General features: G+C 32.3%; 4 protein-coding genes across 9 annotated transcripts; 2 read left to right on the top strand and 2 right to left on the bottom strand.

Moving 5' to 3' along the window:
* Window positions 1-9,540: 9,540 nt before the first annotated feature.
* On the top strand, window positions 9,541-164,115 carry LOC127719129 (A disintegrin and metalloproteinase with thrombospondin motifs 16-like). The gene is made up of 12 exons (XM_052225154.1): window positions 9,541-9,743; window positions 10,223-10,300; window positions 10,726-10,882; window positions 11,698-11,806; window positions 12,539-12,632; window positions 158,587-158,664; window positions 159,115-159,269; window positions 159,929-159,966; window positions 161,283-161,388; window positions 162,072-162,242; window positions 163,521-163,665; window positions 163,984-164,115. Exons 1-12 carry the CDS (start codon window positions 9,627-9,629, stop codon window positions 164,113-164,115), a joined length of 1,380 nt encoding a protein of 459 aa, XP_052081114.1. The 5' UTR covers window positions 9,541-9,626.
* On the bottom strand, window positions 37,230-44,996 carry LOC127718383 (uncharacterized). Its single transcript, XM_052224371.1, has 5 exons — window positions 44,875-44,996; window positions 43,753-43,782; window positions 41,372-41,564; window positions 38,691-39,825; window positions 37,230-37,671 (listed from the first exon to the last, which is right to left on the bottom strand). Exons 2-5 carry the CDS (start codon window positions 43,768-43,770, stop codon window positions 37,620-37,622), a joined length of 1,398 nt encoding a protein of 465 aa, XP_052080331.1. The 5' UTR covers window positions 43,771-43,782; window positions 44,875-44,996; the 3' UTR covers window positions 37,230-37,619.
* LOC127718382 (hemicentin-1-like) lies at window positions 48,516-101,078 on the bottom strand. 6 transcript variants are annotated; one of them, XM_052224364.1, is made up of 19 exons: window positions 100,986-101,078; window positions 96,750-96,921; window positions 96,121-96,339; window positions 85,633-85,745; window positions 84,757-85,017; window positions 81,428-81,727; window positions 78,328-78,627; window positions 73,993-74,292; window positions 72,299-72,598; window positions 70,595-70,909; window positions 66,374-66,673; window positions 65,721-66,020; window positions 60,407-60,700; window positions 58,943-59,002; window positions 57,751-57,852; window positions 53,516-53,572; window positions 52,868-52,916; window positions 50,776-50,813; window positions 48,516-48,870 (listed from the first exon to the last, which is right to left on the bottom strand). In XM_052224364.1, exons 1-19 carry the CDS (start codon window positions 101,047-101,049, stop codon window positions 48,839-48,841), a joined length of 3,576 nt encoding a protein of 1,191 aa, XP_052080324.1. In that variant the 5' UTR covers window positions 101,050-101,078; the 3' UTR covers window positions 48,516-48,838. The 6 variants fall into 6 exon arrangements, with proteins under 6 accessions (XP_052080324.1, XP_052080325.1, XP_052080329.1 ...); XM_052224365.1 differs by having other exon boundaries at window positions 52,868-52,913; XM_052224369.1 differs by having other exon boundaries at window positions 78,328-78,421; window positions 81,522-81,727.
* Window positions 164,116-168,264: 4,149 nt separating the features above from the next.
* Window positions 168,265-187,302, top strand: LOC127718381 (uncharacterized). Its single transcript, XM_052224363.1, has 10 exons — window positions 168,265-168,375; window positions 169,787-169,838; window positions 172,258-172,547; window positions 173,525-173,647; window positions 176,114-176,165; window positions 177,532-177,821; window positions 179,390-179,509; window positions 180,742-180,793; window positions 182,608-184,737; window positions 186,488-187,302. The coding sequence occupies exons 3-10, from the start codon at window positions 172,320-172,322 to the stop codon at window positions 186,571-186,573; spliced, it is 3,081 nt and encodes a 1,026-aa protein (XP_052080323.1). The 5' UTR covers window positions 168,265-168,375; window positions 169,787-169,838; window positions 172,258-172,319; the 3' UTR covers window positions 186,574-187,302.
* Window positions 187,303-243,281: the final 55,979 nt, after the last annotated feature.

Here is a 243,281-nt window from a genome sequence, read left to right as displayed (position 1 = left end):
TGTCATTTGTGGAGTATATGCTTGCATAAGAGGTGCATAGTGTTTCCTGATAACCCCTCTTACAGTGAACCATAGACCTATGTGCTCACATGCTCAACTTTGTGTATTTCAAAATAACACTTTGCATCTGCCGGGTATCATTTGTGTCTCCCAGACACAATAATATCTCAAAGAAAGTCCTACGTTAACTTTGTTATAATAAATATGTGTTTTTTTGGTGAGATATCGAAATGCTTTTGTCCTTCAAAGACTTTGGTATTTGTTAGTTTTTACTAGATTTATTTATAACTTTATTTGGAGTTTGAGCTAATATAGGACTTGACATATGTTAAATAAACATTTGTGTATACGTTGATACTGTATGGTGACTTCTTAATGCTAGTACCTTTTGCAATTTAAATGTGTTGTTGGGTTGCAGTTGCATTGATGTATTTCCACATCTCCTTGTATTCACATGCAACAGCATTTGATGTTTTATACATTGATAATATTCCAAGTGTGGTGATGGCGTTGGATGGCTGTTTAACGTCCAGTGACAAATTAAACTCAGATTCAGGACAAGAACATGTTATTGCGACAGAATATGAAACTCGCTTTGTACTATACCGACACGCTCGACGCGATCGGCAGTCATGTTAAAAAAGAAGTGTAATGTCTTTAGTGATTTAAAAGACAGATAAAAAAAGACAATTTCTAGAATATTTGGCAAAAAAAAAAAAAAAAACCTTCTTAATCTTTTCAAGCACCTGATTTCAGATTCAATTTTTGATAGAGTTCATGTTTTATATCTTTATTTTTTTATGTAATGTTTTGATGGCATTTTTTTTTTTTTGGTCTTTATTTTGCTATGTTGGTGTCTGGTATTTTCTTACATATGATGAAGATTGTCCCTTTCTACCTTCGGGAGACAATTTTATAAGTTTATAATTTGTTTGTGTAACTCTATGTTTTTAGTTTCTTCTGATAAATACGGGCCTCACTTTGCATATTCGATTATCACAATTAATATGAGCGACAATAAAACAACACCAACACGTACCTGAAATATTTAGAAAGCGATGCTTTTCAAATTTGAAGGAAAAATTCAACAGAACAAAGTTCTATATGGAAGTGTTCATATACTTTTACGTACTCATTTTATAAATCAATATGGAACATAAATAATGAAATATAAAATTATCACTTTAAATAAGAACAAAGGATGATGATGATGGATGGCTGGATAACGTCCAGCGGTAAATTAAATGCACATTCAGGACGAGAACATGATAATGCGAAATGAATTATATTAACCCTGCTTTGTACTAGATCGACACACTGATCCGATTTTTTAACGTGCTAGTTCACAAGACTTGTCACCCTACCCGCACACATTATTCTGACGGCGAAATATCAGAGGGTCTGGATGGGGTTTCCTTCATTTCTTTATTCTTTAATTATTTAGACCATTTTTCTCTATTCTTTATTGATTTTGCCCATACAATATTCTCTATTTCGTAAACTGAAGATTAACCAAGAAAAGGGCATCGGATGCACCAAATTTATAAAGTGTTATTTTTACTAGCACTGGGTCGAGACCTCTGCTATTGTATGAACCGTTAGTCCCCGAGGGTACCATTAGACCAGCACGGGGTCAAGACCACTGCTATATTGTATGAACTGTAAGTCCCCGAGGGTAACATTAGACCAGCAGTGGGCCGAGACCACTGCTATACGTATGAACTATAAGTCCCAGAGATTACTATTAGACCAGCACTGGTTCGAGACCACTTCTATTGTATGAATTGTAAGTCCCGAGGGTACCATTAGACCAACAGTTAACACTTTGCAACTGACGTTATACACGTCTCTAATTTTCCTTTGAATTTTTAAGAAACTAAAGGATTCAACTCCCTCGGGAAAAGTTAACTTTACTTGCCTTAATGTATTCTTGTTATGTATCTTTGGTCATATCGCTCTTCAAATTCTTCTTTGCCTCTTAAATTTTTCGTTTCAGAAATATGCAATGTTCCAAAAAAAAAATCAATTGCAAAAATTTATGAATTTCATGCGTCCGAAGCGCTTTTCTAGATTTACCTTCATCAGGAACGATCAAAGCCGAATATGTGAATGCCAAGAATGTATACGAACCAAAACAGTTGGAGAGCTTTATGACCAAAAAAAGGACATAAAAAATAGTCAAATCTATCCAAGGTCAACCCTGCCCGAAGAAGTTGAAATATTCGTTTCTTTATAATTTCTAAATTTCTAAATGGATAATTCTGGAAATGTTTGTTATAAATCATGTCAGTATCGAAGTACAAATGTATAACGTGCAATTGTTTTTCATTTGTCTAATATTTTCTTGTAAATACCTTTTGTTTGCATTTTTGATATGGCATACACGGAATATCTTATCAGGCCAACAGGCTATAACGGGGCTAAAATCGACTTTGCAATGAGAGGATGGGTTATATCAGCCCTATAGTGCAGAGTTCGTATCAGCTCTCTTTCGGTTAAATAAGTTGTGTAGAGTTTGCCTCTTCCGGTTAATAAAGTCATGTAAATTTTTCGAGACTTACTGAAACTGACTCTACCGTTTACAAACTAAATACGACATCATTTATTTTAAAGTCTGATATTGTGATATTGTTGCTCAAAATCCGTATTTCTTTTCCTACATCAGGTTTATAGTAGCTGTCGTATTGGAGCTTGAACTGTTGACTTTCAATGCGTATTACTTCTAGCAACGATCAACACTGAACAGTCCAAATAGGACAAACATTTGGCAACAAGATACCCACCAAAAAAACCGGAGAGAACCAACGAAGGATTATCAGTTCTTGCACAACTATAGTGGCTACGCCGTGTTGCTTATTAGAAATACAAATCTGACATTACATCGAATTCGATGATGGAATTGCGGGTACGGCAAATGTCGATGATGGAATTACGGGTAAGTCAAATGTCAATGATTGAATTACTGGTACGTCAAATATCGATGATAGAATTGCAGGTAAGGTAAAGGGAAATCTTCACTGGTCATCTGTTACACCAATATTCGTAAACAGTAAACCAAAATAGTTCAGTTCTTTGATCATACATGTATTGCTTTACAGGAGGAAATTAACAAAAAAGTCGTCTTTCATCAAACAATTAAATTATATATAAAAATATGATAACGCCTGTATCCTTAAGTGGTGAAATGTTACGCCTTTAAAATGTTCGCACGTCATTTCGAATAAATAAAAATAATTAACTTAGATATATATATATACTACATTTAGAAAGAATGACGCCCAACATGTTATATCTTAAAGAATTTCAGTACGGTTGGTGAAAGTGGAATAATTTTGAAGGAGATGGATTTAATTTTTATACTTTTACTCATGACAACCTTATCGACGACGAAAGTAGATTCCTTTTTGAGACTTCCAAAGGATGCTGATATTGAGTTCAAAGGTAAGCTTAAATAATTCCTAAAACAAATCCGGCCATTCTTTAACGAGCTCTGATTTAGTATGGCTTTACTTGCAGCTGGTATGTTTTTTGTTTTTGTCTTTAATATCCGTATCAATGAGTTAAAGAGTTTCTGAGGTAATTTTTATTATTTGTTCTTCCCCATTTACGTTTCCTATCATGATTTCCTTGATAAGAGTATTACTGCATACAACATGTACAAGGAAGCTACTGCATCAGGTGTTCAAAGAGGTAAAATTGAAGTCACCCCTTCGAAAGTTTGACAGACGCCATCATGGTTTGATTGACCGTTATGGAATATATGCATCACATATGACAACTGATATGTTCGATTTGTCGTAACCCCAACCCCGTTATCCTCTCTCGAGTGTGACACTACTGAAAGTGAATTATTACCGTATTTTTTCTTGCTTCACAGCAGCACGACGATAAGGAACTGTTTACCTTTTCGGAAAACATGAGCTCACTCCCAGTTTTTGATGGGGTTCTTGTTACTTAGTTGTTAGTTTTCTATGTAATGTTAGGTTAACGTTGTTTGTCTTTTGGTCGTTTTTATTTTTTGGCCATGCTGTTGTCTGTTTTTATTTTTTTGGCCATGCTGTTGTCTGTTTTTATTTTTTGGCCGTGCTGTTGTCTGTTTTTATTGGACTTTTATTGAAATCAATGCACCTTGATATTTTCGCTCTCTTAATTTTTATAAAAATAAAAAAAAGTGTAGAGTTGAGTACTAAAAATTACTTTGTTCTACATCTTCTTATACACCCTCGGCTTTCAAATATTCGGCTTTGAGCGTTCCTGATGAAGATAAATCCAGAAAAGCGCTTCGGATACATGAAATGAATAACGTGTTGTTTTCATTTTTTCTATAAATTCTGTTGACAGATCGTTAGGAGTCTGTTCTATATTGGTGAAAAAAATTGTCAGCAGGCCTTATACAACGATTGACATATCGTAAAAACACCCTTTAAGACTGTTTGGAGACCTCTAGAAATTCTATTTAGTTTTATTTCTATTGCGCTACTGTGAGCTGTTTCGTTTAATATACCCGATGTCCCCGATTCATTTTTTTTTATAAAGCCATCGATTTTTATTTTGTTTTCTGGTTTGAAATATTTCAAAGTATCGTTTTATTGCAGTATATAAATATCTTATTGCATATTAAATATCAAAGTGCATTTTATATATTTGAGCGTAATTTGTAGAGACCATCTTGGTTTGCCCATATTTCAAGTGATCAGACATCTTTTTTTGATATAGAAATTCAGTTTATTTTCGATCATTACAATTTTCTTGAGGTCCTTATTTTACATCTTCTTTTTAAAAATCAAAAAAAGATTTGATGAGATAACAGAATGATCGTCTGTAGCGATTAAACTTATTTTCCGTAATTTATTGATGGTATTTTTTTCGCGCCATAAAAGGCAGTAACAATATGACAGTAATTTACCGATGTTCATAGCTCAAAAATACATTCAAATGATACAAATCAAGGTTAAAAACAAAACATAGGAAATCGCAAGAACTCAAAAAGAAGCGGGAGTAGGTAGGTCAACAGGATTAGCGTCTCCTGCTATACATGTATCACCCGCCGTGCGAGTCCAAACTCAGTCAAAATAGCACATTAGGGAATAGAAAACAATCAGTACATATACAGACCAGGCACATGTGCTGGTATCTAAAGACCAAAGCTCGCGAATACATGTCGCGCTAGTGAGTTTAGACAAAGACACATCGTTTCTGTCAACCAATTTGTAATTGTGACCATAACACTTATGTATCTTATGTGGATACTAAAAAATTCCAAAGATCTTTTAGAGTACATACAATCTACAGACTCTCTCATCTTGCAATAGTATTAAAACATTTGACTTTTCTACACTTTACACAAGTATTCCCCATTCCAAACTAAAAGACAAATTAAAAGAGTTGGTATTGCTTTGTTTCATAAAAAAGAATGGCGAACGTAGATACAAGTATCTTGTCTTGGGGAGGGATAATTCCTACTTTGTAAAGAATCACTCTGATTCAAACAAAAAATTCTCTGAAACTGACATTATCAAGATGCTTGATTTCTCGATTGACAAAATATTTGTTACGTTTGGAGGACGTGTTTTTCAACAGACTGTCGGCATTCCAATGGGAACCAATGGTGCCCCTCTTCTTGCCGACTTGTTTCTTTATTATTATGAGGCTGACTTCATACAGGAACTTTATAGGAAGAAAGATAAGAAGTTAGCAATATCCTTTAACTTTACTTTCCGCTATATAGATGATGTTCTCTCACTAAATAATTCAAAATTTGGTGACTATGTTGAACGCATCTATCCCATCGAACTAGAAATAAAGGATACAACAGATACAGTTAAGTCTGCCTCATATCTTGACTTACATCTAGAAATTGACAATGAAGGTCGGTTGAAAACAAAACTTTACGACAAAAGAGATGAATTCAGCTTCCCAATTATGAACTTTCCATTTCTATTTAGCAACATTCCAGCAGCGCCTGCATACGGAGTATATATCTCCCAATTGATACGATATTCCCGGGCTTGTATTTCCTATCATGATTTCCTTGATAGAGGGTTTCTGCTCACAAAGAAGCTATTAAACCAAGAGTTCCAAATGGTGAAGTTGAAATCATCAATTCGTAAATTTTACGGACGCCATCACGAGTTGGTTGACCGTTATGGAATAACCGTTTCACAGATGATATCGGATATGTTTCTTATGTCGTAAATACAATCTACTTCCTTTTTCACCACGAATGTGACCTACCGAATAAGACTATTTACCGGATTTGTAATAACATGAGCAACACGACGGGTGCCACATGTGGAGCAGGATCTGCTTACCCTTCCGGAGCACCTGAGATCACCCCCAGTTTTTGGTGGGGTTCGTGTTGCTTAGTCTTTAGTTTTCTATGTTGTGTCTTGTGTACTATTATTTGTCTGTTTGTCTTTTTATTTTTTGGCCATGGCGTTGTCGGTTTGTTTTCGATCTGTGAGTTTGACTGTCCCTCTGGTATCTTTCGCCCCTCTTTTTATGTAGTGTCGATTTCAGTCGTTGATCCCTGTAACCTTGTGAAAAAAGTGTCTGTGTCAAGACCACAAACACAACAGCCCTGTTTATGAAGTCCGTATAATGGAAACAAGCAAGAGTCTAACGTATCAATAACGATATGTGAACGCCACACGATGGGACAGAGGGTACGATACTTGTGAGAAAAGGGAAGAGGACAACTTGAAAACTGAAATCATAACATTTGTCATAGATTTCTATTTGGAAATCGTCCATCAGTGTCAATATCAAAGAAAAGATCAAGACATGAAGCAGACCTTCTAGTTTTGGAAGTATCCTTCATCTCAGGTTTACTGGGATATATATATATATATAGAATGCAAATACTCACCGAAATGTGGGTTTCTTAGTGACAGGAAATCTTATTTCTGAAATTCTAAAACTGATAGAAGAACTTGACAAGATGCTTGTTTTATTTGTCCTTGAACCTTTTTTGTTTGTATGAAATTTTAGTTCGTATCAATAACATTAAAAACCATTATTTACTTTGTTTGCTTCTGCATAACATAATGAAATGCCAAAGGTGCCATAGTTCCAATTTTGGAATTCTTAAATTGTATATATGTTACTCTGTAAATTTGACCATGCCACAGTCAATGGGATACCTAATTGTGCGTAGATCAATATATAAAAGAAGTTTTGAGTTGAAGTTGCTGAAAAATATGTGACAGAAATGTGCAACGGGCGGACGGACAGACTTAAACCAATTTTGCTACCCATTTAAAAATAAACAATTACAGAATCATAACACTACTAAATGTTTTCAATTTCGATACGATTCTTTTTGATACACCCAACGATGTAAAACAATCTAAGATAAATAAGTGGTATCACATTTCATCATTTAGACATCCGTTTAATAAATGATCATGTTATCAATAAGGAGACTTAGCTGAAGTACAATTACATAATGCATATACTAGATAATAAAAATGTTAGATTTAAAAATTGCCATATAAAATCACGGGGGTAGCCTAGGGGACCAACATTAGAATATGATTTATACTAAAATCCAGTACAAATTATAATTCTAAAATTAGCTAGTCTCTAAGAAAACTAAAATAATATGTATATCAAAAAAATATTTATAGAGTCGTATGAAGACAGGTTTTGGTAATTATAATGCTAAGGAAATTACTGAACTAATGCATGCATATATACTAAACTAAATCCTCTGTGTTTGTTTTTTAACATTGTTACGAATCCATGACGTATCATCGACAAGAAATATTTTATTCGATGAATGTTTATGAAAATTTTTGGTTTGGCTGTTTAGTCAACTATCGAATTTGTTCCTGAAGTTTACCGAGTTTGGCCATTATTTATATTCAAGACAGAATCCTTGTATAGATTTAAACATTTCAGTGTACTTGTCAAAACTTTTTATATGTTTCAATTTTTTGGCCTAGAACATCATTGGAGAGACATTAAGAACTTTTTGATTGAATTCAGATACGTTTTGAATACAATTTTATTTCAGTATGATGAAGTAAACCAGCATATTCTTTTTGTTATGTAATGCGTCTTTTTGAGAAGATATCTAGGGCAATCCAGGATCCTCCGTTTACGAATCTAGATTTCAAAATTTCTACTAATAGATAGTGAATTCTGTTTTGTACTAATAAGTTTAAATCAGAATTCAACTCATAGAAAAACAAAGGATATGCGGTCTCCATCCATGACACACAATCAATACATGCACAGCAAAAAACACAAAAAGCAAAGGAACAGCGCTTTTATTGCTGTTCTTCATCTGAAAGACATAAGTATATATTTTGAATTCCAATTCTCACTAGGCGTATTTTATTCCAAATTTGTACTGTAACATATTTCTCAATATTTTATTTTTTGAGAATATTTAGGGATAACTACAAATCTAAAGTAAAACAACAGTAGTTTACTTACTAACTGTCCAGTATGCCATAGGCATGTAGGGCAGCAAGGTTCTCCAATTCTGTCTGTCTTTGGTCATCTTCTCTAGTGTTCTTCAGGTGCTATATATGGTCTTCATTTCTCCTTCTACAATACGTCTACATGTGTTTTATGCTCTTCCACATTTGCGCCTTTCTTCTGTAGTCCAATGCAATGCTGTTCTAGTGATGGAAATTCCAATCCATTTCAAACGACTTCTGATCAATATTTTAGCCATACTATCTTGATTACACCGTCTTAGTAGGTCTTCAGTTTGTTTGGCCAAAAATTTGCTAATTTAAAATATCGTTAATCGAATAAAAAGAGACAAACATAACAAACAAAAAAATGAGGAGTCCTATGAACACCAAAAAGGAGCGAGACAGGGTGCATCGACAGAAAAGCGTATCCCGCTATGCATACATCACCCGCCATGCTTATTCCCATTCGGTAAAAATGTCACAATCGGGAAAGGACACAATTGGTAGAATAATAGAACAGACGACACTAGTATTTAAAGATTTACGACTGCGAAAACAAACCACTAGTGAGTTGAGACACCTAAACATTGAATAGGTGAACCAAATGGTGATGTGACCGTAAAACTTATGTTGTGAATGTTTGAGTCGTTTTTCATCATAACTCTAATGGAACAGTTTATGTGTAAAAGAGAGGCGAAAGATATCAGAGGCACAGTCAAATTCATAATTCGAAAATAAACTGATAACGCCATGGCTAAAAAGTAAAAGGACACACAGCCCTTTTAATCCGTATACTGTAAACATGCTCGATTGTAACGTATTAACTGAGATAGTTAAACTAAAATGTTTCAAAAGTATGTTTCTTCGCTGCTTGTATATAAAGTCACGCTGACACTCAGTTTGTTTTAAAATTGAATTAAACTCTTATTTATGTTTCCATTATTTGAACAAATAGATACCTGGATACCTTAAAAGAATGATGATTGACATATTTCTATTTTTATCGCAATTAAGTTCACAAAGCCATCAAAACTTGGAAGTGAAGACGATAATACAATGTGCAAGATAATGGGAACTTAAATCTGGTCTATTTGTATATTTGCAGAAGATGTCTACATTCATATTAAAGAAGAAAAAAGAACAAAACGATCTGCAGAAGACAGTTTTTATTCAGAGACGTTTGATTTTAAATTTTCAATGGAAGGATTTCCGATTCATATACATCTTACACGCAATGATCACATCAAATTGAACGTTCCTACTTTTATTTTGAAAAGTGATACCATAATTTCCAGAGATGTTTCAGATAATGAGGTAAACAAATATGCTAATGGTTGCAATGTTTACATTGTCTTAAACAAGTAGAATATCATTTTAAAGATGAAACTTAGTTTATCAAACGTTTGTTTGTGGTTATATGTTGAGACTTTGTAGACGAAACCCGCGTCTAACATACAAAATTATCAACCATGTGTATTTTATGAGTTTGTTTTAACAAGGATTCATTTTGTGAAAAAGTAAAATTAAGTAATTCGGAGGTAAATATATGCCCATTAAAACTATTTTTAGTATCGATGTTCAAGTCTTATAGTTAAACGTATCAATTATATTAGAGGTGCTTAGTTTTTAGACTATTTGCTATCCACACACCAAGTGAAACATTTTACTTGTGTTACATTGTATTTGGAGAAGAATATTGCTCAAAATTGTTTCATATAAAAGACACAACTATAAATGACCGGAATCTTTTTGGTAAATTTATTAATTTATATAAGTTTCTATTTCAATTTCAGGAATCAAAATTTTACCAAGATGTTGTCAACGGAGCAGTATTTGTAATGCAGAGAGATCAGAGAAATAGAAGCAGCACGGTAATTGCAAGAATAAACATAATTTAGGTTTATGTTGTTACAGAGCTAAGCCCTTCCTATGGCTTTTCTTCGTACACACTCAAGATGAACGCTAAATTTCAAGCTCTTTAATACGATTGGCAGATTGTTTCGAGAAATTTGCAAGAAGAAGTTAAAAGTTGATTTTTTTATATTATGATGGTCATAGGAATTTTTGCACTGTTTAAGGATTTCACATTTAAAACGAATACTTCCTTCATTTAAAAGAAATATAAGAACACCATGAATATAATAGCCTTGTTTTGTTGCACTGCATTCTAAAATGTATATAACAAGTTTAGTATACCATCAAACAATAGAAGAGTATTGTATTTAACTATTTCGAGCAATTGGTATTAGTTTACAAAAGCATCCAGAGTAAATTGTTTATTTTATTCTTTTTCCAGTTTGGAGTATTTCAAATAGACGGAGAGGAATATATCCTTCAATCACAGGAAAACCACTCACCCATCCACATGATTCAATTCAGACAGAAATACAACAAATTTCACATTTTTAAGAAAAACAATCAGAATGTAACATTCAATGATCTTGCGCTAAAAGGTAAGTTTGCAATTTTAATGAATTTGTAGTTTAAAGAAAAAAAGCTATCTATTTCTTCATTGTTGAACGTGAAGTCAAAAGAAATGATCGTTCTAATATAAAGCTCAATCAAGAACTAACTCGTCAATATACTATAAGCATGTACTAGTTATAAATGTTGACGTCATAATGAGTAGCTTTTGTATAAAATATGATATTAAAACCAAGCTAAAGAGTAAAAGAATAAGTAGATTATAAAATTTGAAATCATGCTATGTTTAAGAGGAGAATAGAATATACATATATCTAATGGTGAAATTACCATTTTGTCAAATAAGAGGATAATTCAGAAAACATCAGTGTTAAAAAGATTTTACCCTGATAAGAAAAATTGATTATGAGTTTTTAATAAAATAGAAGTATCATGTACATTTTTTCCACAGAAGGGGAGGTAATGAAAACGATGATTTATCCTTTTAAATATTAATCTTCTATTAAAGTATCTGTATTATTATGTACCTGATTAACGACAAGCAATGACGTGGATATGACAACAAGATGGAAAGATGACCCCGTTTAATGTCGGTATTCGTCGGCAAACTTCGAAAAGTACATATGATAGGTATATTTCGACTAACTGGTTAAGCGTTTTCCGGACTATCGGAGATGTTTAAGCATTGTGCAGCATTATGTATTTTTAAACTTTTTTATTTTATGATATACAAATGCCTAAACGTAATTATGATGTTGTGGAATATTTCATGAAATATTTAGTTAGCAACCTAGATTTCAACATATTTTAAAATTTCTTTCAGCATGAAATGTTCTTTTTGTAGAAATTACGGAAACAGCTATGGGAATTGATTCTCCTAACAGATATAAACGCGCTGCAGGATCATATCTACTGGAGCTACTTATAGTTGTAGACTATTCTATATACCAATTGTAAGTTGTTGTCTCATTTAAGAGGTAATGTCGATTGTTTTTTTTTAATTTTTTTTGTCTTATTGCTAAGTCTAAGGTGATAATCTGTCTCTGTTATTTTCCTTGTAATATGATAATCTACGTGAATTTAACTAATATGACATTTGGCTTGTAAGCAGTTATTAACTTTAAAGGTTTAAGTAAGCCATGTCTTCAAAAATCAAACTTCTCCAAAAAATCAATTTGTTCAGGTAATAATCTTTTCTCCATATTTAAAAAATCTATATATAAAAATCAACTTTAATTTATCGATTTTCAAATTTCATAAAATCACCAAGAAGGTACAAATTAAGGTTAAAATACAAAAACAATGCTAGTTGACACTGAATTACGACAATAAACAACAATTGGTCGATTAACAAATCAAAGAATTATTCTGGTATCTAAAGACCACGAACACGTGTCGCAAATTTGTTGGACATATATACCCCATATACCAAAAATATAAGTTAAAATAAAAAAAAAACCAAACATTGATACTCTAACTGAATATTAATGTTTTTGCGGACATCTGAAGGATGGTAATCGAAAGATTCATAAACAAATTTGATTTTCGAATGAAATGGACAAAACGATGGTGATACAATACTTTCACATTTTCTGAAGAACATTCTTGTCTAAACCTTTCATGAAATGTATGGAACAAATACATCTATTTAGAAAATAATACTTTATCTAATAACATGTTTTCAGTTGGTATGACAAAAGCACGAAATCGACCCATGTTGAAAAAGATGCAGAATCAATAATAACAATTCGACAGTTTTATGCCTTCATTATTAATGGGGTGAGCTTATCGTTAAGACTGATGAATTAAATGTATATGACTTGGAAATACTTTTATGTATATGTTATATATATATGTTCAATGCCGTATAAATGCAATAATAATAAATTATAAACAACAACAACCCCAAAAACAGCAAGGATTATAATAATGATAATAAAAAGAGGCAGATGATACCAAGGGACATCAATCGTGAAGCGTACAACGCTGTGGTAAAAAAACGAAAAACGACGAAAAGACAGACAACGGTCTAAAAAACACCCGTCGTGTGACTCCTATAAATACGTTGATAAGTTACTAGTACATCAAAAGAAAAGGCATTATTGTTAATTACATACAGTTAAGTCTGCCTCATATCTTGACATGCATCTAGAAATTGAAAATGAGGGTCGGTTGAGAAAACTAACGACAAAAGAGATGATTTAAGCCTCCTAATTGTGATGTTTTTTTTTAATATCTAAGCAGCAACCTTCAAGCATTGCATTGTTATTTCGTTTTCGAGTTTGACTATTCATTTAGTATCTTCTGCCTCTCTTTTAATTATAATTTTTAGCCACAAAAGGCGCGGTATAGGTATAACAGATTTACAGTGAATGAAATTTTGAAATGGTAGAGAATATAGCTTCGTATGAATGTGACGAATATCCAACAGATGCTATATAAAAGGCATTATGAAATTATAGAGACATCATGGAAAGAGGGCGATGTATGATGAAGATGACCATAGCCGAATTGTACACAGCCGTGTGCAATGAGAATTGTTATTGGCATTAGTATTATGATCTTAATGTGGCTTACCCAAGATATTACTCATGTTTGGTGATAAGTGATGACAACGAAAGTAAGCAACCCATTCCAGTTTTACCAAATAAACTTAAGCTAAACAGCTGATCTTTTTTGTATGTAGCACGGTAGGTCATTGCCTATTCAATGTGTGGTAGAATAATATGAATTTTAAGCAGTTGTTTTTATCCAAAACAAAGAGAAGATGCAAACCCCCAAAAATGAATAAAATGCCTTCAGCCGCTTTTGTGTCTCAATGCAAGTCGCAATATATGAATGTACATATCCTCACTTTCAATACACATTTACTATTTACTCACAATAGAACTTAATTGAGCGATTTTTAAGAGTTCAATATTTTAAAACATCTTTTTACAGATGGATGCCATGTACAAAAATATACAAACCACTTCTTATGTAATAGCCATCAAGTTTGCCGGAATAATCATTTCCCAGGTTGGTAAATTTATAACATGTATAAGTATCAAACACCATGTTTATGAGAATTTACTCGTCATCAAATACAAAATAAAAAATATTTTCAAGACGAAAAGTGTACTGCATTACTGTTGAATATTGCTATGATTGTAATTATCAAGGTAACGTTAAATAGTCTCTGTCTTGTTTAGTAATATAAATTACTGAGGGCAACACAAACACTCGAATAAATATTTTCTTATCTTATTGTGTGTTTTTGCTGTGCATGTATTGATTTTGTGTCATGGATGGAAACCCCCGTCAGTTGTACAATAGTATTACAGTAGTCTGGTATATTTGATGACTTGTAACTAACACATGGTCGATGCAACTGCTGGTGGACGTGTCGTCCCCGAGGGTATCACCAACCCAATAATCAGCAATCATATGTTGATATGAAGTATCAATGATACACCATTTTATGTAAGTTAACTGTTCATTAAACTTTAAAATCTTTTCGAGATACTAAGATTTTTTCTACCCTATAGTTAGCCTTAGCCAATGCTAATAAAACCATAAAATATCAAAAGTAAAGCCAAATTTTAAATTAAGTTTGAGGTAAGGACGAGGGAGGATACATTCCTTAATTTGAAGTTATTTAGAACTTTATAACAGCATACTAAAGAAATTATTAAGAAACTAAAGTTCAAACTCTCTCATGCAAAGTTAAACTTAGCTATTCTTCTTTGGTCACTTTTAGTGTGATAGCTCCTCGCGGACACAATTTATAATCTGTTATCTTAATATAATACTTTTGCTCGTTATATTTTATACAGACTCGATCGGACTCATCATGGACAGAATCAATCAAGATAACCAGTGTGAGTCCTTACCAAGTTGAATCATCAGACGCCCTTACTAATTTTGAGAATTGGGTACAGTCGGGAACTGGTAGCCTGCCCGGACATGATCATGCAATGCTCTTTACCAGGTAAAATTAACGTAGGGTACCTATTTCATTTCGTAAACATGTGTTTCTAGAAAAGCCGTCATATAATTCTTCTAGATTTACGTACAAATGTACCTAAACTTGAATTGAAAAAGTAAATGAAAACCCTTATTAGCTTGTTTTTTCTACGAATACGATGTCAGCAAATGTTTCTGCTTTAAACTTTTTTGATTCGATGATGAGTCTTTTCAAGACGAAACGTGTGTTTGTCGTACATCATTTTATTCCTGGTCTCTATGATGAGTTTGCTTAATATAATTTCTCTTCGAGCTTTAAAGACAATATGACTGAGTGTGGATTCGCATGGCAAGTAATACACGAATAGCAGGAGACGCATGCCTTGTCGACTTTATGCAATTCCCTGTGTTATTGTTATTTTACGTTGATTTGTAACCCTTCAATGAATTTATGATTTGAACATCGGTAAACTACTGTTGCCTCCAACTTTCCACAAGTGTATATAAGTCTTGTTAATCACATTTGATTCAATGCTTGGAAATTATTTCTCATTTGTTTTAGATACGACTTAACTTCAAATGGTTCTTCATCGAATGCAGGTAAAACGTTTTAGTCGTCCAAGGAACAGTCATAAAATTTACTTACATAGACAAAAGACAAAACAAGAAAACATAAAACGATCAGCCAACTGAGAAGTCTTTCAAAGCATCTAAATGGAAGTTCATCTTGATGAAGTCATTGTTGTTTAGACATGAGGGTCTGGATGGGGTTTATAGAATAGAGAATAATGGTTCAATTCTATAGAAAAACGGACCCTCCAGAAATAGAGAAAAAAAAGGCAAACAAATAAAGAAACTAGACAAATGAGGTGCTAAAATAGAACGAATAGAGAATAATAGTCAAAAATATAAAGAATAGAGAACATAACCTAAATATTACAGAATTAAAAAATGAAGGACCTCAATTCAGACCCGCATAAATTTATGTTCTAAAAATAAACTACCAAAAACAACTAAATTAATACAAATCATTGAATAATAACGTACAGTCTTTAAGGAGCTTCAATTCCAAGCTATGTAAAACTGCTTAGTTTATGGCATGGTATTGGTTGCAAAAATTTGATATTTTTCATTTAAATGCAATATTTTTCATTTAATTGGTATATTTTTTCATTTATATGCAATATTTTTTCATTTATATGCAATATTTTTTCATTTATATGCAATATTTTTTATTTTAATGGTATAATTTTTCATTTATATGGTATATTTTTTCATTTAAATGCAATATTTTTTATTCAAATGGTATAATTTTTCATTCAAATGGTATAATTTTTCATTCAAATGGTATAATTTTCATTCAAATGCAATAGTTTTTATTCAATTGGTATAAAATGTCATTTGAATGCAATATTTTTTATTCAATTGGTATAGTAGTTTTTTATTTATATGCAATAATTGCATTATGGGAAATTCTTTGACGTCATAAGGTCAAATTTGCAACAACGTTTGTGATTGGTCGGAAATTATTTGGATGTCTCCCCTTTCTTTCTAAACATGGGTGACCAAGAATTAAAAAACGCGTCAGAATATCGCCCCTCTAACTAAATCTAACGTTCGTGCGAGTCCTGCGCTGGCTGTTAATGCCAATAATGGCCAGGACGAGCAAAAAATGCGAGTGACAAGTAATAATAATTAATTTGACACACAATTTGTTCATGGATAGCGCTGAAACAGATGCCTGCGTGCATGGTAAAAACACCTCCAATGAAAACCTTTTCTGAAGAAACTCTCCTACAGTCTACACATTGAAATAAAAAAAAATACATAGCTAGCCCCCCTCCCCCTTCTAAGTCCAGATACATGTAATCATGACGTTCTTTAGTGCTATATCATTTTTTACTTTTCTTGATCCTCAGAGACGTTGCAGGAAGGCACATGAAAAAAGAATAAAAAGCATCCAGGACGTTACAATTATTTGGACTAAGCCCCCTCTTTTTTACTACATGTAGAAAAAAAATCACCTAATTACGACAGCAGAACTAGAAACCCACAAGTAGAGACATAAGCTGTTATACTCCGGAACTAATTCTTTAATAAAGACAATTCAGGATAATTTGGAACCAGTTACTAACCCATGTTACAACAATAGTCCTATGACATAGGACTTCACTATATGAGGCGTGAACTTCATATTTAATACTATCTATGATATGTGCTCTCATGTCTTATGCTGCAAATCATTTTACATTTAGGATTCGTTGCTGAGCTTTTTTTTACTGTTCTCACCTCCGAATCCCTTAAATAGATTTTTTTTCAAGCCCCACAGTAGTTCAATAATTACTATATGTCTTTGCATAAATAAGTATGCAGGGCATATTTCAAAACATATTTTATCTTCAGGACTTTTAAATGATTTACTTTTCAATACTGCATTGGGAAGGGGGGTATACAAGTTTATTTTGTGACACATTATATAATATAATTAGGTATCCAACAAATTATATGATTGTACGTTTAGCTATTATCTAGACCCGTACACAATGTATATAATTAGACACATTTAACAGGGGCGGATCCAAAACCTCGGTGTCTAGAAAGGGGGGGGGGGGGGGGAGTAGGTTCAAATTTAGATATTTGTATAGAGATGTATATATGCGAGTATTGGCAGTAATGGTTATGGTGTGTGTGTGTGAGGGTAGGGGGTTTCAGATCAAAGATCGTTTCTATAATTCTATATCTTTTAGTTTTTACCATTTCACTCTATTCTTTATCCTTTGATCTCTATTATATTTGTTCTAAACATGCGTGACATATTTGCCACTGGACATAAGGCAACCAAAAGTCAATCAACGTATTCTGTATATTTCATCATTTCTTTATTATGTTTTCTATAGGTTTGGTCCCGCCCCTTATCTATTTTTTTGCACATTAGGGACGACATCAAAAGTTAAATGTAGGATAAAAAAAAAAATAATTCATATAGTTTTTTTCACTGACCCCCTACCCCCCCTCTTAATTTAATTTCTTAATTTGGGAAAAATTGATTGACCAATAAGGATATATATAAAATCGATGTTAATTAAACAAAACTTGCAGCAATTTTGACCCCCCCCCCCCCAACTATTTGAATTAAGTTTTTTATCCTTCATTGATTTTCTGATATCGTCCCTTATCCTCTCTATGTAAACCCAATTCATGTCCTGATAAATGGTGACTCATGCATAGCATCATATGTGGTTATTAGAACAAGAAACATATTCATATTATAATAATTAATGTATGCTAGGACTTATAGATAGATGTCATTAGTCCCAGGTCATGTAATAAAGTAGGTCTTATAAAAATACAATAGCATTTTAATTTTGATGATTGTATATATGTTTATATATTTAATAATGCCATTTTTTTGGAAAAAAGGTAGGGGCAAGGCGTTTTTAAAACAAATCAATGGGACGCGTTTTTTTTTGTTCTTCGGAAGTGAGCCAGAAGAAGTCCATTTCTGTTTTTTTTGCATTGGGAAGATCTTCTGGCTCTCTTCCATCTCTTCTTTTTTGATAGGTTGACGGCAGAGGCACATAACAAACATGGCGTCGTTTAGTCTAAATGAAATTAATAAATTTATGAATGCAGATATATAAGAATGTGAGCTGTTTTATAAACGTTTTATGGTATGACAGCCTTAGTAGGACATCCCTGTAGGACGATAAGCTGGATAAATATAAGAACTACACGGCCAATAACAGTTAAGGGACGATTATTTGATATTCTAGGGAAGGGATTTTGATTGATTGGTGTTTTACGCTACTTTCAACACTATTGGGCTATTCCGTGGTGGTCAGTTTAAATTTATAGATGAAGGATGGGGAAGGGGAGAGGGGGCATTATTATTCATCTCAATCTGTCGCTAATCATGCCTATTTTTCAGCTCTTACCAGGCAACCATATTCATATATGAAATCCTTCTGTCCCCCGACCCAACAAATAAATAAATATCAAATGGGTTTCCTCTAATTTAACACAAGTTTAAATTGATTGATTGTTTGTTGCTAATTTTAACGCCCAGTGAAAGTTATTTCATGCTTGTTCAGGAAAACACGAGTTTAGAAATCACGTATATATTATATAAAAATGAAGAGATGGAATATGATTGCTAATAAGGCAACTATCCACCGGAGTTCAAATATGAAGTGGATGTAAGCAATTATAGATAAGATAAGATAAGAAAAATTTATTTTAATTCGGGTTACATGAAATACTACAAACATGAGCTCTGTAGAGCTTTTTGCCGTCATGTAGACAAATGATTTTTGTAGACAATCGTAAGGCCTTCAACAATGACAAAAACCTGATACTGTAAAGTCGTCTATAAAAGGCCCTACATTAAAAGTGTGAATGACAATTCAAACGAAAAAACTAACAGCCTAATTATACATAACAAAACAATTTACAAAATATCAAATATGAGTCGAGACAGGAACCAACGACAACCATTAAACTACAGGCTCCATCCCTGGGACAGGCAAATAAAGAATATGGCAGGGTGGATATAAAAACGAAGATGTGGTATGATTGCAGATGAGACAACTCTCCACAAGAGATCAAATGACACAGAAATCAACAGCTATAAGTCACCGTACGGCCTTCGACAATAAGCAAAGCCTACACCGCATAGTCAGCTATTATAGGCCCCGAAATCAAAAATGTAAAACAATGCAATCGAGAAAACTAACGGCCGAATTAATGTACAAAAAAATGAACGAAACACAAATATGTATAACAAAGCAACAAACGGCAACCACTGAGTTACAGGCTCCTGACTTGGGACAAGCACATACATACAGACTGTGGCGGGGTTAAACATGTTAGCGGGATCCCAATCCTCCCCCTAATCTGGGACAGCGGTGTAACAGTACAACAACATGTTTGTGAGCAACCCATCCCGAAGCTGGGACAGTGGTGTAACGGTACAATAAAATAACAACCTGCACAAATCAGCAAATTACTCAAAAGATCGGTAGGAGACACACACAAAAACTAACATTAAGACAATAGACACAAAGCACCGACATAAGAGTATTTGCAATTACTGGAAGTTTGCTCAAACCTAATTACAACTGGTACTGAAATAAATCTTGTTCTCCCAGACCGAGTTATCAATCAGTACACAACGCGCGGCAAAGGATTTATTAAAAAAAGAAAACAGTCTGAGAAACGTCTGGTTTACGTTGAATATACATATAAGAAGATGTGGTATGAGTGCCGATGAGACAACTCTCCATCAAAGTCATAATTTGTAAATGTAAACCATTAAAGGTCAACGTACGGTCAGCTTCAACACGGAGCCTTGGCTCAAACCGAACAGCAAGCTATAAAGGGCCCCCAAAAATTAGTAGTGTAAAACCATTCAAACGGGAAAACCAACGGTGTCTAATCTATTTAAAAACCCGATATACTTGCATATAAATCCATATACAATGAAACGGTTTTTGAAAAGTGGACCGAACGTTTTGACCATCGAAATTTTGCAATAGAAATACTAGTTATGACCACAAGATTTTAACAGCCAGTGCAGGACTCGCACGAACGTTAGATTTAGTTAGAGGGGCGATATTCTGACGCGTTTTTTAATTCTTGGTCACCCATGTTTAGAAAGAAAGGGGAGACATCCAAACAATTTCCGACCAATCACAAACGTTGTTGCAAATTTGACCTTATGACGTCAAAGAATTTCCCATAATGCAATTATTGCATATAAATAAAAAACTACTATACCAATTGAATAAAAAATATTGCATTCAAATGACATTTTATACCAATTGAATAAAAACTATTGCATTTGAATGAAAATTATACCATTTGAATGAAAAATTATACCATTTGAATGAAAAATTATACCATTTGAATAAAAAATATTGCATTTAAATGAAAAAATATACCATATAAATGAAAAATATACCATTAAAATAAAAAATATTGTATATAAATGAAAAAATATACCATTTAAATGAAAAAATATACCATACAAATGAAAAAATATTGCATATAAATGAAAAAATATTGCATATAAATGAAAAAATATACCAATTAAATGAAAAATATTGCATTTAAATGAAAAATATCAAATTTTTGCAACCAATACCATGCCATATTAGTTAATATCTTACTTATACATGTTATAAATATCGTTTTTTTTGGAATATGAAAAAATATTATTAATAATTAAGGGCTTGCCTATGTTGGTGCTGTTTGTTCAGCTAGAAGTCAGTCCATTGTAGAGGATCATTTCAACTTTGATATGTTAACAGTAGCCGCCCACGAACTGGGTCATAGGTAAGTGAGTACTATGATATAAAATTATAGAAACATTTGTACATTAAGGGCACTAGCAAACTTTAGCAGCGGTACTAAATATATTCAATGAATGTTGTGAAATTCCGATTTTGTTTTGCTTTTTGTATCGTTTAGTTTGTGTTGTTTTATTTGTCTTAATTATTTATATTTAATGAAATTATACTAAAAAATTTAAATCATTATGTTTAAAAAAAAACTCATCATAAATACTAGGCTTCACATTTTGTACGCCAGACGGGCGTTCCGTCTACAAAAGATTTACCAGTGATGCTCGAATAAAAAAAATTAAAAGAACAATAAAAATTACAAAGTTGAAGAGCGTTGAGGACCTTAATTCTAAAAGGTGTTGCAAAATACAGCTTAGTATTCTTTTTAAGGGATAGAAAATCTTTAATGTTTCGAAAAATTAAAGTCTTGTAAACAGTTAATTTTGACCATATCAACAATATAACTATAACTATATGACAGTATAGAACAACGTGATAAATGCACGTGAAGGTTCAACTACCTATGAAATTAGAGTATATACAAAACCCAAAACAAACACGTTAATAACCAAAACGAAACAAATAAATAAACATAAAACATCATAGGATTGAAAAATCTATACAATATATATATTTACAGAAAACATTTATACACAATATAAAAATAAATTGTATATTCTAGTTGAAAAGAACCAATACCGTGTATCAATTCATGACACACAATTATATCACGCACATTTAAAAACCAAAAGCAAAGGAAAATGTATTTCTTTCTCAGCTTAGGTGCATCACACGACGGAGATGGGAACGAATGTAGTTTTAATGACTCGTATATAATGGCGTCTTCTAGTGGTTCACAAGAACCTTGCAGTGCTACAGCTACTAATCCATGGAAATTTTCGTCATGTTCAACAAGTTATTTTACCGATTACATCGACACTTTAGAAAGGTATGTACATGAACACACATTATAAATGATCTTTCTAATTTCTTAAAAAAGATAATTGATGGTTTCGGTAACGATCTTTCAAGCGGCAAATGTGACAAGCATATTAATGACGAAAATATATGATAATCTTAGGATGCGCAGCACACAGTACGATATGATATGTAATCAAAATGTTTGTGAATGGAGGAAATTTCTTCAAAAAATCCGCAATGATCTTGTGTTGAAAAAACAAGTGTCAATGAAGTGTTAAACCAAATTTGTAATGGTCTGATGGAACAGTATTTTGCGTTGCTTTTTAATAAGATATCATTGATATAGCCTTCACTATAGCTTTAATGTCACAACCATGTCATCATATATTGATATAAGTTCATCAAAGATGAAAGGCTTATAATAAACATACACAAATAATGCCTTTTGTCTATCCAGCAGGCATCACTAGCACTCGAATAAAAAAGGTGGGAGACCACATCAATAACGACATTTGATAATTGAACCGAAAGTTTTGTAAATGTTACGGACTAGAATTAAAAAAAAAACATACAAGACTAACAAAGGCCAGAGGCTCCTGACCTGGGACAAGCGCAAAAACGCGGCGGGGCTAAACATGTTTTGTGAGATCTCAACCCTCCTCTATACCTCCATCCAATGTAAAACAAACAAACACACAGCAATACGCACAATAAAACTTAGTTTAAAGGAAGTCCAAGTCCGATATCAGAATAGGTAACAGAAGAAACCAAGCACAATGACAATGATACATATATTAACAAAGAACTACAGCAGTTACTGACATGCAAGATCCAGACCTTAATTAAACTGATTGAAAGATTATGTTTTATATTTTTAGAAATTCAGCGAATTGTCTGTTATCTCTGAGTACTGGATTCAAAGACACAGCTCTGTCCGAATTTGAAACTGATGTAGCAGGTCAGGTTTACGATGCACACGCACAATGTGAAAACATAATCGGACACGGCTCGTATTTGTGTACGGTAGGTAATCAATCAACGTAAAAGTATTTTTGACAGCTTTTAATAGGTCTTGTTTACTCCCCATCATGAATAGTTTAACAAATAGGTTGACATTTAAAGTACGATTAATATGTTAGACTTCATTTAGTTAATAAATAAACTCATCATAGATACCAGGATTGAAATTTTGTATTTGAGCCAGACGCGCTTTTCGTCTACAAAAGACTCATCAGTGACGCTCGAATCAATAAAAGTTAAAAAGGCCAAATAAAGTACGAAGTTGAAGAGCATTGAGGACCAAAAATTTCTAAAAGTTTTGCCAAATATAGCTAAGGTAATATATTCCTGAGGTAGAAAAGCCTTAGTATTTCAATGAGATATCCCAAAATGGAAATAGTAATATTAGATTAACTCCATTCTGGAGTAACCATTATAGGTTTGCTCATATTATTCGGTCAGAAGAAGGAGAAGATGATCTACACGTGCCGATAATTTAGAAATTTGTTAATTATTTAGTATTGCACACATTACACTTCTGTAAAATGTCTTATAGTCGTGAATAATTGACAGAATTAATATGATAACGCGGCGGAGTAAGAAACGCTTATCTTTCCCACATATTTTCACCATCAGTTTTTGGTGCGGTAAGTTTTTGTCAATCATAACCCTTCAGTATATTTTTAGAATGTGGTATGTGTTTCTCTATGTTTCTTTAACTTATGGTTTCTCATCCCCCCCTCTTGGAAAATCACTTATCATAAATTCATCAAGTATCTCACGAATAACATAAATATGTTATTGAATTAGACTAATTACCGGGTTTGTACGTCCGATGTGGAGCAGGACCTGCTTTTCCTTCCAGAAAACCTTATTAGATCACCTCCAGTTTTAGTGGGGTTTGTGTTGCTCTGTCTTTAGTTTTATATGTTGTGTTTTGTGAATTGTTGTTTGTCTTTAGGTTTTTTGTCGGTTTTTTCATGTCGTTGTCATATAAAAAAGAAGATGTGGTATGGTTGCCAATGAGACAACTCTTAACAAGAGACCAAATGACACAGAAATTAACAACTATAGATCACCGTACGGCCCTCAACAATGAGGAAAGCCCATACCGCATAGTCAGCTATAAAAGGCCCCGAAATAACAAATGTAAAACAATTCAAACGAGAAAACTAACGGCCTAATTTATGTACAAAAAAAATGAATGAAAAACAAATATATAACACATCAACAAACGACAACCACTGAATTACAGGCTTCTGACTTGGGACAGGCACATACATACAGAATGTGGCGGGTTAAACATGTTAGCGGGATCTCAACCCTTCCCCTAACCTGGGACCGTGGTGTAACGGTACAACATAAGAACGAACTATAAAAATCAGTTGAAAAAGGCTTAACTCATCAAATGGATACAAATAGAAATACATCTAACAAAAACACAGAGTGGACATGGCCGGGTACTTGTACATCCCAAGAACAAAAAGACACTAAGTACAGATCTGAGAGTACTCGCAGTTACTGACAACTAGTTCAAAGCCAATAACAACTATTAAAAAAAACATCATGCATCTAAGACTAAATTGGCAATCATTACACATCCAACATCCAATGGTTTTAGTGTAAAGACGTCATAAACAGTCAGAGAAAAACATGACCTTGTGCAAAGCCAAGATACAGGTACCGACAGATTGTAGATCCATGAATGTGCATATGTATATAACAATAATACTTAGTTTGCTTTTACTTTACTGATAACAAAATCAATATTAATACCAATAGAAACAATATTCAAAGATCTAATTACAGTGTTGAATTGGTAACATTTTAGAATAAATTTATTTAAAGGATCGATAAGTTTACCAGGATCTTTTCTAAATTTCCGGGCACGGTAAACAACATCTCCGTAAAAATGAGGATGTGCTATCCCGTTTGAGATTAGTTTACTACAGGTACAACCAAACTTCAAAACAAATTATTTATATCTATGGAAGAATTTAGTAAAAGTATTAAGAAAGCCCTGACTTAATAATTTACCAGTAATACATAGATTACGTTCATTAAAATCCAGAACGTCACAACAGACACGGGCATAGCGAACGAGTTTTGTTTACTTCTATAGGATCGTTATTCCGGTGATTTCTCCACGATTTGTACTGTCATGTGGTGTGCTTTACCTGACAAAAAAAGTTACTGCAGAAAAAAGATAGCAGCTGAAGGAACACTGTGTGGAAATCAGATGGTAGGTAATTTAACTGTCATGTGATGTGCTGTACACGAACAAACAAATTACTGTAAACACACAATAGCTGCTGAAGGAACATGTGTTGAAATCAGATGGTTTTAAAGGAACAATTGTGATGTAATAAACAATTAATGGAAATTAAAACGTTAGTACCAGATACATTTACGTATTGGACTAAGTAAAACAAAATATCACATAACACAGAAGCGTTATGAAATATAAGTTTATTTATTATATTAGTTCCAATTTGAAGAATATTCTGTAATGATATTTCCGCTGGATGAAATAAAACGGTATTTATAATTTGGAATTTAGTATGACGTCCATTATCACTGAACTAGTATACATATTTGTTTAGGGGCCAGCTGAAGGACGCCTCCGGGTGCGGGAGTTTCTCGCTGCATTGAAGACCCATTGGTGGCCTTCGGCTGTTGTCTGCTCTATGGTCGGGTTGTTGTCTCTTTGACACATTCCCCATTTCCATTCTCAATTTTATTTGATCCAGACGGAATAAAATATATAATATTTATTCCAACAGGAACAGATATTATAGCATAGTTTATAACAAAGTTACCAGAGGACCTTATGTTAGGAGGAAAATATACGCTGACAGAACATGCAGAAGGAGTAAATCAAAAAGAAAATTAAATAGTATTCAAAATTAGTACACAGTTTTGTTTTATATAAGATGGAAAATGACATAAAAAAATGCTGTTTGTTTTTTGTTAATTCCTCGTACTCATTAACAAGCATGTGGTAGTATTTCTAATTGAAAAATACCCGTCTTATAAATATTTGTTAGCTTTGAAGAATCTTTAAGTGATCGAGACAAATTCATTGACAACTATTTACGAAATGTATTTTTAAAAGAATAACTGTTTGACGACCTAACCAATTGCAAATTTAAATGAAAAAAAGTTGTGTCAATTGTGACTAAGGTCATCAATGCCTGTGGACAGAAAATCCTTAGTGTTTCGAATGAAAAATTCTGAAAATGTGAAAGAAAAAGATAATAAACTCTGTTATTGTCATAAAGAATAAACATATTCTTTCATTGTACAATACAGATGTCACTTTAGATATAGAATTAATACGTGTTATCAAACATTTGTGTGATATTTGAATGACATTTACGATGGTAAAAATGAAATTTATTATTTGAAAAAGAAAAATGAAAAAATGGACTTCGACAATATGGATAGTCTAAAATCCCCAACACATCCAGATGGTTCATTCTTAAATTGTTTCATTTCGGCTGGATTAAAATGAACTTATAACAGTAACTAATTACTAGTATTTGATATGAAATTCCAATAAATATTTTTTCTGATTTGTCTTTCTAGTGGTGTGTTACCGGAAGTTGTGTATATGATGATAAGGCCCCTACAGGAAATAGTAAGATTTTAAAAATTAGATAATACAACTTATTATGTTAGTTGTACATTTATAATGATAGCATATTTTGCATTTTCTGCATTGACTAAATCCTCGACTTTAATTTCTCATATAAAGTATTTCAAGCATTCAAGCATGCATAGCTCTTTTGTCTTTAGTTCAAATAAATTGAAAGCCATTTCATGTCAAAGCAGTACCGTAACTTGTCTTGAGTGTACTGGTTCCCAGAACAATGGAAGTACCAAAAACAGGTATTTCACATCTCAAAACCAGACAAAATATACCCACCTTAAATTTCAAACGTTTTTTTTTATTCTTCAAATTTATCAGTCAAAAGGAGTCTACAATGACCACCAGTCATTCAGCCCTCATTTGATACCGAAATTGCCGAAATTATCAAAATATTCTTCATTTTCTTAAAATTAAGCCGATACGCAGGAACTATTTTGTTGAAAATATGTACTACTTTGTAGTATGTTCTTTCTCACCCGGCTCAAATTAGTGGTGTTGTACCTAGTGGTAATAAACATGCGTATGATTGAGTGTTATTCCCTTGCGCATGTCATGTTTTCAAATAATCCAAAAAGCTAGCTCCAGATCAAATGATAATTAAAATGTTTGAAGAGATACAAATATCGTTTTATAGCATAACAAACATAAATTGACAAATGACAAACAAATATTGTCAATTTGACAGGAAAGTAACATAAGTCATAGAATACGCACAAGAATGTAGGAAACCGTGTAAGGGTATACCCCGCCCCACCAACCCAAAGAAGGCATAAGTAGACGATCTAAAGCTGTCAAAGGTCAATTTGAATTGAGGGAATTTTGCAATGAAAAAGTATACAACATAAACACTAAAGTTCTCTAGTACTGAAACAATGAATACTGGGCAATTACTTCTCATACTTAAAACATCTGTATTGGCTATTCATCCATACATGTTCGTAGAATGTGTATATCATGTTTGTAACCGCAAAGTTATCTGAAGTTAAATAAATAACAGTAAAATTCACAAACAATATTTTTGTCCTGAAACAACTTGCTTTGTTTCTTTCACAGGTTTTTGTCTATATGGAGACCGGAGAGGACAGGTATTTTCTAGTCGAGATTGGAACTGCTCTGAAATCGCCCAAAATTATAATGACAAATGTCAACAGGTTCCGATAGAATGTTGTGACTCATGCGCACCTTATCTGCTGCCAAACACAACTTCATCTGTCACTCCTCCACCGGGTAACAAGTCGAATGAACCGATCCATTTGTCGGACGTAGATGCTCAATGTGAAAGTGCTATAGGAGCTGGATCCTTTATGTGCAGAGTACGTAAATTGTCTGACTGAGATATAAGAAAGGGATGTAAGGATTTATATTCCTGAAAATTAAGATATTCATATATCTACACTCATTTTAGAGAAAAGTATCTAGTGATTATCATCTCGATTATAAAATGCCATATTTTTTATGTTTAATGATTTACAGTACGCACATATATAGAACATTATAGAACATTTAGAAGAGAACAACAATTAGAATTATTTTTATTCGCGTTTTTGATTTTTTGTAGGGATTGTATAAAGGAAACTTTTCATCTTTATGTTCCAAACTATGGTGTTCATCAAATTCACGAACCTGTTATGGAGCGTCAGCGTCAGACGGAACTTTGTGCGGTAATCACAAGGTAATATAAAACACTGTTCATGCTATTGCTGATGTTTAAGACATTTTATGATATTCCACGATATTGTTACTGATTAAGATCACCTTTTAGATGTTTAACTAAACACCACCAATTTATTTTTTATTCAATGTAGTTTAAAATGGCAATACGGGAAATCCGCAACAAATGTCATATTCCAGTCTTATCTAGTATTATCTAGTATTAACCTGAACTCAAAGTGTGGGAAACAAATACTGTGGATCAAGTTTTCTTCGTTGGATACCAATTTTTCCTGAATTTCGTGTACATGTCAGAGAAGTACACATTACATATTGTCTTGTATGCTGAAACTACAAAGTACACGTGCAATTTCCACGAAAACAAATGAATTAACAGTACATGAAATTCTTAGAAACCTTAAACGGACACACACTCATAACCTCGTAATCGCTATCAATTGCACTCTAGACCATAGGTTTAGAAGTTATTGAGTATACAACATTTAATATCTTAATGTCAAAGACGCATGTTGAAATAGTAAAAAAGAAAAACAGTTAAAGGTCGATATGACAACACAGGTTTACTAGTAAAGAGTAGTTACATTGTCATTACAATGAAATTTACATGTCAACAATGAAAACGAAAATTACTTTTTACCTCTATACGAAAAACTTCTGGTCAAAATTCCAACTGTCAAATTTCAAACTAAATTCATTAAATATTTCTGTGAATTTGTAACCGTGTTTTTTATAATCTTTTTTTTTCTCTTTGTTAAATATTTACTTTTACGTTAGTGGTGTATATCAGGAGTTTGTACCACAGATGTGAATTCACCCTCAGGCGATGGTAAGTTTAAATATTGTAATTCAAATGCAAGTCTGTGTAAACATCAGTTAAAGTATTTGATAGGAATTGAAGCTATTTTCTATTAAATCTAACAATTTCTTTTATGTTCGTTTGATAATTGTCTTCGTGATCCCAATAGAAAAGTATTTCTGCTAATTATGTTTAACCATTGAATTTGACGTTGGGAACAATAAACAATTAAGAAAGCCGAAAATATCTAATTTATTAGAAAATCAGCTACCGTAGACTCTATCAAAAACAAGAAGTTATTTGCGAACTAGAAGAAACAAAACTTCCCACGTTCTAAATGGATCTAAACTAATTATGTCAAGTATTCGATGGTTCGTCCAAAATCAGCAATATACTATGACATTGTTTTCCTTTCCTATAAAAAAACTGATAATATAAATGTTTTCATATCTTAAATACAAAAGGACAAATCGGTTTTACCAGCAGACAGAGTCTCACAGACTTTTGTTTATATACGAGGAAAACAATCATTTGATTGACTAAAAGTATTTAAGATTCAAAGCAGACTTGGAACCCAGATTATACACCTATATTATTTATCAAAAGGGGAGTTGCGAATGATACATACATAGATGGAGATTGTCACTTATTCCAACTCTAAAACATTCTAGAGATGACATAGTACTGTTTTACAAAATGTCAAGATTCCTTTTTCGAATTCTATACTTTGACAAATTCCGCTTCGTTATAATGCTAAAAGAAAGAAATATCATACATATGTTTATTATATAAAAGTATATACTCGTCTAAATTGACAAGGTAGTTGAAATTTTCGTTATGTGACTGACATGAATAAGTCTATGCTTCTGTTCTTTGAAACAGGTACAATTCCAAATGATATTGTAAATAGAACCTTTATTTTCCAACTCACCAATGTCTGCATTTCCAATTCATCAGAATGGCTTCGGTGTTTTTGAAAAAAAAATTAAAACGAACAAATTAAAAAAAAAAGAAAAACATAAACAAAAACTTAAAAACTCACTAAAGATACAAGACTAATAATTTAAAACGTTAGTATGAAAATAAGGAGCAACAAACTATGCAATCATCATTTTGATTACTTACATTAGATTCGTCAGTGGCGTTCAAATAAAAACATTTAATGTTTGCTATCTAAGCAAATGGCCAGAAGCAATATTTTGAGTGGAGTTGCTATTTTGTTGTCGTATACTAACAAATTTTTGTTTCTTCATTATTTTAAATTTTACGTAAATTTGACAATGTATCTTATAGAATCCTGTTTATATGGAGATAAGTTAGGACCAGTATTTAAAAACGGCTGGACATGTACAGACATGATGAAAAATTCTCCTAGAAATTGTCATACTAGTGCCATTCATATTAAGTGTTGTCATTCTTGCGCTCCATATCTAAAACCTTCAAATGCATCACAACCTTCGTCAATTGATACAAATAATTTAAAAACAACTAGTTACATGATACCCGTTTCCACTAGCAGCGTGCCATCCCTTACATTGGGTGCAGATGACCAATGTGAAAGTATTTTGGGAGCAGGATCGTTTTTGTGCCGGGTAAGTAAAACAAAATCAACATAGAAATTCTATTATCAAAATGATAAATTTAATGATGCAATTGTGAGCTTTTTATAAGCAATTTGCAGATTGCAAACCTGATTATACCCATTATAAACCATGATGAGATCTAACTAAAATGCCTGTATATATTACCTGTACGTTTTTATCCTTGATAGTACTAGATTATTTTTCAGGATATCTTCCCGATGATTAAACTGTCAATATATCTTGTCCCAAATAACTTTGTTTTTATATTGTGCGGTACGGGTTTGTTTATTGTAGAAGGGTGAACCGTGACATATAGCCGCTTTAATGCACATCATCTAGATATACGAAAGGGTTAATTTCAGGGGTATTTGTATAGCACTATATGAGTTGGTCCCTAGAAGTACAAAACTCCTGATTGGCATGCTATTAACATTTTGTTTAACTACTCTAAAAACATTCTACTTTACCTAGAATAAAGAAGATGCAATGTAATGGGGTTTTTAGTTTTTGGTTGGATTTGTATTTTACCTAAAATGATAATTGACATCTTTACCAAACAGTCGTATCTTGATCACAGGAACTATATCAAGGAGACTTTACATCCATTTGCACGAAAATGTGGTGCTCAAATCCCGCCAATTCATCAACATGTGAGTCAGCTTCAGCATTAGATGGAACATTATGTGGAAATATCAAGGTACCTCATCAGTTCAAAAAAGTATAACAAAAAAACCGAGCTATTAGTTAAATTCAAAACGTTATCAATTTACGGAACGAGTTCAAAACAACTGTCATTTTCCAGACTTTGTACTGGTATTTTCCGAGGAAAATGATGCGATAAACCTCGTTATTTATCAAACCAAAGCTCTCACTTGTATGATAGTTGATTGTAGTTCTGTTATATTGACAAAATTGGGTGAGCAAGCTAAACCGACATAACTGGTTATTGGGAGAATAATTGGCAGCCACTACTGTGTAAACATACATCACAGGCATACGACAAAACTGACAGAAAAATTCAAACAAACATACAAATAAATCTTTGAGAGAGGCCAATAAAAAAGTTGTTGAAGCTGATAGTAAATTTAACAAAGACGCCAACAATAAGGTTAACGATTTGAAAATATGTTGGCCTTAAAGCATAACTGAAGAGATATTTATTGAAATTCGCATCGTGTGTGGTAAAATTAATTTAATGATATTATTATGTGAGTATATGACATTATGTGTTTAATATAAAGGACACACAATTTAATTTTATTAGTTTTTTCATTTACATAACAAACAAAAATCTTTGTTGGTGTTTAGTTTAAACACAAATGTTGCCAATCAAATTATGTATGATGTTTATGTCTACTTTAGTGGTGTATATCTGGAAAGTGCACTGAGGATTCGAATGCACCTTCAGGAGATGGTGAGTGTTCGATTCAAATGAACATGCAAACATGATCTTTACACATAATAATGGAAATTAAAAATGTGACACAAATAAAATGTTTTTAAATTTGTAATATGCTCCAGAATAAGACTGATAGCCTAAAGTGGTCTCTCTTTTTGTCCCTCCAATTTTCAATGGATCTTTAAAGGATTCAAGACAAATACTTGGGTTTTTCTTGTTTATTTAGACCGATCTTAGCAGGATACGCTGACCATGTCGACGCACCCGGTCTAGCTCTATTTGGAGATCATGCGATTCTCTCGTTTCAGTCCGGATCTCGCTATATTTTAGATCCTTTTAGTGTTTGGCCCAGCATCACAAAAGAGACATTCATTATCAAAATACGCACCTTGTGCAGTTAAACTGGTATTGTTGATATTATCAGATAAACATATAAAATGTAAACAAGGAACTTTATTTACAATTTTTAATGAATAAGTCTCTTAGATATTTCCAAAAAACAGCAATGTATTGTAATTGAGCATTTTAAAATATTTGCTTGTTTAAACATCCTTTTTCCCCTTATTCAATCAGTTACCGGATTTGTAATAACATAAGCAACACGACGGGTGCCACATGAGGAGCAGGATCTGCTTACCCTTCCGGAGCACCTGAGATCACCCCCAGTTTTTGGTGGGGTTCGTGTTGCTTAGTCTTTAGTTTTCTATGTTGTGTCATCTGTACTATTATTTGTCTGTTTGTCTTTTTATTTTTGGCCATGGCGTTGTCAGTTTGTTTTCGATCTATGAGTTTGACTGTCCCTCTGGTATCTTTCGTCCCTCTTTTATAACTGTCTTTTTGTAGCTCCCTTTTTTTGTGGCCAATTTCAAATATCAAAATAGGCATGTTTCCTTCATTTAAAGCAAATGAATCCAATTTATCTCTATTTTTATTTTATTTTTAAGAATTATCTTATCTCTTTCACTCAGTATCAACATTCGCCATACTGCTTTTATGTTGGTCCATTGAATTGAATGCATGTTTGAATAACATTATATTAAATGAAAGTAAATGACGTTTTGCACGAAGCGAAAATGCGCTGCTCCACAGAAATGTGATCGTCTTTTGCTATTTTTTAAATGTTTATTCAATGGATATATTAACAAATCTTCGAGATAAAAGAAAATATATGTTATTGCCATTCTAATTCAAAATGTAAAACTTTAAACAGAAAAATTCGGCGGAATGGTTTAGAAAGAAAATAGCAGTATCATGACAAGTGAAATAAATTTTTCGTCACGAATATTAAATTGGATAAAGAGGATCCCGATTGCAAAGCTGATAGCTAATAAAATAATCATCAAATTTCAATAAAAAATATGTCCAGCATAGGAATTTAAGTATTTTTGTACGTAACGGGTTTTTTTCTAGAACACAAATAAAATCTGAATGTAAAAACATGAAAAGTACTTTGTACAATTAGTTATACTGTATATAATGAAATAATCGCTCATTTTTAAAATGTTTTTACACGTTAGGTCTTTACTACAAAATTAAATTTCTTTATTTCTGGATTTGATTAGGAGACATGTTTTGAGAAAGTGGCAATCTTTAAGCCTACAAATCCATAGAGTACAGAGTAAACAAAACCGACTGCTTCTGAAAATTTTTCTCAAAACTCAAAAACTTTTGTTTGTAGAATCATGTTTGTATGGAGATGTTTTTGGACCAATATTTTCGAACGGCTGGTCATGTACAGATGTGGTTGCCAACGCTCCAAAAGATTGCCGACTCGTACCCGTTGACTGCTGTCATTCCTGCGCGCCATATATAATAACCACATCAGTTGCACAACTACAAAATGCAACTCATGATCATGGTACGTCTCTTTACAGCTCCATATTCAGCAATCCTTTGGAACAAACAACAAACGGTGTTCTTCATTCGTTTAGCGACCAGGCTTATCAATCTGGTAGTAGTAAAACACCACCTCCGTTCAGTAGATCATTATTGCTTTCATCCAATAGTAATAATATAACACTTTCTTCAAACATTGTATCATCGATACGGTTCAGCAGTTATGAACAGCATCAGTCGACCGTATCAGTTTTACCAATGCCGAGTCAAACTGTCTACGAATATCGTTCTACTAGTTACGAGCCATACCTCTTCAGCAATAATATGCCAATTAGTCATAAACATACAATACAATCTATCAGCGATTACGCGCAGCCGCAGTCTTCTTTTGATCATGCAACTTTTTCCACCCGTATTGTGTCATCTCAATCAAATAGTCACACGGTTCCAGCAAGGAGTTATATACCTTCACCATCAACCAGTTATTTTGTAAATAGAATACCAGTATCGTGGAGTAGTAATGAACTACCATCTACTAGCAATAATATGCTACGGTCAACCAGCAATAATATGCTGCAACCTATCAGCAATAATATGCCACAATCTATCAGCAATATTATACTAGATTCAAATAACATTATTATGCCACCTCAAACGATTAATGTGCAGCCATCTTTATCAACCAACAGCAACATTCCTTTTCCTTCTACAAAATTTCAAGTAACAGCATCAGCAACCACGACGACACCATCAACAACAACAGCAAGCCAGATTGCTGTTATTAATTGTGGTAAGTACATCCTATCTAGAAATGAAAAAGTATAAATATTTGTCCATATCTAAGTAAACAAATAGATAATCTAGTACTTTAAAAAAAAAAACGAAAGATACCAAAGGGATATTCAAACTCATTAGTAATAACAAAACTGACAATACCATGAAAAAAAAGGAAAAACGACCAAAAGACTAACATCAGTATACAAAACACAAAATAGAAAACCAAATCCTGAAAATGCACTCATGAATTTAACGTTATCAGTTATCCATGGATACGCATATATCTTACAAAATAAGGGATTCAAAGGTCATCAGATGTTTCCTTTAAAACTACATACAAATCCGCCTCTAGAAATGCATTCCGTGTTGTTAAAAATCAGTTTCATATGTTTAGTCATCTTCTCCTTGAGGTATAATCGAATACGTAAACTACTCCATTTGCTAACAAAAGTATCTTCAAGTACACCAAACAAGTATTACAAATATTGTTAACTATTCGAAAAGGTTACACAGGTATTGTCAATTCTTCTTTCGGTATCATATGTAGCGTTAACTATTCTGGACGTTTGCTTCTCTGTTTCAAAATAACATTATAGGACTGTTTTCTTATAGTATAGAAAATAAAGAGTAGAAAAATGAAAGGTCCATGTCCTTGTTTTTTGATATATAAGCCACCGAAAATTTTGTGGGAAATAATTCTCTCTAAATTTTTCATAAATTTAAATTTGACATAATGAAAGAGTTAGGGGGCAAAATTGTTAATTGAACTAATCGTTTAATAACACCAGAGTTCCGAGTTTCTTAAAATGTCCTGTACCAAGTAAGGAATATGGCAGTTGTCATCAAATAGTCCGTTTCAATGTATGTTGGCGTTTGTTTTTGTAGCAGTTCAGTGTTGCTGTTGTTCCGTTGTTTTCCTCTTATAGTTGATGTGTTTCCCTCGGTTTTGGTTTGTGACCCGGATTTGTTTCAGTTAAATCGATTTATGACTATTGAACAGCAGTATACTACTGTTGCCTTTATTTACCGTGTGAGGTGTTTTCACATTCATATCTCAACCAACAATTTTCTGTTCACCGAATACTTTAACACGGGTATCATGAGTTAGCAATAGTGTACAGTTCATATTGCTGTAATTTATTGTTCCTATAAGGTAATGAATTATAGCTGCTATTAATCATATTTCCAAATTTTGAGCGACAATTGGGCACTTAAATATCACATGTTTTAAGTCGCCATTTCTTAATGAACATGTCAAAAGCTAGCGACTCGAAATCCATTTGTTTCTTATGCCGTTTCAATTGTATCTTGTTTTCATCACTTTCTGTCCGAAGTAGACGGTACGTCATTTGGAAAAGAAGATTTCTGTCTTGCCTCTAGAGTAAAAAATATGCTATCTTCCTCTAATTGTTTGGTCCATATAAATGGCGAACCGTATTTCTTTTCCATCATTTCTATATTAGTTACCTCTATTAAGCAGTTCATACTTTAACATTAATTTCATAAAATGAAAAAAAAAAAAAATATATATAATATACATTGTATAACAATTCGATTTTTTTTATTTGAGAAACTTTCAATATATAAATAATTTGAATTGTTTATTTAACAAAATCGAAGCAGAAATTAAACTTAAACACTTAATTAATATATCTAGTAGCTGTTATTTATATTTCAGATTCTGGAGCAATTCCTCATACACAGAAACATGTCAGCAGTGTGCTCACAATCACAGTATACATATTAACATATCTAATGTAAAGGATTTTTTGGAATTTTATGTCTCTCTTTTGAAAACATATGTCAAATAAAAAAATTTTTGTGCACTGAAATTTCAAATATTTTTTTATGGTCATGACCATACACGTATGGTCGGAATCATATAAGACAAAAAAAAAAGAGAATAACCAAAATTTTTTTCTAAACTCCTTTTTTTCAAAATATAAAACTCCGAAATCAGTGTAAAAACCGAGACTGCTTTTCCTGTGCCTTTTTATATTTTTCTTTGTATTACTGTGCCCTTTGTAAGTCCTCTGAGCAATATAAAGAACTGGATGTTTATTTTGAGAGTTGGGTTTGGCAGATCATTGGTACATGTATTTGTTTGATAAACACATTACAAACATTTTCAGACTCAATCAGTCTATTCTATAGATATTTGTCTATTGTTGAACACTTTATGTCATTTAGTGCTTTTTGTCGATAAGTTTTATTGATCTACACATATGATCTTGTTAAATTCATAAACACATTTCTGTTTGGGAATTAACATACCAATTAGCAGAACATATCGATAGAAACTTCCGGTTAAGGTCTCAACTTCCTCTGAAAAAATAAACCTGTGACGGGTTCGTCTGTTGAGTCTAGCCCTTTTTAATACTGGTTCCTTCCAATATTTTTGTTATGTTTTGTTTTTTAGACTACTGATCTCGACCGAATCTATAGGAATACCTTAGCACTTTTCCCTTTAATAAATAGAACAAACATTCACAGACAATATAACGAGATTAAATTTCAAAAAGGGGGATATAAAAAAGGAGTTTATTACACTCTTTGGTCTAAGAAGGACAGAAATGTATGTTTCCAAGGAAAAAAAAAGACAACGTTTATTAACTTTTACAGAAAAAATGTTCAGATTTAGCATCACGAGCCTGAGTATTTTATGCGAACTTTATATTGATTAATCATGGCCGTTATGCACCTCATTTTGATTCTTTGGTCCGATTGGTTTTATGCGGTTTGCCTTTCTGTAAAACATAGCTCCTGCCATATGCATAAAAGTATGCGTCTGACATTTTGAGCGCTCCTATTTCACATAAGAAAACAACATCCGTATGATTGTGTTATTATTCGTTTTCTGTAACTTTATTTCTTTCATAAAATATGTCCTCTTCTGAACTAAAAGAAACAAAAATAAAAATGTTGATTTGTCATACATATATATATTCGATTAGATTAAGTTATGTTATGTTTCATTTCTTTCTATTACACAATTTCCATTAAGAAAATAATTCCCTAATAAGCAGTCTATATATCATGCAAACTTCGACCAAAATTATCTTTCAATTTTCTCAGTTTGGTTAACAGTTTTTCTTTTTATTATTTGGTTTATATAGTTGGCTTCATATAATCTTGATATAAGCACTTTGAACGCTATTCCATCAATATATGTGAATTTCACTCTCTGAATTGAGCAGAACATTGTTAATTGTGATTTTAAAGCTTGATATCACCTTTATAATTCGTATTTGAGAATTGACCGTTATTTAATCGTGTTTGCCATCGTATTGTATTCTACGAAATTTGAAGTCTTCTAAGTAATAATTTCGAATTATGTATTATAAGATAAAGAATTATTTCATTTTCACCATTGTATCTAAATAAATGCATGATTTCATACTTCATTCTTAGAAACACAAGTTATTCAAAATTGTATTATTAACTTTTCTTTCTGAGATATTAATAATAAATGAAATTCCGAGAGTTTCATTCTTTCTAAAACAAATCATTTGGTGGTCCTTCATAGCAGTTATCAGAGGTTTGTGTTGAACTCCCCGCACATTTTCTATTTTACGTAATCATTTAAGTCATGTCTGAATTTGATTTAATCATAATTCTTCAGGGAAGTATGCATGTATCATTTCTACTTTTTTTGTAAACCATTCGCCCAATTGAGTATTGATACCCACGTTGGGTGATATTGGTTAATCGGTGGGAAGATTGACATATGTAAGTGTTATAAAACATTGTACATGACATTCAAAGACAAATGTGCATTAAATTAAGTTTCAATTCCCCTTACAGTTTCTTGGGAGAAACATTTTGAAAAAGTTGAATAATGACCGACATACGAAGAGCAATGGACACCAGCGAACGACAAATAGAAAAGTGGATTGTTTCAACTGTGTGCTACTTACGTTGGATAACGGTCTTTCTCTGGTTTCTCATTCCAATGAATCATTTCTTCAATAGTGAAACCTTGCATTTCATCATCCCACGCGTTAGTTCCTAATCTATAAATGTAACTGAATGGGTGTCGTCGCATGTCGGACAGTTTTTGACAAACTGTGTCCACAAAATCGGTCTTATCGTTGCATTTCTTTAGCAAATTATCCGATGGGATGTAGTACTGAGGTAATTGGCGCATTACAAGTGCATGGAAAAGACCATCAAGAAGACCTAGAAACCTATGGCCTAAATTGTCTTCCGTCCATGTATCCGGCGGAAATCTTTCGAGTGTCCAAAGGAAAATAGTCTTACAATGGTAAGTTGAAACAAGCTTCGGGTGAGATAAGTGATACTTGACGAAACACTTGAAAATTCTATAACAGTGTTTACATTGTGAGGTATTTGCAATGGATTTCAATAAAATACAGTCCACTCTGGCAAATGACAGCCTCCATTCAAAGTTAGTGATGTCTTTGGTAGTTGATTTTGGAACCACGTGAAAACCTTCATCTACTGAAATTTTCAATAATGACTTGTTTGGCCATTTTCGTTCACGTGTCAACCACCCCGATGCCTGTTTCGGCCAATCGTTAAATCTAATCGTTAAGGCTACGTCTATTTCCCTTACTTTTAAACTTTTTGGCAAATCCATGTCTTCTAATTCGTCTTCTTCGCCCAACAGAAATGTGCATTCAGGTTCGAATATTTCTTCTTGAGGAAAGCACTTTAATCTAACAGCTGGGCCTATGACTTCTGTTCTAGTCTTGAAGCCTTCGAAAATATCATGATCTATGTTGTCCTGTTGGTTTTTCATCATAGCTATAAGAATTTCAAACGCTAATGATAAGTGAAGTTTCAATTTAGAAGGAGATATTCTCATACATTTTGTTACTTCATTCTCCTGTACTGAATTCAAAAATATATAGGGTAGGTGTTCTTTCGAATCAATGCAGAGATTTACAAATCCGGGATGTTCTGTGTCCTCAAGAGTCATAGTAGTGTGAAAGCCGGTTGTGTCGATTTCATACATAAAGTCGGAGTCAGCTTGTAGAGTATAACCAAAGCCATCATGGGAAGGTGTCATGGTTCCTTCTGCTCTGCTTCCTACAAAAGTTAAAAAAACTCGGAGGTGATCTTAGATGCTCCAGAAGGGTAAGCAGATCGAGACCCAGTAATTGCACGCGTCGTGTTGCTCATGTAGGTACAAACCCGGTAAATTTTAAAAATATGTTGGCATACCAACTTAAATGCATACACGCAATCGCCTGGACGACATGTCATTTAATAATAAGACGTACAGTAAACAATAAGAAATTTGAAATATTCGTGTTTTTGTATTAATCCTAGTTAAAAGACATTAGTGTGAACTTGAAAAAAATATATAGTTATGTAAAATGCTTAAAGTTGAATTGTCCCCATCTATTGCTAACGAAATAGTAAAAATAAGGATTTGATGTTAATACAACTTACAACCTTATTTGTTTCGGATGTACCAAATGTAGATTTTTAAAGAAACATATAAACTTTGTGTTAATACCAATGGTTTTGTTCCACTACTGGAATAGTTACCGAAGGTCTTATTCTCGATGTATAAAGTGTTTTACTTCTAGATTTGAAGATTCAAATGTTGCAAAACACTACCTTTTCTACCTATATTACAAACATGGCTATATTACAAACATGGTAATCCCTGCAAACAAATACCCAAACATACTGTTTTCGTTTGTAAATCATATCATATAAACTACTTAATAATAAGGGGATAATATAATTGGTTAAAATAGATGTGGATAATATATTAATCGAAAGAACAGTGAAGAGTTTACACAATCTATGTCCCTCTGTGCGTGCAGTAATAAACAATACTTGATTTATCTACCCTTTAACTTTTTAATTGTAAATTTATACAGATTGCGAGAATCATCGAGATGGAATAAGTCCAACTATGAGTTCACTCAAGTAATTTGATTATAGTTAAACACAGGTACTAGTATATGTCTCCGAAAATTATTTTTACCTATTATATTTATATAGCACAATGAAAGCTTTAACAAAGTTATTTAAAAGTATTGGATAGTCCAATAAACTTCTCAAACCACCACCACCCGACACCACCGGAAAAAAATTGACGTAAAAACATTAATGAACAACAAATGGCTCAACATACAAGTTATAACAAATATTCCTTTTAATCACTTTTTACTAATATTTTTTTCTACTTAATTGAACATCATTTACAAAATATCATCTTGCTGCATGCGTAGCTTGCTGGTATGGAGAAATAAAGGCAATTCCGCAAAAAAGGTAATAGGAAAGACCCCCCCCCCCTTTCCCCCACCACTAAAGAACAGATACTGCCCGTTTATTTTATGATTGATGGTATTTGTCTACCATGATTTAAAAATAACTGTCTTGTATTTGAAATAAGTTCTCATCATTAGTTTTAACTTATTCATTGTATTTAAAGATTTTAGAATCTTATGAAGGAGTAAGCAAGTATCTACACCAGCAACTGGCAAATTAATATTTGGTTTTACAGGCATTGAATGACCCCCAAAAGCAGCCAGTATATAAAAAGGTGATTATTAATTATACTATGTAATTTCAAAGTAAGTACATGGGTAGTTATTTATTCATGAAAATAAAATACCTGCTTCTATGATTTTTCCTGGCAGTATCTTATCTGCCATATATCTAATAAGAACTTTTGCGTGTCCGTCCATTAATTCAAATCCTCCTTCATGTTGTGTATAACAGTCATAATAATTGTATTTTAGTTCTTTGCTCAAGTGACGAAGATTAACACTAGAAACAAAGTCTGAATCACCTTTCGTCTGATCATCCTGCAAGACAAAAACCTAACTAATATAATAAATAAGATATTTCAAATAACAGGAAATGACATGAAAAGAAATGAAACGTAAAACCAATATATTATTGTAACAAGGGATGCTTCGACCGAATGACAATGCTCTTTAGATAAAAGCCACTAACAAAAGCCTATAGGCTTTTCGTGACCTGTATACGAAACCCGCGGTTTTATTGGTGGGGTTCGTGTTGCTCAGTCTTTAGTTTTCTATGTTGTGGTTTTGTGTACTGTTCTTTGTCTTTTGGTATTTATCTATTTTTCCTATGCCGTTTTCAGTTTATTTGCGACTTATAACGTTGAATATCCCATTGGTATCTTACGCCTCTGATTCATTCTGGGATATTCCAACTCATAAATCGATGACAAACTGATAATGCCATGACCCCCCCCCCCCCCAAGAAATACGACCAAAAGACCCGCAATTGTTTGAACATGGAAAACTAAAGACTGAACAGGACGAACTCAACCAACAACCGGGCGATATACATTTGTACTATAATTAAAACTATTCCGTATGTTTCTATCTCCCATATCTATCTGCTTGCACCATGAAAGTATCGCATGTAACCTTTTTATTATGTGGTTGTTACAATTTAGGAAACAACAGTCAAATTGATGGTGAGTCGACCTAAAGTGCAATCGTTCACATACGATTGATTGATTGATTGATTGATAGATTGTTAACATCACCTCGGCACATATGAATGATACCAACTTTTTAATAAGACATGCACATCGAAACAAAAATAAAGTTGCATGTTCATTAAAGGATCAAGGATCGTGTTCTATTTTTCAGTTAAGTTTTCGACGAAGTATACTGGCAAAAATAAATTGCAAAAGTACAACGATGGGTTGATTGATTTATTCGTGATTGCTTAGCGCCCGTTGGCAAAAAATGCATGCATGTTTAGAACGATGAAAATATGAATATACTTTGATTTGGTTCCTGACCAACACACTGATTTCCTTTATTATAAATACGTTTACATATAAATCCCCAGTACAGTGTTTGGTGGAGAAGATTTAAGATTTAATGTGTCTTTGTTTGACAAAACCTGGTAACGATCTCATGAACTCGAGCACTCTTGCTATCATGAGAACACCGCGGCGGTCACATATACGCGTTAACATCTCCATTACACAATTGCTGGCATAATCCATTTGTTATTCATTTGGATTGCTCTTGTAGTAACGAATAGCTCTTCCTGTTTGTTGTTGTGGTCTTGGGCTCGATCTTTATTCAAAACAAACTAAATGCTAAAAAATTTTGGACTGCTGCAGACTATGCATATATGCTGTTGTTATGAATAAAGACCTGTTGGCTGAGACATACTTATATGTCGAGAAATGCTTCAAAATCTACCTTCGTATTTTCATCTTAATATTATCAATAGAAAAATATAAGAGGAGTAGTATAATTGTTAATGAGATAGCTTTCAACCAGAATCCAAATGACGTGTATTGCCTTCAACATTTAGCATTAACCATGCATACCATATTGAAATCTATAAAGATTATGAAATGATCAAATGTAAAACAATTCACACGAGACTTTTAACGGTCTATGCCAAAAAAAAAGACGAATATTACAGCACCCAACAACATTAAACACTGATCATCTGAAACGGAGCATTTTAGATTTACATGATATTGGACAAGTTACACAATAATGAAATCCCTCAAAATAACGTTTACTTCTATAATACGAAATTTCTAATCCAGTCAAATAAAACTGGTTCTAAGCAATAATTTTTTGTATGTAGAGGTTCTAAAGAGCCCGTGTCGCTCACCCGAGTCTATGTAAATCTGAATAAATGGCCACACTCCAATGTTAATGACCAGAATATAATTCATGAGTGAATTTCTCTTTTTTGCTGCTCATAATTATTGTTACAGTTTCTAGCCTTAGTGACAATTGTGGTTCAAATCGAAGGCTGGGTCATAGGACACATTTTATACAAATACACCTAGGTTGATTATGCCCAAGTTTGTTTTCATTTGGCTCAGCTTTTTCAGAGAAGATTTATATAAAAGTTATTGGATGACGAAGAACGACAGACGACGGACACCAAGTGGATTTAAAAGCTCACTTTGGCCCTTTTGACCAGCTGATGTTAAAAATGTAGAGTGTCTTACTAATATTATAATATATAACATCTTACTATAATACGTGTTTCCATTCTTTGTTTATCCTGAAACGATATACACAAGGGTTTTAAAAAAAATATTAATTCAATTAAGGTCATAAATAAGTTGCATACAAACCCTTTTTGTAATTTCCCAAATAAAAGATTAAAAAATAGCTATAACATTCAGTAAAATTTATCTTTACATGCCTTAATCATGTATGTGGTTCTAGATTTTTAAACATATTGTTCGCATACATTTTGTTTATTAAATGATCTAATCTTCTGCAGATACAAATAATGCAACCTTTTTGGGATCATATTTTGCTTAATTTGCACTCAAAAAAAAGGATTGATTTATGCTCTTACTCTTGAGTGTTTCTTTCAAAACTTATCATAATACAAGAAATCGGCATAATAAAATTGAGAATGGAAATGGGGAATGTGTCAAAGAGACAACAACCCGACCAAAGAGCAGAAAACAGCCCAAGGCCACTAATGGGTCTTCAACACAGCGGGAAAATCCCGCACCCGGAGGCGGGCTTCAGCTGCCGCCTTAACAAAAATGTGCACTAGTTCAGTGAAAATGGACGTCACACTAAACTCCAAAACATATAATAGAACTTAAATTAAAAAACAAACAAACAAGACTAACAAAGCTTGTTTAACCATTTTCCTATTTAGAAGCAATAATGAGAAAGTTGTATAAGGAAAATAGTAGAGTTCAGCAAGTGTTAACTCAAAATGCATTCAATTTTACCTGTCAAGAGAAAATAAAAACAATACAACATAACAACATAACAAAGAGAAACAAACACAAAAACCATGTAAATCAATTTTTAAGACTTGTAAGTTTTATACTGACGTATTCGTATTATTTGTAAAAAGTAAAAGTTGTTACAACTTTATTCCAATCTTTAATTTAGAGAAGAAACAATTCCCCGTTCGTTCTGTCGTATATATATGTGTTGTGGAAATGTTATAGATCATCTGGATGTCGACACAACCGTATAATTTGCGTATCAATATAAATATCGGGATATAACAAATGGACGGAAGTTATTTTTCATACACATATAAACATTAGTATATACACAGGATTTGAAGAGTTCAATGAAAAATAAAATACAATGAATAAAGAGAAGTACTGTCTCTTACCTTTTATGTAATTAATAAGGCATTTTTACAACAAAGCCATTGAGAATAAAAATCTCTGGGACATTGAGGAAGTTATATATCAATAGTTATATATTTGGTCGAGTTTATAATTTAAATTTCCAAAAGTTTGCTGAACCGTAAAATTCGTATTGTTACTTGAATGTAACAAGTATTCAATAAAAGTTTGAATTTAAATGGAATGTGTAATTAAGGGGTACGTGTGGGGAAAATTATCAAACAAACAAAAATATTAACAATTTGAAATTCAAAACAAATGCAGTTGCACCTCCCATCATGTTTGAAATTGTTTAATCAGTGTGTTGTATTTAAAGATGAAAAATAAATTGCCAAATTGGGCTATTTTTTTAAAAAATAAGTCTGCAGCAGAATCTGTTGCAACGAAAATTGTCTAAAGCTTCGTGCCTTTTCCTAACAACTTGTTTTGCCTTTTAAGAACTGTTATTGCATCAAAGAAGCTTTGTTTATAAATTATGGTTTAGAAAATAAGCAAATCTGTACAACAAAAAAATTCGGAAGGGCTTCATATTAAAAATGTGCGCACGTTCAACGCTTTTACAATCCTATAAAATTACAAAGAGAAGGATTCAAATACTTAAATTATATTTGTATGATACGACCATGGATTTGCGAGCTGAATCATGCCCTTCGTTTGTTTTTATATGCACTATTATTATATTTTTACGAAGAGCAGGTGCAGTTATAGATAGAGTATTTTATACGGAATTAAAACATAACTTTTTGAATGATTTGGCCATTCAAATTTCGGAATCGTATGTAACTTCAACGCAATGTAAGTAGTATTTCTTGCAGCCTGTCAACTATAATTATAAGGTCACATAATAAAGCAATGCAAAAACATGTGAAAGGAAATTTATCTTTATGTCAGAATGCTGCATATAGTGACACGTTTCTAATATGTTGCTTACTTATTCAAACAAAGGAACTTGTAACAGTTAAATCGTATCATGATTAAAAAATCCAGAAGGCTTAATCTCAAACATGTTTGATGCATTTGTTTATTCTTTTGGTCCTTTGTTTGGTTTTACCAGCTCTTCAACACTTTGAACAAATCACTAACACAAGTTAAGGATGTTCGCTACTCTGTTTTAAAATAACAAGCTTTTTAAAAGACTAAAAAACCAGTATAGCTCAAAGTACGGTCTTTAACACCGAGCCTTGTAAGATCAGGCAAGGCTTTGACCATCATTTAAGTAATCTAATTTTACTCTAATAACTTGTGGAATCGATTGTGAATGCCTTCGGTTCCATGTAGTTCAATTTTTGAAGTTACGTTTTTTGTTTACAACTAATTGAGAGCGCATTGTGTAAAAATTGTGTATCAATTGAGGGTAATTAACTCAGGTTTATACATTTTTTTATAAATTTTAAGATTTAGTGTTTCTTGAATTAGACATTAAGAAGCCAAAAGGAAAATATATGAATCATGACGTTTTAAATCATTCCGTTGTATATTGTATCAGGTTTAATATCAGGGACAAATGTGTGCCGGCACATCTTTCTTTAATGACGATTTACATGGTGGAGTATGCATAGAAAGCGACACACCAGGTCTCGCACCAGGTATCGCATCGATTGGAGTTTATGCGGTTCTTTCAGCTTTTATATTTAATTTGTTTTTTTACTAATGTATTAGCCTGCCTTAAGTATTGTTAACTAATGTTGACTCTTGATTATCATCAGATTGTTGTTGAATACTTATCTCCCTGGAGACAATCTGTGGTAAAATAACTGCATCTCAATAAACCAGTCAATTTATATATTGGAGTAAAACGTTGATATTTTATTAACTATGTCGTTGTTATAATTTCATTAAAACAAACATATTCAGATAAATGACACCCAATTTCTATACAAAAGTCTGGGGACAGGTATTCATGTGATACTTATTGAGAGTGAAAAATAAATATTTTTAGAGTTTCATCTATTTGTGCAGTTTAATTAACAACTAGCAAGTAGCAATTTTATTTTATCCTAAAGTTTTCAATTTTGAGAAGCTTAAATGTACTATTTCTGTTTGTGATGCATTAGAATAGGAATGACCGTAATGTTGTTGAAGAACGATTATCATTTCCGTATTTTCTCAGCAGTATATTTATGTCATTGCATTAAATAATAGGTTTCATGCAATAGAAATTGAAACTATTAAGAAAGGGTTTTTCAATCATAAAATTATTACTTGTTAGCTCTTAATTGTAAGATAAGTAACGTCAAAATCGAAAGGATTATTATTGAAAACCTTTGTTATATCACGCATTTTGCAACAGAAAGAAAGTGTTTGCTTTATCCAGTATGATATGGAGGCAAGGAATTTTATTTTGTACAATAATACCTGTTGCAATTGTAAAGTGTGAATAGATATAAGAAGATGTGGTATGAGTGCCAATGAAACAACTCTCCATCCAAGTCAACATTTATAAAAGTAAACCAGTATAGCTCAAAGTACGGTCTTTAACACCGAGCCTTGGCTCACACCGAACAGTAAGCTATAAAGGGCCCCAAAAATTACTAGTGTAAAACCATTCAAACGGGAAAACTAACGGTCTAATCTATATAAAAAACGAGAAACGAAAAACACTTATGAACCACATTTGTTTTATTCTATTGAAATTAAAATGCGTATGTGTCTCGTTTTAAAAATAATTTTTAAATACAAAAACAAAAACATGTTTCATGTAAAATAACAATGGCAAATGTATTATATCGCAATAAGCATCAAATTCATGTTTTTCTCTGACTGTTTATGACGTATTTACATTGAATCCATTGGATGTTAGATGTGAACTGATTGATCATTTAGTCTTAGATGCATGTTTTTTTTATCAGTTGTTATTGGATTTGAACCAGCTGTCAATAACTGTGAGTACTCTCAGATCTGTACTTAGTGTCTTTTTGGTGTTGGGATGTACAAGTACCCGGCCACGTCCTCTCTGTGTTTTTGTTAGATGTAATTCTATTTGTATCAATCTGATGAGTTAAGCCTTTTTCAACTGTTTTTTGTATTTCGTTTTCATGTTGTACTGTTTAACCACTGTCCCAGGTCAGGGGGAGGGTTTGGATCCCGCTAACATGTTTAACCCCTCCACATTCTGTATGTATGTGCCTGTCCAAAGTCAGGAGCCTGCAATTCAGTGGTTGTCGTTTGTTGCTGTATTACATATTTGTTTTTCGTTAATTTTTTTGTCAATTATTTAGGCCGTTAGTTTTCCCGTATGAATTGTTTTACATTTGTCATTTCTGGACCTTTTATAGCTGATAATGCGGAATGGGCTTTGCTTATTGTTGAATGCCGTACGGTGACCTATAGTTGTTAATTTCTTTGTAGAGTTTTCTTATTGGCAATCATACCACATCTTCTTTTTTATAAGGCTGATCGTTACGTAAATGTATAATGTGGTCCTGGCACCTTGACCTTTTCACACTGGGTTTGACAAGTTCATTATTTGAAAACTAATATTTTTTTCTGGAGAAAATATTTGCAATAAAGTTGCTTATAAATTTAAAATAGCTTATCCGGTGATAAATTGAAAGGAACAAGATGGACTTTACGAGATTGTTAAATTGATGGTTTATATAATGTTTTGAAATAATAATGCAGCAAATTTAGAAAGTAAATCTATATATATTTCAACACACAATATACAAATATACAATTAATAATGATAACATAACAGTACACAAAAGGAACGTTAACAAATTAGATACACTTGTATAAGAAAAATCCAAAGTTAAAAAAAAAAAGACATTAGGTAAAAAAATAGGCAAATCAAAACTTTGTAAGAGTCTTTTTATGGCCTACCTGGTGAAAGGCGTAATCAAACTCTCAAAAAAATTATAAGTGCTATTTTCAGGAAAAACATTAAATCAAATGAAAAAAACATAAGTTGTTCAGTGTTTTCTAGTGTTCCGTGTCTTTATCTCTCTCTCATACATCGCGTTTAGCATTAGTACTAGAACCTAGAAAAAAAGTAAATGATGAAATCAAAAAATAAATATTTAGCATATGTCGAAGCAGAATGGATGACTTATAAATCTTTTCTTTTGATTATTTAATCGGTTAAAATAATAATTGAAGTCTGAACAAATTTGTCTTTCGTCTTGAAATCTTGGATTATACTAAACCCACATCAAATGATATCGAAAGTATGCACAGAAAGCTATACATTTGACCAAAAATAGTCTTTCTATGTTGTGATGTTACACTATTGGTTCAGGTAAGGGTGAAGGTTGGCACCTACATTGTATTAAAACGTTTAAACCCGCTGCATTTGTTTGCACCTGTCCTAGTCAGGAACCTGATGTTCAGTAGTTGTCGTTTGTTGATGTGGTTCATAATTGTTTCTCGTTTCTCGTTTTTTATATAGATTATATCGTTGGTTTTCCCGTTTGAATGGTTTTACACTAGTCATTTTTGGGGCCCTTTATAGCTGGCTGTTCGGTGTGAGCCAAGGCTCCGTGTTGAAGACCGTACTTTCACCTATAATGGTTTACTTTTACAAATTGTGACTTGGAAGAAGAGTTGTCTCATTGGCACTCATACCACATCTTCTTATATCTATTTTGACCTCTAAACGGAGCGATATAAAGGTTCTGCAAATTTACTGCATAGCATTCATACAGTCATATTAACTGTAATGCAAACTTTAGATTTGTGTGTATTTGTTTGTTTCAAATCAAGAATGAAATGTCGGCAATGAGAAAATTAAAATTATTGCGTTATTAATGGCTCCTTGTGTTTAGGTATCCTTCAGCACGATTTCCGCGATAAAGACCTAGGTAGAAATCAGACCGCTCTTCCTATGTCTAGCAGTATACATGTCATAAGATATGTGTTGCTCAATCACTAGTTTGCCTTGTGTTTTGTGGACAGTTGTTTGTATTTTCATCGTTTTCCATCTATAACTATTGCGTTGTCAGTTTATCTTCGACTGATGAGTTTGAATATCCCTTTGGAACCTTCCTCCACTATTTTGTAGTTTTGCCAAGGTACATATCAACGACGGACTTTAACATGGCGTTATGTAAAATACACACAAATTGTCAATATTTATTTATCCTTCTTGTTTGGTAGATGGTTATGTTTAAAATGATTTTTTTTTATCGAAATGAATTCAAATCAGTCCGCAATATGATCAAATTCCAATAAGATACGATACAAAGGTGCTACATATTTACTATCATCATAAGGTCTTCAGGAAAGAAACATTTCTATACACTCCAAGGTCATGAGAGTTTATCAATAGAGATGTGCTCTTGATACTACACCAACGCAAACAGAATAATGTGAAGAAAGAATGGAATTGACATTACAAACATTTAGTCATACGACGACCTTCACACATTGATTGATCGATATCATGTGTATGTTTCTCAACTAAAAAATGATTTGTTTGCTGTCACAAATCCTTAGACACAACATACTCGTTTGACCTATTCGAATGGAAAATGTTGGATTGATTGTGGATTCCTATGACTAGAGTATTCCAATGGCGGAGGATAGGTAGGAGACACTAGATCTTACGACGCATCTTATCTCGCTGCTTTCGATTTAATGCAATCATTGCAGATTTTCTACCTTAATTTCTATTGTCGTAAATGGGGATTTATAAAATTTGAACATCTGCAATCAACCAGTTCATCAAATTCATTTCATCTCACTCGTAACTCTTTTTTGTGTATCTTAGACATTTCGAATTTGTGTTCCAGTAAATTATTCAACAGTTTGATGATCATTATATCCGTGGATTGTATTCGTTTCAGAAAGTTTTTTTATGGTTATTTATCTTGTTTTGTTTTCTTTTTTGCATAGTCAATTAATTTCTCTCATCAGCTAGAATTGTTTACTTAAAGTATGTATATTACCTGTAGAACTTGGTGGTCTGGGGTTATTTATACTGGAACTGAAACACAGACGTATGTTGTTCATGTATATTAACATGATATTTCAATCACCCTTTGTAATTGATTAGCTCATGCACAGTACTCTTATAAATATACGATCTACTTAATCATTAAGAAATAAGGGGTTTAAAAATGCGAAACAAGCATTATATTTGGGACCACGACAATGTTATAGCTTATTGAAATTGCATAGTGCACTAAGCTGGTAAAACAGAATAAGTTGTTATGTACAATTGCCAAGAAAATAATCCAAAAGCACCTCTTCAGAAAAAAAGATATTCAGTTAACCTCACAATTCGGTTAATATCCAGAATTGAAATAAACATTGCATAAAACAGAGAGGAAACCATTTATGGGCGACATGAAAGGTAGTATTATCATATGGCAAAGTTATAATTATTGATAGACATACTATTGTACGCAGCACAGTAAGACATGTTTATGTGCTTTGTCTATGTGCCAATTTGGTTTTCTTTGTTGAAATATTTATTTGTTTTTTATAGTGATTCAGATTATATCCCTATTTTAAACATTTTTATCTATTATGTCTGTTTTATTTGTTCACACATTGTTTACAATATAATAGAATTTTATGCGACTCATACAAGAGGTTGAGATAGCTATAAAACCAGATTTAATCCACACTTTTTTCTAAATAAGGTAAGGCTTGTAATAGGTCAGGAATATTACAGTAGTTTTCCATTCCTTTGATGTGTTCTAGCTTTTGATTTTGCAATTTGATATGAGACTTTCCGTTTCGAATTTTTCTTGGAGTTCGGGTGTTTTGTTTCTTCACTTTTTAGTGTGTGTTCGTCCATTTTGTTCAAGAATGTGTTTTTGTCTTTTTCGACCTATTTTTATTGTTTTTTTTCTTCTTCTTTTTGTTGATTGTTGATATGGCAGCATGCAACAAAGTGTAACATATGAGATATTTGAAGAATTCGAATAAGTATCTGTTTGGTTTGCTCACATATTGTTGTCAATGTAATGGAATTATATGCGACTCTTATACAATCGAGAGGTTTAGCTAGCTTTAAAAACCAGGTTTAATCCACCATTTTCTACATAAGGAAATGCATGTACCAAGTCAGGAATATGATAGTTGTTTTCCATCCTTTGATGTGTTTGAGCTTTTGATTTTGCCATCTGATGAGGGACTTGAATTATTTTACTTTTTGCGTCATTTACATTGTTTAGATGAAACTAGCCATGTTGCTCTTGAAAGTATACCATCGGATTTAAAAAGGATACTACAGATTCAGGATTTGATTATCCTTCCGGATCACCTGACATCACCGCTAGTTTTGTTTAAAACGATTCATTCTTTGTCTTGAAATAATTCGAATTTTCGAAGTCAGTCAAATTTCAGGGTTAGGGTAGATTATTTACTATGTCGATGATTTAATAATTTGGTGATGTCTTAGAGTGAGATAATAGTCAATTACCAATCCGCTATTTTTGTCATGCCTTATCACTTGATTCAAATTATCAACGTATTTTATTGGTGTTGCACGATGGATGTCGCATATGGAGCAGGATTTGTTTTCCCTTCCGGAGAACAAGAGATAACCACCGGTTTTTGGTTGGGTTTGGGTTGCTCAGTCTTTAGTTTTCTATGCTGCGTTTTGTATACTGTTAGTTGTATTATGGTCCTTTTTAATACTATGGAGTTGTTAGTTTATTTTCGACTTATGAATTTGAATGTCTCTTTGAATCAGGAGAAAATAGGCCACTACAATCGTGCATGTTAATAGCAATTGTCTGTTACCACCAACTATTTTACATTGGGTTGGCATGCTTGATCTTCGATTTTTCTGAAACTCATCAAAACCATAAAACTACTTTAACAACTAGACAAATGGCACCAAATGTTACTCAGCGTTGATTGCCATAAAAACGAAGTAAATTAGTTTTCTGGTACTTTTTTATGTAAAATCTATGGTAGATAGAGAGAACCTGAAAAATAAAAATGATTCGATTTTTAAAAGGAAAACTTCAAAATTCCTGTTTATAAAACTACTAATCAAACGCACAAATATTTCGAAGTACATACCGTATTTGTTGTCTACTGTTATTCATGTTTTCAACATCTCCGTTACCTGCTGTAAGTATTACACTTCGTTAAAATGTTTATTAATACCAACTCACTAACAGTAAATTAAAATCTAACTGTTTATAAAATGAATAATTCGCTACACGTACGTTTAACTACTTACAGGCAGATTTGACATTAGCTAAATTGAGCACTACCTTAAATAATGTCTTCTTTTCAATGCTTCTAATCTTTGTTATTGATTATGCATTGACTGTTATGATTAAAGCGTCACTGACGAATCTGATGTAGACTAAATTTGTGTCTGGTGCACCAAATTAAACCTGGCATCTTTGGTGAGTTTATAATAGCGCTGGTTGTTGTTTGCGTCCATCAAGGTATAACACGAATATTAGTCACCACACCTATGTTGGGACCATTTAGCATCGATTAGGTGATTTTATGAGAATTTACCTTTGACGAAAAGTTGAATAATTCGAAACATATGTTTTCATCGACTCCCGTGGACAGATAATGTATATTCTTTTGTGTGGTGTCAATAAAGCTATCTAACTCTAACTCAATAAATATGTGTATCAAATATTCTTGCTTTTGTAAACTTTGAAAACAAAGATTAGTCTATCATTCAAAAGTGTAGAAATACTAAACCTGTCGATGCATTGAGTTCAGTTGATGAAGATGGCTGTTGGGACTCTGACTGGTTTCCTATGTCAAATGTCAGTAGATAGATTACTTTTTTTTTATATAACATACATATAGCAACGCGTCATATATTGTTTAATAGTGTTACGATTTATGGGGTAGGCTGTAGGTTTGTACTCAGTAAACACTCACTTCTACTTTCACGGTCGTCGTTTACTGTTAGCCAACGCGTATATAAAGACATTTGATGAACATTACATATACTTTTATTGTTATTGTATGTAAATATTGTTCATGTTGTTAGTAAGGTCTCTTAGGATAATGATATAGAGTTCATCTTCACTGTTTGACCATGGATGGTGCCCTTACTGAACGACAGTTCACAACGTCTGTTTACTCTCACGTTCCCGCTTTAGTACCTTTCTTTTTCATTTGTGTAAGGTTTGAATGGTTATCCATTTTCCGACTTGACAGAACGTCAACAGTTGCAATCGCCGCCATTTGCATTAGTAGAATTATTGACGTCAGTGACCTAATGATCTGAGATACCAAGCAAATAAACAGAGAAAACCAAATACGCCGCAGTCCGTGAAACACAGGTACATTTTATAATGTATGCATCCCCTTTGGGCAAATTAACCTAGCCATGATTTACCTAGATGTTTTATTTAATTTACTACGATGTTAATAACGATTAACGTACCAAAAAGGGGGATCTCTATATTTTATAACTAAAATTATTTGGTGGGTTTTATGTGATTTATATACAATAATTCGTAAAAGCTTTATTCAATCTTATTATCTGTTGTACTAGAAATAAGTAAGTCAGTGTTAATGAGTTCCGAGCTTCCATATTTAAACCAGTGTCTTGGCTGTTTTGCCTGCTATGCCACCGTTACCCTGGCCATTTAACGATCTACGCAAATGATCTATTTTTTTCTTTTTTTCTTTTCAATTCTTTGCATTTATATTTTGTGTCAAGATACTTAGTTTTTTTTAAAAGTATTTTGACTTTGTTTTAAAATGTGTATCTAGGGACTCCAAGGAGCACGAGTCACTCACATGGTATACGTAACATAACATGGATTATTGTTTTTATATGTCAAAGCTGCGTTATTTATAAATCTAAAAAAAAATTGTAAAAGGGTATTAGATTTACAAATTAGACAAACCATAAAATTCCGAAAATGCATAAAGGAAAAGCATTAACACCAATCAGTTACTTAGTCGGTAGTGAAAAACGTCAAATATCTATGTGAAAAAAATACCACAAAACGTCGAAATAAGCGCAACGTCATCGCGTTATAGGCCGTTAAACGTCGATTTTGTATGTCTTTCACTGCCAACTACGTAACAGAATGTTTAATACAGTACATATACAAAAACCAAGATCGGTTATCATATGATTATTTGATATCATTAAAACGGAAATTTTTGTATTAAAATAAAATTTTTTTTTTTTAAGAAAAATCTATGGATTTGAAATTGGAGATTTGGTGATTTGAAGACGAATTTAAGAACATTTTCGCCGATTGTATGTGCATTATATACAAATGTTTACATATTTGAAAGATTTCAATCAGTAATATTTTAGAAAATAAAAGAGATTAATGCATTATTTTTTTTTCAATTTTCAGTAGCAATTACAGTTTAACAAGCCAAAGTTGTATGCAAATCGTTACAAAATCTGTTACTTGGCCATTTGCTGTAATGGATCGATTTACACAAAGGTACGAGATTGGCATGTTTATCTTTTAATTGATAAATGTATTTATATTAATATGGTTTTAATACTAGTGCTATGATTAACTTTAACTGATAATTTAAAAGAAACATAATAATGATCTTTTAAAAATATATAATAAAATTGTTAAAAACATCCATCTTTGATAAAAAAAAATACAAGTGCCTGTCCATAGTCAGTGGCCTAAAATACAGTGGTTGTGTTGATATTCTTATTTTCATATTGCCTTCAATAATTTTTATACTTAATATAATGAATTGTTCGCTGAAATTGACATTCTTGCACATGTGTCAATGCGTATATATATAGGTTTTCCCCCCAAAATACTGCAAAATATCATTTTTTTAAGTAAAATATTGGAAAATAATTGTCTTAGTTCGTTTTGAAGTACATTTCAAAACGAACAGGGTTAAGGTAATGTTGATCCAACATTTGCAGGATTCAATTTGTAAAATAGGAATATATGCTGTATTTGTGTTAGCGATCAGTCTGTAGTCAACAATCCGTCATCGAACAGTCAATTTTGCGTCATTAATCCGTCAGACTAATTCAGACAATCTGTTTGACAGATCGAACGGATCAGTCGAATCCACCTTCACTATGTCACCTTGACCTCATATAAATTACTAAATCGTTGTTTCATTATAATAAAATGACGCACCGGAAAAGTACAAATCGTTTGATTATAGAAGTCCGACATTTTATTTTTATGATGCAGCAAAGTTTTTAGCACACAACGTTTCACAAGTGTAAAAGAGGGGCAAAAGATACCAGAGGGACATTCAAACTCATAAATCGAAAATAAACTGACAACACCATGGTTAAAAAGAAAAAAAGACAAAACAATTGTACACAAGAGAGAGAGAGAGAGAGAGAGAGAGAGAGAGAGAGAGAGAGAGAGAGAGAGGGGGGTGAAATATTCAGATAAAACGAAAATTTTAATCTGATGAAAGTGTTCCAATCGTTCTAAAGATAGCCGATTTTATAAAACAGATGAGTGGAAAATTGTGTCCATCACAATCACCATACTTCAATGATTTGAATACTAAGGAAAGCAATCAATAAAATAAAGAAATATGTACACTCTAAAAAATGCTAACACGTTTAAAGTATATTTTCTCTCAAAATAATCATAATTTTTGGAAAAGAACCCTTCATGATATACAGAAAAAAAAATTGCATTATGAGTCAACAAAAATAAAAGTAGTTTTTTATACCTTTATGGAATTATTTTCTGTTAGATCGATAAGTCTTTCTTTCGGAGAAACAACTCGAACAACATCAAGTTTCACTGAAATGTGCTTCAAGTGTTGAAGACCGTACTTTGACCTATAATGGTTTACTTTTACAAATTGTGACTTGGATGGAGAGTTGTCTCATTGGCATTCATACCACATCTTCTTATATCTTTGCAAGGCATTGAATAACCTGTGTAAAGACCTGTGTAATGACCTGTGTAAGGTCATTATTTTCCGTTTTTAAAATTCAAACTACAGTTTACTCAATTCTTTACTTCATTTGATCGTTATCGTGTGTTGTTGCAAATTGAGGTTTTATTTCTAATTATCCTCTTTTTTAGAGTTATAAGGCAGAAGCAATTATTTCCTACTTTTATTAGACAAAATGATTTCCAAAGTTTATATCTAAATTAATTAGTGATTTTTATTTCACATCATAAATGAGCCGCATGGCGTATTTAATCATATGCGCATTAGAACAGAATATCCACTTTAATGTGATCCTTAACAAAGGATACATTTCTGCAAATCATTGCCAAAAATAATATGTTTTGACGGTATATAATTTAGATAATGCATATTTTAAAGTTTCTCTTGGCGTAAAATACAGATTGGAGTGATGAGAATACATTAAGTACAGAGCTTCTTATGGTAGGTCTTTCATTTAGTCAATCTTGACATCCCTAGATGTGTTATACGACAAGAAGAGACCTAAACATATGCATTATCTATGTCTCAATCGAAAATTAATTATAGAGGCACTAGAATGACTGACTTAAAACATTTGAGCATGAATTGTAGTAAAGAAAAAAAGGATATGTGTTAACACTGTGTCAAATTCTTTTATGCACTGCAAAGAATTGATGTTCTGTATTTTCCGATTATATATTTTTCCGATTCGTGTATCAATGTAAAAAAAATGAAATAAAAATAATAATTCAAGGTCACTGTAGCTTCTTTTCAAACCAAGTAAAGATAAAAAACTTGTATTAATGTTATTATCGTTCCGCAGTATCATATTTCTTGCAAACACATGTTCACGTACAAGGACTTCTTTTATTTGATCATTTCATATTCAGTATGATTGCAATTCTACATCCTTTTAAAAATAGCAAATTAGCTTTCAAAATATCAATTAGGATCACAATGCATCCATTTTTATATCAAACTATGATTATGTAAACATAATGATATCATTATCGTAAGAGCGTATACAATGACTCTACTACGTAATCAAAGGTTGAATACATTTAACTTACCAGACCTATGGTTAAGCCTATAAGAACAACAAGCTACTATTGCTGATCCTACTGCAGCTATTGCACCAACCGCAGCTATAGTTATTGAAACCACTGTATTACCTTCAATGCAATAGAATTATGCAGGTTTACATGCATTACAGAAAAAACCTTGTAAAACTTATTAATATTATATGAATACTATCATGACTCGCTTTTAAATTTTCATTTTTGGAGGAAAGGGGTAACAATGGAAGTCATATTACAGTTTGGATATTATATGATTTGAAAATATCATGAATGTCTTATACACAGACACACGATTCGTAATTACAGTTTGCCTGGTCATAATTAATAAATAATAAAAACACAACAGACAAGTCTTGTATCTTTATCATTTTACATATATATCAAAGTTGCATTTTCTCGATAAATAAAGTGCAAGCCGAGAACGTAAGTAAAGAAAAAACCTAACAGAACAAAGACAAAGAATTTTGAAGAGATCAATACCGCTCTAAAATACCCTGGAATATGCTTAATCGGTAATAATATTTATATATCACTGTACATTTGGATTTTTCTGTCGTTAAGGTTTACGAATTTGTCTTAGTTTTCAATGTGTCACAATATAATTGATCGAATTATGAATTTACATTTACAAAAAAAATACCTTGTAGCTGCTTTGTTTACAATAGTTTCGGAATGTATATCTTAACTGATTTTGTATTTGATAAATAAGTAAAACCGTTATGTGCGTTAACGTGGTACATGAAATACAGGGAGATAACTCTGTATAAATCACTTTCTATTGTTAAGGATATATTAGCTTCTCAATGATCAAAAGTAGTGTTTGTCAAACTACTATATATCTAATGGAATTTTCCGATAAAGTACATTTTAATATTGTTGTCAAAGGGTCGAAGTAAACATTTTGTGAAAATTATGAAAATTAAACGGAACAAATTAATTTTAGTCAAGGTGTTTCGTACCATCTTGGAATATTCCTTAAACAGCTTACGTGTACTGGAATGTAGAGTTCGGATTTACTCAGCACAGTCTGGAAAGGGCTTCCAATAATAGACAGTGTTTTTTTTTGTATATTTTTTTAGCAATTAGTGTTATCTGGTAGCTTTGTTTATATATGCATTTATATTTTTCAGATATATCATAAACATATTACTGTAATTATAAGTATGGTAGGCAAAACACATACTGTTACTCTTTATACTATGTGAATCCTCAGAGTTGACAACTGGTATAAATCCGGTTGTAACTACAAAACAGAAAAATTTCGTGTTAAAATATAAATTTTAACGAGCAATATTTTGTTTTAAAAAATATTTCGGAATGCAATTAAAACTCCAAGTGATAAATAAGAAATATTCACAGAATTTATTTATAACTGTTGTATCGAAAAAAGTGGAATGAATGGAAAATTAATGTTGCAAATTGTAAACAAAAAATGCTTTAATCTAAAATGTACAAGTTATTCATCTTTATTGAGTGGTAAAGTATTTGTTATTAGATATTAACAGTACAATGAGAGGTATATGCTAGCAACAATAAGAAAACAAACGTAGGTATAAAACTTAAATCCTTTGCAGTAAACTAACGTCTATGTTGTAAGTCTAAAGCCTAAATGATGTTAGGCATCATTCTTACATCCTAATAAAAATAAGTACAGACATTAATCTTAATTCCTCAAATGTAAATGAGACTGCATGCATATAAAAAAAAACCTTAATTAAGCTTTAACATTGTTTAAAACTCGTTATTCAAAAACCCAAAACGTACTGAAGTTTATAATATTAACAACATGAAATAAAGTCAATCCTGAACAATTTAACTGAAATCAAAACTCATTGAATAATGCTCCTGAAATACATGTAAACTTAATAGAAAATTGTTTTGAATTTATTTGTTATTACAGGTTGCGGAGGTAAAGCACCGACTATTGCACAATTTCCAGTTTTTCTTGCATTTTCACCTGTTGATCGTCCAATACTATTGTTTAGAGCAGACTTCATATGTTTCTCGACGAGTTTGATTACAATTGGCAACTTTGTAAGTATATCTCTGTTTGACTATCATCACTTCCCGTCTTCCAATGAACGATAACTAGTTCTGACCAAATTAGTTTTAAATCTGATATATGCAATGCTGTAAGTTCACGACCATTGTCACATTGCAATATATGGCATATGGGCACACCAACAATTGCGAAAACATCAATTTTATTGAAAAAACCTAAAAATCACATTTTAAAGTACTAGTTACTTGCTTTGAACTTATTAGTTTTTTGAAAATGAAAAGGAAACACGAATTAACTCTCTTTTGAATACGAACAATGCTTAAATTTGAAGATCGGTTAAATAAATGTATATTAAAATTTGAAATATGATTGAAATATTACTTTACGTCAAAAATATTTCACCGAATGTATGCGAATTTGGAAGATAAAATAAAAATCTCATAGTTCACTTTTTGCCTAAGTGATGGTTTGCTATAGGTTGAATATTCTTCATCAAATTTCATAAGTTAAGCTTATAGTCGGAAAATATCAGGCAATAACTTAATGTCTAGGTAATTGCCTATGGTTTGAGCTTACTCTCTAATTTTACGCTCAAATATGGATTTCTCTTGTGCGGACAACTGTTCACTTTATCAATTTTCCTACCTGTCAATTTTGCAGGAAGACTGCTACCAGTTCCGACAGAATTAACAGCAAAACATGTATATTCGCCTGTCATCGATTCCATGGCAGATGGAATTATTAATGATGGATTTTCAACAGTAACTCCTTTAATTCCTATCGAAGTGGATGATATTATTGTTGAGGAGCCATGTAGATATCTTTTCCAGTACACCTTTGAAACTTCCGGAGATGTATTTTTCACAAAACAACTAATAGATATTGTATGACCAGTACCAGTTAGATATTTCAAAGATGGAACAGAAACTTCTGGAAGACCTGCGATAATATGAAATATTAAGCTTCTAGATATTCCAGTTTTTAAAATCATCGGAGACTTAAATACAAAAACCAAAAACAAAATGGGTGAATATATTTAAGACCGATGGAAAGGTTTATCGCACTTTAATAGTACGAGTTATAAAATATTGTATAAGTAAATTCATCAATGGTCTATGATCCTCGGAGGATGCAAGAGTCCATGTAAGTAACTGCATGTGATGTGCGTTTTAGATGAATCAGAATCTTCTGGAAGATCTGCCAACATGTTGCATTTTAGGAAGATAAGACACACATTGTCAATAATGCAAAAATCTAAATTAAAACAACAGCTAAACACACATTAGTAAACAAGAAACAATAAAAGCTAAGTTTTCAGGTTCAAAGATGTAGTCAGGTGAAATTTGAAAAATCTGGAATTTGAAATTTATACTTAAAATCATTATTTAAGATACAAAATAAGCTAAACATATTGCTTGATTATGGAACTCCTTTTCGAGATATTCAATATTAAAAAATGACTGGAATAGGCTGACTCGAACATTTACCTTATATTAAGCATTGTCATTATTTGGGTCTCCAATCATAAGAAAAAAAAAATATACAGTATGCTTTAATTTTGGTAAATGATCTTTTATGGGCTGTTGCAGTCTCACATGAGAAAATGGGTGATATGGGGCAACATATTTTACCCTGTAGAACAAAAACCCCAAGGATTCTGAACATCTCATGAAAATGTCTAAACCTGACATGACTACACCATATCAACGTTTGATTTAATACTTCAAATATCAAAATTGTTCATAGTCAACAAAACTGTAATATAATTGCCAGAAACTTTCAAAGATGTTTGATCTACAGGACATGTCCTTACATATCTAAAAGAAATCTTTCGGATTCTTATCATGTCAACGCACCTGGTATGCCTGGTTTCGTGTTATTTTGTTTCATGTAATTCTTTATATTTGGTTTGTCCACGTTGTATATTAAACATTGTTAAAATGGATGTGTGAGATATGAACATCGGTTAAAGATATAACTTTGCATCATTAACCATATGTAACTTCGTTTGCCAAAATTAATCAAACTAAAATAGCATATTTTCTCTCATGTGTTGCAACATTCAGTGATTGCCTACATCTGTAATAGACGTATACCAGTTCATACGAGATTCAATTAATTGCGTTCCTTGCCATATTTCATCTGATATTTTATATTTACAAAAACACAATTAAACAAACGCATTGTAATGATGAAGTTTAAGTCGTCCATTTGAAAGGTTTCAAAAATACCATCAAGATACACTGCAAAATTGTCCGAAATGGCATAACTATTTCACAGAGGAACATATATATTCCCACATGTCTAAGTCATATTAAGTCACCCTTTTCTCCATTGTGACATTTTCGAATGCTATTTATTATTTATATGTTTTAACCTAGGCGAAACGACGGTTGTCAATAATCCCTGAGTTCTTCAGCGGTGCTATTGTTGATTATATTTACTATAATTATCAGTGTAGTGCATTTTGTGAATGGTGTTTATACTTTGTGCCATGTTGTTATATGCTGTTCTGTGGCTTAAGTGTAATCCTTTTAAACATTATTCGCCTTTTTAGGGACGCTAGTGTAAAGGTTGACAAGTTTATACTAATTCACACAAAACAAACTTTGTATATACTCTGAAATAATTTGATTACTTACACACAATATGTAATTAATATCATACGCATTCAATTAACCCAATATAAGTACAACATAAACCCATTATAATGGCTGGCAAAACTGAACTAATATCTAAGAACACAATTAAAAGGTGTCATGTTAGACCAAACAAGGTTGTTTGTAAAATCGAGTCCATTTGTTTTGGTTTCATGAAGGGGGTGGTGGAAAAAAAGTATTACCTGGATGCTACTAATATATTTGAATAGATCTAAATAAACAAAATATACTTCTTCAAAAAATTTTGGATGGGTACGAAAGCATGTGTTAGGTTTCGCAATGATTTGGTAATGCATAACATCCATATATATGATGACGAATACGTTAGGTGGATGTTCTTTTTGTTATGAGGGTAATACACAATGTTCCGTCCACCAAGTATAGATGCATTACACTTATGTTTAAATGATATATAGGTTTCTTGGCACATATATGGAAGCCTCGTGTAAATTTTTTATAAAGTATGACAGATAGTAAAATTTTAAGTTAAACACCCCTTAAGGTGTAACACCACTAATTCGGCTCGGCCAGAAAGCACATACCAGAAAGTAGTACATATTTAACACAAAATAGTTCCTACGCATGAGTGTAGCTTTCAAAATATGTAGAATATTTAGGTATTGTTGGTATCAAATGAAAGCTGAATGACTGGTGATCATTGTAGAACACTTTTTGACTTATAATTTTGAATATTAAAAAAACTGCACCAAATTTTATAAAGAGGGTACTTTTTGCCTGTATGTCAGATCTGAAGTACCTGTTTTGGTACATCCGAAGTTCCGGGAACCAGTTCTTTCTTATATGCCATTAAAGGTATGTTGATTTTTCCAGTACAAGACACCATAAAGTGTTGCTTTGACATGCAATGATTGTCACTTTATTTGAACTTGAAACAAAAGAGCTGTGTCTGCTTGAAATTGAGGAATTTAACATAGAAAGCAATGGGGCCATGAATTAGTGGTGTACTTCGTATTACAGAGAATCATCAGAAATTCAATTTTTAGAAGTTGTACCTATTCCAATGAAAATAAGTCATATTTGATGTAAGTAAACATGTTTAATCATCTTTTTTTGAAGAACAATTCTGTTTATGGGAAATTTCAGCTCTCAAATTGACATAATCAGGTATTTTAGCCTTTTATGGTCACACAACATGCATGCAGTTAAGACTTGACTCCAAATTCTTATTTTTGCATTATTTGGGATTGCAATCAATAAAACATGTATATAATGACTTGTTTATGGTAAAAAAATAGCTCTTGGTCAAATAATCCTATGATTTTTTCAAGTTTTATTGGTTTTCTTATGATAGCCTTTTACAATCTAGGCAATTGGTATATACTCATATAAGAATTCCAAAATCTCACTGTTCATGCAATTTTGAACCAGTTTAGTAAGTTATCCAGCTGAAAAATATATAAATTGCTCTTTATAATCTATGTTGTACCACAGAAGTATGGTTTATACCAAAAATGTCCCTTTTCCAATTTGAAGAAAAAAGGGGGGACAATTTTCTCAATTATGTCTTAGGTTTGGTCTAATATATTTTTATTAAATGAACAAACTCTGGTAAATTATGACTATTGGTAAGCACATTGTTGTCCTAACAGAAATTATTAAATACAACAATGATATTGAGAATAAAATAAGTATATTGGCCATTTATAATATCCATATGCAGTTTTCTTTGAATAACCTATATGTTACTACCAGTCCAATTTGAGCTTAAAATTAGTAAAATAGTATTTGGACATAAGCTTTATGTGTTTTTTATTGCTTGAAATAGATCATAGAATGAAATAAAGTGATGCTGAAGTCAGTATAGCAAGTTTGGTTCTGTTATAGGTGTAACACCACTAATTCGGCTCGGCCAGAAAGCACATACCAGAAAGTAGTACATATTTAACACAAAATAGTTCCTACGCATGAGTGTAGCTTTCAAAATATGTAGAATATTTAGGTATTGTTGGTATCAAATGAAAGCTGAATGACTGGTGATCATTGTAGAACACTTTTTGACTTATAATTTTGAATATTAAAAAAACTGCACCAAATTTTATAAAGAGGGTACTTTTTGCCTGTATGTCAGATCTGAAGTACCTGTTTTGGTACATCCGAAGTTCCGGGAACCAGTTCTTTCTTATATGCAATTAAAGGTATGTTGATTTTTCCAGTACAAGACACCATAAAGTGTTGCTTTGACATGCAATGATTATCACTTTATTTGAACTTGAAACAAAAGAGCTGTGTCTGCTTGAAATTGAGGAAGTTAACATAGAAAGCAATGGGGCCATGAATTAGTAGTGTACTTCCTTAATAATTAAAACATGACAATTACACGTACAAATAACCGAGTCAAAGCGATTTCATGGATATTACGTTGGCCTTAGTATATCCGATTTTTAAAAGCAGGAATTAGGGCAACAATAGTTGAAACGATGTTCAATTCTTGTCAATTGATTAGGAAGAGACATGTAAAGGTAACAAACAGAAACTGAGGGCATTGCATGAAATGGACCAAGAGGAGAGATAACCGTTGCGTCGACAGGATAAGGTTCTTGCTATGCATGCACCACCCCCTTAAGAATTCACAACCATTCTAATGGGCACAAGCGGAATAAAACACACTGGGTGAAATAACATCTCAGACGACAATACAGATACACGTAGCTTAAGATATAAGAACGCAAAAACATGTTTCTAATGAATTGAGGGTCCGACACATCGTCTCGGTCAACAATTTCTTGATGGTGACCGTAACACTCATGCAATTTAGTTTTCAGTCGAGTTTCCCATAACTCTGTTGAAGCAGTTTATGTGTAAAGAGCATACCCCGCGAATAAAATAATCATGATAACATAAAATATACATTTGTCACCAGCCGAAACAGATATAACCTTAATGTTACAAATTAAAAAAAAAAAAAAAAAATAACATTATCTTTTAACAATTTCACAAAATGACTGTAAATTTGACTTTATGCTTTATCTATGCAGAACACATCTAAGATTAAATATTTGTTAACATTTTTCACCATTCTTTGTCCATGGGTCCTTCAATCACATTTCGGTTTCTTCGATTATATTCCTCCACCCTTTTTTTAAATTACCACTTTGAGTTTAAGTTGAGACTTGGTGTCCTATACACGACAAACAGTCATACGAAGCATACTGTATAAAGAAAGCATATTGTGGATATAATTTGTTAACCTAGTTTGTTGTTTCAAGAAGTCATTTGATTCTTAGAACAGACAAAATATGTGCTTCAGTATTCCACATACTAATTTTAATGTTATTTACCTCCAATGACAGTTAGTCTTACAGATGAGCTGTAACCCAGTCCAAATTCATTGACTGCGAAACATTTATAATATCCCGAATCCGAATCCGTTGCATGTAACAAAGTCATCGATGGATTTTCAACTGTAATGCCTGCTGTACCAGTAGTTTCATTATTCATTACTTTGATGAAACCATTTGATTTTTTCTCCCAATAAACAATTGTCGCTGGTGGGTTTGCGTTAACACCACAAGTAATGTTTACCGATTCACCATAATTCACTGGTTGCAAAACTGGTGTGACGCTTACAGTTGGCAACTCTGAAATATGTAAAAAAAAGTAAAATAACAAAAATACCGAACTCCAAGGAAAATCCAAAACGGAAAGTCCCTAATCAAATGGCAGAATCGAAAGCTCATGGGGACGATCATTATACAGAATAAGGAAATGTGAAAAAATAACCAAATGATGCAGTAAAAGGAACTATTGGTAGTTGGTTTAACATTCACTCAATGGATGTTTTGCATCTATTGTTTGCAGTATTTATTGGCTTTGAATTAAACTTGTACATTGTACATAAATCACAGAAAAATTTTACTTAACAATTGTTCTTCATTATTCTAGAAAACCAGATATGATAAAAGTACAACATTTATCAATTTCTATTACTTACTACCAATCACTTTTAAACTAATAGTTTCACTGTTTCCTGTTCCAACATCATTTGTGGCTACGCATTTGTAATTTCCTGCATCTGCTGTAGTGCTTTTCATTATAGTCAACGATGGAGTTTCTACAGAAGCGCCCCGGATTCCGACTGTCCAACTATTTAGGACGTTTTTAGTACCATTTACTTCTTTCTCCCAGTAAACATGTGTCACTTTTGGGTTAGCAGTTATATTACAGAATAATGTTATATTTTCACCATACCTGGTTGAAGAAATTGTATCTCCTACGTTTACAATTGGCTCATCTGCAATAGAAATGTGGTTTTTCTATTTTTTTAATTTGTTTCACGTTTCCAAACTGGTTGTGAAAAAAAAACTGTTCTCCTCATTAGTGAAATAACTGTTCTCGGCAAATGATTGGTCGAAACTTAATTATGACGTCAAAGTTTCTTGGTTTCTTTTGAATTTCCTACTGTGACGTCATGAAAAAGGCGACCATGCCTGATGACGTCACATATAAAGAACACAATTTTCTGCAAATTTTTGAAAAGGAAGGATAAAATCATAAAGAAACATGATAGATTCCACCACTATTACTCATTGGGGTAAATGTGATATCCGTAACTGCAGTTACGTATATCCAAAGATGGCGGACGATGTTTCTAGGAAGTATTTCTTTTGTCGATTTTGTAATAATTATTCATTATTGTTTGGTATTTCATGTTTTTGTTTAACGTATTACTAAATTTGAAACTGAAATTATAACGGTTGTTTTCAGAATTAATCCGCTAAATGGAGAAATCAGTCATTCGAAAAAACGCGATGATATGGGTAACTATAAAGACTGATATCCGTAACTGTAAGAAGCGGTAAGAAAAGGATATCCGTAACTGATGAGTTTTGTTGTTTCTCCGTCATTCATTATCCTCGATTTAATAGATCGGACGGGCATTTTTTCGGAAATAGAACTGTCAAAAAGTCGTCAAAAGGTTAGAAATTATCGGAAACGGAAAAATGTATGCACACAATATCATCATTACATATGAAAAATACCAATTCAAGAACTTGCAAGTGAGCAAGCTAACTATCCAAATGCAATCAAAAGGATAACCGTGAAATCTGATATATACGATCTACATATTTTACATGCCTTTAATTGGTCTCAGCACATCCGTGGATCATCGTGTCCATTAGGGACTACGCCAGAGCATGGGCAAAACTATAAGAAGTTTAATTGGACACTTTGTCAGAATGGGTCAAAACAATCAGGTCTCTGATAAAACGTCGAAATCATAAGTTGAAAAACTAGTGAAAGTGTCACCAGAAATACTGTGAAACTGTTTGATCGCGTAGTGATATTAACCATATGTGGATTCTAAAAAACTCTAAAGAAATTCTAGATAATTTTAAATCTCGATCTTTCTCTGAAATAATTATATCAAAACTTTTGATTTTTCAACCCTGTATTCCACCAGTTTTCATGTGAAATTAAAAATCGTCTAAAAGAAATAATCCTTAATGCTTTTCAATATACAAATGGTAGCATACGCTATGAATTTATTACTTTGGGATACCATACAGCATATTTTATTAATAGTGAACAAAAAAGTAATACATGCTACACAGGAAAAAATGATCAGCATGCTTGAGTTTCTTATTGAAAACATATTTGTTAAATTTGGAGGTAGAATTTTTTTTAAAAAATTGTCGGCATTCCTATAGGAACAAACTGTGCAATATACCAACTTCACCTGCATATGGGATTTACATTTCCCAACTCATTCGGTATTCAAGAGCTTGCAGCTGCTACTCAGACTTCATAAAACGTAGCCAGTGTCTTAGCAGAATGTTGATGAACCAGAGTTATATTAAAGAACGTCTCGTCCTTATTTTTAAAAAGTTAATCGGAAGATACTAAGACCTTGTTGATTAATATTCCGTACCAACTTTACAAATAATACATGATGGTCTTGAAATATAGCTTCTAGGTACTGACGTTGTTTATCATCTTAATTACGTGTTACAGTGTTATTTATTTGTCTTTGTAAATTATTAACCTTTACTGTTTAGTCCAGTTTTGGTAATATCTTTATGGCGTGGCTCGGGACTTATACATCCCTCAATTGCGTTCCTGTGCTAAGGTGATTTTTTGTATTCTTGATTTCATTTTTGCTTATGTGCTTTGTCTATATGCCATTTTGTTTTTCTTTGTTGACATATTTGTTTATTTTATTGTGATTAAGATTATAACACAATGTTAACTGCTGTACCTACATTTTTGACATTTTTACCTATTATGTCTGTTTGTTTTGTTCACACATTGTTGTCAATATAATGGAATTTTATACAACTGTCATACATTTGAGAAGTTTAGATAGCTATAAAACCAGGTTTAATCCACCATTTTCTACACAAGGAAATGCCTGTACCAAGTCAGGAATATGACAGATTTGTTTCAGTTTTTGATTTTTCCATTTGATAAGGTACTTTCCGTTTTGAATTTTCAGTGGATTTCGTAATTTTTGTTATTTTACTTTTTTTCTTTATTAGCGGTATGTGTTTCTTGGTTGCCACCCATTTCATATTTTTAGACCTACTTCTATCTATTAAAAGCGTATTTCTATTATCTGAAATTATTTACCAAAGATCCTTCCTCTAGCTCACTAGTCATGCTGCTGGCTATAGAAATACAGATTTGGTAGCCTGATCGATATATTTTCACACAATAGTTGTAAAGACTTTCAAGAAAAATTTATATAACGATCGCGATAACCAGACTCTCATTTAATTTCGAACGAGACTGACAATTGTTTAGGATAAAATCAGTAACGGAATTCAATATTTCCAATTGCGTATATCAACCACAATTTATCTTCTTCAGTTACCCATATCATGGCTTTTTTGGACGGCTGATTTCTCATTTCAGCGGTTGAACTATGAAAAAATCCGTAAGTATTTCAATTTCAAATTTAGTAATACGTTAAAAATGACACGAAATACCGAAGAATAATGTATAATTATTACAAAATCGACAAAAGAAAAACTTCCTAGAAACATTGTTTGGATATACGTAACTGCAGTTATAACTCGTGTATTACGATGTTCTCTACTTTCAACAGTTAAATTAAAATTATTTAAAAAGCTCGCGATCGGTTAGCCTCGGCTTTAAATATTGAAATATTTGTCTCGATTGGATAAATATCGTAACACACTTGTTGCAGTGGTGGAATTTGTATATATTTTTTAACTCTTCAAAATTCCAAGAAATCAACCTGTGTGACACAAGTTTGAGACACCAAAATTGCATTTTAAATAACAATAATTATTGATAGACACACTGCCGTCTTAATTTGCAGTCTCGTAAAAATCATTTATGTTTCTTTTTATGGACAGTACCCAAACAGTATATAAATTTTCGTTCATCGATTCTGTATTAAAAACTACATTTCTAAGAAAAAGTTTCATGTATAAAAATGAGTCACTGTTGTGCCTGATGTGTATCATTATCAACATACCCAACAAAGCAAAACTGAAACTCCCCACCTAACTAAAATGAACAGCAAATGAAAAGTCTCATGCGAATGTATTTCATTAAAAACAAAATCAAAATTTGAATGCCACAATGCAAACAGAAAACTGCAACACAAAAGACCACAATAAAAAAACAAATATCAGAACAAATAATCTTCAAATATACCGGGCTCATCATTTCTTACACGAGACCCGGATTTCGTCTTATATAAGACGCATCAGTGGCGCTTGATTCAAACAGCTGAACTGCCAAAACATACATGGAATTGATGAACATTGAAAATAAGAATAAAACCGAAAAGTTATGCCAAATACGACTTAGATGAACTATGCCTGAGGAGTGCTCAATCTTAATGTGTCGAACAATTCAACATTTTGTAAACCGAAAATAGACTGAAATTGAACTAATCATCGATATTTCATATCAAGAGAGAAGTGCTTACTTCTGGGTTGGTGCTACTCTAGAGGCAGAAACGTTCGCCAGCATCGACACAATGACTGCAAATAATCATCATAGATACCAGGCTTATAATTTTTATCGTCAGACGCGCATTTCGTCTACATAATACTCCTCAGTAGCGCTGGACCCGAAATGGTTGGAAAGCACAAGTAAATGAGAAATATAAGATCATTGGAAACCCCCCAAAAACTGAAAAGATGCGCTAAAACAAAAAAGTATTAAATAGAAAATAAACCTCCTATAACAGTAACATTTATTGGTCTACTCTGTCCCGTTCCGTTATTAGTTTTAGCGAAACAGATGTAAATTCCAGATTCAGATGTTGTCACATCCAAAATAGTCAGTGATGGAACTTCGATGGAACTCCCGGATATCCCGTCTGTATCTTTAACAATCGTAGTTAGTACGCCATTATTATTGTACTGCCAATATATCTCACGAACTGGAGGACTCTGTCTAGCTGTATGGACTGAACATTCCAATGTGAGTGACCTTCCATACATCACAATATATCGGTCTTTTTCAACATTAACTACAAGATCTTTCTGTTCTATAATTTAAAAAGAAAATAGTGGTAAAACATGCCAGCGCCGACTTCAAATTTTGAACAGCAGTTTCAACTCTTGAAAAATTCAGTTTGATACTTGTGCATTTCTTCCATTGAAATAAAAGCTCACAACATTTATAAAGTGATAGCTGATTTATATAATGACAGATACATAATCATATCTAGAAATTGACTACAAAGATTCGATGAGAATTAATAATATTAATAATACGATTTATCATTTCCATTATTCGATTTCAAACGTTTAATTTCTTTCTAGCAGACAGTAAGCTCCCAGTTAATAAAATACCATAGAAACTGCGTGTCATATAATGACTTTTTAATAATGATAGCTGCTTACAACAGAGCTATTTAACAAAGAGTTCTTATTGGTTAAAATTGAAGTTATCTTTTAAAATTTTTTACAAATTTGAATGTCTTACCTTTAACACAAAACGACCACGACAAAAACGATCACTTGTCGTAGCCTATATTTCGACCTCCTTCTAATTACTAACTAACTAACTACAACTCCGAACTTGGTGTAAACTTGAACTACGCACAGTAAAAGTGCAACTTAGGGGAAAGTAACGGGTTAACCTTCCGAAAACCAGCACTTCACTCATGGTTTTATTTAGGGGAGGGAGGGTTATATCTACAGCTTTGAGAATAGGACTTTGTTTTTTCGTCTTATTTCTTTTGCCCATTAGTGTCGTCTGTACTTCGTCACTTTTGATAGACACAAAACATTTTATATTGCATACTTTTTCAAGAAAACAAACCAGCAAAAACAGAAATAATATGTATAAGATATGAAAACAACACTTTATAAATTGCATGCGTCCTAAGTGCTTTTATGAATTTTACCTTATCCGTAACGCCAAAAGCCGAATATTTGAAAGCCAAAGATGTACAAGACCAAAGCCAGTTGAAGAGTAATATGAACAAAAAGGGCATAAATAATAGCAAAATTCATCTCAGACAACGTTTGCTCGAGGGAGTTGAAACCTTTTTTGAAAACTTTCTAAATCTATAAACGCACACTTTTATAAGTGAACATTACATTTAAATCACACAAGTGTGTTATATGTCAATCTCCAATTGTCTATTATCTGTATAAGATGTGAATATATAGTGTATAAGCTATCACAAATCCACAGTAAAAACTGGATTTTTACTTAAAAACAGATTTGAACTTGAGAGAAAGAAATTAGTATGTCGATAAACTTCGTTTGACTTCATTTGGTGTTTATATGATTCTGATTGTTTTTCCTTCCATTTATGTGACTTTGACTGACCTTTGTATCCTTGATTTATGATGGCATCAAAATGATATTTTCAAACGACATTCAAACTTAAAGTCGTTTCTATGAAAAAAATATAAATACATACCCCCTAATATGGTCAAAGTGGTTGGTTCGCTCTTTCCAGTTCCAACAATATTAACAGCAAAGCATATGTAGTGTCCGGACTCTTCTGAAGAAAGCTGCAGTAGAGTCAATGATGGGTTTGTCACCGTAGCGCCATACACAAAGGGACTATCGGATGTTACATTGAATACTGTTTCATTATATATATGTTGCCAGTATACATGAGAGTGGTTTGGAGAAGAATCGATCTTGCATTCTAAAGTCACGTTGTCTCCATACGTTCTGTTATATACTGCGTTTGTAATTGTAACAATTGGAATATCTGTAGAAAAAAAATGCAAAAGATAGTTTATGTAGAGGAAAAACACACTATTTATCTACTGATCCCTACTTAGTAGACGTTTCTATTATCCCTCCAAAATAATTTCATTTCTAATTGTATGAAATATCGTGCAGCTTTAGTATTTGTTATCATACAGAATTTTGCTAGTTTTCACTTCTTTGCTATCTATAACTGTTGTTACTTAAGCATACATGGATATAATTTTGAGAATCTGGACACTGTGCAGGATGTGTAACATATCCACCTCAAAAATCAAAAATGCATTGATATCATTACTCAATACGTTAGACTGTATTCTGGCTACCATTGCTATATTTATATACATGGTATGACATTTAGATTATGTCCTGTCTTTAAACTATTCAATGAGAAATGTGAACAGTGATAACATGTAATTGGAATAAAGGATCCCAAAGGGTATACAGTAATGTCTGATTTATTAGATGACTGATACAAAATCATTTCTAGAAATTGACCACAAGCAGCGGATGACAACTAGTAAGGCAATATATCATATTAATCTTTTTACGACATAGCTTTTGAACAAAGAGGTTTAAATGTTAAAGAAGAAGCCGTCTCAGAAACTTTACCGACTTTTATTCAGTTGACCGTAATGAAAAATATAGAACATACAAACGACAACAGTTATGTCTCACTTCTCGTTGCCTAAATTGCGACCTCTCTGTCATTCACACTGTATGACTTATTAATTGCAAATCGTATATTCAATTATAGTTGAATTATTCATGTAACAGATGCCCTGAGAGAAAACGAACTGGTTATCCTTCTGGAACGCCGCATCATTCATGTGTTTAGTGGGTTTCATGTTGCTTAACCTTTAGTTTTCAGTCTACAGCTTGATGAACTGGATTTTGTCTTTCGATTCTTTATCTTTTAGTCGTTTGTGTTGTCTGTCTTTCGTCGACTTTTCTCTTTTGTTCATGGTGAAAGACATAAAAAATATCACTGTTTATCCCTTGTTAACACAACAACCCAGTAAAAACAAAAATGAAATGTATAGGTCAACACTGAATTTTCAGTATGCACAGGTGTTATATTTGAATCAAAATTGCCTAGTATCTGTATAACATGTAAACACATATAGGGTAGACACTACAAAAAATCTGCTTTCAACAGTGGATTTTCAATTATGAATCGAATGTTATGTTGAGACAAAGACTTAATCGGTTCTTACTAAATGTTTGGTTCATCGTGCATTAAATCAAGTTGGTGTATATTCGAATTAAATTTTTTTACTTCCATGTATGTGGCTTCCACAACCAGGGTACCCTTGATTTAGGATGACATCAAAATAACCTTTTCAAACGTTTTTCAACTATTTGTCGTTTCTATAAAATAATCTAAACTCTTACCTCCCAACACGATCAAAACAGTTGATTCGCTCTTTCCATTTCCAACAATATTAACGGCAAAGCATATGTATTGTCCGGATTCATTCCAAGAAACCTGCAATAAAGTCAATGACGGGTCTGTCACCGTTGAGCCATACACACCGGGACTATCGGATGTTATATTTGATACTGTTTCATTAAATATATGTTGCCAGTAAACATGGGTGTGGTATGGAGAAGAATCGATCATGCATTTTAAAGTCACATTGTTTCCATATGTTCTGTTATATACTGCATTTTCAATTGTAACAATTGGAATATCTGTAGGAAAAACATACAAAAGGCAGTTTAAGTATAGATATTACACACAGTTTGTCTACTGGTCCATACTTAGTAGACATTTTAATTATCCCTGCGAAATGATTTTATTTCTAATTGTTGTCATACAGAAGGTTGCAAGTTTTCAATTATTTGCTATCTATGACTGTCTTTAGTTTTCTATGTTGTGTCATCTGTACTATTATTTGTCTGTTTGTCTTTTTATTTTTGGCCATGACGTTGTCAGTTTGTTTTCGATCCATGAGTTTGACTGTCCCTCTGGTATCTTTCGTCCCTCTTTTGTTACTGATGCATACATGGATTTTATTAAGAGAAGCTGGACACTATGCAGGAGGTGTACCAAATACATCATAAAAAACCAAAAGTGCATTGATAGCATTACTCATTACGTTAGACTATTCTGGCTACCATAGTATATATATATATATATATATAGATTGCCTAACAATGTAATTTTAACACACTAATTAGTATGTAAATATAAGAATGTTTAAAATATTTACAAAATGATGAAAATAAACGCAATATTTCGCTAGACTAACTAGCTTTATCAAGCGTGCATCTATCCAGGTGAAATCGGATGTAGATGATAAGAAACTTTTGCAGCTCAATGTATATGTTGCACTTGAATTTAGCTGCCTTGAAAATAATACATAATTTGGATGAAGTTCAAGATTTTTACAAAATTGGTAGTTGAAGTTAGCAACGTCCATTGGCCAATATTACAGGATAAAAAGGACGATGCTGTGTACTAAATTATTTTTTATCTTTCCTGTATCTTTTCTCATCTTTTTCGTTAAGACCATCAGGTTCTAAAGTGTGGAGTTGGTGGATCCAAAAATTTTTCTCTTCTTATATTTACATACTAAATAGTGTGTTAAAATTACATTGTTAGGTAATCTATAATTTTATTTGTGTAATTGAATTAATCTCTGTACTGATTAATCCACACTCCCATAGATTTGTATGTCATGTGCTGCTATTTATAGGCACTTATATATATATATTTTATATGTGTATTAAATAATAATATAACATCTTCACACGCTTAAAACACATGTCTTATGTCTATCTCTAGATTCGCCTTACGTGACAAGGTAACACTACGACTATTGAAGTTATATTTTATATAGCGGATGTGGTCGTGTGGTCTAGAGCGCTGGACATGAGGCTAAGCGATTGGTGCTGTAGTGTATCAAAGGTGTGAGTTCGAATCCCGTTGAGGGACAAAAATTTGTCAGCATAAAAGTCTAATTCTAACACTGTTGGGTGTAATTTTCAGACTTATATATATATATATATATATATATATATATATATAATGACTGAATAATAGCCAACGATAAATCTTACGGGGCGATGGATCATAACATTATGATACAGTACACTACAAAATATAATATATAACAAGTCTAATAAGGGTACAACATCACCAAAAAATAATTAAATCAAGAACAAATTTTAGATATTTCGGATAACTTATATCCTTCAACAGTAAGATGTAAAATGAATCTTATCTTGACATGTGGTAGTCAAACTGGAATAAAAATCTGCTGTACAAATTATCCTTAATCAATACGCTTGTTTTTTTTTAATATTGATGTTTGGAAGGAGGAATAAATTTCTTAAACCTGTAAGAGTCCAAAACGGAAGCCTGAGTTACTGGAAACAAGTGATGGTAGGGAAAATGAGTGACACATTCTATGTTTTTTTCATTTATGCCTCCTGGAGAAACTGTCCAAAGCTTTCTTATCCAAACCTTTCCCGAACAAGTCTGTCGGCCCTTGACCAACACTCGTTGTGGCCTATGATATTGATGGTAAGGTTTTTGAGATCAGCTTGGGCGTGCCCAGGTGATCTGAAATGACGACTCACGGGGAGGTCGGGCTTGCAGGTGTAGTCACTTCGATGACCATTCATGCGTTTGTTGAATGGCTGTTCTGTCTCACCAACATACTGCATGCCACATCGACAATGAAGAAGGTATACAACATTCTGGGTTTTGCAAGTTACATTGCAAAATATAGTGTACACAGACCGGGTGGAGTGGCAAGTAAATGTTTGAGTATTCAGTATTTGTTGGAAAGTCAGACATCGTCTGTTACCACACGACTTGCATCACCCTGCAGATGAACAGCTTTTATTAAAGGAGACATCAGCTCTCACAAATAAGTCTTTCAGACTTGCTGATCTCCGAAAAGCTAAGACAGGAGGTTTTGGAGAGATCTTGGATAATTTAGAGTGCTTGGCAATAGTTTGCCAATTGGTATGGATCAAACGTGAAAGGTTAGTATAGGCGGGATTGTATGTTAAAACAAATGAAACTATTTTGCTGCGCCTGTTCTGTTTGTATTGTAATAGCTCATTGCGGCTGTTATTGTTAGCACGTGCAAATACCTTATCTATGTCCCATTTCTTATAACCTCGTTTGGTAAAAAATCCGTCCAAATTGAAAACAACGTTCAAACCTATGATTGCGTTAGTTAAAAACCCCAATTTTTAAACGTGTGCATGCAAAACAAATTTCTTGGAAGAGGGGTCTAAATACAGCACAAACAACAGTGTCAAAAAGACCATAACAGTGAAAGAGTATTTTTTAACAAAACGCATTTGACTAGCAGGTCGAACAACGGAAGTTTTTAAAACCTGCTGACTGCTATTAGCGATTGCCAAATAAACGGATCACTAGATGTAACAAAATGAATCTTAATCTTTAATATTATACCAAACAGAAAACAAAAAACTTACGGAAAAGATGGTATACCGCAAACATGAGGTGCAAAAATTTGTACACCCTATCCGGATTTCAACAAGTAATGTCTCTTCAGTGATGATAGGAATTGAAACGGAATTTAGAAGGCCATATAATTTACCTCAATTAAGGATAGACTCTTGAATTTTGAAAAGTCAAAATAGGATGAACGGACCATATAAACCCAAAGGAAAATATAATACAAGCCCAAATGAAAAAATATAAACAAGTCTAAATTTAAAACAACGCTCAAACCTATGATTGCGTTAAATAAAATATATATATATATATATATATACATAACTACTCTAAATATCAGCACAATAATGTTATATATATATATATATATATATATACATGGTATGACATATAGATTATGTCTTGTCTTTGAACAGTTCAATGAGAAATGTGAACAGTGATAACATGTACGTGGAATAAAGGATCCAAAAGGGTTTACAGTAATATCTGATTTATTAGATGACTGATACATAACCATTTCTAGAAATTTACCACAAGCATCGGATAACAACTAGTAAGGCAATATATTATTTTAATCTTTTTACGACATAGCTTTTGAACAAAGACGTTTAATTGTTAAAGATAAGCCGTCTCAGAAATTTTATCGACTTTTATTCAGTTGACCGTAATGAAAAATATATAACATACAAACGACAACAGCAATGTCTTACTTTTCTTTGTCATTTACACTGTACGTAAAATTTATTGCGATTGTTATATTCATTTATAATTGAAATATTCACGTTACAGATACCCCTGAGGGGAAAAGGAACTGGTGATTCTTTTTGAACGCGGCAACACTCATGAGTTAAGTGGGATGTGTGTTGCTTAACCTTTAGTTTTCAATCTACAGCTTGATGAACTGGAATTTTTCTTTCCATTCTTTGTCTTTTGGCCGTTTGTGTTGTCTGTCTTTCGTCGACTTTTCTCTTTTGTTCATGGTGAAAGATATAAAAAATATCACTGTTTATCCTTCGTTAACACAACAAACCAGTTAAAACAGAAATGGATTGTATAAGTTTATAGATATTAGAAAAAGTGGTATTAGCGCCAATGAGACAACTCTCCATCCAAGTCACAATTTGTAAAAGTTAACCATTATAGATCAAAGTACGGCCATCAACACGGAGCATTGGCTCACACCGAACAGCAAGCTTTAAAGGGCCCTAAAAATGACTAGTGTAAAATTGACCTTTTTAAACGTTTCTCAAACTTTTCGTTTCTATTAGAATAATTTAAATTCATACCTCCTAAAACGGTCAAAGTGGTTGGTACACTCTTTCCAGTTCCAACAATATTTACAGCAAAGCATATGTATTGTCCGGATTCTTCCGAACTAACCTGCAAAATAGTCAATGACGGGTTTGTCACCGTTGAGCCATACACACCAGGACTATCGGATGTTATATTTAAAACTGTTTCATTATATATATGTTGCCAGTATACATTGGTATGGTTTGGATAAGAATCGATCATGCATTCTAGAGTCACATTGTATCCATACGTTCTGTTATATACATCATGTTTAATTGTAACAATTGGAATATCTGTAGAAAAACATACAAAAGAGATAACATAGTACTTATCTACTGATCCATACTTAGAAGACGTTTTTATTATCCCTCGCACATAATTTGACTTCTATGTGTATGATATATCGTGCAGCTCACGTGCTTGTTGTCATACACACTTTTGCCAGTTTCATTCTTTACTATCTTTGCCACTTGTTACTGTTGCGTACATGCATATGTTCTTTAGCATGTTTAGGTGCTAAACACTGTACAAGAGGTATAGCATTTACACCTTTTAAAATTCAGAAATGCAGTTGTAGCATTACACATTACTTAAGACTGTCAGGTTGCCATAGCTATATTTATATTTATGAACGTTGTTTCAATTTAGACTTGTTTATAATTTTTCGTTTGGGCTTGAATTATTTTTGCCTTAGGGATTATATGATCCGTTCATCCTATTAAATTGTTGGGCTTTCCAAATACCGTTTCGAATTTAAAATTAAGATCCATTTATTACATCGGTGATCCGTTATTTGGCAATCGCCAATGGCATTCAGCAGGGTTTAAAAACATTTGTTGTTCGACCTGTTAGTCAAATGCGTTTTGTTAAAATAAACTTTTTCACTTTTTTGGTCTATTGGAAAATGTTGTTTGTGCTGTATTTGGACTCCTCTAACAAGACATTTGTTTTGCATGCACATGTATAAAAATTGCGGTTTTTATCCAACGCAATCATAGGTTTTAACGTTGGTTTCAATTTAGACTTGTTTATATTATTTCGTTTTAGCTTGTATTATATTTGCCTTAGGGCTTATATGATCCGTTCATCCTATTTTGACTCCTCAAGTTCAAGAGTCTATCCTAAATTGAGGTTAATTGTTGGGCTTTCCAAATACCGTTTCGATTCCTAACATCACTAAAGAGACATTATTTGTCGAAATCCGGATATGGTGTACAAAAACCTTTGCACCTTTTGTTTGCGGTATATCATCTTTTCCGCAAGTTTATTGTTTTCTTTTTAGTATTAAATTTGAAATTAAGATCCATTTATTACATCGGTGATCCGTTTATTTGGCAATCGCCAATGGCAGTCAGCAGGGTTTAAGAACATTTGTTGTTCGACCTGTTAGTCAAATGTGTTTTGTTAAAATATACTTTTTCACTTTTTTGGTCTATTGGAAAATGTTGTTTGTGCTGTATTTAGACTCCTCTAAAAAGACATTTGTTTTGCATACACACGTATAAAAATTGCGGTTTTTATCCAACGCAATCATAGGTTTTTACGTTGCTTTCAATTTAGACTTGTTTATATTATTTCGTTTTAGCTTGTATTATATTTGCCTTAGGGTTTATATGATCCGTTCATCCTATTGTGACTCCTCAAAATTCAAGAGTCTATCCTAAATTGATGTTAATTGTTGGGCTTTCGAAATACCGTTTCGATTCCTAACATCACTAAAGAGACATTATTTGTCCAAATCCGGATATGGTGTACAAAAAAATTTGCACATTTTGTTTGCGGTATATCATCTTTTCCGCAAGTTTTATTGTTTTCTGTTTAGTATTAAATTCAACATTAAGTAGATATAAGAAGATGTGGGAGATCCATTTATTACATCAAAACTACATTAAACAAAACGCATTTGACTAGCAGGTCGAACAACGAATGTTCTTAAAACCCTGCTCACTGCCATTAGCGATTGCCAAATAAACGGATCACCCGATGTAACAAAATGGATCTTAATTATTAATTTAATACCAAACAGAAAACAATAAACTTGCGGAAAAGATGGTATACCTCAAACAAAAGGTGCAAAAATTAGTACACCATATCCGGATTTCGACAATTAATGTCTCTTCGGTGATGTTAGGAATCGAAACGGTATTTGGAAGGCCATATAATTTACCTCAATTTAGGATAGACTCTTGCATTTTGAAGAGTCGGAATAGGATGAACGGATCATATAAACCCGAAGGCAAATATAATACAAGCCCAAACGAAAAAATATAAACGAAAATATATATATATATACATAACTACTCTAAATATCAGCAAAACAATGCTTGACCACAAGCATCGGATAACAGCTAGTAAGACAATATATCATTTTAATCTTTTTACGACATAGCTTTTGAAGAAAGAGGTTTAATTGTTAAAGAAGAAGCCGTCTCAGAAACTTTATCGACTTTGATTCAGTTGATCGTAATGAAAAATATATAACATACAAACGACAACAGCAATGTCTTACTTTTCTTTGTCATTTACACTGTACGTAAATTTAATTGCGATTGTTATATTCATTTATAATTGAAATATTCACGTTACAGATGCCCCTAAGAGGAAAAAGGAACTTGTGATCCTTTTTGAACGCCGCATCACTCATGAGTTAAGTGGGGTATGTGTTGCTTAAGCTTTAGTTTTCAATCTACAGCTTGATGAACTGGAATTTGTCTTTCCATTTTTTGTCTTTTAGCCGTTTGTGTTGTCTGTCTTTCGTCGATTTTTCTCTTTTGTTCATGGTGAAAGACATAAAAGATATCACTGTTTATCCTTTGTTAACACAACAAACTAGTAAAAAGAGAAATGGATTGTATAAGTCAATAGATATAAGAAAATGTAGTATTAGCGCCAATGAGACAACTCTCCATCCAAGTCACAATTTGTAAATTAAAGTAAACCATTATAGGTCAAAGTACGGCTATCAATACGGAGCCTTGGCTCACACCGAACAGCAAGCTTTAAAGGGCCCTAAAAACGAATAGTAAAAAAGTGACCTTTTTAAACGTTTCTCACACTTTTTGTCGTTTCTATTAGAATAATTTAAATTCATACCTCCGAAAACGGCCAAAGTGGTTGGTTCACTCTTTCCAGTTCCAACAACATTTACAGCAAAGCATATGTATTGTCCGGATCCTTCCAAAGTAACCTGCAATATAGTCAATGACGGGTCTGTCACCGTTGAGCCATACACACCAGGACTATCGGATGTTATATTTAAAACTGTTTCATTATATATATGTTGCCAGTATACATTGGTATGGTTTGGATAAGAATCGATCATGCATTCTAGAGTCACATTGTATCCATACGTTCTGTTATATGCATTATGTGTAACTGTAACAATTGGAATATCTGTAGAAAAAACACACAAAAGAGATAACATAGTATTTATCTACTGATCCATACTTCGAAGACGTTTTTATTATCCCTCGCACATAATCTGACTTCTATGTGTATGATATATCGTGCAGCTCACGTGCTTGTTGTCATACACACTTTTGCCAGTATGTGCTTAATACTGTGCAAGAGGTTTAACATTTACACCTTTTAAAATTCAGAAATGCAGTTGTAGCATTACACATTACTTAAGACTGTCAGCTTTCCATAGCTATATATATAGATATATATAAACAAGTCTAAATTGAAAACAACGTTCAAGCCTATGATTGCGTTGGATAAAAACCGCAATTTTTTATACGTGTGCATGCAAAACAAATTTCTTGGTAGAGGGGTTTAAATACAGCACAAACAACATTTTCCAAAAGACCAAAAAAAGTGAAAAAGTATATTTTAACAAAACGCATTTGACTAGCAGGTCGACAAACGGATGTTCTTAGACCCTGCTGACTGCCATTGGCGATTGCCACATAAACGGATCACCAGATGTAACAAAATGGATCTTAACTATTAATTTAATACCAAACAGAAAACAATAAACTTGCGGAAAAGATGGTATACCTCAAACAAAAGGTGCAAAAATTAGTACACCATATCCGGATTTCGACAATTAATGTCTCTTCAGTGATGTTAGGAATCGAAACGGTATTTGGAAGGCCATATAATTTACCTCAATTTAGGATAGACTCTTGCATTTTGAAGAGTCGGAATAGGATGAACGGATCATATAAACCCGAAGGCAAATATAATACAAGCCCAAACGAAAAAATATAAACGAAAATATATATATATATACATAACTACTCTAAATATCAGCAAAACAATGCTTGACCACAAGCATCGGATAACAGCTAGTAAGACAATATATCATTTTAATCTTTTTACGACATAGCTTTTGAAGAAAGAGGTTTAATTGTTAAAGAAGAAGCCGTCTCAGAAACTTTATCGACTTTGATTCAGTTGATCGTAATGAAAAATATATAACATACAAACGACAACAGCAATGTCTTACTTTTCTTTGTCATGAAGGAAGACGAAAATTTGCTTCCGCAAATTTACAGATTAAACATTGTTGTGCTGATATTCAGAGAATATATAACATTTGTTCATTTTATTATTATTTTTTGGTGATGTTGTACCCCTTTAGACTTGTTATATATTATATTTTGTAGTGTACTGTATCATAATTATATGATCCATCGCCCCGTAAGATTTATCGTTGGCTATTAATCATTTGTTCATTTTATTATTATTTTTTGGTGATGTTGTACCCTTTTAGACTTGTTATATATTATATTTTGTAGTGTACTGTATCATAATTATATGATCAATCGCCCCGTAAGATTTATCGTTGGCTATTTAACATTTAAAATTGAGAATGGAAATGGGGAATGTGTCAAAGAGATAACAACCCGACCATAGAACAGACAACAGCAGAAGGTCACCAACAGGTCTTCAATGCAGCGAGAAATTCCCGCACCCGGAGGCGTCCTTCAGCTGGCCCCTAAACAAATATATATACTAGTTCAGTGATAATGAACGCCATACTAAACTCCAAATTGTACACAAGAAACTAAAATTAAAAATAATACAAGACTAACAAAGGCTAGAGGCTCCTGACTTGGGACAGGCGCAAAAATGCGGCGGGGTTAAACATGTTTATGAGATCTCAACCCTCCCCCTATACCTCTAGCCAATGTAGAAAAGTAAACGCATAACAATACACACATTAAAATTTCATTTTATTATTATTTTTTGGTGATGTTGTACCCTTTTAGACTTGTTATATATTATATTTTGTAGTGTACTGTATCATAATTATATGATCCATCGCCCCGTAAGATTTATCGTTGGCTATTTAACATTTGTTCATTTTATTATTATTTTTTGGTGATGTTGTACCCTTTTAGACTTGTTATATATATATATAATTCAAAACGTCTGGATATTAGTCAACGATCTTTCTTCATAGGGCGCTTGATCGTTAAGAGTAACGATACATGTACACAATAAATAAATTATATAAACGCCTAAAAGTGTACAAAACAACACCAATATTAAAAAAAAGGAAAAAATTAAATGTAATTATTTATAAATATTTCGGATAACATATATCCTTCATCAGTATGATTATGATGTAAAATGAATCAAATCAATCTATTCTGATATAACTATAACAATTTTAAATTTATACAATTAAAACCGAACACAACAACTCTTGTACAATTCTACAATAAAAAAAAAATGACGTAGGTTGGGTATTTACAACAGAAATTAAATGATAATTGTACTTATATGTCTTATATGTATACAAAAAATGGCTTATGTAACACATTTTAGCATCATTTGTTTACGTTTCCTTGTTGTGATGATTTTCGGTCTCACAAGCGTGTATTTTCCCGTAAAATGCTTATATTCTTACGTCATCGTTCTATGACGTCGAGTAGCTCATTCATAAAAAAGCATATGACGTGGGAGTACGATCGGAACAGCCCAAACAATATATTCATATTTTACCACGGGTGTGTACTCAAAGCGGTTGAAGAACGTAATGTTAGAATGTTATATAACCCAAATGAAATGCAAGCCAGACCTTCCTCTCAGTCGAAATTTAAAATCCCCTGGCCACACTAGTGCAGATCTCAATCGACTGAACATTACAATCATAGACAACAACATTGCTTGGTATAGGGAGAATAGACTCGTTCGGGAAAGATTTTGGATAAGAAAATTAAAAACTTTGGCACCAAATCGGATCAATGATATGGTGTAGTTCTAACTAATTCGCGCAGCATATATATGCAGTCTCTGAAGTAAATACCTAACCCACGTCATTTTTGAAATTTTAGAAATGTACGCTGAGTTAAAATTTTAAATTTTGCAAGGTTGATTGTTAAGTTGTGCATGTGGCGATGATTATAATAATTTACCGTAAAATATGTTTTACACATGTAATTGCTATTATAATGTCAATATATTCTGACCTTCTTGTTTATAAAACAAAAGTCCATAGATCTGTCTTGTGTCTGTGTGCACAACAGTTGGGATTTGTCCTGAAGATTTGTGTATCTTTAAAATTGTATTAGAACTTGTGTAGAAAACGTATTCACCTCCAATATCAATTTCTCGGCTATTTAAATTTACATTTGTGCTAACCACTGTTTTAACATCAGACCCATTATACAAAGCAGATTTTAAGTCCCCCTTTTCATATTCGATCCAATAAACTCGCTTGTCAACAAAATCTGGAATAACAACCTGATATCAAACATTCATGATGAAAAAGTAACGTACATCAAAAAAAAATCACCTTTACTACATTCCTGCCAAATTGTGCATTATGTTCATTTTGCGAATGTGTCGGTATGATAAACGAATATCTATTTGCTTGATAGTGGATCTGAATGGGCTTTTAGTTTTTTAACAAATCATTTTAATGACTATCATGCATGCATACTTTGTTCCGAGAAATCGTGTTTCTAGATAAATGTAGTTTTTAACTTTTAATTCATCATCGACGGCTTTGAACTCTATCTCTCTTTTACTGTTCAACATAGTAAATATTTTACAGATACGTCTAAGTTAAAATTTAAATAAAAGCAACATGTTTATCATGATATTCATAATTTCCTTATTTATAATAATTCAACTCAGTCCAAATATATGGCTATCAAACTAGATCAAATTTTAAACATCAAATTTCTGATAATTATTTTATGATCTGTTAGGTCGTTTCACCGTATACTTTCATTCGTTGTGCATTTCTAAATATAAGTGTTTAAGTTTTACAAAAATACATTTTCTTAAACAGACACAATACGATATTGATAATGTTTTTAATTAATCTATTGATGACATACCTATTTCTATATCTATCGCCAATGCTGTCAGTTTCATTACTATCCGTTTTTCGTTTCCGTCAAAAGTCACCCTGTGCAATGCATAACTTGATTTTGTACTATAGTAGATCCATCTAATAATTTTATTAAGAGTAATATTAAAAATAATCTTTTACATTGCATCATATTGTATTTCGAAAATAACGTGCATGAAAGTTAAGCAAACAGCAGAGAAAATGCATCAGTCAAACAAATGTTAGTTCAATTAGTTCTTAAAGTCCTTAAACAAAATTCTGCTCTCTAACTTTAAATCCCTTTGAATTACGGGATGAATTAATGCTGCATCAGAAAATGTCTGCTTTCAGCGGTAATAAGCTATGTTTAAATCTAATGAAAAATAAACAATAAATTATTTGTAAACACAGTACCTATACATTCTTATTTAAAGATTACAAAACACATTGTACATTTAAAGTCCTTTCCAATTGGATCTTTTAATCAGATAAACATTTTACCTGACTTTTAGAGAAAACAAAGCAATGTATTCTAGCAAAATGTCTGATACGTTTTGATACTAGTGTATTATTTATTAAATCCTTTTTTATCATACAAATTAGTTGAAGTGCACAAAACATTGCAAACTTTTAGGCAGCTAAACACAATTCAATTATCTGACAACACTAAGAGAATTGTACTTTTGTAAAAATTGAATTAAATCAATATTTAAAGCTATTTCCAGTTATGTGTTATTTTGTATGAAAAAAACTACCTAAATACGATTGGTCTAGCCTTAAACATTAATAAAAACAAAACAATTTAACAAAAAAAAAAAAAAATTTTAAAAACAAATTGCTCCATTATTTCAACAAAAAATCACATTCCCCCCAGAAAAAAAATACTCGTTCTGCGCAGTTTGTTGCGCAATGATATCGTAAGTCATTCTCATTGTCGTAGTTAACCAATTCAATTAATTTGGATTATTACAATTAATCAATTTTAATTAGACACTTTGAAGATGAGTGGAATAATTCAAAACTGCATTTTTATAACTTTATAAAGTTTATTGTTGCATGTTTCACTGTTGCAAATACAAATGCAAATGCACATCCGTTTTGGAATAGGCAAAATGTTTTCTTCGTCGGAGAAGAGACATTTCCAAATAAACATAATAATCGAACACGTGGACCGCTTTTCATGAATACTAACATAGAGATGAGAAATTATAGAAAACGACCTTCATTTTGGTAGCTTATAAAGTAGTTTCGAACTTGTATTACACTCGACAAGGTTCAGCGAATATGTATGTCAATAAAAGGTGATGTGTCTGTAAAGTTAGTTTTTTAATTCGTCCGTAAACGTTCAGAGAACAAGTGCTGATCAGAGCAATTCGCGACTAAAAAATCATTTGATAGCATACAATTTATTATAAACGGAAATACTTTCAAAGCATAAATTACCTGTGAACCAGAAAAAGTACCCCCTCCTTCCTCCCCAGTCAAAAAATTATCTAACCATAGCTCATGGTACTTGCCATAAATGTTCTGAAAATTTATGCACCATCTCTTTTTCCAGGGGGAAACACGAGCTTTTTATGTTAACATAATACTTATGTCGCACTGTTGTAAGAAAACCTTTTTTTTTTATGAATCTCGAGAAAAAAAACATGTGTTTTTTTATTCAAGGAAAATTATCACAAAACTGTAAATTTTGTGGATTTTTGTCCTGCAACTCTCTGTCTTATATTCTGATTTTGTACACTTAGTAGGTAATTTTCCCTAGATTTTATATCATAACATTATGTTATTTTGTCAACATATGGTCAGGAAGAGGAACTCTATAATATACTGTAATGACGTTTTTTTGTAAGGCACCATTTAGTCCAGCCCCATATTTTGGTTAAACACCATTAAAGTCTTGAACATTTCCCTATTTAGTCTTACAATTGTGTTTAAAATTAAATCATTTTACAAAACTTGTTACTGGCCGATCAGTTTTTTTGTGTGGCCTATGCTGTATGGCATATAATCCTTAACAAGGGCAACACGTGTTTTGTTAATTGTCCTTTTTAAATTTGTGCTGATGTAAATATTGATTCATAAGGTGAAGTTTCATAACAATAAATTTACAACAATTTACTAATACAGACTGAAATTTTATTTCCCTTTTTTCCATATGAAGCATAAACATGTTCAAAATACATATATTAACGTACATCATAGGAAGTGAAAGTTTGTGTCAGATATTTCTCCCTTTCTAAATTTAAATGCCATAACGCAATTTGGAACTGATTGTTAAGGCTTAAATGATGTTAACCTTACTTGAAAAATTTCTTGCCTTGCTTCCAAAGGAGTACGCCGACAAATACACAACGTATACCTTGCAAAAAAGGTTGTCGACTTATTTCGTCGATTTGATTATCATTCAACCACAACAAGGTCTGGGTAAATCGCACATCGTATTCAGTAACTCCATATCTATAGGCAATGCCATCAAAGCTGTAGGTCAGCTTACAAATGAACTTTAGATGGCACAGTTAGATTTAGAAATTAGATATTTCAAAAATACAATAAGTGAAAAACAAATTTTACACACCGCTGCTAATATTTTAAGGCATGATATCCAGCCGATTCGTGCATATTTTTTGAAGAATTGTGGGTTTGATGATAAAAGCATGAAACTTTGCACAATTGTAGATCTATATATATGGTAGTCAATATAAGCTATGGACCCACTCTGAAAAATCCAATATGGCGGCTATTTTCAAGATAGCTGCCAATCAGTCAAAATTTCACCACCATGAATAGATTACAGCAAATAATATTCAATCAAATCTTTTAAAAACATATAAAATGTAAATTTACGTTTCAAGTAAGTCATGGCGGTATATTAGACTTCAAAATTTTTTTTTAAATGGCGGAAAAGTCAAAAATGGCCGCCAAAATGTGACAATGAACTAAACATTTCTTTCATCGAATTGCACTTTGCAGTTCATACGATATTCTAGGGATTGTGTTTCCATGATACATCGATACTGCTTGCAAGACAATTTAATCAAATATCCCATAAGTGGAAACATTCGAACGTTTTAGGACGTCTTTAGGATTTTTTTGAGTGTGTATCTTCTGATTCACAAATGATACTTTATATCTTCCACTTCTCGTTGCCACAATCCTTTCTTTTTCCTCGACTGTAGATCAAGATGATCAATAAGTACGACTCACCGATTTTCTACTTGCAATGAGTAGCACCACTGGTGCTAATAGTTGGCAAGAATCTACACAACCTTCTGGAACACATTCGTTGACCCCTAGTTTTGATGAGAAAGGACCCGTGTTGTTTATACTGTCAATTTTGTGTTATTTATAAAAAAGAAGATGTGGTATGATTACCAATGAGACAACTTTTCACAAAAGACCAAATGACACAGAAATTAACAACTATAGGTCACCGTACGGCTTTCAACAATAAGCAAAGCCCATACCGCATAGTCAGCTATAAAAGGCCCCGAAATGACAAATGTAAAACAATTAAAACTAGAAAACTAACGGCCTAATTTATGTACAAAAAAATGAACGAAAAACAAATATGTAACACATAATTGAATTACAGGCTCCTGAGTTGGGACAGGCACATACATACAGAATGTTGCGGGGTTAAACATGTTAGTGGGATCCCAACCCTCCCCTAACCTGGGACAGTGGTGTAACGGTACAACATAAGAACGATCTCTACTAATCAGTTGAAAAAGGCTTAACTCATCAAATGGATAAAAATAGAAATACATCTAACAAAAACACAGAGTGGACGTGGCCGGGTACATCTCAACAACAAAAAGACACTACAGATCTGAGAGTACTCGCAGTTACTGACAGCTTGTTCAAAGCCAATAACAACTAATAAAAAATCATGCATCTAAGACTAAATTATCAATCATTACACATCCAACATCCAATGGCTTTAGAGGAAAGACGTCATAAATAGTCAGAGAAAAACATGACCTTGTGCAATGCCACTTTACAGGTACCGACAGATTGTAGATCCATGAATGTGCATATGTACACAACAATAATATTTAGTTTGCTTTTAATTAACTGATAACAAAATCTATATTAATACCAATAAAAACAATATTCAAAGATCTAATTACAGTGTTGAATTGGTAACCTTTTAGAATTAGTTTATTTAAAGGATCGATAAGTTTACCAGGATCGTTTCTAAATCTCCGTAAAAATGAGGATGTGCTATCCCGTTAGAAATAGGTTTTCTACAGGTACAACCAAACTTCAAAACCAAATCTTTATATCTATGGAAGAATTTAGTAAAAGGTTTAGGTAATTTGTGGTAACGAAATCCTTGACTTAATAATTTACCAGTAATACATAGATTACGTTCATTAAAATCCAAAACGTCACAACAGACGGGCATAGCGAACGAGTTGTGATATATAAACACCGTAAGATGGTGTCAAAGGAACATCACCATTAAAAAAAGGAAAATTAACAATAAGGAACGAAGAATCGTCCCTTTTGTCGTACATTTCAGTGTGGAGTTTTCCGTGTAAAACAGAAATATATAAATCTAGGATAAGACAGTTATTACCGTTTACATTTGATTTATTTAAAGTAAGTTCCTTTGGGTAAATTTCGGCAGTATATTTAGAAAATTCTTGATTATTTAACGCAAAAATATCATCAAGATAACGGTAAGTGTTGTTGAATTTATCAATTAAATGCAATTTAGACGGGTCTTTACTGAAATTGGTCATAAACTGTAATTCATAACAGTACAAAAACAAGTCTGCTATTAAAGGGGCGCAATTAGTGCCCATAGGAATACCTACAACCTGTCGATAAACTTTGTTGCCGAAACGTACATAAATATTATCAAGGAGAAAAATAACAGCTTCAATCATCTCATCACACCTCCAGTAAGTATATCTAGCATATTTACCCTTCTCCGTAGAGAAGGCTTTAAATGGGTTGCAGCAAATAAATTTGCATTCAGATTTACCAAACGACCATTTAATTGTGTGGAAATTGTAATGTAATGAGTTGAAAAGTCAAAACCGTCAACAGTATCAAAAAAACCATCAAAAGCACGTAATTTATCTAAAACATTTTAACACTCCAAAAATAGTTAATTCCACTATTTTCATATATTTCATTACAAAAGTTAATGATAAGTTCTTTAATAGTAGTTAAGGAACTAGTTAAAAGCACTGAAAAATTAGTTGTAGAACACTTACTAGAGGCCAAGATGAAACGATATTTTACTGGTTTGTTGTGTAGGTTAGATAACCAATACATAGTAGGGACTTTCAAATGTTCAGAAGATGCCTTAAGATGTGATGTGGTTATGATATGTTTGTTTACTATATGACTCTCTATGGAGCGTACGGACTTGTTCTTTATTTTTCATTGTATGTGTTGTCAGCCAGTGAAAGTCGTGTTTATCCATCGTACAGGCACGGAACAGGCACGGAAAACCTTATTTCATTTCAAACTTTCGTATTTGGTCGAATTTTACATACTTTACACATACCAACATGTCTTAAATTTGGTGATACTGGATATGAGTCATCAAGCTATTTAAAAAATAGCACATAAGCAGCTTGTCCTTCTTGAGCAACTGAATAAAATATGGCACAAATACAGCACATGAATACGGTGCCTTGTCCAGAATGTTACATAGTTCTCACCAGGGTCTCATTCCTATTTATGTTAGTATCTTTTTATAAGAATGAGAATTACACATACTGCAACCTCATGTTTATGATGCATGAGAGCCTCTAAAATGAATGTACTTTTTATGAAGTACTATGTTTCCTTATTGAACACTTGTTCAATTACTATTTTTTAACGAATCACTATAAGGTTTCCAAAGAATCATGTCTTTCCTATATGAATACCTAAAGCAAAACTACTCTTTGTTGTGCTAAAATATGTTTGTCCAGTTCCACTGTTCCGATTTGACTACAGAAAAAAGAAATCAGATTTGATCCCTGCCTGAAACATTATTCAATATTATTAGTTACTAAGTTATAGCAATAATACGAACAGTTGTAATGGCGTGTAATCTATTGGAGTAATAATTATAATAGTATCAGAGAAAATAAAGATATGCATATATTTCAAAGCATTAGGTTATTCAGAATAAGCCAAGTTAGACAAAAAAAATCAGAAATATGGAAATGGTCGTACAATGTGACGATTTTTCAGCCGTAGTTGAACTTTTGTTGTTGTTAATAGTGTCCACGGCTGCTGTTGTAAAAGCACCAGGATTCGCGGAAGGATGCACATATTCAATACGAATGGTTCATAGATGGAATCTTCTAGTACTGTAGATAAATGAATAATTGGATCATACATAAACGACCAATGCAAACTGTACATTTTGTCATTTAGTACCTTCTTTACTGGTCCAGGCATCCAGTAGACGGGTCATATACATTAGATGGTTCTAGTTGAGTTGAATGTAGTATTAAAGAAGAATAAGACAGAAGTAACTTTTAAATGGATATCGTCGTATTTGCATCAATGGAATAATACGACTGCATTTGAATATTTGCCCTAACGATAATCAACTAATGTTTTCGATGACTGTGGACAAAACATCCCGCACTACTATCATGCCAAATTTGGCATTGATGTTGACCGCCATATTGAAATTTCAAGGTGGGTTCATAGCTAATATTGTTTGAAACACCCAGAACTACTACCATGCCAAATTTGGTGCTTTTATCATCAAACCCACAATTGTTTCATCGATCTGCCGGACCATATCCTCAATTAAGGAATGATTATTACCCAACGCCTTGTGAATTTTCTCTCCCGTTGTCAATTCAATCAATGCCACCTAACCTGACCAATTTTGTATGTATATTAATTGATGAAAAATCTTTTCTGGCCGTTACAAACCAAAATCAATCAAACTTCTACAGATAAAATGCAAAAAATGCATGTCGCTTACAGAAATGACTGATTCAAGCTCTGTTGAACAAATTAAAGCTAAACGAGGGCAGGAAAAATAACTACCAATCAATGAACAGACGATGTCTTTGATGAATCGTTTACCGTTTGATAAGCCAAATGAGCGCCCTGAGCCTCTCCGTCAAGTATGCATATAGTTAAAATCATGTGGCTTGTTCCGAAAGTTTTGAAGCTCCATCAGATTTAGTTTTAGTTTTGCTGCGACTCCTGTTCAGAGAAGTTCTTAATTTCCAATGGAAATTCCAAAAATAACTGAGCAAACGACCCTATTTGGACTGGATTTTATTGCCAAGTCGCAGATTCACGTTCTTGTCGAACAACTGTCACATATGCACCAAGTTTTTAGGCTTTATTATCCGAAGGGAAAGTCCAAACGTTGCCATAACATTTTGATTAGGTTTCATGTTAAATTGACCGCTTGTAAAGATTTTAGATTGGTCCAACTTTCCGCCTGTGAAGCATCATTTAAATAACACGTCTTACGGTCTTCTTTCCAAACTTAATTAAAGTATGGATGAATGCGCATAAAGCCAAGTCGATTTTTAGGTTGCGTTTAAAGTTTGGTTGAAAAGAAGGACAGTTTGGTCTTGAACCGGTCTTGTTTGAAGGTCAAATGTCATCTGATTTCTTTCAATATATAGTGTACACATGCAAAGAAAATCTATGTGCAGTAAGGGTATGGTGTGTTTTGAACAGAATTTGTCCTGTATTTAACTTCATCAATATCAAGCACCAGACCTTTGTCGAAATTTCATTACACAACTAACAGATGATGATGATGATGATGATGATGATGATGATGATGATGATGATGATGATGATGATGATGATGATGATGATGATGATGATGATGATGATGATGATGATGATGATGATGCTGATGATGATGATGATGATGATGATGATGATGATGATGATGATGATGATGATGATGATGATGATGATGATGATGATGATGATGATGATGATGATGATGATGATGACGACGATGATGACGATGACAACGACGACGATGATGATGATAACGACGATGACAATGATGACGATGATGATAACGCCAATGATGATGATGGCGTTCAAGATTTGCACAATAACGAGTCGTTTGAAGACTTCATTTTAAAGTAAATTTGCATAATCAAAGTTTAAGGTTATCTTTGTTTAAAATGAAGTCACAAACAAGCAAAATTTCTTAGCTAATGTAAACGTCATATTTTCGTTAAAAAACGTTTTTATAAAAAAAATTGGTATAGCTAAGAGGTTTCATCAATACAGAATAAAATTGTCATCTCTAATTTTACAATATATTTATAATTCCTGTATCTAACCCGAAATTTACAGTTAAGAAATTATTTGGAAATATAAATCATTGACCCTTGACCCCCATTATGCCGAATTTGTACCATTTCTCAGGCTTACGGCATCATTAATCTGAAAGTGTACAATTTTGTCTTTTCAGTGATATATGATTTGGCCGTGTGATCGATGGGTGAGTTAATTTTGTTTTGTTTTTGCGTTTCTACCGCTGGTCTAATATCTATAATGATCAAAACCTTCAACTTTTAGAATGCCAAGTGTACATTATTTGTACACAATTTACGTTCCATGATAGTTCACTGAATTATGTGTATTTTCGTTTGTAGTGCTCATATTTATATGTACTCCATTACCTGTAAGTTAATCAAGTTTTTTTACAATACGATAGACTTATTTTTTCGCGTGTATTTTCTCATTCAGTAAAATCATACACATAGAAAATTTAACCTGCCCATTTGTCATCATACCGCGAAAAAAAGCCGATGCGAAAAAAAACCTATATGCAGTATATACAAAGATCAATAAAACATTGTTAAATTTAATCAGTCGTCTAGTACGCAGATGTTAAAATGATTGTTTGTTAAAAACTCATTTGAGTCAATATCTCTGTTTTATTTAAAGTCGTGTTGTATTGACCAGTAATATCAACTGTAAGTAGGTTAACCCGTACCATAGTGTTTGGTAACATACAGATTCGCAGTATTTCGTTTAGGAACATTTTCTGAAAATATTTTTGGTAAGCAACATATGAATAAACCACTAAAACACTAAAAAGAAAGACAATGTTATGTAAACTGATTGTTTTGTAATCAAATTAGAAATATTACAAGAAGCGTATACAACTTACTTTAAAATTATCCTGAATATATATGAAAGTAGTGAAATTTGATATAGACTTTAATCATAATATGTAATGTATTACAATAATTTCCATAAAGAGTGAACTTGAAAAGTAAACGGACGTTTACTTTCAAGTGCGCGTAAACAGAATACGTTCGAAATGCGTGGTAAATTTACATAGACTACTGAATAAACTGTTAAAGTAAATGTGGGTTGAGTATTCAGGAAGACATTTAAAGTTTCTTATAATACAACCATAACGTGAATATAAGGAATATCGTGTTTACTAGACAAATATGTGATAACAGCGTTAACGTGCGATTAGTTTGAGTTTTACTTCATCTACGCATCCATTTTCAAAAAATGATTCTGATCACAAGGTGACCTAAGATATAAAGTCAATTTTAGAAAGGGTCGAGTTCGTTCTCGGCAGTGCGAGTCAATATGACCGATGTGCATGACTAGTTTCGAAGTTACTCTATCCCTAGGCCTTCTTAATTATAATTTTTTGTCAAATTTGAATTCTATTCAGGAGCTATAAAATAGTCTCAATAGCACCAAGTTTGCTTTTTAACATTGAATTTGGTGTAAAATCAGTCAGAGCAGATATCAAACATTTCGCATCGAATACTTCACCAGTCAATTTAAAGTTTTCAGCAAGTTAATTTGTACAGAATTATGACTGCACCCATCTGATATTTTGATATATAGAAATGATAGAGTTCAAAAGATGTATATTTGTACAAATTAATATTTGTGAAGATTTAAAATGTGATAGTTTCTGAACATTATGTAATAGAACAATACAATTATCTGAATAAACCTATCAATGTATTATTTGCATCATTATATTGCAATAGCCTGATGCATATGGCTTTAAGTTTTATTGTAGGATATTTGGGAACACTCTACGTATCAGTCTTATCTTACCAATGTGATTTTCCATTTTGTAATGCATGTTTAAAGTAAAGTTGAGATGTGTACAATTTTGTGTAAATAATCAAACAGGTTAATTTTGAATCACATTGTTATACAACGTAAAAGAGGATGTGGTATGATTGTCAATGAGGCAACTTTCCACAATAGACCAAATGAAAAAGAAATTAACAATATATCATTAAAAGTCTGTACAAATTATCAAACAAAGTGACAACGTTGTCCTCACATATGGACTAAAAACTGCAATCAACATTGTTCTATTCAAAACTAAGATAAATATCAACAGTTGATATTAAAATGATATCATATGCTTATTACATGTTGTTTTAGAATAGCATTAATGCAATTCAACTTGCATTTCCTAACAACAGGATATGACAGTAAAATAACAAACATTAAAGAACATAGAGTAAATAAAATAACAAACCTATGATGTGTGTCTAATGTAAATGCAGTTAGACTAAATTCTTTAACAATGATGGTTAAATTGGATCCATCTGAATTACATCTCATAATTTTTTCTAATTTTTCCTGTTCGGTCCAATATAGATGACTGTTTTTTGAGTCAAATGATACGTAATATGGTCTGTCTGTATAGATAACAGTTTCAAAATTTACAGTCTGATCATCATTTGGATAAGGGAATCTGAAAAAATGAGAAAACTTTTTGTTAGCAAAAATATAAAATAAATATTGATCTTCGACCGTAATACAATTACTGTTGTAGTTCTTCACCAAACAGGTTTTCGTTTTTCCTCAATTACTTTTTTTAACTATCCTTTTCTATATAACAACCCTGCTGTATGTGAAAAGAGTTATGCTAAGATATAAAAGAGCGTTTATTTTACAATAAACCTTTTACATCTTTATCTGTTTTTCTAGTTAACCAAGAAATGTTTTCTTAATTTTATTTTTCTTTTCTTTCGTTTTGTTCAGGGAGACATATAACATGCATTTCTTGGTGGCAACATATTTTTTGTTTGATACAAATAAATATCAAGATAATGTCAGTATAAAACCTACGGATGATAGTTACTAATTACTAATTGACGGTACCTAACTATGACATTTTCACCTCCTCTTGGAACATACACATATCTTTCTTTTACATCGTAAGCTATGGAATGTACTATTGTATCAAGATTAGCTAGATCCTTCACGACTCCTGTATCCAGATCAATCTTTTTCACTTTATGTTCAGTGGAGAACAAAAGATTTTCTTGTCTACCTGCAATGGCAAACTTTGTAAGGATGATATACAGAATTACCAGAAGATTGAAACTAAATAAAGAAGATGAACGAGAGGCAGGAAAAATCTAACCACACAGTCAGGTACACTTTAAATGAATGTTGACAAACAGCATACTATAAATATCCGTTATACTTTTTTTCGTAATTTCTCGATATTGAAAAAAAAAATAAATATAAAACAAAACAAATCTCAATTTGGAAACGTTATTTAAAACTGAAAAACACACAGCTGCACCAGATGCCAGTGCCACGCCCTTCAGCAGATTTTGCAATAATATATAGATAAAAAATGTTTATCGTTGAACAAAACATTTCTTTTGAATAAAAATGGATAGAATAACGGCCTTTTTTTGGTGGTCGAAAAAGGAATAAGAATACAGTTTATATTTTTGACATATCGTATAACATAAATAACGAAAGCTGAAAATATTTCAGTAATTTTGATTTTAGGATTTTAGTAAGATGAAATTTTACAAGAAATTTAACACATTTTCACATGTTTTTCCTAAAAACTAAATTATTACGTGTATCATTACAAGATATTTTATTCTGATTAAAGATAACACAGTTCATGCGTGTGACAAATTTCATGCGTGTAATATGAGTCGTTATGAAGAAACCGAGAATTAGAAATACAGATAAAGTCAACTTTTTTTGCACTGATTCAACACGAATCATCTCATTCCACTAATCATATTGTTGCTTAAACTATAAGGTCATGTACCAAATCAGGAATATGACAGTTGTTTTCCATTCGTTTGATGTGTTTGAGCTTTTGGTTTTGGTTTGCCATGTGATAAGGGACTTACCGCTTTCAATTTTCCTTGGAGGTCGGTATTTTTGTTATTTTTTTACTTTTTTAAAATAGCCTTATCGAAAGATTAAGTCTATGCTGGGGTCTTGCATGATGTTTTCGACTGAAATCATCTTCCGTGTGATGATTACAAACAATGTGCTATAAATTGTACATCAGATTGCACAACTGCACCTATTTCAAAATTGAATTGCAATATGTTTATCAGATCAAATCACTGCATGCACCGCTGAACTTTTTTCATAATCTGATGATCTTTGAAATCGGGGGCATCTAGTGAAGGTTAAATGAAACTCAGCAACAAAGACATTTACGCGTTGCTATCATTCCATTCACCACATATATTTTACCCACCGCTTATAGCATCTGTGATACGTACATGACCAACCTTGTTCATTGATTCGTAAAATGAGTTCGAAGTCAGATGAACCCAAGTCTGATGGACATGTATAACTTGCAAAGGTACCATATACTAGTAACCAAATATATAATAAGTGAGACATTCAGATAACGAAAATATTTTGTAAGTTAAAACGTACCTAGGTGTAGACAAACCTAAATGAATCGTTAACAGTAGGAGCGGAAACGGATTATTCCCGAGTACATGTAATCACTTCGGCCATGAGTATGAGAACACTTCAAAGATAACAGTCTTATACATGTTATAATAGTGTACACTACACGTGCATTTCGACTACAAAAGAGTCATAAAAACCTATCATAGTTAAAATGGTAATAATGTTAAGCCAGATTACAGACTCGTTGTTAGTGATCTAATGCGAAGTTTAAGATAATTATATACCAAAAATTACGAAATGGTTGCAAAATATGGATAAGGCAACCCAAAACCTTTGAAGTTCAAGTAATAAAAAGTTTTATAAACAATAAATTTAGGAACGTCTCGTCCTTTTTTTAAAAGTTCATCGGAAGATACCAAGACCTTGTTGATAAATATTTCGTATCACCTTCACAAACAATACATCATGGTCTTGAAGTATAGATTCTTGGTACTGGCGTTGTTTATCATCTTAATTACGAGTTAAAATTTCTTTTATTTTTTCTTCGTAAATTACTACTTTTACTGCTTTTATCATATCGATTTTAATCTTTCAAATGATTTTATGAGGCAATTTATTTCCCACTGTGTTTGCAATTAAAATCAAAACCAAAAAGTGTATATTTTGGATTTAAGTCACCGTTCTTCAAAGACTTCAATTGGCATCGTATAATAAATTGCCAAGCATAATTCGTTGTTATGATGTAAAACATACTCAATTGTAAAAACTGATATAAGTTGCATTCCTATCGGGAGCAGGTCTTGCATCATATAAGCAAATGACAACCATGTAAATTCAGGTACAAAAAACTCGCATTCGTGTACGGTCTCCTGGTATTGTGCCATATCGTTTATACTTACGTTTTTATTGGTCATAACAAAGAATAATGGAAGATGTCAGCTGACAAACTCAACTACACCATTTAGTATAATAATGTGTCATTCTTAAAAGGCATAACCAGTTTAGATTTTTCCATCGTTTCATTATGAAATAACAGCACTAAATAAATAAGGTTGTTACTAAAAAAAACGATTTTGGGACAAATCAAGTGGTAAAATTCTTTTATATCAAGGAGTAAGATGATGTATCTGAACATTTTTTCAAGTTATGACTGCTGATTTGGACGATTTTCTGAAGATAACATGGCGGATTGACTCTTAACAACAAGGAACTTTATTCTACATGGCATGGCTGGTATAAAAAAGGCATCGGTATACAATTACAAAAATATGATGTGATGCATATAAAGAAAAACAATAACTTTTCGCACTGAAAACGAACTCAAATAGCATTACCAAATGTTGTCGTTTGGTGTGAAAGATGATTGCAGTGCAAAATGTACTTTTCTATTTTGCAAAACAAACCAAATGAATAAACACCTTCAGTATCGTTGATGTCGCTTAGATTGTTTATCGATAAAACAAACATTTGGCATTAACAATGTTTTTTTCCTTTTCTTTCTTAAATGCTTGAATAAATTTAATGTTGCTGTACAATAACGATGATATTTTTTATTCAATATCATCATTATTGTACAGCAACATTAAATTTGCACAGAGCATAACGAAAAGTAAGTGTGCAATATTAGTCAATTATGGACTTTTGACCAGGTTAATACGCTATATATGGACCTGTTTAGATTATATTGACCGATGACGAAGTTCACGGATCCATATAATATAATAGGTCCCTATATAACGTATTGACTGAGTGATAGTCCCAAATTTATATAATACATATAATTAGTATTGAAAAGGATATTAACTCGATGTTACTATTTTTTAAATCATATTGACTCGATGCTACTATTTTTAGTAACATGGAGTCAATATATTTTTTGAAAATAGTAACGTAGAGTCAATATGATAAAATAGTGTAAAAATACAAAATTTATATCGGGAAACAAGTGACCAAATAAACCAATGAAAAACTAGAAAAATGCAACCATAATGGTTTACTTTTATAAATTTTGACTTGGATGGAGAGTTGTCTCATTGGCACTCATACCACATCTTCTTATATCTATGTATGTAATATCATTAAATATTGCACACTTACTTTCCGTTATGGTCTGTTTGAAAAATAATGTTTCTTCTTTGTCACTGGTTTATTTGGTCACGTGTTTCTCGATATATAATTTGTATTTTGTCACTCTGTCAATACGTTATACTTCGTCTTCAGTCAATATAATTGGAACAGGTCCATATATTATTTATTGACTTCGTCAAAAAACAATATTGATAAAAATTGCACTAGGCAAATACACCTTCGTTTTATCGACGTCACCAATGACAAAATTGTGCGTGAAACAGTTGTTTAAACTATACTATACAATTACAGAAATATCGCACGAATTATTTTCCCTTGTAGAAGATAAATTTCACCTGCAAGCTTGCACGTGAAATATAAAAAATATGATCGGATTAATAGTCATCAATATTTATTCAATAACCCTATATTATTTTTAAACAAATAACCTAGATACGATAATTAGATCAGGTGCTTTGACTGAAAATTTACGGATAATAAAAAAAAGGTTTACATAATATGTACATGATGTATTCACATTCAAGGTTTCCACTTGGAAATAAGAAATAACTTGACAAAAGAGAAAACTCCCCATTGCAAACTTAAATAATTTATTATCTTATATATATAAATTCTACTTACCATAAATACAACAAACTGTGTTAACCAATAATTGTATGTACAGCAAAGAGTGTTTCGACTTCATGTTGTTTCAATTTTGACTACGATTTTGATGATCACAAAATCCTTAAACAATATAAATGTTAAGAAAGAATAATAATTTATGTATCATTGTTTGTTATATTTGTTTTTCGTAATTTTATTTTGGTTATAATTTAGGCCATTTGTTTTCCCAATTGAATTGATTTATATTTTTCATGTAAGGGCCTGCTAAAGCCGACTATACGGTATGGATTTTTCTTTTTGTTGAAGGTTGCCATTTTATTGCTTACATCCACTTAATTTGAACGTTAGTGGATATTTGTCTTATCGGCGTTCATACCACATGTCCTCATTTTTAACGATTCATTATTCCCGAGCAGCAATTCTGTTACAATTAAATGCTGATTAGAAATGTTAACAGCTTATCTTACATTTCGTTAAAAAAATTACATTATAACAATCATCAATTGTGGCATTTTATTAAAAAAATCATATATATGTATTGTGTGATAAAAAATGAAAAAAAATGGTAAGCAATGTAGAGTTCAAAAGTTCATTCAACCGTCTATAGAATAATGGTAATCAATGAATAAGTGCAACATACTAATTATGGATAGATAATATATGACGTATGCAGGATGACGAACAAGATAGTCATTACAGGAAATCTATTTCAAATTAGACGTTAAATTCAGGAGTACGCAAAGGACCATATATTTTGTAAAAGAATATTTTAATTTCGATTTAACTTTCAGATGATAAAATTAACTATGAAATTGCACCAACATTCTTTTGCTAAAAATATAAACGGTTATTTTAAATTGTTAACAGTTGACTACAATTCCTGTCTGAATCATTCACGTTAAAAAAAAACAAAGTACAATTTACCACGAAAGTGTGCGTTTCAGAAGAGAAGATTATTTGGTTTATAAAACGCCTGTAGGGCGTTGAATAATCTTCTGAAAGATACCACTATACAATTGAGTTATCAACTCAACTCGAGCAGATATTTCCAATTTCGAAGGAATTTAAAGTTTAAGACTCAAAGTTTCTTCATACTACACATTTCTATTTTCATGTTATCATACTTTTAGAATAAATTTGTAGGGCTAAATACGCTGAAACGTACTTGTATATATGTCATACTTGAAAATCAACATTTAGTTGTGCACCTCAGTTGTGAATTTGATAGACATATTGTTTCTTAAATTAGTTTGGAGAAAGGCACTTTTAACTCAAACTTGACCTAACCCATTTACAAAGGAAGTGTTTGTTAATTTGCTTAATCCTTATGTTACAACGATCATGAACGAACGAAAAAAAAGAACTAATGCAGAACAAATCATTCTGCAGTAATGAGACTTATTTTTGTAGATAGAACCTGATGTCATTATTGAAAATGTTCTTTAAATATGATATCCTTGATTTAAAAACAAAAAAGAAAACAACATTAAAAAAACTCAAATATTGACAATGTAAGAACTTACCTTTGCAGTAAAATATAAACGATCTTGTTTTTTTTCTAGTTAGTTGTAAAACAAAGCTTAGGTAATCCTTCTACTTTCTATTTGGATTTTTTCTAAAATGGCCAATAAGTTGAGGGACAAATAATACAATAAGATTTATATTTAGCTATGTAAATCACACTCTTTGCAAATCATTTTAATGTTTAAAATAGTCTTTGTTCATTTCCTATTTTACACCGCCTCGGTGGTCATGGTCGCGTGTTCGTCTCGAGTGCAGAAAATCGTGGGTTCAAACCCCTGCCGGTTCAGACCAAAAACTTTAAAATTGGCAGTTGCTGCTTCTCCACTAAGCACGTGGCATTTAGGAGTAAGAGCAAAGACTAGTAGGCTCGGAGTCAGAATAATGTGTTAGGTGATATGTATGCCTGCGGACTGTTACCCTGTGAATTAGCACGTCAAAAATCCACATGTCGGTCTAGTACAAAGCAGAGTTGATATTCATCTTACATTAACGGTCGTTCCATTGTCTGCAACACTCTGCTCAGGTCTTAATACAATTGTATATCACGGCTGTGTGACGTCAAAGCGTTGGCCCGGCCTTAATAAATTTGACCCGAACTTATCACGCCATATTCCGGTTTGCTTGTGAAACAAAGAAAACACTTATTCCTATCATACAAAATACGCAAATAGACAACATGCGACTAACAAGACCGAAAGTGTTTTCCCATGTCGGGGATACAATATCAAAGACTAACATGACTAAGTCTTCGGAAACATTTTCCTGTGGAAACTCAAGGACTATGACAAGCATAGATAATTACAATTGAAATTACGCAACATGTTTTTCTAGAAATAACTTATTTGCCTAATTAAATTGTTTCAATAAACACTCTTGGCAAAATCTGAATTATAACAAAAGGTAAATTGTGCTAAGAAGTATATACTTATTTAATTTTTAGTATCAAGATAACAATAAATGGAGTGAACATGGATTGTGACAAACACCAATCCGTCACTGAGGAATCACGAAAGTCCATGAACATATTGATATACAAGAAAAACATTAAAACAGTGAAAAATTGATACATGTGTAACAACGGAATAAATAACACCAACCCACATTGAAATTGTCAAAAAAATTGAAAAAAAACAGACCTGTCCACATGTCGAGTCTAAAGCAGACATGTCAACAGATTAAAGATGGAGAAGTCCTCAAAAACATAATTTTATCTTGTCTGCTACGGAAGGTCAGCTTGCCAATTTGCTCTAAATACATTAAGTTAACATTTTAAAGGCAGTTAAAATATTTGCTCAAAACTACTTTTTTTACATGTTATAACAGTACCAGTCTGTAATAGAGGCGTGTATCTCATTTGCTTGTACACATTTTCTACAGATAAACCTAGATATAATGAGCCTTAGTGTTGGTTGCTCCAGTCTAATACTTCAATATAACTGAAATTATGGCAATAAATACATTTCTTCATACTTTTGACAAAAACATGTTCTAATAAACAACAAGATTTCAAAAGATATACTGGGCATCATATTTTTGAAGTATGTGAAACCATTTGAGTAATCAATTGTTCATTTGACAATGGGACTCAAAAGGTCAATAACGGCTTGCAACTTTCTTAAAGCATCTATCTACGTTTAAATAAAGGAAGATGTCATTATCGAAAGGACTTGTAATAAAACAAGGAAGACATTATAAGAATGCGTTTGTAATATAATCCACTCTTTATGACGTAAATGATTCAATCTTTTTGTCTATTAATTGTTTTATATTCGACCGAACAAGTACATTTTTTTTCACAAGATACAATCCACTGTTTTTGTTGTTTGTCAACGTTTTTATATATAGTTTATGAATGCAAATTCGTATATCTTAATACCTCATCATATGTTTTATGTGTTGAGACATCGACTTTTATCCCTCATTTCCTTAATCTAAACGTAATCTGTGACTTTATAAATACATTAATCTACGACATTGAAGCTACTCATGTAATTCTTATTAATTGTAAAAAGCGTGTATCTGACTCGTTTCTTTAAATCTTAAACAAAATCCAATCAAATGATGTTAAAGAGTCATTTCACCACCGTCTATTTACTCTTCATAAAATACAGATAAAATATTTGACCATGAGGTTTCTGATGCTAAATTATAATAGATAATGTGAGAAAAAAACAAACTCTTCCTGCTAAAAATTCTGCTATCTACTAGGGAATATAGGAAAACTAATATTTAAGTGTTTTATATACTACGCATATGAAACATTAAAAGATTAAGCACTTTTTTCTATAGATTATTTGTGTGTAATCACACATACTTAAGAAAAATCCAAAGGACTCTCTCAGTTTGTGATTCAGCGCCACAGTTTTCACAGCTATAACCTCACAACAATATGAGTTTAATCCCTATAATCATGTACGCAAACATTTTCAATTTTTGATTAACAACTTTCGCATTAGCCGTCAATTTCACAGTAGATAAGTCGTTACGTAGGAGCGAGCCGCTATATTGACTTGCTGAAACCCATAAATAGTCAAATGACATTTCATTGGTAGCGGCATTAACATATAGGTAGGTATACAGAAGCATGTTACGTGTTTTGATACCAGTATTGGGACCAGAAGTGTTAGTATGTCTTAATCATTTTTTTATTCTCCATTCGTGTCCGGTAGAAGGGGTTTATTTCTTTATTATGTCAAAAATAATAAATAAAAATGTCGAGGGATAATATTGGTCTTAATATCTAAGGGATAAGACAATTAAACATAATATTATGACCAACAAAAAAAAAATGTGCAATTTACAAATGTTAGCAATTGACTGACCTTACTCCAAACGCTGATAACAACTACTGAGTCATTAACGTTTGCAGAGAACTGAATATCCAGATAATATCATTTTGCGGAAAAAAGGGATGTTCTTCTTTGAGAATCCGTCTCAGAGAGTTCTTCAGGTTTGCTAAATCGAGAAATATTGAATCACACAAGTACGTTAACCAATATATGTGAAAAATCAACGCCTTGAAATTGCGCATATTGACCGAGTTAAGACAGGAGATATACTAGCGAGAAAACATACTTAAGCTAAATGTTAAAGAAAATAGTATAAATTTGTATTTTAAACTTACCCAATTGTCTTTACAGAACTTCTCTCCTCCAGTGATGTTTTTTAAAACAAATATTTCACTCCATAAAACATACTTTACTTTTACTGAAAGTTTAAATGGCTACTAATGCAACACTCAATATATTATATAAGGCTCATGGATACACTTCAATAGTTCAGTTTATTGCATGCGGTATGTAATAGGCGGGACTAACGACATTGATTTGAGGAGATGCATTCATAATTTACTTCAAGTATTTTGTTACCTGCGCATATCTAGTCAAAGGGAAAAATAAATATATGTGTTACAAAATATCAAAAAAAGTATAAGAACCATGGTCAAATCTTGTTTCATTAAAACAATATTTTGAGATAGAGTGGATTTGTTTTGAATATTATGGTGCATAAACTAGCCCTGGATTGAACAAATACATGAAACTATCGATATCGAAGATCTGGAAGTCTTGTTCAATGCTTGTGCAATAAAATATTTAAAATTTAAACATTTTAAAGGTCAGTTAAAATCTAAAATTAAAAAATACACATGCCTTTTTTATTTATAAAAGAATAAATCAAAAACAAATATAGTATACAGCAACAAACGACAACCACTGCATAACAGGCTCCTGACTTTGGACATACAGAATGTAGGGAAAGTGGTGTAACAGCCCAAGATAAGAAAACAAAATTAGTCGAAAAAAGACTTAAACAATAAGATCGATGCAAACCACAAAACATTACCAAAACTACATAATACACAATGTAAAGAAAGCAAGCCAATAACAATTAAAAGTATCATGTATCAGAGACTAAAATATCAATAAGTTCACATCCAACACCCAATGGATTCAGTGTAAAGACGGCAGTAACAGTCGGAGAAAACATAATCTTTTAAATGCCAAAATACTGTAAACCAACCGACTTTCGCAAATAGAAAAACAAGCGAATATAAACCGTCTCAAATATGTATAACATGGATTTTTCCTTATTTATCTACATGAAGTAAATTTAAGAATCGTGAAATTAAATCGCTGCGAAATGGGCTAGAAAGGGCTAAACGCTGAATAAAGTATCCGCGAAATAAAGTTGGTTTACAATATAGGAATCGGCAGATTGATGACCGTGCATGTACATATATGTAAAATAATGATATTTTGTTGTGTTTTCATTTGTTGATCACAAAAAATATGTGTACAAAAACCTAAGATTAAAATGTTGAATTTGGTATATTTTTCACGAAAAGATATCATGAAGATGATGATATGTGTTGTTAAATTCATCAATTAAATGGAATTAAAACGGATTTTTTACTGAGTTCGATACATTTAAAACGGTACAGGAACAAGTTTGATATTAAAAGGGCGCAATTGGTGCATAAAAGAATACCTACAATTTGTCGATAAACTTTATTGCCGAATCCCACATAAATGTTGTCAAGGAGAAAATTTACAGCTTTAATCATCTCATCACACCTATAGTAATTTTATCTACATTAAATAAGGAGATGTGGAATGATTGCCAATAAGACAACTTTCCACCAGAAATCAAATGAAGCGGATGTAAGCAACTATAGGCAACTGTAAGGCCTTCAACAATGGAAAAAACCCATACCATATAGTCGGCTATAAAAGGCCCAACATAAAAAGTATAAAACAATTCAATTCAGAAAACTAACGGCCTTATTCATAATTTAACAAACAAATTACGAAAAACAAATTTGACAGACATGAACCAACAACAACCACTAAACTACAGGCTCCTGACTTAAGACAGGCATATAAAGAAAGCGGGGGGTGGGGGTGAGTGAGACAAGTTTGTGGGTGCACAACCCTCCCCTAATCTGGAACAGTGGTGTAACAGCACAACATATGAACAAACTATAAGAATCAGTTGAAAAAGGCTTAACTCATCCGATACATACAAAGCATAAAAACTTCAAATAAAAAACAAAAAACACAGACCGGACGTGGCAGGGTATTTATCCATCCCTAATCCCTAACAACAAAACATACACTAAGTATAGATCTGAGAGTACTCGCAGTTGCTGACAACTAGTTCAAAGTCAATAACAACCAATAAGAAAATCATGAAACAAACACTAAAATATCAATAAGTACACATCCAACATCCAATGGATCTAGTGTCAAGACGTCCTCATCAGTCAGAGAAAACATGACCTTGTGCAATGTCAAAATAAAGTTATCGACGAATTGTAGTACCTGTAAAATGCATATGTTTATAACGATACTTTTTAGTATGGTATTGATTTAAGAAATAGTTCCTTCATGCCAAGATCTGTTCTCATTTTAACATTGGTAAGCACTATTTTTGTCGATATTACACACCGGGCGTTAACGAAGTCTTAAATATGGTCAAATATAACACTAACAGTTAACAAACCTCTACGACAAAAGAGATGACTTCAGCCTTCCAATTGTGAACTTTCTATATCTATACAGCAGCTTTCCAGCATCACCTGAATATGAAGTATATATCTCCTTACTAATACAATACTCCAGAACTTGTTTTTTATCAGGATTTCATGGATAGAGGGATGCTGATAACAAGGAAGCTATTGAACCAAGAGTTTAAAGTGGTGATGTTAAAGTCATCCATTCGAATATTTTAAGGACGCCATCAAAAGTTAGTTGAACGTAAATGGATGTCTGTGTTACTGATGACGACGGATATGTTCCAATTCTTGTTACCATAATCCCGGGTTCTTCTCCATGAATAAAACCTAACGAATTAAACTTATCACCGGTTTGGTACTTAAAATGATCAACACGAAGGATGTCCCATGTTAAGCAGGATCTGTTTACCTTTCACGAGCACCTGTAATCTGTTTACCTTTCGCGAGCACCTGCAATCTGTTTACCTTTCACGAGCACCTGCAATCACCCCTGGTTTTTTATGGGGTTCGTGTTGCTCAGTTTTAAGTTTTCGATGTTGTGTTTTATGTACTGTTGCTAATCTTTTCGTTGATTTAATTGGTTTTTTTTTTTGACATTGTCAGTTTGTTTTCGACTTGTGAGTTTGAATATATCCTATGGTATCTTTAGCCTATCTTTTAAGTATCTTGAGCGAATACTAGTAAAAATAGGATATGGATAAAAAAAGTAATATAATAAAACAATGGTTGACTTTCGATATAAGTTGATACAATGATTTATCAACCCTAGAAATATGACATTCATTCTCAGTCGTTGGCATCGGTAAGTATCCTATCTCTAGGGTTGAAAATCACGAATACAGCAAACGCCATCTATTCAAAGTAACGAGAGAGAAGTAATGAACATTATGTTAATTGTTTCGCTAAAGACATGTAAGAAAGGTATACAAAAAAAAAAAAAAAAAAAAAAAAAAATAAAAATAGACAAGTCAAAAAATATTAGACATTTCTATAGCATTTTTATCTTTTGTCATCAAAATTCATAATACCAAATAAAATTAGTAGATTTGGGTAACTAAGTCCCTATAATTGAATAAAATGACATTCAGTTTTAGTGGAAAATTGTTTTAACGTTAATTAAGCTCAAATTGTTTACTAGCCCCTCTTTGTGATTAATGTAAGACAACTTTGGTTTATTTTCACAACATTTTATCATTATTGGGAGATAATATAATTCGGTTTTCATATATAGTCTTTTTCATAAAAATTCAAATGCTTTATATAGGTTCCAATCATAATGTCTCACTAAAGCATTTGACATAAGTTTGATTTTTCTGGAACAAAGTGGTGGTTATGGTGTTCTGTTTTTGTTTATGTGCGTACGTGTATCTTGTGTGTGTATGTGTTAGCATACATATATTTGTCTTTAGGGAATCAAATAAAGCAACTATATTAATGCAATTTGTCTGCTTCATTTGAATTCTAACATAATTATATATACCATATCAAAACAATAAATGCTTTTACAATTAGCAGGAGCAATGCTAGTGTAGGTTAGATGATGCGGACAATAACTTAAAACAGTTGACAGCAGAATGACTTCAGGTGTGTTGTTCACCTGAATAATTTACCTCAAACTCTAAATTGACAGAAACTTTATATATACATTACATTACCATAATGCGGCTTTCAAAGTTTGAGGCAATCGCACTATATGCACTATCACAGTGATTAAACCAAGTATCTTGTTGATGGGGGGGGGGGGGGGGGGGGGGAGGGTTAACGACCTTGACTGACCATGAGGGTCTTGTACGGTCGGTGAGTTTTTCACCTGCTGATGATGGGGGTTATTAACGACCTTGCCTGGCTATAAAGCCCTCGCACGGTCGGCAATTTTTTGTTCACTTGAATGTAACCAAATAATATTTAAATAGATTATGAAAGGTTCCTTTTATTGGTATATAATTATTTTAAACGTCTCAAAACAAATAAATAAAATTATGAATATGCATGAATGTCTTTAATAAACCAATAAAAAAACTAAAATCTATTGAATTCATAAAGTTTGTAATTATTTAAAATGAAATTAAATAACTAAACGTAAATATAAAATTATGAACCTGTTCAAGGGAGACAATACACGCATAGATTCAATGGACTTTTTTTAAATTGAAATATAGTACAAAGGGATGTCACTCTTGCATACAAAATGCTCATCAAAAGAATTAATTAACACATCATTCGTGCTCCACCTTCAATGAAGATTCGAAATTATCAATATAACCAACAGTTGTTAATCTATAGGATAGAACATTTTGACATTGTTTATTATTTTTATCCGTGTCGGTTTTTTAATATTATCACAACTTCCTGTTAAGATTCAACTAAATACCTATACCCCGATATCGTCAGGTAAATACATTTTTGTACGCTAATCTATATAGAAATAACAAAAATTTCAAACGTTATTTATCTTTAAACACAGAAGACAAACAGTAGAAATGAACTAAAATCAGCGAAATACATGTACATTGTAGTACATGAGATTTACAACCAAAATAGACATTCGGACAAACAAAAACCACAAAAATGTACAAATAAGGCAAATTAAAAGCTAGAACACACAAATGGTCCATCAAGGCAAAGCACCAATCGAGCAAAGACTTTTCAGATAAACAAAACAAACAAAAAAGCCACGATACATCTATATGCAAACGAGAACAATTGAATTTAACAAAAAAGACATGCGAACATCATGGTAAATCAAAGTTTCGAAATTGTTATATAAGAGAAACATCTAAATTACAAGACAAGACACATTAAATGCATTTAAAAAGCTTACCCAATGTTGCCAAACAGGAAAATATGCATGGTAACAATGACAACTTAATAAAAAGCTGTTTTTAATAGTATTCCAAATATTAAAAAGTCATGACGAAACAAAACTGTGTTTTATTTAGTCTGATATGTACAAAAAGCTATATAGAGCTGGCGCTGAACACATATCTGATAATTCAAACCGACAAGCTAGCCAATTATACTGATGAACTTCAATAACGCAACACAAATTTATTCGTTTTAATTTTCATTTTCAAATATGAAATTCTTGTCAAAAAAATGTATAAACGTAAATTTCTTTCATTACTTCATTGTCTAAAATAAGTTTGCAATTCGAAAGTTGAATTGATTACGTCATGTTTAGTGTTCAAATCATGTGGTATGCATTGAAACCCTGATTTGGCCTCTGTCTTAACCATTGCAGTGTGTTTTTTTTAGCAATTATGCGGTTTAAACTTTAGGGCTTAATTTGTTTTTTCTGTAGTAGATTATTTTGAATTTCAGTATATTGGAAACATTTATAGTGTGAATCTGTTTGCCATATCACTCGACGACTTGATTAGCAGTTGACGTTGCGGTCGTTTAAAAGGTATCGCCAATGGCGTAATCAAATTTTAAAGACGTGGCGTTGTCAAAATCTATTTTATTCAAATGGACAAGCTAGCAAATTATACTGATGAACTTTAAAAACGCAACACAAGATTATTTGTTTTAAATCTCATTTTCTAATATGTAATTCTGGAATAAAATAAGTTTGCAGTTCGAACGTTGAATTGATTACGTCATGTTTAGTGTTCAAATCATGTGGTATGCATTGAAACCTTGATTTGGCCTCTGTTTTAACCATTGCAGTGTGTTTTTTTAAGCAATTATTCGGTTTAAACTTAAGGGCTTAATTTGTTTTTTTCTGTAGTAGATTTTTTGAATTTCAGTATATTGGAAACATTTATGTCGTGAATCTGTTTGCCATAGCATTCGACGACTTGATTACCAGTTGACGTTGAGGTCGTTTAGAAGGTATCGCTAATGGCGTAATCATATTTTATAGACGTGGTGTTGTCAAAATTTATTGATTTGGTCATGGGTGGTCATCAATAAAACATATCTGCCTGTATCGTGTAATGGAAGAGGAGTTTTTGAAGTGAAATTTTCTAGCAACAGAATATTTAAGTATTCCTGTCTACAATATTCTTATGGCATGATTCAGATTTTCAATACTCAGTCTCGGTAATAAGGAAATGCCACATTTTGATACTGATTTACGTGGGGGTAACCTCAAAAAACATTTATGAGTTTCAATTATCGCCTTAAAAAATTTGTTCGACTTCAAAAATCCGGTATTTTCAACTATTACAGTAATTCAATTATTTAATCTTCTTAAACAGAAATGTAATGACCTGATCATCAAGTATGACCGACGATCTGGCTGAAGCAAAAAAGACTATCAGGTGCTGATGCTATAATCATGAACCTAATCTAACAAATGGTAAATAGCTGTAAAACAACATAAAATACAAATTTACAATGGCCTGAATTAATGTTATGTCTAATATAATTGATAGCACAGTCTGATGAATGCTAGAAAATGCTGTACTTTCTAGAGCAGTTAAATTTCCAATATTTGATAGATAAAAGGTTCAAATATATGAAGAGCAATTTTAAGACGTCAAAAACAATAATATAAAATCAACTAAATCTGTGGTAAGCCACAAATTTCTTCACAAATGACGTATGTACGAAATGTTCCTCGGTATCGTAATGCCATTGCAGTTTTCCTGTAATAGATACAGGTGAGAAAGGGAACAGGTAACAATAATTTCGATATTTTGAAGTTCTTATACGGTTTAAACATGAATACTCCTTCTAGATTAGGAACACATAAACAGAGTGAAAATATAATCAAAGGAACATCGTATCAACTGGGAGATATACACTCCGTATGCAGGCGCTGCTGAAATGTTGCTACATACATGACATAGAAATGGAAAGTTCACAATTGGGAAGCTGAAACATCTATTTTGTCGTAAAGTCTTGTTTTCGGCCGACCCTCATTTTTGATTTCTATATGTAAGTATTGGTATGAGGCAGCTTTACTGTATCTGTTGTATCCTTGATCTCAAGTTCGAAGGGATAGATGCGTTCAACATAGTCACCAAATTTAGAATTATTTAGTGAGAGAACGTAATCTTAATAGTGGAAAGTAAAGTTAAAGGACACTACTAACTTCTTTTCTTTTCCCTAAGAAGTTCATGTATGAAGTCAGCCTCATATGAGTAAAGGAACAAGTCGGCAAGAAGAGGGGCACAGTTGGTTCTCAAGGACATGCCTATTGTTTGCCGAAAAAAACACGTCCTCTAAACGTAACAAATATGTTGTCAGTCAAGAAATCAAGCATCTTGATAATGTCAGAAGTTTTTGTTTGAATCAGAGTGATGTTTTTACAAAGTATGATGTATAAACGTGAGCTGGAGGTAGGCACACCTAAATGGATTTCGTTGCATGACTGCAGAGCTTCGAATAACCAATATCAGAAATTACATTAAACAATACAAATGTTTCCGCGAATACAATTGTGTACTATCAATATGATGCTGCTGCTGCTGCTGATGATGATGATTGGTTTTAGGATTAGGCTATCCTTTTGGATATTGCAGACTAATGTACATGAATTACAGCTTATATAGCCTCTTTAGATTTAAGGTTCAAGGACGACGTATGCGGTGGTGTGGTTAGTAATGCCAGTTGGGGGTTGTACGGATTTGTGACAGTATCCGTGTTGATGACAACTCCCACTGGTTCACCTCTGTACTTAGTTGGTGTGAGTAGTTAACCAACTATTGTGTCCCTGGCTTCTGTCTGACTGTTGTAGTCTACACTGGCCTCGGCGTTTTGTTGTTGGGCAGCAACGGCTGTTTTAGTGTCCATCCACTGGGCGAAACGCTTAGCGTTCCGTCTCCTGGTAGATGGTGGCTTGGTTTTCTTTTGCAGGGCCGGCTCATGTTTCCTGGATGATGTGTCCGGTTCCTTTGCCTTGATCCAAGTGAGCTGTACTGAAACCTGGTCAGAGCTGGCGGTGAATTTCCATTCCGGCTCTTTTCCATCCAACTTCATAGGTACAAGTAAGGCTTTCAAATCATTTGGTAAATCTATAATGATTGTCCACGAAGTGATCGATTCTAAGTTCAACTCACGAATGACATCATTTTTATTTTCAGGCATCTTAAATCTGATATCATTCAATTATCCTTACTTTACCAGCAAATCAAAACCCATTATCACACACATCACATGTATAAGTACATTTAATTATTACTTGTTAGATGCAGAAACATGAACGCGGCTATCTTAAATAAACTCAAATTTGAACTGTATCTGTTGTATTGATATTAACACATTTTGAAATACTGAGCACCAGGGATGATCGTTTTGAAGTACGTCTTTTTGCATATCTAATGCGGTAAATTCAGAACTGGTGCTAGTAGCGGATCCAGGGGGCGGGGGCGTATAGAGCGTTTCCCATTAATTGGATTATATATCAATTGTTAGCATAAAAATGTCCAAAAATATTGTTCGTTTTATGGAATTAAACCTTCTCTTTCAAAAATCCTAGATCCGCCTCCTTGTTGCAGACACTTTGCATGCAGTCAATACAAATATCTATAGTGTATAGTGACACAATAAACATTCATGCTCTTCTTCATTGGGAACATTATAAAGATCTGTATACCAAAACATTAGTGCCATGCATTACTTCATTGTCTAGCAAGTCAAAGTATTACAATGTTGAAGGTACAACAATATTTTAGCGCACAAGCGTGTTTCTGGACCATGATTATGCAGACAAGGCCAGCATCTATATTATTTACATCGTTTAAAACTTACCACTGAGAAATTTTCAAATGTACAGAAATTTGCAAGAAACACCAATCAACAAATAGTCTTTATAAATCCATGCGTGTGTGTGTAATGTGAGTTTAGAATTTATAACGGTCTCAGTCGTATCGTGGTATCATATTCGCCTATAGTGCGGCTTTGAGTCAGAATAATGTGTCTGGTAAGGTGAAAAATATTTCTGCGGACTATTACCATGTGAAATTGCATGTTAGAAATCTAGGTCTAGTATAAAGCAGGATCTATATATTATCTGAATGTTCTCGTCCTGATATGTATTTGTCACTGTATGTTTACATATAGAATAAGGAAATTTTTTATAATTGCCAATCAGACAGCTGTACATTTTGGAAAATGAGTATATATTCATTAAAACAAAAACTGTATAAAAGAAAACATATCAACACATACATATATTATAACGAAAATCACAGAAGCTAAAGATGCAAGTCAAAAGAAGGAGGGGGTATTCAGTTTTCGAAACAATCGTCTTGACTGAAATACACATTTAGATGTATTGACAACGACTTCTATCTTTATAACTAGACAGCAGAGTGTGGCAAGCTATATGAAATAAATATATGTGGTACATGTATCATAGTCAATGAGACAACTACCAAACAGAGTCTAAGATAACGTGGATGTTAGTTATCATAGGTCAACGAACCTCCTTTGACAATAAGCGAAAAACCTGGACCTTATAGTCAGCTGTAAAAGTCTCCGACATAATAATATGCGAAACCAATAAAAAAACAAACAAACAAAAAACAATAAAAAATTAGAATAACAAAAAAAAAAAAAAAAAAAAAATCAGCAGTCCGAGTAATGACAAAACAATAAAGGAAAAACAAATATAACAGACAGTAACCAACGACAACCACTTTATTACAGGCTTAAAACTCGGAGCAGGCACATAAAGAATGTGATGGGGTAATAATGTTTGTGAGTGCTCAACCCTCCCCTTATCTTGTTACAATATATTATAGCAGTACAACATGAGAACAATCTGTAAATGTCAGTTGGAAATATGTTGTCTTAACAGATGTGCTCGAAGCACAAACAACTAACATTAAAACAAAGTCACAGAGTACTGATCTAAGAGAACTTGCAGTTACTAAAAGCTTGTTCAAGGCCAATATTAATAATGAAACATAATAGGCTTTTCATATGCTCTTTAACTTTGTACTTTATTTGGCCTTTTAACTGTTTTATTCGAGCGTCTTTTTTTAGTCTTTTGTACAAGAACGCGCACACAATTCTTAGCCTTGTATCTATGATGAGTTTGTTTTCAATGGTGTGTTGAGCAAACTGTAGTTGTTCATTTAAGCATATGCACTAGATAACTTTATGAGTATCTGACCAAACTTATCGAACACTAATTTTAGTAAATTTATCGAAAAAAATAGGGAACTTAAAATAACTTTATAGACTATTCTGTATTTTACCGGATTTGTTTAGTCTTGTGTATATTTTCCTTTTTTATTTATATGTATAAAAATTAGAAGATGTGATATGATTGCCAATGAGACAACTCTCCGCCAGAGATAAAATTACGTAGAGTGAACCACTACATGTCACCGTACTGCCTTCAACAGTCTGTTAAACAACTATAATCGTTACTATGTAATGACTGATTGAAAAAATTAAACAGTTCTGTGTGAAAACGTTAGATTTATCTCCGCTCATCACTATTGTAATGTCATAAACAGGAGATACATTATATTGTTTTATTGCTATCCATGTGATATTTTGAGATGGTTGGTTATTCATTTTTTTTTCTATCATTATTCAATGATATAGTCTAAACTATCGCAGGACACAATTCTTTTTTTATATTTTTTACCTGTCAGCATGGTCAGAGATCAAATTATCTTTTATTATATTTATATTAGTATCATTTTGTTTTGTTTTGGACATAAGCACGCTATAAATGGTTTCTGATTCTGATAATATGACGTTTGGCCCTTCTTTGTGCAATTTATTTATCCTATGTATTTGATAAAAAACAAAAAAATAAATGTAATTATCGTCAATGTTAATGACGCTTCAATGTTACTTAAATTTCCATCATATGCATAGCTTACATTGTAACTATTAATGTCGACTGATTTCAAATCGCCAGTGTCGTAGCCAGACAGTAGATATAACCTAAATTCATATCTGCAAAAAATGAAAAAATTTTGAAAAATATCAAGGATATCATTTTATAATTATGGTAGTAATTCTGAGGTTGACCTCTAAAAATCATCAAGCACTTTCGGCTTTTGTCTTTAAGATAAATGATATATGTACTACTGCATTGTATTCTTTGTGTGACATGTAAGCTGGCTCAGTAAGATCTGGTATAGTGCGTAGTTCAATTAAGGCGACAGTATAAGACAATGTTCAAGTCTTGGAAATCCAATTGGGATACAAGTATATCTTCGTTCCGCATATGACTTAATAACATAAAAACAGTTCAGACATGTGCAATAATGTATCTTTTCTTCATATCTGTTTTTAAGCACGATACATGTAATGATTTAAATATAAGATAGTAATGTTAGTTCACATAACAAATGTTTTGAGGAGGCCTAATTTTAAAATCATTTGTGAGCAAATAAATCTCAAAGGAGACTTAAACACTTTAACTTTTCGAACTTTTTTGGTTTTAATGCGCTTCTAAAGGCTTTTCAGATGTGAGCGCCATCGATGATTCTGATGTATACGGAACGCGCTTCTAGCGTACGAGATTATAAGCTTGGTGTCTTTGCATATTTTATTAAACGACCTTTGTATATGGAATGACAACAGTTTTAAAACATTGATACAGACAATACCTAATACGTGTCCAATTACACTTAAATAAATTTCACCTCTAAGTTTTAAACGCCAGTTTTGAGAGTGCAAAACGACTGTGTCTATAAACTGCTGATTGTAGTTTCATCACAGAGGTTATCACAAGCAAAATAGTATGCACTCCTGTGGTTTCGGTTATAAAACGTTACAAAATGTGTGATCGAAACATTAAATCCTGTATTTTGATTGTTTGATTTCTGAGTCTGAGTACGAGAATCGTGCTCGAAATATTTATGATCGCAAGGATTGTTCGACTATGCTATATGACTGATAGTCATACGTTTGCAAGTTTAATTTCATTCAAGCATGAAAGTGTTACGAACTTTTCCAGATTTCTACCACGAGACATATGTGACCTTAGGATAATTTTGGAAATAATATATTTTCAGTGCTTTTTACGTTCATAAATGATTTGGCTTTCCAAATATTTTGATTAAAACTTAATTAATAAGGCTAATGAAGACAAATTTATGAGCCCTATATCATGTCGAGATTACGTTATTCAAAGTTAAATTTCCCAGTCGTTAGAAAAATGATGTATTGCATAAGAGAATATGTTGCTGAAAATTTAATTTTTTCGGATTATTTTACACGATATATAGTTTCGATTGGCGTCGACTTTTTTTCGTTATGTCACAATATCAAATAACACTGTATAAAGAAAAACGGAACTTTCACCACTGAATACTAATCAAAGTGAAACATAAGTTGATTATAAAAAAATCAACAGTTCGTAGAAATCATTAATCTCGAAACAATTAATTTGTAAGTATACCAATACTCAAATCACTGACATAACCAATTCCATGGGTTATAATATTTTCCTGATTAGTTCCGTTAATTTTTAATCTTCGTATTGTGCCTTAAACTGATTCAAAATATATCCACTTAAAACATTGAAAATGATTAATTAGAAATACAAAATAATGAAGCAAATAAGCCAATTAAACATGACCTCAGTGTTTCAGATCATCACGAATTGTTCAGTGTCAAACCAAGTGCATAGACGAAATACTTTATGTCTTTTCCCGTTTTAAATTGATGCTTTGCCAACTAACTATGTTAAAAAGAAAATTATACCCGTTCATTATGAACTAACATATGGTGGAAGTCCATCTTGAACAATAACCTTTAACGTTGTCCAAACTGTTATTTTTTCATTGGCTGGGTTGATAAACTACTTTTTAAAACATGCATAAAAACAACAAGACTTTTTCTTTATCATGGTTATTTTTTTAATTGACTGATGGTTAATTTCAGCTCTCTTGATTATCACAAAAGTAAGTACCTTTCTTTTATTTATCTACCCTGGTATATCGTCATTTCTCCATCTTAATCCATTTTAATTGTGAGTTGTGCAGAAATACTTAATCAGTATGAAGAAGACACAAACCTGTAGATCAAATCGATTGATATAGTCCAAGGAGATTCATCATCTAAATTAAGTACTGGATTCGTTCCGTCAAAATTGCACCTTAGGATTCACCTTATGATTCGTCTTGATGAAAACGTTTCTGTCCAATATACATGGTAGTCTACTGGGTCAACAGCCACACCTACTGGGTAATGTTCAGTAACTATAACTGTCTCCAGAGTTACATTTTCAACAACTGTATAATTAAATCTGTTGAAATGCACAAATAAAATTGAAGTTTAGGTGAACTTTATTGGACTTTTTCAACAGCAGACCTTGTTGAAATGCACGAATTAATTGCTGATTCTTTAAAAGAAAACCAAAACAAACAAACAAGAAACAGCAAACCAATTCGTTGTTATACCAATACTTGTTTTTCCTGGTTTTTGTGAAAATAATATCCTTCAGAAAATCAATTATATATATATATATATATATATATATGCTGTTATTTATTGACAAAAAAGTCTTAAATGAACAGGTAAAAGCTTACAAGATTGTCCGGGTTTTACTGTACTATTGGTCCTTTTTTCAACTCCTTTACGATTGTGTTAGATATCTGACTTCAAACATGTGAAAATCAAACATTTACTGTGTAGACATTAATTGTCAAGATGAGCATCTGGTGCAGTTAATAAGGTACTGTTAATGTTATTAAATTATCTTCTGATCTTATCTTTTTTAAAATTTATTTTTTATTCTTTAATTTTAGTTTGGCTACGGTATTGTCTTTTGTCTTTCGGTCATGATTTTGTCATCGCTTGATGTTCTGTTTATTTAATCAAACCTATCAAATATTCAATGTCTCGATTTGTTGAAAATCTCTAAATTTGATTAAACATCGCAAAAATGTTAACATATTGCCGAATGTTTAGATATTCAATACGACTCGAAAATTTTAAAACTATTTAACAATCAAACAATTATAATAAATGAATATGATTAATTATAAGATTTGTTTTCTTAGTTTAATTTTTTATTTGAACCAAGAACACACAGTGTAACAGTGTAACAATTGCATTCCACAAAAACTTGTTAATCCTCCTCATTTTAGTCATGTATAGCGTGTAGCATAATTGTGCGTCTTTGGTCTTTCTTCATATAATTTCCTGAAACGATATTAAACTATATGCATACGAATTACCATCTATCATTTCGGTTTTAAAATAGTTTCATGTTATCGACAACATAAAATAAGCAACCCAAACAGACCTAATTTGTTAATATGACAATAATTAGGACCCAGCAGCTAAAAGCTACATCACAGACATACAACAAAACTTACTAAAAATATTCAAACAAACATACACACAAACCCAACAAAGACGTTAATAAAAAAGTGTTCAAATAAATGCAGTACTAGTATACTAGCACAAATTAAGTAAAGTATCAATACAAGGGAAGACAAAATGAAAACAACACTGTCTCACCACTGGATCCAATGTTGATTCGATCTACACTAATAAGTCTGATATATAGACGAAACGACGTCTGGCGTACACAATTATAAACATGATATCTTTAATGAGTTTTATGTGACTGGCAGACACGGAATATGGCGGATTAAACAATTTTTGCAAACTCTGCACTATATAGTAAATCAAATCCATGTGAAGAACATAATTACAAATATTTCATTTTTTTATAACATAGGTAACTAACACTTTATGATTTTTATGCGTCCGAAGTGATTTTTGATATTTACATACATCTAGAAACCTAATGCTTTAAATCCAAGCATGTATAAGTCTTTAAAAAATATTAAATAACCAAATCCATCGAAAGTCAACTTTGTTTGAATGAGTTGACACCTTAGTGTCTTTATAACTTTTTAATTCATGAAAAATCTATTACATCATGATTATATATGTTCATTATTTTGAAATTTGGAATTACCTACAGAATGAGTTATATGTATTTATAAACACGAATAAAAGTCCATAGCATGTCGGTGTAAGTTAATTTTAAACTTCGTCATACATTAATTGTTCTTTGTTTTCTACTATTCACCGCTTTACAATATAACATAAACAATTTTCGATACAATCATATAGAAATTACAATGATTCACAAATAAACTCAAAAAAAGAATACAAAATTAATACCTCAGTTATCTCTACAAACGTAACGTCGCAAAATAACATGTAAACGGAAATTTTTAAACGACATCTTTTTATATATTAACAATATATACAAACTGTATTAGTTAACGTGAACAAAACTCGGAATTACACATTCGAAATATTTTAAATTGTACAAGATATTGTATACAGGGTCAACATCCAAACCATTTCAGAAATGCTATTATCAGAATTCTTTTTCTCTGACATTTATGAATAAATTGTATTGAGAAGTAATCGTGTAATGATATTCTTCCTTTCACATGTTTCAAAACTAAAATGTGTGACATATGCTCAAATGTAGCCAAGTTTTTAACGATATTATAGAAAAAACTCTGTCCATTAGATACATTATCAGTTTGATAATGTGTAAGAACAGATTAATAAATAGAAATACTATTTTACTTGATGTCGATTATAAAGGTATACAGATAGTACTGTTGTTGTTTTTTTTAAATTACAAAAATGTCATCAACAAATAAAATTAGTTCTTTGTTAGTCGAGTGTTAGGGATTAAAATGAGTGTTTTTCAAAAGAGAAAACAAAACAGTTCAACTTGCATCCGTGTTAATCTGTTTTTTTTCTATTAATCAAGTTGTGTCAGTAGTTATCTTTGGTCGTGTCTTAATGTTTTTCAAAACTTTTATGTTGATTTGACATCTTCAGTCGGTTTAATTTCGAGACGTTTTCTGTTGACATATGTCTATTGTTTGAGACTGTTTGGAATTCCCTTGTATATATTTTGCGATAGTAAAACAATTACCCTACTCCTTGTTTAATTTATACTTAAAACCACTAACGACTTTATAGCAATCACACCGAGAGAAAAGGGGGACGATTGGAGTTTAAATTCGAAGAACAAACATTAATAATTCGAAATAAGAATTGTACATGTTATGAATAATTTAATGCATTTGTTCATTTACCAAAAATGCCCTTTAAAATGTGCACTACTTTGAAGATAACACAAACTCGTAGATAAGTAACATTTCAGAAATTATGTTTTCCGTAACATTCTATAAAAAGTCCTTTATACAAGAATATTATATGTCAACACGTACATTTCACAAACTAACCTATTAAACTGTTGAAAGAATAGAAAAATCTACATGCCTTTTGACTATTGAAGATACTTCAAAATATTCATGGTAAACAATTATAAACATGGTATCTTTAATGAGTTTTATGTGACTGGCAGACACGGAATATGGCGGATTAAACAATTTTTGCAAACACTTCACTATATAGCAAACCAAATCCATGTGTAGAACATAATTACAAATATTTCATTTTTTTATAACATAGGTAACTAACACTTTATGAATTTTATGCGTCCTAAGTGATTTTTGATATTTACATACATCTAGAAGCCTAATGCTTTAAATCGAAGCATGTATAAGTCCTTAAAAAATATCAAAATAACCAAATCCATCGAAAGTCAACTTTGTTTGAATGAGTTGACACCTTGGTGTCTTTATAACTTTTTAATTCATGAAAAATCTATTACATCATGATTATATATGTTCACTATTTTAAAATTCGGAATTACCTACAGAATGAGTTATATATCTTTATAAACACGAATAAAAGTCCATAGCATGTCGGTGTAAGTTAATTTGAAACTTCGTCATACATTAATTATTCTTTGTTTTCTACTATTCACCGCTTTACAATATAACATAAACAATTTTCGATACAATCATTATAGAAATTATAATGATTCACAAATAAACTTGAAAAAAGAATACAAAATTGATACCTCAGTTATCTCTACAAACGTGACGTCGCACGTCGCAAAATAACATGTAAACGGAAATTTTTAAACGACATCTTTTATATATTAACAATATTTACAAATTGTATTAGTCAACGTGAACAAAACACGAATTACATATTTGAAATATTTTAAATTGTAAAAGATATTGTATACATGGTCAACATCTAAAACATTTCAGAAATGCTATTGTCAGAAATCTTTTTCTCTGACATTTATAAATAAATTGTATTGAGAAGTAATCGTGTAATGATATTCTTCCTTTCACATGTTTCAAAACTAAAATGTGTGACATATGCTCAAATGTAACCAAGTTTTAAACGATATTATAGAAAAACTCTGTCCATTAGATACATTATCAGTTTGATAATCTGTAAGAACAGATTAATAAATAGAAATACTATTTTACTTGATGTCGCTCATAAAGGTATACAGATAGTACTGTTGTTGTTTTTTTTTAAATTACAAAAATATATTAAACAAATAAAATTAGTTCTTTGTTAGTCGAGTGTTAGGGATTAAAATGAGTGTTTTTCAAAAGAGAAAACAAAACAGTTCAACTTGCATCCGTGTTAATCTGTTTTTTCTATTAATCAATTTGTGTCAGTAGTTATCTTTGGTCGTGTCTTAATGTTTTTCGATACTTTTATGTTAATTTGACATCTTCAGTCGATTTAATTTCGAGACGTTTTCTGTTGACATATGTCTATTGTTTGAGACTGTTTGGAATTCACCTGTGTAAATTATGCGATTTTAAAACAACTACCCTACTCCTAGTTCAATTTATACTTGAAACCACTAACGACTTTATAGCAATCACACCGAGAGAAAAGGAGGGGAACGATTGGAGTTTAAATTTGAAGAACAAACATTAATAATTCGAAATAAGAATTGTACATGTTATGAATAATATTATGCATTTGTTCATTTAGCAAAAATGCCCTTTAAAATGTACACTACTTTGAAGATAACACAAACTCGTAGATAAGTAACATTTCAGAAATTATGTTTTTCGTAACATTCTATAAAAAGTCCGTTATACAAGAATATATTATATTTCAACACGTACATTTCACGAACTAACCTATTAAACTGTTGAAAGAATAGAAAAATCTACATGCCTTTTGACTATTGAAGATACTTCAAAATATTCATGGTAAACATTTATAAACATGGTATCTTTAATGAGTTTTATGTGACTGGCAGACACGGAATATGGCGGATTAAACAATTTTTGCAAACACTTCACTATATAGCAAACCAAATCCATGTGTAGAACATAATTACAAATATTTCATTTTTTTATAACATAGGCAACTAACACTTTATGAATTTTATGCGTCCTAAGTGATTTTTGATATTTACATACATCTAGAAGCCTAATGTTTTAAATCCAAGCATGTATAAGTCCTTAAAAAGATATCAAAATAACCAAATCCATCGAAAGTCAACTTTGTTTGAATGAGTTGACACCTTAGTGTCTTTATAACTTTTTAATTCATGAAAAATATATTACATCATGATTATATATGTTCACTTTTTTAAAATTCGGAATTACCTACAGAATGAGTTATATATCTTTATAAATACGAATAAAATTCCATAGCATGTCGGTGTAAGTTAATTTTAAACTTTGTCATACATTAATTATTCTGTGTTTTCTACTATTCACCGCTTTACAATATAACATAAACAATTTTCGATACAATCATTATAGAAATTATAATGATTCACAAATAAACTTAAAAAAAGAATACAAAATTAATACCTCAGTTATCTCTACAAACGTGACGTCGCACGTCGCAAAATAACATGTAAACGGGAATTTTTAAACGACATCTTTTATATATTAACAATATTTACAAATTATATTAGTCAACGTGAACAAAACACGAATTACATATTCGAAATATTTTAAATTGTAAAAGATATTGTATACATGGTCAACATCTAAAACATTTCAGAAATGCTATTGTCAGAAATCTTCTTCTCTGACATTTATAAATAAATTGTATTGAGAAGTAATCGTGTTATGATATTCTTCCTTTCACATGTTTCAAAACTAAATTGTGTGACATATGCTCAAATGTAGCCAAGTTTTAAACGATATTATAGAAAAACTCTGTCCATTAGATACATTATCAGTTTGATAATCTGTAAGAACAGATTAATAAATAGAAATACTATTTTACTTGATGTCGAGATAAAGGTATACAGATAGTACTGTTGTTGTTTTTTTTAAATTACAAAAATGTCATCAACAAATAAAATTAGTTCTTTGTTAGTCGAGTGTTAGGGATTAAAATGAGTGTTTTTCAAAAGAGAAAACAAAACAGTTCAACTTGCATCCGTGTTAATCTGGTTTTTTTTCTATTAATCAATTTGTGTCAGTAGTTATCTTTGGTCGTGTCTTAATGTTTTTCGATACTTTTATGTTACTTTGACATCTTCAGTTGGTTTAATTTCGAGACGTTTTCTGTTGACATATGTCTATTGTTTGAGACTGTTTGGAATTCACCTGTGTAAATTATGCGATATTAAAACAACTACCCTACTCCTAGTTCAATTTATACTTGAAACCACTAACGACTTTATAGCAATCACACCGAGAGAAAAAAGGGGGGGGGGAAACGATAGGGGTTTAAATTCGAAGAACAAACATTAATAATTCGAAATAAGAATTGTACATATTATGAATAATTTAATGCATTTGTTCATTTACCAAAAATGCCCTTTAAAATGTACACTACTTTGAAGATAACACAAACTCGTAGATAAGTAACATTTCAGAAATTATGTTTTCCGTAACATTCTATAAAAAGTCCTTTATACAAGAATATATTATATGTCAACACGTACATTTCACAAACTTACCTATTAAACTGTTAAAAGAATAGAAAAATCTACATGCCTTTTGACTATTGAAGATACTTCAAAATATTCATGGTATTGAGAAATACATACCGTAAAAGAAACGATGTGTAATTACGAGTTAACACTAAAAATGTTAACGAATATATGGTAAATTTCCGCTTTTTTTAGACATTTAAACATACAATTGTAAGAAATTGCTGAGTAAGTTAATCTTGTCACTTGTGATTAAATGGTCAGAAATCGACTTATATTAAATCAATACTAAAAATGCATTCTTCTATAATCACATACAATACAACATACTTCAAAGACCTTAGTGTAAATCTTAATAAACTGTCTTCTAAAGTCCCAAAAGAAATATTTACATGATTTTTAACAAAATGTTTAAGTTATCACAAGTTAAAGATTAGGAGGTGGTTTGTCATTTTTAAATTTGAGGAGACAAATTTACAACAAGTAGACAAAATATGAAATACAGAGATGTAGACTGGAACTTGATATTGTTTTGCACTCTGATGTGTTAATCCTTCCACGAATCAGTCTAGGATCATTGTAATGTTGACAAACAGGTATCCTGATGCTTGGCTAAACAAACTTTAAAGGACACCAACATATACAAAGAATATATCAGCTAGGCATGTCATTGTGTTTCTTTATTTGAAAACTCATCTGATTACGATCAGTTTAGCCATTTTCTTTTCTTTACTTAACTGTTACCATATAGCATAGGAATATTTTTCTGTATAAATTTAAAAGAGGGTTTACGCATTTGTTAAACAATTACTATCAAGCGATATTTGTTGACCATCACTCGAAGGGAAGTGCAATTTAAAAGTTCTATGAACTTTCAAAAAGATATTCTTCTAAAATTAAATCAATACAACCACCTTCAAATGCATCAAAAAAGAACCTGGTTTTAGATCATGGGGAAAGTAAAAGCATTTGAAATCTCAAAAGATAAAACTTTAAGCAATCAAACGTGTCTCATTCCTTTCCGTAACCAGGTAATGTCGATTTAAAAATAGAAAACAGTTTCTTTACCAGGAAAGACATTCAAACGCATATGGCATGCACTGATAGTCGATAACAATATTGATAAAATAAAAAACCAGAGATTTTATACAAATTAAGGAGGTACCCAACACTTTGACTTAAACAGATTTGGCTTGTTTAATTTTCATAAAATTTGACAAAAATATTTACTTAGACAATAATTTAAAAAAAAAAAAAAAACAAGCAATTTGAAGCACAGAATTTACAGGAATAAATCAATTGGATATATAGCACTTTGCACACACTACATTTTATCATTGAGAGGCTTAATTTCTTTTTACTAATACTATGTGATTAAAATGTCCAACTGATTTTTAAAGAGTTAACTCCTTTAGATTTTCTGTACTCCTTTAAACATTCATGAAGCATAATATTATATAAGAATCAATGATTTGTGATGGTCAAATTTTCATAGATAACAACCTGTTCATGAAATAAAGCAATTGAATTAAAAACATTGACATACGTATTTCAGTTATCATTTTTATGTAATGCTATTAAACTGCAAATTCACTGATAAAGTGTTTAAACAAACACTATATATGTCACATTTAGCAAAAACTACATTCATATTATAATATTTGTTGATACAACATCATAAACTACACTCTTATCGTACCTGTTTTGTCAATATGTTTTATTGGTTTTTATAGATAGATGCGACTTTTTAAAGCTTTATTATTTTCAAACGCTGAACATACATAAAAGCAAATGCTTTTACTTTCAAATCCTCTTGTTCCGTGCAATTTTTAGTTTATTTCATTGACAATACTATAATTTCAATTTTTGTCTTTGATTAGTAGTGACTTTGGTTTCTATCTAGTTTAGAAATAACTACTTTGTTGTGATAAGAACGACAACTGTTGCACAACAAATGGAGTTACAGTTTGGTGGACAAATCTAATGAAAACGTTGATTAATAAATGTGAGCAAGGTGAAATCTCCGGTCCGTGATACAAATACAAAAATCGGCCAAACTTGAATAATGCGAAAAGAATGATATTTCATACGAAATCATCATAGTTGATCGAAATAGTCCAAATACCGTTTGAATTTCACAGAGGTAAACCCACTATTGAAATACATTGAGAAAAGAAACGATTCTTCCATATAAGTTAAACGTTTTTTCAATGTAATCAATATCAAACTAATTTAAGAGGAGGATCCTATAAGTCTTGAATTTTACTACAACAAAACCAAGAATAAAATGAGATAGACCTTGGAAAAACAAATAGAAGAACACATCTTGTCAAAAGATGAATTGTTTAGATATATTCCAAAACTACTGCATTACTTCCTCAACAAACAAACAAAAAATGACCTCAGATATCGTTCATTTTCTTTAAATTTCACTTTAATGTCTTTAATTCCAGGAAATGTTTGAAGATCAGATGTACATATTTTTATGCTTTGGAAACTGGCCTGACATTGAATTATCATGGTTTCCTTTTCATTGACTGGCGATAAAACCTTCTGAATACTAAACTGACATTGATACTACTTTTTCTTCAAAATTTTTTATAATTTGTCTCTCAGGATTGTCTAAATGTTTGTTTATTTCAACTTGTATCTGATTAATTTCTTTACAACAGAGGCGAAAGAGACCAGATGGACATTTAAACTCATAAGTCGAAAATAAACTGACAACGCCATGGCTAAAAACGAAAAAGACCAACACACAAACAATAGTGCACAAACACAACATAGAAAACTAAAGACTGAGCAACACGAACCCCACCTAAAACTAGGGGTGATCTCAGGGGCTCCGGAATGGTAAGCAGATCCTGCTCCACATGTGGCACCCGTCGTGTTGCTCATGTTAGTAAAAATCTGGTAATAAGTCTAATTCGGTAGATCACTTTCGGGAAAAGGGGACGGGATTATAGTTACGACATTAAGAACATTTTCTCTATCATTTGTGAAACGGATATTCCATAACGGTCAACTAACTCGTGACGGCGTCCGTAAAACTTGCGAAAGGATGATTTCAACTTCACAATTTGGAACTCGTAGTTTAATAGCTTCCTTGTGAGCAGCAACCCTCTGACATGCCACATTTTAATTTTTTCAATGTAAGTCACACTAGCTTCTTGGTCCTTCTTCATTCTATCGATGCTAAATCGTCCGGCCTTGATTCTAAATCTAGAAATCAACCTGATGTCTGGACATTTATAGTGAAATTCTCAAGAGTAATTACGTTGCATTTGGGATGGTCATTGCTGCATTTGAAACAAATAGGTAACGCATGTTCAACGCAGTATTGTAGATATTGTTCATTGTGATAGACACATGATTGTTTGTTGTCAGTTAGAAATGACGCAGTGACTCGTAATTGAAAATTGGTAAAGGTTCGTGACTTCGCATGGCTTTTAGTAATTTATGATGGTCTTTGCACTCTTCCAAAATGGCTTCTTCGCATTCTGGCGCCAATGTTTGGATGTTTTTGTGTTTTTTTACGAAGTAAACAAATGCCAAATATAATTGTATTAGTTGCCATTGTTATCTCTTATAAACATTCTAAAAATGTTAATCACTTGGTTTTCTTCAATGTTTTGTGAATTATAAAGCTCAACTGTGTTTTGTGTTCATTTGAGGGTATCTTAATTGCATTTCAAATATTTATATATTTGTAGTGTCTTGGGTTTTAATGTGATAGCTTTTTAGAAAACTGCTGGAGGCGTTTAAAATATTTACCTTACGGAGAATTTATTTTATATATCGCAAATAAAATTACATCTAACCCGAACACGTTGACACCTGTCGTTTATTATGAAATGTAATAGTGAATAAGGTTAACTCTCGGCTAACTTAAACACAAATTATAAAATACACCCAGAAGTAACAATTCAACCATCAACAACGGACTGGTGTCCGAACTGTATGAGATGTTTTCAATATTCACGATTTTATGCGCGTAAAATACAAAAATTAAAGTACATGTAAATTATAAAATTATAGCTCTAAGTTTTGTCATACTTTTATGTAGAAAGAATCAACTCAATTTATATATTTCTTATCAATTGTTGGTTATTTTTTTACATATTTATTATCAATAATTGTTGCTAACTGTTATTTATACTCTCCATTGTTGCTTCAAATGGACATATTAAATCCGGCTGAGTTCTATGCCTCTTCCAAAATAAATGATTGAGAATCAGATTTCCAATAAAAATTGGTTTAATTTGCAGTGTATATCTACCTATAAGAAGTATACAAACTAACAATTAATTTCTTAATTTTTAAAGTAAAAGAAGTTAAAAATATTAACAACGTACATAACAGGTAATGGGGTGTTTAAAAGACCGTATCCCCAACTGGTCACATGTTCAACTAACCATGCTATACATTTAGCAAAGTCAACTGTTAAAGAAATTTATCTTATTTTAATGACAAAGGCTTTACTGTTGTGATAAGAAATTATTGCGCCCTCTGTATACGATTGCTTGCGAAATTGTGGATTTATTGACATAAACATTCTGCCAACAATTATCAGAGTTTATATAGCGATAAGAAAATAATTTGATATAAATCATGATCACCTCTCGAAAATATAATATGAAGTTTTTACCATATTTTTAAGCAATTTATAGAACTCAAACATACTTAAATTAGATGAATGTTTGATCTATAAAATAAAGGACCCAGCTTTCACGAATTGATTTCAGCTCAACCTTTAATAATGATATTTATTAACAATTCCGTCCGTTTTTTCTCTCATGTAGCTGACTATGATTTCTTTCTTGCGGAAATAGTTGTTGTTAATAGTTCATTCGACAGGCTTTAATTCAAGCAATTGCTGCATACAGTATCGTGCAAAATACACTTTTATAATAAAATGGTGCATGACTAGAGTAGAGATGTTCAGTATACTATATTAATATTACCATGATTGATCCTCATTATGACAATCTCTGTATATGTAAAAGATATTTCTTTATTCTCAACTGTTAATGTTTAAAAAGTAAAATCACAAAAATACCGACCTCCGAGGAAAATTCTGAACGGAAAGTCCCTAAGCAAATGGCAAAATCAAAAGCTCAAACATATCAAACGAATGGATAACAACGGTCATATTCCTGACTTGGTACAGGCATTTTCTTATGTAGAAAATGGTGGATTAAACCTGGTTTTATAGCTAGCTAAACCTCTCACTTGTATGACAGTCGCATAAAATTCTATTATATTGACAACGATGTGTGAACAAAACAAACAGACATAATAGGTAAAAATAGGGGTACAGCAGTCAACATTGTGCTATAATCTTAATCACTACAAAAACAAGCAAATATGTCAACAAAGACAAAGAAAAAAGCATATAGACAAAGCACATTATCAAAAACGAAAGACAAGAATACAGAAATTTACCATAGCATAAATTAAGTCGTCGACAGAAGTTTAGCGATGTAAAAAAACCCATTAAAAACAATTTTGTAAGTATTTAAGTAAAGTAAACCATTTAGTCACAATATTAGTTCTGTTTACTTCGTTCTATTTTCTTTGCAAGTTTTTACCTGTTTTGAGTACGCTTGGATATAAATTGTAAAAAGACTCTTTAGAATGATATTAAATATATCGTAACAAATTTACTAACAAAAGCAGCACTTCTACATCAAACATGTAAGCAAACAATTGTAGTCTTATCAAAAGTTAAAAATCATAACAAACAATTGAATATAATTGTCCATATTTCTTAACCAGGATTTAAAAAAAGGACATATGACAACGATATATATTTATTTTGTACGGAAACTTGGCTTGTCCACTTATATTTTAATGTGTGTTGAAAAAGTGTTCCGTATTTCTAAAACCCGCCAAGGATATCCATCACTCAACATATGAAGTCAATTTGTTTTGTTGTGATTAAGATTGTGACACGGTGTTGACTGCTGTACCCATATTTTGACATTTTTACCTTTCATGTCTGTATGTTTTATTCACGCATCGTTGTCAATATAATGGAATTTGATGCAACTGTCATACAAGTGAGATGTTTAGCGCTATAAAACAAGGTTCAATCCACCATTTTCTACATAAGAAAATGCCTGTACCAAGTCAGGAATACGACAGTTGTTGTCCATTCGTTTGATGTGTTTGTGCTTTTGATTTTGCCATTTGATTAGGGACTTTCCGTTTTGAATTTTCCTCGGAGTTCAGTATTTTTGTGATTCAACTTTTTACGCTAACTTGCGTCTTGTATGAATCTCTGTTTCATCTAGCTCTCAGGGGCCTTTTATTGGCGAGTGGTCTGAATAGTTCAACTACTGTATCGTTAGCCTGTCAACACTGCGGTTGTGATTTCGAACCCCACACTTTGCCGGTGTAAGCGACTCTCAATTGACTAGGATTGTCAGTTTCCAGCCTAAGGTTGAAGGTTCTCTCTGGGCATCCGGCTTCCTTTCCGAATAAAAACTGACTGCAAAGAGATATCCTATTTCGGCGAAAATTGTGTTAAATGCCAATCAATCACTTAATCTCTCTCTCATTTGTCATATTTGTAAATATGTGTCTGCTTTATTAAGGTTTACTTTGTTGTTGTTAATATACAAGTAAAATTTGTTTTTCCCGCATTAGTGTTTACCTGTATTTTCTGCTACCAATATCATTCATGCTGCAAATTAGATTGAAACGATAGGCGAAAGGTACCTAAAAATTAAAAAAAAACTCAGAAATTGAGAACAAACTGTCAATGCAATAATTCGTCTTCAATAATCTTCCAACTTGATTTTATGCAATGGTTTCCAAAGTAAAAGTTTCAATATTGCATTAAATATGTCATGTATGTCTGCAACAATAATAACAACACATGGATGGTGTAAAACAACGTACAACTTTCAAAGTGTTTTTGTTTTTATTGTTTTTTTATGGTAAGTTATGTTTTGGCTTTTTTTTCGGTAGGAGGTGGTGTGCTGGGGCTTATTTTTGTTGTTGGTAGCAATATCTTTTCTTACTGTTTCGAGTGATACATCCATATGGAATAGGATCCCAGTTACAGGAAACCAGTCCAGTACCCACGAATGAAGTCCCTTAATAAATCTACCATCCTTTAAATGAAATATTGTACCGAGATGAAAATTGTGTAAAGATGCTTAAAATTGTAGAATATCTAAAGAGTATTCATTACACATTGAACTTCTGTTAAATTTTAAGTGATTCTGAAATGTATAGGGTGGATGATTGTCTGAGTAAATGGTCCAAATTTTATTTTCGATTTTAAGCAGGAAGTTAATAAAATGACCCTATTAATACTCAAAACAGTATTGCTCTCTTAAATGCCGGTCATGACCCTCTACAAATTCCCCAAGAAACCATGAAGGGAGCTACTAGTATGAGAAAGTAACTGAAATTTTGCAGACTAATACAGGGAAGAAAAAATCTGCCCATCCATTTAGATACAATTGCATTGTAGTAATGGGGGAAATAATTGGGTCCCCGTTCCATATGTATTACCAGAAGTCCATTACTAGACGAAGTGTGCAACCCGCTATATAGTAAGGCGATCACGTTGTCCCCATACTTCCAATTGTGATTGAAACGGGATTTGAGCGAGATTGCTATTAATTATAACAAAAATCAATGGCCAATTTTTTTTGCTATGCATTCTGGGTAAAGATAATTTATATATAACACCACGCGAATTAATTAACGCACTGTCGCATAGAAAGATAGAACATGGATGTGATAATTAATAGCTGATGGGGATTGTAAAACAACGTTTATAGTGGCTGATTTTATGAATATGTCTCTGAAAAAGTTTTACAAGTGCTGCACATCGTAAATTTTAAGAAAAGAAACTCAATTACATTTTCATGGTCATTCAACAGGACTTATGATAGTCAAAGGATTTGTATAGTAAATCCTTGTAATAGGTAATAAGATAACTGATGTTTATCATGTTTATGATCAACTGCGAGCAGAAAGAAACAGTTACGCAGCCGTCATTTTTAAATATTATCAGTCTTGTGCTAAATTGTTGCCGGTAATAACGCCCTATAGTTGCGACAAAAATGATTTTAATCAGATATTTAACTTTTATGTCCACTGTGTTTTTGACTTTCATCAAGAAAAAGAAATTGAAAACAACAGGCAATCGAGAGAAAAAAAATTACATCAACTTCGCCAGTAGGATTGATGAAACTGAAAGAGGTCTATTAGCGTTTGGAGGAGGAAAAAACTGGTTAATTATGGAAAGTTAACAAAAGAAGAAAATGCAGTTTCATTAATTGATAATTGATATCACAATGTTTTTGTTTAATATTTCAAGGGGTTTTTATTCGAAAACAATGCATTTTTCTGCACTTATTTCAGTCTATATTTAGTTGCTATGACCTTTCCCGCAGCCAGCCATTGTATTCTCGAAATGGATAGGAAAGTGCGATTACAGTTTTGCATCAAGGGGTTCGATCATGCAAATTAAGTCAATGCATAATTTGCATGCGTATCTTACATCTATATGTATGTTTAAATTAATGTTTATCTAAGCATCGATGTGCAAACGTGACCAGATGAGCGCCCCGTAGGGCTTTAGACAGGAGATAAAGACAAGTGTATAACATCAATTTAAAATAGAATTTGTAAGACAGGATTTTAAGAAATAAATGATTTAATATTTTCCGAATCTTAATTTTTTTATATCTCGAAAAGAATAAAAGTTCTATATATCATTTTCTGAATGGAGATACATGTACCATGTTAACCGTAGTATTTCCACCTATAATTAGTCAAGCTTACAAGTGCCGCATATGATCGCATATATATATAACTATTTCGTGATAACCTTTTATGTACTTGACTGACTTGTACGGCCTCCGTATACAGTATATAGTACTATATAGCACAGCTTGCTCACTTCGTCTAGTAATGGACTTCTGGTATTAACTTTGTACACACTTTGCAGTGATATGCTTATTATATAACTATATTAAGAACCATTAAAATGTATTCTTACTCATTTTGGTGTAACTTATAGTATAAAGCTATGCTTTATGCTGTGCTGGTACACCATGGTCCAAGGTAATGGAATGGTTGGGTGTCCGAACATGTTAAATCCCGCTACAATCTTTATATGAATGTCACAAGTCAATTACCTATCATTTAGTGGTTGTCGTTTGTTGCTGCAAATCATATTTTTATTTCGTGCACTGTTTTATACATACACATACCGTTAGTTTTTTTATATGAATTTGTCATTTAGAGGCATTTTATATTTTGATTTCCGTATGGGTTTTAAAGACTGTACGGTGACCTATAAAACTCCTCCTGTCCCCTAAAATATAAAATGGTCTTCTTTAAATGACAAGGATCTTCTTTTGATTTCAATTATTTTCTGTAACAACGTAAAGAAAAGCAGTTTCTTATTCAGTTGCAACACGAAGAGTTGTTCTGTTTATCGAAGGAGTTGGTAGCTAGATAATGGAGACCATCCTCTCCGATCAACATTGTCTGTTGATGTTGTCCATCTTTTGATATGACGATCACATTGGACGATGTTCAACCAACAATAGAAAAGTTGCCATCATTATCAACAGTGATACATAAAGGATGATTAAAAAAAAACTGAATCATCTTTAAAAGTCCATTCACGTGGTGAGGGTGATCCATTGCGACTGCAACAATCTACACTATGATTAGTCTAGTCTGTGTATAGTTTACAAATTTGGATCCATCTAAATGTCAATGGGGAAGTAAAACTTGGTATATAGAACGAACTTCAAAAGTAGTGAAACTAACTGCATCAACACGTTCTGTATCTCATAAGCGTGCTTAGTTGTCATATACATGATATATACGTTAAGGATTTTCGTATTTTTCGCATATTAATATAATTTGAGGCCAATTTGTTTTTAACACAAGTATGCCAGTCTTTCTCTGATCTGACATGTTTCGGCGAATATAAATTGTCGGATAAATGATATTGGACAAGTTTGAGCAATTTTTAGAACACGTTTGAGCGAAGTGGACACGTTTCAGTGAGGAGGAAATATTTACGGGGTATGACCACGATCGAGAGTGCTACATGTATAATTGTTCTCCCAGCAGTAACTGTTGCCGTATTGGTATGATCATAAAATCAAACATATTGTTTGAAAATTCCCATTCCCTAAATATATGTGATTGTGTTAAAAAGGCTGTCACTCCTTTCGGCAAATTAAATTCAGAAGATGTTGGTTGTTTTATGCATCCCGGGAGATGATTATCCTTTATGCGCATGCGGTCTCGAACCTTTTGAAATGGAAACTTGTATTTTTTTTCATGGTTTGTATCATCTTACTGGATATATGAGATTTGGACATCTACAGACTACTACTGCCTCTAACATGTCTAACTTATTGAAGTCTGTGGGTTTTTTAATATAATTTTGTTTAGAATATTTTTCATTTATAACTTTTCATGAGCATATCAGACCATGTTATTTTCACTGAAACACGCGTTTTACCCAAGGAAATGTACCGTTGGTTGTGTAATTATGATTCATCATAAAAAAGTAGAAAGATATCAAGGGGATGATAAAAGAAACAAAAAAAAAACAAAAAACAATACAATGACCACACGATACCAAAAAAAGACAAACATCAGTTCACAAAACACTACGCAGAAAACAAACAGATTGCACGACACGGTACAGACCTTAAACCGGAATGAACTATTAACCGATTAACAGTTCTTGCTGAACTATAGTGCGGGTACGTCAATTGTTAATGATAGTTTTGTGGGTACGGAAAATGTAGATAATGGAATTGCGGGTACGGTAGAAGTCGATGATGGACTTGCGGGTGCGGCAAATGTCAATAATGAAATTGTGGTACGACAAAGGGAAATCATTATTTGGCATCTGTTACACCGATATATCTAAACGTCTAGTAAACAAATTTAAGTTTTTGACCATACCTTTATTGTTAATAGGAGGAAGTACATTCAACAAGTCGATCGTTTTCGCTTAACAATTAGAATTATAACGTTTATGTATAACTACAATATGATAACGCATGTATCTTAAAGAGGTAAAATGTTACGCCTACAAGATATTCGTAGGTCAACATCTTGCCAATTCGAATAAAATTTAAAAACCTAAATATATATACTGCATTAAGTAAGAATAACGCCCAACATGATATAATTTAAAGAATTGCAGTTCGGATGGTGAAAGTGAACTGCTTTTGAAGGATGGACTTAATTTTTATCATTTTACTCATGACAATGTTATCGACGACGAAAGAAGACTCCTTTTTGAGACTTCCAAAGGATGCTGATATGCAGCTCAAAGGTAAGCTGAAATAATTCTTAAAACAAATCTGATCATTCTTTGACGAGCTCTGATTAATGACGTCTCTACTTGTAGCTGTGGTTTTTTTTGTTTTTTTGTGTGTCTTTAATATCAGTATCAATGAGTTAAGTGGTTTTTTTTCTGGGGTAATTTTTATTATTTATTTTCCCCCATATACGTTACCTATAAGAATTTCTTTGGTAGGGGTCACTGCTTATAACATGTACAATGAGCTACTGCATCAAGCGTTTCAAGCGGTAAAATTATAGCAAATCTAAATTTAAATTTAGAAATTAAAAAGAAACTAAAGTTTCAAATCCCTCAGACAATTTTTTCTAAAATTGTCTGTGTATAAATTTATAGATTATAATGAAACTGAGGTTTCAACCTCCTCAGGCAAAGTTGACCTTTGGTTGATTTGGCTATTATTTTTATGTCCTTTTTGATCATATAGCTTTACAACTGATTCGGTTCTTATACATACTTGGCTTTCAAATATTCGGCTTTGAGGGTTCCTGATAAAGGTTTATAAAAAATAAAAAATAAAAAAAAAAATAAAAATAAAAAAAATGCTTCGGAGGTTAGGAACTAATAAAGTGTTTTCCTTTTGTATTCCGATTAATTTATCGAAAATTTATATCTTATGAAAGAGTTATGGATTTTTATCTGGTTTGCCAAATACTTTAAATATTTGCCTCTAAAAACCGGGTACAGAAAAAATGCCATTCTCTGTTCTAGTAAGTGTTGCTAATCTTTATAATAACTATAGTTTTTATAAATGCAGTCCTTAATTGTTTGCTATCCAAAATGATTTTGCCAAATGTTGTCTCACAAAATAAATAAATAGCTTTAGGAAATAGTTTTCGTTTGTGACAAATAAAATACCTATAATATCAGCTCATTAGTTCGAATTCATTTTGAGTTGGGAATCCGCTTTTTATACGCCCGATCCCACATAAAAATTGCGTGTAAGAAAATAAGTCACCAACTTTAAGGGTTAATCATGTGTATCACTGTCAACGAGTACATAAATATGGCAAAATGTTGGAAGTAAGCACGATTTCATCTGTTTTGACACCTATTTAGCAATTTAAAGCAGGTACATAGCAGTAACTAATAAAAGGACTTACAAAATATTAATTATGAATATATTTTAGCACTTGATATAGTTATTTTTCAAATATTAATGATGAATTTTAGCAATTAGATCGTCACAAAAAAAGTTCAATGAAACAATATCCTAACAAACACCTGCTGTCTCAGTTTATTAAAGTAACGATTTTTTCCTGTCGATTTGAACTGCTGTACTGGACACATGATTAATCATAGATATCACAAATTACATTCATCGAATACGACAACACGAATAAATAATGTAAAACTTGTAGTTTTGTTTCTCGTACATGAAATGCTTTAAATATAATGTCTTCATGTTTTGTATTGATTCTTTGTCCTTTTCTTTCTGTCCTTTTCTTCTCTGTCTTCTTCCGGTCATTCCTTCTTTTTTCTTTAATCTTTCTTAATTGTCTTGGATCCTGTGTCCTCTTCTGGTCTTTTTTTCTTTTTCTCCAAATATTTACGTTGTCCTTTCATCTTGTGTCCTCTTCCTTTTTTTGTTTATTTTTTCTTCAAACTTTCATGATGTCGCTTCAATGATTTGGATTTCAAGTACCTTCTTCAATTTGTGGCCTAATTCTGTGCTACAATTTCATCCTAGTTTAGCAGCAGCAATGATTTTCTTGATTTCTTTCTTTGTACTTCATTAGTATTCATAAGACTCACGGATCATCCGGTATTTAACAATGTTTAAGGCATCTTCTGAAAATTGGCCTTAATCATCGAATTGCCGTGTTTAACTGATCATCTGTACTTTTTCTGAACTCTCGAACAATAACCATTTGATTTCTCTCTTATTTTCATGTTCGGGAAAGAAATCGAATTCTCCTTTATCATGTTTATCCTTTCCCCCTCTCCAGCAATGACTATTCCTGCATTTGTTGATATTGTATTGGTTTCCGTGAAATACAGTTCTTCAATCCAAACTGCCACCCGGCTTCAGTGTCCCTAACTGCATCGGTTTTAATCTCTTTACTGACCAAAGGAACAGTAATGGTAGCTGCCCTAACCCGCACCATGATAGTATTTCTCTCTATTTCATGACTCGATTTATCACTACCATTTACTTCACTTGGTGCATTCTTCTGTATTTCCTCTTCTTCAAACAATAAATTTACGTCCAGTTCCTGATTAAATATATCATATTTATTATCATCATATATCATGTTCAATGTATCCTTAATTTCAAGCTTTAAATAAAATCGTCAGTTTCAGGGGCTGTTACTTGGCCAACAGTCTCAACCCGTACTAGTTTAAATTATTATGTTGTTGCAACACTATTAATGATAAAACCTCTGTTTACTGTGCTGCTATGGATTTGACTAAATTTTTTTACAGTCCTTAATATTATGACCTTCTACATTACAGATGTAGCATATAACTGTTCTTGTTTTAGTTCTATTGTCTGCATAAGGCTTCTAGGTTTGTCTGTGACTGTGGTTAAAGTCAGTTTTATGGTATTTGGTCAGCACTTTTTGAATTATCTCCCCCTACTGTCTTTGTAATGGAATCCTTAATTCCTCTTTCCAACAGACTTTCTGACCATCATTTCTTCCCTTGATGCATACTTATGTATTCTTTCTCTGTCGTGTTTCCTTTATGTGTGCAGCTCCTGTCTATACATCTCAGGATATCCGTGGTCTCCAAACCTGTTTGACAAAGCTGCACAAAGGCGAAAGAACGATCTCTTTGTCACACGTGAAAGGTTGGATGCATATACCATTGCCTCGTCATTGTTGTATTATCCAATCTATTCCTATCTGCAATGAGCTCGAATTGCATAAAATAGGCATTCCACGGATCTCTGCCGTTACGGCACTCTGGCTCTTCGTCCATTGTCTTTTTTTTTTGAGTTTTAAAAATTCTGTAAGCCACTATTTGTTGCCTAGTTAACCAGTTTGGCGCCGCTGAGATGGTTGGATACTGTGAGTATGTTGGACGTTTCTGGATCACAGGCATGGTAGCACTAGTGTAAGAGAAAGTTGACCGTTGCTGGATCACAGGCATTGTTGCACTAGTTTAAGAGTATGTTAGTCGTCCCCGGAGCACAGGCATTGTTGCACTAGTGCAAACATTGGGTTGAATCTGAGGAAAATATTGCGAACTTTTCTTCTTCTCAAGGGTTTAATTCTTTATGCATCTATTTATTGTCTCAAATTTACTAATTTCTCACTCGCACATGATCTTTCTCTTGTTATATTTGCTATAACACTTTCACTCTTACTCTGAGTTGGAAAAAGAAATGGGTTGTGCTTACTTCCCTTTGAATAATATTGCTTTGTAAATTCATACTAAAATTGCTCAAAGAACTAGTATTTTTATCAAATCCGTTAGTAATCTCCATTTCTATATTCCTTTCAGTACTAAAAAATAGATTTGGTCTTGAACTTTTCTCCCCCTTACTTAAATTATAGCCTGGTTCGAATCCAAATGATAATGAGAAATGGCGTCCTCAAATGAGCGGGTATCAATATTGGTAGATGCACCAGACCAAGTGGGAAAGGTTGAACTTATTAATGTAGTAATTCCCCTACCTAAGAATTGGACCCTTGTGGTATACGAGACCTGTCTCTTAGATTTTACATTTTACTGTTAAATTATAGACTAGGGTGAAAAGAGTTTCAATGAAAAAAATACTTAGACCATTGTGGTATACGAGACCTGTCTCTTAGATTATACATTTTACTGTTAAATTATAGACTAGGGTGAAAAGAGTTTCAATGAAAAAAAATTATCCTTGTTGATTTTGTACTTATTTTAAAAATGATTCAAATTGGATTTATATTTATCCACATTGAAATGTAGAAACTTTCCTCAGCCTTACAATTAAATCAACTTTGATTAAAATTTAGCCTGTCTGATTATACTTAAAAGGCTCAAAATATCTAAGCTTGGATTATAAATGTATCCTTTATTGTTATAAAAAAACCATCTATTAAAGACTATATAAATTACAAATTTGAAATAGCCTATAGACGTACAACTTACACCGTGTTGACAAGTACTACGCATATATAGCCAACTATAAATTACATTCCCGCTTTATAGGGTATATCCCACATGAGAGGTGTTGACCTGAGCCCTTACAATACTCAATTATTTAGACTAAATACTTGGTTTTATTTTAGTTGTATTTGGCATAAGCTTATAATTAACTGGTTAGTTGGTTGTTGTCTATCATATTTGTTTTATTTTATTATTTTGTCTAGAAATTGGGTCTTTAGTTTTTCGTCGAAATTGTGTTGCATTTTGTCATGGCTGGGCCTTTTATAGCTTACTATACGGTATGGAATTAGATAAGGTACACATTACTTTCCCCTTTACACAGATGAATTCCCTAATATAATTTCCATAAAATATGATTTGTGAAAATGTTTGATTGATGATTGAAATAAGGAATAGCGGAGTCAACCAATATGGTATGTTTCTTTTATTTATTCCAGATTAACTATCTTACATGTTCATGATGGTTAAAAGTAGAAATTATGAGGTAAGAATAATATTAAACAGTTATTTCGGAATTATTTACCGTAACAGTTTATAGTATAACTGTTTCGAATGAGAAGACGTGTAGTATAATACCGTAAATGTACTTATGGTTGCACGTTTGTACTGCATTATAACTGTTATAGTATAGAAAATTGTTAGTTTTGACATTTGAATTTAGTGTGTCTTTTATTTTATTGTGTAGGTAATTTTTTCTTACCGGAATAAAACGATTGAACGAAAGGAATAAATATTTTTGGTATAACCATTACATAAACATTAAATGCGATGAAGATCCGTTGAAAAACAAGAGCTCTACGGTTTCCACGAGTGTGTTACGGACGGACGACCAGCCCTGTTGCAATATACTCTCCGAATAGTTCTTCTTAATAATTATGATCAGATATTTGTTGAAAAAAATCGATACAGACATGAATTGATGATAGTACTTTTTAACTTGAAAATTTATAAGAGCTAATTCGAATATTTCTGAATGATTTTTATCTTTGATACGAACCCTTCATTTTATCTTAAAACTTTAGGTGGTATTAGTCTCTGTATTTTATTTTGATTTAAATGTACAGAAGTTGTGATTGTCTACATAAACATGAAAATCTTGTTTAAGTTCATTATTTTATTTTTACAAAAAGTGCATGTAATTTTATATAATCAATGCTTTAGTACTGTTACCTTGGTTACATAAAAACTATGTTAGAGAAATTTTCATTTCTTTTGTACTATCAACATGATCAATGCCTACATACATATTTACCTAACTCTAAGTGTAACTTCAAGATTACGGTTATATTGACAAATGTTTCATTACATTTTATTAAAACTAGCTATTTTGTTGAATGATTGTTCATTACAAAAATACAAATTGATCGTTAAAGAGACCAAGTACTAAAATTACGCATGTTTTATTGTAGTCTTTCGTTCATAAGTTATTTAATCTAGTTTACATTATATTTTCAACTATTATATTATTTGAATTATCATGACGTTTTAAGTCAAAAGCAGTGAACTAAAATTATTCTGTTATTTAAAAATATTCAACAATTTACACTGAAAATCAAATGTAGGTAAATAAAAAGATAGTAAATAGTATCAGTTTCATTTATTCACAACTTAGTCACAACTTGTCAAAAATTGTTGCGAAAAAAGTTAAGTGAAATAATTACAAATCTTTGAGGTATCTTCCGTAAATCTTAAAGCAGACAAAATTATCAGTCTGTATCATGAGAGTACTACGTTAACTTCTCCCTTCGAAATTCTCCACATTCATCAATTTAGACTTTGAAGTATACCGCAATGTTTTATTCGTTATGTTTTCAATATATATGAGCTCAATAAATGTCATTTAAAATGGACAATAACTTCCGGAAGATCAAATATTGAAACAGAAAAACGACCTTGTTTAACCAAATGTTTGTTTAAATACATTTAAATTATGAATGTAAAAGTATCGAATAAAAGTGACTGGATTTAAAAATTAAAAAAGCAAAAGGAATATAAATTTTGATGTAACACTTATTTAAAGCAATCAATAATTAATATGTGTGATATTATACCATACAATTAATCAAACCAACGATAGAATTTTTGATTTGTGCTTAAAGCGGTTTAAATAAAATAAAATGCTTAATTAAATCAAAGAAAGTGTAGTGACCTGTTGAAGAGTAAGTTCAAATTTGTATTTCACTATTATTTTCCAGTTCATAATAAAGAACAACAGAAACAACCATCTTAGTTTAAGGCGTATACATCAAATTTTAATAGAAGGGTCATCTTGGTGCTAGACTATATGAGAACTAATTCATTATATATACCAGGATTAAAATTTGTACGTCAGACGAGTGTTTCTTCTACAAAAGACTCATCAGTGACGCTCGAATCAAAATAGTTAAAGAGGCCGAATAAAGTACGAAGATAAATTGAATTGAGGATTCAAAATACTGAAAGGTTTGACAAATGCAGATGAGATAATTTAGGGTAGAAAACCATTTAAGTTAGCATTTCAAAAAAGTATCAAAGCTTTGTTAGCAGGTAATTTATAATTATAACCATATCAATCATAACTCATCTCATAACATAAGTGCTGACTACTGGTCTGGTAAATAGCATCAGGGAGGAAACCTCCACAAAATATTTTATGGATGGCATCACGAGTAGGTTGACCGTTCACAGATGATGACTGATACATTCAACATCCTGACAGTATTCCCTTCCCCTTTTCCTCGTATGTGTCATCACAGAAGAATACTTATCACTGATTTTGCACTTACACGAGCAGTATGACGGTTGCAACATTTAGTTTATGGAGTAACCGTTTCACAGATGATATCGGATATGTTCCTTATGTCGTGGCTGCAATACCCTTCCCTTTTCACGAATGTGACCTGCCGAATTGGACTATTTAACGGATTTGTAATAACATAAGCAACACGACGGGTGCCAAATGTGGAGCAGGATCTGCTTACCCTTTCGGAGCACCTGAGATCACCCCCAGATTTTGGTGGGGTTCGTGTTGCTTAGTCTTTAGTTTTCTATGTTGTGTCATCTGTACTATTATTTGTCTGTTTGTCTTTATTTTTGGCCATGGCGTTGTCAGTTTGTTTTCGATCTATGAGTTTGACTGTCCCTCTGATATCTTTCGTCCCTCTTTCAGAGCAGGATCTGCGTCTCTCTCTGTAGAACCTAAGGTCCACGTGGGTTTTAGTGTGGTTCGTGTTTACAAGTCTTTGGTTTTTAATGTTTTGGTTTTAAACTGTTGTGTTTATTTTTTGTTCGTTTTTCTTTTTTTGCTTTGGCGTTGTCAGTTTTTCATCGACTTATAAGATTGAATTCCCCCTTTGTATCTTCCGCCTCTCTTTATTTTTTCCTCGATAGTGACACAGATGAATAACTTCAAACTAGAATCTATGACAAATTTGATGATTCCAACTTAATTGGACGCAGCAAACTTTTGGACGGTCGGTTAACCTGACATTTCCCTAGTTTCTAAGCCTCATACAAAAAAGTAGACATTTCCCCCACATTGACCTAATATTTTATATATCTATGCAAAGAGCACGAATCAATATTAAAACAAATATAAGAAGAATAAAATTGTTGAAACTTATTATAATGATGACGTTAGATTTGAAGTTGTTTTATAATAGCATATTGATATTATAAACAATCTTTTAATATGTAAACAAACGTGATATGTAACGATGACTGCGTGAGTTTTTTTTTGTATTCGACACATTATCCTGAAATTGTGCCAACTGGTTTACAAATTTATTTATTATTTTTTTATTATGCACCTAGCATAAAGAGAAACCATAATTACACGGGCCATTCGTGAATCTTTTTCTTCATTGTGATTTGCCAAAATATGTATCCGATATACTTCTATTGAAAATCATATGGCATTGGAACTTATCGATATGTAATTTGTTCTCATATTCGGCCTCTTTTGTGTGTCCTTATGTCAAATGTATTTAAACAAATATTAGGATTCAGCATTACAAGTATTGGTATTTAAATATTTGACCCTCAAGAATCAAATGGTCAATTCAATACATAATTTTTATTAAGTTTTCATATTTTACATATTAAAAGATTCACAGGATATATTTAAAAGGTTTGTGGTGCGACTGTTTGAAGTGAAGCTTCTTTGTAGGATGGACTTAATTTTTATCATTTCACTAATGACTCTGTTATCGACGATGAAAGTAGATTCTTTTTTGAAACTTCCAACGGATGCTGATGTTCAATTCAAAGGTTGGTTTTAGATTTAAAATAATTAAGAGATGAAATGTTTTAAAAATTAATATTGTCTGGACTGATTTGGTACTGTTCTTGCTTATGTTTACCCCTCATTTTGTTTCATTGTGTTTGAATTATTTTCTGTAACATATCTTCTGATACTTTTTCTTGTGATCTAGAAAAAAACCCATAATTTATCTACATATATTCTACGTTAATCCTGATAAAACGTGAAGTGTATTCATTGGCAATAACGTAACATTAAGTTAGAAAAAATATGAAACAATGATTATTTGAAGTATATTATCATATCAAGTGTAAAATAAAATTGATATCTTACCGTTGAGAAAAGTTATACATTTTTGTTTTATACCAGCATTCATTTTTAATACGAATTAGTCAAAACAAAATAAATAATAACCTCAAATTAATTGAAATAAATAGAGAAAAAAATATCTGTTTTAGCAGCAGAATATTTCAAAATGTGACATAAAAGTAATTTTACACACTCGTCGAATAATTTACACCGAAACAGTAAGTAATGCAAAAGCAAAAACGAAAACGAAAAAAATGCGCCCCAACATATACCCATGTAAGAAGCCTGTAATTCAGGTGATGTAGTTTGTTGCTGCAGATCATATTTGTGTTTCATTTATTGTTTTGTACCTAAATCAGGTCGCTTAATTATTTCTCGTTTGAAATGTTTTACATGCGTCATTTTGTAGCTTGCTTTACGACATGGGTGTGCTCATTGTTGAAGGCCGTATGGTGATATATAGTTTCTAACTTCTACATCATTTAGTCAATAATGGAGAGTTCTCGCATTGGCAATCATACCACATCTTTTTATTTTTGTGAACAGAGGATTACTGATCTCGTATGCCAATTTAAAATAGATGAACAGTCTACATAGTTTTGAATTTCATCAATATTTACATTGGTTTGCCTTAGGTCAAAACAAAAAAGAAAGTATTTAAATCGGAAATATTACATCGCCTGCATTGTATCCATCACCCTTAACCACTCGACCACGTAGACTATATAAAAATATAGCTTTCGGTGGTCTATATAATGGCTTACCTCGTCGCCTTATCTAGGATTGTAACAAAGTACAGGCTGTATAGTGGCAAGTAGATGCTATACCTTTCAGATCAGCTATTTTGTCTGTCGTAATTGACGATAATGTTAGTTACCATGCCGCCATATCAAATGTTAATTTTATTATACATGTGACAACTTTATGGCAGCCATTCTCCATCGGATAACACGTGGTTATATCTATAATCTTTAATTTGTCTCAAATATAGCCTTATATTAAATTTGAGACGAATCATATATATATTATGATGTTAGTCCTGAATTACCATGTATTATATATATAATAAAACGCCTAGATATAAGTCAACGATCTTTCTTACGAGGACGCTTGATCGTTACGAATAACGATACCTGTACACAATACATTCATTATATAAACGCTTAAAAAATGTACAAAACAACACCAATAATAAAAAAGGAAACATTAATTGTAATTATCTATAAATATTTCGGATAACAGATATCCTTCATCAGTTGATTATGATGTAAGATGAATCATATCAATCTATTCTGAATTAACTATAACAATCTTTAAATTATACAAGTAAAACCGAACAACGCTTGTACAATTCTAAAATTTAAAAAAAATGATGTAGGATAGGTATTTTCAACAGAGACTACATAGATATGCTTCTAACAAAAATAGTAATGTGTGATATGAACTGGTACATTTCTAAAATTTCACTGGTGATAAAAGTTGAGTTATAACAACAAAGACTTCGTAGAAATACATTACCAATGAATAAAACTCTCCGATTTGAGCTGGTATAATGCTCAAATTTCAAATCTGACAATTGAAAGTAATTACAACAGAGGCTGCGTATTTACATACCCCTAATAAATAGCAGTTTTATAATTTAATTTTTTTTAATTAAGTTTGCTGTCGGCATCGCTAGTTGGTTGACCGTTATGGAATATTCGTTTCGCAAATTTTAGCAGATATGTTCCAAATGTCGTCACTACAAGCCCGTCCCCGTTTCCTCGAATGTGACCTACAAAATTAGACGTATTACCAGGCTTGCACTATTAAAATGAATACGACGGGTGCCACATGTGAAGCAGGATCTGTTTACTCTTTCTGAGATTACCCCTAGTTTTTGCTGGGGTTCCTGTCGCTCAGCCTTTAGTTTTCTATGTTGTGTTTTGTGTACTATTGTTTGTTTGTTGGTCTTTATTTTAGCCATGGCGTTGTCAGTTTATTTTCGACTTATGAGTTTGAATGTCCTTTTGGTATCTTTCTGCTCTCGTTTACTTGCCAATAGAAATTTTGAGATATTTCTACAAATTCATTTTGTCGTTTTAACAATGATATAATCAATATGTTTGTGAAAAATTATATATTTTGAATACATTTGTTAAAATCGAAATCTGATTTAACTTAAACAGTTGTTAAAGAAATCTTGCTGCTTCTCGTCTTAATAGACTACTCTCATGACTATATTGTTCAAGATAGAGTATACGATACAATGACATACAAGGCTATGAATGTATATATATTGCATATCTAAATATGTATATTTTAGTACAATTGAAAACATGGATAGTGAATAGTGATTTTTCTGATTTCGATATTATAGGACCATGTATGATCTGAAAGAATTGGTTGTCATGTTTCTAATGTATATTGTGTTTTAATATAAAAAAAGACCGGTATTATGAAATATTCGATCATTTGTCAAAGAGACTTCAAATCGCAATATCATACTCATCATACAGATGTAATTATTAAGAGATATTAAGATATTTGAAATATAATAACTTGTCATTTCATTTTTAATAATTTTGATAGATCATACGTTTTTGTAGAGTTTCATTCAAATCAAAATTGAGTACTTAGATTTGATCATGATTTGTAACACTCTGCTAGAAATGCTTATTATAATGTAAACTTATTTCAGATGATATCAAATTAATATATGAAAATCAAACAAATTAGACATCACATAGTTTTTGAAAAACTTCAAATATACCATACAAAATAAATGGTTTAAGAGATATATATGTAACGGGATTGTATTCTTGGTAATGCATTATTAGTGAATTTCTTTATTCGTCCTTATTTATTTTACCGATGTTATATTTAGCCCTGCAAAAATGACACACACAGAACATTTAACAGTCAATTAGCCACATTAGAAAATCGCTCAATTACATCATAAGAATTGATGACTGAAATTTGAACAATGTCGTCAGGTTTATAAATATTTTTAGAATTAAGAAAAAAACAAAACATACTTAGACTATAAAAATGGATTATTCTGACGAACTTAATTTGAGTATTGCTCACGTGACAAATTAAATCATAATCCAAATAGTCTTCACATTAAAGTTCTTTAAAAAAAAATTCTCGTACTTTTTTGGAGAAATAGTTGGTTTTATACAGGTTATAAGTTTAAATTTCATGCAGTATAGTTTCAACTGGCAAAGAAACGTAAAAAGCGAATGTAAATTTAGTCTTCAAAAGGAAAACAAGCCTTTTCGATTTTATCAAACATTAAATTTTATTAAACTGTTTTTCTTAACAAATTAATGATAAAATAATACGCACATTGATTATTGATTGTTTAAATGGGTGTTAATAAAACATGTTCAAATACATGCGACTATAATCCTTTTGCTTTTATAACCTGCAGTCACTTTTATTCGATACTTTGTCAATCATACTTTAAATGTATTTAAACCAACAATTAAATTTAATAAGTCATATTTCTGTTTCAATATTTGATCTTCCAGAAGTTATTGTCCATTTGAATAAATAAAATATAGTGTGCTCAGATATATTAAATACATACGGAATAAAACATTGCAGGTATATTTTTAAGTCTGAAATGTTGAATGTTGACAATTTAAAAAAGAAATTAACGTTTAACTCTCGTAATAAATATAGCGTTCATAAAGTTGTCTACTTTTAGATGTCCGGAACAAAGTTCAATGTTTATTCCTTATTTCATCAAAATTCTAAAAGTTCTAAAAATAATATTTACTTTTTTCTTGCTTACCTCATTTGATTTCAGTGTAAAGTAAGGGCTATTTTAATCTGACTGCATTTAACCCTTTGAATAAAAGACTAATCCACTGAATCTGAATATCCGGTTGAAATAAAGTACATTCCATATACAATAATTGTTTATTATTTTTTTTTGTAAAGATATCAAAAGTGAAAAAATTAGATGACTTATTGTCTTTGCTTATTTTGCATTCCATATGAAAAAATCTTTAAATAATGCTAACTAACATATTTGTAGATTTAGCATATCTGCCTAATTAAAATAAAAAAAAAAACCAATTACTTTCATTATATTCCTAATAGATGGTAATTACACTTTTCATCTTAGGTGAAGACTTTGAAGGCGCGTGACATGGGAGTCAAAATTTTGTTGATTATATAAGGAATCATTGAAACAAGACTGCAGCGGGTCCCCTCTTGGGGCAGTCAGTGGGCCCCCTTATGAAAATATCTGGATCCGCCACTAAGATTAAGAGAGGCGAAAGATACCAAAGGGACATTCAAACTCATAAGTCGAAAATAAACTGTATATCTTATTTGGAGATAATTTTGTTTCAATATAAATTAGTATGCATTTATAGAACTTTTTAAACTTCATCTGTTTATGAAAATATTATAGCTGTAGCATTTATAGCTCGAACGTTCAATTAAAGATAAATTTATTTAAAGTCTGAAAAAATATATAAATGAATAGAAGGAACTACAGAAGATTCGTAGATATCCATTTTACACTTAAAATGAAAATAACATGGAACCCTGTACCCAAACGTTTGTTTTTAAATTGTATGTCATCATTTTGAATATATTCGTTTAAATCCCGACATAGTGACTTGCTGATAATTGTGATATTAATGCAGTTTTGTCGATAATGAACCAAATCATACCTCACAAACTCTATTTTGATATTAATATTATCCGTTAATATTATTGTTATATTATTAAGATAACAAAAATACCGAACTCCGAGGAAATTCTAAACGGAAAGTCCGTAAGCAAATGGCAAAATCAAAAGCTCAAACACATCAAACGAATGAATAACAACTGTCATATTCCTGACTTGGTACAGGCATTTTCTTATGTAGAAAATTGTAGATTAAACCTGGTTTTATAGCTAGCTAAACCTCTCATTTGTATGACAGTCGCATAAAGTTCCATCATATTGACAACGATGTGTGAGCAAAACAAACAGTCATATAAGGTAAAAATGTCAAAAATAAGAGTAAAGCAGTCAACATTGTGTTATAATCTTAATCCTTATATAACAAGCAAATATGTAACAAAGATAAATTAAAAGGTATATAGACAAAGCACATTTAGCAAAACCGAAAGACAAGAATACAAAAATTTACCATAGTACAATAACACAATGACGGGATGTATAATCCGAATTTGAAGTGTACAAGTAAGTGAGATTATAACCTTCAGCTTAAAAGTTTCCATTCGAACAACGTCATGTTTTAATGTGCCAAGACCATTCATGAAATTTCGCCGAATTTTATTTCATTTTGATTTTATTCCATTTCCCAAGCTTTAACGCATTATTTCTATTTTTTATGTAAAAAAAAATGAATTACAGTTCTGAAGTATTTGTTTATCCAATTTCAATTTTCACACAGCGGAATTGACATATTGGTTTTACATAAGTTACCATAAATATACATTTACGTGAGGGAGGGGGAAAACTGTACCATCCATAAATATGTACAGATATGAGTCTGTGCTAAATAAAAATGAATCGCCAACTTCATCATCGTGTTGTAAACAAAGCGAAAGCAGCTCGTCATGTTAGAATTTTGTATTACTACATGAAGTTATATTGCGAAATTGTTATGTTAGAGGTAAAAGAGATAACTTAGAATGTAATACTGGAAGGATCTCGTGTATTAAAGGAATTGTAATTTTATAGCTGATCTTCGTCTTAATTCTGTAAAAGATTTTCAATAATTGATGGCTTATACAAATTGCAAATGTAATAATTTATAAGGATAACACATTTTTCTAGAGGTTATTTAAGTATTAGTTCATGCAAATTATAATAGATTTCTTAAACATATTAATTTTGTCTTCCTATGGTTAAAATAGAACAGCCACACACACGACACACTTATTTTCACCTCAAGCCTTAGATTTTTTTTTATTATTTTCACATGGTTAAGGCCGCTCTATTCGTTAATCTTATCCCTCGCTAAATCGTGGGATAAAATTCTAATGTTATGACCCATGCCATGTAAAAATTTACAACAAATCTATAGCTTGCATGAACTATTTGATAATTGAAATAGGCTTTTGATAAATATAAAATTACGACGGACAAAGGCTTTTAACGGAAAGTGTTTGTTTGCAGGAAGTACGTCCTTAACAGAAAATAATAATTGAATCACACGAATATCTTTTAATTAGACATATTTTATATAAAAAAAGGGGGAGACGAGACAAAGGGGGAATGAATAACTATTAGTTTAAAAAAAAAATAAACAGATAGTGTGATGGCCGAGGGACTGGATGGAATTGAGAGAATAGAAAATAATTGGCATAAAGTGCGAAATAAAAGGCAACAAATATAAGGAGTTGAGAAAAATATGGACAAAAAATAATGGAGTGGTGAAATATAAAGAATAAAGAATAGGCGCAAAAATAATAGAGAAAGTGGCTTAAAAATTCTAACAATATAGAAATGAACGACGCCCATTAAGACTCTCATGAAAAAATACGATGAAAATAGAAACAAAAGTCACCAAAAAACTACACAGAAAATTAAAATGGTAAGACATGCCTTACTATCGCGGCTGTTTCGTGTATATAAGGAATCAAAATATGTATAATACATATACAAAAAGTATAAGAGGAATTGGAGTACACAGGACAACAGCTTTTGTAACAAAATGACCACACGAAGCATTTATTAACTTTTTAACGTTCACCGTCTTAGGAATAACTTACAAGTAATAGACTCGTTTTTAGTTGTAAAAATTATTGGATCTATTTTCAATACCAATAATAAAGGCAACAGTAGTATACCGCTGTTCAAAAGTCATAAATCGATAGAGAGAAAATAATTCCGGGTTACAAACTAAAACCAAGGGAAACACATCAACTATAAAGGAAAACAACGGAACAACAGAAACACGGAAGTGCAACAAAAACAAACGCAAACATAGCGATATGAACACCATACGGTCAATTTGACCATGATATTGAACCAGATAGAATACATGTCAGAATGACGCAAAGCATCATTATAATTTATATGATATAAAAGTTAATTACAATGTAAACTGAACTTAAAACCGTATGAACAAACGAATACAATAGTACATGTGTGATTTTAATACTTGGTCTCTTTAACGATCACTTGTCATTTTTATAATCGACATTCATTGTACATAAATAACTGGTTTTAATAAAAATGTAATCAGACATTTGTCAATATAACATTGATCTCGAAGTTACACTTAGAGTTAGGTAAACATGTTTGTAGACATTGATTATAGCGATATTACAAAAGAAATGAAATGTTTTCTTACATGTTATTTATGTTACTTAGGTTACAATAATTAAGAATCGAATTTATCAAATATCATGTACTTTTTGTCAATTTTTACTTAAAAAAACAATTTTAGGTATAGACATTCAAATCTACTGAAAATCTATATCAAATTAGAATATAGTAACAAAATGAAACGTAAAGTTTACAGGTGAAATGGATTGTTCGTATCAAAACATTTCGAAATAACAGTACATGACCATATCGAATTCACAGTATTTTATTTTTTTTTCAAATAACGGATATTGAGAAAATAGCTATGTGCGGATTTAATCTTCTTTCAGATAACATCTATTAATTTAACGTTGAAATCATCAATCATCTATTAAGAAGATATTGCAATCAAATCTACTTCCAAATCGGTTTTTATAAATATATGATTATAGATATTATGATGAGCAAATCTTCAAAGTTGTAAAGGGGATATTGCAACTGGACTGGCTGTCTGTCCGTACCACACTGATGGTAACTATAGAGGTTGTATTTTTTCCACCTGAACTTTACCACACGTTATGTACACCTTCATGTAGACGCCTATTGATTCTAAAGGTTAAATGACAGGGTCACATGTTCTCCTTGGAGATGAAATATATCAAAATCCGCACCCTTTGATAGCATAATTTACGTATCCTCAAATCCATCAGAAAAATTGAAAGCCAAAATGTCAAATATTTAATCGTAATACAAAATCAAATTGGAAATCAAATCGATGAATTAAGAAAACTCTCAATCCACAATTTCCTACATAAGAAAATGCCTGTACAAAGTCAGGAATATGACAGTTGTTATCCATTCGTTTCATGTGTTTGAGCTTTTGATTTGGCTATTTTATTAGGGACTTTCCGTTTTGAATTTTCCTCGGAGTTCGTATTTTGTGATTTTACTTTTTAAGTGATGAGGACATTATGGGGTCATAAGCCGCCTATCAAAAGACGTAAAATATTGTCCGAATTAACTTACAGGATTTGTTTTATTTTTCCAATTTGTTAAAGAGTCTAGACGCTCACAGTCTTCACAAACCCAAATGAAAAATATGTTATTTATTCTTTATGTTAAAACTCAAGATTTTCATTAGTTTCTATGAAGGTGATTTTTTCAAACGACGCGTGCCACATTTGGAACAAGATCCGCTTACCCTTCCGGAGCACCTAAGATCATTCATCATTTTGATAGGGTTCGTGTAGCTCAGTCTGTAGTTCTATATATTGTGTTTTGTGTACTGTTGTGAGTCTGTTAGTCGTGTCTTTTTCAGCCATGGTGTTGTCACTTTATTTTCGACTTATGATATTAAATGTCCCTTTGGTATCTTCCTCCTCTCTTTTTTCCACTCTAACCAATGGCCCAGTGGGTCATTACTACTTTTTCTTTAAAATCAATCAATAATTGATAATACGATAATTTGATTTATATCATTTATCTAACAACAAAAATAAGCATTCAGTCCAGTAAAATAAATAACACAGTTAGAGGGATTATCAATCAGAATATTACCATCTCGAAAAAAAAACCTTTTCAAAATCGGTTTTACCTCGGCTGAATATTTGAATAAAAACTCCGTTCTTTACCATCTCAGCTAACTAGTGTGTTATACATATACATGTATAGCCTGTTATAAAAGACGACCACTCACGCTGTGACATGATTATCAAATAAAGAATAGGGTAATTTAAACTTTATATTTTTTTTATTTTTCTTATTTATGTTTACAGAAGATATTTACATTTATGTAAAGGAAGGAAAGAGAACTAGGAGATCTGCGGACGACAGCTTTCATCCAGAGACGTTTGACCTTAATTTAACAGTGGAAGGATTATCGATACATATGCATCTTAAACGCAATGACCATATAAAGACCAAAGTACCTACTTTGACTGTTCGAAGTGGCAGTATTAAGTCACATGCTGTTTCAGAAAACGAGGTGAAATGTCTGACTAAATTTCAAATATGAACATGTCTCTCAAGCAAGAAATAAAAGTGTAGAACTTTTCAAATGATAGTAAAGATATCTTTGAAGGAAATATATATGCACAAAAAAAAAAGAGAGAAGATATACAAAACATAAAAGCTTTCACGACTGTTAATTGAACTGTATTCATATTTGGATGCTGCAGATTTGTTCATCAAAATGTCCTCTAATAAACGTTGGCAATTATTTTAGGAAAAGTCGACAAGGTATTGGATTTTTCTGATTATTTGAAAGACATTATATTGATAAAAGACCGTACGATATCTTATTTTCTAAAAATATTTAAATCCTTAAAGTTTTCATTATTCTGTATTATGTTTTTAGGAATCAATTTTTTACCAAGATATTCAAACTGGAGCTGTATTTGTAATGCAGAGTGATCAGATTAATAGCAGTAGCATGGTTAGTGGAACAGCAAATGAAAATTCATTAAGATGTCCTTTGTTTAAATCTATTCTACAAATATAAATGGTTATTACCGTCTTTTTTACACCAAAGTCTTATCGATAAATTTTATTTTATTCCTCAGAATAAAGTTAATTCATAAGGTTGGCTTGAGTACTTTTTACTTTTACCAATGATGAACTGTGGGTCCATTTTGTTATGTTTATGACCAATTGAATGTAAATATGTGTGTTTAAGTTTTTTCTTGTTTCAGAGACATAAAATGCAATTTTGTGAATTTGAAAAGTATAGAAATAAAACGAAGTTAACAATTTTGCAATATTTGTGAAAGAATAAACACGTTTGTATAAGTAACAGTAAATACTTAACCATTGCAAACAAGAATAATGTTTCGGGTTGCACTTTGTCAAGTTCTGAGATTTTGCATTTTATATTTACTGGTTGAACATTTGAGCTCTTGTTGTTTATGAATTATATTCAACAGATTACAATTTTGCATTTCAGTTTGGAGTATTTCATGCAAAAGGAGAGGAATACATAATACAATCCCCAGACGAAATGCCAAACTCCCAATTGAGACAAAGATACAGCAAATTTCATATCTTTAAAGAAAAAAATCAAAATGTTACATTCAATGACCTTGTGCAAAAAGGTAAATTAGGTATTTTATTGTGAAATATTTTTCAAAGAAAAACACTGAACAAAACCAGTGAAAAGTACAACATTTGAAACTGCGACTGATGTCACATGCGAATCTGCTTTTCCTTCCGGAGCACATGCGATCATTCCCAGTATTTAATGGTTGCTCAGTCTTTAGTTAATATGTTGTGTTTTGTATACTAATATTTGTCTTTTGATCATTTTTCGATTTTGCCATAACATTGTCAACTTGTTTTCGACTGAATAGTTTAAATATCTCTTTGATATCTTTCGCCTCTCGCTTAAGTTAAGCACATATTTTAAAGAATCAATATATGTAATCTATAAAAGCTTTACTGCTTAGGAAATTATTAAAATTCAAAATGAAAATGGGGAATGTGTCAAAGAGACAACAACCCGACTAAAGAGCAGAAAAAACACAAGCCCACCACTTGGTCTATCACGTGGATATTACATGTATTAGACTATCACTGACAGTAAGACGATATCTAACATTCGACAGATGTTACAAATTGTTATTATTTTTAATGCGATACGGACATCTGAAATGATTTTCTTTATTTGACTATGAAATGATACGTTTAACGAAAACTTAGATTTCGGATATTTCTTAATGTATTTTGTAGAAATTACAGAAACAAAGATAAAAATTGATTCCAGAAAAAGACATAAACGCGCTGCAGGCGCATACAGACTAGAACTACTTATAGTCGTAGACTATTCTATATACCAGTAGTAAGTGGTTATATCAGAAAAATGTTTGCGAAGATGTCAACGTAGCTGTATATTTTACTGCATAGGGTGGGAAATCTCCTTTATAAAGTATTTCTCTTGTCATTTGTTAAAAATGAGTGACTTAGCCTATCAATTGATCCATTATAGAACATTCCAGAAAAACATATATAATTTGAAAAACATAATAATTATGCTAAAGTTTTCTGTCTCCTGACAGTTAATTTGTTAACAGAAATAATTTTTAACATATATTATGACTCATGTTTTTTAAAAAAAATAGTGAAAGTTATTTGATAGATCCATAGCACACTTTGATTTACGAAATCGGGTGGAGGAAAATGACATTAACAAACCTTCTTCTTTGTTGTGCACCCCACGCGCTTTGTTCTATAAGCTTTCACAAGCGAATGTCAGAGATTGAAAAGTCAAACAAGAGAAAATGCTAACTGTTAATAAAACTGTCATACAAGTGAGAAGTTTAGCTAGGTATAAAACCTGGTTTAATCCGCCATTTTCTACATATGAAAAAGCCTGTACCAATTCAGGAATATGACAGATGTCCATTGATGTATTTGTGCTTTTGTTTTGTCATTTGATTATGGACTTTCTGTTTGAATTTTTCTTAGAGTTCAGTATTTTTGTGATTTTACTTTTTTTCAGTTGGTATGACAAAAGTACAAAACCAACCCATGGTGAAAAAGATACAGATTCAATTACAACGATACGACAGTTTTATGCTTTCATAATTAATGGGGTGAGATTATCGTTTTGGAAAAAAATCTTAAAAGGAAATGAAAATAGTTATGAAACAGTTACAGTTAATGGTTTGACAGTGTACATTTTGTAATTTTCATGTTCGTGCCTTAATAAAAAAGGGAAGATTCCATGGTTCTAATCAAAATCGTAAGTCGAAAAAAAATCAGAAATAGACCAAATAACTAAATGACAGAATTTGACGAACATGCTAAACCATACACAGTAAACTGAGTATTTGGCAACACAAAAAGATGAAAGTAAACAGCCCCTTTATTACAAAATGAAACCGTTTTGATAAATACAAAAATACGAAGATGTGGTATGATTGCCAATGACACATCTCCAGCAGAGACCAAATGGCATAGACGTTTATAACTATAGGTTACAGTACGGCCTGCAACAATGAGCAAAACCCATTCCGTATAGTCAGCTATAAAAGTTCCCGAAATAACAAATGTAAAACAACTCAAAAGCGAAAATTAACGTCCTGATCTATGTACAAGGCCATGACCGAAAAACAAATATGATACACAGCAACACACGATAACCACTAAATTACAGGCTCCTGACTTGGGAAAGGCACATACAGAATGTTGCGGGGTTAAACTAGTTTGTGTCAAACGCTCTGCCTAAACTGGGACAGTGGTGTAGCCCACAAACTTACCGTAGACGTTTCGTATTGTGATGTATCTTGATATGGTATACTTCTATACCTGGAATCAACATAATTGTAAATTGCACGGTAAAATGATGATATTGACCTATTTGTTTTTTTTCGATTTTATATGCAATGCATAGAGGAAGAAGTAAATCTTGATCATCCTGATTGTTCCAAAATCACTGACCTTCAAATCGGAAAGGAATTAAATAAAATTTCAAGAATCCCTTTGATCAAATAAAAATTCCAATACACAAATGTATATTTTATTTTCCCTCCTAGCCATATTACAAATTAATTACATTTGTACTTATTATCAAGAATATAATATTTGCAAATATTTTTTTACAGATGGATGCCATGTACAAAAACATACAAACTACGTCTTACAGTATAGCAATTGAATTTGCCGGAATAATAATTGCTCAGGTTTGTATAAATTAAAGTTTACGTCAGTTATCTATTCTGTTAAACATCAAAATAAATGTGCGGATATCGCTGTCATAGGAGAAATGATATACTAACTTACCTTTTCAATTCAAAAATTAAAAAAAATATTATAAATTTACCAAATAACATCCTTTCAGATATTCGTTAGACATTCGGCCGACAGAAATCTTTTTTTTTTTTTTTTTGAAATTTGACTTACATATTTGCTTTTAGGCTTCCAACTTGAATCTAGTGTAAAACTGCAAAACATTACCCAAAAGCTCCGTTTTAAAATCTAAACATTAATATTTACACGTGATATGATTTGTGTGTATAACATTTCATTGGGTAAAGCCTTACCTCATGATTGTTTTGTCGAAAACAATGTGAAATGTTTTTTTTTTATATAACTATGTCAATTTTCAATTTTGTTAATTTTATTCTCTGCAGACTCCATCGGATTCCGCATGGACAGAAACAATCAAAGTTACCAGTGTTAGTCCATATCAAGTCGATTCGTCAGACGCACTTACTAATTTTAAGAGCTGGGTGCAATCAACAACTGGTAACCTACCTGGACATGATCATGCAATGCTCTTTACAAGGTGATTTCAGTCCGCTTAAAATATATTTCTATTTAACCATTATATGGTTTTTTTTATGTACAAACAAAAGATTTATAGCATTATATTCAAAGGAATCAATTGGTCCAATTGTAGTTAACTTTTCCATTTCATGAATAAATCGTCAATAAACGTTTGTTTATGTTCACATTCAACAATGTTCCGGTAATGTTCATCAAAACTACATTCTTGAAGAAAATAAATATCTTATTGCACTGTAACTCACAACTAAAGAAACTAATGCAACCAACATTTAAAGGATATGTACACGTCTATCTTACCGACCAAAATGAAGATTTTACTTAACTGTCCTTGCCAACAGCTGGAGAACAATAGCAATGACCCTGACGTAGTGCAACATTGCCAATGAAAATTATAAGTTTAAGAATTTCCAAACATACATTTATATTACCAAGCATTAACACCATTCGAATTAATTACAACCTATACTACAGAATTTAAACATGAGAAAAACAATTAGTTATTTAACGTATTGTCGACATGCAATATTTGCAGCATTGCCTTGTTGTAGATTTATTTGTGATAATGGTTTCCATGTTATTCATATGACATTGTGTAATCATATTCAACATGTAAATGACTTGTATTTCAAGGATTAGATATTATTCATTTGTTTTTAGATACGACTTAACTTCAAGTGGATCTACATCGAATGCAGGTAAATAAAGTCAATAGTAGTATACCGCTGTTCAATAGTCATAAATCGATTTAACTAAAACAAATCCGGGTCACATACCAAAACTGAGGGAAACACATCAACTATAAGAGTATGTTAAACAGCCGTCATTAGAAAAGAGGGACGAAAGATACAAGAGAGACAGTCAAACTCATAGATCGAAAACAAACTAACAAAGCCATGGCCAAACATAAAAAGACATACAGACAAATAATAATACAGATGACACAACATAGAAAACTAAAGACTAAGCAACACGAACCCCACCAAAAACTTGGGGTGATCTCAGGTGCTCCGGAAGGGTAAGCAGATCCTGCTCCATATGTAGAATAGTCATTCACAGTTCTTATACCAAGATAGAAAAGAGATGAATGTAAACGATAACTGCAACTACCCCAAATCATCCAGTTAGTTGCGAATCGTGATAAAAAGACAGTATTACAATAAGTTCACAAGTCAAAGAAGCAATTACACATACATTTCCAGGCTATCCATGATTTCATGTTACCGGTTTATATTTTGCAATAGCCGACTTTCTTTCCGATTAAAAAGCAAAACGAAAACACATAGAACACAATGTATACCTGCCAATTAAATCTTATGGTAAAATGATGTTTATATTAATGTAAGATGTTACAAATTTTCATTGTGTAATCAATCCATGTTAACCACAACTGTGTTCACTTATAACGTTAAAATAATTGTCAGATCTAGCACAATACAACATGTTCGCACAGTTTGATTTGTACAGAGAAGGAGAACCATTTATCCTACTAACGAGTTGTGTCCCTTTTAGAATAATCTGATATTGAAACCATTATGGAAATGGGCTATTCATCTGTAGCAAAACAAAAAGAAAAGATAAATATATCAGAAGGACATTCAAACTCATAAGTCGAAAACAGACTGACAATGCCGTGTCCAATGAACGAAAAACGAAAAAGAGTCAAACAACACTCAATAAACTACATGGAAAACTAAAGACTAATAAACAGGAACCCCACTACCGGGAAAGATATCGGGTGCTCGGGATAAGTTTTCTAAAATTATTGAATAAAAATTTAACATTGATACAATTCATTGGATAAATTTCAGTTGATATATTTCAACAATTAGAAAGTTCTTACTTTAGATATCACGTTCAATTTTCACAAAGTATTACCCTTTTTTATAAGAATTTCAGAATCTTATTTCGGTTTGCACGTTCACATGATAAAGTAGTTTTACTTCAAACTGATTTCAAATTGCAATACTAATTACATGAATGTTATATTCCCCTTTTTTTATTTGTAATATAGGGCTTGCTTATGTTGGAGCAGTGTGTACCAATATTGGTCAGTCCATTGTAGAGGACCATTTCAATTTTGTCATGTTGACAGTAGCCGCCCATGAACTGGGACATAGGTAAGTCAGTTCTGTTGAAAGAAAATGAAAAATATTTGTTCATTGAGGATATTATTAAGGTCACAGTATCAGGGATAACAAAAAAAATGCCAAAACAGCAGTAAACAAAGTCAGATATAGAAAACTAAAAACTGAACAACACGTTTTCCACCAAATACCGGGGTAGATATCAGGTGCCCCGAAAGGGTAAACAGATCCAGATCCACAGTTTGCAGCCGTCATGTTGCTCATGTAAGCTTGATAAGTCTAATTCAGTAGGTCACATTCAAAGTAAAGAGGACGACAAAACTTGAAATGCAAGAAATGCTTGGAATTCTAATGTCGTTTTGTTTATAATCGATGGGTTACTGTCTCCTTGACGTATACCATAACGTCCTCTTTCATTGTTTTTTGTTTGTTTGCTGATAATGATGCCACAGCAACAGCAAATTATATTAAAATGAATTCATCAAAGCACATACATCTTGCTTTAACAAAATATGAATAAAAAGAATAGAATAACTTAAGAAAAAAAAAAAAAAAAAAAACACCCTACCTGGACTTCTCGTACCTAATAGTCAGGGAAATTTAACCAAATGCTGTAAGGTATGCAAATTGTTGCACAGCACATTGTACAATAACGATTATTCATTTAGTTATAAAATAGAATTTAAAAATAAATATATTTACTTTTCCCATTTCAGCTTGAGTGCATCGCATGACGGGGAAGGAAACGGTTGCAGTTTTAGCGATGCATACATAATGGCGTCTTCTAGTAGTCCACAAACACCTGGAAGTGCTATAGCTACTAATCCATGGACATTTTCGTCATGTTCTACAAATTATTTTACCACTTACATCGACACGCTAGAAACGTATGTTAATCAAATACATTGATAATGCATCTTACTATTTTGGTCGGATCTTTGCAGTCGAGTTGTACAAATAATGTTACCAAGTCGATCTCTTTATAGAGTAGAAATGAAATAAAGTAATGAACAATTCCTTTAATTCCATCGGATAAAAAGCTAAAGCAAGCAAAACATACAAAACAAATAAGAATGAAAAATATTAGGGATGACAACGAGTACTCGAGTAATCGAGTATCGCTCGGTAGTACCGAGTATCGAATTCCAAAATGATACTCGACTAATCGTTTTGTTTTTGTTAGAATGTTGTTCCCTTCTTAAAGATTTTTTTTTGTATTAAGAGCGCTTTCCGGGAAATCAAAATAAAAATACGTTTCGAATGTTTGAGATTAATTGTCATTCAAAATCCCCCATGCGCATTGAACAAGAGCACCTTTCCAAGGCCTGCACTTTTAGCTAATATATTCGTCAGCAGAACTGTTAGTTACGTAACAAAGTTGATAAATTGAATTGTCCAATAAGAAGTTGACAAGATAATATTTCTAAATAAGAAGAAATTTGTTGCACCATTTGTCGACCCTCAGAGAATGGTTAAAGTCCTAATCATCACCCTTTTGTTGATCATAAATGTGTTTCTTCACGATTCCCAAATACTGTTGATTTAGTAATCAATTTTCTATAGATTATTAATTAAATGATTAGATTATTGCCTGTTTACATAATTAGTACATGTAGTAAATGAGCAATTAATTATGGTATAAAATTCCTGGGACTATTATCTAGTCCAAGGTATTAATGTTGAGGGTTTAACGTCCATAAGACAACTCCCCACAATCCGTAACTTGGGTTTAATTTTGTGTTTCTATTTTGTATATGTTTTTCCGAGCGAGTACTCGAGTATCGCTCGGTAAATCCAACGAGTATTCGATTAGTTAATCTTCACCGAGTTGACATCCCTAAAAAATATTCATAAAAAAATACTTTATTATTTGACTCTGCACCAACTTCAATGATTTTAGAGGTATTTTTGACATTTGGTAGCTTTTTGTGTATGTGAAAATATAACAGTAAACTAAACACATCCACCTTGAACGATGATTTGCAATACAGAGACTTAAAATAACAATGATCGTGTTATTTGTGTTGCTAGCTAGAGATGAATCAAATATTGATATGATCTGATTAAATGGTTTAAGATGTAACAAAATAAGTTAACCAACTCCAACTCTAGCTTTAATATAACAACCTAACCAGAATGTAATAATATAAATATTACCTTTTTAGAAATTCAGCGAATTGTATGCTATCTCTAAGTCCTGGCTTTAATGACACAGCTCTGTCAGAATTTGAGAATGATGTAGCAGGTCAGGTGTACGATGCACATTTACAGTGTGAAAACATAGTCGGACCAGGGTCGTATTTGTGTACGGTATGTAATCAAACAAATTAAAATACAGTTTTTGAAAGTTGATATTTTGGGAACAACCTTCAGAAATACCATAGCCAAACTTTTGACCTAATCGAATTAACATCATAAACTGTACCAAATTTACACGTCTGACGAACAAAATTTGAAGCCTTGTTGATATGATGAATTTTTAACTATACAATATGTTTTAACCAATCTAGTGCATTTCTTATTTGGGTGTTATTAAAAAGCTACATTTTCTAACATTCCCTTGTATGGCAGTATATTTCTATCTCAAACACGATTGCCAACTTCAACATACATGTGCATATATTTTAGGATCGTTATTCTGGTGATTTCTCATCAATATGTACCGTTATGTGGTGTGCACTTCCAGACCAACCAGGCTATTGTACAACAACAACAGCTGCTGAAGGAACGTTGTGTGGAAATCAAAAAGTAAGCTTTTAGAAAATGACAAATCTTGAAGTGAAACTTAATTGAAAACGATGCAAGTTTCTGTACACTAGCAGATATGACTGAATGAGCATGGGTTTATGACAATGCAATGAGACAGAATAACTAGTACATAAACCACAACAATATAATAATAATAATGATAATAATGATAATAATGATAATAATAATGATAATAATAATAATAATAATCATTATAATAATTTGAACAATAGACCAGCTTTGAAACCATATGCCATGATAAACATCCTATTTCCTGTCTGGACAAACTAAGGAATGAATGTTTTGTGGATTACAAGCAGTCTGCCATCAACACTCACTTTAATTAATGAAAATACAAATACATGCTGTACCTTTACAAGATTTCTGACTTTGGATGTTCATGGATACAAAAACAAAATAAGGTAAAACCGGACTTAATTTGATACATCAATGTGATATACCTAGTGATACTCCACACTCACTGACTTAATGATTTTCCTCTGTTATTTGACTTCAAACAACACAGTCGACAGGATTAGTGATTACTCTTGAAATTGTACTCATCCTGCACTAGATTCAATATTGGTGATACTTTTAGGCATTGCAGTCCTGCACTACAGCACTGGATACAAGACTAGCGATACCATCAATGAAACCTTTGTGGAATTGTCCGCCACTAACACTGGTTGTAAGACTAGTAAACACTCGTAGAATGGTAGTCAACCAGCACTGGCTAATTATACCTTCGAAAGCTTTTAGTTCACTAGCACTATCTACAAGACATCTTATCGTGGACTTGTTGTCTAAAAGTCATGGATACAGAACATTCGATACGGTCGCGGACTTGTTGTCTATCAGTATTGGCTACAGGATATTAAATATTCTGTCGTGGAATTGTCGTCTATCATTACTGGCCGCCGGACATTTAATGATATCAGGACGTGTTTTTTTTTTATATCTTTGCAGACTTGCTGTCTGCCAGTCCTGGCCACGGGACATTCAATATCATCGCGGGCTTGCTGTCCACCAGTACTGGCTAAAATACATTTAATACCATCTACTGATGCACCATACGCCATTGCCATATTTTCTTGTTTTCGGTGCACAGAGCTAATGTATTTTACAATTATGCTCTCTGTAGTTGACTTTAGGATGTGCAGTACATTGCTTATACAAATCATATTTTACTTTATAGTGGTGTGTGACTGGAAGCTGTGTTTATGATGCGACAGCACCTACAGGCAGTAGTAAGATTATCTTAAAGAAAATATTTGAAATTTTATGCAGTTGTACACAAATAATGCTATATAAAATGTTTTTTCCCCCATGAATTTCTTACATGTGAAGGATTGTCAAATTAAACAATGTTTATGGGGAAAAGCTTTAAATTACTTCTGATGCAAGTGACCAGACTGTCATTTGCAATGAATACGCGTGTTTGAACACGTTGATTCATACGGTGGTTAGTATTATTTAGACTGCCCGAGGAGACAAATCTAACCATCACAAATATCCTACGACCCTTTGATTCATACGTTATATGTTTTATGCAGAGTTACATAATCAAATGAACTCGTTTTGCGTTTTCGAATATGCTATGTGTTATCTAAATGACGTATAATGGTGATTAATTTTGCGGAATAGAACTCATTAATAAAATAATATACATCAAAATCAAAATCAAAATGAATTTATGAGAATAATATATGTTATTCAGGTCTCAGACAGGGTATATAATATGACATTCGCGGCTTAGAGTTTATATTTCCTGAGCCGTAGGCGAAGGGGATATAAACCCTTAACCGGGAATGTCACATTATATATCCTGTCTGTGACCTGAATTACACATATATTACGGATTACCCCTGCCTTAATGTTTTTTTTCAGTACCAGGTATTTGTTAAACATTCACAATGCAGTATATATATTCATTACATGTGTTTTGTTTCGTAATGTTTCGAGTAATTCATATAAATACACTTTTTTTTATTTCGACAAACATTTGTTATTGTTAAGAATATTTTTTAAACAAATGATTTTAGATTTCATGTTTACTGTTTGTATGTTTGTTTGACTATTTTTTACAAAAAATACAGTGAAAAACCCAACCTGATTTTTCCCGCATACGTGAATAATTTTGTAATTTGCTGTGAAAATAATTGTATCGTGTATATAATAATTTATAATAACACTTTAAAAACATTAATTTTAAGTATTTGGTGTGTAAATTGTATTATTGACGGATGCACGTCATTATTTTCCCTCTGTGAGCCTCTGACATTCTTTAAGTGTTCTGTATAACTTAAGATACGTCACATAGTAACAGGTGTTATGATGATGTTGTTGAGGTTCCAATTGGGGTAAAAACGTCGTATATACCCCGGCAGTTTCCTGAATATATACTGACATCTCTGTGTTGTTATCCAATCACAAAACTTGTCACATTTGTAATCCGTTATATCAAATGATGTGGGGTAAACTTCAATACGACCGTGCGACATATATCATCTAAACACATCTAGAGGGCAACATACAATCTTCAACAAAAGATAGGTGTCTGTGTAATACATATATATATATATATATATATATATATATCTAAATCGTCCAAAGTCTAGAAAAGCTTGAAATAATGTAAACACAAGAATCAAGCTACTATATTGCACTTTCGATAATAAGCCTTTTTTAAATTTATTTCTTTAGGTTCCTGTTTATATGGGGACAAGAGAGGTCCGATTTATTCTAATCAACCATGGAACTGTTCAGTAATTGCACAGGATTATTCATACAATTGCCCAAATCTTCCGACTAAATGTTGTGACGCATGTTCCCCGTATTTGCCTTCAACAACAACATCGGGATCAACACCATCACCACCTTCAACTACGTCTAGTTCACCTGGAACAGGTTCAACTATATCATCTGTTTCTTCGACATCAGGCATTGTGTCTACTCAACAGACTCAACTGTCTGATGCTGACGCGCAATGCGAAAGTGCAAGAGGAGGTGGATCTGTAATGTGCAGAGTAAATGTTTTTTTTACTTCAAAATCGTATACGATAATAAGGATTTTTAATAGATATAAGAAGATGTGGTATGAGTGCCAATGAAACAAATCTCCATCCAAGTCACAATTTGTAAAAGTAAACCATTATAGGTCAAAGTACGGTTTTCAACACGGAACTTTGGCTCACACCGAACAGCAAGCTATAAAGGGCCCCAAAAATGACTAGTGTAAAACCATTCAAACAGGAAAACCAACAGTCTAATCTATATAAAAAACGAAATTACATAATTAAATTAATTTGAAATTAAAAACAAAACAGTAAAAAAGTCTGACAAAATTATGTTTATTCTATTAATAAAATGAACAGATTGTTTAAATCTGAACACTTTAGTGCAAATGGGTCGTTTTTCATGCTGCCTTGACGCTGTAAACATGTCAAAATTGACATAGTTAACCTGCAATGGCAATTTTATAGTTGTTGATCATTATCTATAAGCCAAGATTTTACCCAAAAAGATATTGTATATTACAGTATATTTTGGTAAAATCAATCTCGATCCCACACATCCTTTTTTAAGTAATCCTTGCTCACATCATCTATAGATTAATAAAAATAAACTCAAAATGAAATTATTCCGGTAACAACCACTTCACTTGAACGTTGGTGGCTATTTGTCTCATTGCCAACCATACCACATCTCCTTATTTTTATATACGAATGTGTTACAAAAACGAACACTTATAACAACTAGTTTTGAAAACGATTTATACCAAAATTAACGAGCATTCGTAAACTATTTAACTGTTCATGATATGCTAAGTAGGAATGGTTGATATATCAAGCCGTGGAACTATTAGAACTCTGTTTTCAACCATTTCAAATTGGATAACTGCTATTGATGGAATCAATGAAAGAAAGAATAAATTTCTTATTTGTGTCAGTGAAGGAAAATTATAGTCAAGAGTACCACACGTCCTTCTTCGACGTATTTTTTGTTTTATTGTCTATTATTCTCTCTGTATCAACTCAAAGCTTACGAAACTCCACGAAAATATCCTCTCCTCACATGACGTACAGTACATCAAGCATAAGTACTTGATACAGTAATTTTTAATAAAATATGAACTCTACTTTGATTGTGTTATAGGGATTATATAATGGAAACTTTTCATCAATATGTACAACACTGTATTGTTTAAGCCCTTCGTCGTCCACCTGCTACGGAGAGACGGCGTCAGATGGAACATTGTGCGGCAATCATAAGGTATCATAAGACAACACTAATTATAATCGTGAAGTATTGTTGATTTTTATACTTGAAAATATTATTTCATAGCAAAATGAATATGCAATTAAATTGGAAGTTCATAATTTATTCAGGAATATCTTTGCAAATTCACTGCAATAAAAACTATGCACTTATTGAAATGCAAGTTTTAATACATGTATTATAATAAACGATTTAAGTACACAAGAATATATTTTAGATTAACTTAAGCTTGGTAGGCTCGAAAACCAAAATAACTTTTACAGCTTTCTTTCGCTGATACTTTTCTTCGCAGTTTGCCCTTTCTACTCAATTTAGCGACCTCTTCTTTTAAAGTTTGTTTTCAATGTTTTTTGAAGTCATCTAAAGAGAAGATAATACATAATCTAAAGAGAACATAATACCTAATTCAACGATTCATTATTGCGTCATTTACTATATACAAATGTCTCGAAAAACAAATCGCTAGCAAAAATTAGTTGGCTTGAAATACGCAGAACGTCAGGAGCCTAATGACTCAAAGAACATAACAGAACTATTAACAAGAGAATGGACAACTTAGCCTTATTTAGGTAATACATTTTTTGTAACAAACTAGGAAAACGTCGTCATAAGTAAGTAAGTAAGTAATCTTTATTTAAAGTCGGGTTGCATATATACATAATAACAAAGAACATGAACTCTTACGGAAGTTTGCTTCCCTTGTTTTGAATGTTTGCCAGATTTTCGGAATCCTCTGGTTTTATCCAAATAGTGCCATTCAAAAATTTTGCCCGCTAACCCCTACTTTTCTTTTCATAATTTCAAAAGCTATATTTGAAAATCTTATAAAATCCTTGTTATTTTTATTATACTTTTTGGAAGGAAAAAAGTCCCAGTGTTAAATGTATGAAAAATCTAGAGAGAATTATTGCCCGCCAAATTTTAAATGGCTTATATCTCGAAAACAAGCACACGGACCCTTCATTTTTTTTCTGCTTATTTAGTTCCTTTATTTATATACTATCAATTTATAAAAATCTTTAAAAAAGCTTGTTATTTTGAAACAGAGTAGCGAACATCCTTAAGAGCTCTTTAACCAATTGATATTAATAAAAAAAAAATAAATGTAATAACATCAGATACATATACAACACAAACATACAGACAGACAGACATCACATACATGTATTAATACATAGATAGCACATGCAAAATAAAAGCTAAGCAAGATATATATTAAAATAAATGTCAAATATCGTCATGTCCCTCAAGTCCAAACCAAAATGTCGTGTCAGGACTCTCATTGTTTGAATTTTCAAGCTCATGTTTAGTGCAGTCGCGTGGTCTTCAAAATGAAACCTTAAAAGTCAGTGCATACAGTTTAAATATTTTTTGACGCTATTTTTTGTATTTTCTTTTTCGTTAGTGGTGTATATCAGGCGTTTGTACCTCAGATGTAAATGCACCCGCAGGTGATGGTAAGTGTTAAACTTCTGGTATAAAAAATAAATTGACCTCAATTAAAACATTTTAAGAGATAGAAAGCGAAGTTCTTAAAAATTATTTTTTCTTTTGATTTAATTGAAATATTAAGTAAAAAGTTAAGGACGTCGTTTGAAACTTGATAATCGCAATAACTAAAACCAAACATGAGTATGCAATTCAATATGTCATTTCTTACACCAATTAATACGCTTATTTTATTTTAAACTTTTTGCGTAGTAGTTTGATAGACGTCTCTTCTTTACAACTGAGACCCCTTAACCATGTAACAAGTTAGCTATTGAAGTGTAAATACATATATTTCCTCCTAACTTTGAAAATTCACAACTACCTGAATTCTCTTTGACCACTTTGGAACTTTTTCATATCTGAAAAAAAATATGCTTACTTTTATTGACAACGTAATTATAATGTAAATTACAGTTTTTTTTTAAACAAACATTCGGCATTTCTAAAGAAAGCAATGGTGATCTTCTTGTAGCCACTTTTTTTTAATTTTTGCTCATACGGGTTAGTATTTTAAACAATACAAATTGAAAGAATCTCAGCAGTTTTCCTTTAATTTCATTTTCCGTTTTATATACTATGTAATGCCTGAATATTTTTTGGTAACGCGACTATGTAGAAAATCTTTTTCATGAAGTACCACACTGATCCAAATAACAAATTCGCATTGTATTTACATGTTTGAACAATAATAAAAACTATTTTGCCTGTCATATATCGCCTTTATTTCATCGAAACTCAAACAACACCTATACATGGTAAATTAAGAAAGGAAACGGAAACAAGGAAACAACAACCCGATCAACGAGCAGAATACAACTCAAGGCCCCTGATGGGTCTTCAACACAAGGAGAAATTTCGCACCTGGAAGCGGGCTTCACCTGGCTCCTACAAACTAATGTTTATCAGTTCAGCGAAAATGGGCGTCACTCTAAACTCCAAAACATATAAATAAATCAAAATTTAAAAAAAACACACAGGGATAACAAAGGTCAGAGGTTCGTGAATTGGGACTGGCGCAAATGGTGCATATCTTCCGATATTTAAGGGATTGTCTTTCCAATCTTTATTCAATAATAGAAGGTTTCAACTTGTACGGAGTTTTTGAACCTATGCTTTCTTTAATAGGTCACATATTATTATAATTATAAATATTTTTCAATTAATACTATATTGATGTGTTTGACCTGAATTAAATATCTGCGTAACAGATGGTCATAAATATGTTATTAATGAATAACCCCCGTCCTTTTTCTCTTGTTCTTGACACCGCCCGTTATTTGTTCCAAACGAACACTTATAACAACTAGTTTTGATAACGATTTATACCAAAATTAACGAGTATTCGTAAACTATTTAACTGTTCATGATATGCTAAGTAGGAATGGTTGTTGTATCAAGCCGTGGAACCATTAGAACTCTGTTTTCAGCCATTTTAAATTGGATAACTGCTATTGATGGAATCAATGAAAGAAAGAATTAATTTCTTATTTGTATCAGTGAAGGAAAATTATAGTCAAGAGTACCACACGTCCTTCTCTAAACTCCAGAACATAAAAATAAATCAAAATTAAAAAAAAACATACAAGGATAACAAAGGCCAGAGGTTCATGAATTGGGACTGGCGCAAATGGTGCATATATTCCGATATTTAAGGGCTGGTCTTTCCCATCTTTATTTAATAATAGAAGGTTTCAACTTGTACGGAACTTTTGAACCTATGCTTTCTTTTATAGGTCACATATTACTATAATAATATTTTTTTTTTAATTAATACTATCATGATGTGTTTGACCTGAATTAAATGTCTGCGTAACAGATGCTCATAAATATGTTATTAATGAATAACCCCCGTCTTTTTTCTCTCGTTCTTGACACCGCCCGTTATTTTTCCAAAAATGTGGAAAAATTTTGGTGAAGCATAAGTTTTATACACCCGTATGATACCCATTTCAGTACGTAAGAGTGTAAATGTCTTGACCGTTTTTATCTTGACACACAACACAAATATTAGCTAGTATTAGCGTGTTTTATGCATATACCGTGATAAGTAAGACATAGAGTCAAAAGTTGGGAAAGCAAAAGTCAACACATTTTAAATATATTGGAAGCAATATAACCTAATATATATAACTTTTTTGAAAAACTTAGTGTTTTAGTAGTTTGTCCTTTACCAGTTTCATCATTTTTTAAATGAACCGAGATGAAATGTCCCTTTTTTATTCTTTCATTTGAATTTACTTAAAAAATTGTTTGTAAAAATTGGCGCACAAAGATTTCAAAAATTAGTCTTATAAAGCGCTGTAGCATTGCTGTTTTATTAATGTATACCCCAAAACGTTTTCTTAATGTATAATTACATGTACTTATGACCAATGTTTCTTGTAGAATCTTGTTTATATGGAGATAAGCCAGGAGCAGTATTCTCCAACGGCTGGACATGTGCAGATATGGTGACAAACGCTCCAAATAACTGTCCTAATAATGCCATAACTTGTTGTTATTCTTGCGCCCCATATTTACCAACTACAACTGCCTCACAATCTTCGTCAACTTTAAGCACTTTAGAAACAACTAGTGCCATGCCACTTGTGTCCACTAGCAGTGTGCCAAACCAATCTCCGGACGCAGATTCACAATGTGAAAGTAATCGTGGAGCTGGATCCTTCATGTGCAGGGTATGTAAATCAAAATCAAAATCAGTTTCTAGCATAGAAGGTACTATACAAAAAAAATAAAAAAATTCTGGCTTATTAGCTAATTTTTTGATAAAAACGACTTTGAAAATTGCATATGAAAAAGTTCATGTAATAAACAATTAAATCACAAGAGGTATGCTAGTTCTTTTTGTTGTAAACATTCTATCACTTAACTATTGTTTTAAATCATACCATGGGTCATTAATAAACACGTCGAAGAAAGACATACATCAACATGACGAAAAACTAAAAAGATTAAAGACAAACTTTGGAAATGGTATTCAAAATTGACATATATTTGAAAAACAACAAACGGACATAACATAGACAAAATTGAGGCCATGGAGAAGGTATTCCTTTTGCAATTTTAACGAATAGTAATTGTATAAGCTGCAATTCATGAAGTAAAACGCCAGATTTAAGCAGCTATAATACATGCCGTACATATTTAATGGTAAGGATATAAACTACGTATTGTAGTTTTTGAATAGCTTCTTTTATATATGAGTATATTACAAAGAAAACGCATATTTTTAAACTGTTGAATAGTTCATACTATGTTAGTTATGAGAACATTTAATGTATCTTGTCGTTACATATATAACACTATAACTATAGTAAGGCACATTTAAAACTTTGCATTTGATATTCGCACTATAACATGGATTATACATTAGAGAAATAGACATAGATGGAATTCACGAAAGAATGAAATCACTTTCTATATGTGTCACTGAACATGTTGGAGAAAAGTCAGTCTAGATAACTCATTTTCTTCTTAAAGGCCATGCATGTTGTATTGTCAACTTTTATATGTTTCAACTGAAAGAGTTAATGAAGATACTAAATAAGCGCCCTCTCACACGCTCTGGAGTACACCGACAAAAGTGACAAGAAACAATTCATTTATAATTGTTTTTACTCAATAATTAAATCTATTTGGATATTGGTTTCAGGGATTGTATAGTGGAAACTTTTCATCCATATGTACAACGCTGTGGTGTTCAAATCCATCATCTAATTCATCCACCTGTTACGGACAGACAGCCTCAGATGGAACATTGTGCGGCAATCATAAGGTAGAATGCTATAAACTTCATTACAATCGTGTTGAATTACTATTACTTATTTGAAAATAATTTTTGCCAGCCAAACAAAAAGTAATATACTGTATTCAAATTAAAATCACAGAAGTTATTTCGGAATATTTTTGAAAAAATCACTGCAATAAAATCTTTGCACTATATCATAATACATATATATATACTCTCCCACTAAACAGACGCAACAACAATATTTCTTTTTCAAAATAGAAACTGAGATATCAAAACATAACCATATTAAAATTTAAATGTCCAATAAAGTCCTATATCATAATACATATATACTCTCCATCTAAACAGACGCAACAACAATATTTCTTTTTCAAAATAGAAACTGAGATATCAAAACATAACCATATTAAAATTCAAATGTCCAATAATTGATTTTAATCATCTGATAGTGGCTGTTGATTACACAGGACATTTTCGGGTTAGCATGTTTAAAGCGACAGGGGGAAGGCGTAAGTAGATACTTTTGGTAGTTGCACGTGCTAATCATGCTAATCATGCTTTTTCTTTAAGCGGGTTAAACATGTATAAAAGACACATAATCGTCTAATGAATTCAGTCGTTAAATTGTTTCTCTAATCTGATATATCAAGACTAGCCAGAGCTGCCTGAAACATCGTAATTGTTCGTCTTGTGGCCGGTGAGTTACAGAATGCAGGCGCTAGACTAATATTCACTGATGAACGACTTTGATACTTTTGACCGCTACCAGCAATCCAGTTCCGCATCTTACCGTCAACGTTCTTGTCGATCTTTGATCCCATCAGCAGCCCAAGATCGCAACATATATATACTTCCCATGAAAAACCGGACCATTACTGCAACAGAAACAGCATCAAATGACCCAGGTCTTTGATGTATATCGGCACATCAGAAACTGTTTCAATGAAATCGGCTTACAAACCAGACGTCCTTACTTTGACGCAGTACTGCAACGCCGATATCGACTTGCCAAATTCGGATGGTGTCACAGAGTACATGTATGATGGTAGGACTTACAAAATTGAGGCGGGTCTGGTTTAGAGATATGATGGTCGTATCCATGTCTACAGATGCCGGATTGAGATTTCAGTAGGAAATGCGTCCTTGATGTCGACAATTTTGATACCACAATTGCTGCCTGTAATGAACCTCCGTAGAGATGTTTTTCAGAATGACATCGCTCGGCCGCTTACATCTCGTGCTACTTTCTACGAAAACCAGAACGTAACATTCTCCACTAGCCGTTCAAATCACCAATTTTGAACCCAAAAGAACATTTTTGGGAAGGTTCTGATAAACGCGTATGCAGTCGTTATCGGCATCGCAAACTGCAAGACGTACAGCATGATCTTGTGCAAGAATAAGGGAAAGTTCCACAAGACTGTGCTTGTTGATTAATTGAGTCTATGCTGATATATGTCCGTGCTTTGTTTCTTGCAAATAGTGGGTACAACAAATATAATACTTTGATGTGACGTCATCAGAACGCTTAAGACTTTAATGTAACACATTCAGACATTTGAGTTTAGTCTGAACAACCAGTGTAAGAAATTTCAGTGAATATGATGGTTATTTTTGTTTTTAAAATGTATTGATAATTTGTAGTAAATTAAATTTTTGACATACGCGAGAAACCGGATACTGTAAACAACTTTCTTACGTTGATATCTTTATTCGCGTTTTCAATCTTTCCAGCCAATTTTTCGGGGATTTATTTCCCCAATTATCTATGTGTGTTGCAGTATTCATTCAAGTGAAATCTTAATATGATATATTCGCAACCGAAATCAAATAGATCGAAAACATTATTTGGTTAACAGTACATAAAACGTATGGGATCTTCATGACTAAATTGACAGAAATAAATTATCATATATACCAGGTTTAAAATTTTCTACGCCAGACGCGCGGTTTGTCTACAAAAAAATCTCATCAGTAACGCTCGAATAAAAAAAGTGAAAAAAGTCAAATACATTACGAAGTTGTCCAATATTGAGGACCCATGATTCCGAAAGATTCTGCCAAATACAGCTTAGGTAAACAGAAGTGTAAATCAGATCAAGGGAAACATTAATTGCTTTAGTTGCTTCCAAATAAACTTCATCATGTCCCACGAGACTAACGGTAGAGAGGTCATATAATCAATTATTGAAATGTGCGAGAGCCCAAAAACAACTTTGTTGGTATAACACTTATAGTCAAATGTAACACTTATATAGTCAAATGGCAAAGAATGCTTAAACGCCGTTACATGGTCATAAATAATAAAATAAAAAGATAAAGTTGGTTATAACACCAAGACTATCATTTCGAGAAAGAAAATTAGACAACAATTGACAAGACACAAACTTTACAAATTATACCAATTTTCTTTCTTGATCATCGTGTATGGGTACATTGTTGTAATTGTTTTTGTTGTTGAATTTATTTTTATATTTTCTTTTACGTTAGTGGTGTATGTCAGGAGTGTGCACCTCAGATGTTAATGCACCCTCAGGCGATGGTAAGTGTTTGTTCAATAATAATTTATATTAGTTCAAAAGACAATAATTACTTGAGGCTTTTTTCTTTAAATTATTTTTTCTTGTCGATAGTAACGATGGGTGAACAGCTTAAGAACGTCGGAGGAACCAATTGTTATAACAAAGAAATAACAAATCGTCCGAAGAAAGAGATTATTTTTATTTTCCCTTTGGAAAATTTTCATTCATATGTAACACATGTTACCCCTTTCAAACAGCACTTTCGCATGTTGCATAAGAAGGAATGTCTTTCAAGTTTTTGCGATATTTAAATGCAGGTATTTTCCGTCTTTATGAAGTTATGAAAAATTTAGTTAAGTATGGGTTCTTAAGGGTAAAGTTAGTCACATATTCGAAAGTTAAAGTACACTATTATTACCTTTACTCAATCTCTGTGTCACAAATGGACATTGGTGTGTTCTAAATGTCATAACTACGTCTTGTTTTCTTTGTTCATGACAACAAAGATGGAGAACATGTGTGTTGTTGTAAAAGTGTAATACACATGTATGCTAACGATTCCAGTACGAAGAACTCGTATAGCTCGATCTCCAATGGACTAACAAAAACTTACCAAATTCGCTGCAATGAATGAGTATTCCTAGTAATGCAGAGGGTTAAACCTTGGAAACACCAAAGAAAACGTGTTATGTTAAATATATTTGAAGTCATATATATAACCTTACTGACTTACTGACTGACTGGAAAACTAGTGCTTAATACCTTATTAATATGCCCCATGCCAGTTTCTTTTTTTCCAAATTAATAAGAGTGAAATAGCCTTTGTTATTTTTTTAAATTCGTTCTTATATTGCCAACGAAATTACAAAGTACTATTTCCGGAATAAATTTGATATAACTTCATTGTAAGATTGCTGTCTCATTGATGTTTAACCTATTCTATTCTTATTCAATGTAAGTTTATTTTGTTACCTATTCTTACATCGGACTCGGATTTCTTTTAAACTTAGTTTTACTGTGCGTATTGCTATGTGTTTCTTTATTCTACATTGGTAAGAGGCATAGGGGAGGGTTGAGATCTCATAAAACATGTTTAACCCCGCCGCATTTTTGCGCTTGTCCCAAGTCAAGAGCCTCTGGCCTTTGTTAGTCTTGTATGTTTTAAAATTTTAGTTCATTTATATGTTTTGGAGTTTAGGGTGACGTCCATTTTCACTGAACCAGTACACAATTTTATTTAGGGGCCAGCTGAGGACCACCTCCGGGTGCGGGATTTTCTCGTTGAGCTGAAGACCCATGGGTGGCTTTCGTCTGTTGTGTGCTCTTTGACATACTCCCCATTTCCATTCTCAATTTTAAATGTACCATTGAATATTGTTCTTGTAGAATCTTGTTTATATGGAGATAAGTTAGGACCAGTATTTACCAATGGTTGGACATGTGCAGATATGGTGACAAATGCTCCAAATAACTGTCCTAATAATGCCATAACTTGTTGTTATTCTTGCGCTCCATACTTAACAACTACAACTACCTTATCATCTTCGACAACGGTAACTACTTTAGAGACAACTAGTGCCTTGCCACCTGCGTCAACAAGCAGCGTACCACTCCAAGCTCTGGATGTAGATTCACAATGTGAAAGTAATCGTGGCGCTGGATCATTCATGTGCCGGGTAAGTAAATCTAACTGGATTTTCCTTAACAAGAAACTATCGAACCAAAAAGTTGCAAACCAAGGATGTATAAATAAACAAACACGTGACGAGCTTGAAAACCCAAAAAGATCTGAAACGAAAAGTAAAATTGACCTGAGGTCAACTTTGCCTGAGATATTTGGAACCCTAGTCTCTTAGTAATTTCATAATTAATCAATAGAGAATTAAAAAAAAGTGTTATAAATCATGTCAGTACAACAACTCTGATATTTGACCTGATGATACGCTCGGGGACTTATACAGCCCAACAACAATGGTATCGACCCAGTGCAAGTGAATGAAAATAACACTATATATTGTGTTCGTCCGAAGCATTTTCCTGGATTAAACTTCATAATGAACATTCAAACCAAAGAGGTGATATGGAAATAAAAAGATAAATACATGTTATGTGTTAAGCTGAAATATGATGTAGGTCATGAATCTATAATAAGGATGAAAACAATACGTATTTCTCTGCGTTCTAACGTATTGATTGGATGGGAAATTAAAGTGTATTAGTCTTTTTATATTTGTTCAGGGATTGTAAATGTGCAATGGTTTCAAGGTAAAACATATACTTGAGTACCAAACTTTTTATCAATCAGGCCTTAAAATAAGAGATAATTGTTCCTTTATTCATTCTCTGCCAAATTTCAAAATTTCAAGATTTTAATCTATCATGTTCTATGTTTGATGAAGTCAACTTTTGGAAGAGGGGCGAAAGATACCACAGGGACATTCAAATTCATAAATCGAAAATAAACTGACAATGCCATGACTAAAAAAGAAAAAGACAAACAGACAATCAATAGTACAAAAACACAACATAGACAAATAAAGACTTAGCAACACAAACCCCACCAAAAACTGGGGGTGATCTCAGGTGCTCCGGAAGGGTAAGCAGATCCTGCTCCACATGTTGCATCAGGAAGCATTGGAAGCTATGCATGAATAAAACAGGCATTATAAATGTATTGCTATACAAACAAGGCACATAGCTTGCTGTTCGGTGTAAGCCAAGGCTCCGTGTTGAAGACCGTATAATGGTTTACTTTTATAAATTTTGAACTGGATGGAGAGTTGTCTCATTGGCACTCATACCACATCTTCTTATATCTATCTACATAACTGTTAGGTTTTTAAACTAAGTCTTTTGAACGGATACTTCATATTTTTTGGACAAAACTAGGGGTGATCTCAGGTGCTCCGGAAGGGTAAGCAGATCCTGCTCCACATGTTGCATCAGGAAGCATTGGAAGCTATGCATGAATAAAACAGGCATTATAAATGTATTGCTATACAAACAAGGCATATAGCTTGCTGTTCGGTGTGAGCCAAGGCTCCGTGTTGAAGACCGTATAATGGTTTACTTTTATAATTTTTGAACTGGATGGAGAGTTGTCTCATTGGCACTCATACCACATCTTCTTATATCTATCTACATAACTGTTAGGTTTTTAAACTAAGTCTTTAGAACGGATATTTCATATTTTTTGGACAAATCGGTACTAAGGAATTTCTTAAATATTAATCATTTGTTCCAGGGACCATACAACGGTGACTTTACTTCTATTTGTACAAACTTATGGTGTGCAAATCCTACGAATACGTCTAGTTGTCTGTCAGCTACAGTCACAGATGGAACGCTGTGTGGAAATAACAAGGTATTAGTGGATTCAATAACCGATTATAAGAGGCCAACCTTAAACTACGTCTTTACAGATTGCAATCGGGTTAAAAAATAAAAAGTGCATGTGACCAAATGTTTTCAATACTTTTGATGGAAAAATAATACAAAAAAACATGTTTTTGTCAAAAGAATTTACAGATTTTTTTCTTCATTTATATATATACTAGAACACACACGCGAAATTGCGGGCATTTAGAGCGTGGTTGAAAGTATGTAAACTGTTGTAGGATGAATTTTCCTAAAAAGATTTTAGGACTGGAGAATTTCAGGAAAGGTATCAAAAGTCATTGGTACTTGGGGACAGGATAATTGTTTTTTGGCCCTCCCCCTTTTTTCCAAAATCCGTTATTTTTTGTTTTCTATTAATTTCAATTATTGTCGCGTTTTTTTGTATACTATGAACATGCATATACTATAAATAAAGTGTATTTGCTATTTACTATCAATTCCAAGTTTACTATCCACGGCGGTCACTGACTCTTTATATAATATAAACTTGGAATTGATAGTAAATAGGAAATACACTTTATTTATAGTATATGTATGTTCATAGTATACAGAAAAACGCGAAAATAATTGTCCTGTCCCCAAGTACCTATGAAAATTATGTGTAATTTTAAACAGTCCTAATAGGAAGTCTTGTCCGATGACGGAAACAATATCCGGACGCCTTTATTTTCGTTTTCCTCCCAAAAAAACCCAAACAGAATAATCATAAGCGAGGAGGACGAATGCGACTTTGCATGGTACCTACAGGACACAGAGGCATGATGATTAATTTATTGTGGAAAGAAGAGAAGCGACACACAAAATGAGGTCTTCTCGTTTAATAGTATAGATATATCGCCAATGGCAGTCAGCAGGGTTTAAGAACATTTGTTGTTCGACCTGTTAGTCAAATGCGTTTTGTTAAAATATACTTTTTCACTTTTTTGATATTTTGGAAAATGTTGTTTGTGCTGTATTTAGACCCCTCTACCAAGAAATTTGTTTTGCATGCACACGTATAAAAATTGCGGTTTTTATCCAACCCAATCATAGGTTTGAACGTTGTTTTCAATTAAGACTTGTTTATATATATATATATGTATATACTAAATATGGCAACAAAATAGTTCGTACTTGAAAACGTTTTTGGCAATAATCAAGATGATGTATTTGAAACCATTTCATAAAACAGTTCACTTCTTTTATTATATTTTACAGTGGTGTTTGTCTGGTGTATGTACAACAGATTCATCAGCGCCTTTGGGCGATGGTAAGTCTAATACAGTAACCTACATTACTGTTGTAAATTGTTACTTTTTCTGTTTAGTTTATTTTTGGTAATATCCATTTTACGTGGCTCGGTACTATACCATCCCGTCATTGTGTTATTGTGCTATGGGAAATATTTGTATTCGTGTCTTTTGTTTTTCTAATGTACTTTTCATATTTGTCTTTTTGTTTGTCTTTGATGACAGATTTGTTTGTTTTATAGTTATTAAGATTATAACACAATGGTGACTGCTGTTCCCCTATTGTTGACATTTTATGCGACTGTCATACAAGTTAGAGGTTTAGCTAGTAATAAAACCAGGTTCAATCCACTATTTTCTACATAAGAAAATGCTTTTACTAAGTCAGGAGTATGACAGTTGTTATCCATTCGTTTGATGTGTTTGAGCTTTTGCCATTTGATTAGGGGCTTTCCGTTTTGAATATTCCTTGGAGTTCGGTATTTTTCTTATTTTACTTTCTGGTAACGTTTACGTCATTTGGTCACTGGTGGAAAAATCGTTTAATGATGGGCCTTATTTAGGATTTTATGCATATTATGTATGTGTTTTTACTTTAATTATGGTATGGAGTTTCGGGATGTTTGTAAACTTTTAAATTATAGACACATTTTTACAAAACAGTCGATTGTGGTAGGTGCAAATACAGGTGGATCTTTTTTTGCATAAGCATGAATTAGATTGATCTGTTAAAGGCATTTATTTACATCTCTGCCCCCGGCGACCGGGTTTGGGGAAAAAATCCAAAAAATGGGCAAAATTATCATCAAAAAGAGAAAGTCGAGTACACTTTTTTTATGTTAAGGCGTCTTTGAGTTGACTAATCTGTCTTGAAAACGTATAAAAAATATTTCATATATCAACTCGCTTAAGATTCTATTAGTTTTATATATTAAGGCTCTGGGTTGATATAATAATATTAAAAAATTAAAATATAATATATGGGTCAAGTGAAATACCTTTCGAATGAGTCATAACAGCAGAATTGGTGTGTTCGAATAACAAATTTTTACTAAAAGTACTTGACGACAGGCTTTTCAAGTGGATCTTTAAAATGCATATCTTCAAAAAACTTCAGTTTTTGTGTGTGTTATCTAGGATAATTAGTCTTCAACTGAAAATTTTTTGTCTGCCCTTCTACGAAATATTTAATTAGATTTTTTTTAAATATTTTTAAACTTTCGATACTTCCCCCTGACAACCGATCAGATAGTAGATTTAAGTTGAACAAATGCATAAAAGTACATTAAATGATTCTAAATAGCTAGTAGATACATTTATCTTTTAAAATAAAACTGTCATATAAGGATCGTAATGATGCTATGTGGATACATTTATCGATTTTCAAGAGCTAAATGAACAGCGCGTCATCACTACAATGGCTTCCATTTTTACGATTATGTAAATTAGGTGGCGTAATGGGGAGATAATTTTGGCGAAAAGAATACTGACTGTACATATTGTTAAACAGTAAAGCACGTCGGACGCACAACATTTTAAGTGTTATTTTCATTTACATATTGTTAAACAGTAGACGATGGTATACACGTTCACCCTATTGTTAAAATTACTTGTTACTTCAGGTCTTATACTACTAAAAAAATAAGTTCTAAAACTCATAGGTGCCGTTCATTTAAAAGCTACCGCAATGAACAAAGTAGATATGACAGGAAGAAGACATCGCTTGAATTGAATACTTTGGAAATACTTTCACTTTTATTTTGTATATTGTCTCGTTTAATGAAGAAAAATGGCAACCTTGGTAAAAATATCATTTTTTTATTTTATTTTGTAGAATCCTGTTTGTATGGAGATAGATTGGGACCAATATTTACAAACGGCTGGTCATGTTCAGATATGGTAGCGAACTCTCCGAATTACTGTTCGCTCGTACCAGTTGATTGTTGTTATTCATGCGCGCCATATTTAATGATACCAACATCGTCACAATTATATAGTACAACTTATCCACAAGACACAGCTACTTACGGTGCTAGTTTAAGTGACCAAATGCAACCAACTACATCTGGTAACATACCACATGCGTCCAGCAGTAATATGCCGCCAAGTAGTCACATGGTACCATCTTCAAGTAGTTATGCTCCACTGCACTCAAGTTATGTTGGTACAACCTTTTCCAATGGTGATATGCCACATGCGTCTAGCAGTAATATACCACCTCCGTCTAGCAGTAATATGCCACATGCATCCAGCAGTAATGTGCCACATCTGTTTAGCAGTTATATGCAACATCTGTCCAGCAGTAATATGCCACACCCGTCAAGTAGTAATATGCCACCAAGTGTTCACATGTTACCATCTTCAAATAATTATGCTTCACTACACTCAAATTATGATGGACCACCTTTTTCCAATGGTAATATGCCACATGCGTCTAGCAGTATTACACCACCTCCGTCTAGCAGTAATATGCCACACCCGTCAAACAGTAATATGCCACCAAGTAGTCACATTTTACCATCTGCAAGTAGTTATGCTCCACTACACTCAAGTTATGATGAAACAACCTTTTCCAATGGTAATATGCCACATGCGTCTAGCAGTACTACACCATCTCCGTCTAGCAGGAATATGCCACACCCGTCAAGCAGTAATATGCCACCAAGTAGTCACATGTTACCATCTTCAAGTAGTTATGCTCCACTACACTCAAGTTATGATGGAACAACCTTTTCCAATGGTAATATGCCACATGCGTCTAGCAGTAATATACCACCTCCGTCTAGCAGTAATATGCCATTTCCGTCTAGCAGTAATACACCGGTTCCGTCAAGCAGTAATATGCAACCAAGTAGTTCCATGTTACCATCCTCCAGTAATTATGCTCCAGTACACTCAAGTTATGATGACACGACCTTTTCAAATGATAATTTGCCACATGTGTCAAGCAGTAATATGCCACAGCCGTCTAGCAGTAATATGCCACAATCGTCCAGCGGTAATTTACCACATATGTCTAGCAGTTATATGCCGCTTCCATCAAGCAGTAATATGCAACCAAACAGTCCCATGTTACCATCCTCCAGTAATTATGCTTCACTACATTCAAGTTATGATGGCACTTCCTTTTCCAATAGTTATATGCCACATCCGTCCAGCAGTAATATGCCATATCCGTCTAGCAGTAATATGTCACCTCCATCCAGTAGTAATATGCCACTTTCGTCCAGCAGTAATATGCTACTTCAATCCAGCAGTAATATGCCTTCACCGTCCAGTAGTAATATGCCACCATTCAGCAGTAATATGCCACCTCCGCCAGGCAGTTATATGCCACTACCGTCCAGCAGTTATATGTCATCGTCCAGCAGTAATATGCCTCCACCGACCAGAAGTAACATACCACCGTTCAGCAGTATTATGCCACTTCCGTCCAGTAGTTATATGCAACTACCGTCCAGCAGTAATATGCCGCCATCTATTAGTAATAAGCCACCACCATCCAGCAGTAGTTTGTCACCGTCCAGCAGTACTATGCCATCGCAGTCCAGTAATACCATGCCACAAACGTCCAGCAGTAATATGCCAACTACGTCTAGCAGTTATATGCCACCACCGTCTAGCAGTAATATGCCAACATCCAGTAGTAATATGCCAACACCCAATAGTAATATGCCACCACTGTCCAGCAGTAATATGCCACCGACCAGCAGTACTGTGCCATCACAGTCAAGCATTAATATGTCACCACCGTCCAGCAGTAATGTGCAATCAAGTTCTGCACCAACTGCATCAACAACAATAATATCATCAACCACAACAACAAAAACTACAACAATGACACATACAACAACACCAACATCATCAACACCACCAACAACAACAACAACATCAACGACACAATCGATACCTACAACAACAACAACGACAACGCCAGTCGCCCAGCTTGTTGTGTTAAACTTTGGTAAGATTTATGTTGTACTGTTGACAGTCTATATTAGTTTCAAAGTGTTTTAGGCATTTGTTTATACATTTGAACACAAAACGTCTCTTGAAACTTTACCGGTTATTTGATCCATGTTCAAAGCATTTTAAAAATGGAAGGGTTAGCTCTTTTTTCACAAATCCTGGTCTTATTTTGAATTCTCTATGATTTTGAATGTATCTTGATGTCTTTAAAACACTTATTGACCATTTTTTAAATGCAGGCTGTCATGTCAATAAAAAAATTAGTATTTCTAATTTTCTATCGTAACGAGCAGAAAAATCGTTTTGCTTGCTTCGTTTTTCTTTGATTTAAGCGTCGTACTTAACATTTCGTTTCAGACTTGTATATATATATATTTTCCAAAAGTGATTTAGTTACCCCATGGGGTACTTGTAGGATGAATGAGGTCCCTTTCTTACAATCAAATTTCTTAAATACATTAAAATACTGTGTACAAGAAACATCGGCACTAATAAAGATACTTTACATTCTATTTGCCTGGTATAACCATGACACGATTGCTATATACAAAGATGGACATCTCTAAACTAAACGTAATGTTATGTATGTTACATAGTGTCACTAAGGTGTTGTGTCCCTTCTTGGCTTCTGTGTTATTTCAAGCGTTGTTTTCATTTAATGATGTGTAAAGGACAAGGACCCGATACTAGTATCATAGATTAATAGGGTTATGAGGAAAAATGACCAAATTCGACCAAAATAAATAAAACACTCTCTAACATGCTTTTTCTCGTCCAACTTATTGTATTGCTACTGTTGATCTTTTCGTTTACTGACCCATGCTACCGAAAAAGAGTTAAGCATAAAAACATGAGAGGTGCTTTGCAGGGCGGCGTCGATTATCGTTGACGGGTTCCGATCTCACTAAATAGGGCATGACATTTTCGTTATGTTCGCCTGTCTTTATTTGGTCTTGTTTAGATTCCCAAAAACTTTGGTATACCTCTTCACGTTTCATATCAATAATATTATAAATTTTCTCATGAGTTATTATCAAAACCCGAAAATGATAAAGTTTTAAGAACGCAAATACAAACCTATATAAGTCAGGATCATGCAATTTAGTGGTTGTCGTTGGTTCATGTCTGTCATATTTGTTTTTCGTAAATTGTTTTGTTATAAATTAAGCCGTTAGTTTTTTCAATTGAACTGTTTCATATTTTTCATGTCGGGGCCTTTTATAGCCGCCTGGTATGGGGTTTTCTCATTGTTGAAGGCCGTACAGTTGCCTATAATTGCTTACATCTACTTCATTTGAACTTTGTTGGATAGTTTTTTCATTGGCAATCATACCACATCTCATTATTGTATACAACACATAAAGCATAAAATGAACACTAAAGCGAGCTTATATACTTTGAAAGAAATTTTTGTTATTTCAGGTGCTTCAAGTGTTTACTCTCATTATCAATGATAAAGATTATTAGTTTTGTCTTCCATTTTTTAAAGTTGTTTCATATTTTCCGCTACATGACTTACAAGTGATGTTCTACACCATATAAAAGAATTCTGGTCTTTACTTTAAATCATTTTAACAAGATTTGGGGCAAAGAACAAAGTAATTAGTTCATGTAGTTTACATAAAAGAGGGACGAAAGATATCAGAGGGACAGTCAAACTCATAGATCGAAAACAAACTGACAACGCCATGTTGACTTAAATGACTTCAGAAACAATATTTACTTTGTATCTTCCTTAATTTCAGATTCTGGAGCAGTTGTGCCCTTCCAAAGAGTTATCTCCATTGTCATCACCATAGCAACAGTTGGAATTCTTAAATATGTGCTGTAAATTGGAATGGTTTCAGTTAACATACGATGTGCACATTCCTTCATAAATAAATGCTACATCGTATATTATCCACATAACTGCACATTTAACATTAATAGTGAACAGAGTCAACAACTAATGTCCTTTGTTTGTTAAAGTTCAATAACATTATCGGTACCAAATTTTCTGCACCAGATGCGTAATTCGACAATAAATGTGTCTTCAGTAATATTAGAGGCCAACATATTTGAAAATCCAAACCTTGAAAAAGAAGAGCTCAAATACAAAAAAAGGACAAAAAGTATAGCGAAACCTGGGAAAGGAATCATAGCTTTGCATGAGGAAGATATATTCATTAATTTAAAATAGTTTCGACTTATAAACATTCACAAGATGACGAAGAATTTAATATAAATTCGGAATAATTCTACATTTTATTTACTGCACTTCTTAATTATTTATATTCACTTTACATCTATTTCGACAATGGCTTTATACAATGTAACTAAAATAAATAACAAGTTCAACTACATGCCATTTAATAGTTTGACGAAATGTAATAAATAAGCACACGACCTTCCTATTAGGCAAACATAACGTTTAAAATGTGCAACCAAGTGAGCAAACGGATCACTAATTAAAACCAAGGGACAGATATGACATTGATTGACTTGTATGATCATGCGTAAAACATTTGAAGGGAATTATGAAAATTGAAGTCACTTATTTCAAATAAAATTTCATGTCTGAGGCACAACATTTAACAGCTAATAAGTAAAATTGTCTTTCTCTCACAAGGGTAAATTAAATCATCATAGATACCAGGATTACAATTGTAACGCCAGACGCTCGTTTCGTCAACAAAAGAACCATCAGAACACTCGAATCATACAAATTAAAACTTCCAAATAAAGGTAGAAATTGAAGGGGATTGAGGAATCACAATTCCAATAAGTTTTGTCAAATACTGCTAAAGGTATCTATAATTGTACGAATTCCCCTCAGTGGAGATAGAGAAAAAAAACAGCACATCGACGGACAAAAATGTTCAAGATTGTTTTTTCTATTTTGTTGGATAACTCTATCACGGATACTCCCACATCTCCTTTTATTATCTTTTACCCTTGGGAACCAACTTTGCTCATCTTCTTGCCGACTTTTATTCATATTAGACCAACTTTATACAGGAGCTTCCTCGAAAAAGTGACAAAAAAGCTAGCATTATCCTTCAACTCCACGTTCCACTATATAGATGGTGTCCTTTCGCTAAATAATTCAAAGTTTGGTGACTATGTTGAAATCATCTATCTAATCAAACTTGAAATAAAGGCTAAAACAGATACAGTTAAGTCTGCCTAATATCTTCACGTACATCTTGAATTTGATGACGAGGGTCGATTGAGAACAATCTTTTAAAAGAAAAGATATAGAGATGATTTCAGCACAATTGTAAATTTTCCGTTTCTATGTAGCATCATTCTAGCAGCGCCAGTGTATGGAGTACATTTATATATCTTCAAGTTGATACGATATAATTCTATGGCTTGTATTTCCTATCATAATATCTTTGATAGAGGTTTGAGGCTTACAAGGAAGCTGTTGAGCCAAGAGTTCTAAGTTGGAATCGTCCCTTCGAAAATTCTACGGCCGTCACCACGAGTTGGTTGACCGTTATCTGTTTCACAGTAAGCACAATCCCATCCTCTTTTTCCCGAATGTTACTGGCCGAATTAGACTTATAACCAAGTCTGTAATTACATGAGCAGCACGACGGGATGTCACATAGGAAGCAGGATCTGATTATCCAATCGGAACACCTTAGATCATCTTGTTTTTTGGAGTAATTTAAGCTCAGTCTTTAGTTTTTTTATGCTGTGTTTTGTGTACTGCCGTTTGTCATTCCGTTTTTTTTTTGCACTGGCATTGTCAGTATGTTTTCGACATATGAGTTTGAATATATCATTGGTTTCTTTTTTCCTCTCGTTTGCATTGTTGAATAACATTGTGTCAGCATCCTTTTCCTCTTGTTTGGTTTTATTTCACAGGCAAAAGAGTTTCCTAAAAATAAATTTTATTATGGTTTGTTTATTGTCGTCTTGATTAAGACCCATATCTCTTTCAATACAAAGAATACCAGTACAATTCCTATTTTATGATATGTATATCTAATCATGATTGTTAAAACATTACTGGTAAATACGTAGGAATGAAATTTAGAAAAAAAAAACAAAACTCCAACAGTAAGTCATACCATCACAAAAACATTGATGCTCATGATTTTTCATTAGTTTATTAACATTTTCTTCAAGTGTTCCGTGGGTTACTTTTAGTTTTAAAATAGAAAAACAAAATCTTTGTATATGTGTTGTAGGCTTCGAAAAGGCTCGTTTTGTGATACGGACCTCAGAAAAAATGGACTTGTGCATCACCTTTACTAACATAGGGGTTATTGTATAAAGTAAATATTGATTGTACAAATATTTCACGGTGTTAATTTTACGTGCAAGATGGACAGGTAGACAACATTGGTACTTCTGGACGTTTTTAAGAATTTGAATTTAATAATCTAATAAATTTCATACAATTCGAAACTGTAAATGTCAACTATGCAAACAAAAAAAATTCGATTTGCATTTACAATCTCTAAGGCGCTTATCTTCATCTACAATAAATAATGTTTATAAACATAAATAAGTATAATTAATGTAAGGTAAAACATATGATTATGATACATTTTTTCTCATTTAAGTCTGATTGCATCCACATTAGACACGTGAAATATGTCGAAGAAATATTTTAATGTCAAATTTGCAATAAAACAAATTTGGCTCTGTTTGTCAAAAAAAATACTGCACGGAAAACCAAGACTGTCTTTTACGATTAGAAGATCTTTGTGGTCATTCCCATCTCTAGATATGACAAACATATTCTACGCCTTTCCTCTAATAACTTACAACTTTCCATCATCATCCGCTGTCATTCCACTTGCTTCTTTAAACATAAAGACATCTTAAAAAAAACAATCATGTGCGTGATCCACTACTATCACAGCAAACTATAATATGATTGTTTGTTTTAGAGAAGTATATTTTGTCAGCAGATACAGCAAATTACGAAAAAGGAACGTCACCATCAAACATTGTTACACTAAAGATGTGTATTTGTTCGTAGTTACAGTTTGTTAGTGGTACAACAAATATAGAAGATGAATCTCAACGATGTGTCATTCCATATGCGCTACTAGGAGGACCTATATCTCTGTTCATAGTCTATAATACTATCTGGGAACGTCTTTAGTGTTTTTCCTTGTGAATCTATATAAATTAAGGCAAATGTAAATAAAGGGTAATTTACGACTGGAAAGTATACCAATTATTCTCTATCTGTAATTCTAAGGAAGAATCATTTTAGAAGCTCGTTTTGAAATTTCATTCGAAATTCTTAATATTTACGAACGAATTGTATGTTAATTTTGCAACACTTGAATTATGCAAGAAGATTATTCGAACATGTGAATTTAGATTTGTTGTTATCTCGTTTTAACTTATATTTTCCCACCTAGTTTTTCATAATGGTGACCTATATTTGTGCGAATTTTAATTTTGACAGGAATTCATATTTGCATACGAACTTTATTACGTTTGCGAGATTTCAACTGCAATTTTCTGAATATTTTTATCTGTTTGTCCTAAGGGTAAGATAAACTTAACGGAGCGTTTGTTGAAAATTATTTTTACGTAATAGTGAAGATCATAAAAAACATTTTATTAAAATAAAGTATGTCAATAAAGGTTTTGATTTTGTAAATATTGTCGGTATTTTTAACGACCATTCTGTTAAAGAACAAATTCCTGGATATTTTGATAATACTGAACTCCCTCTTATTTGTTATATTTACAAGAAATCTACCCGGAAATTTGTGTTTAATTATAGCCAAGTCTGTAAAAATGTAAATATCAGTGAAAATACACCTACGTCATGTAATTGTAGTAATTCCGAATACACTTATGGCCCCATTTCTCATGTTATAACAGGAGACCGAGAGTTAAAATCATTCCTCAGTAAAGGACCTAGATATCGCCCCCCGTCAATTATTAATTGGAATGAGTGTCGTAATATCATCCACGACTCACTTCGTGCTTACTGTTTGAAATGGATAAAACGGGAAAATGCTGACGAAAAATCTTTGGACTTTTTTTTTAATTCAGTAATGAAGATAGTTGTTATACGTATACAACATTTTAAAGACCATTTTACTCTTAACAACAACCATAAAAATTCTATTTCTCGTATCAAACATAAACTAAAAGAACTAGCCAAGGGATTTGTTTTTGTCCCGGCTGATAAAGCTGCTAATAATATCATTATAGTTTTACGTAAATTTTACATTGAGGTTCTGCAAAAGGAAATCACGAATTCACCAACATTCCAACTGACTTAATTTTCAGAAAACGATATCTGTAACAAACATAAACTATTAGCTACTTCTTTACAAGCAGAACCAAATACAATGAAAGTCCCAACTATGTACTGGCTTCCGAAGCTACACAAATCACCTTACAAATATAGATTTAATTCGTCTTCAAGTCATTGTTCCACTTCTAAATTGTCTATTCTACTTACTAGTACACTTGGTACAATCAAAAACCTGATAATAAATTGTTCAAATAAGGCCTTCGAAAACAGTGGAATTTATTACTTTTGGAGTGTCAAAAACTCGTTGGAAGTACTTGATAAATTGCATGCATATATTGGTGATTTTGAATCTGTTCAAAGTTTAGATTTTTCTACCCTATATACCACTTTGCCTCATATTCTTATTAAGAAAAAATTCACACACCTAATTAAATGGGCATTTAAAACGTCGGAATGCGAATACATATGTTCAAACTCTTGTAGGTCATTTTTTAGTGGCAACAAACAAAAGAACTATGTCAATTGGACATGCTTTGATACTATATCTGCCCTTGAATTTTTACTTGATAACATTTTTGTTTGCTTTGGAGATTCCGTATATCGTCAAGTTATCGGAATTCCAATGGGGACTAACTGTGCACCACTTATTGCGGATCTGTTGTTGTATTGTTATGATTACAATTTATGACTAAAATCAGCAAAGACCCTTCGAAACAACATCTGATACAAAAAAATTACAATACTTTTAGATATTTGGATGATATATTGGCTCTCAATAATGACGACTTCAGTGTGTATACTAAATAAATTTATCCTGTTGAACTTACTTTAATCAAAGGTAATACTAACAATGACCACTGTCCTTTCCTCGATCTTGATATCTATATCATTAACGGGAAGCTTAATACAAAAATTTATGATAAAAGAGATGATTTTTCATTTCCTATCGTTAATTATCCATTTTTAGATGGTGACTTTCCCTTGTCACCATCTAATGGTGTTTATATATCTCAACTTGTACGATTCGTTCGTGTATGTAACAACGTATTAGATTTTAGCGAGAGAAATTTATGTATTACTGAACAATTATTACACCAAGGTTTTCGATATCATAAACTAGTCAAAACATTTACTAAATTTTATCATCGGTATAAGGACATCATTCGTACATATAACTCAACATGCAGACATCTTATACGTTCGGGTATTTCACATCCAATCTTTTATGGTAATATTCTTTACAAAGCACAAAAATGTCAGTATTCACCTCAAAAGCTAACAAAACCTTTAAACAGACTTATTGAGAAGGGATATAGTTACGATACTGTTGTCAGGTCATTAAAGATTGCATATTTTGGCTTTAATATTGATTCACTTATAGGGTCTTTGCATCGGAATTAAACACATTTATTCTAAAACCAGTTGTTGGCATGACACAGGTTATGTTCTTCTAATATATTTTATGACGGTATAATACTAAACCCCTAACAGAAGGGATTGTGCCTGATATTCATATGATGAAGACATAATCTTTCAATCAGTTTAATTGAGGTCTGGAGCTGGCATGTCAGTAACTGCTAGTAGTCTGTTGTTATTTATGTATTATTGTCATTTTGTTTATTTTCTTTTATTTCCTATTCTGACATCGGACTCGGACTTCTCTTATACTGAGTTTTACTGTGCGTACTGTTGTGCGTTTGTTTTTTCTACATTGGCTAGAGGTATAGGGGGAGGGTTGAGATCTCAAAAAACATGTTTAACCCAGCCGCATTTTTGCGCCTGTCCCAAGTCAGGAGCCTCTGGCCTTTGTTAGTCTTGTATCATTTTTAATTTTAGTTTCCTTTGTATAATTTGGAGTTTAGTATGACGTCCATTATCACTGAACTAGTATACATATTTGTTTAGGGGCCAGTTGAAGGACGCCTCCGGGTGCGGGAGTTTCTCGCTGCATTGAAGACCCATTGGTGGCCTTCGGCTGTTGTCTGCTCTATGGTCGGGTGTTGTCTCTTTGAAACATTCCCCATTTCCATTCTCAATTTTATATTGTATGAAATATCGTGTATTTTTCCTGAAAAAGGAACTTTCTAAATGACTATATAAGCTATATTTTGTACAGTTTGTTATATCGACAGGAACAAAATATAGATCAGTTCTTGGTTTAAAAACAATGGCCTGTTAGGAGTTTTAGTAATTGTTAAAAGGTAAAATAACAAAAATACCGAACTTTACCTAAAATAAATTTTGACTGTCGATACACTCAACATGACATCAGTAGTAAAACATTCATTGAAAACTGCTGATCAATCTCAAACACTTTTGATTTGTTAATTACATCTAAATTGGAGGCTGGTACTAGTTCATCTGATACAGTTTGATCGGCAACGGTAGGAACTTAAGTGTCTTTTTTTGTAGTGGTGATGTATAAATACCCTACAACGTCCGATCTGTGTTTTTATTATATGTCTTTCTGCTATCTATCAATCTGATGAGTTAATCCCTTTTCAACTGATTTTTATAGTTTGTTCTTACGTTGTACTGTTATTCACTATCCCATGTTTGAGGGAGGGTTTGCCGCCAACAAACTAGTTTAACCCAGTCACATTCTGTATGTGCCTGTCCTAAGTTAGGCACCTGTATTTCAGTGGTTGTGGTTTGTTGCTGTTTATCATATTTGTTTTTCTTTCTTTGTTTTGTACATTCATCAGACCGTTAGTTTTCTCTTTTGAATTGTTTAACTTTTATGATTTCGGGGCCTTTTATAGCTGACTATGTAGTACGGGTTTTGCTCATTGTTGAAAGCCGTATGGTGACCTATATTTGTTAATTTCTATGTTATGTGGTCTCTGGTGGAGATTTGTCTCATTGGCAATCATACCACATCTTCTTGTTTTTATATATAGCGTGTACTTTTGGAGCAGGTAACTGCAGTTTATGTATAGTTGTAGGTTGAAATAAATTGCAAATAGCTTGGCCCATTTCTTCATTTTCTTGGTCGGACACTCGATGGTTAACGGGATAATGTCCTGTTACAGCTATGATTTTTGAATCGGCATATTTGTGGTAAATAAAGCTGTCGCAGCGGTGGCCATGAATTGAATGACTTGTGTAGATCTTAGATAAACAGCAAGTTCTACTCAGTTTCGTGACAAACGAACGTAAAGAGCCTCTACCGAGCCAATGTTTAGTATACCACACACTGTCATTGTCACAAAAAGTATCTCTGCAACGCTGCCAAGGACAATAGTTTTCAGGATGCAGTTTCGATAAAAGTTTCAAACGATTTCACAGGACACTGGGGCGAGTCCTTATTTCCCCTCATGAATAACCAAAGTTCTCCATTTCATTGGATCTTCTGTTTTTTTAATTAGTCATCCCTTTAGTTATTACGAACTTCACTCTAGTATTCAGAGTCCTTTGTCACTTCTGGTATGATTTCAAGCACCTTACCTCAAAAATACAGACGAATGTCCATTTGTACCTTATTCAGCAACTCACGTGGAGTGTCAGTTGACAGGTGAGTACTTTAGTAAGTTTGTGGAAATCTCATTTCTCAATTGCTTGGAAGTGCTGTACATCATCCTTTAGAGATGTTTTTTAGCTGACGAGTCTTTTATAATATGAAATGTTTTTATTGAGGCAGAACCTTCATGTGTCTGTTTAATGTAGATTAACTGTTTACAGCCATTTTGGATTGTAAAATAGCAGTACACAATCGATCTAGTTCTTTGCTGAAAGCTACAAATATTTAGACAGATTGGCAATTAATGTGTAAGACAGTTAATCTAAATAAAGAAAAAATACTGATTTATTACATAATTTAGACTGTTTTAACGAATACAAAATATTTGTTTTTGTTCGATTAAATTTTGAAACTTAGTCATTTAAGGGGGGCTAACTCTTATTGTAAATTTTCTACTGGAATGGTAGTAAAATTTTTATATTTTACTTGTAGCAAGAAAACAAGTTCGGTGACACCATGTTTTCTTTTTATTTTCTTAAACTTATCTTCTCGTATTTTATTTCAAAATTTTATCTCATAGATTTCTTTTTATTCACAAATAGTGGGTTTTTTCATGAATAATCTATGCAAAATTGGGTAATTTTGGACGTCTTCTGGCTTGAAAAATAGCACGGTGACCCATACTTTTGATTTTATTTTTTAAAACCATGATCAAATCTCCATTTTGGTAAAGTTTAAGAAATATATAGTGATGATCCACCTTAAGTTATATCTATAATTCTCAAGTGAAGAGGACTGGAACATTTGTCTATCCCACGTGTTATTGTCGAGATAAAAACCACTTAATACAGAAATTAGTTGACTCAGTGTGTACTTTTTGAAGTCTGGTTGTTCTTTTTTTTCCAACAGGTACACCTTAGGCAAATTGGTATTCTTTTGTGTGTTTTGTACGTTTTTTTGCCACAAAAATGCCCTTTTTACCAAAATTTTCGCTTCTGTATGAGAGGCAAATCTTTTCGTTACCGTTTCAGCAGTAGTAACAAAAAAGTTTCTTCTCTTTTACTGCCTACGCAAGCAAAAAGAGTGCATAGAAAACAACTAAAATCACTTTTTTGTTTAATAGAAAAATAATAATTGAAATGTATGTAAATGTATCATTTTATATTGCTGCGCGTAGTTGAATATAACTTTTTTATTTCCGGTTTAGCTGGGGCGGGTTGTTATTGACACTCAAATTATAAACCAATCAGATAACAAGATTCTTCCTTCATAAGAAATTCTTTCTAGTATATGTTAGATCTTGTTAGAGCATTAGAGGAAGAATCTGAAGGCACTTCAAACGAACACAGATTTATGAAAATAAGAAGATGATTGCCAATGAGACAACTCTCATGACTCTCCACAAGAGAACAATGACACATAAATTAACGCTATATGTCACCGTACGGCCTTCAACAATGAGCAAAGCCCATACAATTCAAACAGCCGAAGCCTTGAAGCAGAAGGGTGTTTAAGTTATTATTGTTGGCATTAAGCTTCCTGACGGATGGAATAAAGACACTTGCTCAGAGCGACAAACAGGTAGTCATAGCTTACGACTTCGAATCTCACTAGGACACTCTCCAAGACATTGAACAGGAAATATCGTAAAATGTATGTTAAGTCAATAGAATCTAGTTTAGTGTAAGGGTGTTTATATTCCTGACACTTGACGAAGTTTGTATCTCTTTAAATCTATTGTTTTGGTTAAATGGTCATCAGAGCACAGTTTGTACTTATTTTTATATACCTGAAATACAATTACTTAGTCTATCTATCTATTACAAGTATTATTAATTCTAATATCATGAATATTGAGATGTTGATTGTGATTTGTATGAATTATGATTACTTAATTGAATATCTATTTCATCGGAATTCTTCAAATGTAAAAATGTAATTAGAATAAGTATTAACAATAATAATGAAACGAAAACATTTGAACAAACTGAATAAGTGGGAATTGTTGCCGTTGACAAATCGAAAAAAATAAATGTTGCCAGCTACTACTACGTCTTAAATATAGAACCGTATTCTTCAAATAATCAATTAAGTGAATGGAAATAGTGTTCTAATTGACCTTTGTAATTAAACTTGTTTCTTTATATATTAACGAAGAATATAACAGTTTGTTGACTCTTGTGCTATTTTTATCTTTTATCAACATCTTTTGTTCTTGAATTGAAATAGAACCTAAGTAATTTCAAAACTTTGCTTAAATGAAGTTTTGCATCGAAAAACATATTGAAATACATCTAAGAATCATCCGTGAGTCCACCGTCAACAATTTTTTGGTAGTTTAGACACCAAGACATTTTTGATAAACATTCTGTATCAACTTCACAAATAGTACATGATGGTCTTGAAGTAAAGATTCTAGGTACTGACGTTGTTTATCATCTAAATTACGTGTTATAGTGTTCTTTTATGTATCTTTGTAAATCATTAACCTTTACTGTTTAGTCCATTTTTGATAATATCCTTTTGGCACGGCTCGGTACTTCTACATCATGCCTTTGTGTTATTGTGCTATGGTCATTTGTTGTATTCTTGTCTGTCATTTTTGTTTATGTGCAATGCCTATATGCCATTTTGTTTTTCTTTGTTGACATATTTGTTTGTCTTATAGTGATTGAGATTATAACACAATGTTGACTTCTGTACCCCTTTTTGACATTTATTCATATAATGTCTGTTTGTTTTGTTCAAACATTGTTGTCAATATAATGGAATTATATGCGACTGTCATACAAGTGAGAGGTTAAACTAGCTATAAAACCAGGTTTAATCCTCCTTTTTTTACAAAAATAAGGAAATACCTGTACGAAGTCAGGAATATGACAGTTGTTTTCCATTCATTTGATGTGTTTGAGCTTTTGATTTGGCCATTTGATAAAATATTTTCCGTTTTCCTTGGAGTTCGGTAATTGTGTTATTTTACTTTTTATGTTTTATATAATTTGTTATTGAAGGTATATAACAGACTAAGACTGTGTAGATAATAAAATTTAATCTTTTTAAACGAGACATATATCTGTCCGATGTAAAATGATTCAACACTTTCCTTTCAAAGAGAGGAGGAAGCTAAGACAGGCATATTTCAAACTCCTATATCGATGACACACTGACAACGCCATGTTCCTATGTACTATAAAGATTTGTTTTCTTCATGGATACATCAATTTAAAAGAATCATGGAAGTACATCATTTATGTGCAGATGTTTGTTGTGCAGTATTTGTCACCCTTCTACTTTCGTTGTTTCAGAACAAGTACAAAATCTTATTGATTTGAACTTCGGGGTTTTTTTATTATTTAAGGCAAAAAGGTGAAATGAAATAAAGGAATTATCAAACTCATAAATCAAACGCGAACTGACAATGCGATGACAAAAAACGAAAAACGACAAAAAGACAAACAACAGTATACACAACTTAGAAAACTTAGGAATGTGCAACACGAACTCCAGGAAAAACAGTGACCGGTCTCAGCTATTATTCACATGATTGTCTTTTGAACAGCGGTATACTACTATTGCCTTTATTGTGATGATTAACTGATTGTTATAGTTTCTTTTGGCACTGTTGGCTAAAACGTTGTAGCTTGTTTTTATCGGTGGTGAAAGACGAAGTGTCCGGATAGAACCGACGACGTTCGGCTGGAAAACTGGCAAAATAAGTCAATTAAGATCAGATTCAAAACTATCATGTGCTGGTTTCAAAGTCACAACCTCTTTGGTGACATGATAGTGATACTGTAGATGAATTACTTAGACACGTTAGACCACTCGGCCACTGAGGCCCCAATTGTCATTTTCCATGTTTTACATTGAAATATATTATGAAATTTACATTTGTTTACCAATCATTTTTTATAATATGTAAAAAATAAATGTCCATTTATTCGTCAGAAGATCCGTCACTGACAAGCTGTAGTGAACGCTGATGGTATACGAGTTGATAAGCATATCGTGGACCCAAAATTTTAATTGTTTTGCCAAATACAGCTTAGATATTGTACATGTTGTTTTCTTGGGGTAGATTTTTTTTAAATTCAAAGTTTTGTTAACAGTTGACTTTCAAGTATGAACATATCGATGGCAATCAATGTCGTCACAGACGAGCTACATACCAGCCTTAACAGCATTGCTCAAAGCCATATGAAATTTTTTTTTTTATTCCTGAACACTTCAAATTTGGAATTATACGCCCTGTACCGAAGTTGGTAAAGATGCCTCTCTATCTGAAAGTTTGAGAGAAATAGCTTTAGGCCCAATTTTAATAAAATTATTCAAAAACTGTAAGGTCGTCATTATTAGAAAATCTTCTTCCGAATTCGAAAATCCAAGGCCATGATGGGAGACAATTCAGTTGTAAAACAATATTATGACCTAGATTGAAGTTCAGATAAAATAAACGTTTGATATTCCTTCAAAGATTACAATTTTTTATTTATCTTTGTATATATAAGTACTCATATAGAAACCATTATCTTCTACATCTGAAAAAGTACGCTTTTACCAAAGAGTAAATATAAATGCTCAGAAAACTGTACAAATTAGAAATTGGGACGAAACGATAACTATTTTAGCCAAAAAGGAATACACCTTGGTAGAGTTCGTGCTGTTGAAAATTAATCCACTGTGTGTATAAATGAGCGTATGTCATATGCTACAACATCCCTTTACAGCCTTATTATAACGAGTCTGCATAGACACACGACATTCCATCAACACAGTAAGTTTCTATGTACAAAAATATATACTCAAACGTCTGTTCTATAGTCTTCTTTTTCAACAAATTATCGGCATTCCTATGGGAACGAACTGTGCGCCTCTCCTTGTCGACTTCTTCTTGATTTTTTATGAGTCGGAGTTCCTTCAGACACTTGCCAAAAACAAGAAAATCAATGAATTCAGATCACTTAATTACTCATTCAGATATATTGATAATGTTCTTTCCATAAACAATCCAGACTTTTTTGATTGGGTTCCATTAACATATCCTCCAGAACTAAAAATTAAAGAAACAACAGACACTACTTCCTCCGCCTCATGTTTAGACTTACACGTCGAATTTGACATATGCGGTTATCTCAGTACCAGAATTTATGACAAACGAGATGATTTTACTTTTGAAATTATCAATTTCACCAACCTAAGTAGCAATATACCAACTTCACCTGCATATGAGATATACATTCCCAACTCATTCGGTAATCAAATGTTGCAGCTGGTACTCAGACTTTATAAAACGTCATCAGTGTCTGAGCAGAAAATTGATGAACCAGGGTTATGTCAAAGAATGTCTCGTCCATTTTCTAAAAAAATTCACTGGAAGATTCCAAGACCTTGTTGATAAATATTTCGTATCAACTTCACAAATAATACATGATAGTCTTGAAGTATAGATTCTAGGTACTGACGTTGTTATCATCTTAATTACGTGTTACAGTGTTCTTTTATTTATCTTTGTATATTGTTAACCTTTACTGCTTAGTCCAATTTTGGTATTATTCCTGTGGCGTGGCTTTGTACTTATACATACCGCCGTTGTGTTATTGTGCTATGGTCATATTTTTTGTATTCTTGTTTTTCATTTTTGCTTATATGCTTTGTCTATATGCCATGTTGTTTTTCTTTGTTGACATAATTGGTTGTTTGTTTTTGTTTTTGTTTTTATAGTGATTAAGATTATAACACAATGTTGACTGCTGTACCCAAATGTTTGACTTTTTTACCTATTATGTCTGTTTGTTTTGTTCACACATTTTTGTAAATATAATGGAATTTTATGCGACTGTCATACAAGTGAGAGGATTAGCTAGCTATAAAACCAGGTTCATTCCACCATTTTTTACATAAGGAAATGCCTATACCAAGTCAGGAATAAGACAGTTGTTTTAATGTGTTTGAGCTTTTGATTTTGCCATTTGATAAGGGAATTTCCGTTTTGAATTTTCCTTGGAGTTCGGTATTATTGTTATTTCACTTTCTACAGGGTTTGTATAAAGACAAAGTGGGTTAAAAATACGGCAAATTTTGTATGTGAACTGCTAGACACACAAGTATTCCCCATTACAACTTAACGAAAAATTGAAAGAATCAGGCCAGTTTCATTCAAAATAATAGCCTCAGTTATTGCTAGAACTTGCATCTTGTCTTAGGAAGGGAGAAATCGTACTCTGAAAAAATCACTCTGATATAGACAAAAAATTCTCTAAAACTGACTATCAAGGTGCTGGATTTCTTGATAGACAACATGTGTTCCGTTTTAAGGACATTTTTTTAACAACAATCGGCATTCCCATGGGAACAAGCTGTACTCGTTTGCTTGTTGACTTCTTTATTCATATGAGGCAGACTTTGTATAAAAGTGACACCTAACAACCACGTATTCTAACATAAATCCGAATTCCGATAGCAAAAAATCTGATTCGGAAGACTCCGTATACATACTATTAGTATTTTATTGTAATTATATTACAAAATAATGATCACATGATACTAGTATTACTAGACTTGCAATTGCTTTACATCAATTCTACACTAATTTAGTGTTTCGGTGGTTTTTGTATTATATGCTAATGATAAATGTATAATATTTATGAATGGGTTTAAGCATTGTAGACCCGCCATCATCAGGGATTTTAATTTTGTCGTTGTCAATAGATCTGCTATATTTTTATGCTTTTTATAAGCTATTATTGGTTTGCTTGAAAATATTTCGTTGCATACCGCACCCTGTCTAAGTAGATCCCAATGTCTACTAATGCATTGTTTTAATTTATGAATGCATGGATTGAATTTCGTTGCCAATACTAAAGGAATTTCCTTTGTGTGTTTTTTTTTGCCTTTTTTCTGATTAAATCAGATCTATCACATGATAATGCCTCATTTATGTACTGTTCGATTTCGATCTCCTTATATCCTCTATTTATTAAGTTCAATCTGAACTGTAACAAAATATCTTGTTAATCAGCTGCATTATTTGTTGTTCTAATGTATCTGATGACTTCGCCCTTGATAAAACCTGCAAACATGTGTCGACTGTGACAGCTTTAACGATCTAGATAAAGGAAAGAATTTGTTGGTTTAAAATGTGATTTCACATCCAAGATGTTTTCATTAGAAAACCTAGTTCCTTTAAAAATATTAACATCAAGAAATGTTATTTCTTTAGATGAAAATTGTAGTGTGAATTTGAGGAAAGGCTGATGATTATTTGCTAACTCTAATAAATCCTTCATTTCTTGCATGTCGCCGTGATATATTAATATAATATCATCACGATGCCTTCCAAAGAAAAAGATATTTTTTCTATGTTCAAACTTAGAAAGAATTTCTTTCATAATTTTATACATGAGAATATCACAGATTTCCGGGCTTGGCACTGCTCCTATCGCGGCGCCTATTTTGTGCCTTGTATAAAAGTGACATCTAACATCCACGTATTCCAGCATCAATCCGAATTCTGATAGCAAAAAATCTTATTCGGAAGACTCCGTATACATACTATTAGTATTTTATTGTAATTATATTACAAAATAGTGATCACATGATACTAGTATTACTAGACTTGCAATTGCTTTACATCAATCCTACACTAATTTAGTGTTTCGGCGGTTTTTGTATTATATGCTAATGATAAATGTATAACATTTATGAATGGGTTTAAGCATTGTAGGTCTGCCATCATCAGGGATTTACCTATCAGTTTATTTTAATTTTGTCGTTGTCAATAGATCTGCTAATTTTTTTTGCTTTTTATAAGCTATTATTGGTTTGCTTGAAAATATTTCGTTGCATACCGATGTATTATAATTTTTGCACCAGATGTTTTTTTGGACAATAAATGTCTCTTCGGGGGCAAAATATTTAAAAAAAAAAAACGTGTGAAAATTTATCAAATCTAAACACAAAAACATTGTAGGATTACATATGAATTCATTCCGTATAAGTGTTTGGCACAGGCTCTTTTTAAATGGGAAAGAAAAGTGATGACAAGAAAAAAAAAATCGAAATTGACATGAGTTTTGTAAAAACAATATGTTTTGGTAATTAAGATATTAAATTTAAACAATGGCATTAGTTTGTAAACTTAGAGCAATGATATTCAATGTGCTATGTTTAAGTGGAGATGAGTCATATGTCACGTCTGTTGTTTTAGTTGTTATATAAGGCCATTAGCCGTTTTAAAAAAAAACTTTTTTTGAACAATACGGTTTCACTTGTTTTCGCATGGTTTTGATTTTGCGCACCGCTGATGGGTCTTCAAAAAACGCTATTTGTGAGATTATGGTGATTTTGTCCAGACTTTGTCCATGATTGTAGTTAAAGATGTAATAAAGCATTGATAAGTTTGTGTTACAAATAGAATGATACATCAACAGACAGCAAAACACATTTTACATTTAAATGGTTTTTGGACAGCTTATTTTTTATTCGGTTAAAACATGGATGATTACAATTTAAATCATTGCGTCACCGTACAACTGCTCCGTTCAACCACTTGCAACCAGATAGGCCTGGCATGTGGATGAAAATGGATAAGCTTAGTTAATCTTTAAATTTCAAATAGGTTCAAATGCTATCCTCCTACTTAAGCAATCTTCGTCTAATGGTAATAGTAAGAAGTACAGACCAATTGAAATAAACATGATGAAGGCGACAGTAGTTAACACAGGTTCAAATCTCGATTAAGCTATGACGCAAATAGAAAACACACAAAAATTGAGGGAGTTTTACATTTTGCATGTTACCTTTGCAAGTGGAAATTAAAAAGAGATGCGGATGATTCCAAAGGATAAGTGAAACGTATAAGTCAAATACAAACGAAAAATAACCAGGAAAAAAAAACGACAAACAACGGTCTACAAAACACAAGTCTTTGTTAATTATTTTTATTTTAAGATTTCCTTTTGTGTCAATGCCATAATAGTTGTTATACTTATTTTATTACGTTTCTGTGAACGTTGTATTTGTAATTGATGTGAAGTTTTTGTAGAAAGATGATGTACGTGTTATTGTTAGGATACTTCTTAAGATTATGATGATGGTGTCCAGACGATGTCCATGGAATTTAGATGGAAAATGATAAAGCATTTATAAGTTTTGTTATCAATCAATGCTACAGCGACAGACAGTTGAATGTCTAGATTTAACAAATATGGCGCACAATGCTTATGTTTTAGATGTTAATGATGAATACTTATGATTTGATACTGAGAGATATAACATGCACAGGACGATATCCTTTTTTATGAGCTATTTGGTACATGATGTTGGATAGTTAAAGTATCTTGTTTTACCTTCAAATTTGATGTTCCTCAAATCATGGTCGGTATCCGACTCTAGTAAATAGATAATTGTCTTAAACGGTCCTTTTGATCTTCACACCTTCTTTAGAGTCTGAACCAATAAACGTTTAGCCTTCAAAGATTGCAAGCTCGTAATGATACATCATTACTGTGTTGCTTCTTTTGTCTATCTCATGGTACATCAACATCCTTTGCCATTGATTGTCTTTGTCTGGATCTTAATAATGTTTTCACTTTATGAACATTGGTCCTGATAGCAGATATAAGTTAATCTATCAAACGGTCTATTCCCGGTTCATCTGCATGTTCTATCAAGTCCGTCAGATTAACCACAATTTTGTCCGCAGTGTAAGAGGGACAAAAGGCTCACAATAACTTTTGAAAAATTTAAAATCTCGGTCATTCCCTGAAATTAATTCTATCAAACCTTAAATATTTACACCCTTTAAACCATCATACCACATGAAATATTAAAAGTCCGTCTTAATGAAATAATCGACAATGCTTTTCTCCATGAAATGGTACCATTCGCTATCAATTTATTGTTTTGGGGATATAATTCTACATATTTTGTTAAAAATGGACCCGAAAATAAAACATGCTACACCGAAAGAACAAGTGATCAGTATGCTACAGTTCTCATTGACAACATATCTGTTTAATTTTGGGGTAGAATTTTCCAGAAGGATGTCGACATTACTTTTGGAACCAATTTTGGACCTGTCCTTGTCGACCTATCTGATTTTAATATGAGTCGGAGTTCCTTCACATACTTGTAAAAAATTTAAAAAAAATAAATAAAAGAAGCTAAATCATTTGATTTCACATACAGGTATCTTGATGATGTTATTTCCGTTAAAAAAACTAAACATATCTGATTGGGTCCAATTAGCATATCCTACTGAACTAGTAATTACAGAAACAACAGACACGGCTTCCTCCGCCTCTTTTTTCAGACATTTACCTCATATTTGACAACATCGGTCTTTTCAGTACCTTAATCTATGACAAACGAGACGATGTCCAATTTTAATTTATAAATTGTCCTCAACTCAGCAGCAACATAACAACTTTACCCGCGTATGTAGTTTACATTTTTCAACTCATACCATGTTCAAGAGCTTGCAGCTGTTACTCAGACTTTTTAAAATGGTATCTGAGCAAACAATTATTGAGCCATGGTTTTGTCAAAGAACGTCTCGTTTTTCTCAAAAAATTCATCGGAAAGTATCAAGAAATAATAGATAAATATTAAATATCTACTAAACAAATGATACGAGAGGGTTTTGAGTTATAGATTCTGGATGCTGGAGTTGTGTGTCTTTGTATTAGCTTTACAGTTTTCTTTTTGTTTGTCTTCGTGCTATTGCGTTTCCTTTGGTCTCATGACTTGTGACGTGACACGGTATTTATGCACCCCGCTACTGGATGTTTGACTTTGAGCATTCCTGTTGCAGGTGGATCCTGAAGACCGATTCGGACGCAAAAAGGTTATTTTAACACTGTTGTTTACATTTTATGTATCCTTGTAGATATAATTTTCTTAATTTGTACTTTATTCAGAAGGTGTGGGCTATATACGGTATGTACTATCAACAACAAAAACTTGTATTTATTGGCGTCATTGTCGATATACTATCAACTACGAAAACTTTATGTTGGCGTCCTTATTAAATTTTCCATCAATTACAACCCTTTTGGTGGCGTCTTTGATAGATTCATTAGTACGTTTGTTTGAATGTTTTAGTCAGTAATTATGTATGTTTACACAATTTAGTCTACTGGATCCAAATAATTTTCACATTTACATATTATGTCTGTTTGGGTTGCTCACCCAAGTTTGTCTATATAACGGAACTATAAACAACTGTCATACCAGTGGGAGGTAAAGCTAGCTATAAGACCAAGTTTAACTTGCCATTTTCTTCTGCAAATGCCTGTACAAAGTCAGGAATTTGACAGTTGTTTTTCACTCGTTCTGTTGATTGAAAATGTTAATGTTTGTCAGTTTTGATGGACTTCTCCTCCCGTTTAGAATGTACTCGGAGTTCGGTATTTTTGTTATACTTTTTCATTTCATCCCTATAATGCATGAAAACACAACAAGATATAGGAATAAGGGATCATATCTTGCGTATTGATCATTTCAAATGATGTAAGTGTTTTGTCAAGCACTGATAATAATATTAGACATATGCATGTTCCCTCTATCCTGCACCACGACGATTGAAACATACGGGCGTATAACATTGATCAGACATTGTCATCGTTGATGAAGATGATTCTTGATAAAACAGGTTAATGCGTTCAGTCTCATTAACTGTTTCGTTTTAAGGTGCTTTGTATAACATGTATAATGATTTTCAACTTGAACAAATTTTTTTTTCAAATTGTCCCTTCATTAACAACAGAACACAAAAAACAGGAATGCCATTTGAAGAAAAAAGAAAACGTGAATATTTAAAAAAAATAAGAAGAAACGATACAGTATTTATACACATTTTTAAATATTCCATAAGTTGAAAAAAACCTCTTTCCAATCATTAATGTTCACTTTCTTGATGAATGAGTTCGGATACAAATTCCTTCTAAAAAAATTAATTCTGGGGTCATTTTGACGTCATTTATAAGGTGTTATATTGATGAATTTCATGCATATGCATTATAATATTTGAACATCGGTCAACTACTGTTGCTTTTAATTTATTACAAGAAGAATAAACCAGAGCCAAATATTATCCTTACCTTCTATAAAGTAAAATACTGTAGTCATATACTACTTTCAAAAATGCTACAAACTTTAAGGCAGTTAAATCAAGACTATTACTGATATGCCTAAGGTTTGAAAGATTACGCTGATTGTTGTGGGGTTTCTTAATTCTCAATAAATTTTTTATGTCAACATATTTAATGTATGTAGTTTTAAGAGGTTAGAAGTTCATCTGCATCGGAACGCTTTGCTCTATAACGAGTAACAGCAAAGATAGACAATCAAATCTGCAGTAATCTTTTTCCAAAGAGTTATCTTCTGTATTTATGTGCTATCATTTAATTCAAGCTTAATCCTTAAACAAATGCATTTCATGTCGATGATCAAGTTTAATCCTTACCGCAACTTCTTCTTTATCAAGTTACTGCAATTTATATATTTTAGGATTAAATTAACAAAACCAAATTGTACACTTTGAATGCAAATATTTACATCAACTGAAGAACTCTCATAGAGGGGCTAACATCCCTCTATCACACTATAATAATACACAAAGCACATACAGTGAGATACAATCTTCAGACAAAAGTAACATTTTTTAAGTTCGCTATGTTGCAATACACAATTTTGAATTGACAATAATGTACGTGAATTTACTTGTAAAATAATGGTTTTGTTTAGAAGTGTAAAGCTAACATATCGCTATCAAAATAAAAATGTCTTGATACTTGCATAGGTTGTTGATACAAATGCCTTTTCGACAAAGTTCAAAGCTGATTGAGCTAAACTGATGTTTATGTTATTGCTACGGTATATAAATGTAGATTTCATTATTGGAATTGGTTTGATTCCTGATTTTTATTTTTGACTTGATAATAAGGGATAAACTTTGTCTTAAATATGGTATATGTCTAAAAAAAAATTGAATAAAGGAAAAACTGCGACGTTTTCCTGCTCCATGATTTATGTTGTTGATGAAAATCAATTAAATGTCTCTTTAGTGATACTCGAGGCGAAGATATTAAAAAAATCAAAAACACGCTTAAAAATAATTGGATAGAGATTAGTAAGACAACGATACATAAGACTTGGAGAAGTTGGAAAAGATAGTTTCTCAATATATTTGTTTATTAATAAGTTATCTAGTGCATCTTGAATCATTTTATTATCTTTATTTAAAAACATATGTCTGTTTTTCAGTTTAAGGTATCGTATATGTTTATTATCCAATTATTTCACGAGCTTTTCCTTTATCCGGTAGAAAACCATTCCAATTCGTATTCGATGGATTACATCAAAATGATAAAAGTGTTATTTAAATTTTTCATAAACTTCTTAAGTGATCTTTGGTTACTACATGAAATAGATTGACATATGGTTCAGACGCTTCATTAACTAATGTTGACTAGTAGATTTCATTGTGTGTGTGTACCATACATCTGTTTTCTGTTATACACTTTAAGGTCACTTGATTGAAGGAAAAATAAAAAAAAAAAAAAAATGAAGGAAGGACTCAACGCAAAATATGAATAACCTATAGCTTGGAAATAAACTCTTTATTAAAAATAATGAACATCCAAGGAAAACTAAGATCAAGTGTTTAAGTAAAAGAGAGGATGAAATATTCATGTGATGGTTAGATGAACATCTAATGATTATGATGGTTGTGAGGAACACAGAATCCAGGCAACTGTAACGTCTCAAATAGGATCATTGTAGTTGTACTAAAATTTGATTTTTGTTTTTAATATTGACAATGAAGAATATCTCTAAATATTTCAAAAACAAAATTGAGTGAATAATTTTTCTTAATGTGTGCAAATTTTAAAACACGATATGTCCGTTTACCCGTGAAAAAGAAACATGCTTTTAATAAATTTGTCCTCTTTAAAACGAACAAAAACTTTTCCCTAGAAAAAAAAAACTCTAATTACTTTGCACTGAAATCAACAGTTTGTAAAACCTTTATCTTAAACTCTTTTATTGTCCACAATCAATATCTACATATCAGAAGCTTCTACCTACCACGATAAATCCTTCCTCGATATGGTATAACTCCAATATGTTTCCTCATGATTAAGGTTAATATAACCATCGTGAACAGTTTTATTGTCCTCGTTCCATAGTTGCTATCTGCATATTATTTACATAACAGTATTTTCAATAAACGACAGCGCACCTGCTATCTGTTGTGAATAGTAACATAATTGTAATCCTGCATTGCACTTTATTCCACGTAACACTCAAAATCCTTCCTCAATATGGTATAACCCCAATATGTTTCCTCATGATTAAGGTCGATATAACCATTGATCGTGAACAGTCTGATTGTCCTCGTTCCATGGTTGTTATCTGCATATTATGGACATAACAGTATTTTCAATTTAAAAACGACCGCGCACCTGCTATCTGTTGTGAATAGTTACATAATTTAAATCCTGGTATCTATGATTAGTATATAGATAGGTTATTGATATGTTTTTTTTAAATCTTGACACATTTGATTAACTTAAAGACTTAAACGCAGATCCAGATTTTATAACAAGCTTAACTAGTTTTCCCCTCTTCACGACTGATATTTTGTAAGAAGGTAATTCAAATACTTGCACTAGTTTATGAAGGCATCTACGTAGCTGTTTTTTTTTATTATTCTTACACCTTTACATATAAACATTGTAGTAAGTTTTGCTGAAGTGAAATAGATGTTGAAACAAAACATTATTAAAGGTGGAAGTTCTTTGAAGTGACATCGGATAACTTACACCGTTTATAAATTTTGAAATTATAAAGAAATTAAGGTTTCAACTCTCTCAGGTAAAGTTGGCCTTAGAAGGATTTGGCTATTATTTTAGGTCATTTTTTATTATAAAGCTCTTCAACTGTTTCGGTTTTATACAACCTTGGTTTTCAAATATTCGGCTTTGAGCGTTCCTGGTGAAGGTATATCCAGAAAAGCGCTTCGGACGCATGAAACTTATAACGTGATGTTTTCATTTTTTATAGATTCTGCAAACGAATTTTTTAACAATAAGCTTCGATATATTTACTCGCTCATACATTGCATATACAGATTGGGTCAACATGCGCAATTAGTTTCATGCTGGCGGTAATAGTATTATTTTCTTCAACGACCTGTTCATTGGCCTATCTCGGGAATGGACGCTAATACTTTTTCGTACATGCGGCATTATTTTCGGTGTAACGTTTGTCGGGAAATTAAGAACTTGACAATATTAAATAACTGATGAGAGATGTAGGTAGACATCATTGTGATCGAAACACAACAGCAAATCATAACAAGCTTACCTTTCACTTAGAGATAGTTGAAACACGAAGAATAAACTACAAACCTAAGAAGTCGCATCAAGATATAGAAAGGAGAAATACTTGTTGAAAGAGTGTAGTATATTTTTAGCTCGAAAGAAAACAAATGGATATTAAGAAATGTTCCACCATTTTTGTAGTCGATTACATTATATGTGTATTCTCCTATTGTCGTCTGAAATATATTGTCATTTAATTCCGTTAAACTTTTTTCACATAAATGGTTTCGCATCTATACAAAATCTGTTTACTAAGAGTACATCTTTCAATATAAAAATGTTTTGTTTCCCCAAACCAACCAAAAAAAATTGTTTTCAAGAATGTTTTGACTTATTACCATTTGTTCTGTTTTGTTGATACACAAACACTAAAAAGAAAACATTAAGACAGTGTATTACATTTAAATAGGATGTAACAGTTTCCACTTAATTTGTAGAGTAATTTTTCTCATAGATATGATTTATTTTTCAAGTTTTATTGACAACGTAAGAAAATCGGTAATATGGCCGTTTTGAAATAAAAACTGCGTTATAAATGGCAACAGACACGATCGCTTTGTCATAGCCCTAGTATTGTCTCCTTCTGTCGTTGTCAATGTATGCTAATAACATAAACGGTACCAATTTTGCTGCACCAGATGCGCATGCTACTGTTTTATCTCAAATATATTAACAACTACTTTCAAGAGTGACATTGAGACTAAGAGTTCCACACTTTTGAAGATTTTATGATGCTGATCTTTAAGCTATCGTTATTTTAAAGTTGGCGCAATTCCCGTTTTTTATTTTCAGTTATTCATAGCGGTTGGTTATTGGAATGGATTGGAACTAGCTCTAAGTAATTTTGAATGCTCTCAGATATAGACATTACTAGTAAATGATTTTTAAACGACCATCACCTGAAAAGTCTAAACAATAAATCATCATGTTATGTCAGTATTTCAGTCAATTGACAGGCTTATCGTATGTGGCATATTCTGAACTGTTTATACAATTCGCTTGCAGTCAATTTTAATTGCGCAGTAGTGTTTCTGACAATTCATTTAGATGTTAATGTGTACAGCAGTCTACAGGTAAATGAAAACTACTAAGCAGTATCAAAATATACTGAACAGATCTAAATTGATTGCGAGTGCAGTGTCCGAATGGTACTGAATTTATCACAGTCAATTCATCTGAAAAAAAGACAAAAGACTAAAAATTCCCAAATAAAAGTAAAATCACAAAAATACTGAACTCTGAGAAAAATTCAAAAAGGAAAGCCCCTAATTCAAAGGCAAAATCAAAAGGTCAAGCACATCAAACGAATGGATAACAACTGTCATAATTCTGACTTGTTCAGGCATTTTCTTATGTAGAAAATGGTGGATTGAACCTGGTTTTATAGCTAGCTAAACCTTTCACTTGAATTACAGTTGCATCAAATTCAATTATATCATGTATATTGACAACGATACGTGAACAAAACAAACAGACACAATAGGTAACAATGTCAAAAATAGGATTACAGCAGTCAACATTGTGTTATCATCTTAATCACTATAAAAACAAACAAATGTAACAAAGAAGCACAAAAAGGCATACATCCAATTTAACATCCTAATTTTGCTTTTAATATTTACTGTTCTATCATCTATCTAGAGATGTTTATATCAAAATGACCGTATCAGATCAACATTGCATTGCGTGTGTTTTTTGCATGTATCAATCTGATTACTCAAGCCCTTATCAATTAATTTTTTTAGTTTGTTTGTTTGTTGTGCCGTTCCATCTGATACTGTAACATGTCAGAGAGAGTATTTGACGACCGCAAACATGTTTAACCCCGCCATATTATATATGTTCCAATTTTAATTCTGGCAACATGCTAACAATTGCTTTTAATCAATTAAATGTAAAAAGAAATGGAGATTGAGAATACCTAAAACAGAATAACAACTGTCTACGTAACTTGATCGATAAAAAAAAAAAAAAAAAAGACAAAAATCTTAATCCATTGAATCAACTCAAAATAGAAAATGAATTTGGTATTTATAAGAATTGTAATATATTTTTAATGTTCAGATTATGATAAATTAAAACATAAACATTATTGTTGGTCTGATGTAACATCCCATAAGAAGACTTATCACAGAATGTGTATTTTTGTTAGCAACACGACGGATACCGCATGTGGAGTACGATCTGCTCATTATTTCTTAACATCTTTGATAAGCCACGGCTACTGCTGGGATGTGAGTTGCTCAGTATTTAGCTTCCTCTGTTGTGTTTTTTGACCTTTTTTTTGGACTTTTCGTTTTTTTTTTCAATGGCGTTATCTGTTGGTCTTCGAATTTTGAGTATAATCCCTTTTGTATCTTCCGCCTCTTAGTTATCGTCAACAGTTTTACTCCTCTCATAATTAATCAAAATGATTTGTAAGAAATTTGCGTTTGATAAGAAACATTCTATCATTATTAATATATCTTCTTTGAAACACGTGAAAGCATTCCTCAATATAGTATACACCCAAATATGTACATTTTTTTACGATATATTTATTTAGAAAAATGTTTTATTGCCTGCATTTAATAGTTCATAATTGTACATCTTCATAGCAGTGTTTTCTACAAAACACTATAAAAGATCATAAAAGAGAGGCGAAAGATACCAAACGGACATTTGAAAAAAACTGACAACGCCATGGCTAAAAAAGAAAAAGACAAACAGACAAACAGACAAACAACAATACACAAAACACAACAGAGAAAATTAAAGATTGAGCAACACAAACCCTACCGAAAATAGGGGTGATCTCAGGTGCTCCTGAAGTGTAAGCATACAAATCTTCAATGTTATAAAACCCTATATGTTGTCACATTAATAATTTCTCGTAGATAGTTTTATTGTCCCCATTCAATAGTTCTTATCTGAATGATATGTAAACAATGGTATCTCAATTGGAAAACGATCGCACACCTGATTTCTGTTGGATTTTTTGGTTTCCAATTTTTAATCTGTAAATTTTATATCAGTTGGATGGACAAAAGAAAAAGATTATATGTAAAATATGAATCAATATAAAATAGGGAAGTTATTGATATTTTTGTTAAAATCTGCAAGATAAAAAAAAAACAAAACATATCAGCCTCGTATTGAGTCTAGAACTCAGATCAAGTTCAACCAGCAAACAGCAAAAGCGTAAGTAATTTGTTAGAGAATATTATATGAAATAGTCGGAAGTTCGTTAAAAACAACATATACACTCATAAAGCACACTAATGAATTATATTGCTATACAATTGTGATAAACTTAGCACAATAATTATATTCATGATATATTGATACATGTTATATATGATGCATATTTTAAGGTTTTTTCTTTTCGTATAACACCCCGAGGTTGTTAAAATTTCTTCAAAAGAATGACCTGTCGTTCTGAAAGAAATTAACTCAAATAGGTATATAAGTTCATGTATTTCAAGATCAAACATGTAACATAAGGTTCTTTGTAATCTTTAAATTTGTTTATTTGTCCAATTACCGATAAAAGACCTAGTATAACTGTAGATATAAGTAAGCTGTACAAGAAAGGAACAACCATAATTTAAAAACAACCACTTTGATTCAGACCAAAGTATCTGTAAAAGGTGACCTCAAGATGGTTGACTATGAATTGACAACAAACTATTTCAATTTAAAAGAGAAAGATTTCAAAAGATAGTCTGGATATTAAAGCATACTTTGTTAAAATACAATTTCCCATTTATGTTTTCGTGTAAAACTTTATCTGAACACGTTGATATTGGTAATCACTTGATAATGCAATGTTATCGAGCTAAAACAAGTTTTCGTCTGTAAACAAGCGGTATTGGGCCTGAATACCATGTTTTGATGCAAGACATCATATTTATAATCAAGATTATATGAATTGCATCCTGATTAGCTACACATATTAAAAAGGATCACTTCTAACTAAAATCTAGAAACCCTTGGTTATATTATTAGTTACATAGTGTGCTAGTGACCTAATACGATATATATGGGGTCAGTAAATTCCATATGGAGTGAGAGCAGAGCTCGAATCCCCATATGGAATTCACTGACCCCATTTATATCGTATTAGGTCACTAGCACACTGTGTAACGAATTTATCTTACCGACTATCTTAAAAGAGGGACGAAAGATACCAGAGGGACAGTCCAACTCACAGATCGAAAACAAACTGACAACGCCATGGCCAAAAATAAAAAAACAAACAGACAAATAATAGTACAGATGACACAACAGAGAAAACTAAAGACTTAGCAACACGAACCCCACCAATAACTGGGGTTGATCTCAGGTGCTCCGGAAGGGTAGGCAGATCCTGCTCCACATGTGGCACCCGTCGTGTTGCAGCGTGGTATTTAGACTAGTGGCCTATCAAAGTGATCAAGTCTTCGTTGGTATTAAGAACCTACTTCCATTGGTTTATACAAAACAAATGCCAATAATTACAATTTGTTATCTTTAAATGTGTTTTATGAATTTATTTCAATCATTCATCATCAATTTCTTCGTCTGATGAAACCTTTCAGATTTTTCCTCAACACCGTGTTGTTTTTATAAAGGGACGTAACACCACTACTAACCGTGTATTGAAATAAGCCCCGCCTACTAACCTAATATGAAATATACACGGTCTCCACGCGGTTGCTTTTAACCAATCATATTCCTAGAAATGTATAGGAGGTAAGATAAATGGTTATATAGCTTAATTGTAGTGGCAACAACAACCCATCAATTCTATATCAATGAGAAACTTTTAATAACATATCAACATGGAAATTTATGCTACTTATACAACAGCTTCTGGAATGTTGCTACCAACAAATAAAAAGTGTACACTTGAAAAGAACTTTTGTCGTTAAGTGTTGTATTCAACCGACAGTTATTGTCAGTGTCATGCTCTCAAATATAAGGCACATTTATTGCGTCTATATCATTTTTCATTTTCAATTGACAGAAATGATGCTTTCAACTTCTTTACCAAATTTCCAATTATCAATTACTGTAAACCAACTAATTTTCGCGACCGTTGCAAGTAGAAAAATAACGCGAAAATAAATCGTCGCGAACATGTAAAACTTGGATCTATCCTTATTTAACTACATCAAATAAATTTAAAAATCGCGAAATTAAATCGACACGAAATGGCATAGAAAGAACTAAATATCCGCGAAAATAAGTTGGATTACAGTATTAAGTGAGGAAACATTTTCTCTCTAAATAGCGAAACGTGAAGTTCAAAGATAACGCCAGCATCAGTTCATTCATCTTGAGATGCTCCGGTATGAAATATCCATTGGCTATTCGTTAGGTCATTGATGACATGAAAAGGTTAAGGCTATGTACATTTCATCCATTGTAACACAGATATGTGATGTCTTCAATATTTTACAAAACACTCACACTATTCGCCTTAAAAATCTTCTTTTTGTCAATTTTTAATACATTCTGATGAGTACAAAAACGTTTTAAAGTGTGTGTAAAATAAACTGATTAAGTTAAACTTTGGAACTGGACATATGACATCATACTGGTATTTGCAAAAGTGATAATTGGATATCGATTGATATCAACTCTCGTCATTTGATCAAAATAGAGAATAATACATGGTAAAATCACATTCAGTCTCAACCCGAGTAACCAATATCAGACAGAGGGTATTGGTTGAGGGTGATACAGCATAAGAAATGGGTTTTACCATGTATTAATCTCATTTTCATATATTCTAACAGATTTGAATTATCCAATTTGATGTCTCCTTCCAAAAATTATATTTGTCGAGGGTTGATATAACGTTAAATATGGCTTTGACATGGATTGATTATCTCAACGTTAAAACCACAAACAAAATGTACTCGAAACTATTGATTTTTATACTTTTGGCAAGTACGATCACTTATTCCATCCTCTAAAAGTAAAATGTCTTCTACCAGAATGAACATGTTTATTCTCCCATTTCCACTCTGGTGAAAGGTATACATTTTACGGTTGACAAATTTTCGCTATCTGCCGGCAACACAGCTTGAAGTATAAATTGCCTTTTCATGTATTAAATCAAAATAATGTGTAGCCTTAAATATAGTTTTACTGTGTGTATTGTTGTGTGTTTGTTTATTCAACATTTGTTAGAGGTATATGGGAGGGTTGAGATCTCACAAAACACGTTTAACTCCGCCGTACTTATGCGTCTGTCCCAAGCCAGGAAACTCTAGCCTGTGTTAGTCTTGTGTGTTTATTCAATTTCAGTTCATTTATATGTATCGGAGTTAAGTGTGGGACCATTGCGCTGAACTATTATACATTATTGTTTAGGGGCCAGATTAAGCCCGCCTCATAGGGTGTGGAATTTTCTCACTGTTTTGCAGACCCATTGGTGGTCTTAGTCTGTTTTTTGCTCTTAGGTCGGGTTGATGTCTCTTGCTATCACGGACCGTGTTCTTTATTCATTGTCTACAAAATAAGATTATTCCCCAAAAAAAATATTCAAAAATTATAAAATACATGTTGCTATGTGTTCTTTCAGGTTCGTTTCCCTGTAAAGTATAAACAGATTCTTCAACCCATATTCGGTACCTGTTTTTGTTTGATCATTTCTTCAACTTACGTTACTTTTCTCAATTTTAATAAAAAAAAAAACCCAAAACATTTCACTTTACCACCATGCCGATATGTTGATGCTGACAAAACTTGTGTTTATGTTCACTCTGCAATTGCTGGAATATAATATAATATTCCCAGGTAATTGTAGAACATACATTTTCGAAACTTAAATACTGTTTGCATTAGTATCACATTTCCCTTTAAAATACATTAAATTCGCAAATACAGTTAATTATATAGTAGATAATAGATGTGTTTCCTAATTGATTTAGCTTTTCCCGTAAAAATATATATTAAATCATTTAGAAATTTTGATCATCCCGAAAAAATAATGAGGCAATAGTCATAAAATACTAAGTTCTAACAAAAACATTTACCAAGTAGTACCTTCTCTTCCTCTAATCAGTTCTCATTTCTTTATTGCTTACTTATAACACTTGCTTTATACATTTGCTTCATTGCATTACACAAAAAGTAAATTATAGCAATAACTTTCAAAAATATCATAAGCACTAAAATTTCTAGCCTACATAAGGCCATTCATATGAAATAAATCCGATAATTCACTTCTCTGACGTCACGCAACAATGCATAAAAATGAATTGACATCGCGTAGAAAAACTTATACATGTAGTTCTGTCCATTTTCTACTTTATTTCAATTAATTTAAGTTCAAGGTTAATGCAATAAAAAGAAAACTAATACAAGAATTTTAACATCGAAAAATATTCAAATCGTGACCTAACAACACTGATAGGTAAATCATGTGCTACGCGCATTCGTTTATTAATGTGTTCTTCAGTCACTCGTCATCATTCTTACCGGACTCGCTGCGTTTTTATTTATCTTGCACAGAGCAGTCAAACTAAAGCCTCACCTAAGGGTTTGCTGACGGGTGATCATGGTGATAGAAGACTATCTTGTGAGGAATGACCAGATTTTTATATCTCAGTCAGCTCTTTAGGTCGAAATAATGTATAAATACAATGTAGGACAAGTGATTTAATTAGATAGTGGTTTGCATAAACATGTTGATAAGTCAAAAGAGAGAATGTTCCCATATCAGAGTTATTATGCCATAACTGGTAAAATATAAGAGAAAAAATATGTAAATAGCTTCAATACAGGGTATGATTTAAATAATATATAAGTGTATAAATTCATGAACCAAATGTAATGACGAGCAACTTTACTATAAAAGCAATGGAATATTATTTTACTCCACAGAGAAAATGTGCATAACGTGACATTTAAACAGTATATAATTGTATAATTTACTGCATGTTTAACAGACTGGATATGAAATATAAAAAGATAAAAGCTGTCTATTTTGCGTATTTTTGAGTTTATCACCACCATTATACTGGGACAGACCCAAAATGCCACCTTTTTAGAAAGGTCTTTGAGATAAAGTTACAAGATTGAAAATTTGATAAAATTTTGGGGTAGGGCCAAAATCGGCCCGTATCTCCACTTGGATTATAGACCTACGATAGCTGATAATGTTATATTTACTAATGTTATATGTTATGGGAAATGATGAGTGCAAAAAAAATACACATATTCTATATGATAGTTCAATTGGCCATGGCAAGAACAAATTGTCGCAACTACAATCCCGTCCTCATTTCCTCCAATATAACATCCCCGAATGATAGACTGGTCAGTCTTTTAGTATAACATGATCAACACGACGGGTGCCACATTTCGAGAAGGATCTGCCTACATTCCTAGAGTATGTGATACTACCACTACTTTTTATAAAAAGAGGTTCATGCTGATCTTGCCTTAGTTTAAACGTTTGTCTTTGTCCTTTCTAAAAATAAGTGTCAATTGGGTCTGCACAAAGAACAGTTTTCTCAATCCTTTGTCATGAAATACGTGTTTCAATTCAATTGAAAATTGTATATAACATTTTGGTCAAGTTTCAGGTTGAGACAATTTACAGGACCGCTTTTTTACGAATTTGGTGATTTCTTAGAAAAAGAGAACAGAAAGGTAAAAAAAGAGCCCATTATCAATCCGATAATGCATGATTCCTAATAGCTTATCAACATACTTTCAACGTACTTTTTAGGTGTAATACGACGGGTGTCGCATGTGACGCAGGACCTGATACCCTTCTGAAGCACCTGAGATTTCCACTGGTTTTTTGTGGGATCCTTGTTGCCCAGTCTTTAGTTTTCTATGGTTGTCGTTGAATGCTGTTGTTTGCCTTTTGGTCCAGTTTTTTTAGTTTAGCCATGGTGTTGTCATTTTGACAACATATCTCGTTGGGATCTTCCGCTTCTGTTTTACAATAACAACTGATAAAAAATATTAAAGCAATAAATCGTATACATTGTATATACAAGTATCATATAAGTTACTTTAAAATAAATAATTTGAATGCTTTCTTGGCTAATAAGAATATAAACTGATAATAAATCTGAATTTGTCAATGTCATGTTTGCATTAATAAAAGGAAATATGTGCGTACATTTTATTATTTTAGGACTGAGGTGCCTTCAACTTTGTAGTCAAAATCTTGGTCCACAATGAAATTACTTCGGATTATTTTGTGCCTGTCATATATTCTTATCTTAATACATGGTGTTTGTAGTAAGTATGTGTAAAGGTTAACCAGAGTATGAAGTTCATGTAGATTTAAATCACCGATGATATATACGCGTCCGCAATACCATTGAGATTAAATAACGTTGCAATATATTTCGTTTCTAAAGACAACAGTTGCTACACAAATCATCGGTTGAGAGACTGATGTATGTTTATTCAATAGCGTTTGGTTTTCGATTAAACAACCTACAACCTGATACACTGATATATATTAACCAACGATGGCCACCTAACTGTGTCATTCTAATAAATTACACAATGTAAACTTACCAAATGTGCATTGAATTACAAAGAGTTGACCAGGACCAATATAATTCATACCTGTTTGTAAGAAAGCACACTTTAAAAGAGAGACGAAAGATACCAGGGTGTATTTTAAAATCATAAGTCGAAAATAAACTGCCAACTTCATGGTTAAAAAAAGAGTAAAGACCAACAGACAAACAATAGTACACAAAGCACAACATAGAAACTGAAGATTTAACCCACCAAAAACTGGGGGTGATCTCAGGTGCTCCGGAAGGGTAAAGCAGATCCTGCTCCTCATGTGGCACCCGTCGTGTTGCTCATGTTAACACAGAGTGAAGTTTCTAGTCCTGTTTACAATATTTAAATGATTAAGAAAATATAATCTCATACGGAGGTTATCACTGAAAGAAGAGAACAATATGTGTTCCCATTTAGTTTTCATGATTGATAAAAAAAAAAAACCGAAGAAAATGAAAATGTTTCTACAATCTAAAATCAGAGATAATAAAAATGATAATAAAACATCAAAAACGTCGATCTAGCTGCGAACCATACCATTATCTCCATATAGAAATAGTATTTATGTATATAAAAATACAGTTTTAATTTCTCCGTGCAATACACCGAGTGACAACGTTCAGGAAAATACACGATTGGACGAAACATATAAATATTTACATGTCCATGTTACGTTTAAAAAAAGAGGTTGGGACTGTCTCTTATACTTAGTGAAATGCTAATCTTTTTTTTTAATAAACCTGGTAACATTAGATTAAATATTGTAGACAGGACTAGAAACTTTAGTTTTCTGTGCTTCCCTTTTTAAAAAAATGTATATAACTAACCGTAACCTTGATTTTTGTTTGCTTAAAATTCAAACTTCTCTTCTTACATTTTTGAAATTTACCAAATCAGTACGATTTAAAGTACAATTTTGACTGCTGGATCGCAATTATTGTCACATTTACCTATTACGTCTGTTTTCTCGCCCAATTTGTCAGTATAACGGAACCATACACAACTGTCATAAAAATTGGAGGTTTAGCTGGCTATAACACCAGGTTTAACCCACCATTTTCAACAGAAAAAAACTGTACAGGAAAGTCAGGAATATGACGGATGTTTTTTACTAGTTCAGGTTGTTATTAACATTTGATTTTGTCAGTTTTTATGGACTTCTCCTTTTTGAATGTACCTTGGAGATCGGTATTTGTTGTACTTTTTTTCTAGAGTTTGATATTTGATATTTAAGTTACATACAAATAAAAGTAATACAAACACTTGCAAAATACGATTTTCCTTTTGACGCTTCCGGTGTCGCTCCTGTTGCAGTTCATGCAACTCCCTCAGTTTTTGTTTGTTTGTTACCTCGATTTGTCGGTTTTAAATCGAAATAAGAAATTTGAACATAAGCAAACTTCGGTCGCCTTAATTTCAGCAATATTGAATTTAACTTTTGAAGTGATGTAATTGAAATATACATGTAATATTATTTGCATACACATTTGCACATTTGGTCACAAGGACATTAACTGCTAAACTGCATCACATTATACGTCCTAAAACAACTGAACATATGCACGTTTACCACAAAAGATCTAAAAATCAACTGATTCTTATAAAAGAAACTTATGCACTGCAATACCAAACCAAAACGACAAAAATTTAATAGTTTGTCTTTTTTGAAAGCCTGGTGATTGTTTTTTTCTAAATATAACAAAATTAAGATAGTAACATCACTGCTTAATTAAGCGTTATAAATAAGCAGCCGATATGAGCCTTCTATATAATCTATCTGCTAATACCATGGCACTCATGTGAGAATAAAAAACTCTGTTAACAGGAGCATGGTTTTTTTCATGTTATATATAAATAAAAAGATGTGGTATGAGTGCCAATGAGACAACTCTCCATCCAAGTCACAATGTGTAAAAAGTGAACTTTTATAGGTCAAAGTACGGCCTTCAAAACGGAGCCTTGGCTCACACCGAACAGCAAGCTATAAAGGACCTCAAAATGATTAGTGTAAAACAATTCAAACAGGAAAACCAATGGTCTAATCTGTATAAGAACGAGAAACGAAAAACACTTAGGAAAACACCAACACACGACAACCACTGAACAACAGTCTCCTGACTTAGGACAGGTGCATAAAAATGCAGCGGGTTTAAACGTTTTAGTAGGTGCCAACATTCACTCTAACCTGAGACAGTAGTGTAACATTACAACATAATTTGTTATAGGCATAATGTATATACGCAGTCATAACTGCCATATGCTTCACAGGTATTGAAGAAAAGCTGTTAATTTCAACTCACACAAGCTATCATTTGAAAGAGATTGATTTAAATACAGGAGTGGTTACAGAACTTGCGGCCATAAATGCTCTTGTAGAATCATTGGCTTACGATTATAAAGAAAAGTATATATATGTTCCAAGATATAGTAACAAAGACATATTAAGGTAAGGATATCGCAGAATATGATGCTTAGCTTCAACAAACTATTCAGAAATAAAAAATATTTTGGCGAAGTAGCCAGAGTTATGCATGGGTGTTTATATTGCCTTCTATATTGTCTGTAGGCAACATTCTTGTTAAACTCGATCTGTGTTTCCCAGCGTTTCATCATTATGTGTTCTCGGTTTTCTCAATCGCATACACACTTTAAAACATGGTTCAATCAATTGCTTGAATATCCTTCACATGGTTACATTTTTTTTCATTTACAAAATAACTTTACATTGATGGCCACATAGGACAAATTACACTGTATTGAAGTCAAAGGCTATTTTGGAATACTATGTGATATTAAAACAAAAAAATATCTTGATGATGAACTTTTATTTTGTTTATAAATGGTGTTGATTGGTGGTAACTCCTTTCAGGGATTTACTAATGAAACTAAGGTATACAGAAATATTATATAAATAACACACATACAAGAGGGTAAAAGAGCAGACTGTTACGCCGAGAAAACAAAACGAAGCCAAGGCTGACAATGTGTTTTCGTTCGAGTGGTGACATTCTGCTCTATCACCTCTTAGATATGTTTTATTCAATTTGTTATACTGAGCCTTCTGTCTTTTTAAATAGTAAATTGAAAGTAGCTATATATGATGGCATGTACATACCAACATTACAGTTATTAGAAAACAACAAAAGTGAAACAATATTCATTTATCTCAGGTTGACAGTCTAAGAAAAAGGTCTGAGGTCGAAACGTAGAATTTGAGCATTGCTCTTAAATAATTGATGCAAAGCAAATTCAATTCACTGTCCTATCAATTATAGATTTTTTATCGTTATGCAGGTGAGTGTGATAGTCAACAAATTGTCTTCCGCTTAGCCATGGGATAACGTAAATTGTCATTCTCGTATTAACCAATTAAAATCTGTCATTTTAACATGGAATAAAAATATTTGTCTAACTCGTTACAACGATGGACAATTTTGTGAATGGACAATGAAAATTTATAAATCGAAGAAAAAACATACATCATTATGGCCGATGAACCTTCTTTTTAGATGAATCTTGTTTGTCTCTCTAAAAGTCAACGATGACACAGTGCGTGTGTCCTTTTTGCTTTCTTTTACAATTTGTATGCTCACGCGCAAAAACACCTCTAACGCTTGTCACTTTACGAAAAAAAAAACTTAAACTCATAGTGGGTTTTAAAACACTTATAACATCAGCATTTACGAGATAGTCAGTCACAATATCAAACATTATTCCTTCTTCGCTGAGAAAACCCAGCGGGCACATGACGTTGTTTCAACGTTGAAAAATCGTTGAAGTTTGGTTGAGTTCGTCATTAACGTTGATTCAACGTTGATTCAACGTAATTATTTTCAACGTCGAATATTCACAAACAATTCAATGTTGATTCAACGTCTTAATTTCAACGTTGAAATTTCAACAGAAAGTTGATGTTGATTCAACGTCTTTTTTTCGACCAATATATATATATATATGAAATATATGATATGCATTAATCAACTATTCAAATCTGTTTTACTAATGAATCAAGTTTGAAAATTGAAGCAGGCAGTGGGATCAAGTGGGAGGGGGGATTGGAATCCCCTTTTTTTGGACGATAAATGTATTTGTCAGTGGCGGATCCAGAAATTTTCATAACTGGGGGCCCACTGACTGCCTAAGAGGGGGCCCGCTCCGGTCAAGCTTCAGAGATTCCCTATATAATCAACCATTTTTTCCCAGAAAAGGTCAAACCACCAGAACCGTGCCCTCCCCCTCCCCCTTTCCCATTTTTTTGATCCGCCAATGAACCTTACATGTTTTCTGATAATCATTTCTACAAAATAAAATATATTTCTTCCATATAAAGGGTTATAACAATATCCAAACCATTGTAATGATTTAAAATAAAACAAATTTACGGAGATATATATATATTTATTTGAAATAATAATTTTAAACTTTTCCCGCTCTTAAAACTTTGCTACTCGGAATATCATGGAAATGCTTCCGAAAGTTCGCGCATGTCGATTAGCGCCTTATTCAAAGAAACAACATTTGTTTACCGCTCGAGAGAAACTGAAACAAGAAAAAACTATTCTACAACGTTAACAGCGATGGCAGAAGGTAGCATGAGACAAGAACACAGAAGAGAACAGTCTGTACGTTATTTTATTGTTACAAATTTTTAAGTACATACGCACTTGTTTTTCTATCAACAGATCGTACATGAATATAAATCCATGCAGTGCCCACATCATGGCACATGAACACGTGGTTTACACATAAAAAAGTATTAACTAATTGATTCTGATTACATACCTATAGGCTATTTATAATTGACAGGTGCAGATAAAACAGTTGAAGGCCTGACATTCACTTCCAGTGTCGTATCCAGTATTTTTTTTTTTAAAGGGGGGAGGGGAGGCTGCTCCACATGTATATAAACCAAATGTTTCCCATGAAAGGGGGCCCCTGACATCCTGGATGTACCTATTTTATAAATAGTCGTGTCCATGAACTAATCCCAGCAGAACCTACTAATACCATTATCTATCAGGAGATTTTATTTCTTGTCTGTATCGAGTTTCTATAATGATTTTCCATGTATCGCTGTGTATACTTTATATGCAATTTTATATGCATTTAAATGTTTGTCCTCAATTACAGGTTTATTCTGTTATTGCTCTGTTTATGCATGATTTGGTGATTCATATATATAGCATGTTTCACTTATATATATTTACTTTAAATTATATATATTATCTTTAACTGTTAAAATCTGATTTGACCTTTTCTCGGTAGATTGTTCTGTGGTTAATTATAAACTTTTACACATCTATTTATTTGAAAGGATTTTCCCAACGTAAATGGTCTATGGTAATCAACTGGTCGTCTATGAATTTCTTTAATTTGATGATATTACACCTGGTGTTTCGGATATCATTGAGGTCAAGTTCGACCAAGGCCGTTCATCCTCGTCAGTTGCCCTGGCCTAATTTATTTTTATTTACTATAATTTGATTATAATTACTTTTTAATTGTTATCAATATGTTTCTATCGTGTAACGTATCAAATGCAGTTACATTTTGGGGGCACTACACCTGGTAAATCTGTAATACACTTATAGTTTAATGTCCATTCTTTATCTAATTACTTTATAATTTTGCCGAGGTCAAGTACTCCTTCACATTCTTGTGTTTACGATAAGCAATGATAGGCGGTCTGGGAAATAGATGTTTAGCGGTCTCGTCATCTCCAATCAAATGCCAGTGTTTTCTTATTCGTCTTCCCAACTGCTTAAGTTAAGGATTAAATTTCGTTGCTTTGACAAGTGGTGGACTTTTCTGGTTTTTTTTTATACGCCCGTTTACGGGACGTATTATGGTATACTGTTGTCCGTCTGTCCGTCCATCGTCAACATGTCGGACATTAACTCAAAAACGCTTTAACCAATTTGCACAAAACTTTGGTGAATTGTTTATATCTATTGACGTGAGCTCTCTTTCTTTTTTTATAAATTTTAGATTTTACGTTTCCGAGTTATGGGGTTTTATTTATTAAAAAAAGGGGGATTTTCCAGTTTTCGGACAATAACTCAAGAATGCTTTCACCAACTTGCAAGAAATTGTGGTGAATTGTTTATATCTATTGACATGAGCTCCCTTTCGATTTTTATAAATTTTAGATTTTAAGTTTCCGAGTTACAGGGTTTTATTCATAAAAAAAGGGGGATTTTCCAGTTTTCAGACAGACACTCAAAAATGCTTTCAGCAGTTCTTATGAAACTTTGGTGAATTGTTTATATCTATTGATGTAAGCTCCCTTTAGAATTTTATAAATTTCACATTTTACATTTCTGAGGTATGGGGTTTTATTCGTTAAAAAAGGAGGGATTTTCCAGTTTTCGGACAATAACTCAAAAATGCTGTCAGCAATTCTCATGAAACTTTGGTGAATTGTTTATATCTATTGATGTAAGCTCCCTTTTGATTTTCATAAATTTCTAATATGACATTGAGAATTAATTGAACTTTATTTGTTTATAGTCTGAGAACAGATTTACTAAGTATTGCACAACAGCAAGAAATCTTTAATTGAATATAAATTCAATTCATATAACCAATTTCAAGTTTTTTTACTACAATTATTCAGAAACCTATAATATGTCAAATATTTAATTACAATCCAAACTCATACCTGTATCAAGTTAAATATTGTGTCCATTTTTGCCCCAACTGTTCAGGGTTGGACCTCTGCGGGCGTATCCAGCTACGCTCAGCGAAGCAGTTTATTGTTTTATAACATAATGTGTTTTGCCTACTTTTTTGTAGTGCTTTATTAACTATCCTAGTGGATTAATTTCATTTACCTTGTGTCCCCTGAGTAAAATCTTGTGTTTAAATAGTTTGATTTGTGTGTCGAGGTCATCTTTGTTATTACACGAACAAATGAACCGTGTAACTTCGCCAATTATAAATCCCTTAAATACAGAGGCGGGATGAGCTGATGATTTATCTAAATATTGGAAGTTATCCGTAGGTTTGCGATATAATTTGATATCTAATATTTGTTCCGTTTAATTTGTCGTTTGTTTTCCACACATGTCTTTCCTGTAAATTTCTCCTTTCTTTTGTACTTTACCAAAATTAAAAGGGATATGTAAATAGTATCATATTAAAAGTAATGTATCGTATTTAATCACAACTATGGATTTGGAAACACAACATTTTCAACAATTGTACTTGTATCATCCTGATTATACCCTTTTTATATTTTCTTAAATAAAAATAAGTTAAGGAAACTATATGATTTTGAAACAGGTAACACACAATTATGAGGGAAAGACTACATGCCAAGAAAAGAGTTAACACTACAAATGCAAGAAAAGAACATGTAGAAATTGAAATTAACGAGCAAATTTTAACAGCAGTTTGTCGTTTGTTTTCCACACATGTCTTTCCTGTGAATTTCTCCTTTCTTTTGTACTTTACCAAAATTAAATGGGATATGTAAATAGTATCATATTAAAAGTAATGTATCGTATTTAATCACAACTATGGATTTGGAAACACAACATTTTCAACAATTGTAAATGTATCATCCTGATTATACCCTTTTTATATTTTCTTAAATAAAAATAAGTTAAGGAAACTATATGATTTTGAAACAGGTAACAAACAATTATGAGGGAAAGACTACATGCCAAGAAAAAAGTTAACACTACAAATGCAAGAAAAGAACATGTAGAAATTGAAATTAACGAGAAAATTTTAACAGCAAAAACATCCAAGATGTCTGGTAAAAATTATTTGATTAACTCGATGCATTTTCATATTGTAAACTGTAAAATTAAAAACATCTTAAATCTGATTGTGATTTTTTTTTATTTAGATGCATATAATTTTTTCAGGGTCCTCCATAATTCTTTGATGGCCAAAATAAACATCAGCGGGAAAAATGGCAAAATTTCATTTGGTGTCTCAAAGTTGTTCACAATAATTCTTGGTAAGTTGCATTATTTTAAATTCTATATTAGCAAGTAACTTGCAAAATTCACTGGAATATAAATTTGAAACTCTGTTCATCCTAACTTACTCCAAGACTACATTTATTTTTAATTATCCTCAGTAGCTGTATGAACTTTTTATGTGAAATAAATAATTTTTGGCTTTCTGTGTTTTAATTGTTATTCTGTTCTTTTTACAAGCAGATTGTGTCTCAGAGTCCTTTCTGAGTCGGTTGAAGCAACAGAAACTATGATGAAGAGTGAAATGTTCAGGTTTCTGAAATATGCCCCTGAAAGGAACGGAGGTGGAGGGAGGAAAGAAAAAAGAAAGAAAGAGGCAGGATGAGGACATTTCAAATTCCATTCCAGATGCTCAAAATAAATAAATGCTCTTTTCATCTTGTTTTTAATGACTCATATTGACTAAATAATTGTATGGCAGGTTAGATCAAACCAAAGATTTTAAAATTGGTATTGCCGCTTTTCCGCCAAACATATCGCATTTAGGAGTGGTTAGCCTTGAGTCAGAATAATGTGACTGGGTAAGGTGACATGTGTGAGCTAGTACATTGAAAATCCTGCTTGGCATGTCTGCTCTCATGTTTGTCCTGAATATGCATTTGACTTTCATCCTAATCAAATATTTTAATAAATGTCTTTCAATCTTCTTTTTCTCTAAAAAGTGTGTGGAGCATCCAACAAAAATGTGTTTTATTTACATATGAAAGAGCTGACCAACTTACACCAGAAGCGTTACAGTGTACTGGTTGTTAGTCTACCAAATTGCTTCGAGCTTTTTAGATAATTATAATTTAACTGTTGAGAGTGGAGAAATATTAATTACTTGAGTTAAAGTGTCCTAATCTGTTTCTCAAATGCTTTTTATGCCCCACTTACTATAGAAGAGGAGCATATGTTTTCTGGTCTGTGCGTTTGTCCCTTCTTTTTTTGTCCGTCTGTCTGTCCCGCTTCAGGTTATAGTTTTTGGTCAAGGTAGATTTTGATGAAGTTGAAGTCTAATCAATTTGAAACTTAGTACACATATTCCCTATGATATGATCTTTCTAATTTTAATGCCAAATTAGAGTTTATACCCCAATTTTATGGTCCACTGAACATAGAAAACGATAGTGCGAGTAGGGCATCCGTGTACTATGGACATATTTTTGTTATCATTCCTTTTGAGGTCATCAGTCATGGTCGCCTTTTTTCATGTTGTCACACTAGGAAAATTCAGAAGAAACCAAGAAATTTGGGGGTAATACTTAAATTTCAACCAATCATTTGCAGAGAACAGATATTTCACTAAATATTTTTCTCACACTGATCAAGAAATGTGAAAATAGCACAAACTTTAGAGAAACTAATTATCAACATTCTCAACGTTGTATCAACCATGAATGTTCAACGTTGAATCAACGTTGATATCTAAACGTTGATGCAACGTTGTATTTTCAACGTTGAAATGACCTTTCATTTTCAACCTATAATTCAACGTTGATTCAATGTTTCTGCATGACGTTGTTTCAACGTTGAAGCAACGTTGATGTGCCCGCTGGGTATACTGTCGTCTGACAAATTAAGTATTGCATTAGCAACATAGTCAGATATGGATATTTTCGCTTGATTTTTTTTCAAAATAATTACCATGAAGTTAAGATTTGTCCATATGACAAATATCATTTCATTGGATAGAGTTGCTGACAATCCTTGAGAAATCCATGTTAAACAACTACGGTATCTATAGAACACCAAACGTTTGGTATTTCCTTCGTAAATCGAAAAAAAAAATGTCGAATTAACTTTTCTACGCGTCACAAATGCAGCCACTTAATTCCATTGAAACGGAACTATCAACATCTTTCAGGTAAACACCGAAACCCGTTCTCTTCTAACATCATACAATGTGTGCTGCTATTGCTTATTATTAACTTCACGACAGCAATACTAGACATATCAAAGCTTTTTATCAGTTGTAAATAATTGTTAATAAGTGTGTTTTGTGTTGTTTACTTCCGGCAAAAGTTACATTATTAATGTACTGGTGGTTATATGTATGTGATTATATCTAGCTTTATACATTTGAGGCTTCAAATATGATTGCCTCATAGGTTGGCACACCAACTACACTCAATAAATGGTAATATGATGTAATTTTGTACAGGAAAAATTAATGCTTCCTTTATGATTCATCATCCGCTTTAAGGCAATAAAGTGCCATTTGTTATTTAACATGTATAAACTTTTATCGTAAATCCATTGTGTTTTATCGACATCTATTTACAAAAGGCCTTTTGTGAAAATCTGTTCAGTTTATCTCCAGACATATGGTTACAAAATTCGCAAGTAACAATCCAGTTGTTTATAGTATATTCTGTTAGGTTTTATGGGTCTTTTGTCGAAATAGGAACCTTTTTATTTATCAAATAGAACAAAGGTTCCTTTATCATTTCATCATTGTTGTTCATCTAGCATGTTAGATTGCTTCAAATTAAAGTGCAACCGAAGCTGGTAATGACCAATTATTGATTGATTTTTACTGCTCCGCGAAAACAATACCTCTGAGCATTGTTTTATTGTTTATTGTTTATTGTTTAAAGTTTTATGGTTGTAAAATTTACCACTATCGATATCGTTCAGTGATTTTAGTTTGTACTAGCTGTTATCATAGAAGATGTTATGAGATTCGAGCTGCAGTCAATTTTATAACTTAATTTAAACCGTACTGTTTCGTTCGACTGATATATTGCCATTTAAAAGTAAAAGAATGTTTTTGTCTATTATCCTATTCTTTTAAAAATCACCTTCTGATGCTTGGGATTGTCGCAAACTATTTTTACGAGTCACCTTCAACATATAGGCTACCAGTATTGTTTTGAGATATTTCGTATGAGTTGTGAGCGAAAAGGTTTAGCATCTGTTTAAAATAAATGTTGATGTCTGCAACATTGTGCAATAACACAGCACATTATACCTGAAAGTGCTTTAAAGAAAGTACCATTCCCCCATTGACGTTGCAGTCACAGTATAAATCCTTTGAGATCCAGTTAAAATATTAAAAAAAAAAAACGTTTACAGCAAATTAAATTGATACTCATTTTTGTTAAATCAAATAAAATTGAAAATAAATATTGGCAAATGTTGTTTTATTTTGTCTTCTTCAGGCTAAGATATCCAAGTAATCAATCTGCAATGTTTGAAACTGTTGTAGTAGCAAACTCTGAGATCATCGGTGTAGCATTTGACTCAGTGAACAATCATATTTATTGGACAGAAAATATAGGAAATAGAGGAAACATAATGAAATGTAGCTCGGATGGATCTAATATAAGAAATATTCTTAGTGAATCTCATCTGTCTGTCCTCACAATCGACACAGAAAATAGGTTTGTTAAGTTAGCTGTTGAAAATTAATGTATAAGTCTTTGGATAAATTATCATTTTCATTATAGGAGAGGAAATATAATAGCATTGGGCACATTGAAAAAAAAAAGAATAGTTCGCACTTGTTTTATTATAATCATTACGAGTATCTTAGAATAAGAAATAAATTAACACCCGGGTAATGCAACATACAAAATCGAAACCTTTGATAGGGGTGAGATCTTGGCAATCCTTCATGGTCTCATTAAATATTTCAATAAGCAACAAATCTGAAGACCTTGTTTGTATTGGATACCTGAACTTCACAAAGATCCATACAACCAACGATACATCGCAGGTTCACATGCATGTTTTACCAAGGAATTGTTCATTTAATTAAGCAAAATATATTTCGGCATATTTTGTTAAACATTACCCCGAACATAAACCATGCTACAACGAAGAACATGTGATCAGTGTGCTGGAGTTTCTCTTTGACAATATATTTGTTGAATTTGGAGGTAGACTTTTCCAGCAGGTTGTCGGCATTCCTATGGGAACCAAATGTGCACCTTTCTTGTCCGACCTTTTCTTATTTGCATATGAGTCAGAGCTTTTTGTTGATGTTCTTTCCATTAACGATCCAAACTTTTTTTTATCGGGTCCCGTTTATATATTCTCCTGACATATAGATTGAAGAAACCACAAATACAGCTTACTCCGCCTTATTTCCAGACATTTACAATAAACAACAGAAGTTTTACTGTACCGAGAAAGTATATACTATAAATGGTATGTACTATAAACTACAACACCTTTTTATCTGCTTTTTTGTCAATATACCACAAGTACTATCAACCACACAAAAATGTTGCTGATGTCATTGTCAAATTTACTTACAAGAATAACTTTTTTATTTTGCGTCTTTGTTAGAATAATGTGTATGTTTCTTTGAATTTTCAGTCAGTTATTTTGTATGTCTGTGATTTTTGTCTCGTTGGTTTCGTGGTAGCGTGTTCGCCTCGAGTGCAGGGGGTCGTGGGTTTGAACCCTTGCCTGGTCAAATCAAATACTTTTAAATTACTGCTTTTCCGCTAAGCACGTGGAATTAATGCATTAAGGAGTAAGAGCGAAGACTGGTCGGCTCGGAGTCAGAATAATTTTTCCGGGTAATGTGACATGTCTTCCTGCGGACTGTTGCCTTGTGAACTAGCACTTTAAAAAATCCGGCTCAGCGTATCGGTAGTAGAAAGCAGGGTTAAAATTCATATTACATTTACATGTTCTCGTCCTGAATATGCATATTAATTTGCCGCTGGACGTTAAGCAGCCATCCATCATCATTATCTGTAATGGATGTTAACTTTGGCTGCTGTATCCCAACTATTGTCACATTAACCATGTTAGCCTATTATGCCTATTTGGGTTTGATCACCCAATTTTATCTTGGTTATATTTTGTCACGTTGATTTTTTAGAAAATATTTTATACTTCTCTAGGACTGATGTTTAAATACTTAAAAACTTACAAGATTTTCCCGTTTTGAAAATATGTACAGAACTAGTAAGAGCCTCTTACAGAATCTTATATAATTATTTGTTTTAACTTATAATGATATTTTATATATACAGTCCGCCAAAAGTTAAGCACCGCATATCTTTGTTGCATCAACATTTTTTTCACTTAAAAAAACCAGTTAATCCTCGAAAAAGAGAAAATATTCATGTAGCAATTTTGCTTACATATGCCATAAACAAACCATAAACTTTAGTTTGGACACTGATGCAGGTTCTATGCATTTGAATTTTGCATTCATAGAAATAGTGAAAATTACACAAATCAGAAACGGAATTTAAGTTTTACTTTGATATTATTTTTTTACAACAATTAATCACCCAAAATCATTAACATAAACAAATAGTCTTTGGTATGTTCGGCTAATTTAATGTCAATATTTAAGACAATAGGATGTGTAACCACCTCTCTTCCAGTACAGTTCCATAACACGGCGTCTCATACTCTGTACAAGCCTTCTGAACTTTAGTTGAGCAAAATTATTCCATTCATCAACAATTGCCCCTCTTAAATCGCCAAGATTTTGCAAAGGTGGATCTCTGCGATTGAGATTTCTGCCAATGGCATCCCAGATGTTCGCTAGGGTTCAGGTCTTAAAACATGGAAGGCCAACAGATAGTGTCAATGGCTTCTTTATCTTTGTAATCGGTTACAATCCTTGACTTGTGTGGTCTAGCGTTGTCGTCCATGTACGAGGGTCTTGACGCAAGTTGAGGATTCTCAAAATGAGGGACTACAATGTTTCTAAGCGCCACATCCCTGTATGTCTGTCTGTTCATGTTACCCTACAAAAAATGCATACCCAGCTAACAACAGTATGAGAAGAAACTCCATACTGTAACACCACCATCAACGATTGCTGTCGTTGGGCAATTGTTGTTTTGGTGATAGGCAGTTTTATTTCCCCGCCAAACTCGTATTGGTCGTAACAGAAACCAACTCTCATCTGACCAATGAATATTTTGCCAGGTTCTCATGTTCCAGCGTCGATGGTCTGTCATTAGCCCTTTGAAACCTGATTATACGGTGCCTGGCTGTTAGGGCACGTCTTTTGACAACATGACGTGCTCTTAGGTAGCCTCTATGAAGTCGACGGACCAATGTTCGAACACTAACACGACCACTTGGAGACCAGTGGTGTCTAAGCTATGGGACTGGAGTAAATGAGTTGGATTTAGCACGAGCAATAAGTAGTCTGTCATCATGATAGGTAGTTAAACGGGGTCTTCCGGTCCTTGGTCTATCATTTACAATTCCTGTGTCAATATGACGTTGTAAAAATCTGACAATGAGGGTGCGATTAACATTGAAATGATTACCAATGCTCCTAGTGCTCCTATCGGCATTTGATATGTCAATTGCTTGTCAACGTTCAGTCACAGATAACTTACCGCTTGCCATATTTCACAGTGACTTGGTGAAGGTCAAATTTCACCTGTACGCGGGACAGTAGGAAGATGATTCAAAGGCATCGAAACAGTGTATTTGTAAAAGTGCAGATGACATTTAATAAAAGGTTGCTTGGCGGGTATATCGGAGTTTAATTTTTTGGTCGTAATGAATTTTCTTAGTGTATGCTATAGGCAATTCATTACACCAAACATAAATATTTTTTTTCGAAATAGTTAAAAAAATATTGACAGTTATATCTAGGTGGTGCTTAACTTTTGGCGGACTGTATATATATTTTTTTAATTCTTCGAAAATTTAACCCTTTCCGGACCCATTGTATAAAAAAAATTAATCAACGTGTGGTTGGCGATGATCTCAGATGCTGATTGGATGAGTTTAAGAATCATCACCTTTATCAGCTCACTGGATAAATCAAAATCAAAATTAAACAGGTGTTAATGAAATTGACAGCTTTGTGGAATGTCGAATGCACACGAAGGGTATTTTCGTTTATCAAAAATGAAAATTTATTTGAAAATCATTAGAGAAGTAGATTCTTACATAGTTACTCGTGGGTTATCGGATTTATCCAATCTCAATAGTTAAATTATCAATTTCAAAGTCCTCGACGAGGCTCGGACTTTAAAATTCGATGATGTAATTTTCCAAATAATAAATCTAGTAATCCACTTGTACCAATGTAAGAATCTATATATACATGATGGAAGACATTTACGCTATATTAATTTTTGCTACCGTAACTAATGCGAATTGTAGGTCCAATAACCCGGTAAACAGTTTTAAATATCTGTCCTTCGCCTCAGTTGACAATGTTTTCTCAGGGTAACAATCTGCTCTATCACTCTCACAGCTATGTGTTATTTATATACTACCCCATGGCTCATCGATCAGAGTGAGACAATATTTCGTGGCGGTCAGTTTTTATTGGTGGAGGAAGCCGGAGTGCCCGGAGAGAACCACCGACCTTCGGTAGGAAAACTGACAATTCTAGTCAATTAAGATTGGAGTCGAGTGCACCTGCCCTGTGTGGGATTCAAACTCACAACCTCGGTGTTGACTGGCTATTGATACAATAGTTTGACTACTTAGACCACTCGGCCACCGAGGACCCTTGAAAATTGAAAATTAAAAACACAGTAATGATAGAACATTAAGTATTATAAATTAATAAATACATAGCTGAGAGGGTGATAGAGCTAATTGGTACCCTCGCCGCCCTCGATTGAAACTTTTTTTTCGGTTTAACAATCTGCTCTATCATCCTCTCAGCTGTGTGCTATTTAATATACAGTATTTCATTTATTAATATGATGGTGTATTTGATTTTTTTTTACATGTATTCAAGAAAAACACTTTGGACTCAAATATTATCACCAGTCCGAAAACTATATTGTAACTGGTACATTCGCCTTTATATGTTACATTAACAGACAGAATTTAAAGATTCAAGTCAGCAGGGTACTCATTGTAAATATTGTTTTTATTGAATATGTATAAAATTTCGACTCCATTTTTATTGGTCTTGTTTTTATTTTTGCTGTAAGTTTCTTTTATAGGAACATGGGTTACAAAAAAAAACCAAATAATCACAGAACAAGAAAATTGTCCAGGAATGCTCATTTTTCTTTAGAACATGGATCATTTGGTGTATTTATTTGATTTCAGTTAAGGTATACCAAAGCTTTATCATTCAAATAATGATGTGACTTTGTTTTAAATACTACCATGGCTAATACAAACTAAATGCATGTTTGCACAAAATTCAATGTGAAATAATGTATATGTTTTTTTTTCAATTACATGCTTTGATAAATTATATACTGACAGATTGATATACTATGGTCAAAATCAAAGAAACGGACAATTGCATAGGATTACAGTTGACGGAAAGGAGAAAATAGCACTGATTAACCAGACATCAAGTGTGTATGGTATTGCACTAGGTATGTCAACTATCTAAAGTCGCAAATCGATATTCTATTTTTGTTTGATGTAATTGCATTGTTTTGTTTACAAATGCATATTAAATAGACACGTATTCACAAACACCGGAAATCTTTACAACGAGTGAGCTCACACATAATTTAAGACATCACACGGTTTACTTGAAAGCAATTACAAATAAAAACACACATTTACTATCCCTTTGAAGAACCATAAATATTGACTGGCTTTTATCATGCACCAATTTTCAAGTATTTACAGATCTTCATGCGAAAAAAAATCAATATATCTATCATTGTTATATTTGCATATATTTTGTAAGTTGTGCTCTGCTTGACCTCACGAAAAACCCGAGAATCGGCAAACCGCCGTTTAAATCAAATACTTCTAGTTTTTTTGTGTGACGTTTTATGCAGTTCATTTAATGTGTTGAGCTGTTATATCTTTATCTGTCATTTTGGGGCACTTTTTAGCTTGATGTTCGGTGTGAGCCAAGGCTCCGTGATGAAGCCGTACTTTGACCTATAATTGTTAACTTTTAATACATTGTGTCTTGGATGGAGAGTTGTCTCGTTGGCACTCATACCACATCTTCTTATTGATATAGATCTAATTGCTTGTCCGAGTTCTGTTCTACTGTTGTTATTTCTTGGTTTGACCAATTCTTCAACATTTGTATTAGGTTTATGATTTTCAAAGCTCTTGCATCACTTAAGAGACACTAATTGTCAAAATTTGCATCTGGTGAATTAACATTGGTACCGTTATTATAATGAATTAAACACAAAATTCTCATCATATTTTTTCAAGTTTTCGTTGTGCTTTTTGTTTTTCCCCCTTGATCGAAATTAAATGGGGATTGTTTTGAAGTTAACATAAGTTACTTAAACGCTTTATAATTTCCAATAGTCTGCATCAAATTAAGAACATGCGCATTGATTTGTTAGTGATTATTGCTAATGAGTTTACGCTTGTACGGTATAATGTGTTTGTGTGAATGTTAAATAGATTCTGTAATTTTCCCGACACTAAAAGCGATTTAGATAAAATTATGTACCAATATCTTGTTTAGGTTGAAGACTAAATGTTTTAAAATTTGATCAGTTTGTGATTTTTTATATACTAAGTAATGGGGTTCTGAATTCGAAAAATATTAAAATCGTTATTACATTGTTAATTCAAATAAACATCATGGAGTCAAGATAGATTCACATTTACCAGAATATATATCAAATTAAACACTACGTTCATTAAAACATACACTTGTGTGGAAAACATATAGTTACATGGACTACCTACGTAGGAGTGATCACAGAACAACATGTATTTATCATACAGATACTTTGTTAAAAATGATGTTTAAGGAAATTTTCCTGGTAGGTTAAACATGTGGTTTTTATTAAAATTGAAAGGGATACTTGTCAGAAACTTGGCGTTGCTTTTTTATGTTGTTTTTATTTAGATCATGCCGAAAAACGAATTTATTGGATGGAATATTATACAGGCGAGTTGAAATCTGCTTGGTTGGATGGGTCCGATGTAAAAACAATAGTAAGCACCAGTGTAGTTTCTTTGAACTGGAACATTGATATAAGTGATGACTTCATCTTTTACTCAAGCATCAATACAATTTGGAAGGTAACCAAATCTTCAGGCCAAATTCCAACTGTTGTTCACACAGATACAGAACGTATTCTTGGTGTTTTGTTTTACACACAAAATGGTGAGTATAAATCACATTGGTTACAATACATTGATAAGTATTAAATAGAATGTACTTAGTAATATTATTGCATTCCAATGTTATAAAATAAACATATTTATATAATTTCTTTCAACTTGAACAAGTTCATTATTCAATGACTTTTATACCTCTTTCTAACAGCTAATGACATTTTGTTATATTGATGTTGCATTCATTATACGTTTATCTATATTTCAATATGATATACTGATCTATCTTTATTGTTATTGTTATAAATAGTAGAAGTTGAAAAAGTAATGTCAGTCGCATTTGTGTTTTTTAAACGTATCTTTCTTTATATAAACCGAACAATGAAGATATCTTTCACATGTTTCATATATCATTGTTTCAGAGCCCTGATCAGAATACTAACTATAAGCAAATCGTATTTCAAATGTATGATTTAATAATTAGATAATTGCGGCTTCAAAGCTTTCTCATTAGCACTAACCTAATGTTTTTCATTTGAAGATTTTAGATTGTCAGCATTCATCTCCGATGTTGGAAAGTTAAGATATAATCAAATCATAGCTTTTTTAAAATAAATTTTACAATAATCCAAGATTATGTATCGAAAACGTAAACAATACACACTTTTTTCACTTTCTGTTGTTCAAATTTTAATGGTAAATTTATTTGTCATATTATATTTTATCAATGAACAAGGAAATATGACATCACATCTTTAGTTGAATTTAAAGATTTTTTTATATATATTTCTACTTAAATTTGTGTAAATTATTTCTTTTCAATATCTATTATGCATGTTTTCATTTTATTTTGGTATATTTACAGGTTGCCTTTATACAAATTAACTGCACGTATATCTTCTTATGTTTACAAGGACTGGTAAAGAAAAATAAAAAAACGTGGTAGACATACGTTAAAAAGACATCAACCGAACATCATGATTATTGTTTTTTAAAATACCCTTTGTTGTTTTAAAAAATCCTTGAACTATGTACACTTCCAACTTACACCATACACGATTGCACACCATGCACCATACACCATACACCATTTCATTAGACACAATACACCATGCACCATATACGATACACTGTTATCTTTTCTTCTTGTAAAACTGCTATACATTATACAGAAAATAGATTAAAATAAATGATGGATAATCAAAATGTTTATAAGTAAAACATTTATAGATCAACATAGCTCATTCAGTTTTCAAGAAACGAAGACAAGGTGTTATTATCTTACACACACTTATTAACATGATTTGTAAACGAACTTTGCAACTAGTTAAATTCCTAATGTCGTAACTACAATCTCGTTCCCTTTTCACAAATGTGATCTACCGAATTAGACTATTTACCGGGTTTGTACTAACATGAGCAACACGACGGGTGCCACATGTGGAGCAGGATCTGCTAACCCTTCCTGAGATTACCCCCAGTTTTTGGTGGGGTTCGTGTTGCTTAGTCTTTAGTTTTCTATGTTGTGTTTTGTGTACTATTGTGTGTCTGTTTGGTTTTTTTTCTTTTTTAACCATGGCGTTGTCAGTTTATTTTCGATTTATGAGTTTGAATGTCCCTTTGGTATCTGTCACCCTCTTTTTTAAAGGAAATATGGTAAATACTTCTATAAACTAATTCGAGTTTTGTATTCACATTTTTTTATGTGAGGTGTGTACTTTAGTCGGCAAACACCCGTCCATTTTATAAGTATATCAAACAATACAAGGAATGTACATCATGATGTATGTTTCATATGCAAATTATTTATGGTTTTGCTTTCGTTTTGTTTTATTTTTGTTTTAACAGCTTATATTCAACATGGAAATGAACAATAGAAGCATAAGAAATATAACCACTGTGGTAAATTCTTTCACGGGGTCGATATAGGTCCATAGTGAAGAATAAACAGCAGCACATTCCAAGCAATCAGAAGCAAAGTAAGTGTAGTGTGCAAAGAAGAACTGGCAGTGTTTGAAATATATTGTAAACAATAAAATCTTTGGAAATCAATGAATCAATTGATGTGTAAAATAATCTGTCATCTGTGCATTCTTTTATAAAAAACCAAATGCTCGATTGTCTTTGAAGCAATTATCATTAATTTTAACTAAATATGTCAACTTTAGAATTACGTTTTTGACCGCAATGAATATAAAAACCGACATATTTCAATGTCCATAAATTCCGGTTCTGTCTTTCTCTTTTTTCAAGGGTTATGGCCAGCCTCTAACACAATTCTGACTATTTAGATTGTTGTATCCTGAACTTTAATATTTTTTTTTCTGTAGAGAGTGTACAATGACGCTCAAATCATCTGTTCAATTATATATGACGGATAAAGTATCTAACAATCAAAATTATCTTAGAATGAAATAACACTGTGCAAACCGCATATATGGATATATTTACTGCTCTTGACAACAATTTTGATTTTGTTCACCATAGGGTGTAAACTGGACTGGGTTGATATGAACTAACTGATGCATAACATGAATTAAAAATGGTCTTGTAATACTTAATGTAACTATTAATTTTTCAAAGATTTTGTGTACTTTTTGTCATATCAAACTCATTAAGAAATGTTTCGAATAATCAGGGAGGTTGTGATATATTGTCTACATGTAGATTAATACTAGACCAGAAGGTGCGATAGGAAAACTGTAGTACTATTATCACGCTGACGTGTCATGGTCTGTGCCGAAGCGTGATGGTCCTTTCGAACATGTGCAAAAGTCAATATGACGCGTAATGACCAGTTTAAAACCTACAGATGTGTAATTTATAGGATTGAGAAATTATCATTTGTTAGTATTTTGCCTATATAATAGGTTTGTATTTCACCTTTAATATACCACTTATTAAATGGTTTTTGAAATATTCAAAATTTACAAAATACTATGTATGTCCTTATTTACAGTTTCATTACTAAATGAGATATAATCCTCTTTAATATTAATGCATGTGGGCAGACTTCATAACAAAAAAAAAATAGTTATTTCCCAGTGTCGTTTTGTCGTTCGGCATTCAAGTGGTGTATAATATCGATGTTCCTTCCAAACAGGCAATATTTTATCCATTTGCAATAAAAACCAACTGCAATGATCTCTAATATTTCGTGCCCTCTAATGAATATACTGCATAACCATCAACTCACTTCGGCGTATCTATCAACAAGATTGCGTCACAATACCGCCAAAATCTTCAGCGTGACCATTGCTGTTATAAGAAACATCGCGGTTCAGAGTCATACATATATATTCAATATAATTGACGTTTAAATTCCAATTTTTTATTTGTTAATACAAGGGAGACATTTTAATCTATCATATGACTGAGCAGGAGAGAATTTATCGAATGTAATCCTTTCGTGCAGACTAATCTAAAAATCGATAATTCAAAGGATAATGAATTGAATTTATATCAAGTATTTTGGAGACAATGCTCAATTCCTACGTTTTGACATTAGGCTTATTTCATAGACTGTAAAAATAGAAAAATACATCTTACTTCACTTGTGTTATTTTTTTTTAGGAACAACAACGTTAACAAATGGTTTATATAGAATTTAGGAAAAAGATAACAAACGTATGTAGATAAATGTCAAATTGTATTACTTTCAATTCAAAATCTAAACGACAACAATGACAGAACATTCAGTATAATAATTTGAATTACCCATAGCTGAGAGAGTGATTGAGCAAATTGTTACCCATTCAAAAACATTGTCAAATTTGGCTTCGCCTCGGTTAACATTTTTTTCTCGTGGTAACAATCTGCCCTATCACTGTTTCTGCTATGTGCTATTTATACATGTATAGTAAATTGAAAATGTGTGACTGAATTTAATTGCCATTACACTTTTCCATCAAAACTAAACAAGCTGAACAAAATGAATGACTTTGACAATGTTTGAGTTCTATATTGAATTTATGAAATATTAAGTGCATGAATATTGATAAAAGAAACATAATATTCATGTCGAGTAATGAAAACCTCAATAGATAAAAATGAATATGTGAATCCGTACAGCACATTCTAAAAACAGTCGCATTTAAGTGTATGTATATATAATTTTAGTTCCCACTTTTTATCACGGAATAATCATTATACGAATGTATTTAGATAATTATACTTTTGTTTCTTGTAAATAGACAGAAATTATCCATTATCACATTAAACCTGCAGGCACATTTAATTAATAATTCGAAGAGTTAAACAACATGAAACAGCCTTGCACACAGTGAATAACAATTTAAAACCATTTAATTATATTCAACGCTTTATAATTGTTACGTGAGGAAAAGGAGAGAAAGGGAGATATATTTCTTCATTAACACAAGGCTTGTCTGTTTGTAAGGTTGAAACAGCAATACATAAAGTATTTTGGAGTATCCTATTTCAAGTAAACATATATTTGAAAAATAGTTTAGACCGTCTGTGTTCAACATGTTCAAATGTCAAAGACTGTTACAACCTTAGTGGTATGATAATAACATGGAGTGGAAAAACTAGAAATATCTTATTAAACCATACTAGATCTGACACATTGATTGTTTAACGGTAACTACATGAAAGACTAACAGAGTTAAAGCAGCATTACCGACTCAATACATATTCAAACAAAATACAGATGAATTATCAGATGTTAGTGTATGCAATATTAAGTACAAGCCAGAAAAAAATCAGCGCATTTGAAAATACGAAAAAGTGAGCTTATTAGTTTCGACAGTTTCATGCCAAAAACAAAAAGTTCATACGTTTGAAATAAATCTGTGTTGTTAAACACTTCAGCAAAAAAAAGGTAGAAACCAAACATATTATTTATAGAATGACTAATCGAAGAATTCAAATATAAAAAATCTTCAACGAGTGACCAAACGACACATTAATTGACGAATGCGCGTAGTGCATGAGTGAATTATCAGTGTTGTTCGGTCACGAGTTGAATATTTTTCTATAATCGAATTCTTTGATTAGTTATTCTTTTTATTACATTGGCAATAGGCGTTTCAAAGGAAATAAAGTAGAAAATGCAAGGAACTACATCTTTTTCTACGCATTCACAATTTGCTTTGATGCAACGTCATCGACAATGTCTTGATAACACCTATTGTTGTATGACGTCAGAGGAGTGAAATTATCAAGATTATTTTAAATGTGAAATTATCGGTTTTTATTTCACTGGGAAACCACGGTAATTCATTGCAACCAATGTAATAATATTTCTTAATTAACGGAAACAGTTAATGATATGTTCATAACGTTCGATTGAAAAAAAAATATATATAATGCATACAACAATTACTGTGTCGGAACTATTTGAATAATATGAATCAGCTCGTAAAGATAATTTATGTTTATACGGTTTGTTCTGATACTTTTATTTTTACTTTTGAATGGTATTCTCCTTTGAAAGTAAATTTGATGTTTATTCTTCTTTCTTACAGTACGACGCATCAAAGCTGGGTAGCCAAATTAAATATAAAAGAGCTGTTGAACACTGTAATATTACAGGTGCACAATACTTGCGACGATTCCTAAATTAAAATACTTCGGACGCATGGAACTATCAAGTGTTGATTTCATTTGTTTAGCCGGTACAGAGGATTAACTGAATATCTCATTTGGAGTATAACGTTTACATTTGATAAACTGCTTGTATGCAAGAAAGCAAGAAAAATCGTGTTATCATACCCCTTAGGTTTTGATGTTTACGAGCTGTTCAATGTAAACGGAGACCAGGGTTTGGTTTCGAGCAAAACTGGTCAAGTTAATACCTTGAACACTTGGCATGCGCCTTCGACCAATTATTTGATTGAAATGTCGAAAAAAAAACAATTTCCAATTCAAAAGAAATGATAGTATAGATTATAGAAAAATACCAAACAAGCTTATCATTAACCTGAATTGTCAGGATTTCAAATAGTTTTATTCTAATTTCAAAGAATATTGATATATGCTACAAGTTAA

The sequence above is a fragment of the Mytilus californianus genome, unplaced genomic scaffold (genome assembly GCF_021869535.1).
Source record: "Mytilus californianus isolate M0D057914Y unplaced genomic scaffold, xbMytCali1.0.p SCAF_10, whole genome shotgun sequence".
Taxonomy (NCBI): Eukaryota; Metazoa; Mollusca; class Bivalvia; order Mytilida; family Mytilidae; genus Mytilus; species Mytilus californianus.
The sequence above is the reverse complement of the archived record's forward strand: the minus strand, read 5'-3'. Positions and strand labels throughout refer to the sequence as shown.

Coding starts and splice junctions, on each gene's coding strand:
- LOC127719129 (XM_052225154.1), top strand. CDS start 9,627: ATGGAAGGATTTCCGATTCATATACATCTTACACGCAATGATCACATC. Junction 12,633..158,586: donor ATGCCTTCATTATTAATGGG/GTGAGCTTATCG, acceptor ATTTTTTTACAG/ATGGATGCCATGTACAAAAA. Junction 162,243..163,520: donor TACATCGACACGCTAGAAAC/GTATGTTAATCA, acceptor TTACCTTTTTAG/AAATTCAGCGAATTGTATGC.
- LOC127718383 (XM_052224371.1), bottom strand. Junction 39,826..41,371: donor AGGAAAAATCATAGAAGCAG/GTATTTTATTTT, acceptor TAACTTTTGTAG/GAAGCAGAGCAGAAGGAACC. Junction 37,672..38,690: donor GAGAAAGACCGTTATCCAAC/GTAAGTAGCACA, acceptor TGTTTCTTTTAG/TTCAGAAGAGGACATATTTT.
- LOC127718381 (XM_052224363.1), top strand. CDS start 172,320: ATGGTGACAAACGCTCCAAATAACTGTCCTAATAATGCCATAACTTGT. Junction 177,822..179,389: donor CTGGATCATTCATGTGCCGG/GTAAGTAAATCT, acceptor CATTTGTTCCAG/GGACCATACAACGGTGACTT. Junction 184,738..186,487: donor GCTTGTTGTGTTAAACTTTG/GTAAGATTTATG, acceptor CCTTAATTTCAG/ATTCTGGAGCAGTTGTGCCC.
- LOC127718382 (XM_052224364.1), bottom strand. CDS start 101,049: ATGAAGTCGAAACACTCTTTGCTGTACATACAATTATTGGTTAACACA. Junction 96,340..96,749: donor GGTGAAAATGTCATAGTTAG/GTACCGTCAATT, acceptor TCATTTTTTCAG/ATTCCCTTATCCAAATGATG. Junction 85,746..96,120: donor ACATTAGACACACATCATAG/GTTTGTTATTTT, acceptor TAAAATTATTAG/ATGGATCTACTATAGTACAA.